At 36.5% G+C, this 224,053-nt stretch overlaps 1 protein-coding gene across 4 annotated transcripts; it reads right to left on the minus strand.

The window, feature by feature from the left end:
- Nucleotides 1–2,743: 2,743 nt before the first annotated feature.
- On the minus strand, nt 2,744–223,024 carry FCHSD2 (FCH and double SH3 domains 2). 4 transcript variants are annotated; one of them, XM_033120312.1, is made up of 21 exons: nt 222,509–223,024; nt 220,621–220,718; nt 192,416–192,461; nt 129,234–129,310; nt 120,771–120,915; nt 109,379–109,512; nt 105,636–105,690; nt 104,612–104,740; nt 61,525–61,647; nt 53,164–53,259; nt 51,791–51,862; nt 49,473–49,589; nt 36,853–36,957; nt 24,674–24,835; nt 16,737–16,871; nt 11,245–11,328; nt 10,947–11,124; nt 10,421–10,641; nt 9,305–9,437; nt 9,062–9,147; nt 2,744–7,166 (listed from the first exon to the last, which is right to left on the minus strand). In XM_033120312.1, exons 1-21 carry the CDS (start codon nt 222,527–222,529, stop codon nt 7,083–7,085), a joined length of 2,301 nt encoding a protein of 766 aa, XP_032976203.1. In that variant the 5' UTR covers nt 222,530–223,024; the 3' UTR covers nt 2,744–7,082. The 4 variants fall into 4 exon arrangements, with proteins under 4 accessions (XP_032976203.1, XP_032976205.1, XP_032976204.1 ...); XM_033120313.1 differs by having other exon boundaries at nt 2,746–7,166; nt 9,305–9,434; XM_033120314.1 differs by lacking the exon at nt 51,791–51,862 and having other exon boundaries at nt 2,745–7,166.
- Between the last annotated feature and the right edge of the window lie 1,029 nt (nt 223,025–224,053).

Below are 224,053 nucleotides of genomic sequence, written 5' to 3' on the forward strand. Positions count from 1 at the left end.
TACTGGGAGTCCAGCATCTTCGCATGTAGGATTCCCGAAGGCCCAGCCCTCATGCCTTGGCTCCTGGCAGCCACCAGGAGTCACCAGTTGCCTAGTGTCTGCAGAGGCCATTCTCCCACCTCCTGGGATCCACGGCTGGAAGATGAGTGTTTCCTTCCAGTATCCACCATCATTACCCAGTGCTTATGTGTTAGGCCCGGTGCTCTGCTTTTCCTGCAGTGTTTGTTCCTCCCAGCCACCTTGGGAGATAGGTCTCTCTTTCACGGTCAAGAAAATTGAGGCTCAGAGAGGTTAACTGATGTGAGGCCACACGCCTGGCACAACTAGATTGTGACTATTACACTTTTTAAAAGCAAAATGTCAGAGAATCTGGGCTCCCAGTTAGGCAGGGCTGCAGGGCGTGGCCCGTGCCCCAGTGGTGTGCCCTTGCCAGGGGGCGACTCTAGCTTTATGTCTATCGACGAAAAACATCCAGCCTAAGAGAAAATAAGAGTTTATTTGAGCCAAACTGACGATAGTTGCTGGGAAGCCAAATCTCAACGGACTGAGAAGATGCTCCGTGAAATGGCAGTTTGTAGCTTATTTTATACATAGAACCTAAGGAGGAGGGTTACATGAAATCCGTTGGTGATGGATTAAGGGGGTGGGGAGAAGGCAAAGCGGGGAAATCTCTGGGATTGGATAAAATTGGAGAGACAGGTGCTTCTTTCACAGAGGTGGGTACAGGATAGTTAATAGTTCACATAGAGATGTTAATCAAGGGACAGTAATAATAATGAGGGATTCTGTACTTTCCTGCTCTGGTCCGGAAAAAGGGATTACTGACATTCCTAGGATGTCATCTTAGGTGCAAAAAGACAATACACGGGCACACTTAAGGTGAAGATTGAATTTATGAAGGTAGCTAAAGATGTGACTTCCCGCCATGGCCCACTTAGTTATGAATTTTTTTATGCTCACACCATCTTATGTGGTTATTTTCAGTCTCCTGCGCTTGTCAGGTTTAATATGTGGCCCCTTTCCCGTCCACATGTCTAACCTAAATCCTTCCCTGCATCTTTTCTATTCTGGGCCCTGGGCCTGAACTTGGAGTCCCTTGAAGTGAGAAACATGCAGAGCGACAGGAGTGAGTTGAACAGGAGGCTGTTACCAGCTATACCATGTGGGGCAAGTACCTCCGGGTTGCAGGGAAGACTGCTTCGATAGGCCAGAAAAGGTGCTCGGGAAATGATTTCACTCGACTCCTGGGACAGCAGCCCCTCTGCTTCCCGTAAGCCTCCCCTTCATGGGGTGAATCTGACAGCACATTTTGGGGTGCAGTTACCACATCTCAGGGAGTACACACATCTTAACTTGGAAGGAATGCTTCCTGGAGGAGCCAGAGGCAGGCCAAGGTGTTCTGGAAAATGAGGTGGGCCTGGAGGAAGAGGGGCTGGCAAAGGCGAGTGTGCAAGTGCTCAGAGGGCATGCAGCTGGGAAGGCTGCACCTCTAGTCTCTGCAGTCCCTGCTGGGGTCGGGGTAGAGCCCTGGAGCTGAGCACCTCTCCAGGTGTTCAGTACTCTCCAGGTTTTCAGTACTCAGGTGCTGCCTCCCAGAGAGGGGGCAGGGCCTCGCGCATGCGCACACAGCAGAGCTGGCATAAGAACCCAGGCCTCTGATTCCCCCTTTTCTGAAAACTGGATGCAGGTTCTGCAGAGAGGGGCTGGCCTGGTCTTCTAGGTTCTGCTCCTAGTTGTCTTCCTGAAAGACACTGGGCAAGTCAGTGTGTTCCAGGGCAAGGAGTTTCTTTATCTATGAGTCTTCCCGCCCCATGGCTCTGGGTCTCACCAAAGGTGAGCCAGCTCCTTCCTGAAGCTGTTCTGCGGGTGTGGGTACCACCTCCTCTGCCTGCCCTGCCTGAGACCTGAGAAGGAGAGTCGACAGAAGCCCTGTTCTGGGCTCCTTCACCCCTTGGTCATCTCTCTGTCCTGGGAAGACACAGCTTGGCTCAAGTCTGGTGTTCCTGAGTCTCTCACCAGATGTGAGCCCCTGGTAACAGGGATGAGGTCTGAGTCATTTGCATGACTAGTGCCCAGAACATGGCCTGGGGCAGTTAAGTTTTCCGACATGACAAATAGCAATTGGATAGTGGTGGTCCTCGCCCCTAAAATGGTCTCTGGAGGAATCCTGGTGGCACCAGGTGTGGACCTACCTGTGAGATTCAGACCCTGTCTGGGTGCAGGCTGTTTTCTTTCTCTGGACGCATATCTACTAGTCATAATTATTTTCAGCTTACCTGTACATTATCTTATTTGATCGTCCTGGATCTTAGGAAGTTTGTATTGCCTTTTTATTCCCACTTTACAGATGAGGAAAGCAAGGCCCAGAAAGGTGAAGGGACAAGTCTAAGGTCATAACTCATTGAGGTGGCTGAGGGACTTGAATACAGGATGTTTGACTTGGCTCTTTCCTGCCTGCCCCTCATAGGAACAAATGGGTGACAAGAAGAAGGATGCTTAGGGGGCGGCCGGATGGCTCAGTTGAGTGTTTCCTTCCAGTATCCAGTGTGTGAGCTCTGAACAACAGGGCTGCCAGTTGAATTCCCACATGGGATGGTGGGCTGTGCCCCCTGCAACTAAAGATTGAAAACAGATTTGGGGCTGAGCTGTACCCTGCACAACTAGATTGAAGGACAGCAACTTGACTCGGAGCTGATGGGCCCTGGAGAAAAACACAGTTGCCCCCAACATTCCCCAATAAAAAATTAAAACAAAAAAAAAAAAGGATGCTTAGGTGGTTAGCACACAGTGTAGAAGGGATGTGGGTTCATTTCTGTTGTTTCAGGATAATACTCCAGTAAAATATTCCCAGAGTAGAGCTCTCTGAAACAAACACGGCAGAAGTACATTTGCTTTTTGGCCAGTGGGACCACGAAAATGGTTCAGGAACAGGATGTTCTTTGGTATTCACAGATTCATGGCAGATCAAGCAGTAACGGCAAACACAGGGTCTAGGAGGAAATACACTGGTTGTGTCAATTGTAGGATTTTGGGACAAATGACAATTCTCCCCCTTCTCAACTAAAATTTGTTATTTGGTTGTATTTTTGTCATAAAAAACAACTTCATAATGAGCAAAATAAATGCAAAGATTCAGAGCAGTCAGATTTTTCCTAAGGCCATTCAGAGAGGGTTTGACAGTAAATTGGCCCCACAACCAAAAGCTGCGGCCGAGTTCCGTGGGCAGCGAGTGAACAGTGCAGCCTGGAATGTGGTCACAACCTGGAGGACGAGGTTTGCTTTGTCCCAGGGACAGTCCAGTGGCTTGGATTTTGTTGCCAATTTCTGGGCATCATGAGAAGTCTGTGTGTTAGTAAGTCTGTTCTCAAGTATTGCAACCTTTTTGTGTGATGTCCTCACTCTGCATCTAGAAAGTGAACTTATCTAGAACAAGAGTTGGATAACCCCTGGAAATGATCTTTTTCTACTTCTTTTAAAGCTGGGGATGTGGCAGTTTGGAGGGGAAGGTTGTCCATTGAGCGGTGGCAGGGCTAAGACCAGATGACATCTTCTCACTTGTTTCAGACGTGGGCTGGGACGGAGGGTCAGGAAGGGGATCCAGGTATGTGCCGTGAATCTGACTGGGTTACTTGACAGCTACTAGTTCCTGTGATGAAGGAAGCCAAGATGTAGCTATGACATTAGGGTGGGGCAATTAGCTTACCTCTGTCCCCTGGTCACAGACTAGGCCTCTGATGCCAACAGCAGTCTCAAATGTGAGCAGCTTTCATTAGCAGAGTAAGGCAGAAGATGGAAGTACTTAATGTGCACTGACAGCACTTCCCCTATTTACGCTAAAGCACATTCACACACACTCTTTCTCTTGGGCCCTATGACAACCCTTTGTTACTGTGAGGCTGGAAGGATCCCAGTTCTGAAGAAGGATGCTGAAGGTGGAAGCTGATGGTGAGGAACACTGGTGATATCACGCTGTGCTGCTTGCTTTTTGCATCCTTCTCTGCTGCATTACTTTCAGGTGTCCACTGAGGATGCTGAGGCCAGTTCCCGCAGCTGTCAGGTGGGAGCCAGGATGTCACTCAGACCTTCAGACTCTAGAGTCCGTGTTGTCTCCTATGCTGCTGATGGAAGTATCAATGGATACAATCATTTTGAAGGCCAATTTGGCAAAATCTAAAACAGTACACACATAGCTTTGTGACTCTCAAATTACATATTTAGAAGTTTACCCAATATTTGTACTGGAACAAATTTATGAAGAATTATGTACAAAGACGTTAATTTCAACTTTCTAATAGCAAATGGGGGGATACAACCTAAACATTCATCACCACAGGAATGTTTAAAAGGGCAATGTATAAACATACGAGTTTTACACCCTGAAAACGTCTGCAAGAATACATATCGCACATGTGCAGCACTGGAAGAGGAGAGCTGTGGGGCCTCCTCAAACATGCTGAACTCTGGGTCCTCGGTGTGGCCGGCTGGCGGCCAGAGGGACTCAGCCTTTCACCAGGATTCTCTATTCACTCCTGGGATCAGTAAAATCTTTGCTTGATTCATTACTCCTCAGGGTGGAGGCTTAGGAAAAGGCCGTCGTCCAGAATGCCCACTTCTTAGAAGCCAGCGGTTATATCCTCTAAAGGGACTTTGTGACCTTCCTCTCACCTCTCCAGCTGCAGAACCAGAATTCCCTGCTCAACTCCCTCAGTATGCTGTCCTCTCCTCCCTTCCAGCACATGTGACACAGTACTGTCCTTGTGTGTACCTGTCCCCTCTGCACCCAGAAAGAACCCTGAAAGCAAAGCCACAACTTACTACTCTCTCTCTAGTAGTCAGGATGTTATTATACCTGGTAGGTGGGTGGCATCAGGGACTGTTTGTCCCATGGATGGATGAATTCACTTCCCTCTCTCTGTATCTGTTGTATGGTTTACAGGAGGGCCCAGGAGGGCCTTTATAGGAAGCACTGTCGATTTGGAAAAGCCTATTTACCCACATCTTTTTATAAGTAAACTTAGAAAACTTAATTCCGTTTTTTTATTATTCAACATTTTATACATAATAAATACAAACTTTTTACAGCCACTGTAAAGAAAGCATGTCTGCACAGAGGCTCCCTCCGAGCCGACCCTGTGCACTGTGATGCTGGATTACATGTCCTGGAGGGAGGGGTTCTTTTTAAAAAGGAGGCATATTTTACAACTTTGTTTTTTAAAATAAAATTAGCAGCTCTTCCAAAAAATATTTTAAAATATAACAAAAAATTTCAAATAACCCTCTGAGAATGTGGAAAACCGAGATTCGAGGACAATTTGGCTAGCTAAAGAGAATACAAGACTGGGTGGCAAGAACTGCCTGATTTTATGCACTTTGAACATTTTTAAAGTGCTTTGAAGATGTTTAGCATGGCGGCAAACTTTAAAATCTTTAAAAAACCCACCCTTTCAACTTTTTTTTTTAAACTTAAGAATAAGTTTGCTAACACAAAAAGACCTCAAATAGATCAACAGGCTAAGAAATGCCAAAAAAAGACAAAAGCAAAAAAACCCCCCAAAACCCAAAACCCCCAAATCACAGAGAAGATTCATCAATGGGTATTATCACTGAAGTGATCAAATGACTAACTGAAAATTTCTTCAGCTATGACTTTACTTTTGGTCAAAAATCTGATGGGGACATTTGGCGAGTATTTCAAGTTTTTAGAGTCTTAGGAGGGATGGAATTTTCAAAGCATACTACAACTGTTAGATTAAATTCTGCAAATTTGATTTCTTAAAAAAGTAAGCAACTGGCCAATATACCTCAGTCCCCAGGTAACACACTCCTGTCTTGCACAGGAGGTGGAGAGCTGACCGAGGCCTACCCTGGGACACCTGCTGCTGTGGGCTTGCTCGCCCGTGGACAAAGCTACCCCTGGCTCTCCCTGTGACGCGGAGAATTTGTCTTTTCCTCATCAATTTGCACTTGTGCAGAGTGCGCAATCCTTTAGACCTTTTTCACAGGAAGCTGGTTTCCTCCATGAGCCACAGGTTCTTCCTCCCTAGGAAATGTCATGTCAGTGGGACCTGGGAAGCTGCATTTTCCACCAGGAGTGGCCACTGATCTGGACCAGACACAATGGTTGTCTGGGCCAGTGCACCGACTTGGGAGTAAAAAAATACTAGGGGCTCCCAGTAGAGAAGCTTAACAAGGCAAGTATGTGTCCCCCAATTTATCTAGACATTCAGAGTCTAAGGATACTGGTCAGAAGAGTATATGCTGCAAAAATCAAGATGAAAAATACCCAAGTATAAAAAGAACATTAAATCAGCTCATTTCAGATCTGGAAGCTACATTTCTGCTTTAGCCACAGCCTCCTTTCTATTAGTCTATGTGATGGACAAGATTTGGCTACTAGTTCAGCCCCTCCATATTAGCTCCACTAATACTAAATGAATGGCATAAATATTAATACAAAGGACACTGTTATTGTTTTAAATCTGTTAGTTGTGGAAGAGATGTGCATTAATGCAATTGGCGCTAAACTCTGGGCAGTCCACATGTTTCCAATAAGGTTCCACTTTCTCAGTCCGGGGACTAACTGTAGGGAGGAGCCAGCCTCTCCTGAAATCCCTCCTTCTGCTTCCTTATGGAGCCAACATGATTTGATTAAACTCAATCAGACGAGCAAAAGCCACTTGAAGAAAGATGAGCATCTCTGCCACATCCTGTGGCCACAGTAATATACTGTACGGGCGCACATGGTCAGTATCTCTGTGACTGTGCCCTGAACAAGGCCTGGTCTTGAGTCTCATATAAAAATGGACCACTGGTGGGCATGAGGGCTGTCCCCCTCTCTGCTTTGAGGGCCCACGACGATTTGTGCTATGGTAGGAGAGATGACATAGAAAATTACAACAAAAAAAGGCACAAAATATTCAAAACATGGAGGAGTCCACCAGGCCACTCAGTCACATATAATCTTCCTGGTTTTTGCTCTGTTGAAGAGTCATCATCATGCAAAGGTGCCTAAAAAACAAGACTGGCCAAACTCCAAGCCTGGCCTTGATTGTAGCAGTAACAGCAGACGGGCAAACCCATCATCACACCAGTGTGATTTCCACATCCTCAATCTTCTCTGCTGGCCTTCGGTGGTTCTGTGTAGGTGGAGGGGGAGCTGCCCGGACCTGAGCAGGAAACAGTTACATGAATTATCAGTCAGCTTCCTGATTCAGTGCCTAAAGCATCCAAACCCCAACCAGTCATCTATTGAAGGACACGGGCACCCCAGGGACCTCAGAAATGCTCTGTGCATGTGCTTTCAACCTTCTTTTCATTCTTTCCCATACTGAGAAGGAGTTACTATTCCGGATGAAATGTGAAACCCAGTAATCAGGTTCTTGCCTAGGCTTTCAGCCTCAGGCATAAGAGTCACTGTGGCCCTAAAAGCCTCGTCCACAGCACAGGCCTGGAGTTGGAGGCAAGAGAGAGCAATGCTTGGAGAACTGAAAACCTTTGCAACATGTCTTGAAAGGAGAGTTGCAAGAGAGAAGACTAGAGAGGTAGGCTGGGGTTAAGTTGTGAAATCAGCTTTATTCTGGAGGCAAAGAGGAATCTTTGGTGGATTTTAAACAGTATCAGATGTGTGAAAAAATGATTCAGGTAATGGTTTGGAGAAAAGAGTGGAGGTAGGCAAAGGTATCGGTGAGAAGACAATTTATGAGACTTCTGCAGTCATCTGAATAAGAGGTGCCATCAGCCTGAACTGGTGCAGGCTGTGTGAAGCAGAGAAGTGGAAAGATTGACAGCTGTCTCTGAGGGAAGCTTGACAGGATTTGGTGATGACTGTTTGTGGGAGGCCAGAGCACTGGTAGGGACCATAATTAACTCATTTTGCTCAGTTCTGGGGGTTTGGTTCATACATACTGAGATGTTCACAAGTCTGAAGCTCAGGGAAAAGATTGGATTGGCAGTTATAAATCTGGGAGTTGTCAGTAAATAAATAGCTATCAAAGCTGTGGCAGCAGATGAGATTACAAGGAGAGTGAGTTTAATGACTACAGAGAAGCAGTCTATGGACCGAATCCTAAGAAGCATCAGCAGAGATGGACAGAGGCCGAGAAGCCTCCAAGTTCAATGAAAAGGAAGAGCCAGAGACGTAGAAAGTAAGCCAGGAAAGGGTGGTGCGACACAGTGGCCCATTTCTCTCCACTGCCGCCCTCCCACCAATCCATGTTACTGGTCCCTCCTGCTTGGACCATGGCTCCAGACTCCTCCTAATGGCTCCCATGTCCATTCTGCCAGTTTCCATTCATTCCCCACTTAGCTGCCATAGTACTGTTTTAAAAACGCAAAACTGGAAAAATGCAGTCCTATCTCTGTCCTGCTTACAACCTTACAACGGTCTCCCATCACATTTAGGATGAGGAACCAAGACCCTTAACAAAGCACTCAATACACATCTGCTGAATGAACAAAGCCAACGGAAGTGCGTAGTTCAAGGAATGGTGTCAAATGCTGAAAGGGGGTCCAGGAAACCAACACTGCAGAGTATGCACTGGGTTAGCATGTGAAAGTTACGACTCTGGAAGAGTTGGTGGGCGGCGGCAATGGCAGGCAGTGGAGTGAGGAGTAAGTGGGGTGATTACTTATAAGAGCTTTTTCTCCTTGACACAGCCCTCAAACCTCAAGAGGGCATGAAGTATATCTTATTTCATCTCAGTGTCCCTCAAAGAGGCAAATATAGACCCCCAAAATAGGTTCTCAATAAATGCTTGCTGAAAAAAAGTGCTTCTGTTTCATAATTCGACACGTTAATGCTCATAGAGCTGGTTGTAATTTAAATACACTTTCATAGCTATCATCTTGCATCTCACCATGACTCAGAAAGAAGTGCCAGTATAGACTGGATCTTCCCAGATGTGTTGATTTTTATAGCCTTCCTTTCTAAAAGCTCTTTTTATCTTCCCAAACCCCTCTCACCCTTGCATGGTGGAGTTAGTAACACACAGGAAACACTAATTTCTAACTTTCCACTTGGAAGAACTGTGCATTCTATCATGCTGTTAGATCAGAGACTTACAGGTCGCAGTTTGCCATAGGAGGTGGTCTCAGGAGTATGCCTTGGTGCCTGTGAGAATCCTGGCGACTCAGCATGGAGGTTATTTTCTAAGGGAGAGAACCAAAGAAGCTCATTTTGTGTTGTCGAGCAATACAAACTCTGCTGCAGATCTGTTTGCCTTTCAATGAAAAGAGTTGTATGTGTGTGAACAAGTAGATTTCTGAATGAAAATGCATGTTGACCCAAGTCCAGGAGAGCACTTACCATTTGCTGAAGGAGAGCGGGGGAAGTACTGGGAGCTCCTCTTATCTGGACTGGGGTACGGGCTGTTAGGAGGCTGGTCGTACAGCGGCAGTGGAGGCAGGGAGCCAGGTGGCTTGGGGGAAGGAGAGATCTGCCGCCAAGGGAACAGAGGTTACAATGTGCTCACCTCAGGAAGGAGAAACTAGCTGGCTTCCCCGACTACTCCGGACCAGTGACTTTTCTCTGGAGCTCAGTTCTGACTAATGACATTTTTTTATCAGCCTCATTAGAAGCACATGAGCCTAAATAACCACCCCAAACCCTAATTTTGTGTTGCATTTAACTTTTTCCTCTCACAGACCTCATAATACCACTCACTATAGTTTATCTTAAACAGTTATCAAGTCAAACCATTCTCTAGAATTCTCTTGAAAACATACTAAAACAGTCAATTCAGTAAATTCTGTGAAGAACAAAAACAGGGACAAGTTGTATTTTTGTGTGAAGATAAAATAATTGGCTGAGTTTTTGACTTCCCCATGTTTTATAAATGTCAGGCTAAGTGGTTACACCACCACACAAGATGGGCAGACATGTTCCTTATAGTCCTGGGCCTGTCAGGCCTGCTGTGACAGATCCAAATTAGGGGTTTCCTGTAAAGGCATGTTAAGTGTAGGGCCACGTGAGTATAGTGGGGTCCTGGCAGGCTCATCGGTTTGCTTAAATGGACGGGCACGACCTGGGCTGGGCAGGAGGCTTTGACAGTGAGGGAGAGAAAGAGCAAGCTAATATTTTTACTACATGAACTAACCACAGAGACAACACTTTCCCCCTCTGGTTTGTTTCTGTCTCTCTACCAAACCATTGTTTTGCATGTCACATACAAGTTAGCATTTTGGTTAACTGATTCAAAGAACAGAATACAGGAGAGTAGGGGTGTGATACAGCCATCTCACAAGAGGCTGACTGAGGAGTCCCTGCTTTCCCCAATTCAACTTTGCAGAAACCTGGCAACCGAGGGCTGGAGCGTTAGGGGTGAGGTTGAGACTACAGGTCACTTTTGCGTGGGTCAACTGACTCCTTGGAAATCATTTTCTTTAAATATCTTTTAATTCAGCTTCCTGCCCTTTCACGTACCTGAATCTCTCTCATCCATGGAGTGTCACCATTTTCTGAGGCTGAAAGTTCTTCTACTAGCACCGATGGGAAAACTCCAATCCGCCCGTTGAATTCCCCTTCCCAGAAGCCATCATCATCCTGGTTTTCTTTGTTCAAGATTCGGATGATTGCTCCCTCAGGAAAAGATAATTCGTCTTCTGTCTGGCCCTCGTAGTCATAAAGTGCTTTCACAAAACAGACTAGGTAGCATGAAAGAGAAAAATGCAGTAAGAACAATGACAGCCGGGTTACTTTTGCAACCACCCCTATGCTCATGTGACAATTAAAAGGGTGTCACTCAGAATAAGCGTAAAGCTGTAATATTTTTACTCAATGAAGATCAACTTTTGGGTTCTACTATAAAGGATAAACATGACCAAATAAAGGAAACATGTTATAGAATAGGAATAGAGTTGTGCTTTTTAACCTACTGAAGGCTGACTCCAGGTTACCACAGTTTAGGCCACATGTGACCAAATAAAGAGTGCCTTGTTTCAGTCTTTACCACTGGCATCTCCGTTGAGGCTGCCTGAAACGAGTTCGGCCTCCGTGGAATTGCTGGATGTATGTGACCGACTGTCCAAAGCAGCCAACGACTGCAGCATGCTCAGGAGACTGTTCGAGGTGGGAAACTGTAGGTACTTTTCTGGCACATAACCGACTTGGCCAACTTTATTTCGAGCCTGAGTGAAAGACATGTGACAAAACAGGTTTGCACACACCATCTGGACAGGGCATAACAAGAACCAAAACAAACTCCTAAAAATGTCACAAGAAGGGGCGATATGAGCAAAGGAATATACCTTTACCCAGTCTTCCATATCTCCATCTTCAATCACTTCTAACACCTCATGCTCCTCAATGGTCAACTCATCTGGTTGAGAAGCCTGCAATGTAGGATGGTCATGGACAAAATTAAAAAGGTTAGATAAAGAGCAGATGTGAACTGATCATAACAAAAACTGGGATTCAAAATGTTGAAATGATTTTGAAAAATGTATTGAACATAAAATTTTAAGTGTTGTAAAACTATCATAATGAGGTGAAGTTTTACTTTCAAAGAACTAAACAAAATAAAGCCACAACCAAAACTGGAGAAACGGAATCTTGAAGAGGCAATCAGGCTCAGTGAACACAGCACTCTGCTGGAAGGAGAGGACCAGGGTTCCAGCTACACGAAAGTTAATCAACTTCTTGATGCCTCCATTTCTTCAAAATGACAATCCTGCCATACTTGGGAGGATTGCAAAGTCAAGGTGGGATGAGTAAGCACAGAACCATGACAACTTGGGAAGCATGGGCAAAGGAAAACGCACCATATCAGAACTGCACCAGAAGCTACCGCCGCGGAGGTGCATGCTGTGAAATGCAAGGAACTATGTATATGGATTGGATGATAGCTTGAGCAGCACCTAGAATTGATCTGTAAATCACTGTAAAACAGTGGGCAAGAGAAGAAAGTTGTAGGAAACGAAATGATTAAGTTTTGTCAAAGTTTGGATTTATTATGTTCCAACTTAACTGTGGAAACTGGCTGATCCACTTGCATGCTTCTGCACAAGTTGCTGTGATAGTTTTATTATCCCTGAAAGCAGAAGCCTTCTTGCACTAGCCACCCAGATACTGCCCTGAGGCTGTAGAATCTGAGAGCAAACCCTCAGGGGCTCTGCAGAGGGGTTGGAGAAAGAGACTATGTGGCTTTGTTTCCTAAAGAGACTTGCCCGTCACCTGTAAACAGGGAGGGGCCTGCTGGCCTCTTCTGGCTCTCAAGTGAACAGTCTTAAAAGCTTTCCCAAGTCCCAAGATCAGTTAAAACTATCACCTGAGACCGTAAAGTTTTTCAAATCTCACAATCTCAAAAGTATAAAATATCTCTAAGTTACACAAGCAAAAACAAGGCAAGAATAGGAGTCACTTTCCTCAGACTCATTTCTCATTTCATGTGCATTATAACATTTCATCAAACCCAGATTCTGGACATTGGTTGAGACAAAAAATAGTATTGAAAATGGCTGACCAATCACAAAAGTACTCCAGGACCAGAATGGTAAGTAAATTATCTCTGGTCTCAAAATATGAGGAAAACAAGCTCATTGGTTCTTGATATTAACAGCTTTTCCAATGGAACGTCTTTGCTAATCTGAAGCCACACTGTGCCTTGACTATACCAGCAAAAGGCATCTATATAAATAACAAAGATGTTTTTCCTAATTCCATGGCAAGACTTAAAAAGTACCGACACAACCAATGTCAATATGTGCAAGAGCAAAGCAGGAGGGATAAAAACACCTTTAAATATATTGTTGCCCCTGTAAAAAAGTCACGGTGATCCATGCAAGTTGTCCAACGTCGTTATTATATAAGCAGACACTGGCTTGACCATGCCGTCCCCAAGCAGTGACCAAGTCTTCCACTTGACAAAGTGAGGTCCTTTGCACAGCACTCAAGACTATAGAGTCTGGTCCCCTAGGTCTCTTGATGCTTTGGCCCCAGTACACACTACTCCCTGTTCTCTGAACACACCATGTCTTCCTTGCCTCTCTGCTGTTACCAGGCTGTACCTTCTTTCCGGCAGGCCCTGCTTCCTCTTTCCCACCTGATGAATGGATGTAGACTACTGTGAGTTCAAGTTTAGCTTCAGTCTGTTTCTGTGGGCAAGTGACCATAAGACCTCTCTGTGCCTTGGTTTTCCTTTTATCATTATTAGAATGTAAGCTCCATGAGAGCAGAGAGTCTTGTCTGTGTTGATCAATGCTATATCCTCAAGCCTAGGAAAGAGCACAGCACGGTACATGCAAGGTACTCAAGTCGTATTTGGTGAATTAGGGATTGGTTGATAGTATCTTCCTTATAAGGTTATTGAAGGGATTAGAAAAAAACTATATGGTACCAGGCACATAGTACTTCGTAAATGGTAGCTACTATTATTACTCATGACTTGAGGCCCAGCTCACGTATTCTCCCAGACCACCCACAATAAGCTGCCTCCTCCTCTTGTTATGAGGCTGTATGCATCCCTCTAACATTGACGACCACGGAACTCTAGTGAGTCGTTTGTCCTTGTGGGCTTCCTACTAAACGACTTACTTAAGTCAGGGAATGTAATTCTTCTCATTTATCCCAACTAAAGACAGCAAGTGGTCAGTAAATGGTTATTAAATAAAGACATACTCTCACACTACCTCCTGAAGCCCTAATATCCAGTGACAGCCAGAACTCCAGAAGTAACCAGGTCCTCCATTACTCTCATGCTCTCTCTAAATTTCCTGTTTTCTTTTAAAACAATATACTTTTTCCCAGATAATAAAAGTAATCATGTCATTGCAGAAAAACTGGAAATATGCATAATTGGGGTGTTACGGTATAGGCAATATGGTATGTTACTTTTTTTTGGTCATAATGCAGCATTTATTCTTACATAAAAAAATCTAATTTTCAATTATTTTCATAACATTTTGTTATTGTTACATTATGTGAATAGTAAGTTTATTTAACTATTCCCTTATTGGATTGCCAACTTTGAGTTATTATAAAGTAGTACTATGATGAAAGAACATTTTGTATCCAAAACATTTTTCTATACTGTGGGTCATTTCCTTAGGATATATGCTAGTAGGGTCAAAAAAGTTATGAGTATTTTTAAGGCTTTTGAATATGGTCCTTAAATATAGCTTTTCTTCATTTTCACCACATTATCTAGGTCTTCCTGGCTGGTCTGGACTATACGAATCACTATTAGGCTTACAGTTAGTAATCGATCCTCTAGAGTATCAATGCCACGACCAGGAGCACCTTCTGAAAAGTTCAGTCTGATTTTAGAACACCCCGTGGCTCCTCCCAGCCAGGATAAAAGCCAAACTACAGCCTGGTCAACTTTCCTATCTGACAGCAAATATCTTTATTTCCAGCTGCTCTAATTCCCCATATTTGATGCTCATGTATCACTGAATTTAACATTTCCCAAATACCCCATAATCTCATCAAACTATGTCTCTGTATCGATCGTTCTCTTTGCTTAGAAGGTTCCTTCCCTTCCCTACCTAGAAAGATCTTATCCATGACCTAATTTAAATGCAACCTTGTCTGTAACATTTCTCCCAACCATCACAAGAAGAATTAGTGATTTTACCTCTACTATAAATGTTTTCATACATATTCTGTTGTTTTCAGTTTAATATTTACTCCCTCAGACTATCCATTTCTCAGGGGGGAGGGATTATGTCATATTAAATCTTATATCCCCCGAGCTTATCACAAAATGGACATTCAATAAATGTTCAATGATTAACTGATTAAACACAATTTTACAATCTGATTTACCGTAGGGACATGGCAGGGATATTCCCATTCAGGGACTGTTGGATGAATGTGAGATGTTTGTAATCACTCAGACCCTTAGGACCCTCTCCATTTAAGGACCTTAAATTTTAATTCTAAACTTCAAAGTAAATACACTATTGAGAGGTGAGATGGGGAAACATTCCCAAACTTAGTTTTATAAGACTCTATAACACCTTTCCAAGCATCTCAGAAGATGACTTCAAATTTTCGAAAGATTATCAATATAGCTTACAATGAAAACAAAAAAATCCCAATCCTTTTAGAAAAGAGGAAGTCTTTTTAATTTAAATATATAATGAAAGGATGCTAAACTAAAAAGTCTGGAAACGACTGATGTCAAAGAGTAAATACAGCCAACTTCTGGCTACCCAGGGATGCTGACAGTGGGAGTGAGGCCGTGCCGTATACGATTGTTGAAGATTCTCTCCACATCCTTTCTCTCTTCCTGTCCCTTAAGCATTGGGTCTCCATCAGCATGGGAGCCAGAGGAGGGTTCATTTGTTCATGCCTTTCTTACATCATTCATTTATTCACACCACAATTATTTACGGAGGACTTACAATGTGCCAGGCACTGTCCTAGGTGCTGAACACACACAGACAGGATGTACAGACACAGACAAGGTTTCTGCCTTCACGAACTTTCAGTGGGGAGCCAAACAAAGAACTATGACAACAAGTAGGAGTAAGTCTGGCTGGGGATAAGTGCTATACAGTCCATTTAAAAAGCGCAAGAGGGCAATGGTATAGAGAGTAGTGAGTGACGGAGGAGTTAGGTATGTATTTAGGTGGTCAGAGGAGACCCGAGGAAGCACTACATGAGCTGAGCCTCAATGAACAGCAGTAGGCAGCCAACCAACATTGGGGGAAAGACAGTTCTAGGAAGACGGGGCAGCCAAGTGCAAAGTTGTCACATCTGGAAGGAGCATGGTGCTTTTGAAGACTGAAAGGCAGCCAGAGTGGCTAAGGTATAGTAAGTGGGTTAGGTGGGGGAATGGTCTGACATGAAACTAGGAAGATCAATCTGTATATTATAGACCCTATTGTAGAGTTTGTTTTCCTATATGTGATAGAAAGCTTTACAAGGGTTTTAGGCAGGGAAATAAAATAATTTCCTTTATGTGTTAGAGATAATTCTGGCTGCAGAGTGAAAAATGGACTGTTAAGAGGCAAATATGAAGAAGGGATACCAATTACGAGCTTTTTCGTTTTACACTAATCAAAGCAAAGGGCCTGGATTCAGGATATGAGGTGGACTCAACAGGACTGGCTGATGGACTCGATGAGGAGTGAGGGACAGAGAGGAACTGGGAATTGAAATGCAGTTTACTTTGTATGAATAAAAAGTTAATGTGAAAGCAGGGCAGGGGTGAGAGAGATTAAGAACTATTATACCAAATGAGGTTTAGAAATTCTGGCATCTTTTTATCCAGGTCCCTGCTTAACATGGAAACAAGAGGTGGTTATATTAAGATTAGGAGAGGTAAAGTTTAACAAAACTGCTTTGTAAACAACTGTCTTTTAACATGAGTTTTGAGGGTCATCCTAATGGAGGGTTCTATGTCAAGCAGGCAACTGCTGAGAAGGGTAAGAATTCTATGTACTGAGAGTTTACAAGATGTCAGGCACTGTACTAAGTGCTTTGCCATAAAAGTGTCATCTCATTTAATCTTAAAACTAACCTTATAACATTATCCCCATAATATAGATAAGAAAACTAGGCTCACGGAGACTCGGGACAAGTGTCGTATCGCTCATAAGTGGGAGAGACAGGATTTTCACCCAGGAGTCCCACATCAGAGCCTCGACTCCTCACCACTATGTTATGCTACCTCTAATACTAAGTGAACACCAATGTATGGTAAGCACAGCATGAAAGGCTGGGTAGATACAGTTGTGTGTATATTCAGAGTTGTCACAATTTAATAAGAGCAATATGTTAGAAAAATACAAACCTTGTAGGAATAAACAACTTTGCAGGTGAGTGGATAATTTCTTAAGGTGCCAGAAGGGCTGGAACTGCTGTCATCAAAAACATCCATGTTGTCTTCAAACTCTTCTCCTTCTTCTCTTTCAGTATCTGCGTTAAGCTAGGAAAAATTAGAAGCCACTGGCTAGCTTGCTTACTTCAAGAAAATAGTCGAAAGCAGGAGAAATAATTAAAACTTTAATACTTAAAGTATTAATACTTAAGTATTAATACTTAATACTTAAAAATATTAACTTACTTATTCAACTGCACATACAAATAAGTATCTGTTCTCACTTGCATTTTTCATGTTGTGAAGGACAGAGATATTTTTCTTCTTAAAACCAAGAGTAAATGTCTTTCAAATATATAAGAAATATTTGTCAGCATCCTTTCACTTTTCACTGTTAAATACTGACTAATAAAGGCCTCTTACCATTTTAAACTGCTCATATTGGGGAACATTAAAAAGATTTCTAAATGCTACCAAGGATGCGGAGAAACAGGCTTTCATCTACAGCTGACAGAAAGATAAATTGATATATCCTTTAACAAAATAACCTGCCTACTGAAATTAAAAACTAAACATATAGCAATTTCACTTTTGTGACTCTATCATGGAGAAATAAAAGCACCAGGATGTAAGACTACATATCCTAGGATGTTTACTGAAACACTGCCTGTAGTGGCAAAGCCTGAACACAATCCATATGTCCATCAATAGAGGAATGCTTGAATAAACTATGATGTGTCCATTTTATAGATCAAGAACACCCATTAAAAATGAGTTATGGAATAGAAAGCCCCAGAATAACCTTTGCATATATGGTTATATGATTTTAAACAAGGGTCCCAACACTATTCAATGGGGTAAGGACAGTCTTCAACAAATGGTACTGGGAAAACTAAATATCCACATGTAAAAGAGTGAAGCTGGACCCCTACCTTACAAAAATTAACTCAAATGGATTGAAGACCTAAACATAAGAGATAAAACTCTTAGAGAAAAACAGGGGAAAAGCTTCATGACACTGGATTTGGCTATGATTTTTGGATATGACACCAAAAGCATACACAACTAAAGAAAAAAATAGATAAATTGGACTTCATCAAATTAAAAACTTTTGTGCATCAAAGGACAGCAGAGTAAAAAGGCAACCCACAGAATAAGAGAAAATATTTGCAATTCATATATCTGATAAGGGATTAATATCCAGAATATATTTAAAAAAGGCCTAAAACTCAAGAATAAAAAACAACCCATTTCAAAAATGGACAAAGGACTTGAATAGGCATTTTTCCAAAGAAGATATCCAAATGGCCATTAAATACATGAGAAGACACTCAACATCACTAACCATTAGGGAAATGCAATTCCAAACTATAACAAGGTAACATTCACATCCATTAAGATGGCTATTATCAAAAAACAAGGAACTAAGTGTCAGTGAGGATGTGGAGAAATTGGAACACTTGTGTACTGCTGGAGGAATGTAAAATGCTGCAGCTGTTGTGGAAAACGGTATGGCGGTTCCTCAAACAATTTAACACACAATTACCATATGCTTCAGAAATTTCACTTCTAGGTATACACCCCAAAGATTTTGAAAGCAGGGAGTGGAAAAGATATTTGTACATCAATGTTCATAACTGCATTATTCACAATAGCCAAAATTGTGAATAGCCACATAGCAACCCAAGTGTCCATGGACAGATCAATGGATGAACAAAATATAGTGTGTATATACAATAGAAGATTGCTCAGCCTTAAAAAAGAAGGAAATCCTGACACATGCTACAATATGGTTGAAGCTTGAGGACATTAATGTTATGTAAAAAAAAGCCAGTCACAAACAGATAAATACTGTATGATTCTACTTATGAGGTACCTAGAGTAGTCAAATTCAGAGACAGAAATTAGAATGTTGGCTGCCAGAAACTGAGGACTGGGGGAAGAATGGAGAGCTATTGTTTAATGGGTACAGAGTTTTACTTTTGCAAGATGAAAACAGTTCTGGAGATGGATGATGGTGATGGCTGCATAACAATGTGACTGTACTTAATGCCACTGAACTGTACACTTAAAAATTGTTCAAAGGGTAAATTTTATGTTATTACAAAAAAGGGGCACATTCCCTTTTGAATATAGCACAAGGAAAATAATTTTGAAACCAAGTTTAAATGTATATTACTCACCATAGCTAAAAGGCATATATTAATTAAAATGGTATTCAGTATAAAAAGTATATTTACCTAGAATACTGTCCATGATATTAAAGTACAGATAATATTTATATGAGTATAAATATCTGACAGAGTAAGGAGGCAGAGTAAGAAGAATAAAGACTGGAGAATAGAGGAGATGACTGACTTATTTTTTATATACCTGTGTACTATGTGACTATTAGAATAAGCATGTTTTACTGTTTAAACTAAAACTCCAATAAAGAAGAAACAAACCAGGCTTACGGATTTCTTTGTTTCTAGCTACATATAAACGCTTACTTATTTGGCCACTTTTCCCCACGTCCAAACCTACAAAGGCACCAATGTTTACACATTAAGGATATAAAGAATGAAGTTAGAACAATTCATTAAAATATCAAATACCTACGATATGTTGAACATTATGCTAGGCTCTCAGACATGAAAGAAAGGACACCTTGTCTACTTTGCAGGAGCTCACAACCTAGAGCGGAAAACTACCACAACTAAATGCTAAGGGCGTAGGGAAGTGTGAATATGGAAGAGGTGACTGGAGAAGAGGGTCAGAGAAGACTTCCTGGGATTCAATGGGTCAAAACGCAGAAGTTGCCTATGTTGCCAAGTTATACTTTTTAAAGAATTAAAGTGATTTCTCTTGAGTAATTGTCATTAATGTTTTAAAACTGACTCTCCTCTTTACTGGTATCTCTCTAATAAAACCTTATAGAATTATGTGTGTAGGGGTCCAGAAGCATAAATAATACATATTTTCTGTCACATTTGTTGACTCCATTTAAAAAGCCCTATATATTTTCATTTATAACTACTATCGAAAGTTCTCCAAAACTGAGTGAGGTAATTGTGTACTTCATCGTACAAGTAATTCATTTATGGTCAGTCAGGTCAAAGACAAAATAGAGTCAAATCTTGACCTTTCAAATCGCAGGCTTATGATTCCATTGTTTTCTAACAAGGCACTGTATCATAAAAGATGAGGCTCACATGCTAGAAGTTGCTTTCATATTCTAGTAAAGGTTATAGACATAAAAAAAAATTGGGGCATTACAAAAACCAAACCAAAACAAAACACCCATACATCTATAAAAACTAAAATGAAAGCCAATGTGGGTAGAGTAAGTTTCCAAAAATACATAAGGAATGTTAATGTGTCCTGCGCTTTGGCACTGGGAATCAATCCAAAACATTTTATCTTGGCAACGTTGTTTGATACTAAACATTCCTTCTTTCCTCTTTATTTGGAGTTCATTTTTTGATTCTCATGAAAGGGAATGGAAGGTTGCACTGACAGCAATAGGGGTCACTGCCACATGCTTTTACATCGCTTAGTTTCTTAACAACTGGTCTTTTACCCCTTTTCCTTCCTGTCACTGGACAGAACTTCAATCAAAACTATTTTTTCTAGCTGTACTAATATTTTTCCTTTCTTAGATGTTGTAAAATGCTTACTTTTATTGCAAGGGCAGATAAGGAGAACCATTTTGAGTTGGTGTTGATAGCTATCTTCTTCTTCTCAGCAAAAGAAACTCTGAAGGGCTTCATCACTTTAAGGTACTGTAATGAACTAGAAAGCAGTGGGTTCTTCAGTCCAACAGGCTTGGGTCTGAATGCTGACTATGCGATTTACTTGTCGTATGACTTTGAGAAAATTATTTAACTTCTCAACCTTATCTCTATGATGAAGACAACTATTTCATCATATGAAAAGATGCTCATTATTAATAAAATGCAAATTAAAGTTACAGTGATATACTACTGCACACCTATTAGAATGTCTAAAATTAGAAAGACTGACCATAGCAAGTTTTAACAAGGCTGTGAAACAACTGCAACACTGGTATCTTACTGATAGGAATGTAAAATGGTACCACCACTTTGGAAAACAGTTTGTCAGTTTCTTAAAATGTAAAACATATACCTACTATATGACCCTCCCAAAACATATATTCATAGCAGTTTTACTTGCAATAGCCCCAAACAAGTCAAATGCCCATCATCAGGCGAATGGGTAAACAAACTGTGGTATATTCACACAACAGAATGCTCCTCAGCAATGAAAAGAAATGAACTACTGACATATTCAACAACATGGATTATCCTCAAAAAATAATCATGCTAAGTGCAAGAAGCCAGTCAAAAAAAAAAAGCCAGTCAAAACATTGTTATGATTCTGTTTATATAAAATTCTAGAAAATAAAAAGTAATCTATAGTGACAGAAAGAAGATCAGTGGTTGACTGAGGGGCTGGAAGGAGCACGAGGAAATTTTTGGGGGAGGATATGTTCATTATCTTAATTGTGGCGAGGGTTTCACTGGTGTATTCATATATTAAAATGTATCAAATTGTACACTTTAGATATGTGCCGTCTATTTATGTCAATTATGCCTCTGCAAAGCTGTTAAAAATTATCAGTAAAGCTTGGGAATTTTAATGACAACTGGCCACATAGTACTTGAAGATGCTATAAAACCATTAATTACATTGAAAATAGGACATTCAACGATGATTCAACAGACGCCTAAAAAAAAAAAAAGGAAAAAAGAAATGCACAGCAATTTAAATGAATCATGATAAAGGGAATAAAGGGTTATCTCTTTAATGAGCAGAACTTTAGACAAAAAGGTAGATGTCAGAATGCTTTTTATGATAGCTGGGGGAAGTAGCTGAAGACAAAGTCACCTAAACAGTGTCAGCTATAGGTTGAGAATCTAAAGAAAAAAAAAATAGAACAAAAATAAACCAAACTCAAACAAAGAACTAATATATGACTGAGTAATTCTACTTCTAAAAATCTATATTACAGAAAAAAATCCCCAGTATGGGAGAAAAATGTACACAAATGTTTTTTAGAGTATTATTTAGACTATCTGGAAGCAATCTAAATATTGAACCTATAAGTGAATCATGGTACTTTCCTGATGGAATACTATATGGACATGAAAAGGATGATCAGGAAGACCTTTCAGCAATATGGAATGTTAGACGGAAAAATATACAAAATTAACATTATTATGATAAATATATTTAAAAAAGAATAATACAAAGAGGAAGGAATTACATCAAGTTGCTAACAGTGGTGTTATAAGGATGGAGGTTTAGGTCATTCTCTTTTGTACTTTCTAATTTTTTTTGTAATCTAGTTATATAAATTTTTCTATTCTAAAATTAATATAATTTCAAAATTAGGTTGTAAGCTGGGTATGGAGTTTTGAGTAAGAGAAGACAGGAAACTAAGAGAAGGGGAAGAGAAGTGACCAAAAGACTGATGGGTCATTGTCAGCAATCCAATCATAGGAAGCTGTGTGTAGGTTTCGGTTAAACACCAATTGAGTAACTGTATCAACAGACTGCTGTCCTTTTAAAAAAAATGTTGCTATATTCTGTGATTCTTTGTCATTTTTACTTCCCAATCCTGTATTCTGTATCACAGCATAATACAGAAGACAAAGAGTTAATGCCCAAGTAAGTATACTTCCTTCCTTATTCTTATAAAGTAAACAGATTGTGTATTTTAAAAACACTGATCTTCTATAAGGCATTTTACGCTGTTACTGTCTAACAGTAGTAATAACCATGTTTTCCAGATGGAAGGGAATTCTAAACTTGATGACTAATGCTTTTGTTGGCATCCATAATGGAAGAAATAATTTGGTCCCCAGAATATGTATTTCTGTTCTATGCTCCTAGCCAGCCAGCTGTCAGTGTGAAGAGATACAACTGCCTCTGAATTACTTCAGTGCTGTCATTTAAAAGCAGGTTAAATAAATATTGAGACTTCATTAAGTTATTTTGTGCCTACATCTCTCCCTTATTTATATTGTTAGTAGAGCTTCCACAAAATATATTCCTCAGCCAAAAGTGGGAAGACACAGGCTCCGTAAGACTGACGAGAAGGAAGAAGAGTGGGGTGGAATTGCAGAGTTCTCCCTTCACAGAGTGTATAATATGTCTCTAGATGAGCTGATGCCTTTGGGCAGTTTTCAAAAATATCCAATTTAATCAACACTCACTACCAGACTGTACTCACTGCCAGACACTGTACTAGACACATCTTCATTTCCTTCCTTCACACTCAGAAGCCCTTCTTGATCTCCTGTTAAAATTCTTCACAGACTATCTCAAATGACATTTCCTTCTTGGCGTGAACCTCCTTATTTTTCTAGCTGATATTGAACTTTTCTGACAGCATTTCACAAAATCATGAGATTTTGAGTTGGAGAATCATTTAACCTAACCTTCTCTCTGAAACACAGAGAGGTGACTTTTTCCAAGGTGTGGAGATGAGTTAGGAGTAAGCAATTTTGAGTTTGCTGTATAGAAGCCCAGTCATACAACACCATGTATCACTAAGAGCTATAAAAGCCTGACTGCTCTACCAGCTTGTCAGCTCTTTGAGGAGAGAGACCAAGTCTTGCTCATCTATGATTTGCCCAGGAAGAAGGCACACAGTCAGGTGATAAGTGCCCGCCCAGTTGATTTAGTTAGAAAAAGTGCTAGTCCAAGGAAAATCAAGGGTTTGATTAGTTGCCTACAATGCTGTTGAAGAAGCCAAAAACAAATTTATGCCTGGAATTTTCTGTCATCTTCTGAACAACAGAATAACCTGAACTAGATGGGAATTGTGACTTAAAGATGCAATAAGAGAGATATTTCATGACACAGAGCAATTCTGTTGTACTGAAAACAGGGCAAGCTCTTCTAACCCCAAAGTCAAGAAGATGTGTGCTTATTTTCCCCAGGTGGATTTCCATTACTAGTGAAATAAAAATTAACCTTCCATAGATTGTCCACCCATTCATTTCTTTCTTCAACAGATATTTATTGTGTACCTACTATGTGCCAGGCACTTTGCTGTGCAGAGCAATGAACCAGGAAGACATGAAGATTACATTCTAGAGAGGAAGACAGACAACAAACAAAACAAATAAAGAGGACAAACACAGATTATAATAAATGCCACAAGGAAATGAACAGGATGAGAGAGAGTAATGGGTAGGGAGGTAGCAGCAGAAATTACCTTTGACCAGTTAGGCGTCATATATCCACCTACGTAATATCGGGCAAATCACTAAGCTTTTCTGGTACTCAGATCTCCAACATGAAAAACTAAGGTTGAATTGTATGACATCGGAGTGGAAAGAGCCCAGGACTTGAAAACTTAAGCTTGAGTTCCGGCCTTGTTTGCGAACGCATACCTGTCTCCCTGATGAAGACACGGTGAGCAGAATGTGAAAGCCCTCGTGAACAGAAAAGACGAAGCCACAGGCCAAGAGCGTTCCTTTCCCTTCTTTAAGATTGTTTCTAACTCTTTGGATGTTTATTTTCATTTACACTAGAAAAGACTTCTGAGAACTTCAGAAACCCTAGATGACAATTTTTATGCTGCTACTTCCAGACAAGAAGCATATCTACTTGATGAATGGAATAGTGAGTGTGGTAAATTGGCACTGATAAACCAGCTAGTGACAATATATGCTTCACTACACATTTGAAAAGAGCACTACTCCTTCCCCCCTTTCTTTCTCGCACTAAGTTTTACTCAATTAGTGATAAGCTAAAGAAAAAAAACACAAACCACTATAGCAAAACCATTATTTTTCTCTTTAAAAATTTGGCTACTGCCAGGTTTGGCTACGTAGTCAAAGAATAGCATCCTTCAATGAAAGTCAGCCCATCGTATCCAAGAAGAGCAACCGTACCGAGTGTAAAGTGCCATTATTGGTCACTGCAGGAAGCCGAGCCCATCGCTCATTTTCCAGTTCCTCCATTACTTGGTTCATTGCACTCTTCAGCCATGTGTCCACAGAAACACCGATCTGCTTTAGCAGGTCCAGCCGGGCTTCAGCTTTCAACTTAATTATCTAAGAAAACCAAGAAAATGGTTAGAAATCAAGGTATTTTTTTTCTCTCAAATTGACTGTTTTTAAGTTATTTCTGACTTATTAATTAGAACAATCTTGATATTCACTAGTAATTCTGCCTTGGCATAGTTGTTAATTTTTCAGTTGGACAGGGAAGGGGGGAAAAGGTAAAGAGGGAGTGGGAGGGAAGGGACACAAAAACAGGAATCAGCGGCTGCTGATAATAGCAAATGGCACACTTGCATTTTGACAAGATATCAAATATAACTTATGAAGAGTAAAATATTAATGTGCCATAAAGTCTGCACTGCATTCTTTTCTTCTTAACCAGGCCATGCCTCAGAATATCCTAAGATCTAGCACCTTCAACAGCCTTCTAATCCACCTCTTGGAATTTTTCTTGTCTTCTATAACCCACCTTCTACAAGTCTGCAAATGATCTCATCATTTCACTACCTTTCTTAAAAACTTTCATGACTCTTGACTGCCTGAGTAAATATTTTAAATTAAATTGTGATGCAGCTGTCAGAAATTACTAGTAAAGATTGAGAAAAGCTCATATTCTTTACATTTAAAAAACAAGAGGGAAATACAGCTTGTTTTTTGGCTGTTGTTCCAAGAGGCAAGCAAGTAAACCACTGAACCAGTATAAATCTGTTCCAATCAAATGGTTAACTGCTGTGTTCTAATAGCTATGCCTCTGAAAGTCAGCCAATCAGTGACAGCCCCATGCTTCTGCACGGCAGCCAATCAACCACAGCCTCACTCCAGTAATCAACACTCCTGCTTCCCGTGGTCTTTCACTCTACACCACAGCTAAAAGGGAGCCAATCTGCAAAACATTTCCAGTTTTGAAAATATGCCAGTCCCTGAAATCCATACTTCTCATAACACTATATATCAGTTATGCTTTGTTCAGAGAGATTGTATTTTGTAAGTATCACTCTTTCGTTTTAGCAGTAATATATGCAGCTTCATTGTTCCACATATTAGAGTGGTAGTCTCTTTCTCCAACATTTGAAGGCTCCACTAAGATAATTTTAAGGACTCTTACTTGATGGCATTTTGAGGGTCTCTTGGACAAACAAATGTGTTCACTGAGCCCTTCTGGTATGCAAGTTTGATCTCTCTCTGAATTTTCTGCTGGGGGATGTCAGTACAAAAAGGATCTGAGCTCTGACTTGTTTCACTGAGCTCTCACTGTTGAATTTATTTTGTATTCTTAAGATTTTGAAGCATATAGATTTTTAAGAACCAAGATTAAAATTCATATCACATAAAATTGTCCATGTTAATAATTTTAAATAGAAAATTCAGTGATTTTGGATATCATATAAATCTTTAAAGAAAGTAGAGTTTTTGACTTGGAGGCACACTATTTGGTAAATAGTCCTGCAAAAATCTGCTTATTCTTCTAATAATTTATTTTTCGCCACAGCTTTTTTGACATAAAGCTTGTATACCATAAAATTCACCTGTTTAAAGTATACAATGCATTCGTTTATATCCCCAATTTTAGAACATTTTTATCATCTTCAAAAGAAACCCTGTATCCTTTAGTTATTGCTCCACTATCCCTTATTCCCATCCCAGCAGCCTCTGGCAACCATTAATCTATTTTCTCTCTATATAGATTTACCTATTCTGAACATTTAATATAAACAGAATCATACAATATGTGGGGTTTTTTTGTGTGAGGTTCATCCATGTTGTAACATGTATCAGTATTTCATTACTTTTATTTGGCGAAATAACATTATATTGTATGGATATATCACATTGTGTTTATCCATTTGTCAACTGATAGACATTTGGGTTGTTTCGATCTTTTGGCTAATATGAATAACACTGCTAAACACATTAGTGTGGAAGTTTTTGTGTAGATATATATTTCCTTTCTTTTGGGTATATACCTAGGACTGGAATTGCTTGGTGATAAAGTAATGATTTGTTTAACCATTTGGGGAAACGCCAGACTGTTTTCCAAAGCAGCTGTCTCATTTGACAATCCCACCAGCAGGGTATCATTTCTCCACATCCTGGCAAACACTTGTTAATGTCTGCCTTTTTGATTCTAGCCATCCCAGTGGGTGTAAAGTGGTATCTCACTGTGGTTTTGATTTGTATTTCCCTGATGACTAATAATGTCAAGCATCTTTTCATGGTTTGATTGATCATTTGTGTATCTTCTTTGGAGAATGTCTATTCAGATCCTTTGCCCATTTTAAAATTGAGTTGTCTTTTTATTTTTGTCTTTTAATTTTAAGAATTTTTATGTATTCTAAATAAAAGTTCCTTTTCAGACACATACTTTGCAAATACTTTCCCCCATCCTGTGGGTTGTCTTACACTTTCTTGATAGTGCCTTTTGAAGCACAAAAGTTTTAAATCTTGATTAAGTCCAATTTATCTATTGCTTGGGCTTTTGGTATCATATCTAAGACATTAATCCAAGGTCAGAAAGATTCATCCAAGTGATTTCTCATAAGAGTTTTATATTAACAGTTTTACTTGTTATATTTTGGTGTTTGATAATTTTGAGTAGAGTTAATTTTGGTGTATGGTATGAAGTAGGGGTCTTTTGCATGTGGATATCCCGTTGTCTCAGCACCATCCTAATGTGCATTTTAAACTAATGTAGGCAATGAAATGTTTTTTTAAAAAAGGAATGAATCAGCAAACCCTTTCTTGGAAATCATAAATGTAAGTCATTTAGCCACTGAAGCAGAGAAACAGGGGAGGGGGAGAGAGAGAGGAAGAGAGAGAGAGAGAGACAGAGAGAGAGAGAGAGAGAGAGAGAGAGAGAGAGAGAGAGAGAGAGACACACACAGAGAGAGATACAGTTTATTCTGTTTTCTCAATACCAAGTAATCTAGTTTTTGTAATATTTATTTTTGTCAGTGCTTTACCATACAACCAATATTGCAGTTCCAGAATAAACATTGCTATATTTCCTTTAGAGTTCTGTTTATATTTTAACAACTGCTTAAAAGCAGAATTTTCCAGTGTTTTCAAATGAATTTTGATGATTTGCCAATAGATTAAAATTTTGTAGAGAGCATAGCTCTCTGTAACTAGATGGCATTCTAGGTATAACTTAACTAAATCATTTTTAGAACTTGTAAAGAGACAGAGACTCTCTTTTTAAAATGTTTTGAAAAGCCAGGTCCTTTAGGTTATAGAATCTTGGTGTATTAACACTGTCAATTAACTGATTTTAATATAAACTTTAACATAAGTATATCCAAGTGTCAAGCCACAGTTGAGCTCATGAAACTTTTCAATAATTATTATATAAAATCTGTAAATCTAATTTGGGCTTAATTAACTTACCTTAAAATATCATTTCTCTAAGGATAAGGACTGTATCTATTATAACCCTACTATTTAGGACAGTGCCTTGCATATGTAGCAGGAAATGAATAATGGTAGATGATAATATTTGCCACTCTAAATTACCTTTGGTGTTTAAGAAAAAACCACTCCAAATAACCTTTATCATATCAAAATAACTAGGAACTATGTGATTATATTATTTCATTTAATCCACACAACAATCCTGGGGATGGATATCATAAACTCCATTTTATAGATGGAAAAATGATTTAACTAAGATCCCATTAATTGTGGTAAACTGTTATCCCCAAAGAATCGTGCCTCCTGGTATTCACGTAGTCCCCTCCCACATTGATTCTGGGCTTGTCCATGTGATTTGTTTTGGCTAATGGGAAATAGGCAAATTTGATGCAAGCAGAGGTTCGATAAGGGCATTGGGACTTGATTTTTTGGGAATGTGCCTCCACCATGTGAGGAATTTTCGTTTGGCCTATGTGGGGATGAAAGAACAGACAGAAAAAAGGCCAAGCCCTCTGGCAGACCCTCTAGCTGACTGCAGCTCCTTGAGGAATCTCAGGCAAAACCTACACCCAGAATGGTGAGGGATAATAAATCATTGCTGTTTTTGCCATAAAATTGGACAGGTTTTTTTTTTAAGGCAGCAACAGATTATTGTGTTTGAATAATTGAAGTTCCAAATACCTAGGGATTTTCCAGGTATCTTTCTGTCACTGAATTTTATTTTAATTTTGATGAGTCAGAGAACGTATTATTCTGTATGACATCAATTCTTTTAAACTTACTGACACTGGTTTATGGTCTAGTATTGTCTTGCTGAATATTCATGTACTTTTTAAAAAAATTTTTAAATTTTTTTGTAAATTTAGCATTATCTATTCCTTGAAAGATTAGAACTCAAGAGTAAAGCCATGTGGAACAGGGATTTTCCTCAAAATAAGATTTTTTTCTTTTAAAAAACTACTGTTTTCCTCTCTTTAATGGGAATAAGACTATTGAGATATTCTATCATTCCTGAGTCTGTCTTAATAAGTGATATTTTTCTAGTTCTTTTTCCATTTTATCTAAATTTTCAAATTTATCGGCTTACTGTTAATAATATCTTCTATCATTTTATTATCTACAATATGTACCTGTAATTATGTACCCTTTTTGTTTCTGGAATTATTTGTGCCTTTTCTTTTTTCTTGGTATTTGCCAGAGTTGGTGAATATTATTATTCTTTTCAAAGTCCCAAATTCTGACTTGTTGAGCAATGTGAAATTTGACTGCAAAACCACATGAGAGCTGACTTGTAGTAGATGGATAAATATATTCTACGTGTACTTTAAAAGAACATTTATTCTACTCTTATGGGGTGGAGTGTTCTATAAATGCCAACTAGGTAAAGTTGGTTGATAATGTTGTTCAAATCTATATCCTTACTGACTTTTTAGCTCCTTGTTCTATCAGTTACTGAAAGGAATGTTGAAATCGCCAACCACAATTGAGATTTGTCTATTCCTTCTTTCAGTTCTGTCAGCTTTTGCTTCATATATTTTGTAGCTCTAGTACTATTAGTTACATTCATATCTAGGATTGTTATATCTTCTTGATGAACTGACCTTATTTTTAGTCATTATGAATTATCCTCTTAATATTTTTTGTTCTGCAGTTTATTTTGTCTGATATTAATATAATGACTCCAATTTCCTAATGATTAGACCACCAGCTAAAATTTCTGCTCAGTTTTTTGTTTTCCAGCTGTTGTTTCCTGCCAAACTCCTTAGAGTTTCTGCTCCACATGTGTATTCAGGTTTGGCCAAGGATTTGGATGGTTATTTACATGCAAACTTGAGGGCTCCCTGATATTCATCCTCAAGCCAATAAGACCCTACGCTAAAATTCTAGTGTGCAGCCCTTCAAAAACAGCTGTGTCATGTAAATGTTACCAAGTATGCTCCCATTCTTTCAAGGGTCAATTCCTCTCCAGTTTTTATATGCTTTGGGTCATTTTCCAGTTCTACCAAGTAGGTATTTTAAATATTTTTACCCCAGATTAATAACAGTTACCTAAAAGAGGACAGAAATCCTTACAGAGCTATATTCTACATTCAAAGAGAACTATAAAGAAATCTTACATTATACTCAGTAGTTTACTATTAATAATATCTGTATTGTAATTTTGAAACTGTTTAATATACACTGCAGGATAAAACAAATAAAATATTACGATAATATAATATTTTTAATATAAGAGAAAAAAGATTTTAATATGACAAAAAAGGTATAACTATAAAAATCAAAGAAGTTCAATAAAATCCTTCCAATCTTAAATTTCAATTGGAAATATCAACATTTCGTGATTTAAAAAATAAATTCCTAGCTCAAACAACAAATAAAGGGCCAAGAAATAAATAACACCATAACACTAAGCACCTTCACAATCTAGACAACCTAGGTGTCTAAATACTATTCTCTGCTAAAAGAAATCAGAGGTCCTTGGAGAAATGGCCAAATTTAAGTCTGGGCAGGGAAAATACTAGGTGAGCCTATGATAGCTTGTTGTACTAGAAAGCAAGAAAATGTTCAAGGCCTAATGGGAATGATGTCAAAAGGATATGGAAGTCAGCTTAAATGGACTCCCCCGGCCAAATTTAGACAATATGGGGCTTTAAAAAACCCCAATTATAACTATAATTGAAAATATACTAAATTAATAAAACTCTATAATAATAAATTTGGAACACATAAGGTAGGATCCCATGAGAAGCAAATAGTAACTACTGGGGAAAGAACATCTACCGTGGAACTGTGAACTGAAAAATTCCCAGAGCTTGTACAGGGTTAAAAGATGCTGCAATTCTACCCAGTCAGAGCTGAGAGATCTTGTTGGATACCTACAGCATAAGAAGAAACTGCACAAAGGAAATACATTAGTAATAGGACTAAATTAGCCCTACTGGAAAGGATAAAGTTAATTCAACCCAAACAAAACAAAAACAAGCCTCAAACAGATCAAACTGATCAACAAGTAACTGACTTGTCTGCCAAAACAAAACTCAATAGTCTTTAAAAGAAGAAAGGAAAAAAACAAAAAAAGGAAGAAGAAAGGAGAACCCAGACACTCAAGCCAAACATTCACAATTTCTAGTATTCAGCAAAAAAATACTAAGTATTTGAACAGCAGAAAAATATAAGCCATAACCAAAGGAAAACTCAGTCAATAGAAAGAGAGCCAGATATCACAGATATGATGTAATAAGTAGACAAAGACTTTAAAGTTGCTATTATAAATATACTTACAGATTAAAAAAACCGTGAAAATAGGAGTGAACTGGAAGATAAAAAGAACTAAACAATTTATAGAGCCAAAAATATAATATCTGAAATAAAAATTCATAGGATTTCCTTAACAGTAGGTTATACATTACAGAAAAGATCAGTGAGCTTGAGTACATAGTAATAATAACTCATTAAACTGAGATTAAGATAAAAAATAAGGCTAGATAAACAATGTGTGGGTCATCTTTGTATGTGATGCATAGAACAATATCAAGTATTCTAATATTCATGTTGTTGGAGTTGAACTAACCTGTGTTAGAAGGCAGATTAATTGTAGCCTGGTCATAGGAGAAGTTTTTGGGGTCATAGAAATATTTATATCTTGATTGTGGTGATAGATATTTAGGCGTATGCACTTGTCAAAGCTCATCAAACTGTTGACTTGAAATGGTTACATTTTATTATATGTATATTATACCTCAATAGAGTTGATTTTTTAAATTCTATGACATCATAATGATACTTCAGAGAGAAAAGTACCCATTTGTCACCCTGAAGGTGACTAGTACTTGCTAATTATGATGGAAAAAAAAAAAGAACCTTAACAGTGGAAATATCTGGTAGCACCACCTTAGCTAAGTGATCACTCAACATCATTAACAGCCAAGCGACTTGATAAAACCACACTGTGAAGAAATAACAGTATCATCTATAAAGTATTCTTGCCTAAAATACTAACTCTAAGCAGGCCGTTTTACAGACTAGAACAAACTTCAATTATAGAAAAGTACAGAATTAATTTCAGTTTTACAGAATAGGTAAACACATAAAGCCAATATTGCAAATATTAATTGTTGAATTTCACATGTTGGGACATTATATATTTACTCTTCATCTTTTCTGTATGTCTGAAAATTTTCACAATAAAAACTGAAGAAAGAAATTAGTCACGAGGTCTGCTAACACACCATATTACAAGAATACAGTGAAACACCACAATAACAAGACCTGAGATAATGTAAATTTGGATGTGATGTGACTGGAAATTTTATTTTAATAGCAGGCTTACCCTTAGCATTTCATTAACCTTGCGATAATTAGGCCTCACATGTTATGCAACTGAAACTTTTAGACATCTCTTAACACATTATGGCAAGGGTCTTACCATTTTTGAGTTACTGAGGTATAAGAATTACATAGTAAATTTTTTTTGGGGGGGCACTGTATTATTTATTTTATTATTAAGGAATCCACTTCTATGACTGTCATGAAACCCAGGCTGGGTAAACAGTGACACGTTCTGGAGGTAACTACACCTCACTCTGGACTTTCTGGTTATAACCACTCTCAGCTAAAAACCCAGACTCATGAGGCCTCAATCCCCACCCTCTTATTCCTCGAAGATGTCAAGGTCAGCTATGTAGGAGGCTTTTTCAGAGAAGATAACTTTGTCTTCTCAGAAGACAAATCCTCTGCTTTTCTTTATGAGGCAGATAGCAACCCCAAACCACAGACAGCTGGGACCTGCTCAGGCCTCAGTGATGACTTAGTAATTCTGAATTCCTGGTGTACAACAGAACCTTATGAGATGATAATTTAAGAGAAAATGGTATCTATGAAAATGTGTTTATATAGACAATAATTGACTTTTTTTGGTTTTGTTAATTCACTTGATACCACATACTTTGGCTTTCAAATGTACATTCAATTCAGATCAGAGAATATAGTTAATATCTCAGAGAAAGAATCATATAGTCTATAATTCTTTCTGTAGATCTTACACCAAACATGAGTTATTAAAAATTTCTGGGTTTCTTTATCTTTTTACATTAACTTTCTCCTCTTTTTGTTAAACATTTCACTGTCATAAGAAGAAAGAACCGCCCTCAACCCTAATAAAAAGTATAATTTAAACACATAAAAATAATTGTGTTCTGGAACAACATAAGTCATGTACAGCTTCCAAAAAGATGGCTTTTAAAATTCTTGGTTTCTTGGCAAGCTACTTTTAGAACAGGTATAATAAGTCAGATGAAGAATTGTGTGTGTCTGTATGACAAAGGTATTCCAAAAATTCAAATACCTACATACCAGGTCAGAAAGACTGTTATTAAAGTTTAATTTAAGTAGCTGTTGCTTCATTTTAATTCTTGAATTAGTCAGGGACTGTAAACAGTAGCATATTTAGTACAAATATTCTTGTGACCATCATAGAGATCATAACAGTAACAACAGTTTGTTCATCACTGTATGTCTAGTATATTCATCAGTATTTAACACAGAGGAGGTACTCATTAAGTATTTGTTAAACTAACCCATTAGTGAATTTGTTCCCAAATTAACCAGTCAGTAATTAATCACTATATATACCCCTATTCTTTGGAAAAGCACAGGCTATTTATATTTTCAATTTCTTATGACTGGAAAAAGTTTCTTTAATCTATTAGTGAGTGCCACAAAGGTTTTTATTCTAATTAGCAATACTGAATAGAAACACAATATAGAAAAGACTGGATAGAGCAGATTAACCAACAAGGGAGGGTAACATTCATGTTAGTAGGAGCTAAAAACCAAACATGAAGGACATAATAGAATTTTAACCAGCTTTCTCCCTTTTGTATAGGTATTTATAATAAGGTAAATAACTACTGAATGAAGAGAAAATCCATTGCAAATGATATACACGCAGAAGAAAGAAAAAGGGAGTCCAATAAAACTATTACTGTCTATTCTTCTGAAAATTCTGTAGTTTATCCAAAAATTTCATTATGACAATCCTGTAAGAACTATCTCAATACTACCTTCATATTTGCCATCTAATTTCAGCTGGGTTATTTTCTGTATCTGATAAGTGAAAATCATGTGAGACCATTTTAAGATAGCTGAAGGATTAACTACATTTCACAAGTATTCAAAATTGAGATAACGGATCTGGCATCACGGTTTTTAACATATTCCCTATTTTTGGTAAGAAAAATATTTTTGAGAATGCAGACTTAAATACTGGTATTAGGAGAGATGAGACATTCTGTTGTGGGAATCTCACGTAATATTTTCACCTTTAGCTAACAAACATGGTAGTTTATGGAAATAACATTCATGGAAATAACAGGTCATTCAGCCTACGTGCAGACTTTGTGTGACTGATGCCCTCTACTGCACTACTGGGGGTTTGGTGGAGCTGGGGTGGCAGACGGTGACACCACGGATGAAGTCTGGAAATGGAAAATATAAGAGAGAACACACCCTTTAGAAAACTTCTGAGACTTGTCCTGTTCTACCAAGGCTCTGAAACTGGCTTCACCCAGAGTTTGAAGAAACAAACAGCAGGAAAAATTCTTCTACACAGCCAATGTTTCTCAAACTGGGCAAGGGCCTGCCAATTGTACTTGGCCAGCACATTAGGGTAGTGGTTTAGCCATGACCATGAATTCAGAGAGGAAAATGGCTATTTATTGTACACCCTGCCCTCTTCACCATGGAGGCTGTTGATCATGTGCCAGGAAAAAAGGTGAGTTGGGGTTACTGGGCTTCTCTAGACCAGGCAGATGGCAAGCCATTTTTGGTTCAGATGACTTTCGTGGGATTGTGCCAAAAATATGCTCATATTCCCTATGTTTTCCTATGCGGCCTTACAACCGCCGTCCCCTGGCCCCCGGAAACACATCCTCAAAACCTCCAGAGTCCTGAGGGGGTATTTGAAAAATCACTTAGATTAACACTCAATTCCTTGTATAGAGTCCCTGATAGATGTTTGTCCAGAATCTTCTTGTACCCTTACAGTGCTGCACAGTGTCCCCAGGGAACTTATTCTGTCATTGGGCAGATCTGACTGTTAGAAAGTATTTCTTCACACCAAGTATTAAGTATGCTTGTGCGGACCACTTCTTGGCACTGATGCTTTCCAGACTGTTATCTTTAGGATTTTTTATGCTTTCCTAACAAGTACACATTCTCCTTGAGGGCTGGACAGCCTGTCTTTTCTTAATGTTGACTTCCATATCTTCACCACGTTGCATTGGGTAGATAACTATACCCAAGTGTGCACAGGTCCGTAGTGAACTGGTCCTAATCACAATTATTTTATTTATTTTCTGCCACATTTCTTTACAAACTCCTTCACTAATAAAATTTAACGGCCAAACTATATCCTATGTCTTCTTCCTCCTTTTCCAATAACTTTCTTTCCATCTCAACCTCTTCCCCTAGGAATTTTATCCTAGGTACATGAACTTCTGGACACTACAAAAAATTTTTTTTTTTTTTTTTTTTTTTTTTTTTTTGGTGGGAGAGAGGGTTTCATACTTTCATACAACCCTTAAAGGAGCACAAATTAAAATCCACTGTTGGGGTGGCCAGATGGCTCAGTTGGTTAGAGCGTTAGCTCTCAACAAAAAAGTTGCTGGTTCAATTCCCACATGGGATGGTGAGCTGTGCCCCCTGCAACTAAAGATTGAAAACAGCGATTGGACTTGGAGCTGAGCTGTGCCCTCCACAACTAGATTGAAGGACAACGACTTGGAGCAGATAGGCCCTGGAGAAACACACTGTTCCCCAATATTTCTCTCCACATTTCCCCCCCCAAATGTACTGTTGTAACTATTTTTGCCTCGTTTGTTTAATCAAGTCTCTTCTCTTCTTAAAAGCTCAGCTTCTGGGGGCTGGCCCAGTGGCTCGGGCGGTTGGAGCCCTGTGCTCCTAATGCTGAGGTCGCTGGTTTGATTCCCACTTGGGCCAATGAGCTGCGCCCTCTACAGCTAAGATTGTGAACAACAGCTCTCCCTGGAGCTGGGCTGCTGTGGGCTGCCAAAAAGAGCTGCCCTGAGCCTCTGAGCAGACAACAGGCAACCAACCGACTGCCTCAGTCGGGTGGGGGTTGGGGGATCGCAAGGCCCATAATCCCAGCATGGGCCAGGGAGTTGTGTCTTACACAACTAGACTGAGAAACAATGGCTTGAACCGAAGGGGGGTGGGGGAAGCGGAAGAAGGGGAAAAAAAAAATGTATGAAATTACAAAAAAAAAAAAGCTCAGCTTCTGCTCCTGGATCAAGGTTCCAGAGAATCTTCCACCTAGGGGAGACTTTTCTAGGCTCTGAACTTATTTATATAATTTCTATACTGTTAATTTGACTGATTTATTATGTACCTTGTACAAGAACTAATTTTAAATTAGTATCTTCATTGTGATTTAATTCTTTTGTTATTTAATATTTCATGACTGTAAACTCTGAGTGGGTTCAGTGTCTTTTTGTTGCATGTACTACAAAGCAGGTACTTGGATACAGATGAAGATGGTGAATCATCAAATAAATCAGTGTATGGAAACTGATTTTAAAGGTGTATCACAGCTGAGATGTTGTTGGAGCCGGGCAAAACGCCACAGTTAGCTGCCACCTCACCTCTGCTTTACGAATATTTTCTCTAGCTTCATCTATTTTCTGTTCCAACTCTGCACGGCTTTGTTCTGATACCGCAACTCCATGACATTCCAGATCATCTAGAACCTATTAAAGAAAATAAAACAGTAACTGTTTTTTTTTTCAAGTAACTAGAGTATTTAGATAATTTAAAAGACTTTAGTGATGAGTAGGCACGATTCCTTTTTAACCTTTATTTTTTTTCCCATTTTTTATTTAAAAAAAAAATCTTTGAAATAATTATAGACCCACAGGAAGTTGCAAGAGTAGTACAGAGTCCCTTTCCCCAGCTTCCCCCAATGGCAACAACTTGTATAAGTACAAAACAATATAAAAACCAGGAAATAGACATTGGCAAAATCTACAAATCTTATTTGGATTGCATGTTTTGATATGAATACCTTTAATTTTTAAAAACTACATAAATATGAAGTATTGTTGCAAAACAACAACGAATGCAAAATGGCAAAAAGTCTGTTATACCTGCACACCCCACTACACACCCACCTCAAGATAATCACTGTCTCATCAATTGATGTGTATTTTTTCAAACCATTTCTTAAATATTTCCTACATACTTGCAGTTGTTTAAAAAATAATGAAATAAGATCTATCATCCCCTCAACGTGTCTAAGAAATCTTTTTATATTTTTACAAACAGATTTATTTCCTTCTCTAGTTAATCCATAGATTCAATAGTTTAACTGTACCATGCTTTATTTACACTTAATCTATTGCTATTTGAATTTATAAATTTCTCAATATTATAAATAGTACTGTACAAACAACCTAGTCAATGATTCTTTGAACACATATGGGAATATTTATTGAAGATAAAAACATAGAAGTCGAAATTGTACATTTTGATATTAATAAGCATTACCAACTTGTCCCCAAAAGGTTGTACCTACTCTTTATTAGTAGTGTGTGACAGCATGTTTCTTTATATCTCACCAATATTGGATATTGTTAATCTCTGAATTTTTACCAATATGATATATAAATAAATATTATCTCATTGTTTTAATTTTCATTTCTCATATGTTGCCATCTGCATTTCTACTTTTATAAATGGGCAGGCAGTTCATATCCTCTACACATTTTTCTAATTTTCTGTCTTTTTGTTATTATTTAAATATATTTCTTTCTAGATATTAGTCCTTTTTCTTTTATTATATTAGTCCTATATTCTTTTACAAATATCTCCTATTCTGTTCCCTTTCTCTTAACTTAACATTTCTTCTGTTTTACAGAAATTTTTAGTTTTTATGTGGTCGCATTTATCAATCTTGTCCTTTATGGATCCTGGGTTTTCTGTCTTGCTTAAGCCATCTGTAATATACTAAAAAATTCTACACTTGTCCAGTTTTTAATAACCAAAAACTGGAAAAATACGCAATTAGCTCTTTGATTCTTCTGAATTTTATTTTGTACTTGGTGGAAGGGAGGAATCTACATGTTTTGCCCCTAATACACAATTGCTCTAACATCATTTACTGAATAAATATTTTCCCAAAGCTTTGAAATGTCATTAACATGTTTTTTAGTATGAAAAATTTCAAATATACTCAAAAGGGAAGAGACTAGTATGATGAACTCCTATATACCAATCACCAAGATTCAATAACTAACAAAATTTTTCCACATTTGTCTCATCTATTCTTTTTTTTCTTTGCTAAAGCATTTTAAAGCAAATTCCAGACAGGTATCATGTCATTTCACTCCTACATGCTTTTGTAAAAGTCTCTAAAAATATGAACTTTAAGAAAAAAAATAACCACTTATCAGAACTAACAATACCATTATCAGAACTAACAATATTTCCTTAGTAGCCTTAATAGGCTGTTCATCATTAAATTTCCCTGCCTGCCTCAAAATGATTTTTTATGCTTGGTTTGAATCAGTATCTAAAGGTCCATGCAGAAACAGATCATTTTCTTTACTATATTTGTGTGATACCACAGTTTTAATTACCATGGTCATTATTATATGTGTCAGTATGTGCTAAGGGACCTAAGTGTCATTATTGATGTTCTTGGCTATTATTGTACATTTAAAAAACCCAGATACATTTTAGAACCATTATTTTCAAATTCCTTGAAAAATATCTTTTAAGTTTCGTTGGGATTGCACTGAAATTACAAATACTGTGTTTCCCCGAAAATAAGACCTAGCTGGACAATCAGCTCTAATGCATCTTTTGGAGCAAAAATTAATTATAGTAAAATAAGACCGGGTCTTATATAATATAATATAATAAAATATAATATCCAGTCTTATATTAATTTTTGCTCCAAGAAAAACATTAGAGCTGATTGTCCGGCTAGGTCTTATTTTTGGGGAAACAGGGTACATGTAATAAAACCCCAAGTTTTTTACATCTCTCTACTTACGCCTCCTTTTATTATGTTCTTTGGTTTAAAAATGTCTTTCTTTTTATAGATCATGACATTTCACTGGCTGGTTCATCAGTATTTTATTGCTGTGGTAAATAATTTTTTCGAACTGCATTTTGAAAAGTATTATTTTTAGTAAATAGGAAAACTAATCATTTTTGGATATAACCTTATATCTATTCACCTTACTGAACTCTTATTATTTCTAACAGTTTGACAGTTGGGTCTCTTCTATTTTTGAACGTATACAATCACCTCATTTATAAATAATGACAGATGTACCTTTTCCTAATATTTAAACACCTTATTTTTCCACTTATTAGTGCACTGACTAAATCCTCGTATGACACTGTAAAGTAGTGGTGATAATAGGGTACTGTTTTCTTATTATCACTGTAGTAAGCAAAATGGCCTCCAAAAGATATCTACATCCTAATTCTTGGAACTCTGTATATGTAAGATATAACCTGCAGATATTTTTAGAGTTATGGACCTTAAAATAGGGAGATTATCTTGGATTATCTGAGTGAGCCCAATCTAATCACATGACACCTTACAGAGAATTTTCTCTGGCGGGAGTGAGATGAGAGACTGGCCAAAAGGGAAGTCAGTGAGATTCCAAGCATAAGGATTCAAGGCATCATTACTGGCTCTGAGATGTAGGAGCCTATGAACAAGGCATAGAAGATTGGCTTCTAAGAGCTGGGTGCAGCCCCCCGCTGAGAGCCAGGATGGAAACAGGGACCTCAGTTGTACAGTTATAAGGAACTGGATTCTGACAACAACCTGCATGAGCATGGAAGCAAATTCTTCCCTCGAGACCAGCCTGGCCTTGGTAGAGCTGGAGCTGAAAAACTAGCCAAGACCACTAAGATTTCTGACCTCTAGAACTGTGAGATAATAAATTTGTCTCCTTTTAAGCCACTACGCTTGTGGTGATTTTTATGGCAGCTATAGAAAACTAATACAGCCATCAAGTATAATGTTTGCTGTAAGTTTCAGGAAGATATCCTTGTCAGGGTGAAAAAGTCTTTATCCAACTGGCTGCAAATTTTGTTTTATTTTTTAATCACTAAAGGATACTGAATTTTATCATATGCTTTTTGGGCCAACTATGAAAATATCATGAATTTTTCATCTTTAATCTATAAATGCAGTTTATTATATTGATAAATTATATGTTGAATCATCCTTGCACACTAATTAGTCATGTGTTTTTAAAACACAGCTGGATTCATTTTTATTAAACTTTATTTAGCATTTTTACAAGTTTGTCACATTTTTGTTAAAAATCAGTTGACCATATATGTGATGTGCCTATTTCTAAACTCTTTATTTTGTTCCATTCACCTATAAGTCTATTTGTACACCAATACTGCAACAACTTGATTACTGTATTTTTATGTTTTGAAACCAGGAAGAGTAAGCCCTCCAAGTATATTCTTATTTTTCAAAATTGTTTTGACTATTCTAAATCATTTGCTTTTCTATCTATATTTTAGAAGCATTTTGTCAATTTCTATAAAAAATTCTGCTGAGTGTTTGACTTGGTTTGTGCTGAACATATGGATTAATTTGGAGATAACTGGTACTTATAAAATATTGAGACTTCTGTTCCATTGGTCTATATGTCTGTCCTTATGCCAGTACTACACTGTCTTGAATACTGTAGCTTATTGTAAATAAGTTTTGAAGTCAGGAAGTATGAGTCTTCCAATTTTGTTCTTTTTAAAGACTGTTTTGGCTATCAACGGTCCCTTGAAATTCCATATGAATTTTAGAGTGGGGTTTTTCTATTTCTGCAAAAAACACTTTTGGGATTTTGATAAGGATTGCATTGAATTTGTAGATCATTTTGGGTGGTATTGTTATCTTAACATTGCCTTCCATTCCTTGAACACAGGATGATGTTCCATCTATTTATGTCTTATTAAATTAATTTCATCAGTATTTTATAGTTTTTAGTGTACAAGTTTTTTGCCTCCTTCATTAAGTTTATTCCTAAGTACTTTATTCTTTTTGATGCTACTGTAAATGGAATTGTTTTCTTAATTTCCTATTTTAGATTATTAATTGTTAGCATATAAAAATGCAACTGATTTTTGAACGTTAATTTTGTATCCTGCAACTTTGCTGAATTTGTTTATTAACAAGTAGGGGTGTATGTGCATCTGTGTGTGTGTATCTGTGTGCATGTGGAATATTAAAGATTTTCTACATTTAAGATCATGTCATTCATGAACAAAGATAATTTTATTTCTCCCTTTCCAATTTGGATGGCTTTTCTTTCTTTCTCTTTCCTAACTGCTGTAGTTAGGATTTCTAGTACTATGTTCAATACGAGTGGCAAAAGGAGGGCATTCTTAGCTTGTTTCTGATCTTAGAGGAAATATTTTCTGTCTTTCACCACTGAGTAGCAACTTTTTTTTTTTTTTAACAAATTGATTATGATATACTTCGGAGTGATCTTTGTGTTTTACCTGTATGGGTTTGTTGAGCTCATTAAATTTTTGGGTTTACAGTTTTTATTAAATTTGGACAGTTTTCAGCTATATGCTTTTTTTCAAATGTTTTTCTGACTCTCTCATCTTCCAAAGGAGTCTCTTTCTAACTCATAAAGTATGTTATATCACACATTGTCCCACACAGGTGAATGATGCTCCTTTCATTTTAAAAAAGTCTTTCATTTCTCTTTGTGTTTCAGTTTGCATAGTTCCTATTGCTATATTTTCAAGCTGATTGTTCTTTTTTTTTTTTTGCAGCATCTAATCTATTGAATTTTTCATTTCAAATATTGTATTTTCAGCTCTATAAGTTCCATTTGGTTCTTTTGTATATCTTCCTTTTCTTTCCTCAATTTGTTCATGTTTATTTTCTTTTAAATCCTTGGGCTTATTCACTGTTCTAAAGTCCTTGTTTGCTGGAAGTGCTAGGCATAGCGATCAGACAAGAAACAGTAATAAAAGGCATCCAAGTTGGAAATGAATGAATAAAACTGTCATTATTTGTAGATGACATGATACTATATGTAGAGAACCCTAAAGACTCCACCAAAACTATTAGACCTCATAAATGAATTCAGTAAAGTAGCTGGATACAAAATTAATATTCAGAAGTCAGTTGCACTTTTATATACCAATAACAAACTATCAGAAAGAGAAATTAAGAAAACAATGCCATTTACAATCGTATCAAAAAAACCCAAAACCTAGGAATAAATTTAACCAAGACCTGTACTTGAGAAACTTGAAGAAATTGAAGATACAAATAAATGGAATGCTATACCATGCTCATGGATAGGAAGGATTAACATTGTTAAAGTGTCCATACTATCCAAAGCAATCTACAGATTCAATGCAATCCCTATCAAAATATCAATGGCATTTAATATCAAGGGTATTTGATACCAGTGGTATTTACTAGAACAGGTAATCCTAAAACTTATATGGAACTACAAAAGACCCCAAACAGCCAAAGCAATCTTGAGAAAGAAAAACGAAATTGAAGGTATCATGCTACCTGATATCAAACAATATTACAAGGCGACAGTAATCAAAACAAAATGGTACTGGCATAAAAATAGACACATAGATCAATGGAACAGAATAGAGAACCCAGAAACAAACCCATGCCTATATGGCAATTAATCTATGACAAAGGAGGCAAGAATATACAATAAAGATAGTCTCTTCAATACATGGTGCTGGGAAAACTGGACACACACATGCAAAAGAATGAAACTGGACCACTTTCTTACACATATATAAAAATAAACTCAAAATGGATTAAAGATTTAAATATAAGAACCCAAACCATAAAATTTCTAGAATAAAACATAGGCAGTAAATTCTCTGACATTGCTCTTAGTAACAGTATTTTTTTGGATATGTCTCCTTGGACGAGGGAAACAAAAGAAAAAAATAAACAAATGGGACTACATCAAACTAAAAATTTTTTGCACAGTAGAGGAAATCATCTCAAAACAAAAATACAAACTGGCTGGCCCGGTAGCTCAGGCGGTTGGAGCTCCAATGCTCCTAACTGCGAAGGCTGCCGGTTCGATTCCCACCTGGGCCAGTGGTCTCTCAACCACAAGGTTGCCAGCTCAACTCCTCGAGTCCCATAAGGGATGGTGGGCTCCGCCCCCTGCAACTAAGATTGAACACGGCACCTTGAGCTGAGCTGCCGCTGAGCTCCCGGATGGCTCAGTTGGTTGGAGCGTGTCCTCTCAACCACAAGGTTGCCAGTTCGACTACCGCAAGGGATGGTGGGCTGTGCCCCATGCAACTAGCAACGGCAACTGGACCTGGAGCTGAGCTGCGCCCTCCACAACTAAGACTGAAAGAACAACAACTTGAAGCTGAATGGCACCCTCCACAACTAAGATTGAAAAGACAACAATTTGACTTGGGGAAAAAAAAGTCTTGGAAGTACACACTGTTCCCCAATAAAGTCCTGTTCCCCTTCCCCAATAAAATCTTAAAAAAAAAAAGTACAACCTACTGAATCAGAGCAGATATTCACCAGTAATACATCTGATAAGGGGTTAATATCCAAAATATATAAAAACCTCATACAACTTAACAACCCAAACGTAAACAATCTGATTAAAAAATGAATAGACATTTTTCCAAAGAGAACATACAGATGGCCAACAGACATATGAAAAGATGCTGAACATCACTAATCATCAGAGAAATGCAAATTAAAACTACAATGAAATATCACTTCACACCGGTCAGAATGGCTATCAATAAATCAACAAACAAGTGATGGCGAAGATGTGGAGAAAGGGAACTGTCATGCAGCGTTGGTGGGATTGTAAATTGGTGCAGCTGCTATGATAAACAGTATGGAGATTCCTCAAAAAATTAAAAATAGAGCTGCCATACAATCCAGCAATTCCATTTTCAGGTATTCATTTGAAGAAAACAAAAACACTAATTCAAAAAGACATATGCACCCCTATGTTCACTGCAGCATTATTTACAATAGCCGAGATATGGAAGCAACTTAAGTGTCCACTAATAGACATGGATAAAGAAGTAGTACATTTATACAATGCAATATTACTCAGCAATAAAAAGAATGGCATCTTGCTATTTGTGACAACATGATTGGACCTAGAGGGTATTAGGCTAAGCAAAATAAGTCAGACAGAGAAAGACAAATAGCACATGATGTTTCTTATATGTGGAATTGAAAAAAACAAAATAAATGAACAAAACAGAAACAAACTTATAGATACAGAGAACATTTTGATGGTTGCCAGATGGGAGGGGGTTCAGGGGCATGGGTAAAAAAGGGGAAGGGATTAAGATGTACAAATTGGTAGTTACAAAACAGTCATGGGGATGTAAAGTATAGTATAGGAATATAGTCAATAATATTATAATAACTATGTATGGTGTCAGATGGGTACTAGACTTACCAGGGTGATCACTTCATAAGTTATATCAATGTCTAATCATTATGTTGTACATCTGAGAAATTAATATAATATTGTATGTAAACTGTAATTGAAAAATAAAAATTATTAAAAAAATAAAGTCCTTATTTGCTAATTACATCATTTATGGGTCTGCTTTAATTGACTTTTCTTTTGATAATGGGTTATATTCTCCTGCTTTTAATATCTAGCAATTTTTATTTAATTCTTGACAAAGTGAATACTATGATATTGAATGTTGCACTTTGCTTTTTTCCTTAGAAGAGCAGATTTTTTCTGACAGGCAAATAAGTTACTTGTGGATTAGCTTGATCTTTTTGAAGCTCGTTTTAAAGCTCTGTTGAGCCTTATTCTAGGGCTGGTTTAGCCCCACTACCAATTTATGATCCTTCTGTGGTCTCTTGATTGCCCTAGGTGGTCCATGAGGACTCTCAACTTGGCTGGTCAGAACTTGAATGTGTCGCAGCCCCCAGACTTGGGTTTCACCCTATGCATGTGTGATTTAGTATTCAGCAACAGACTGAAGGAAGACTTATACAAATTTTTGGAATTCTTTTTCTGCATCTCCCTGCTGCTGGTCCTCTTCCTTGAAAATTCAAGCCACTTTAGCCTCTCTGAACTCTGATCTCTATCATTTCAACTCAGCAAGTCTGTGGTACGCTGTTTCAGCTCTCCCTCCATATACGATAATAAGGAAAGTGCCTCCAGGCAGAAAGCCTGGGAGATCATAGGCTTAATTTCATTATTTTTCCTCTCAGATTTCACAATCCTGTTATTGCTTATTGTCCAGTGTCCGAAAACATTTGTTTCATATATTTAGATCAATTTTATAGTTGTTTATGCAGGAGAATAAGTGTGATCCCAGTTACTTCATCATGGCCAAAAGCAGAACCGATTTTAGTGTTAAAAAAAAAACGAGGGGGCCGGCCCGGTGGCTCAGGCGGTTAGAGCTCCATGTTCCTGACTCCAAAGGTTGCCGGTTCGATTCCCACATGGGCCAGTGGGCTCTCAACCACAAGTTTGCCAGTTCGATTCCTCCACTCCTGCAAGGGATGGTGGGCAGCGCCCCCTGCAACTAAAATTGAACACGGCACCTTGAGCTGAGCTGCCGCTGAGCTCCCGGATGGCTCAGAGCGCGTCCTCTCAACCACAAGGTTGCCGGTTCGATTCCCGCAAGGGATGGTGGGCTGTGCCCCCTGCAACTAGCAACGGCAACTGGACCTGGAGCTGAGCGGCGCCCTCCACAACTAAGATTGAAAGGACAACAACCTGACTTGGAAAAAAGTCCTGGAAGTACACACTGTTCCCCCATAAAGTCCTGTTCCCCTTCCCCAATAAAATCTTTAAAAAAACAAAACAAAACAAAAAAAAACTTCATTTTATTGCTTAAAATATATGAGGTCTGGCAATTAAGTTTGCAAACTTATCCTAAAAGTGCTACATACCTCATTGCTGAATATCACTAAGGTCACCTTCAAAGTACTCACCCTGGGAAGCTATGCACTCACACCAGAGCCTAGTCCACCCTTCAAAGCAATTTTGGAACTCTTTCTGGAATGGCCATCAGAGCTGTTGTCTGTCGTTTTACCCTTGATGTCTTGAATGTCATCAAAATGTCTTCCTTTCAGTATTTCCTTTATCTTCAGGTAAAGAAAGAAGTCACTGGGGGCCAGATCAGGTGAGTCGGAAGGATGTTCCAATTTGGTTATTTGTTTACTTGCTAAAAACTCCCTCACAGAGCTGTGTGAGCTGGGGCATTGTCATGCTGCAAGAGCCAAGAATTGTTGGCAAAAAGCTCAGGTCGTTTTTGTCTAACTTTTTCACGCAGCCAAATATTAAACTTGGTTAACCGTTTGTCCATTTGGCACAAACTCATAATGAATAATCGTTCTGATATCAAAAAAATTTAGCCACATCATTTTGACTCTTGATTTGGACTGATGGAACTTTTTTGGTTGTGGAAAATAGGCTGACTTCCATTGTGCACTTTGACGCTTTATTTCAGGGTTGTATTGGTACACCCATGTCTCATCACCAGTGATAACATGGCCCAGAACATTGTCTTGCCTCTCCAAAAGGTCTTGGCAAACTTTGACTCTCCTTTGCTTTTGTTCATCAGTGAGCTCCTTTGGGACCATTTTTGCACACACCTTTCTTATGCCAAGAGTTTTAGTTAAGATTTTCCTGTTTCTCTATCGATGTTTACTTGGTCTGCTATGCTTCTCCACCGTCAGCCAACAATTTTGATGCACGATTCGACAAATTTTTGCAATGTTTTCATTAGTTCTGCTCGTTACTGGCAGCCCTGACCTCTCTTCATCAGTGACGTGTTCTTTTCCCTCAGAAAAATGTTTAATCCATTTGTACACTGCCGTTTTCTTCATGGCATTATCCCCATAAACTTGGACTAACATGTCCCTGATTTTACTTCCACTCTTGCCAAGTTTAACAAGAAATTTAATGTTTGTTTGTTGCTCTAATTCAAGCTCAGACATTCTCGCGATGGCACACAAAAACACACAACAACAATAATGAATGCCACTCAGCAAGATACCGCCACATGTCGACAAGAACACAGCTGAGACACTGATATACCAAGCTAATGAAACCTTACCGAGCTGTTTGTACAGTGCTGCCAATGTAAGTGCACGGTGGCAAGTTCACAAACTTAACTGTCAGAACTTATACCTTATTAGATTAAAGCCTAACATAGGTCATACTGAAAATTTATTGAAACCTATCTGTCTCTACCTCCCAGCAGAAAGACACAACGTGCCTTGACAACAGAGAGAAAACAGATTTATTTTTAATATCTGAACATTAACTTTCAAATATAGTCAAGCATTCTAGTGGAAAAAAAAAGTAGGTGTTTTATATTTTTAAGTATAAAGCTGCAGTAGTTAATCTCATCACTATTTACTGGATGTGTGAGTATACAGTAACTCCTCTTTCTCTAGTTCACAAATTCTTTGATTGAGATAAACTGTATTAGAGGAACTGTACGCAAGAAGCCTTATCTGTCCATAAATCTGATTTAGATAATGAGATTCTGGATTTCCAGCTGGAGTCTGATGCCAAGGATTGGAAGATTTTGGGTGAAGAGGAATTATATTTTGCATGTAAGAAGGATGTGAACTGTTAGGGCCAGAAGGCAGACTGTGGCAGATTATGTTTTTTTAAAAATAGCTACAGTAATATTTCTCATTCCACATGTTCTTCCAGAACCTTGCTATTTCCCCACCAAGAAGTGGAGTTTATGTGCTCTCTCCTTGAACTTGGACAGGTCTTTGTGGCTGCCTCGATTAATAAAAATATGACACAACTAGTATTATACTACTACTGAGGCTAGGTCAGAAAAGATGATAGAGCTTTCACGTGGCTCACTGTTGGGACTCACATCTTTGGGGCCCTGTGCTACCTTGTAAGAAGAATAGCTAACTTGAAGCTGCCATGCTGGAGAGATCATATGGAGAGACCACAGAGAGACAGAGATGCACAGGCGCTCTAGCTGTTCTAGTTCCCAGCTGTTCAAGTCTTCCTGGTCCAAATACCAGATATTTCAGAGGGAAATCTCTGAGATGACTCCAGCACCAGCCACTATCTGGTAACAATGAGAGACCAAGTGAGAACTGCCAAGCTGAGGCCATCCCATCCCAGAGTAACATGAGACACTATAAAAAAGGCTTTTGGCATTAAATTTGAAGAGTTTTGGTATGCAACATTAACTAAGTGGAACATTGAATTTGAGATGCCTGTGAGATAGTATAAAGCGGATGTCAAAGCAGGCAAGAGGATTTATATTAATAAACAGAAGAAAGGCCCAATGTTGGAGATAATTAATTTATCATTTGTTGGTACATAAATGGAAGTGATTGAGACTGCCTACAATGAGAATAAAGAATAAGACAAGAAGACAGCCTAGTACAGAAATCTAAGGAATTTAAATATTTAATTGTGAGATGGAGAAAGAAGAACCTATAAAAGAACCTAGAAATGGCCAGAGTGGCATAAGGAAAACATGAGCAAAGTTATATTCTAGATGACTAGAGAAGAGAATGTTTCAAGATGAAGGGAGTTGTCAACTTTGATGAAAGTGCCAACAGGTTAAGCAAGATGAAAAGTCAAAACGTCCATTCGGGACTTAGAAGCATAGACATCATTGGTGATTTTGGCAAGTATAGTCTCAGTGAAGTGTTGTAGGGGAAGGGAAAGAAGGAAAAGCCCAAATGTAATGGGCTAAAAAATAAGTAGGATGTTAGGAAATATGGATACTAAATATGGACAATTATTTTAAGAAGTTGGATGTGAAGGTAAAGAAAGAGAAGAATGAAGTTGCAAATAAATGGAAATAGAGAAAGAATTTACTATACCTAAAATAATTTCTCTGCATTTTTAGTTTACTCTTAGATATATTTTTATGGAATCTACAATTATGTCTTCAAAAAAAATCTGTCTTGGGGATGAAAAGCCAAATTCAACCTATGTATGTCTCTTCCACCACCCAAGAGACTGTAATACACTGTCTCTAGCCTTCCTCAAGCAATTCTATCGCAAACGGATGAATTACTGTGTTGCTGCTAGCGGGCTTCAGGAATTTCCAAGCTAAGTAGACAGCTGAGAGCAGACTGCTGAGAGCTGAGCAATTATAGAAGAAACATATACAGGATATTTTTCACATTTAGAAAACTCAGTTCCTTAAATTGGTTAGACATTTGGCTTAAGCTAAAATGTAGCCCAAGACTCTTTATTACACTTACTCGTTGTTGGTGAACAATGTTTTTGTGCTCACGTGCCACACGTGTGGCCCATTTCCGAGCCTCCTTGTTTAGACTGTGCTCCTCTGTGGTCCCAGATTCTGATTCTAATTGTCGGCTCTACAACACAAGAGAGAACAGCACTGTTACCCTTATTGAAGTCATTACCATTTTGTAGGTAGATCACAGGACCTTCACTTACTCAGCACCTAAGACATGAATGAGATATGCTCCACTACTAAGGGACATTAGCAGAAAACTAAGAGAACCAATGTGAAACCATAAATCACCAGGGTTTTTATTTGTTGTCTTACGTTGTTGAACATTAAACCTTCATTTCTAATATGTTAATTGATCTATTTGGGGTGTGAAGACAGGTAACTAAGCTACGCAAAGAAGAAAAAAGTATTCATGCCAACCTAACATGACACTAAAATAGTTGCATAGATAAAAATGGAAACACTCAATAGTTTTAATGGCATTAAAAAATAATCATTGGAAAGAGTGAAAAGAAAAAACAAAACAATACAGTAACAGCAACACAAACTCTCTGACCCCAAAGATAATGGGTTTAATTTAGTTTCAGGTCAATCACCAATTACCTCCAAACCTCAAACTAACTTTTACCCTTCATTTGGGCATTAATGTCATATGAAAGACAGCAATGCTAGATCAAATGATCACTAAGGGTTTATTCTAGCCCTAAAATGCTGTGATTATGTTTCACAAAGAACAAACTGCAAAATCGAAATAAACAACAGTAAGTTAACCCCCACTGTGCGAGGTACTATGGAAAGCACTTCACATGTTTTTTTTAACAACCTTTTGAGATGGGCCATAAAGCCATTTTATAGAAAAGGAAACCGAAGCTCAGAGAGATTAAGTTTCCAGTGACTACCAGATATTAAATGTTACAGCTTTGATTACTCAAGTCTGATTCCAGACTCAGAGCTTTAATCTCTATATTATTTTAACTTTTGCTAAACTCTTTAAGAACCCATGAAAAAAAACCATATTAAAATAATTAGGAAAGAAAACAATTTCTTAAATATGAATTACCCAAAGAGAATTTTAATACAAAAAGAAGCAACATTTTACAGTGGGAAGATCTTAGAAACTGGCTTTTGCAAGGTCACATAGCTCACAATTGGTAGATTAAGCAGAATTAGATAAATTGGATTAATTTTTAATATTTTTGTTGGGATTGTAGGCAAGGTTGAAAAACTTTTACTCTATGCAGACATTTCACTTAAAGCTATATTATACAATGATAAAATGAATTGAAACAGAGCAAAAGAATGAACACCCAAATTTAATCAACTTTACAATTACATGTTATATTCTGATTCATTCTTTGGACAACTAGGAATCTGGGAACCAACTTTATTATTATATTTTGCTTCGCAAAAGGATCTAGGCATTTACATTTATATCTGTCCTCAGAAGTCAGGGTTTAAGATGCTAAACCCTGGATGCAGATGTAAATACAATCTACATTAGCCAGAGGAATCTGATGTACAAAGGTAGTAAAGCATATTCTGAAGAGCCCAGGTATACAGGTTTTTAAATCAGACAGACCTAGTTTTAATCTTCTTAATGCCATTTACTATTAATAGCTTTATGATCTTGGGCTTATTAACTAATTTGAGTCTTAGTTACATCTGAAAATTGGTGAAAATGCCACCCATCTCATAGGGGTTATTAGGATGAAATGAAGTCATATTTTAAACATTCTCTTACTACATACTCATATATGAAGTATCCAGTAACTAAATACTTATACATGAAGTATCCAGTAACTACATACTCATATATGAAGTATCCAATAAATGCTTTGTTAATGTTAAAGACCAGTTGAAAATTACTTGAAACAAAATTTTTTTTCATTACTGCTAAAAAAATTAATTGTTCCCCAAGTGCTCAACATTTCTTCGCAGAAAACAGAGTAGCATGCAGAAAGAACATTAATGCTGTAATCAGGACAATAAAGTGTCATTATTCACTGTCTGGACCAGTTTCTTTTCCTTTCCAGGCTTTAGTTTCCCTTTAATAAAGGCAAGATTAGCTCTAAGGTTCTTTTCAGCACTCCTGTTGAGGAAATCTAAGGTGTTTCAGACAAGATGAAAAATGAGAAGCTCAGTCTTTTCACTATAAACAGGAAAGGAAATCCTTAATTTACAAGGGGAAATGGAAAGCCCCATCTTCTGCATTCAGTGGTCCCATATACCTTATGTATATCACCCCAATAGCAGGTCCCACCCTTCATGAGCATGCAAGCCCACGTACCCCATGCCTCCACCCTTGGCCCACACCCCATATACCTCAGCTATGGTCATTCTCAGAGCACTGACAGGGGAGAGCCCAAGATCCACCAGCTGGGCAGCTTTTAAATTCTGCCCAGTAAAGATTGCACAGGGACAGAAAACAGCATAGAGTTAGAATTTTAAGGCAAACAGGGACACATAGCTAAGAACATTTGTGTCTAGAAACAAAAAAGGATTTAGGGTTGCAGTTAGGCTTTGGACAAATGAGATGAGAGTCACTGTTATTCTGATTTTCTGAGGAAAAGGAACAAAGATAAAATAATCTCAAATTAGTCGCAATTTTAAGTCACACTTGGCAAACTTGTCTATACTCTATTTTCTAATGTTCTGTCTACTTCATTCCTCCCAGGCTTCAAATAAGTCAAATTATAGGACGATGTCACTGAATCATTAAGCAAAAGCTGACTGATTAACAACAACAAAAAAAACACCACTATAAACGGCAAGGGTTATAATCTACAGGTAAATGCCATCTCCCTTCATTTCTTTATGTAGCCACTAACAGCGCTACTTAAAATTTAGTAAGAAAAGTAATGAAAATATCTATAGCAAAGGTTTCTATTACACTGATACCATTAAGCTATGATATCACAAACTCTCCTGATTATGAATCCAGATTTACCACAGACCCTACAAATATAATTTGACTTCCCCCATGGCTAGTCTACATTGAGAGAATGTGCTAGATATGCTAGCACATAGATATATGCTAGACATGTGCTTCCTCCCCTTGTAGAAGTTAATTTTTTTTTGTTATCAAATTAGCATTTCGGTTCTTTTTTTAAGTTCAAAAATAGCATTTTTCATAGAGTAAACTCAAGGATAAAAAGGGATGACTAATGTCTGCTTTTTAAAAATTGCCAATTTGGCATTTGTGTTAATACTTTTAACATTCTAAGAACTCTGAAAGAAATTATCAAGGGCCTATAATTTTGTATAAAACCAATCAAAATATTTGCACGCACATATTCATTATTCTATTTATCAATTCTATTCTGGCTAAAATTTAACCACTGGTTTCTTTGAAAGGGTATACATGTGAAAAATTTCATGGATAGAAGGTATAATTTATATTTGAATTGAAAAAAAATTTATGGAATATTTTTCCTTCTTTCCTAAATTCAGTTTTCAGAGTTTCAGTAATTTGTCTTATAATTTAACCCAATTTAGTAGAAAGTTGTAAGCATAAAGATATTGGGTGTGTCAGTCACATTTTACGAAGAAATGTCACAATTTCTCTGCATCCTCAGTTTACTACAAAATTAATGAGACATACTCAGCTTTCTCTGTCTGTATATTCCAAAGATAATAGTTATTAGAACACAAACACAGCTTCAAAACAAATGAAATGAAAATCTGGAGTCCCTTACAGTATCACTGTCACAAGGCTGGAACTGGAAGGGCAGGGGTTTGTGAAATACTGCATTCTCTTGTAGAAACAGCTGAAGATTATAGTCCCGTACCACCTAAAGAGAAAATAAAATATCTTTAAGTCTTTAAGAAGATTAAGATATCCAGCAATTAAATTTTAAAGTTTAAGATTTATTCTGCTGTTTTAAAAAATGAGAAATCATCCAATATCACATGGTCATAAAGAAATGATAATTACATATTCTCTTCATTTTAGATAACCGTTGGTATCTGTGTGTTTTATTTACTCAAGAATCTAAATTTGGAAAGTACTAGTTTAGAAACTAGCCCAGATTTGGGGGCTAAACAATACACAATATTTAAAGAAAGCAAGAAGATAGCTATTACACAGAAAGCTATTCTTCTTAATGGGCGCGTGTGTGGTGTGTGTGCACGTGCATAAATGGAGAAGCACGTCAGGTTCTTAGGCTCCTCCCAGTTTAAACATTTTGTAGGCCTCTGAGAGTGTTTTATGGAGACTGCCATCCACTAAGAAACTGCCAGGTAACCCCATCCATAGCACAAAATAGTATTTTTTATAGTACTTCTCGCCACCTTTTCTAGGAGGTTATATTCGAATTACCATCTTAAAGCATACCAAGAAGACAGACTAGAAAAGGTTTTATATAGAAGGGGAATTCTGATACACAGAAAGTAGCAAAACAAATAGCACAGGAAGACAGCCATATAAAAAGAATTCATTGCATTATAACCCTGGGAAAGAATGGAAATCAGCAACATTTGATTGTGTGGAAACCCATTTTTCTACACTGCTTATTCTTTACTTATCTTTCATTTGCAGTATATTACAGCTCATCAGTACCTCTGCCAGAGGACGGGCAGGAGAAGGAAAAAAAAATCGTTTAAAGCAGCTCTATAGCTATACCTTAGTAGTCCTGGGAAAAGGGTTTATTGAGGAGATGGAGAAAATACAAGGAGGTGTAGTTTGCATTTTATTTACCAGTATAATCCCAGTTCTTCCTCTACTGCTCCCCGTCCCCTCACTCAACACCCATTTATTGAGCGTTTACCAGGCGCAATGGTAAATGCGGGGGTGAGGAGGAATATATGGATGAATGAAGATAAATAATCAAGGTTACTATCTTCAAGGAATTTATAATCTTGAAACTGGGAGAACCAAACAAGTTACACATATAAAATATGAGTACGCTATGGAAATATGTAGAGGGTACTAGGAGAGCACAAAAGAAGGTGATATTTAATCCAGACTGAAGGAACGGATGGGATGGGGTGAGGAGTGGTTGGGAGAATTTGGTCAGGGAAGGCTGGGTGAATAAACATATTCTCAAAGGGAAATGTGTTTTATTCTTTTCCTGGATTCCAGTTTAAGCTAGAGTAGCTCTGAAAGCTACCTGACACAGTTCTGAGAGTCTTGCTAATCACCATTGTATTATAGAAAAAGCTAAAAGAATCATCCTGCTTTGCCAAACCTATTGTCTCAAGCACTACAAACCTTATTTTTGAGGGGGAAGTTTCAACCTTTAAAAAATTTTAACTTTTTGTTACAAAAAAATTCAAACACATATAAAAAGTAGAGACAACAGTATAGTATATCCCTACATACCCGTTATCCAACTCCCAAAAACATCCCCACATGGCCAATTTTGCTTCATCTATAAACCCACTTACCTCTTCCAATCCCAATTATGTTAAAGAAATCTCAGACATATCATTTTATCCATAAATATTTCAGTACAATACCTAAAGACAAGGAAACTTGTAAAACCATATCCATGTTAAAATTTATAATACTTATAATACAACCAATAAGTATACAAATTTCCCTGATTGTTCCACATTTTTTAGTTTTTCAAGTCAGGATCAAAGTAAGGTCCCCACAGTGCAATTGGATGATGGTGCTTAGGTTTCTTTTCATATGTAGGTTTCTTCCTCTACCTCTTTTTCTTTTTGTCCCCTTGCAATTTATTTGTTAAAGAAACTGCATTGTTCTGTACAGTTTCCCAGTCTGAATTTTGTTGACTGCATCCTTGTAGTGTTCTGTTTACTATATTTCCTATGAATTGATATTTCATTATATTCAGGTTTTTGTTTTGTTTTGACAAGGTGGTGTTTACTTCCATGAAGATTACCTCTGACTTGCCTCTTTTCATGAAATTAACAGGTGTAGTGGGCTGAAAGATGCTCCCCACCCAAAAAAAAAAAAAAAAAAGAGATATCTGTGTTCTAATCCCTGGACCGAGTGAATGTTACTTCATTTGGAAAAAGGCCCTTTGCAGATGTAATTAAGTTAAAAAATTTGAGATAACGAGATCATTCTGGATTCCCTAGATGGACCCTGAATTTAATGGTAAGAGTCCTTATAAAAGATACACAGAAGAAACACAGACAGATGAGGAGCCAGTGCAACCAGAGGCAGAGACTGGAAGGATATGACGACAACCCAAACAGCGCCTGGAGACACTAGAAGCTGAAAGAGGCAAGAAACAGATTCTCCCCTAAAGCCTTTGGAGGGAGCGCAGCTCTGCTGACCCTCTAATTTTTGACTTTCGGAGGGAATAAATTTCTGGTGTTTTAAGCCATCCAGTTTATGGTAATTTGTACAGCAGCCCTAAGGAAACGAATAAAACAGGACTATGATGATAAATGCCTAAATCCACTGCAAAAACTACAGATTTTTCTATTTTTCCTATCATTTTATCAAGGAATTCTACCATTCCTTTTTCATTTATTAGCCGAAATACTTCTATAAGAGAAATTATCCATTATTTAGTTACCTTGAGGTACAGTGTGTATAAGTCAAGGTAAGTGCTTAATTCTTTTCCTTCACTATCTGGTTGTCAAATTGTGTTTTTTCCTCAGAAACCTCCAAAGAATGACTAATTATAGCTTTTGATAGTTTTGATAGTTTCCTAGCTTTCTATTATGACAGACAATTTAAGGTTTATCATATATTTTATGTCCCAGACATAGAATCAGTTCTATTTCTCCAAAATCCCTCTTGTTTATTTAAGTGACTAATACAAAGTATTTGGAAAAAAATCTGCACGCTAGAGATACTGGGATAGTCACCATTCTTCCTATTTTGAAAGGAAGTTGCAAAGAGGTCCTGTGGAACTCCCAATGTCGGCATCTTGCATAACTATAGTAAAAGCAAAATCAAGAAACTGACACTGGTACAAAAGCATAAACCTTATTTAGATTTCACCAGTTATACAGACACTCATTTGGGGGTGTGTATGTGTAGATATCTACGCAATTTTATCACAGGTGTAGCTTCACGTAACCACCATCACAATTAAGATACTCAACTGAACCATCACTGTAAGACTTTCTTGTGCTACTCCATAATAGCTCCATCTACTCTCCCCATTCCTAACTCCTGACAACCACTAATCTGTTCTCTATCTCTCTATATGTTATCTCTATATATATGTTATATAATGGAATCATGCAGCATATATCTTTTGAGATTGCCTTTTTTCACTCATATAATTTCCTCGAAGCTCATCCAAGTCATTGCATTTATCAACATTTTGTTCATTTTTATTGCAGAGTAGTATTCCACAGTATGGACATACCACTGTTTGATTCTTCACTCATTGAAGGCCGTTGAAGCAGTTCCATTTTTGGCTCTTATGAATAAAGCTACTATAACATTTGTGTAAGTTTCTGTGTAAAACTAAATTTTCATCTTCTCTCGGATACATGCCCAATCTCCCTCTTTAAAGGTGTTACTGAGGTATAATTGACACATGTTGGATTAGAGCCCACCCATATGACCTCACTTTACCTTAATAACCTCTTTAAAGGCCCTATCTCTAAATATAGTCACATGCTGAGGTAATTGGGGTTAGGACTTCAATATACAAATTTTATCAGGACACAATTCAACCCATAACAGCATCTTATTATATGGATATATATATATATATATATATATATATATATATATATATATATATATATATATTTTTTTTTTTTTTAATTTTTTAATCAAAATTTATTGGGGTGACAATGGTTAAAATTACATAGGTTTCAAGCACTGCTTGTACTTTGATATCAAATCTACAAATGCCAAATCCAAGGTCCTAAAGATGTACTTCTATGTTTTCTTCCATAGTTTTATAGTTTTAGGTCGTTGATCCATTTTGACATAATTTTTGTATATGGAATGAGGTAGGGATTCAACTTTATTCTTCTGCATGTGGTTATTCTGTTGTCCCAGCTGTTAACCCTTTTGTTTAAGAGATTATTCTTTCTTCATCAAATAGCCTTGGCAATCTTGTCAAAAATCAATGGGCCATAGATGTTTGGGTTTATTTCTGGACTCTCAATTCTATTTCATTGGTCTATGTCTATCCTTATTCTAGTACCACACAATCCTGATTACCATAACTTTGCAGTAAGTTTTGAAATTGGGAAGTGTGAGTCCTCCAACGTTTTTTTCCTTTTCAATGTGTTTTGGCTATTCAGGGCCCCTTGAAGTTCCATATATAGTTGAAGTTAGGCTTTTCCATTTCTGCAAAAAAAAAAAAGGCCACTGGAATTTTGATAGGGATTGCACTGAATCTGTAGATTACTTTGAGGAATATTGCAGTATTAGTTATATGAAATCTTCTAATCCATAAACATTTATTATTTCTATTTATTTAGGTCTTCTATAATTGATTTCAGCAATGTTTTGTAGTTTTCAATGCAGAAGTCTTTCACATCCCCCTCCCCTTGGTTAAATTTATTCCTAGGTATTTTATTCTTCAGATGTTGTTGTAGTTGAAATTGTTTTCTTAATTTTCTTTCAGTTCATTCATTAACGGAGTATAGAAACACAACTGATTTTTGTGTTTTGATCTCGTACCTGCAACTTTTGCTGAATTCTTTTATTAGCTCTAGTACTTTTTTGTGGATTCTATAGGATTTTCTATATAAATCATGTCACATCCAAATACAGATAATTTTAGTTCTTCCTTTTCAATCTGGATGCCTTCTATTTTTTTCTTGCTTAACTGCTCTAACTACGACCTCCAGGACAATGATGAATAGCAGTAGTGAAAGTGGGCATCCCTTGTCTTGTTCCTGATCTTAGTGGAGAAAGCTTTCAGTCTTTCACCATTGAATATACTGGCTGTAGGTTTTTCATAAATGCCTTCTGTCATGTTAAGGACATTCCCTTCGATTCCTAATTTGCTGAGTGTTTTTATCATAAAAGTGTTGAATTTTGTACAATGCTTTTCCTGTGTCTTTTGAGATGCTCATGTGGTTTTCCCCCCTTCCTTTTATTAAGTTTATTTTTTTTTGGTTAGTCTTCAAGGTATTAAGAATGGTAATACTAGACAATTTAATTTTCAAAGAAATATAGAATAACACTTATTTTTGGATTGTTAAAAAAGCTACATTAATTGGTAGGAATTTTCTCATGCAGACAGAAAGCAAGCACACATAAACAAGCTAGGAAGGCCAGCATAACTACCTTTGGAATTACTATCTTGGAGAAAATATCTATGACAACATCTACTTCAGCTACATACACAAAACATTTCATAAAATATTAAGGAGAAAAGCAAGCTTTATAAATAATTAAACAAAAGCTCTCAGGGCCAGCTGTTACCCTTTAGGGAATGAAAGATATAGAGAGCATTATAACATTAATAGTGCGTCACTATGAATAACTCCAAAATATCTTTCAGAATACACACAGTTACAATTTAGGTATGTGCGAAAAAAATGGATTTTCTCTCCAAAAGACAATGGTGTAGAATAAAAACCTAAAAAGTTTCAAAATTCTTCTTGGGTTATCAGATCACTGGGTTGTTTTCAGCAGTATAACAAAAGCAGCATAACAATTTCTTTGTAGCAGAAAAACACATGGCATAAAACTTTGGTAGGTGTGACCTCTTCTGGTACTTGGAACAAAAGGACACATCTCCTAACTACATCATTCTTATTAAATTTTTATTACTACCACTTTCACTCTAAACATAAGAACATCTCATTTACTCCTCATCCCGGGGGAGCAAGATGCTCATGTGAGTGAAAGGAGAGGAAAATGAAAGCTTATCTCTTTATATGTCTAAATCAGTTTATACATTTTTAATTCATTTTCTATGAAAATGATATAAGCTAAGCAGAGAATATAGTATAATAGTAGCGCACGGAAAGCACTATGTGTGAGTGTGTGACCTTAGGCAAGCCACATAAACTTTCTGAGTCTGTTTTCCTCTCTATAAAATGAGCACAATAATGTCAACTTCAGAGGATGTGCTAAAAAACTTCTAGAAAATTGTTAAGTGTTGTGCAAACTGTTAGCTGTTTTTTAAGACCACACATTTACCTGTTTTATAAACTAAAGGTAGTGTATTTTGTCAGAGGACAATCTCTCTGATAAAATTAGAATAAATGCAATAAAATAAAAATAAGATACAATTTCTAATAGAATGAAAAATGTTATCCAGTATATACTCCAAATCGAATGGAAACTGGAAAAACTCACTTCTAAATAATTCATGGGTAAATGAGGGGGGGAAAGTAGAAACAACACAAAAGCCCTATATATTACAGCATGCAATTAAAGTAAAAAGAGAAATTTTTTAGCCTTAAGTGGATTTATTTGAAAACAAGGAAGACGACTGCTATCGGACCTAATAGAAAAAGAAGCCTGACACAGAATAAGAATATAAACTGTAATAAAGTAGAAAGAAATAATGAACATAAAGGCAGAAATTAAGGGAACGAAAATAACAACATTGAAAAGTAGAGCAAAAACTGACTCTTGGAAAAGATTAATAAAATAGACTGGTAAGTATGATCAAAATAAGACAGAAAGCACAAACAATATTAGAAATAAAAAGGAGGACAACTACACAAGTAAACAAGTTTATAAGCAAATTTATGCCATCAAATTTGATCAATGAAATGGACAATTGTCTAAGAAAGTGTAAGTTACCAAAATGTACTAAGAAAGAAACAGAAAACATGAATGGACCAATAAATATAAACAATTTGATCACTAGTCAAAATCAACCGCTCCATAAAAAGGAACAAAGACAAGATGTTTTCATAAGACTCTCTCCCCCAACATTCTCTTGGAAAATTTCAAATATACATATATTAAAATAAAAAGAATTGTACTAAAACACCCGTATACCCATTATTTAGTTTCTTCAATTAACATTTTTTTTTGCATTTTGCTTTCACATAACCATTCATCCATCATTCTTTCTATACATCAGTCTTTTTATATCTTTCACTGGATCCTGGGTCGGGGGGATACAAGAAAATAGAAATATGACAGGATTTCAAAGCAACAGACGAGTGATCTTTATATTTCCATATAAACTTAATATTTTAAATGTTTTTCTCAAAATAGAATTGGAGCTATGGTACACTGAAAACAAGAATAAATACAAAAGGAGGAGTTCAAGAAGAAGAGTCTGTGCTCCTTTTTTTTCCTTTGGACATTGGCTCGCGAGATGGATACCGTGATTCCTTTCTAAACAATTTCTTATGGTATTAGCCAGTTCCTGCTTTCCTTGCCATAAAACAGAATTGAACTGGATCTTTTAAAATGGCAGTTAAAAATGAATATATGTTTACAAATGAATGCATTCAGTCAGGAAATGTTTACCATGCACTTAATTTATCAGAAAGAAATTACTAATCACAGAAACAAGTTATCTTCCAAAGGACAATTTCTCTACTGCAAAAAAATTCAATCTGTCAGATGCTAAAGAAAAGCAATTTTATTTATTTTCTTTGTACACAGTGTGACATGACAGCTAAAAAACAGGTATTACATTATACTATTCATTCCTTTATTGATTATAAAATGCTATTTTCCCCTTTGCCCCCTTTATTATTCTTTGAATTGACAAATGACCCTTTTGTTCCCCCATTTGAATGAGAGATTGTCAGAGGACAATCTCTCTGATAAAATTAGAATAAATACAATAAAATAAAAATAAGATACAATTTCTAATAGAATGAAAAATGTTATCCCGTATATACTCCAAATCGAATGGAAACTGGAAAAACTTTTAAGTGCATTCAAAATTTGAGTAGAAGATAAAACTCTTTAAACCATTCTTCTCAAAAGCAACCTACATGGCAATGGACTGATGTTGTGAGCAAGCCTGTTATCGAGACTTCCCCTTTCGCCCTTTGTGTCAGCTCATCAAGGAGAATAGAATACCCTCCAACTTTTTTTCAGAAGGAATACTGTTTCTAAGACATTTGTCCTCTATAGCATTCTTCTAATATCATTGGTAGCTTCATTTAGTTTGTATGTAAAAACATTTTAGATTCAAAAATGGATAACATCACATATTACACTAAAGGTAACTTACCTTGCTGGAGGTTTCTAATAAAAACTGGAATGTGTTCTGCACAGCCTGACATGTTTCTAGCTCAGTCCTGCTGAAGGCTATTAAATAATCCTTCAGGTGATCATACACATTTCCATCAAGAGCCTGTAAAAGAGGAATAAACAAAAGGCAAAAACATTATGATAAAGCTTTGACACATAATGCCTACTGTCTACAAGGTGATTTCAGTTTAAAATCTATTAAGAAATGAACAAAAGATACAGATTATTATGTAAGAGTAAATATAAACAGTAAACAATCACTTGGGAAAACAGTGAATCTTTCTAATAAATAGGAACTATAAAAAGGTAAAATCCAATATTGGTAAAGCTGTGGAACAGGACAAAACCTGAAGACAAAGTGCTTGGTTTCTGAGCTTTGCTCATCTGCTATTAGCTGTGTCAACTTCTGTAGTCACTTTAGTGGGAACAGTGTGGGAGTTAAACGAAATAATGGATGTGAAAGGATCTAGGCACAGTGCCTAGAACAGAGTAGATACTCAATAATCATTAATCTCTTCTATTTCTCCTCATCCGTTATTGGTAGGATTATAAATTAGTATATTCTTACTATAGAGCAATCAGAGAAAACATACAATTGGAATAGTGACAAAAAAAAGAAAAAAAAGAAAAATGACAAATTCTGTTTTGAGGAAGAAACACCAATACAATGTCTATGAAGAGTTTTAGACATTCTTATTTGTTGAAGCATAGAACAATACTCTTTGAAACTAAAAAAGAGAAAACCACTCAACTTTGAGAAATGATTAAGCCATGATGTGTATAATGACTAAAATATATACAGTCACCAAAATATAAACTGGAAACTTTACAGATGGAAAAGTATGTATCAAATAATTTCAGGTTAAAAAAAGAACAAAAATAGAATACAAACATACCAGCAACAATGATGGGAAAATATATCAACAATAATCAAAAAAGGTTACAGAGTCTTGCCAATTAATGGAGGTTTTCTTAAAAATTGAGGTAATATTTACATAACATAAAAATCACGATTTTAATTATTTTAAATAGCTAAATTCAATGGTTTTTAGTACATTCACAATGCTGTGCAACCATCACTATCTAATTTCAAGACATTTGCATCATCACAATAAGAAATCCCACACAAATTAAGTGGACACTTCCATTCTTCCCTTCCCCTAGCCTCTGGCAACCACTAATCTATTTTCTATCGCTTTGGATTTGCCTATTCTGGATATTTCATATAAATGGAATCATACATATGTGGCCCTTCTGTGCCTGCCTCTGTCACTAAGAGTAATGTTTTCAAGGTTCATCAACGTATTAGTACTTCATTTCTTTTTATGGCTGAGTAATATTCCATTGTATGGATATACCACATTTTTTATCCATTCATTAGTTGACGGACATTTGGGTTGTTTCCACTTTTGGCTATCATGGATAATGTTGCTATAAATATGTGTACAAGTTTTTGTTTAAACCCCTGTTTCCAAGTCTGGTATATATACCCAGTAGTGAAATTACTGGGTCCTATGGTAATTCTATGTTTAATTATATGAGGAACTGCCAAACTGTTTTCCCCAGTGGCTGCAGCATTTACATTCCCACCAGCAATTTATGAAAGTTCTAATTTCTCCACATCCTTGCCAACACTTGTTATTTTTAAAAAATTTATTTAAGCTATCCTAGTGGTATCTCATTGTGGCTTAAAAAATATATATTATTATTTTTTAATTGGGGAATATTGGGGAACAGTGTGTTTCTCCAGGGCCCATCAATTCCAAGTCATTGTCCTTCAATCTAGTTGTGGAGGGCACAGCTCACTGGCCCATGTGGGAATCAAACTGGCAACCCTGTTGTTCAGAGCTTGCGCCCTAACCAACTGAGCCATCCAGCCGCCCCTCATTGTAGTTTTGATTTGCATTTCTCTACTAGTAACAATGTTGAGCATCTTTTCATGTATTTATTGGCCATTGGTATACCTTTTTTGAAGAAATGTCTATGAGTTGTAAGGTTCTTTATATATTTGGATACTATTTATATATTTGAATACACATATCTTATCAGATACATGATTGTCAAATATATTCTCCCATTTTGTGGGCTGTCTGTTCACTCTCAATAGTGTCCTTTGATATACAAATGTTTCTTATTTTGATGCAGTCTAATTTATCTATTTTTATTTTGTTACTTGTGTCTTGGTGTCATACCTAAGAATCCTCGATGGAGGTTTTATAGAGAAATGCTTTATATATTTTGTGTTTGGCTATTCCATTAAACTTTTACTATAAAACTGATTTATTAAAAACACACAAATTTTGCCCGAGTGGACTTGAGTAGTAAGGCTGTACGTTGTGTAGTGCTTAAGCCACTAGATGGCACCATCAAGCACGTTAAATAAAGGCAGTGCAAATTCCTTAAGATTCCTTTCCATGTAGTTACATAACATCCCCAGAGAGACTCCAGGTGTTAAGTCTGAATAAAAATTCCTGCCTTAGGACATGCTTTCCATGAACTTGTTAGAAAAGAAACATATAACTTCCTCTGATATGAAGTTTTTCCCTTAGAAATGCTTTTGGTAGATGGCCATATCCTTGTGTTTTCAGGAAACCACTGGAGTATTTTATTTAAATACAGCAAATAGCAATACTGGCACCATGAGCTCCCACCCCCAGAGTTGCTGATTTAGTAGACTGGGGTGGCACCTGAGAATTTGTATTTTCTAACAACTTGTTGCTGGGCTGGAGAATCATGCCTTGAGAACCACTGGACTAAACAGTCATTTCAGATGATTAGGTTAAATGTTTTACACAGACTTAGATCCTGATGACCCTATGGAAGCAAAGTGGCTGGAGGCAGAGAAGTCTACCATCCGGAAGGGTCAACAGCACCAGTAGAACAAGAAGGCAGATCAGCAGCTGTTTTCAACTGAGAATTATGCTCTATCTACTTCAGAATTACAGAGGCAGCACGATGCAGCATGGGACAGAACGTGAGTTCTGAAATAAGTTGGGTGTGGGTTAGAATCATAGAACGTTTACTTCATCATTTTGATGGTTTTCTGATTTGCAACTAGGGAAAGTAGGAATACCACACACTCCATGGGACATTGTGAAGATAAAATAAGGTAATGAACGTGGCACGATGTTAGTCCTCTCTCATCTTGCTTGAAAATCTTTACTGGATTGACCACATATTGATAATTGTTAAAGCTGGATAATGAGTACATGGGGGTCATTACACTACTTTTCCTACTTTACTGCATGTTGGAAATTTTCCATTAAAAAGTAAAAAGAAAACCTGAATCAGATTAGGAAAAAAAGTGATGCCACAATCTTTTCCTGCAATGGCTTCCACTGTGTATTTTGAAGGTCCTTTAAAATCTAGCTCCGCACTACTTCTCCTCAGCACCATCTCTCATCACTGTTGTCTGCATTGCACTCTACATCCCAACTGCACCCGGCCATTCTGGAAAATGACATTCACTTTCATGGTTCCAGTTAAGTGATTCTCTTGACCTTCCTCCTCTTCAAATAGTAATAATGAGGGCTTCCTTCCTCCTCTTCTCTCCTACTCAAATAGGAGTCCTTCCACCTCTTGTCTCCTACTCAAATAGTAATAATGAGGGCTGAGAGAGGCAACTAACATTTACTAACGGCTTATCATGTTCCCAGTGCCTTACAGAACCGACTCAACCAGTTCCTCCTTAGTGACTCCTCAACCTCCTGTATGTTGTACAGGGATTATTGCAAGTCATGGACTGAGTCTTATTCAGGCACACGGCCTGGCAGATAGATGCTCAAAAATATTTATAAATAAATGAATGCTTTGCTCTAGCAACAAATATGCCCTGAATTAGTTACCTCACAGGCAAGCTATACCTAGCATGTTTCAGTTAAGAGAAAATGTACCATTAGACATCATGTACCAAACACAGGCAAGTCTTCTCTTGGCTTCCACAACCCAAATAAGGCTTAATGAAACGTCATTAGGTGGGAGGTGGGCCAAGTGACCGGAAGCCTCTTCAACAGACTGATCAATCTTAAATATTTCTTTCATCTTATTCAACACCTAGAATTCCCTGAATTTTAATGATTACATTTGCAGTGCTGCAGTATTCATTAACCTGCACACATGCCAATTTTTCTGGTGTCTAAGAATAGGATAGCTGGAGGCCTTCTGGCCTACGTGGATTATTGCTAGTGCGCACAGAGCTAATGCAGGAGGTATGAAAATTAAGAGACTGTTGGATCAAAGTACAGGAAGTAGATGATTACCCACCCTATGATTGGCTCCAGCCCCGTCTCAAGTTAACTCCAGTTGTTTGAACCAGTTGGTGCCCAGAGATGAAGTTCAAAGCAATTCTGGGTAGTAGTATTTCAACATGGTTTGTGATTAGAAGGCAGATTGCATAAATTTTTATATGGACTTTGATTAAAAAGCCAATAATTAGGAAAGTAATTCCCCAAAATAGAATGAAATATTGGGAACCAAAGAAGATAGCATAAAGAGGCTTTTTACAAACTCCTCCCTCACAGTACTTACCACACAGAGTACTTATCATTACCTATCATAGTACTTAGTACCCGTCTCATCAGGATTACTGCAGCACTTTCCTGTGGTCCCTCCCACACACCCATTTCCACACTGCAGTTAGGAGGATGTTTCTAAATTGCATATCAAAACCATTATATACATGTCTGGTTTCCCCAACAGACCATTAGTTCCTTGAAAGCAGGCAGCAGTTGCTTCTTCCCTTTATCCTAACCTTAGCAAAGACAGACTGCAGTAAACGATTACTGAAATGAACTGAACTGAGAAAAGTGGGAGCTATAAAACCAGGCTCGACTGTATAAGGGAAGGTGATGAAGAAACATTTTGAGAGTGAATTAAGAGAATTGGGCATTTATTCTATCTTAATTGCTGAAAAAATATGTCATTATTCAGACAGACTTAGATTTTGACCAGACACCATTTCTCTCCTCTGATTTTCTCACCTATATATCAAACTGCCTCTTAAACTGAATCATTCTCTTCTCCAGCTGCTTTTCTGTTTGTGTTCCTAGCTCAGTGTGTAATGCCGCTATCTGTTCACCAGCCTATGTCAGACGCTTGGAACAAAAGGTTTCCTTTCCCCTCTGCCTTTCCCCCAGTTCATTACTAAATTTTGTTGATTCTATTTCTTAAGTATTTAGGAAACTCACCCCTCCTAATCTCCACAGCTACTACCCCCCTGCCATCCTGTCTCATCTGGATTCCTGCAATAAGTTCCTGCTGCCCTGAATCCAGTTCTTCCTCTTGTTAACCCATTTCCATAGTGTGGCTAGAAAGATGTTTCTAAATTGCATATTTTACTTGACTGCTCAACAATATTCATTGGCTACTCATTATATTTATGATGAAGCAAAAAAATAAAAATAAAAATCCTGACTTCATGATCTTGACTTGGCTTCCTCTTCAGCTTCTTTGCTTATTGCTCCCCATTTCCCTTCCCCATTACACTTTCCCTACAATGCCTATCTTTTGGTTTGGCCAATATTCCTTTTGCTTCTGAGTTTTCACACCAGCTTTTCCTCTTTCCTGACTACGCTCTACCCTCTCCTCCCTGGTCTAGCTAACTCTTATACTTACATCTTCACTTAATCACGATCCATTTTAGACATCTCTCTTGTCTTTTTGCTGCATTAACACTTAACCATAGCATGCAGTCTTGCACTGGTGATGCCTATTTGTCTGTCTCTTCTTTTAGTTTGTTAAGTGCAGTGAAGGGAAGGATCATGCCTGTCTGTTTACCACTGCGTCTTCTGTGCTGAGCACAGGGTGTGACATACTAGTAGTGCTTCATAAATATTGGTTCTGTTCAACAAACAATACCCTAATCAGAATCCAAATGTTAAAAAAAACTGAATGAGGCCACACTTGAGTCTCATGACTGAAAAGTAAGCCTCATGTTATATAACACTGGTAAAGTTTTATATAAACTAAAGACACTACTTCCACAAAACTTTGTCTATTCTAACAGTTTTCAAATCTTTTTAGTAGTGGCATATTTTGATGTGGAATCCCAGACATAAAACATAATATGACTTCGCATACCTTCTCTCTCCTAGCAACAGAGCCTGCTCTCTTGACCACAGGGGTGAACTTGCAGGCCAAGCTGGTATGCACGACAGAAAGAACACTTACTGGGCAGAGGGGGGCACTTGACCTAAATTAGGCCATCCCTGGGATAGCACATGAAAGATGAGTCCAAAATGGCTTATTCTTCCCACCAAATGGCTATTCTTCCCACAAAGTAGAGAAAACCTATCTGGCGTACGAGAGATTTAAACCAACTTACAAGGAAAAGCAGTGGTTATAAATTTTGCAAAGTGAAGCTCGGGATAGGGGGCAGAAGAGAGAGACACAGAGTGCTGTTAGATTGGGTGGTTCCTGAGCAAGCAGCACCTCGTCCTTTCTGTGCTGTCTTTCCCTGAGCCAACAAATGCCCACTTTACTCAAGCTACTTTAAGTTTTGTTATTTGCAATTAAGAGCCTCCTTACTAAAGGGTTATGGATGATACTTGTAGCTTATATAAGCCTCACTATCTAATTTATTTCAAGGAAAAACCTTGATTCATATAATTAACTGCAATTAATAATAATCCAATACCTTGTCTTACTATTTGTGGTTCCCTTCAATTAAATCTAAAAGCTTGAAGTAGACAATTTTTATTTAAAAGCTGAATGACAGACACAATCCAAAAGCTGCATGTATTTCTTATAAATTTAAAGTAAGGTAAAAACTACTTAAAGCTTACAATAAATGATAAAAGTATCACAAATATAATAGTTTGACAAGGACATGCATGGTGAAGATGCATCTGAGCCCTGTCCAGCATTTATATGAGCAAGGAACAGGAATGTTCTCTAAATATACTCGTTTATTCAATTTTAAATGAACAGATGTGCGTAAACTTCAATTCCCAAAGAGACTGGTATGAAGAGCCATAAATTTCATAATCAGTGATACACCAGAATTCACATATATGCTCAGAAATGGCAGGAGAAGCATTCTTTCAAGGTTTATACAAATATGAGTTAATCTGGCTGTATGAGCTCCTTGGTGGTCTCCGCTATGAAAAAATTTGGTAGGTAACTCATCCAAATGTGCATTTTTAAACATAGTCAAACTTTAAAAAAAATTATTTGATGCAAATTGTTAGGGGAAGAAGTCTATAACATCTAAATGAAGACACCGTGGAACTTTTGATCAGCAATATGTTTTAATGGTCTAGCAGTGTTTTTGAAAAAAATTGAATTTGAATGCTTCCAAGCAGCCATCTTCCCTTATATATTATCTCTGCCCTCTTTACTCATTTGATCAATTTGATCTCTAAAATCAGCTGAGTTTGACTCAATGGTAAATACTCAAAATAAAACAAAATTTGGGATATCCTAAAAACCAATTCAGAAACTTAGAAGTCTAGGATGTTCCACTAACTAAACATTAATTTTACAGGAAAATGTAAATTCCTTGGAACTTGTTTGATGAGAAAAATTATGATGAATTAGAAGTTAGGAGAAAGAAAATGTGTCATCTTTCTGAGCATTTGATGCAATTTCCGCTAAAGTGAGAACTTTAAACAGTTGCCTACTTATTTAGTTCCAGGAAGGGCATGGATTCTGCAGTCATAGAATTACACTGTTAAGTTTCCTTAATGCAGCCTAGAAAAGCAAATTCTTCCTTTTCTGAGAGCAATGGGAATTCTAAGTCTTTGTTTGGTAAAAGTCAAAAATATAAATATCAAGATGGTGATAAATATGAACTATCTTAAAATTAAATTATGAAATTCTACAGTCCTCCCTTGCTGATGGAAGCAAATGATGATTGCCTGCCTACATTTGTTTTTCTTTCCGAGAAGACCCCAGGCTGTACTTAACCAGGATGTAAAGAGAAAGCAGATTTTTACAAATTTAAAGAAACCAAAGCAAGTACTGGGATACAACTGCATCACTGTAAATATCTTAACACATGGCTGAGTTTGTCAACTAACATAAAGTAAAATTAAAACACATTACCTAATTTTATACTTGGCTGTTTTATTTAAAAGCACTGAATTACTTCAGGTTGTATGAAACAGGAAACAAATAAGAACGTTTCTGTCCATAAATTACAAAGCCAGGAAAGGAAAACACAATATTGCTTTTCTATACAGTTTGTGTTGGCCTCCTGAGTTATTTACTAGCATATATCATCTGGCTGGGAGTGTGCTAAAACCACCAGGATATTTAGGTTGCAACCGCAAAGCAGTGCGGTCCAGGAGAAAGCCTTGAAGCATATACACTTGCATGCAAATCCCAGTTCTACCATTACTATTAATTTCATTCTGGGAAAACACTGAACCTTCTTGAAAAGCTTTAAATTCCTGATGTGATGAAGGCAAAAAGAGTATGGTCCTTGTAAAAAGATGGTCATTGAAATAATAAAGCTTGACCACTTCTATGTTCTACCCAAGAATTTCACCTATTTCCCTTCCAGAACCTATAGTAAGGGATTTTGGTGACAGAATGTCTTTTGAGTCTTTATTCTATCATGTATTTAAGCAGACTAACCTCTCTAAGCCTCGTTTTCTATAAAATCCAGAGATAATAATAGCATCTCCTCATAAAGTCTGTAAAATAGATATTTTCTAGTGTAGCATTTTAATTCCCTTGTTTGTTTTACTTTTTTGGGGGGAGAGGAGAGTTATTTTTATAGTGGTTGCCTGGGGATTACAATTTAACATCTTAATTTAAAGCAAACTGTTTCGGATTAGTGCAAACTTAATTTCAACAGTATACAAGAACTATGCTCCTACATAACTCTATTCTCTCCCTCGTCAGTGCTATTATTGTCACACAAATATACCTTTATACATTATAAGCCCATCAACAATATTTTTATAATTATTGTTTTATGCATTATCTTTTAAATCAGACCAAATTATATATTCCTTTCTCAGACTGTATAATCTCAATTGTCTGATCTGTAAGTTCATGGATTCTTTCGTTTGCAAGTTCAGCTTCACTGCTGAACTCTTCTAGTGTATTTTTATTTCCATTATAGTACTTTTCAACTTCAGAATTTCTATTTGGTTCCTTTATATAATTTCTATTGCTGGGCCGACATTCTCTCTTTGATGAGACATTGTTCTCATACTTTGCTTTAGTTTTTTGGACATGGTTTCCTTTAGCCCTTTGAATATATTATTACATTGGTACAAAAGTAATTGCGGTTTAAAAGGTTAAAAATAATTGCAAAAACTGGAATTACTTTTGCACCAACCTAATGAAAATAGGTGATTTAAAATCTTTGTCTACTAAATCCAATGTGTGGGCTTCCGTGAGGTCAGTTTCTATTGACTCCTGTTATTACTGCTATATGGGCTAAACTTTCCTGTTTCTTTGCATGTCTAATTTTTTGTTAAGAACTAGACATTTAAAATAATACAATGTGGCAATTCTGGAAATAAGATTCTTTTTTCTCCCCAAGATTTGTTGTTGTTGCTGTTGTTTGTTTATTTAGTGACCATGTTTTATCTCTGTGTTCCAGGGGATCCCAGAATTTTGCAAGGAGTTTCACAGACTTCAGACATATTTGAAAGCTTTAACATGCACCAGTTTGACTTTTTAAATATACATGAACTTATTTCAGTCCCTCAGCCACTCATTGTTTTCCATTGCACCCTACTGCTAAACATTAATATTCATTTCTAACAAACTTACCAGAATTAGAAATAACTAATAACTCCAGTGAAGTTAAGTAAAATTATGTAATAAAGGTGACTGACTTGCCCAGATGAACTTAAAGCACTATACTTCAAGAGACTCAGGCCAAGATATACCAGCTTGGGTAGGAAATCTCAGCTTTAGGAAATCTCTTTTGCTTCCTGTCCCTGTAGATGCAAATCTCTTTTATTCTTCACATTCTTCATATACATGTATAGGCAAAAATAATTAGAATAGTTTTCCTTAAAGTGGAAGCTGAAGGTATAATCACAGTTTTTGCAGTCCATAAATTCTCTGTGGGAATTTAATTTCTTTTCTTTTTAATATATAATTTTTAAACACTGTAATTTAATCTAGGATTATATGGATGATCACCTTTTATTGGAGTTTTGCCATGGGATTTAAATGTCTATGCTTATGTTTATAATCAATGTGCCAAATCGTTTTACTCCAATGGTCCTAGGTTAATGAGAATAGATCTTGAACTTAAAATGACCTTTGACTTAAAATGTAAATGACATAGTTGCAACACATGGAGCTCAAATGACATCAGTGAATGTTATACTAACGAAGCGAAAAGTGTGGTGACAGAAAAGTCATATGTATATGTTAGTATAGGCACTGAGAACTCAAAACAGCCTAAAGACAATACCATAACTCACATTTCAAGTAGTGATTTAGGATCAGCTAATCATTATCAACGATCATATTTAACTCTTTTTGTCAATTTGAATCTTTATAGGTTTGTTTATATTTAAGTGATAACCCTGTTTTGGTTTCATACTTGTATATATAGCATCATGTCATAAGTTTTTACCTAGTCTTAGTTGTGCATATTTAAATAACATTTTAATCAACATAACCTAAGAGACTATAGTAATTTTTGCCCAGGGAAAAGAGGGTCCTAGATTACTCAAGTTTAAATTTCATCACTGTCCCAGTTTTTATTCCACTACAGGACTGTTTAGAAGGGTGTGCCTCCTGCTTAGTTAAATAGCAGATTTCTATAAAAATCAGAGCACAACTAAATGAAATAGAGAACAAAAAGACAACAGAAAAAACTAATGCGACAAAGAGCTGGTTCTTTGAAAAGATTAATAAAATTGACAAACCCTTGGCTAGACTCACTAAGATAAAATGAGAAAAGACACAAATAAAATCAAAAATGAAAAGTGGGGAAGTTACCACAGATGCCACAGAAATACAAAGGATCATCCAAGAATACTATGAAGGACTATATGCCACCAAATTCAGTAACCTAGAAGAAATGGACACATTCTTAGAAACATATAGCCTTCCTAGGCTGAATCACGAAAAACTGGAGTATCTAAATAGATCGATCACCAGTAAGAAAATTGATTCAGTAGTCCGAAACCTTCCCAAAACAAAAGTCCGGAACCAGACGGCTTCACTAGTGAATTCTACCAAATATTCAAAGAGGATCTAATACTTGTCCTACTCAAACTCTTCCAAAAAATTGAAGAAAAGATAATACTCCCTAACTCATTTTATGAGGCCAACATTATCCTCATACCAAAACCTGGTAAAGATAACACAAAAAAAGAAAATTATAGACCAATATCTCTGATGAATACTGATGCTAAAATCCTAAACAAACTTCTAGCAAATCAAATGCAACAATGCATTAAAAAGATTATACATCACGACCAAGTGGGGTTCATCCCAGGGGCACAAGGATGGTTCAACATATGCAAACCAATCAATGTGATACACCACATAAACAAAACAAGGGACAAAAATCATATGATCATATTAATAGATGCAGAAAAAGTATTTGAAAAGATACAACATCCACTTATGATTAAAACACTTAATAAAATGGGTATAGAAGGAAAACGCCTCAACATAATAAAGGCCATATAAGACAAATCCTCAGCTAATCTCATAATTAACGGTGAAAAACTGAAGCCCTTTGCTTTATTCAGGAACACGACAGGGCTGTCCCCTATCACCTCTGCTTTTCAACATAGTATTGGAAGTCCCAGCCAGAGGAATCAGGCAAGAGAACGAAATAAAAGGCATCCAAATTGGGAATGAAGAAGTTAAATTGTCACTTTTTGCATATGACATGATGCTATATATAGAAAATCCTAAAGACTCCACCAAAAAGCTCTTAAAACAATAAATTAATACAGTAAAGTTGCTGGCTACAAAATCAATGTACAAAAGTCCATTGCATTCCTATATACTAACAATGAAATCTCAGAAAAAGAAAAAAAAATTCCTTTTGCAATTGCAACAAAAAGAATAAAATACCTAGGAATAAACTTAATCAAGGATGTGAAAGACCTACATAATGAAAACTATAAGACATTTTCAAAAGAAACTGAAGAAGACACAAAGAAATGGAAAGACATTTCATGTTCATGGATTGGAAGAATCAACATAATTAAAATGGCCACATTACCCAAAACAATATGCAGATTTAATGAGATCCCCATCAAAATCCCAATGGCAGTTTTTAAAGAAAGAGAACAAAAAAATCATCAGATTTGTATGGAACCACAAAAGACCCCAAATAGCCAAAGCAATCCTGAGAAAAAAAGAACAATGCTGGAGGTATCACACTCCCTGACTTCAGCTTGTACTACAGGGCAACAATAATCAAAACAGTATGGTTTTGGCAGAAAAACAGACACACAGACCAATGGAATAGAATTGAGAACCCAGAAATAAACCCACATAAATATGGACAGATAATTTTTTACAAAGAAGCCTAAAACATACAATAGAAAAAAGACAGCTTCTTCAATAAATGGTGCTGGGAGAATTGGAAAGTCACATGCAAAAGAATGAAACTGGACTGCTATCTGTCACCATGTACCAAAATTAATTCAAAATGGATCAAAGACCTAAACATAAGACCTGAACCAATAAACTGTATAGAAGAAAACATAGGTACTAAACTTATGGACCTTGGGTTCAAAGAGCCTTTTATGAATTTGACTCCAAAGACAAGGGAAGTAAAAGCTAAAATAAATGAATGGGACTATATCAAACTAAAAAGTTTCTGCACAGCAAAAGAAACCATTAACAAAATAAAGAGGCAACCAACTGAATGGGAGAAGATTTTTGCAAACAATGCCTCCAATAAGGGGCTAATATCCAAAATACGTAAGGAACTCACACAACTCAACAACAACAACAAAAACAATCCAATTAAAAAATGGGCAGAGGAACTGAAGAGACATTTCTCCAAAGAGGACATACAAATGGCCAATAGACATATGAAAAAATGCTCAACATCACTAATCATCAGAGAAATGCAAATAAGAATCACAATGAGATATCACCTTATATTGGTTAGAACGGCTATCATCAACAAGATAAATAATAATAAGTGTTGGAGAGGCTGTGGAGAAAAAGGAACCCTCATACACTGTTGGTGGGACTGCCGATTGGTGCAGCTGCTATGGAAGGAAAGTGGAGGTTCTTCAAAAAATTACGAATAGAATTACCATATGACCCAGCAATCCCTCTCCTGGGATCTACCCAAAAAATCTGAAAACATTTATCCATAAAGACACGTGTGCTCCAATGTTTACTGCAGCTTTATTTACGGTGGCCAAGACATGGAAACAACCAAAGTGTCCTTCGATAGATGAATGGATAAAGAAGTTGAGGTATATATACACAATGGAATATTATTCGGTGGTAAGAAAAGATGATATAGTACCATTTGCGACAACATGGATGGATCTACATGGATGAGATAATTATGCTAAGCAAAATAAGTCAGACAGAAAAAGTCAAGAACCATATGATTTCACTAATACGTGGTATATAAAACTGAAAACAACAAAAGAACAAGACAAACAAATGAAGAAACAAAAACTCTTAGACACAGACAATAGTTTAGTGGTTACCAGAGGGTAAGGGGGGAGGGAAGTGGTAGATGAGGGTAAAGGGGATCAACTATATGGTGATGGAAAGAGAACGGACTCTGGGTGGTGAACACACAATGTGATATATATAGATGACGCATTACAGAATTGTACAGCTGAAATCTATGTAACTTTACTAATAACTGTCACCTCAATAAATTTTAATTAAAAAAACAATAAAACAAACAATAGCAGATTTCTGCTTATCAACCATACCACCCCCGTAGCAAAGAGGGGCTCTTTCTTAGCTGTGGTCCTGATGACCAATAGTTAATGATATGGGTACAGCTGCATAACTGGAAGCAGAAGAACTGGAGGTCTAAAAAACCCAATGGAGAATCCCTAAAGGCTTTTGGGAAAACTACAACAGAAGTTCAGATCTTTAGATATGGAAACTGGAAAAACATACATTTCAGACAGTAAATAGGACTGCGGCAAACAGAAGAAATTTTGGCATTCCAATTTAGACCTAGAATTTCCCCATATTCATCTTTGGCTGTAGTATTTAAATAGCATCTCTCATGAGTATTTTTGACATTAAAGTATTGAAGTGCCAGAAAGTACTTAGCATGAAGAATGTAAAGCCTTAGTTTTAGTTCAGGAAGCCTTAGTTCAGGAAGCAATATCCCTGATGTTGGCAATATGAAAGTTACTGTGGATGAAAAAGGGGCCACATACTAAACCTGACAAGCTCAGGGGAGACTTGCATGGAGGGCCTTACAAACTCAGAGACTGAAAGTAACCACAAAAGTTGGTCTGAACATAAAAATTCCTAACTAAAAGTGAGTCATGGCAGGTAGTCATATCCTGGGCCTGTAGTTTCCTTGACAAAGGTCAGTCTTTACCTTAAGTGAACCTGTCTGTTGTCTTTTTGCATCTAAGATAACATACCCTTGGAATGTCAAGAGTAATCCTTTTTCCGGACCCCTCAGGGTAACATCTCACACCAGAGCATGAGACCACAGAACCCATAATTGTTACCTTGTTCCCCGAATACCTAATTTCTATGTGCTGCAAATGTTAATTATTAACTCTCCGGTATCAATCAATGTAAAAGAAGTATGTCTCTCCTTTTTACTTTTTATCCAATCCCAGAGGTTCCCCCATTTTACTTTCTCCTGCCCACTTAATCTACCACCAATGGATTTCATGTAACCCTCCTTACATCTCCTTTGATTCTAATGTATAAAATAAGCTGCAAACCTGCAATTCTCTGGAGCATTTTCTCAATCTGTTGTGATTTTTGCTTCCTGGCAATTGTTATCAGTTTGGCTCAAATAAACTCATAAAAATTCTCTATAGATTTGGACATTTTTTATGTCAACATTCCTTATACTAAAATTTTACAGAAGAGTCAATACAGGTTTCTTGGATATATGGGATCATTAATGGAAAGGAAGTAATCTGCTGCCCTTAGATGTTTCCATTGCTCTCTTCCGAACGATAATCAATTGATGGTTGCACGGAATATGGTCTGATTCTTTACACCCCCAAGACAGCCTCTGACAGGAACAATCTGAGACATATGGTATACTCACATGTGACAGCTAAACTTCTCTACACCTGAATTTTCTATGGAATTTGGAATACTATGACAAAAGGAACCTGTGATAAGCATAATAATAAATTATTCAATAGTTCAATTCAATAAATATTTGAGAACTGTTCCAACAACTAGGTTAAGGGTTGAGTCTGTGTTTATATGTGTGTATTTGAGAACATAACCATGAAGAATTTGAGCAAGTGTTGGAGACAAGCATGTAATAGGATAATTTTAATTATACACAGTGCTGTAAGAGAGGCACCCAGACAAATATGGAGGTTTAAGGAAGATTTCCTGGAGGGAATGATACCTTGAGTGCATCTGAAAGTCTTTAAGAATATTGTTAGTCACAATTTTTATAAAGAGAATGGTTCAGTTAACTATTGAAATCAGTATTTATCAAAGCTTGCCTAAGACTAATTTATCATTTTGATTATTTTTCTTTTCCTAATAAATCAGTTCAATAGGTTTTTAAAATGGTCTTTGAGTTGCCCTCTAAAGGAGACTTAAAATTATAAATATTTTCTAGAAAATACAGTAAGGCTAAGAGCCACAGAAGTTTTGGTCTTTACACTCAATAAAAGTGGCCTCTGAACTAAACATGTAAAGCAGGATACTTTCAATTTTTTAATATAGTAGCTAAATTGTACTTTTGGGGGCATACAGTTAGTATTCAGAATATCAAAGCTTTCAAGTACAGAGTCCGTGAAGAAAGAATTTGGCTTTTCTTATTATAAACACTCACATATCTATACTGAAGTCAATTCCTGCAACAACGTCTGCTGTGCTCAGCAGTATTTGAATCACAGATAAAACATAACTGAGGACTTTCAGGAAGGAAGGAAGGAAGGAAGGTCAAGAAAGACAGGATTCATTTTTCAGTACGTAGCAATGACAGCAATTCCCCTTCTAAAAAAGTTACAGCTAAACTTTTCCCCCTACTTAGTAAGGCTGTAGTTGTAATAGACTGTGCCTCACATACCTTTCTATGTAATGGATTTAAAATTATAAAATGAAAATTAAGTTTCTATTTTCTTATTCCAAAGTTTAATGGTAAGTAAAATTCTAACAATTTTCTTTAAAGCGTTATGGAGATTTACTTAGATTTTAAAAGGTGCCTGTTTGGTAAAAACATTCCAATTTCTGTTAGATTTTTATCTCTTAAATTTCCTGGATTATAGGAAATCTATGAGATGGTGGGTGACTCTTTCTGTAAGCAAGTAGTGAAGTTCGAGAGAGCCTCTGCAACATCTGTGGACTGCTTATTCAGTCTCCTGGCAAGAGCCCCTAGTGTTTTGTGTGACAGCACTATAGCCTCTATGTAGAAAGTGTAAACAAAGCCAAATTGAATAAGGCCTTTAAGCTGAACACAGATGATTCTTAGCTCTAATTTCACAGAAGCTAAATAAATTTTAGCCCTAAGTGAGAATCAGCTTTTGTCATCATCCTTAGCCTTTTAAACTCATCACTACAATATTCTAAAGACTAAGTCTCACAACAGTATTTAAATGGAATGAGGCTTTGTCTGCATGTGTTCATATTCTATGCTCATCATAAATGACCATACTTTCGATACTGAAAGGCCTTTTATAAAAGCACAGTAGTATTTCAGTTGATATAAACAAGTTTGACCAGACACATGCATGTCTCCAAAATGCAGTTTCTAAATATCGTTTTAATATTAAAGAAAATAATATGTAATGAGGTTAGTATAATGTGTGGTAAGTAATAAATAGTTAATGAATGAATAGGCCTGTTTTTATATTGTTTTTCCCCTTTAAGGGGCCAGAGGCCATGTGGATCTTGTTCACTATTGTGTCTCTAGTAAATGGCACATAGAACGCACCCAGTAAGTATTTGTTAAATTATGAATGCATGAATGGCCTGAAATAAAAATGTTTGCTAACAGTACCGTATCCCCCATTCTAAAATAGTATCTAAGAATATATAAGTGCTTAGTAAGTTACATTGGATGTCAGTTTTCTTGGTATAAAATATAGGCTCCAACTCTATTAATGTATCATTACTATCTTCAGCATTAACTGTTTTATTCTTTTAATAATCCATACTTTCCTTCAATTTGTGACTGGTCAGAAGCGTTGTTTCAACAGCACAAAATGAAAATGTTCAACTTATTAGTTAGCAAAAAACTAAATATTGAATTAAGAATATTATATATTCATCCAGCTTGTTGCTCATATTTATTCATTAAGCACATTTTTGATAAGTGTGCCAGGAAATGGGTACTTTCATACACTGCTTTTAGGAGTATAAATTGATATAATATTTTTGTAAGGTAATGAGCCTACATGGAAAGTATTAACAAATCTTTGTTTTTGACCAAGGAATGAATTTTTAAAAAGGTATCTTAAGAAAGTTATAAAAGAGGTATACAAAGATTTGTGTAAAGGAATCTCTACTACAGATTTATAAAAGCAGATAAAAAGAGAGGAGAAAATTTATGGCATATTAATATAATCAAATACTATGTGGTCATTAAAATCACATTTTTAAGTAATAGTTAAGGCAGGAATAACTCACAGTGTATTTTATATTAAAAAAGAAAGTACTTAGGTAAGTAAAATGATACCAATTTTGAATGCTGTATATGTAATAATATAGGCATAGAAAAGTTATTTTAAAAGAGTTATTTTATCTTTGGGTTTCTCTGTACTTTGCAAATTATCTTTTGGTACTTCGGTAATAAAGCTGAACATGTATCTTTTTTAAAATTAGAGAAAGGGGTATTGGCTTTACTACAAACATGCTACAGGATGCTATGCTATATGCTATGCTATTCATTTTATTTTAATTATAGCCACCCTTTTGGGTGTGAAGTATTTCACTGTGGGTTTTATTAGTATTTCCCTAGTGACTAATGATGGTGAGAATATCTATACAAGCTTATTGACCATTTGTATATCTCTGGAGAAATACCTATTGAAGTCCTCTGCTCATTTTCTAATTCTGGATACTAGAACCTTATCAGGTATGATTTATAAATATTTTGTGCAATTCTATGGGTTGTCTTTTCACTTTCCTTATCAAGTCCCTCGATACACAAAGTTTAATTTTGATGAAGTCAAATTTAGCTACTGTATTTTGCTGTGCATAATGCACTCCCGTGTATAATGCACACCCATGTTTTTGGCCCAAACTTTCAGGGGAAAAAAATCTTTCGTTTTAATTTTTTAATTCAAAATTTTATTTGTTTACATTTAGGTACTTGTTTTTTGTATTATAAAGGAATTTTAGCATTTATTTTTAAACATATTATGGTACAAGAAATTTTACGTAACAAATAATTACAAAACACAAGAACAGATACAAGGTACAAAAAATTTTACCATGTTTCCCTGAAAATAAGACCTATGTGGACAATCAGCCCTAATGCATCTTTTGGAGCAAAAATTAATATAAGACCCGGTATTATATATTATATTATATTATATTATATTATATTATATTATATTATATTATATTATATTATATTAAGACCCGGTTTTATATTACAGTAAAATAAGACCAGGTTTTTATTAATTTTTGCTCCAAAAGACGCCTTAGAGCTGATTGTCCACATAGGTCTTATTTTCGGGGAAACACGGTATGCACCCGTAACAAATTTACGATATTTACGCATCATAGAAGGCCAAGAACTCTTTGTCATTGCAAGTTCGTTGTAAGTTCAACAAAACCGATTATCGTACTGCAGGGTATTATTTTGCATATGGGTATCGTTGCTGATTGCTAGAGTTATACTCTTAACTCACAAGCATAAATAAGAGTTAACAACATTTATAAAGATACGGAATTAGTACTACCCATGTACGAGTATAATGTGCATCCCTATTTTTCCCTCACAAATTTGGGCAAAAAGAGTGTGCATTATACACGGCAAAACACAGTATTTCCCTTTTTGTTGCTTATGCTTTTGGTGTCCCATCAAAAAAATTCATTGTCAAATCCAAAGTCATGAAGATTTCTTCCCATGTTTTCTCTAAGAGTTTTATAGTTTTAGCTCTTAAATGTAGGTCTTTGATTCACTTTGAGCTAACTTTTATGTATAGTGAGAGGTAATGGTCTAACTTATTGCTGCATTTGTACATCCAGTTAACCTAGTAACCATTTGTTGAAAAGACTATTATACCCCTGGTAGAAAATCAAGGTTTATATGCATAGGTTTATTTCTGGACTCTCAATTTTATTCCACTGATTTATATATTTATCCCTATGTCAGTACCAAACTGTTCTGGATTATTGTGGCTTTATAGTAAATTTGAAATCAGGAAGTGTGAGTCCTGTAACTTTGCTCTTCTTTATCAAGATTATTTTGACTATTCAAGGGCTCTCAGAGTACCACAAAAATTTTAGGATCAGATTCTCCATTTCTGCATAAAATGCAGTTGTAAATTTAAGACAGATTGCATTAAACCTGTAGACCAATTTCTGGAGTACTGCCATCTTAACAATATCAAGTCTTCCAACTTTTGAACATGAGAGGTCTTTCTACTTATTTAGGTCTTCAATGTCTTTCAACAATGTTACAATTTTCAGTGTACAAATCGTGTACTTCTTTGGTAATATTTATCCCTAAGTATTTTAATCTTTTTGATGCTATTATAAATGGAATTGTTTCCAGATTATTCATCGCTATTGAATACAACTGATTTTTGTGTGTTGATTTCATATCCTGGAACTCTGTTGAGTTCATTTGTTAGTTCACAGAATTTTTGTGGATTCTTTAAGTTTTCTATTCATAAGATCATGTCACCCAAAAATACCGATAGTTTTACTTCTTCCTTTCTAATCTGAATGCCTTATTTCTTTTTCTTGCTTAACTATCTTGAATAGAACTTCCAGTATAATGTTGAAAAGAGGTGGCAAAAGTGGACATCCTTGTCTTATTTCTGATTTTAGGGTGAAAACTTTCAGTCTTTCACCATTTTGTATGATATTAACTGTGGGTTTTTCATAGATGTTGTTTAACAGGTTGAAGATGTTCCTTCTATTCCTAATTTGATGAGTTTTTTTTTTTAAATCAACAAAGGGTGTTAGATTTTATCAAATGCATTTTCTGAATCAATTGAAAGGATCATGTGTTTTTTTCTTCATTCTATTAATGTGGTATATTATACTGTATTGATTTTCATAAGTTGAACCACCTTTGAACTCCTGGGATTGAATGTCACTGATCATGGTATAAAAATCCTTTTAATGTGCTACTGGATTCAATCTGCTACTATTTTGTTGAGGATTTTATTCAGAAGGAATACTGGTCTGTAGTTTTCTTTTGATGTCTTTCTCTGGCGTTGGTATCAGGATAATGGTCCCCTCATAGAATGAATTTGGAAGTGTTTCTTCTTATTCTCTTTTTTGGAAGAAAAGCATTGGTGTTAATTCTTCAAGTGTGTGGGAGAATTCACCTGTGAACCCATCTGGTCCCGAACTGTTTTAAGTTGGAAGTTTTTTGATTAATAATTCAATCTCTTTACTTATTATAGGACTATTAAGATTTTCTATTTCTTCTTTAATCAGTTTTGAGTTTGTATTTTTAGGAATTTGTTCATTTTATCCTGGTTATCTAATTTTTTGGTATACTATTTGTAGTACCCTCTTATAACCCTTTTGATTTCTGTAAGGTTGGTAGTAATATCTCACTTTCATTCCTGAATTTAGTAATTTAAGTCTTCTCTTTTTTTCTTGGTCTTTTTTTCTTGGTGAGGTGGATTGAATGGTGACACCTAAAAAGATATGTCCATGTCTTAACCTCTAAGACCTGTGAATGTGACCTTATTTAGAAAAAGGTTTTTTGCAGATGTAATTAAGTTAAGACTCTTGAGATGGTATCATCCTGGGTTGCTTGGATGGGACCTAAATCTAATGGCCTGTCTTTTATAAGAGACAGAAGACAAAGATAGATAGAGATATGGGAAAAGGAGATGTGAAGACAGAGGTGGAGATTGCAGTAATATCAGTCTAAAAGCAAAGGATCCATTAAGGAATTCCAATAGCCACTAGAAACTAAGAGAGGTATGAAATGGATTCTGCCTCAGAGCCTCCAGAAGAAACTAATCCTATTGATACCTTGATTTCAGACTTCTGGCTTCCAGAATTGTGAGAGAATAAATTTCTGTTGTTTTAAGCCATTATGTTTATAGTAATTTGTTATGACAGCCCTAGGAAACCAATACAATAATCTACAAATTCAATGTAATCCTGATAAAAATACACATGGGATAACAAGCTGATTCTAAAGATAAGAGTGAAGGACTGTAATGAACTAACATAATTTTGAAGGACAGACAGTGTGATATAGACAGGAATAGATAAGAGACAAATAAAACAGAATACAAAACCTAGAATACATGTTCATATATAAAGGAATTGGTTTATAATAGAGGTTAGTTCAAATCAGACTATTCAATAAATGGTATTGGAACAAGCGGTTACCTAGAAAGGGAAAATGGAATCACTAATTTAACCATACATACAAGTAAATTATAAAAGGATTAAAGACCTACATTTATAAAACAAAATTTTATAGCATAGAAGAAAATCTAGATAAGTTAGATAAATATCCGTATGATCTCTAGGTAGGAACATAAAAAAGAGCAATAACAAAAGAAAAGAATGACAATTTGTGGGAGATGAGGGTAAGGGGGATCAAATATATGGTGATGGAAGGAGAACTGACTCTGGGTGGTGAACACACAATGGGATTTATAGATGATGTAATACCTGAATTATACACCTGAAATCTATGTAATTTTACTAACAATTGTCACCCCAATAAATAAATAAAAAATGACAATTTGAGTACCTAAAAATTCAAAACTTCTATTAATAAAAGACAATATAAATAAAAAAGAACCCAACTGTAATATATAACAAAAAACAAGTATCCAGAATAAAAAAAGAATTTTTACAAACTAATAAGGAAAACATAACTGAATAGAAAAATGGATGAAGGATATTAATGAGCAACTCACAGCAGAAGAAATAGGAATGATAAAAATGCTCAACTTCACTAGTAATTAAAAAATGCCAATAGAAAATACCATTTAGTTCACATCAATTGGGAAAAATTAAAATGTCTACTAATATTATGTATTGAGGAGGATGTGGGGAAATAGGAACATCTATATACTGCTGGAGAGTACACATTTGTATAATTACTTTGACAGTACTTAGTGAAACTAGAACCGTATAAAAACATTCAAAGGAGAATTGTTTTAATAGTAAGATATTAGAAACCACTGAAATGTCTTTCAATAGCAGAATACATAAGTCAATTAGTTTATAAAGTGGCATACAATACAGAAGTCAAAATAAATGAATTAGAGTTATATTTTTAGATAAATTTTAAAAACATGATGTGTTCATTAAAAATATTAAGTTACAGTACAGGCACAAGATGATGCCGCTGTATATAATTTCTTTAAAAGCACACATTATTATATATTGTTTATGAATACATACTTATGTGAACTTCATAAAAGTACTGAAAACATGGTCATAAAAGAAAGATACTATCATCAGCATAGTGTCGTCTCTAAAGTGGAAGGGAACAAGAAAAGAAGAAATGGAATAGATGAGGGGTACAATGGGATTTAAACTATATGCATGAATTTAATAAATGTTACTACTATTTGCTAATTTTAAGTAATGGATACATGAACATTTATGATATTTTTTATTCTTCTGTTAGAAATATTTTATACTTTTTTAAAATGTTGACTAAATAAGGGATTTGTTTACTATTGAATAGAAGTCCAGATGACTGATGAAAAGGTTTGAGAAGGAAAGCATTAATTAGTGAGCGACTGAATCAGGACAAAGACAGCACAGAACATTATATGGTATTATTAGGTATGGAAGAGCACAGATGCTCAGGAAGGCTCAAACCTTGGGTGAAGAGCTGCAATTCTGTACGAAATAAATCTTGTTTATGGCTAATTTAGGGGCCTTTAAAAAATTCTCTTCTGCTTCTTGGTTTTCCCTAATTTCACTAATCATTAAGGTTTCCACCTTTGATTATGGGAACGCAGTAGAAAAGAAATTCACACACTTTTGTTAGTTATTAATAGTTTGAAAGGAAAAGAAATTGAAGAGAAAGACTGATGAGGTTTATAAGTAACCACAGAATATATTAATTAATTCACATTTTCATTTACATGAATAACTGAGTTTGATTTATAATTCTGGGTAGCTGTTTTCTGATCAGCTTTACTCCCATCATTTAAAATAAACTAATTATACCCATTTACAAAATCTGGGGATACTTACTCATATGAATGAAAATGTTAACTGCTGCAGCTTTATATAGTTAAATAATATATAAATAACATAAGCTACATTATATTAAAATATATCATATAAAAATAATACTACAAATAAAAAATATATATGTAATATAGTCAAGTTCAAACCAAGTGGGCAGAAGTAACTACAATGCAGTCTAAAATATACTTCTAAAGGAAGCATTACAGTTTAGTTACTCCTGCTTGGTAAACTGTTCTTATAAGACACAACTGCCAGGCTGTTCAAGAGATAGCACCAGAAACTAATATGGATTTTGAACTGTACACTGTATATAAAAGCAGTTGGAACAGAGGGAACAAAATTTCATGGGTTTGGAGCAATATATGGAAGTCATTTTTGTACAAAAACTATAGGTAATCTTACTATCTAGGATAATTCTAAGTATTTTGATGATTATCCATATATATAGATATGTGAACATATATTTATAAAATAAACTTAAAAACAAATTTAGGACTATATTTTATATATTATTTATGATCCATTTTAATCAGTTAACAAGCGTTAGCATTTTCCATGTCATTAATCTTCTGTAATTTAAAAATGAATTGCAGCATACGCCATCATTTGGGTATCATAAATTACCTATTGTTATCAAATATTTAAACTACTTCAAATTAGTTTTATTTTTAAACATTTTAGTTGCTTTCAATTTTTCATCCTGTTGTAACCATGTATATAGACAAATATTTTCATAGATACATATTTATATACTTAGAATAAATTTCTAGAATATAATTGCTGACGCAGAGTATGGTTCAGTTTTTAAGGCGTTTAACAGATATAAACAAAAGGTTCTCAAAATAACCGTATCAATTTACACTCTCAACAACAGAATATAAATGCATTACAATTTTTAAAACTTACTATTTTGCTGGGCCCAATTGACATAACACTGTTATAATTTCCATTTTATTGATTATTGGTGAAATGGAAGATTTTCAGTCACTATTCTTTTTGTTTTTGTTGAAGTATAATTCAAATACCATAAAATTCACCATTTTAATGTTGTGCCACCCTTATTTCAAAAAGAAACCTCATATCCATTCAGCAGTCACTGCCATTTCCCTCTCCTCCAAGAACCTAGCAACCACTAATCTGTCTCTATGGATTTGCCTACTGTGGACATTTCATATAAATGGAATTATACAATATGTGATCTTTTTGTGTTTGGCTTATTTCACTTATCATATTTTCAAGGTTTATCCATGTTGTAACATGTATCAGTATTTCATTCCTTTTTTTATGGCCAAATAACATTCTGTTGTAAGGATATACCACATTTTGTTTATCCATTCAACAGCTGGTAAACATTTGGATTGTTTCCATTTTTTTATTATTATAAATAATGCTGCTATGAACATTTGTGTATACAGCTTTTGTTTTAAAACCTGTTTCCAATTTTCTTGGTTATTACCTAAGAGTAGAATTACAAGTTCATATATAATTCTGTTACAATTTGAGAAACTGCCAAACTGTTTTCCACAGTGGCTGCACCATGTTACATTCCCACCCAATTACTCCATATCCTCATCAAGACCTGTTATTTTCCGTTTTTGTTTTTGTTTCTTAAATTCAAGCCATCCCAGTGGATGTGAAATGGTATCTCACTGTGATTTTGATTTGTATTTTCCTGATGAGTAATGGTGTAAAGCATCTCTTCATGTGCTTACTGAACATTCGTACATCTTCTTTAGAGAAAAGTCTATTCAAATCCTTTGTCGATTAAAAAAAATAGGTTGTCTTTTTATTGTTGAGTTGTAAAACTTTATATGTGCTGGATATTATACCTTTATCCGATATATAATTTGCCAATATTTTCTCCCACTTTGTGGGTTTATCTTTTCACTTTCTTCATAGAGTCCTTTGGTACATAAAAATTTTTAATTTTGATCAAGTCTAATTTGTCTATTTTTTATTTTGTTGCCTGTGCTTTGAGTGATGTCTAAGAAACTGGTACCTCATCCAAGGTCATAGAGACTTAACACCTATTTGTCCTGCAAAGAGTTTTATAGTTTTAGCTCTTACATTTAGGTCTTTTAATTCTTTTTAAATTAATTTTTATGTATGGTGTGAGATAGAGGTCCAACTTCACTCTTTTGCATGTGGATATTCAGTTGTCCCAGCAACACTTGTTGAAAGATTATTCTTTCCTTCATTGAATGGGGTTGGCAACCTTGTCAAAACTCAAATGACTATAGATGTACCGTAACTGGTCTTTTTTCCCCAGCCATTCTGAGACATAATTGACGTATAACACTGTGTTTAAGTTTAAAATGTACAACATATTGATTTGATATGTTTATATACTGTGAAATGATTACTACCATAGCATTAGCTAAACACTTCCTCCTGTCACATATTTACCATTTCTTTTTTGTGGTGAGAACATTTAAGATCTACTCTTAGCAACTTTCAAGTATGCAATACAGTATTATTAGCTATAATCACCATGCTGTACATTAAATCCCCAGAATTTCTTCATCTTATAACTGGAAGTCTGTATCCTTTGATCAATATTTCCCCATTTTTACCATTCCCCGGGCCAACACTCTACTCTCTGTTTCTATGAGTTCAACTTTTTTAGATTCCACATATAAGTGGTATTATACAGTATTTGTCTTTCTCTGACTTATTTCACTTGGCATAATGCCCTCAAGGTTCATTCAAGTTGTCACAAATGGTAGAATTTCCTTCTTTCTCATGAATAATACTCCATTGTATACATACCATATTTTCTTTATTCATCTGTCAACAGCCACATAGGTTGTTTCCATATCTTGCCTATTGTGAATAATGCTGCAATGAACATGGGGTGCAGATATCTCTTCAAGATCCTGGTTTTAATTCCTTTGAACATATACCTAGAAATGGGATGGCTGGATCATACAGTATTTCTAATTTTCTGAGGAATCTCCACACTGTTTTCCATAGTAGCTGAACCAATTCACTTTCTCACCAACAACGCACAATGGTTCCCTTTTCTCCACATTTTCATCAACACTTGTTGTCTCTTATTTTTGTGATGATAGCCATTCTAATAGGTGTGAGGTGATATCTCACTATGGTTTTGATTTGCATTTCCCTAATGTTTAGTTAAGCTGAGCACCTTTTCATGTACTTGTTTGCCATCTGTACGTCTTCTTTGGAAAAATATCTGTTAGATGCCCATTTTTAAATCAGATTTTTTTTTTTTTTTTTTTTGCTATAGAGTTGTATGAGTTCTTTATGTATTTTGGATATTAACTCCTTATCAGATAGATAATATACAAATATTTTCTCTCATTCCATAGATTGCCTTTTCATTTTGTTTCTTTTGCTGTGCAGAAGCTTTTTAGTTTGATGTATTCCCACTTGTTTTTGTTGCTTGTGCTTTTGTTGTTATATCCAAAAACTCATTTCCAAGACCAATATCAAGGAGCTTTTCCCTTATGGTTTCTTCAGGTCTTATGTTTAAGTATTTAATCCATTTCAAGTTAATTATTTTGAGTGGTATAAGGGAAGGGTCCAATATCACTCTTCTGAATATAGTCATTCAGTTTTCCCAACCCCATTTATTTAAGAGACTATCCTTTCCCCATTGATTATTTTTAGCTCTGTTGTCAAATATTTTGGCTCCCTTGTCAAATGTATATGCAAGGGTATATTTCTCTTTTTTAAACTAAATTTGTAGCTTTTCCTTATTTCTTTTAGGGTTTTTTTTCTTACTGATTTATAAGAACACTTTAACTTTCATATTGTCATCTGTCTTATCAGATATTTAGAGGCAGCACAGATAGTGGTCGTGGTGAAAACTATTTGTTGTCTACCCAAATTTGTTGTCCCTTTCTTCCTGGGCACATGGTAGGACTGCACTTCCTAGCTTCCTCTGCTGTTAGGTATGGCCATGTGACTGAATGCTCTCTAATACAATGGGAGCGGAAGTTAATATAGGCCACTTTCAGGACTAGATCTTAAGAGAACGGATGTACTTTCCATGCTCTCTTTCCTCTACCCACTGGCTAAAACTCAAATGAGTCAATGACTGAGGTTTGGCCAAGCTAGTAAAGAGACAAAGTGGTGGAGTCACCTTGCCACCTGGGTTCTTGAATAATTTCAGGAGGTAGAATCTACCTATCTACCCTGAACTATTGCATGAGAAATGATTAACAGCTGTCTTTTTTTAGCCATTACATTTTTTACATTCTATTTTAGTCGTCTAGCCTGTATCCTAATTAATACAGAATTACTATCAGAATAAGTATCTTGTAGTGGGATGTTGCTGTAACAACAAGAAAACCTAATATAGGTGGCATTTGCTAAGCAGCAGAGTAGCAAGCAGTGAGGAAACAGATGGTGCAGATTAGGAAGCTGGAAATACTTGCTATACCGTGGCAAAACATCAGGTGATCCCATGGCCGGTGATAACGTGAAAAGCAGACCAGTGTTACAGATGGTGCAGCTCTAGGGCAGAGGTTCTCAATCTTGGCACTTTGACTTATATGTAAAGCACTTACAAAAGGCTTGGTGCTTAGCTTAATAACTGTTAGCTATTGTTGTTGTTGGTATTGCATTATACATTTTTAAAATTTAGGATTGTCAAATCTATCACCATATTCCCACATAGTGTTTGCCTTTGCTAGAATACTTAAAAATCTCTTCCCCACACTAAGAACAGATAAACATTTATTTCATGTTTTTCTGTTACATTTATCTTTAACAAATCTATAACTTGGCTTGGTATGATCTAGGGATCGAATTTTTTCCTTTTTCTAGAGAGCATCAACATCACTACCTTTATAATGTTATTTTCCTATTGATTGAAGTGTAGCTTCTTAGAATTTATTTATAAGTTCTTAATATTTAGCTGAAATCAATCATGCTTGCTGAGGAAATGAGGCTAGAGTTCAATTTAGCAGATAAAGTTTTTACCCCATAAAGCTTAGGGAAAATGCTAGTTGACAAGAACAGTATAACAAACACAGTCTTTTTTTTTTTTTCACTTAAAAGACTAACTTTCAGAATCTCCACGTTGTTAGCAGTCTCATCAGGCACACTTTAGGGCATGTTTATTTTTTGGCAACAACCAAAAAATCCCTAAATCTTCATGGTATGTCTGCATATGTCAAATGAAGATAAAATTAGGGAGGAAGAGCACCCATGAGTTTAACGCTTGGAAACTCCCTACGTGCTTTCATTTATATTGGTCTTGCTTGATCACTCAGGTGAAGTAACTCTCTCTTCTCTATTTTAATGCCAGAAAGATGTATGAGGTTTGTAGGGGAAAACATTCATCTAATATTAGCCTTCAGCATTTTTAGAGCAGAAATAATTCCATATACTTTTTGTTTACTTGTGTTCACCAACTTTAACTATTTTGGTAAGAAAATTTGACTAAGGTCCCTAAGTGGTTATTAATGTAAGTAAGACCTTACGTTGTGTTACTAGTGAAGAGCAGGGAAGGTGGAGAGAGATGAATATTTAAAGTACAACTACAATACGCCAACCACTTACATACATATATAACTCATGAAAAGGATACTGTTAGTCCTGTTTTCATGGATGAAGAAACAGGACTTCAAAGGTCAAAAAATATAAGGCAATGAAAGCCTACTTCTAGAGGAAGGCTTTCTTGATAGAATTATCTGCTTTTTCTTAAGGTCAACAGTTCACCCTCTCTAGAGCTTCAGCCTACCCGGGAGCAAATAGAACTATTCCTCTACTAGTTTTAATATAATTCAACTTTCAAAAATTTTGTTACTGGAAGTGGAAAGAATAAGAGGAACTTATGAAGTTACTATGTTCCAATAGAAAATTAAATAAATATGGTATTAGATATTAAGAAAAATAAAATATGTCAGAAAACATAAGATGCCTAACAGTCTTGGGTCAGAAAGAAAGGTTAGTTAGGGAAAAAGGACATTCTTTGACAAATGGTCTTGAGAGGGTCTGCCAAGCATTAGAAACTAAGTAAGTAAACTCCTGATCTTAGAAACATATAGCTGGTGTTGAGCAAATCTTTTATCAATTCCACTAACAGGTTCATTTTCAAAATGTTTCTAATCTCTATTTGTTTTTTTTGTTCCTTTCTTGCTTTCAGTTTTATATCCCACATATGAGTGAAATCATATGGTTCTTGACTTTTTCTATCTGACTTATTTCGCTTAGCATAATAATCTCAAGGTCTATCCATGTTGTCACAAATGGCAGTATTTCATCTTTTCGTATGGCAAAGTAGTATTCCATTGGGTATAGAACTCATAGGCACAGACAACAGCTTAGTGGTTACCAGAGCATATGGGGGTAGGGGGTATGGTAGAAGAGGGTAAAGGGGGTCAAATATAAGGTGATGGAAGGAGAACTGACTCTGGGTGGTGAGCACACAATGTCATATATAGATGATGTATTACAGAATTGTATACTTGAAACCTATGTAATTTTACTAACCAATGTCACACCTAATAAATTTAATTTAAAAAAATAAATAAGTATTAAAAATAAAAAATTCTTATTACAAAAAAATGTTTCTAATCTCTAATTCTGTTTTCTGAAACATTTATAATCTGAAAGTGAACTCTCTCTTAAGGTCAGGTAATAACTTATTTGACACTAATTTCCTTGTAAACAAGTGAAACATCTATCTAATTTGCAGCTATATAAAACAGGTATCACTAATATGTTACTCAAATAAATTTCATCCAAATGAATGTATTAAACACAAATGTTTAATGACTATTAAGCAAATATTTATCAAGCGTCTACTATTTGTCAGACACTTATTTTTTTCCATGCAGTACCCCCCATCACCTAGTACAGGTGTACCAGGTGATGGGGGTACTGCATGGAAAAAAATAAAACACACCAAACCCACTGCTCTTAAATGTAGTCTGGTCATAATAAATACAATAAACATAAACAAAGTAAAGAAATAGAGAAGAAAGGGATGATGTCTTATGCTGAGTAGTCAGTGAAAGCTTCACTGATAAAGTCACATTAAAGACCTGAATGAAGTAAGGGAGTGATGAGTTACTGGATATCTGGGGGAGTAGTTTGCTAAGAAAACAGCATGGGCAAAGGTCCTGAGGTGAGAGTATGATTGTTGTGGAACAATAATAAGACAATATGGCTAAATTACAGTGAGGGAAAGATGGTAGATCTTGATAAGAATTTTCACATTTAAACTCACTGAGAAGAGAAGCTACCAGTAGATTTGGAGGAAAGGAATGACATAATCTGAGACTAATATTCTAAAAGAATCACTTTGGCTAGTATGTGGAGAACAGACATTGAAGAGAGGGTTGGAAGCAGAGTTAATTAGAAGACTTGCTAAAGTATATGTAAGATAATAATGGTGGCTTGGTTTAGGACAGTAGCAATGGAGGTGGGGAGAAAATGGTTCTATTTAAAGGGAGAGTTGAAGGATTTTACTTGATGGGACGGGTGTGGGGTTTGGAGAGGAAAACAAGGATGACATTAAGGCTTTTTTTCTGGCCTCAGCAATTGCAAGGATGTGGTTGCTATCACTGAGATTGGGAAGATTCAAGAGTAGTTAAGTTTGGGAGAGAAAAATCAAAGGCTGAGTAGGTGACCAGAATGGTCAGGACATGAATAATATACAAAGAGATTGAGCAAATAAGTAAACATATTGAGGACAATGGGAGACAAATTTCTCACTATCAAAGAAGGCATTTACATACAAATATAGAAAAAGAAAGGCTAGAAATAATCCTGAAGTATTGGATTGGAACCAGACATCTCAATGTGAATTTATGTTTATACACATAGATAAAGAAATACAGCTGTATGTGTGTGAAATGTACAAACATGTATTTCCTAGCTCTGTCCACTGAGAGGGACTAGAAGTTATAACACCCCGAAACAAGTTTGCCCAGATCTCAGTTTCTAAATACTATCTTCCACAAAAACGAAATAAGGGTTCTTGAGGAAATACTTGATTCTAGAATTGGAGTGAGTAAAGATAAGCCTGGAACATCTTGCCCCAGAAAGGAAATGCTCAGAGAATGATTGGGACATATGTGAAGGACAGGAGATAGCTTGAAGGGACTCCTACTGGTCAACTATGGAGCAATTTGAGCATAGCAATAAATAATAAGAGCAATAAATTTCAATATAGTGAATAAAATAGAAATCCATGACCATGACAATGTAAGTGAATGAATAAACAGGGGAGAATAAAAACTTATAACTAATAAATGTAGAAGAAATGATGAGAAAATATTTCACCATTAGGTAATCACCATAAAGGTGGTTGACTCAGGAGGATTTCATCAAAGTATGCTACAGCTGGTGGCCAAAGGTTTGATGAGGAACAGGATACTGGCATAATCCACCCCAAAACTACTTACCATTGCATAGGAAATTATAACTTTATAGTGGAAAAAACCCTAGCAGACACCAAACTGACTAAGCAATTAAGATTAACATCATCAGTAGCAGCACAGGTTGACATCACGTGCCTCTTGATATGATGTACTGAGAAAAATAAAGCATCATTTTGGAGGTAGTTCTGCCAAGAATGAATGATCTGAGACTGGACATGTAGCAAAACTGGACAAACCCAGCTTGAGGGACAGAATAAAAGGCCTGTACTCTTTAAAACTGTCAGTCATGAAAGACAGAACAAAATGGAGTTCTTCCAGACTGAAAAAGACTAAGGAGAAAGGACAACTAAATGGGAAAAAATGAACTTGGACTGGATCTCAAATCAGAAATCAAAAAAAGATATTGCTGTGTATGGCATCAGATGGGTACTAGACTTATCAGGATGATCAGTTCATAAGTTATGCAAATGTCTAATCACTATATTGTACACCCGAAACTGTATTTGGAAGAAAAAAGAGGTATTGTTGGAACAGCTGGTAAAATTTAGATTGTGTCTGTGGATTGGATGGCAGTGTTGTACTGATGTTGATTTCCTGATTTGTATGTTTAGATGGTTAGGTAGGAGAGTAGCCTTATTTGGGGGATATAAACTCTGGAGCATTTATAAGTGATGAGGCAGTATGGCTGCAATTTGCTTTCAAATGGATCAGAAAAAAGTAATGACAACGGATACACACACACAAACACATACATATATGCACAGATATCTTAAAGGGAGAGGGAGCAAATTAATAAAATGTTAACTGGGGAATCCAGGTAAAAGGGATACATGTGTTTGTACTATTCTTGCAATTTTTCTATAAGTTTGGGATTATATCGTGTTTCCCTGAAAATAAGCCCTAGCATGATTTTTCAGGATGACATCTCCTAAACATAAGCCGTAATGTGTCTTTTGGAGCAAAAATTAATATAAGACCTGGTCTTATTTTTGGGGAAACATGGTACTAATATAAATTATTTTAGTAACAGTTAATATAAAAAAACCTATTTCTTCTTCAATTTTATTGAGTGATAAATGTATACATATATATGCATATATCTCTATGAATGTATACACACACACACACACACACACACACACACCCTTTTAACGACTTTAAAGTACTCTGCTCTAATATTAAAGATTTTGGATTCATTTCACCTGCAAACTTTAACAATGAATTTTCCTACTATTTTACAAAGGGAAAAGATAGCTTGCTTCAAGTTAAGTCATAGGTGAATGTTTGGAGCTAAGGAAAAGAATGCAAAAATGAGAAGTTCTAAAACAGTTGCTGGACTTCATGTAAACACCATGGGACAAAATCTAATACGTAACTGGATATTCATTATGCATTAGCATCTTCCCTACTGATCCATTAGTTTCTACTCCAAGCTCACCAATTCTTTTTTCTCCTTTTATTAAAAACCCCAATTTAGAGAAAGATCTCTTCCTATTCAGAGAAAGGTCTCTTATCGCCTCCCTAAGTTTTATCTATAATCACTTAAAAGTGATCAGATTTAAGAAAAAATTCCCACCTATTTTAACCAAATCCCCTAAGGAATATATTCTTTTAATTGAAAAAAAAATCCAGAATCTTGTTTCAGGATAGTACATTCTAGTGTTATCAAAATAACTGACTTGTTTCCATTTTTGGAAATAAGAGCACTGAACTAGATCAGTCTCTTAATTACTTTCACGCTTTGACACACATAAAGAATATGACACATGCTCATCAGTACTAAAACTCTGTGTGTGTGCATGCCATGTGTCTCTCTACATATTAGAATCTTGAGAGTGAGAAGGAGGGGCACTAGCCAACTGTGATTTGCAGCCTATATGGTCTCTAAGATTCTGTCAATACTCTTCACCTATTTCAAAAATTTTAATCCTAGTTTAACTGTTACTCTGTCTCTTCCACTTCATATATTCTACAGTCTTCATTTATCAGAAAGGCTCAGTCCATTCTAAGATTAACAATTCAGACTATCAGTGTAGATCCGCTCCTACAGTGGGTCAAGCGCCACACTAAATGACGCGTCTCGACACAAGGTGGGCCTGCTTTCAATAAATTACAAAGAAAGCCATTTCACAGCACCTGCTCCCATTAGCTGTGTGTTTTCTGAAAGGAACAATGAAAGTATTTAATATTATATGTCAGGCTGGTTCAACTGAGATCCAGATAGGTTATGCTAGTCATACGCTGACTAGCAGAGGCAGAACAAGTCACGTTCCTCTGATTCTAAGTTTCTGAGGGTTTTTTTGGTGTCATCAAGATACCTCAGATATTCCAATGCATTAACCTCTGTGTAACTTTGGGGAAGATATATTTTAAAACATAGATATATAAAAAGAAGCTACATACTTCCAATACAAATTAATATGGTATATACAGAGGGCTCCAAAAAAATGTATACACATTTTAAGAAAGGAAAAAACTGTACTAAAATTATGCTGATTGTAACCACTTTGAGCACCTCTTGTAATTGCAGAAGTCAAATGTGACTTGTATTCATCTTTTGTTATCAGTATACGTTGATTATTACAATTTTAATATAGTTTTTTCCTTTCTTAAAAATGTGTATACATTTTTTGGCACCGTTGGGGGGTGTGTAGACACACACACACACACACACACACACACACACACACACACACACACCTGCTGCATCTATAGACTTAAAGGGATCCAAAGCAGAGATTTAGTAGGCTGGAGGCATCGAATATGGGGTCCCTGTGCTAGCAGTTGCTCCTTGCACATCCACGATAGAGACTGCTAATGGATCATGGCACTTGAGCCTAGCAGTCTCAGAATACTTCTTGGTCCAGCATTACAGGCAGCCACTATTAATTTATTATAACTGGCACATAAACGGAAACCTATTTGCCATCTCCATTTCTTTTAAAGTTACAAAGATTTCTATTTCTAGTAAAATAGCACCCATTCTGTAAGCCACCAGAAAGCTCTCTGCCTTGATAATGTTGGGGGTGGGTATAGGGGAAAGGTACAGAATGAGGGGAGAGAATAATAAAGAACCTCATAGTTTAAAATACACTCTAACAATACGGATGAAGTTTAAAAAAAAAAATAGGCTGTGATAAAAAGAATTCCCAAGATTCTTTTCACAGGTACAGCCAGAAATTGGGGCTGAGACTAAAGAGAGCAAATTGTGCTTAGGGAGAAAGGCAAACCTCTCACTCACCGTGCTTTCCTACCTTTGATCTAAAGTACTATTGGTTGGCTGCAAAGTAGGGTACATAGATATAGGGTGACCTAGGGTGACCTATTATACATGTGACGTTGCCTTAGCACTGCTCACACCTAATGCTTTCCATCTTTAATACTGTAACTTCTGATCCTGCTTCAATTAAAAAATGTGGTCTCTGCCCTCCCTAATTCTTAGGTGCTCTGCAAATATGTCAAATCCAGGTGTTTCCAGATCATTTTGAATGGTATTTCTTTGTATTAGTGCTGTTTGAAATACAGGAAGTATGCGTAGTTCAGAAATGAACACTTTTGAGAACTGAATCTGAGATGACTTGATAACAGCAATATTCCCTGCTTTCTACTTACCCAAATTTTTTAGTCAGTTATCAAATATACCACCCAAGTAAAATATGAAATAAAGACCTCTAAATTTGCTGTAATTTTTGCTTATACTTAATCACTTATGTCAAGAGAATCACAAGTAGCCAAACATACTTTATGGAATTAATTTAATTTATAAATTGCAATAGTGAGTTCAGTTTATTTTATTACTGAGACACATAGCATGTCACTTATCACTTTCTACTGTGTTTTTCAAGTTGATCCGTAAATGCTTTTGTCTCTAACAAGACTAAGCTCTTTGAAGGAAGAAGCTGCATCTGTTTCATCTCTGTACCTGTAAAGTATCTAATTCATTTCGATAGTCCTTAACAAGTATTATTGTTGAAACCTAAGCATTGCATTGAAATATTCAATTATAGACCTTCAATTTCAGTCTTAGAGTTTCTTCTATCTGAAAGCAATAAAAAGGTTATTTAGCATAAGGTAGAAGTTCTCAAGGTGAAATCAAAGGACCAATGAGGGTATCTCTGAGACCCTTTAAGGGGCTGCAAGATCAAAATTATTTTAATAATAATTCTAAGACATTATTTGCCTTTTTATTCCCATTTGCTCACAAGTATACAATAGTTTTCCAATGGATATAATAGAGCGTGACAGCATGTGATGATGCAATTGGTCTAACAGCTAATGAAATTTGTGCTTGTGTATCCTTGTGTCTTAACAATTTTACCAATTTACATTTTAATACAGTAACTATCAATAGGTATAACACATATAAACAAAAGTTCTTGGGGTCGTCAATAATTTTTAAGAGTGAAAAGCGGTTCTGAGACCAAAAAGTTTGAGAACCATTGATATAAGCTACTAATATTCAATGTGAAAAGAATGGGAAAAGTTTATAAAATATATTTTATATAAACCAGATGATGACTAAATTTATACTGAGATGTTTTTCCTTAACAATTGTCAACTAACGACATAAACTTTCAGTTTTTCTCTTTCTTTTTTTGTTCTAACAATGTACTTTATATTAAAATGACAAACTAAAATAAAAATGTACTTTAATATATTAAAAATGATGGAGAAGAAAAATGTGTCTTCCTATCAAATTCTGGAAAATATTATTAAACAAATAGCTTTATAATTTAAAAAGATAAAGGCAATCACCAGGAGCCCACACCGGTTAAAACAAAACTCACACAAGGATGAGGTCATAATAGATCCTCTTATTTTATTTATTTTTTAATAATTAGAGTTGCTAGACTGTAGAATTGCCATAGTAATGGAATATCCGAATTTCAGCAGGCATCGGTGGAAGTGACTCTAGATGAGAGGTAGTATTACATAATAGTTAAAAGAACTGTAGCCAGACTGGCTGCATTCAAATTCCACCTGTTACTTTGTGTCTCACTTATCTCTTCTGTAAAATAGGAATATTAATAGTACCTACCATAGAGAGTTGGTCGGTTAATAAGAGTAAATCATTTAGATCAGTGCCTAACATATACTAAGTGCTTTATAAGTGCTTTTAATTATCATTGTCTTTTTTTTAGTGATATTATCTCTAATACCAGGAACAATACTAGGCACATAGTAGACATGCAATAAAAATTTTTTGAATTAATAAATCAATAATTAGGGGTTATCACTTTGTGAGGGGTATAAATGTCTAACTATTACGTTGCTTTATACATCTGAAACTAATATAAACTTCAATAATTATCTTTATTGGGGCCGGCCCGGTGGCTCAGGCGGTTAGAGCTCCGTGCTACTAACTCCGAAGGCTGCCGGTTCGATTCCCACATGGGCCAGTGGGCTCTCAATCACAAGGTTGCCAGTTCAACTCCTCGAGTCCCGCAAGGGATGGTGGGCTCCGCCCCCTGCAACTAAGATTGAACACAGCACCTTGAGCTGAGCTGCCTCCTGGATGGCACAGTTGGTTGGAGCATGGGTTCTTAACCACAAGGTTGCCAGTTCAATTCCTCGAGTCCCGCAAGGGACGGTGGGCTGTGCCCCCTGCAACTAAGATTGAACACGGCACCTTGAGCTGAGCTGCCGCTGAGCTCCTGAATGGCTTAGTTGGTTGGAGCAGCGTCCTCTCAACCACAAGGTTGCCGGTTCGACTCCCGCAAGGGATGGTGGGCTGCGCCCCCTGCAACTAACAATGGCAACTGGACCTGGAGCTGAGCTGCGCCCTCCACAACTAAGATTGAAAGGACAACAACTTGACTTGGAAAAAAGGCCTGAAAGTACACACTGTTCCCCAATAAAGTCCTGGTCCCCTTCCCCAATAAAATCTTTAAAAAAAAAAAAAAGAGATAGCTATTATTATTACTAACCATGGTCCTCTAGCAGTAAGTGATTCGATTATTCTAATTTGTAATCATTTCTCAATCTCTCTCTCTCTCTCTCTCTCTCTCTCTCTCTCTCTCTCTCCACATTTAGCTCTTTGAGGATAAGGAGAGCATCTTACTCATCTTTGCTTCTTTCCAAAGTCTAGCCCAGTAGCTACCACACTATAAGTGACTATTAAATGTGTACATGTATGATTAAGTCAATGAATCAAATCTGCTTCCAAGCTATTTATATAATTTTTTTAAAAAGAATCTAGCCAGAGCATTATATCCTTAAAAACAATTCATAAAATAGACATTTCTAAGAAAGGCACTAAAGGGTCACTGTCAATTCAATGACAGAAACTTGCTAAGTAGATGACAACATGACTGATGGCAGTCTGCCAGTATTACAGATTATACAATTAGCATAAGGAAGAAAATGAATTAACACACACACATGAAAATTAAAATACATTTTCCTATTTTTAAGGAAGAGGAAGGACTCCTGCCTCTATTTTTACCCTGTGAGTACTCTATAATGTTTCATGAAATGAGTAACCTGAAGCAAAACCTACCCAAATGTTGATCAAATACGTGCATGAGGACTTCAAAGTAAGTTCAGGGATACATAACTGAGAGCTGATCAGACCCATTAAGTTCCTTTGTTTTTTGGCAGAGGGCAGATCCCCAAATAATACTGTACCTTTCCTGGTTTATCAAAGGCCATAGTGTTTCAAGTAAGAAATCTTTCTTGGCTGTACATTCAATTTTTTAAAAATGAAGATTTTGCTTTTGCTGTTGCTTAAAATAATATAATGTTCATTTTAAAGCATTCAAAGAAGAAAAAATATAGTTAACAGCTTTGAATTAACACTAGAGAGTATATAAGGAATCACAATCTTAAATGCAAGTTGTACTACCAAGTCTCCAGTTGGTCCTTGGTCTGATGCACTATGTAACACCTAATAAGATACTGAAATGCCTAAACTGCTGGGTCCAACATTTTATGGGAAAATGTATGCAAAGTTCTCATCTGGGATGTCAAAACAATCCCTTGTCTCTCTCATTACCTGTATTCTAACCAGCAGGTTAGAACAGGATAGAAGTTAGGGAAAGGGAATTTCAGGCAGTGAACAGAAAAGACAAAAATTTGCAATGGGATACTGTTAGTCCAGTTTGTCTCTCTCCATCACTCCCATTTTCCCCTAAAGGTCCCAGGAATTATCCTGTCTGTACTCTCAAGGAAAGAACTTGTAGTTTCTGGACAGAGTTTATTGCTTTCCCAAAGCCACTACAGAAAAAATAGCACCCACTCCTGTTGCATCTCCATTCTCAACACCACTGATACATAAAGCAAGCAATTCACTGAAAGCAATGTATCTGATAGTCATTAAAGACAATACATTTGAGAGGGAAGGGTTAAAAATATAAGAGAAAGACAGAATAATCAAATGTTTGGGTTCTTGAGAAGACAAAAGAGAATGAGATACAATTCAAAGTGGAACTTGTCTACCAGCAACAAGGGGACACCTGGCAGCAAGTTAAAAGGTTTTCTTCTCCTCCGTTTTAACTTGACTGCAGTGAAAGTCAAAGATACATATAGTGTATAAACAGGGCAAGACCAAGATCAAGTTTGGGCACACAAAAAATTGTAATCCAATCTATCTACATTTCTAAGTGATACCAAGGTGCAGCCATTATCATATAACTAACAGACATTTTCTCATTTTTCCGTAGGCACTTCAAAATAATAAAATATTAATGTACAAGTTTACCTATCAATTAAAAATAAAATTTTAAAAATCTAAGCTTTTTAAACAAAATCAACAAACCCTTAGCCAGAATCACCAAGAAAAAGAGAGGATCCAAATTAATAAAATCAGAAATGAAAGAGGAGAAGTGACAACAGATACCGCAGAAATACAAAAAATTTTAAGAAAATACTATGAGCAACTATATGCCAACAAATTAGACAATCTGGAAGAAATGGATAAATTTCTAGAAGCAAACAATCTTCCAAGACTAAATCAAGAAGAACAGCAATTCTGAACAGACCGATTACTACCAAAGAAATTGAATCGGTAATCAACAAGCTCCCAATAACCAAAGTCCTGGACCAGATGGCTTCACAGCTGAATTTTATAAAACTTTCAAAAAAGAATAAACACCTGTTCTCCTCAAACTATTCCAAAAAATCCAGGAAGAGGGTAGGCTCCCAAGCACATTTTACAAGGCCACTATTACTCTGATCCCGAAACCAGACAAAGACATTACAAAAGAAGAAAACTACAGGCCGATATCCCTAATGAACATAGACGCACAAATCCTCAACAAAATACTAGCAAACCGAATTCAGCAACACATTAAAAAGATCATACACCACGACCAAGTGGGAATGCCTGATATGCAAGGTTGGTTCAATATCTGCAAATCAATTAACATGGTACACCACATTAACAAAATGAAAACAAAAATCACAAGATCATATCAATAGATGCAGAAAAAGCATCTGACAAAATCCAGCAGCCATTTATGATAAAAACTCTTAGTAAAGTGGGACTAGAAGGATCGTATCTCAACATAATAAAGACCATATAAAATAAACCACAGCTAACATCTTACTCAACAGAGAAAGGCTAAAACCTTTTCCCTTAAGATCAGGAACAAGACAAGGCTGCCCACTTTCACCACTTTTATTCAACATAGTTCTAGAAGTTCTACCCACAGCAATCAGACAAGAAAAAGAAATAAAAGGCATCCAAATTGGAAAGGAGGAAGTAAAATTGTCTTTATACACAAAAGACATGATAATTGATATAGAGAACCCAAAAGACTTCACCAAAAAACTATTAGAACTGATAAACAAAGTTAGTAAAGTAGCAGGATACAAAATTAATATTCAGAAATCAGTTGCATTTGTATATACCAATAATAAACTATCAGAGGGAGAAATCAAGAAATAAATCCCATTCACAATTGCTTCAAAAGCAATAAATTTAACCAAAGAAGTAAAAGACCTGTACTCAGAAACTTGTAAGACACTGAAGAGAGAAATCAAAGAAGATATAAATAAATGGAAACACATACCATGTTCATGTATAGGAAGAATTAATATAGTTAAAATGTCAATACTACCTAAGGCAATATATAGATTCAATGCAATTCCTATCAAACTACCAATGACATTTTTCTCAGAAATAGAACATATAACCCTAAAATTTATATGGAACCATAAAAGACCCTGAATAGCCACGGCAATCTTGAGAAATAAGAACAAAGTGGGAGACATCACGCTACCTGACATCAAATCATACTACAAGGCTATAGTAATCAAAACAGTACGGTACTGGCATAAAAACAGACACAGATCAATGGAACAGAGAGCCCAGAAAAAATCCATGCCTATATGGTCATTTAATCTATGACGATGGAAGCAAGAATTTATATTGGGGTAAAGACAGTCTATTTAATAAATGGTGCTGGGAAAACTGGACTGACACATGCAAAAAAATGAAACTGGACCACCTTCTTACACCATATATGAGAACAAATCCAAAATGGATTAAAGACTTAAATGTAAGACCTGAAACCATAAAACTCCTAGAAGAAAACATAGAGTAAATTTGCAGACATTACCCTGAGTAATATTTTTGCTGATATATCCCCTCGGGCAAGGGAAGTAAAAGAAAAAATAAATATATGGGATTACATCAAACTTAAAAGTTTTTTCACAGCAAAGGAGACCATCAATAAAACAAAAAGGCAACCTATTTATTAGGAGAGATATTTGTCAATGATACATCTGCTAAGGGGTTAATATCCAAAATTTATAAAACTCATTCAGCCCAACACCAAAAAAACAAGCAACCCAATTAAAAAACAGGCAGAGGACATGAAGGGACATTTCTCTAAAGAGGACATACAGATGGCCAACAGACATATGAAAAAATGCTCAACCTCACTAATCATTAGAGAAATGCAAATGAAAACCACAATGTGATACCACCTCACTCCGGTCAGAATGGCTATCATCAATAAATCAACAAACAACAAGTGCTGGCAAGGATGTAGACAAAAGGGAACCCTTGTGCACTGTTGGTGGGATTGCAGATTGGTGCAGCCACTATGGAAATCAGTATGGAGGTATCTCAAAAAACTGGAAATGGAACTACCTTATGACCCAGCAATTCCACTCTTAGGTATCTATCCAGAGAAATCCAAGAGGCTAATTTGAAAAAATATATGCACCTCTATGTTTATTGCAGTGCTATTCACAATAGCCAAGACTTGGAAACAACTGAAATACCCATCGGCAGATGACTGGATTAAGAAACTCTGGTACATTTATACAATGGAGTATTACTTGGCTATAAAGAAGAATGAAATCTTACCATTTGCAACGATATGGATGTTCCCAGAGAACATTATGCTAAGTGAAATAAGTCAGTCGGAGAAAGATAAATGCCATATGATCCCACTTATATGTGGAATCTAAAGAACTGAATAAATGAGCAAAGTAAACATAAATAGTCTCAGAGATATAGAGGAAAAACTGATGGTTCCTAGAAGGGAGGGCAGTATGGATGAGGGAGAAGGAGAAGGGATTAGATAACATAAATTGGTGTCTACAATATTGCCATGGGGATACGAAAGATAGTTCGAGGAATATAATCAATAATGTTGTAAAGATTTTGTAGGGGGTCAGATGGGCACTTGTCTTATTAGGGAGACAACTTCATGGATGGTATAGATGCTTGACCACTGCACTGTACACCTGAAGCTGAAGCTGAATAATATTGTATGTCAACTATAATTTAGTATATATATAGTCATGGGATGTGGAGTACAGCATAGGGAATAGAGTCAATGGAACTGTAATAGATATATACGATGTCAAAGAGATAATACATTGGGGGAGGGGGTTATCATTTTGTGAGTGGTGAAATGTCTAACTATTGCATTGTTTTGTACACCTGAAACTAATATTATTTAAAAAAACAAAAAAAAATCTAAGTTTTTAAAAAACAATCTTATCTAATATATATATTAATAACCCCTATACAGTAAATATCTGCCACTGCTAGGAAATAATACAATCCTTTACTGTGATTTGGCTTTAAACATTTCCTTACACAAAAAATTATTTAAGAATTACCTGAAACAGAGGTAATTAGCCAAATAATATCAAGTATGTCCCAATGGAATGTCAAGTAGCCTGGTGCTATTCTACAGACTCAATCCCATATACCCAACACTCAACTCATCAATTGTTTTTGTCTTTAATGAAACAAAATTACCACTGATATTAGGCCTTTATTACCTTCATAATGTTAACTAAATCTGTTTGATAGTAGCGATCCTGGTGTGCGTTTGCTGCTGCTAATGTAAGAAGATAATCATTCCTTGCGTGGGTAGCTTTGGAGTTACACTCAGATCGCCGGGCTTTTAACTAAAACATAGTAAAAGAGAAAAAAAATTAGTGCAAACTAATATTACATTGCAAAACATAAGAGGACACCTCTCTTAGTTGGCAGTTAATGGCTCTTCAGTAAGAGTAAATGTAACCATAGAGAAACATTAATATGCACATAAAAACTATTCAACACTATTGAGTAATTAAATAAACAGTGACTAGAACTGTTATTACACATGGTAAGAGTGCTTTCAAATATCTGTTATTTATACATAACATACAGCCACAGCTTTTTAGAGAACTTCAAATATTTTGCTGATTTTATCCGGGTAGGAAAATAAAGGTTCCCAAATTAAGTACCTAATCATTATCATCAAAGACACGGGTAAATCTGTTGGAGTTAGAAAACAGTTTTTAAAAATTCAGCACTACTAACGTGTCACAACAACTGCAGCTCACTGACAACCTGGTAGCCAAAGGCAGGTCACTAAGCTTACTTATTAAGTATTAAGTACTTATTACGTATTACGTACTCCACAGCTTGAGGGTCCCACAGGAAAAACTCACTTGCATCTGCCCTACAATATTTGCTCGAGGTGTAAATCTGAATGAAATAAATTTTTTAGAGTTTTCTAAAAGCCCATGGACTAACTTTCTTGGACTAAGAGTTAAAGACATAAGGCTACATAAGCAGGTAAGGTATAAAAACCTATCTGTAAAGCTATCTTGAGAAACAAGCACTGTCCAAAGCGCTGACAACTGGGTGAAAAATCCCATGAACTGAGAAGGAAAGTGTTTTCCTAAGTGAATGACTTTAAAATGCTTCTCTGAATTAATTAAAAACAATTGACCTCCACACTCAAAAAAAAAAAAATTTTTTTTTAAATAAGGTAAGTTTCTCAATTGTGACATAAAATTTTCAAAAACTCACCTTTACACTTGCCTTCTGCAAACTGATTCTTGATTGAAAAAGACTAAGTTTAGATCTATTATAAAAAATAGAAAATTATGGTTAATAAAATTGTCATATTATATCATAATAAAATGATTAAATATTATAATTACTAAATTTTTAGAAAGTTACCAGTTTCCACAACACTTCTACAAGAGAATTAAAAAATGGAAAAGGAAGAGCAATGATTATTCTCCTTTACTACAGGAAGAATTTAGCATTATGGTGAAACAGGAAATATTGGGATAAATAAAATAAAAATATCCTGAATGACAAAAATACAATTTGACAAATCCAATACATTGGTATTTCCTAATAAACAAGAGTCATCAAAGTATCAGTTATTCCCGTATCATAACAATTACATACACTTTATTTCCTGCAAGGAAGCTTAAAGAAGCCCAGGGATAACCAATCTATGGAGGCAAAGATTGGCAGTCTTTCAGGGCCATGTGCAATAGGCTGCGACAACGCCAGTAATGCAACCTACAGTATGATATTGACCAGGCTCTGGAAAGTCCTTATTTCCATTATTTCTCCTATTAAAAGTTCTTTTTGGGTGCCTGCCTATGTGCCCTCTCTACTTTTAACATAGTGTTCAGAAGGTAGTGAGAAAGTCCTTGGACTCTCTGTTCCATGTGATTTTTTTTCTATTTAATCTTCTCCCAATTTGGTGTCATTATTTCCCTCAATCCCTTTCAGTATGGGAGGGAACCATAATATAACAATCAGTAGTAAAAATATATTGGTATCCAAACAACTAGAGATAAACCATAAAGGAGTGAGTCAACAGAAAAATGTTAAGGAACAACCAACACTCCCATGACTAGTGAATTCTGAAGCTGCAATGTTTGTCTTGACTGCAGTGTCATGGTGATTGTCATGGGAGAATTTAATGCATGTGCTGGCAGCTACGCCATAATATGAAGTAAAGTTGCAGACCACGTGGGACTGAAGACAGAGCAAGCCAGTTTCTGCAGAACAAATGTAAGGAGGATAGCAAAAACAGGCTCTCATCTTTCTAAGTGAGAAACCCTCAGAGATGTATACATATGCGTCCCAACTACTTCTCCACTGTTTAAAAAAATTGGGTCCAAAATATTCCTGTCATTTCTTCCTCGCCACATTCATATTCATGGGGTATTTGTTTTTGTTAGACTGATATTCATTTTGATTTAGAAAAGCAAAGGCCACAGACTTTAAAATCTGAGAGGACCTGTTCAGGGTTTAGAAAGACTGTGTTTGGGGTATTCTCCATTCTTTTTTTCATAGTCATTATCCAAATAGTCTGAGTTGCACTTGGATTTTCCAATATAAGGTTTTAAGTTTCTGGTTTCTGCTTCATTTGTTAATTCTCATATAATTCTCGTGTGGCACTGAAGTAGGTATTAGTAATAGACAGAATAATACTGCGCAGAACCATTAAGATATATACAAATAATGAACTATATACTACATACTCCTCTTCCTCATCTACCTTCCAAATGTTAATGTTACTTAGGGATCCAAACTTCACATCTCATTTTACATATGATTTTATCCCTATAATTATCATGTGAAAGGCAACTGACCCTCAAAGTGAGAACTTTAGGCCCAAATTTTCACCTGAGAGTCAGTTATGTGACTCCCTACCAAATAGATTCACCCCATTGTCCCACGGGTTTTTCAGAACCTACATATCCAAAATGGAGCTCACCCTTCCCTTCAAACTGTGTCCCCCTTCCCTCTGTGCTCTCTCTCAATGTTCACATCTCACCACCTGTCAAATCATCTATCAAAACTATGTCAGTTTTTCCTTCTTCCTTCTGATCTCTACTTTGAAAAATCATACTCATTCTTCAAGACTCTGTCCAAACATCACTTCTTCTATAAAGTTTCCTTTTTAAGTAGGCAAAATTAATTTATTTTCTATGCTTATGTGCTTTCATACAACTATTGTAAATAAATTAGTTACTGGGTGAGTGACCTTAGCCACTTAATTTTTTTGAGTTTACTGTGAATAAACAAATCATAAAGTTAGTTTTAAACACATTGATTCCAGGCTTTAAACTTCTTGAGGGCACAAAATTATCTTATTCGTTTCTGTACCCACAGTACCCAATATAATTATTCAATAAACAGTGAGCGAGTGGAAGGTAAAGAAACATTTCTTACTCTGTAGTTGAATTAATTTTCCAGAATAGTTACACACTGAACTAAAATGTCCACTTCGCTGTATCTTCTTTGAATTTGGGCCATATTACAATAGAAGGCAGTTCCTTGCAATCAGCATCTGTGCATCAGACCCTGTCAAATCCTCACTTCTCAGGAACAGCCCTGCAGCTGTCCTCATTTTCACCCTGTGGGCCCTGGCTAAAGCAGATTTGTAGATGTCCTACAAATCTGTCAACTCTCTGTTCTAGAATCCCCGAGAGTTTTAACAAGCAAGTTCCTGAAAACCATCACAACAGGACATTCTCAATGAAGATCACCTAATCTAAAAACTCTTGGGAACATGAGTTCATTCACTCTATGAAAGTACAGGAAATATTTGCATGCTCACAAAAATAAAGATGATAAACTAAATTAGAGTAATATTAAATATATTTTCCAGTAACATAAGTACTTTATGAGCATTCATTTAGCAACCCTGGGTACTAAATAAACTTTATAGAAGTCTCTAAATTGTTACAAAATGCTTATGAGATTGCTTAATTTCTTGCAGATAAAAAACACATTAGAAGACACTTCCCAATCCTTGCTAATCTGTAGAAGTTTTCATAGCCTTTCTGATTTCATGACTAGTTCAGACTCCTCGATTTTGCATCAGTGAGCTCACTGAATTACCGTGTTTCCTCGAATATAAGACCTAGCCGGACAATCAGCTCCAATGCACCTTTTGGAGCAAAAATTAATAAAGACCCGGTCTTATTTTACTATAATATAAAGACCCTGTCTTATATTAATTTTTGCTCCAAAAGATGCATTAGAGCTGATTGTCCGGCTAGGTCTTATTTTCAGGGAAACACGGTAGTCTTAGCTCTCCTCACAGACCTCTGCAGAATCCCATTCTATAACACAGGTTTATTTTTTCTCAAAAACTTTTTATCGTTCCTTGAGTTATCATTGCAGAAATCTCTACTGCTTGTTTTATTATCTCTTTCCATTACTAACTTCCAGTTCCTTCTTTTCCTAATTATTCTCAAAATAAAGGATTTGCAAATCACAAATACAGAAAGTAAAATTCATACAGTTGTTAAAGCATACATAGAAAAGCATATATGTTAGAATTTCACATAAGAGAAAAACTGCGCCTGGGGCGGGGTTTCTATACTGAGGTCAGTGCTCTTTCACTTGATGTGTCCATGGTCCTTCAATGGCACGCAGGGGGAGGATCAGGGATTTCCTACTACCACTGATCCAGAGTCTAGCACGAAAAAAATGATATTCAGACACTATAGCAACTTTAACGAGATCTTTGCTAGGCTTTCAATACAATGTTCTTTTGTCATCTTTCCTTCTGAGAATTCAATTTAATGTGAAAACTGATCAAATCTTATTTTGTTGTATTAGTTCAAATAAAGTCAGCTAATATAAAAGAAAATTTTGATCTAAAGTACATAACACAGGTCAGATGAAACCAATATAACCTAAGAATGAGTCTGAATTAACAGAAAACAAAGCAGTGACAAAAATAACATTTATTTGCATGATCACTTTTTCAGAAATGCTAAAACACATACTTTGCCTCGATGTCAGCTTTCTCTCGTACCGCATGAGCCATCTGTTCAGTCTCAAAGTACTTCTTTTTGCCTTTAGCTAAATCTTTCACTGTCTCTTGTAATTCAGTTTGGATCTTTGTCAACTGGTCCACACACTGTAAAATACAAAGTGCAATTATTATGATTTTAGTTTTCAGGCTTACAGAAATGAGTTTGTCTTAAGTGCAATTATTATGCTTTTAGTTTTCAGGCTTACAGAAATGAGTCTGCACTATGCCCTCAGGATGGAAACCCAGGAGAGGGATCAGCACTTTTAGTCTCCATCAAATTGCAAATTAAAATCCAATGAATAGCTGGTACTCCAATTTCAAGTAATGTATGAAATAGTGTCACAGTTTGGGAACAACTTTGCTTTGAGAAATAACCTGAGTGCTGATGACTGACATTAAGGTAGGGCGTAAGAAGAGCAACAATGAAAATGCTCTAACTATTGGAGCTGTCATAGCAGTAAAGGCAAAAGAATAAAGCAATTCTGTGTTTCTTCATATTAGTAAGATCTCTATATACGAGGTGTGATCTAAAAATATGGTGAATGCTGCTGCCGAGTACCATCCAAAGGAAAGGCAGGGATCTTCAATATGGGAAGCGGCGCACTGAACCTAGTAACAGTTACAACTTGTTCGGTGCAGTCAGTAGGGTGTGAGCTACGACAGTTGAGAGGTGTATTTTAAAGTGTGCCGTAAATCATCCTCCATCAGGACAACGCTCTGTCACACATCGCTTCTGGTATATGGCAATTTCTGTCAAATAAAAACATTATGGTGTGTCCTCATCCATTTTTTTACCAGATCTGCCACTGTGCGACTTCTGGCTCTTCCCCAAAGTCAAAATGACCAGAAAGGTTAAACATTTTGAATCAATTCAGGATATTGAGGCAGCCACGACAGCGTAACTAAAGACACTCATGAAAGAGGACTTCCAGAACTGCTTCAGAAAGTGGCAAGAACAATGGGATAAGTGTGTTCGAAGTGAGGGGAAGTATTTTGAGGAGGAATAATGGTAATGTGTCTTTTACTGTAATAAATTTTTTAATTTAAACATTCGCCGTATTTTTTTATCACACCTCATCTGTTTGGGGACCTGATGGTGCGAAGGGTACTGAAGGATTCACCACTAAGAAATCTTGAGAAGTCTGACAGGATAAACCAAGATAGAGAGAAGCAAGAAACCTCGGTACTACATAATAATTATTACTCAAAACTACTCCCATCTCAACTCTTTGGATACACAAGTAATTTCTAGAAGAAGGGATAAACATAACTCAAAACAATGTTTAATCAATAAACTCTTATATTAGGGCCAAAGTAACACTGCTTTGGGATCCTTCTAGATATTCAAAGGGGAATAATTTTCCTCAGTTTGAAACACACCAATGAAAAGTTTGACGAGCCTGAGGTCAGTTCAGGGCAGCTCCCATCAGAAAACCTCTGAACTTAGAACAGCATAGTCAGTGCTTGGTGGAGACTGAAAAAACCTCAGCAAAGCAGGAAGAAATGTTGGTAAGGGACTAGCTGTGTCACGCTGAACAGTGTGGAGTACAGCAAGGACATAAGAAGAGCAGGGATAAAGCACAAATACACTCAGCCATGTGACATACAGGAGAGTTTCCCAGAAATTGTTAGGTATTAAGAAAGGGACTACTTTACAGAAGTGAGAGATCTGGAAGGTTCCCTATGGGCGCATGTATTGAGCACTTAGTATCAGGCTATGAATAAAGGGCTTAAAAAAAGCACCTCTTTCCCACCTGCATGAAAACCGGAACTTTAGGTCTGTGTTTCAAAAGAAATCTGATGAAGACACAAAGTCAACTGTGTTATTCGGCAACATTGCATATGAATCATGATAGGCAAATGGCACTAATTTGGGAGAAAATGCGGATGAACTACAAATATCTGATGGAAAAGCCTTGGCTTTGGGCTTGTAATTCCTGCATCTGGATGTGTGCTTTGCAAGACCTTGGAAGCTGTCTACAGAGTTGTAATAAAAGATTTTAGTCTCCTTTAGGGCCTGTGGCTACGCCTGCACATGTGAGTCTCATTCTCCCTCCCCAGATCTGTCACCTGGGGGTGTAGACTGAGGTACCATTTTCCCCGAAAATAAGACCTAGCCACACAATCAGCTCTAATGAGTCTTTGGGAGCAAAAATTAATATAAGACCCAGTCTTATACTAGTGTTAGAACTAATTCGACTAATGCTGGATGCTACCCTGCTGGTTAACTGTGTCCCCTGTAGTAATGCCCTTCTAAGTAAACCTCATGCCAGATGTGGTCCATGATAATCATGAGTCTGATGTTTAGTTACATTTAATGAGACTCCCTACAGGCTCTGCACAGGTACAACGCACTATGCTTAGCACTTTTATAGGTATTATCACATTTAGTGCTTGAAATGACAGTGATAAAAGTATTCATATTATTAGTTCCTTTTTAAGATGAGGAAACAGACTTAAAGAGGTTAAATAACTTATCCAAAGTCATAGAGTGAGGAAGTGATGATATCATTTACCATGTAACCCATTATAGTGTGTACTCGTTTTGTGATAACCATGTTTTTAATGTCTCATATAGAGATACTTTATGCTAACATAGTAAGCTTTTAAAGAAATTTACATATAATTCACTTACCAAAAAATTCACCTTTTTAAAGTGTACAATTCAGTGGTTTTTAGTATATTTATAAGGTTGTATAACCATCACTACTACCTAATTCAAAACATATTTATCACCCTAAAAAGAATCCCACACTTATTAGCAGTCACTCCTCATTTCACCTTACCCATAGCCCCTGGCAACCACTAATCTACTTTTTGTCTGTGAATTTCCTATTCTGGACATTTCGCATAAATGGAATCATATAATATGAGGCCTTATATGTCTTATTTCTTTCACCTAGCATAATGTTTTCAGGGTTCATCTACGTTATATCATGTATTAATTCTTCATTCCTTTTTATGGCTGAATAACATTTCACTGTAAAGACATACCAAAATAGTAAGCTTTTATCTTACAGAAAAATTTTTCTCCTTAATTTTTAATAGTCCTTATCACATACAAAGCTCTTGTTTAATAAATAACACCATGACAACCTGACACTCCCATAGAAAAGTGATAAACGTTCCAATAATGCTAAGTCTGCAGGTGCAAAGAGTTGAGGGAGGGCTCCCTGGCTACAATTAGATATTAAGAAACCAATGGAACATGGTCTGAAAGATACAACTGTGTTTAATGGGAAAATGGGATGAATATTTAAGGAGGAGTCATGTGTGAGGCATCTATATCCAAAATGTTCATCTAAAACAATGGAGCTTGGCCTTTAAAAACTAACCAATGAAGGGAAGCCCAAGGATCCTGTGGTGACGCACATGCACTGAAAAAGTCTGCATATTGAGCATTTTGAGAGGAAACTAAACACAGTAGGTCAAAGGTTTTCCTGGGAATTGCAAACCATGTGGATAGGGTCTCATTATATCCACATAAAATGAACACCATGGGTACCTCTACATGAGCACATATACACACACATATATACACATGTGCACACACACCCACACACAGTCACTCTTTCCTTATATCCTTACTCTTTGAAGAAGACAGCTCTATTTAGTCCTGAAACAGCTTATGAGGATTACTTAATTCATTTTCATCTATAAAAGGCTATTAAATAAATTACTTTCTATATGTACTACAATAGCAGATGCATTTTGTGATAGTTCATATCTTTAAAAAGATTTTGGTGAAAAAAACTTTTCAGTTTGATGTAGTCCCATGTGTTTACTTTATCTTTTGTTTCCCTTGCCTGAGGAGCTATATCAAAACAAATGTTACTAAGAGTAATGTCTGCGCGTTTACTTTCTATACTTTCTTCCAGGAGTTTCACGGTTTTGGGGCTCACATTTAAGTTTTTAATCCATTTTGAGTTTATTCTTGTATATGGCGTAACAAGGTGGTCCAGTTTCATTTTTTTTGCATGTATCGCTACAGTTTTTCCAGCACCATTTATTAAATAGACTGTCTTTACCCCAATGTAAATTCCTGCTTCCTTTGTCATAGATTAAATGACCATATATAGGCATGGATTTATTTCTGGGCTCTCTATTCTGTTCCATTGATCTACGTGTCTGTTTTTATACCAATACCATGCTGTTTTGATTACTATATCCTTGTAGCATGATTTGATGTCGGCTAGTATGCTACCTCCCACTTTGTCCTTATATCTCAGGATTGCCGTGGCTATTCAGGGTCTTTTGTAGTTCCATAAAAATTTTAGGATTACTTGTTCTAGTTCTGCGAAAAATGTCATTGGTATTTTGATAGGGATTGCGTTGAATCTGTATATTGCTTTAGGTAGTATGGACATTTTAACTATATTAATTCTTCCTATCCATGAGCATGGTATATGTTTCCATTTATTTGTATCTTTTTTCATTTCTCTCTTCAATGTGTTATAATTTTCTGAGTACAGGTCTTTTACTTCCTTAGTTAAATTTATTCCTAAGTATTTTATTTTATTTTTTGATGCAATTGTAAATGGAATTGTTTTCTTAGTTTCTCTTTCTGATAGTTTGCTATTGGTACATACAAATGTAACTGATTTCTGAATATTAACTTTATATCCTGCTACTTTACTAAATTCATCTGTCAGTTCTAATAGATTTTTGGTGGAATCAAAAAATCTCATCAGAAATTCTGGTTCATTCTATTCCTACTTTCTTTTTCCTCTTTACATAAGTATCTAAGACACTGTTTACCAAACAATATTAGAGATAGCCTATGTACACACTGATGAGATCTTTTGTGATCCTTTCTCCCCTAGCATTCAGTAAATCTACAACCAAATGATTTTTACCACCCAAGAGAACTATTTCAAGTCAGAGTAATTAGGGTCTTCTTCAAAAGAAAGTGCTCTGTACATAGCAAAATACTAAAAATATTTATTAAATAAAAGTCATCGATACAGTTGTGCCTTCTTGGTAAAGTGCTTGCATGTATGTTTTAGAAGTTAAAGATAAATGACTTATGTGGAATGAAAAGGGAGAGGAGGGAGCTGCAATCTCCATTATGTGCACACCTTGACAAAAGAGTTGAATGAATTAACTCGATATTTTCCATATGAGGAACCTGAGGCCCAGAAGACTTAATGTGAAACTTGCCCTAAATGATTACACCTAGTTACAAAGTGGTAGTGCAAAGAACATTGGGTATAGAATTAGCTAAACTGGAATTGGAATCCCAGGTCTGCCACTTACTATGTTACATGACCTTGAGCAAATTACTAAACCTGATCATATTTTATGCCTTCTGTATTAACACTTATTGAGCATCCAACAGCACTTTGAGGTAAGAATCAATATCCTCATTTTACAGATGAAGAAATTAATCTTGGTCAGGGTTGCACAACTAGCAAGGATTCGGTCTACCTGTTTCCAAAAACGGTGCCATTTACTGTTATACTATATCAGATAATGCCTCATAAAGTAGTTAGGACATTAAATGAGATCAAGTGTATAAATGAATGGCATGTAGTAGAAAAATGCTAGTTCCTCCATGATTACCCATCACCCTTAGAACTCACGATTCTTCCCCATCTCCTGTCTTGCCCTCTGGAAAGCCGAGCGCAGGAGTGAGGAGCAGTGGTAATGACAAAGGGTGCCTTGGGACAGGAGTTTGCCCCCCACCCCTCCAAAAAAGTCATTAAACTTAATTTGCAAAGGAAAAGATTACCTAGGATTTTCTTTCCAACTTTTAAAATAAATTTCTTTTGTAGGAATCCAGTTTCCTGGGGTGGACTAAGTTACATATTTAAAAAGAAGCTTAATAATGCCTATGCTAAGAAAAACCTTGGTGTAACATATGCCCAGCTCTTCCCCAAGAGTTATAAGCACTGAGCAGACAAAGAAATGACTGTATTAGTTTCCATTAAGGCTAGGGGATCATACAAAATGATAATAAATTTGGGTATTATAATTCAGATCCTAATGAAGAAATTAACACTATGACCTCTGAGTATGACACAGAAATAGGGTAGACAGATAGACAGATACATAGATAGACAGATAGATAGATAGATAGACTTGCTAATAACTTGAAGACAGGAATAAAAATAAAAGTAACTTGGGTCAATAGATCAAAGTCCTACAAACTAGTAGGTTCTCTGACCCAGTAGTCATGTCCTGGAAATTTATCCTGAGAAAATAACTTAAAAGAAAAAAGTTAATTTTGATTGCAGATTTGGAGGTATGATTAAATAAAGCAGAATACAAAATTCATTCAGAAATAAAAATAATAAACATAAAAGTTATACAGAAATATGAACAATTAGGAAATGGAGAGAATGAAGAAATGGGATATCACAAAACAAATTATCCATGTGTTAATTACAATTATTATAACTAAAAAGGTAAAAGGAGCAAAGGAATTAACTAGTCTAAGGTGAAAGAGTTGTATATACTTTTCTGTAAACCTACTTAAATATTAAACTTCATGTGTTTAATATTTTTATTAAACTTTTAAAGAATGCATAGGATTTGAAATTAGAAAGTAGTATATTCAAGTTTGTGCTCTGTTATTTACTACGTAAGTCTCTTCAACAGTTTGAGATTCAGTTGCATCGTTTGTAAAATAATAATATTTACATACTTAACAGGTTGCTATGAAAATCAAATGAGACTATAATGGATGTGTTAGCAGCTTACAAACTCTAACAAGTTATACAAATGTGAATCACAATTATTAGATAAACTCTAATATAAATGAGAAAGTTATGGACAAAGGCACGGCTAATTAAGCATAAGAATAACAGATGTTAATTGGAATTATTGTGATCATTTTATAATATATACAAATATTGAATCATTATGTTATACACCTGAAATTAATATAATGTTATGTCAATTATACCCAATAAAAAAATTGGCAAAAGGATTATGTGGCTCTTGTTTTGATTTACGCAAATGTCACATACAGAAAATGATTTGGAAATAATTTAGAGATGATTTAGAAAAAGCTATAATTTTCATTATAATCTCCACAATGGTCAGACCCTTTATAATTGTAACGCATGTGGATTTGTCCCCAAAAGTTATAAAATAAAATTACCAAAATAGAGAAAATTTTAAAAAGAACATGAACATTAAATGTTATAGAGGGATACTTTTAAGTCAAAATTGGTTGTGATCATGACAGAACCAGTTGTTTCACACTACCTTCCTATAGCCTGGAAACTGTAAGACAAAACAGATTTTTTAAAACTGCCAGCATTAATAAACAGCACACTAGACTCAGGGACAATGATACCTATCTGGGAGAAGGTAAGCTCTATATTCAACTTGTCTTTTTTTCCTTAGGGCATTAAGGGAATCGTGGCATAAAGAAATAGTATATATACAGAAAGTGGCATTCTTACTAGATTATGGAAACTGAGGTCGGAATTTAAGGATGCAAAAAGAATATGAATTTGAGAGGCTAAGATCTGGAAAGGCTACTACAGAGAAGCAAGCTCAAAAATCTGCATGCAATTTCCCCGAGTCATCAGTTGACTTCTAAATGGCATGTGTTGGATGAAACTCTAAGAAATCCAGTAAAAAACAGTAGCTGAAAGGCTAATGAGCTGATCAATCAGTGATCAATCAGAACAGTTACATGACTTTGAAAAGACAGAGGTAGGAGTTCAAGTCTTGTCAAAGTAGAAGGGCTTTTTTGGTAAGCACACTTTCAGTTAAGACTCTAGGATAAGGACAAAAGTGAAATAAACCAGCCCTAAAAAAACCTAAAACCAGACCCTAACGGGATCCAGGTGAACTGCTAGTATTCCATCTGCCTGTCAGAAAACTTACTTCTCTTTGGAAACAGAAAACATCTTCCAGAGCCTCCACAATTTTTATCCACAATTTTTATCCGCATTAAGAGGCATACTAAAACAGTAGACCCAAATAACCAAAAATCAAGAAAACAGTAAATGATAAAAATAGACCTACAGCGATTCAGATAGTTGAATTATGAAACACAGATTAGGACTAACATATCTAAGAAGATAAAGGAAAAACATGGAGACTTGCACCGGAAACAAAAAATCTATGTTTTAAAAAACCAAATAAAAATTCTAGAACTGAAAAGTACATTAATTTCCCAATAGACAAGTTTTAAAGCAGATCAGAATTCGCAGAACAAAGTATTAATAAACTACAAGATACTAGGGGGAACTATTTAGATTGGAATACAGAGAAAAAAAAGGGTAGAAATACAAAAATCCAGGAAAAGTGCAAAAGACATATGGACAGAGTCAAAAGGTCTAATAGCAGAAAAGTCATAATGGTGAGGTAAATGGAATTATACTGTTGGAAGGTTTTCATATTGTTCAAGAGGTGGTAAAAAACTAATTCAAGGTACACTGTAATAAGTCAGGGAGGCAAATTGGTATCTCTAAAGTATTTACTAAAAGAATAATATAAGATTATAAAATTTAAAAGATAATAGTGGAGGAAAAATTGATAATAAAAAACTATAAGATTGTTCAACATCACTTATCATCAAGGAAATGTAAATCAAAACCACCATGAGATATTACCTCACATCTCTTAGGATGGTTATTTTTTAAAAAAAAAAAGAAAGACAATTAAGTGTTGGCAAGGTGGTGGAGAAACTAGAAACCTTGTGCATTGTTGGTGGGAATGAAGAACGTGCTGCTATGGAAAACAGTATGGTGTTTCCTGAAAAAATTAAAAACAGAAGTACCGTATGATCCAGCAATCCCACTTCTGGGTATTTATCCAGAAGAACTGAAATCAATATCTCAAAGATATAGTAGCACCCCCATGTTCACTGCAGCTCTAAACACAAAAACCAAAATGTCCATCATCACATGAATGAGTAAAAAATGTGGCATATACATACAATGAAATATCATTCAGCCTTAAAAAAGGAAAGCGTACAATATGCAACAAGATGGAAGAAGGGGGAGGAAATTATGCTGTGAAATGAGCCAGTCACAGAAGGACAAATACTGAATGATTCCACTTATATGATCTAAAATAGTCAACTTACGGAAGCAAAGAAGAGAAATGTGGTTGGTGGGAACTGGGGGAAAAGGAAAGAGGGAGTTGCCAATCAACAAGTACAAAATTTCAGTTATGCAAAATGAGTAAGTTCTAGAGATCAGCTATACAACATTGTGCCTATAGGTAATCTTGTATCATATACTTAAAAATCTGTTAAGAGGGTAGATCTCATGTTAAAAGTTCTTATCACAATAAAATATTTTTTAAAAGAAAAGATTAATCCAAAAGAAGTCCAAAAAGGGGGGTGGAGTTAGAGAAGAAAAGGAAAAAGAATAGATGGGTATTGATCCTATATGGAATTAGTGTGTTGTAAAGTGTGGGAAGTACAAGTGGAGAGGCCAGCTGTAGTGGCCACCTGTTGCTCTCGCTTGCTGTTTCTATTTCCCTCGCGTTTTCTTTGGGAACCCATCTGAATTTTCCTTTTGGAGAATCTCTTTCCCCATTTTCAGTCCAAGTAGTTTTCATGAGGACTATAATCCCTTACTCCGGGGATTGGCGGAAGCTTGTGACCCAAGATAATCCAATGAGCTTCAATTCTGGTAGTTTTGTAGGAACTTTTGGGAAAATGGAAAATGTGGGATAACTACCTGTAAAAATAATTTGTAAATCTGACACTTTGGGGGCCACCAAATGGAGAGTTGCTAATGAATGAAGCCATTGGGGAAAGCAGAGCTAATGCATGGGAAGAACAACTGAATTCTAATACCATTATTTGAGCACCTGGATCCACTCCTGCCTGGATTCTGCCCATGCTGAAACTGATAAGCTAACACATTCTCTCCTTGGCTTAAACCAGTTTCAAGTGTGGGTTTGTGTCATTTGTAACCTCAGAGTACTGACAGGTATGCCCAATATGTACTTACTGTTTAACAATTGCTTAGATGGAACATAAACACCATCATCAACTATAATATAAAACAAATTAATTCACAGATGTGAGGGCTTGTCAAATCTCACCAAACATTCTTTGCTCAGGAATGTTGGTCAAATACAGGTCAGAGACTATTTCACCAACAAAAGAAAAAAGGACAAGTGGTAAATTATTTCAAAATATACTGATATTGAGAAAGGTGGAACATTCCAGTAATTCAGTTAGACTTGGTGAATGCATTGGATATTTGAAATGCAGTATTTCATCCCAGTTACAAAGTTACACTAGTATTAATTCTCTGTCCCTATCACCTACCCTCTCTCAGCTAGCACAGATGGACACACACACACACACACACACACACACACACACACACAATTTTCTTCCAAATAGAAAGCATTGTTTGGTGAGTGGTCACACAGTTTATTCACAATGTTTGTTTTGAAAGAGGTATTTGCTCAAAGATAAAACAAAGGCATTCTTACACAAATATGTTAAAACCAACCGATATTATATGAGTACTTGAAAGAGATTAAAATTTTATATTGGCAATATACATGTAACATATTGATATCACGCTACTGAAATCATCTTTGGCAAACAAGATTAGTTTTTATTGCGTGGGGGGAAATTTATCCGTAAAAAAATATTCTGAAAATCTAAATTACAATTAGAATCAAACTACTAGATGACTTCTGAAATATTATTTCTTTAATTACACCTTAATATTTTCTAAAATATTAATACTTCCATAAGAAAAATTTAATTACTTATTCGGTATTATGATAATCTCTATTTTTGTAACTTTATTTCCAAAAAGAACAATTCAATCACCTACTTTCAATAGCAAGCTTTCATTAAAAAATCACATTTAATAATGATGTTTCTGTGAGTTTTTAACTTCTGCATAATCAAATATATCTTCTTGAAAACTTTTACTTTTACATAACCTTATCATTAAACTTTAGAGTATACCATTTTTGGTAATAAGTTTGCTGTATTTCATCAAAATGTGTCAACTTCCTTTAAATTATTATGCAAAATGGCTCAAGTTGAAGCTAACATGATTTTTTTCAAGACTCAGCAAAATTAATAACATTGTAACTATTTTAATATACGCCAAACTATACCAACAGTAGGAAACTAAGTAGATCTATTTACTTGAGTTAAGCTGAAAATTGGTATTTGTTAAGAAGACTTTATAGAGCTTTCAGAATGTCCACAGATTGAAATTACACTCACCTTTGTCAGTTAATAAAACAGTAGTTAAACGGAACATTTTGAAATCAGAAAATCCATGTTTAAATCAAAAACATTTGTAACCATACAGGAAAACTCCAAGTGTTAAATGCCATTTAATATAATCTTGCAGATTACAAATGTAGCACTAAGGTATTAAAATGCACATAAGAACAAACAGAAACAATACCCTTTTTAGTTGCTGTTCTTTTAAGCTTCTCACTGTCCTTGCAGGCTCAGAAATGAAGTTCTTATAGTTTTCACATATATTGATCCGAGACTGGGCTACCTGCATTGTTCCCTCGAGAAAAGATTTCCAAACAGGATACATGCTCCTAAATTCAAAGAGGGACATAAAAGTATTAGGCAGGGAAAAGAAAGAAAAAGCTTGCTAACCTTTTTTGCTCACCGGCTAACACTGACAAATAGAACGAATGTTGTCTTTATTGTTAAAAGTGTACTTATACTGGTTTATAGGTAGCAATATTTTTACAACACACAAGTAGAACCACAACATATACTCTATTCCTCTATCACTCAGCAACTGGCTGTTTTGATTTATTAGCTATTTGGTTAATGGAGTAAAGTGATACAAGGATTACAATTCTAGACAAAGCTAACACTATAAAAATCAGTGAATATTTCAGACTGCCCAGGACTTTCACTGTCTCAGGGTCATCATTATGAACACCAAGTATCATTATTTCATTAAGGTATTTTCTTAATTTACAGATGAGATAACTGAGGCTCAGAGAGATTTAGAGAATCATTCTACATCACACAAGAATGTGGCAGTACTGAGATAGAGATGAAGGTTGGATACCTCTCAAGCACATTCTCTTTGAACTATATCATATTACTCTCTTACATAAACTAATGTGGCTGAGGAAAAAAATCATGGACAATTGCTTATGTGCTGGAGAAATCTATTTGTCTGACAAAAGTCTACGGTATCATTGCTCTACATGTGTTTCTGTTATAATAATGCTTAGCCAGCATCGCATTGTGGCTTGGAGTCATTCCAAGCAAATCCCATCACTTCTGCTTGATAAATGTGCTCAGCAATCTCTTGGTAAAGTCAAAGAATTATTCATCTTTGTTCTTTTGCAACCAATTCCTTTTCAAACTTTCTCTTCTACTTTGCTATATGCCTTAGCCAGTTCTCGCATGCCCCTATACTTGTTATAAACACATTTTATAACATCATCACAATGGATCGTTGTTTTTTTTAAATGAGATACTTGCACTTATAGAGTATAATATTCATCTCCTGAGATTTCCTTTCTCGTGTCACTTGGATTTTCTACTATAGCAATGTATAGGACCTCGTGCTACATAAAATGCTAGCTCTGGGTCAATGGACGACATTGACGAAATGACGACAGTGTAAAAACAAAAACATAACAACCAAAAAAAAAAAAAGAAAATTAACTGTGTCCCCATCCTACTTAGGACTTAAAAAACTTGAAACTGCATTTCGCAACCAAAGAAATGATTACTTTGTGTAAAGAATTAGTTTGTGTAATATATCAAATGAGTCAGTTTAGATGGAAATATTCATTTATTTAAGCAAAGGTATATCACCTTCTCTTTGGAAAAAAGATTCAGTATGGTGTGCCAGACAAAGTGTCAGCATAAAAGCAATGATGGACTTAAGAACAGCAAAATTAATGTCCTCCCTGGTCTTACTGCATGACAACAAAAGGAACCTAGGATGTAAACTCATACAGGTCCTCCTAAGCAGCCCAAGTAACTGATTTTTTCAAAGAATGCACTGAGAAAAATCTCAGTACTATACTTCGTAAACTATTAATTTATATTAAAACAAATTTTAAAATCATAATAAAAATGAGAAAGAACCATTATGAATTGTGAGAGGAAGGAAGAAAGGAAGGAAGGACCTCTTCATCCATGCTTTCCCCTAGGTAGCACCCTCTTCCCTTTACCCCTTCACTAGATGACTGCTGTTCATCCTTCAAATCTCAGCTTAAATTAACTTCCTCAGGGAAGTCTTTCATGATCACAATCAAGCCAACCCACAGACTCAATCAAGTCACCCTCTGTTATTTGTTCACATGGCTCGAGCACTTTTCCTTCAATTATAACTAGTGTTATGTAATTGTTTGAAGTCTGTCCCTCTCACTATAGTGAAAATTTCATGAAGGCAGGGGTGTACGTCTTTCTCACTATTGTATTTCTGGGGCCTAATATCTGGCCAACATTTAGAAAAGTTACAATTAGTAAGTGATGAATGAAAAAAAATGAATGAATGGATGAATGTATAAATTATGAGGACTGTACAACAAAAATAAATCTTCTTACTATAGAATTTAAAAAGAGATCTTTGGAGATTAGCAGATCTATAGCAGGCAAACATATTGTTAACAATAGGACACCATGAAAAGAACAGAATTCAGTTACTAGTAAGTCAGAAGACCTGGGTTCAAGTTCCAGATTAACCGATATAATCATACGCAGCACACCTCACTATACTTTCATTTCCTCAACTGGAAAATGGAGAAATAACAAAAATACCTGCATCATGTACCTCACAGGGCTATTTTCAACAACTAAATGCAAATGCTATGAAAACTCGTGGCACACAGCTTCTTTTAAATGAATAGTAATAGTAGCAGAACTGTAGTAGAAATAGAAGTACTTCTTGTTAACATAATAGTGGTAGTTTCAAGGCTAGTAGTGGTGTTTTCCATTCTGATTGGGGAAAAATAATAATGGGTTATAGAGCGATTTAAAATTTCTTTTTACTTCACTAGACTTCATATAATTTTGAAGCATGTGGAAAGGTATCGAGCATATATTGTATTATGCTATTCTGCTCAGATCAGGAAATGAGGCTCAAAACTATAAAAGAAAGGAAAGAAATTCTTTTAAGACCCTATTATATGCTAGGTACTATGTCATGTATTTTACATTTATCATATTATTTAATCCTTATGACAACTTTGTAAGAGAGGCATTGTCCCCATTTTGCAGAGGAGAAAAGTAAGGCTTAGAGAGGTTGTGAGATTTTTTCTAAGGCTACTCACCTGGAAATAGCACTACCATGGTTATAACCTAGACTTTGCCATTCCCAATAACTACTCTGCTATGAATCCAAATTTAATCATCTGTTCTCTGACCAGTACCTCCTGTTTCCACTCACTCCCTTTAGGATTTTGACTCCAACAATTACTCAACCCTAAGAGAACTCACAATCCATTTGATCCTCCTTCCCTCCCCGTCTCTCCAACCTCTCAGCATCTCCCCTCTCAGCTCCTTACCCAGCCTGGTTTCGTGGTGCACTATTATAATCACACCCTCACGTACGCTCGTATTGCCCTTGCCCCCCTCTTCCATCATTATAATCTACAAATCCCAACCTTGGTTAAATCCAAAATTCTATTTAAACCATGTCAATGTCTGTGCAGCAGAATGTTGCCAGAAAGAAAACCATTATCACGATGCTTGGTCTCACTTTAAATTGATGGCAAATAAATTCTAGTACTTAGTGTGACCCAACAATCCTACTATATTCCTCTGATCCACTTATTCTGTGACTCTCCTAGACAATTATGTTCTACCTTTTCCTCTCATCTCTAACCTAGAATCAGAAATACAGCACTATACATCAAGAAGAGTAGAAAGGTAGTTAAGTATATTCATATTCTAAGATTAATTTATGTAGCAACTGATAACAAGGAGAAAGTATGGTGTTTAGTAAGTGTTCATGTATTGTTCATGATAAGGAGGATATCTTAAGCCTAGATAACACGAGTAAAGGCAGGGAGGGTGACCGATTTTAGTCCAGTTGAGGTGTAATGAGAACTGCAACACAACTGCAGCTTCAGGTGCCCAAGGGTTGGAGAACCAAGGATGAAAGAAGGAAAAATGGACAGAGATGAGGAGAGAAACGTAATTTGGGGCCAGGTTTCTTCATGGATTTGAATATCTAAAACTTTAAGTTCATCCTATCGGCAAAAAGAAACAACAGAAGGTTTTAAAGCAGGGCAGTGACAGTAGGCCTATTTTACCAAGACATACAGATAGTTGGTATTGTGGCAAATGAAATTGTGAAAAAGAGAGATCACAGGCAGAGAGGCAGCAGCTTAACATTCCTAAAAAAAGATGAGATCTAGAAAGAAGTGAAAAGTTGGAGGCAGCTGACTTTTTGGTTACCAAGCTGAAGAGTTAATAAAAACATATATGATCATTACTAGCTTACTAGGCAATATTTAAAGACAGGAGTATAGATAAGAGTAACTAAGACAGTCACTGAAGAGCTGAGGGAGCCATGAGAAACATTCACGAAGAAAGGCCTTGTTCTGGTTTTAACATCTGTGTCCCCCTCAATTCCTATGTGCAAATCCTAACCCCCAAAGGTGATGGTATTGGGAGGTAAGGCTTTTGGGAGGGGATCAGGTCAGAAAGCAGATTAGTGCCCTTGTAAAAGTGACCCCACAGAGCTCCCAAACCCCTTGCACCACGTGAGGACACAGCCAGAGGTTGAGAAGCCTACAACTCAGAAAAGGTACTTCATTAGAACCCATCCATGCAGGCATCCTGGTCTCAGACTTCCTTCCAGCCTCCAGAACTGTGAGAAATAAATTTCTGTTATTTACAAGTCACCCAGTCTGTGGTATTTTGTTACAGCAGTCTGAACAGACAAAGACAGACCTGAAAACCTGTCCTCAAAAATTGAAAAAAAAAAAAAAAAAAAAAAAAGGAACCCTCATACACTATTGGTGGGAATGCAGACTGGTGCAGCCACTATGGAAGGCAGTGTGGAGGTTCCTCAAAAAATTACGAATAGAATTACCATATGACCCAGCAATCCCTCTCCTGGGTATCTACCCAAAAAATCTGAAAACATTTATCCATAAAGACACGTGTGCTCCAATGTTCATTGCAGCTTTATTTACGGTGGCCAAGACATGGAAACAACCAAAGCGTCCTTCCATAGATGAATGGATAAAGAACTTGTGGTACATATACACAATGGAGTACTATTTGGCCATAACAAAAGATGAAATAGGACCATTTGTGACAACATGGATGGATCTTGAGATTATAATGCTAAGCGAAATAAGTCAGACCGAAAAAGTAGAGAACCATATGATTTCACTGATATATGGTATATAAAACTGAAAAACAACAAAAGGTCAACACAAACAAAGGAAGGAACAAAAACTCATAGACACAGACAATGTTTAGGGGTTACCAGAGGGTAAGGGGAGACAGGGGCTCTAGAGGAGGGTAAACGGCGACTAGTACATGGTGATGGAAAGAGAACTGACTCTGGGTGGTGAACACACAATGTGATATATAGATAATGTATTACAGAATTGTACACCTGAAATCTATGTAACTTTACTAACAATTGTCACCACAATAAACTTTAATTAAAAAAAAAAAGAAAGTCCAAGAAAAAGCATTGTTATGCAAGTCCAGTTTCTAGGCAAATGGGGGTGGTTTAGTGGCATTAAGTGGTCCATGTATCATCAGAATGGCAAAAATTTTAAAAGACTTATCACATGCCCTGTTGGTAAAAAATAAAAAGAAATGGGCAATTTTAAATCAAATTAGAAGAAATGTAAAATAATATTGACAAAGAGTTTATGAAGGATAATTTACAATATTAATATTTAAAACATATAAACCATTTGACCCAGCATTCCCCCTCTACAAATTTACCCTATAAATACACTTTCACAATACAAAAGGTATAACTATGTGCATACAAGTTACCCACTGCAGCATTATTTGCAATAGTAATAAGCTAAACAACCACCACCAGAGAAATGAACAATAAAAACTATAGTTTACCCATATTATGACCCAAACACAGCCATTAAAAAGAACGGGGGATCTGAACACACTGACATAAAAGTACGTCTACAATAAATGTGTATAAGCAGGGGAGAGTTACAGAAGCATATGTATACAATGATCCCAGTCCTGTTAAAATCAGCAAAGCTGTATATGTTCATGTATGCATCACGCAGGGAAATATGGGAGAAAAAAACACATGCTTTTAACAGCAGTGACTCTAGGGGAGTAGAAACGTGAATGGAGGCCGTTGGGGAGAGAGGAGGGGCTGCACTTTATATTCAACAAGCATGTGTTACTTGGGTAAGAATTTTAAAACTACCAATATAAATACAAATACAAAAAAGTTAAAAGGGAAATTTAAATAGATTAGAACTAAAATAAACACCTAATAAACAAACAAAAAAAACTGCTAATTACCATTCTCACCTTTGATCCTGATTTTTCTGTTGTCTTTTTTCACAAGGGCACAACCATCCTCTCAGCGGGTAACTTAAAAAACCTGGGAGTCATACTATATATAGTCCTGCCTCTTTCTCCCTCTGCTTCATTCTTCAGTCAGAAAATATTTATCATATTTATCAAGTACTTTCTATGTTCCAAGAGCTATTTTAGGTACCGAAAAAGCTATAGTTTAATAGTTACAGAAAACTGTTCAGTCAGTCTCAGAACTGAGAAACACAAAAAACAAAAACGCCAAATCAACTGCAAGTCTTCTAGCTTTGGTTTTCTAAATCTCTCTGAAATATCCCCCACAACCTAGTTTCTACTATAATTTTCATGGTTCAAATGAGAGATGGCGAGGCATTAAATTCCTGCAATTCTACTCTTTCTGAATTCTCCCTCCCATCCCCGGAATTCACCTGCATATTATTACTAAAGTGAAATTGAACATATCATTTTTCTTGTGGAAATTCTTTAATACTTCAATTATCTTCTGAGTAAAAAAAGAAACTCTGCGATACGCAGTCCTTCATGATGCCTATCTGTCTATCCTCCACGTCCACTACTCCTCTCACCCTCCAACCCACATACTTCCCATCGGCCGTACTGATCTGCTCCTTGTTACCAAACGTTCACATTTTCTCATGCCTTTAAGGAATTACTTCTGTTTAGAATTCCTTTTGCACAACCCTGGCAAACTCATGCACATCCTTCAAGACTCAGCTCTAGAAACCAGTTTTCTTCCAGTCCCAGTGCACCTTTCCTACTGCCCAATACTGCAGTTGTTTATGGTGGCCATCTCCGGTACCCTCCCTAAGGATGGGCATCGTGTCTTCTAGTCTCTCTTCTCCTAGCGTCTGCTTTACCAGCTAGCATGTACAAAGTAGACATTTCACAACTATCTCATCAGTAAAGAATGAATGAAGGACTGCTTAAATAGCTGTGTGATCTTGAGTAAGGCATGTAACTCAAGACTTAGTTTCCTAGTAAACAAAGAGGGTAATTGTATGTACCTCAAATGGGAGGTAAGTTAAAGTTCCTAGCATAGTGTCTAACATAAAGTAAAATATTTAGTAAAAGTTGGCTTAACACACTTTTAAAAATTTGGTTGTGTATGCTAGTCTGGGTGCAAAGCCTTCTAATCCTTATTTCTTTGGTAACCTGCATCCTGAATTTCAAACAAACTTGGAACACAGCCTATCTATAAATTGGAGTTCTTCTTTACTCTCCGGCAAGCAATCTCTTCTTTGATCGGGCTTACCTCATTCCAGCGACACTGAAAATTTATCATTCGCACTCTCATCTCAAGGTTTTGCTTTACTTTTCTTCTTTGCCTAGAATTTCATCTCTTCTCTCTTTCCCACTTAGTGAAACTTTGTAGGTACTGGAAAGTCCACAAGAAAAATCTCTGTTTTCTTATATTTTCCCATATTGCAACTATATGGATCTATTATTTATAGTATCATGCCACCTTCCAAGTTAGCAGTCATTCCTGCAACAGTGAAGACCTATTAGGTTTTTTTTCTCTTATGCCTTCAGTAAGTCCCACTAAGAAATTATCTGATGAACAGTCTTCACTGACAATTCAGCAACTTGATTTCATATACAGACTCCAAACCATACACTTCAGTATTGAGTTCTTAATTACTCTGGATTCTCTGCTATTGTTTCATAGGCATTAGTCTTAACTCCAACCAGACTGCAGACTCTGAGATCTTGTCTTTGAGTTCTCATTCCCTCAACACTAAGGACAATCTTGAGCACAAAAATCAATAAATACTTCTAAATTAACCTCAAAAAAAGAAAAAATTAACTTCTAAACACTTTAACGATATCTGTAGGTCACCGAGGATACTATATTATTTTATCACCTGTCTTTTTCAAAATGTGTACGTGGGTTTGACTGCCTATTTCTGGATACCCAGTTTTTAAATAAATAAATAAATAAATATCAATAAAACTTATGAACTTTTTTCCCCTAGGCTCACAAAATCCTATCTTTCCAAATTTAGAATTTGTTTCAGAAGTGAAAAAAAACAACCATGGTAGACACTAGAATCTTGTTTCATTATTGTTGCAATGTGTTTCACCTATAGGTCACCGAGGAAATAATTTGTGTTTCACTGTCATCTATTCTTTAAATTTATATGGGGGTATTAATGAATTAAACAAATACAATCTTGGTTTAAGACATGAAAATTATCTATTTTATATAGATTACCTATGTATGTTGTGGAGCATTAACTTTATTAATTTTAAAATTACACCTAAAAACATAGCAAAGAAGCAATTTTTTAAAAAACTGGAGTCTACATTATATGTGATATTGCTCTGAGTGAAATCATTTTTAAAGAAAATGGGCAACAACTACTTGTTAAGTTACCTGTAATCATTCCGATCATCAGCTTTTACTCCAGGCCAATCTCTCTTCAGATACTGACTAGCCAATTTCTGGATACCCTGTTAAAAAAATACATATATATATATATTTTTTTCATATAAAATAATTATTGTGCCACAAAGGAAGCTTTCTTCCTTAAAATACAGTACTTAGCAAATCCCATCTTTCTAAATACACGTTTAATTCAGAAGCAAAGAATCAAAGTTAAATGGTAGAACACTATAACTTGTTTTATTGTTATCACAATCTTCTCGTCTCCATTTTTAGGAAAAGGGTGAGTATAAGGATGAGAAAATTGAAACGTAATTGATATGCTTTTTACACTTCACCAAACTATTTGACCATCCATAAAAACAAACTCCCTCTGGTATATCACAGGGCACACAGCTGCCCACCTCCACAGGGCTCTGATCACATGGCTTGACATCCCACCATTCCTCTGCTGTGGCATGTATTGCATTTCTAAATCCCAGCAGCCAAATTCTCAAATACTGGGAAAGGGAACAACACATCCAATTTGGAGCAGACAGATACACACTGGCTTGTAAAAATCAATGGACAAACCTTGGTGCTATTCCATACTAGTAATTTTCAGGGCAGATTTTAAGAGTTTTTGCTTTTTAAATAATGCCGTGGCACAAATCACTTCAAATGAAAAATATTAGTTTTACAAAGAAATATACCCACTTAGTGTTATCCATATAACATGAACCTGGGAAAAACAGAATATTTATCTGTAATAGGTATAGTGGGTATCAGGATTTGAACAGATAAGTCTATTTTATCGGCCAGTGATGTTCAACTACTCACTCTGAATACAGAACATATTACTTTTAGATGAGAACATCTGTGGTCCTCTAACACAATAACGGGGACCAATGTAATAGATTAGAAATCTTTAACTTTGGGATAATCATCTCTATACATGCAACTTTAAAAAGAATAAATAAAATGCTTAGATGAAAAACAATCACATTAATTAACAACTACATACTTTAAACAGAGGTTGCCCATGTAAAATTAAGGCTGCACTCTATATATGGAACCTTTCTACTAAGGTCTGCTGCCAAATCAGTTTGGCTTAATTAATTGTTGAATGTTTCTGTTTATCAGTATTTCAATGAGCCCAAAGGGTAGCAGGAACTGTAGAGAAGCTCCTTTGAATCTCAAGTTCCTCCTAAACTTGGCAATAGTTTGGTTTCACTATTTCCAGGTACTGTGAATTCTGAGAACTCACATACAACAGCACTCCACAATACTTCCACTTACATACCTTGTACTTTGGGGAATCAAATTGCTAAGTCTTCCCTGAATATGTACAGGATTGCACTTTTGTATCTTTTTCATACTGTTCCTAGTTGTATGGAACATCTTCCCACCACTTCTAATCCTACCTGAATTCTCACTGCCCCTCCTTTAAACTGAGTTTTAAATTTTCTAACACAAAATATTCATAAGTATATAAAGGAAAATGTGAAAAGTGTCATTGCCTTGGAATTTCATGTAATTAAAACAGAATGTTCTTTCTACATTTATTAGCTGCAATTTTTTTTAAAGAACTATCCCCACTGAACTATTTGGTTATCCTGAGATATAGTTCTTAGAGGAAAGGCAAGATAAATACTTGATTGTCCAGTTTGGTCCAAAGGTAAACAATGAATTTTTAAAGTAACATTATGCATGTATATATTTTGAATAAAATGTTTTAATTTACTGCAGTTAGCATTCTTTTGATGCGCTAATTGTTACATCTGTGATCAGTGGGAGTCCTTCCAAGTTGGCTCCTATGTCATGACCTCAATAGATTTTGATTGTGTTTTTTTTACAGCTCTTATTCCAGATCTGCAGTAAACTAGTTTTCCAAGGAATTCTGAATCCTTTCAGAGAGAAACCATCTTCAGGGACCACAATCTAGGCACTTCCTCAACCTTCTGGTTTTACTTTGTGTCTTTCTCTAAGAGGCTTTTTTTTCCTAATTGTATACAAAGTAGCTCACCCTCCAGCCAGTCTCTCTCTCTCTCTCTCCAGCCAGCCTAATTATTCTAATCCTTATCACATTGTTGCTGTCTGGTTTAAATATATTTGGTCTGTTTACTAACTATAGATTCCATGAGGTAGGAATCTTGTGTATTTTATTTTAATCACTATGTCTCCAGGCTATAGCAGCAAAGAGCATCACATTTGATTGATGTCAGTAATATTCACTGGTTATACAAATAAATGTCACCTACATAATTTCTAATGCATAACACCTAAACTCTTTTTGTGTTTTTACATTCTCAGTGAGAAATGTTTGAATCAAACTTTCTCTGGTCCCTAATTTTCATATGCTCAAAGGGAAAAAAATACTGTACCAAATTTCTAAGGTTATAACTAGGTGGTTTTAATATAATAAATAAGTTTCTTAGTAAAATTGTAGTCAAATATGGCCATCTCCACTATTGGAAGGGAACACAGGTTGTGTGTATATTCCAAAGCAATGAAAAAAAAGAAAAACACAAGTTTATTCCATACTTACAAGGAATTACACATTAATTTTTGTGAAGAGCTCATAATATGTAGGCAGGAATAAGAAGTATGTAGCATAAAATGGCAGGCAACACCTGGGTTACTGCCAAATAAGTGGCAATATGTGATTTAGGTACACAGATGAGGAAAAGATCATCTGATATTTCCATAACAAATTACACCTAGTAAATGATATGACAGTGACTTTTTCAGTTTAACCACTGCTAAAGTGGTTGCAGAACACTTCATACAGAACGTGGGATATTATTTGAGCCTCAGATTACAAGTAAGATTAGGAAGGCAGAAAAACAGCACTCTAAATTTATATAAAACAAATGAACTTATTAACAAGCATTTCAAAACACTTATTCCTCTTAACTCTGTTAAGGCCTTGTTATAACCACAGAGAAACTGGACACTAAGAGGGTGCATAATTTACTTAAGATCAGCCAACTAGTTAAATTTGAATTATAATCCCTAGTTATTCTAAAGCTTCACAAAAAACTCACCACGTTAGCGTGGATTTTATATAATTCTTAAAAAATTCTTACTTTAACTTGTTATTTTTTGTGTGCATTATAAGTCACAATAGCAATTTCTAGAGTTCTAAACCACAAAGTTGAACTGTATTAAACTGAATGAGCTCTTTAGAGATGAGATGAGGGATTCATGAAATAGACAAACACTGAGATCTGTAGATGAAAGACTTTATTCAAGTTAGTTAACAGAGGCAGGAATCATGACTTGTGTGTGCTCCATGCAGCTGTTCAAGATCTCATCTGCATGGACACTCAAGAAATACTCAGTGGCCTTTATAGGAAAGTTCCTAAATAACATCTCATGCCGCTGAAAGCATTCTATACTTAAATTAACTGGCTTCCCTTTTATGTTATGCTTAAAGCTACATCTTATAAATAAAAGGTTTATTTATATAGAAATAGAACCTACCCCAATTAAATGGCTAAGGAAAATAAACCTAGGGCAGGCAATGTTTTAAAGAGAGTTGCTGCTGCTGTTGTTGTTTTTAATCACTTCCCCAGCCTACAACATTACTCTCTAAAACTGGTTGGCGCACTAGACATATAATATGTATGTTTATTTACCTGAGCATCACTGATGTATAATGTTGATTTGATTTCCAAATATAGTTTACTCTGGAGCAGTGGTCTCCATAAAAACGTACTATCAATATACTCTTTGGAACATCCAATAACAACCCATTCCAACTTTCTAAAAAGCCACCAGTGTCTGATGTAAGGCTTGCTTTGTTTTATCTCTCAATAACACTTGCTATATTGCTCTAACAAGTGAAGCATCACAAAGAAAGCCACTGTTCATTAGACATTGAGAAATGGACTGATGGCTTAACCTTTTGCCCATTTACAACAGAAAGCTGAGCAGGAGTGTGCTCCATGGCTCTCTGTGCACAGGTTATTCTGTATCCATTTCTTCCCACCAACGTGGCTCAACAAAATCATAGGAAAGCATGTTATTTATACACTGTAATTTTTCATCATGAAATTCCTAACACTTTGCAAATGACTTTTAAAAATTAACAAGTCCACTGCATAAGTTGGACTCGTCTCAAACAGATGTAAATTATACAATCATTGTCTTTACTATTCTTAAATTACTTTAATAGCTATACAGAACTTCACCTCCACCCCTAAAGAAAGTTTTGAAATATTTTTCATTGCCCTATGTATCTCTTTCACCTGCCGTTTCTGAGTTATATCCCCACTTAGAAGACTACTGCAGGAGAAGATTCTGGGAAGATAGTGGAGTAGGAAGCACCAGGCATCTAACTCCTAATCCAGATAGCAGACTCAATGGCAGAGTGTCTTGTGTAACTATTTTGTAACTCTGAAGTCTCTTGAAGGCTTGCAATTTCCAGGGGACTCCTGGGACATTAAATGAACTTACTTTCATCCAATCCCTGAACCTAGCTCAGCAAGAGTAAGCCCCATCTCCCAGCCATGCAGTTGTTCCTGGAGCAGCATGAATGTAGGGTGGGCAATAAGGGCACTATCCTCCAAATATCAGGGGATCTGTGCTCTGATCACTGATTACTGCTTATGAGCAAGGAAGCAGAGACACAAAGGCGCAGACACAAAAGGAGGCAGCCATTGTTGTACTCCTATTCTGCACTGAAGTAAATAGAGCCTAAAGAACTTTTGGACACCATCAAATGGACCAATATATGCACTGTGGGAGTAATAGAAGAGAGGAAGGGACAGAAAGATTCTGAAAAAATAATGGTCGAAACCATACTGATTTTGACAAAAGAAAAGAATATTAATAGCCAAGAAGCTCAATGAATTCTAAGTAGGATGAACTGGAACTGGGAGATTCACAGTTAAGACACATTATAATGAAATTGTCAAAAGCTAAAGACGAAGAGAAAATCTTGAAAGCAGCAAGAGAGAAGCAAATTGCCACACCCAAGGGCTCAGCAATAAGATTCTTAGCAGATTCCCCAACAGAAACTTAACAGGACAGAAGATGGTGGGTCCAGATATTCAAAGTACTAAAAGAAAAAAAAAACTGTCAACCAAGAATACTATATTCAGCAAAAGTGTCCTTCAAAAGTGAGCGAGAAATTAAACCTGCTCTGCAAGAAATGCTCAAGGGAGTCCGATAGGGTGAAAGGAATGGACACTAGATAGTAACTTGAAGAAATAAAAATCTCATTAGAGATAAATACACAGGCAATTATAAAAGCTAGTATTATCATAGCAGTGGTTTGTTTTCTATGTGATTTAAGAGACTAACACTTTTTTAAAAAATTGTTAGTTTAAAAGCTAGTATTACTGTTACTTTGGTATATAACTCCACATTTTGTTGTTTACATGTAAGAGACTAATGCATTAAAAAAACCTTTTTGGTTTATGTTTTTTGGACATAAAATCTACAAACATGTAATTTTGTGACATCAATAATAAAAAAGGTGGGGATGAAACTCTAAAGGAGTGGAGGTTTTGTATATTCCTCAAGTTAACTGGTATAAATTCAAATTAGAATGTCACAACTTTAGAATGCTAAATATAATCACAAAGAAAAACGCTATATAATGTACACAAAAGGAAACAATAAGGAAATTAAATGTTCCACTACAAAAACTCAGCTAAACACAAAAGAGACACTAATGCAAAATGACAGAAGTAAATACCTCCTTGTCAATAATTAACTTTAAATGTAAATGGATTAAACTCTCCAACCAAAAGAGCCTGGCAGAATAGATTAAAAAACATGATCCAACTACAGTAGTACCTCGGTTTTCAAGTGTCTCCATTGACAAACATTTCGCTTTACGAACGCTGTAAACCCAGAAGTAAATGCTTCAGTTTTCAAACATGCCTCGGAAGTCAAACATGTCAATGCAGCTTCCGCTGAGTGCAAGATCCTGAGGCCTAGCTGTCGGCTGTTTTCGAACGTTTCAGAACTCCAACGGTCTTCCAGAACGGATTACTTTCAAAAACCAAGGTACCACTGTGTACACTACCTACAAGAGACTCTTCATATCCAAAGACTACTGCCGTATTCTGGTAGGGATAATGACATCTTACACTGTGGTGGAGGCACCAGAGATACAGAGAACCAGACTGATTACAAAGATATGTGGTAGGGAAAATTGACATGATTGGTAATGGTCTAGCTATGGAAGACAAAAATGACCCGTTGGATTCTTGGCCTCATACAACTGGATGGATGATAGTATCGCCCCCAAGGATGGAATACATTGGTAGGCTATTTAATTACAGAAAGGGTTGTTAGGCTATAATACAAACAATCCTGGTGTACCAGAAGTATAAGAAAAGAGGAAAAGCCACTACCTCTCCTAAAGTGAGATATGTCAGGAAAACCTATGTAGACTGTAGTATACTGGAACTGGATCTAAAAGAACGAATAGGAACTTGACCAACTGAGAAAGGAAGAAGGGCATTATAGGGTTTAGCATAACTTAGATGAAAAAATTGGTGATGTAAAATAGTAGGGGAAATACGGGAGATGGGTTGGTGGAGTAAATTTTTACTTGTAAGCATCCAACTTGTTCTTTGAAACTTATGCTAACACTTATATACTGCATTCTTCTTTAGTGCCCAGGAGATATCTACTCTCAAAGTAGTTTTCCATGAAGTTATTCTCCTTCTTTAGAAAGACTCTCCAATGTCTTTCTTTAACTCAGTTTGAAGTAAAAACACCATTACTATCATAGCGCTTACTATAGAATCGTAAAAACACACTTAAAAAGATGTTGCCTTCGAAAGTCATAACTCTAATAACTAGGATGTATCATCTTAATTTACTATGTTTACACAAAAGGCACAGTGTTGCCTTTAATGAACATAAGCAACATAAAAGTCATCTGCCTGAAATATGCTTAGTTCTCCACTGAAAATTAGTATGACAATTTCATAAGAGAAAGCACGTGCATAAATCTGGACTTAAACAAAGAGGAAATGTTATATGTGCAATTTATATAATGCTGTTGCCAATATGAGCACATAACCTGGAAGTCTGTTTAATAAAAGGCATTTTCCCTTTAGGAGACACAGGGCCCAATATACCTGATATTAAATATTAAGTGCCAGTTATTTAATCACTTTCAAGCTCACTTCAACGATGTTCCCCCCTCCAGGCAGTCTTGTTTTCACCTAGAGCTCCTCCATGTATTCCCAGAGCAATATGCAAGCTTTCATCATGAGAAAACCCTGACTAAAAGGCACTGACTTAGCTTACCTCTACCATTCCAATAGTTTTTACTTCATTTTCCATTTTGCAATAGATTGTTTAACCAAGAAACAATGTTTTCACTTTTATGAATTTTTTTTTCTTTTTCCCACATTTTGTGAATTATTCTTTCCAAATTGCTGGAAGCTATTAGTAATAAAAGCAATATTTTTTCACTGTTACAGTCATTTTCCAATAAAGAGTAATATTATTTGTTGGCAAAAACTAAATTTGGGGGTTTTATTTCATAATATTTAAACATTATCAATTGGAAAGAAATATGGCTTATCAATTTTAGAACAAAATGTATATAATTTTGGCTTATTTAGAACATTACAAAATCACTAGACATCATAAGAATTGTAACTTTTTTCAATTTTTTTGTTAAGGTTACATTTCAATGCCTGGATTAGTTGATAGCTATTTATGAGCCTTTCTGACATGAAGGTTTTTATTGCTGTTGTTTTTAAACAATAAGAAAAGTGTTAGATTAGTCAGCATGATTGAACTGCCCATTTGATCTCAAAGACAGCTGTAAAAGCAATTCCTTCTTCAAAGCAGAAACTGGAATGTATCAAATCAGCAAGTGAATAATAATTTCATGTGCATGACCCTTAGTTATCTCAAAATAGTTTACTTTAAATTAGAGAATATCATCTGTAAACACACTGAATCAGATGAAAACTGCTGTACAGTGCAACACAAAGCCAAACAAACAGTGAGAGTGTGTATATAATCATCTTGTACACCCCCAATAGTGTGAACAACATATTCTAAAGACCACTAATTAGATCATGGGCTTTGGTCTCAGACTTGACATGTATTACATATGTGAACTTGGGCAAGTTGTTTGCTCTCACTTTCAGTCTCATCATCTGTAAAATAAGGATAATACTTCAGTAGGTGAATGGACAAATAACATGCCGCACATCCAGACAATGGAATATTATTCAGCACTAAAAAGAAATGAGCTGGTGGACGTCATAGGAATGGCGGCAGCAGGGCGCACTATCTGAGTTCTCCTCCAGATCTTGTTGCAAACGGGAACTATAACCCATCGAGGAAATTTTCGCTCACCACACAATATTGTGGAGAGATTCGTGGATTGCTTGAAGCTAAGAAATTCTTGGGGATAAGCTAACTGGACGGAGCAAGGAGAGGAGGAGGAGAAGCGGCGTGGGAGCGCCCGGCCGGCAGCGGCGGGAGAGCCCAGCCCCCAGCGGAGCCTCAGCTGGCGGGGGCGAAAACCGAAAACCACGGAGCCGGGCAGGCGCGGGATCCCAGGCGGAGCGGAGAGCGCAGAGACCGGGGGTAGGCCCTTTCCCTGCTCCCACGGCTGATTTCTCCCGCCGGGAAGGCGATGCGCCCTGCGGCGGACGGGGGGCGCAGTCTCCATACCTGGGCCCCTCCCCCCGCCCTGCCCTCCCAATCCTACCCCGCCCTTCCAGAGACTGGGACTGGAAACCGCGGTGCAGCCCCGCTGTGCCGGGCGCGCAGAGCGCAGAGACCGGGAGGCGGGTGCTTTCCCTGCGTCCCGCGGCTGATTTGTCCCGCGGCTGATTTCTCCCGCCGGGAAGGCGGCGCGCCCTGCGGCGGACGGGGGGCGCAGTCTCCATACCTGGGCCCCTCCCCCCGCCCTGCCCTCCCAATCCTACCCCGCCCTTCCAGAGGCTGGGACTGGAAACCGCGGTGCAGCCCCGCTGTGCCGGGCGCGCAGAGCGCAGAGACCGGGAGGCGGGCGCTTTCCCTGCGTCCCGCGGCTGATTTCTCCCGCCGGGAAGGCGGCGCGCCCTGCGGCGGACGGGGGGCGCAGTCTCCATACCTGGGCCCCTCCCCCCCGCCCTGCCCTCCCAATCTTACCCCGCCCTTCCAGAGACTTAAACCGGCCCCTGAACTGAGAAGTGGTATCTAACGCTCACGCTTTGGGAAGCCTGACGGGCAGCCCTGACCCAGGCAGACTGGGCAGTGTGCGTGATTTTGGCTGCGCTAGGAGAGAAGAGACGCCTCCACCCCCAGCCACCACCTTTTCTGGCCTGCGGGAAGAGGGCGACGACGCACGGCTGGGCTGGGAGAGTGAAGACCCCTCCATCTCCAGCCCCCACCCTTCCTGGCTTGCCTAGGGTGGGGTGGGTGCAGCGGCCGAGACACACCCGGAGATCAGCAGTGAGGCAGGCGCAGCTCTGGGCTTTCAGCAGATCAGAAATCTTCTGCCCGCACTCACACACACACACTGAAGAGGTGCCTTAAGACTCAAGAGTTTTGGTCACATATCTGGTGGTGCCACTCTCAGTGTGCATTTGTGCAGGCAAGGGCAGAAACTGCACTGATATTGTAAAAACTATCATCCAGACCCCTCAGGCCCACGCTTTTAAGTCTGCAGTCCCAAAGTCTCTCTGGGCACCAGGTGACCGGCTCTGCCTGCGCAATAAGCAGGGGGCTCCTTGGTACAGCAGAGAACAACCTGGACATTGCTTGGTGGGCCTAGGCCGAGACTGTCGCTGCTTTTTGTATTGCTTTGTTTTGTCTTGTTTTGCTTTGTCTTTATATCTTTGATATCTTTGCCTCTGTCGAGTGGGGTTATCAGGTGGTTTTTGCATGTGAACGTATTTGATATTTTTCTTTGTTGTTGTTGTTGTTGTTGTGCTTGGTGATTTGCTTTGTTCTGAAACTGCCCTGCCAGGGCCCAGCTTGTGAGGCACGGTCAGCAGATCAGAAATCTCCCGCCCGCACCCATACACACACACTGAAGGAGTGCCCTAGGACTCACGAGCTCTGGACAAAGGACTGGTGGTGCTCCTCTCGGTGTGCATACGTGCGGACAAGGGCAGAAGCTGCACTGACTTTGTGGAGACTATCATCCAGACCCCTCAGGCCCACGCTTTTAAGTCTGCAGTCCCAAAGTCTCTCTGAGCACCAGGTGACCGGCTCTGCCTGCGCAATAAGCAGGGGGCTCTTTGGTACAGCAGAGGACAACCTGGTCATTGCTTGATGGGCTCAGGCCGAGACGGTCGCTGCTTTTTGTTTTGCTTTGTTTTGCTTTGCTTGGTTTTGTTTTGCTTTATCTTGTATCTTTGATATCTTAGCCTGTGTTGAGCGGGGGTTATCGGCTGTTTTTTTTTTTTTTTTTTTTTTTCTTTTCTTCTTCTTTGCTGTTGTCGTTGCTGCTGTGCTTGGTGATTTGCCTTGTTCTGGGACTTCCCTGCCGGGGCCCAGCTTGGGTGGCACGGGACTCGGCATATCTGGGGGCCAACTCCAGACCAAATCGGAGTGCAGCCGGGGTTGACCTACAGGTCACATACCTAGAGGGGGTTCTCGGCAGGCTCTGGAGCCCATAGAGGCCAAATCACATTGGGGTGGTCAACCCTCACGCAGCAGAGTGCCCTGCGGGGGGCAGAGCCAAGTCTCACGGCAGGTCAGCCCAGGAGTTGACCCCACCTGCTCATTAGCGGGAAGCAATTAAAGATCTTCTTGAACGGGACAGTGTACACAACACAAGACTCACCTTTGGAGCACACGCAGAGGAGGACGACGTGGTGCGAGTCAAATATAAAGGACACATACTACACAAGATAACCTAGCAAGAACTAAGAACTCTAGGGGATCTACCTAATATATCAAAATAAACACAGTCAGCCAGAATGGGGAAACAAAGATACACGTCCCAAATAAAAGAACAGAAGAAGCTTCCACAACTGGAACCAAATGAAGCAGACGTAACCAACCTCTCAGAGACTGAGTTCAGAACACTGGTGATAAGAATGTTTAAGGAGCTTAGAGAAGACATAAAGAAGGATGTAGAAATCATAACAAACGAGCTTAGAGAAAACATAAAGAAGGATGTAGAAATCATAACGAAAAACCAGTTGGAACTAAAGAACACAATTACCGAAATTAAGAACTCACTTGAAGGAATTACCAGCAGGCTAGATGAAGCAGAGGATCGAATCAGCGACTTAGAAGACAAGGTAGCAGAGATCACCCAAACGGAACAACAAAAAGAAAAAAGAATAAAAAACAATGAAGATGGCCTAAGAGACCTCTGGGATAACATCAAGCGCAACAACATGCGCATCATAGGAATACCAGAAGGTGAAGAGAGCAAGCAAGGGATTGAGAACATATTTGAAGTAATAATGTCTGAAAACTTCCCCAACCTGATGAAGGAAACCAACATACAAGTCCAGGAAGTGCAGAGAGTTCCAACCAGGATTAACCCAAACAGGTCCACACCAAGACACATTATAGTTAAAATGGCAAAGCTTAAAGACAAAGAGAGAATCCTAAAAGCAGCAAGAGAAAGACGGAGGGTTACATACAAGGGAACTCCCATAAGACTATCAAATGATTTTTCTACAGAAACATTGAAGGCCAGGAGGGAGTGGCAGGAGATACTTAAAGTGATGGAAAACAAAGGCCTACAACCTAGATTGCTTTATCCAGCAAGGCTATCATTTAAAGTTGATGGAGAGATAAAGAGCTTTCCAGAAAAAAATAAGCTAAAGGAATTTATTACCACCAAGCCAGCATTGCAAGAAATACTAAAAGGTCTTCTGTAAATAGGAGAAAGATCAAAACAACCTAACTACAAATTTAAAAATGGCAATATCTATGTACCTATCAATAATCACTTTAAATGTAAATGGATTAAATGCTCCAATCAAAAGACATAGGGTGGCTGACTGGATAAGACAGCAAGACCCTTGTATATGCTGTATACAAGAGACTCACCTCAGAACAAAAGACACACACAGGCTGAAAGTGAAGGGTTGGAGTAAGATATTTCATGCAAATGGAAACGAGAAAAAAGCTGGAGTTGCAATACTTATTTCTGACAAAATAGACTTTAAAATGAAGAACATACTAAAAGATAAAGATGGGCACTATATAATAATAAAGGGATCGATCCGACAAGAGGACATAACCCTAGTAAACATCTATGCACCCAACATAGGAGCACCTAAATATATAAAACAGGTACTGACTGACATAAAGGCAGAGATCAACAGTAACACTATTATAGTCGGGGACTTCAACACACCTCTGACCACAAGGGACAGGTCTTCCAGACAGAAAATCAATATGGAAACAACAGCCTTAAATGATACATTGGACCACTTGGATTTAATCGATATTTTCAGAACATTTCACCCCAATGCTGCAAAATACACCTTCTTCTCAAGCGCACATGGAACATTTTCCAAGATAGATCATATGTTAGGCCACAAAACAAGTCTTGATAAATTTAAGAAAATTGAAATCATACCAATTGTCTTCTCTGATCACAATGCTATGAAATTAGAAATGAACTACAGGAAAAAAACGGGAAGACACACCAATTCATGGAGGCTGAATAACTTATTACTAAATAATGAATGGGTCAAGCAGGAGATCAAGGAAGAAATCAAAAGATATTTCGAGATAAATGAAAATGAAAACACGACGACCCAAAATCTTTGGGATGCCGCGAAAGCAGTCCTAAGAGGGAAATTCATAGCTTTGCAGGCCTACCTAAAGAAACAAGAAACATCACTAATCAACAGTTTATCTTCACATTTAAGGGATCTGGAAAAAGAACAGCAAAATAAGCCCAAAGGGAACACAAGGAAGGAGATAATAAAGATCAGAGCAGAATTAAATGAAATAGAAACCAGAAAAACAATACAAAAGATCAATGAATCCAAGAGTTGGTTCTTAGAGAAGATAAACAAAATCGACAAACCATTAGCCAGACTCATTAAAAAAAAGAGAGAGAGGACCCAAATTAATAAAATCAGAAACGAAAGAGGAGAAGTGACAACGGACACTGCAGAAATACAAAGAGTTTTAAGAAGTTACTATGAGCAACTATATGCCAACAAATTTGACAATTTGGAAGAAATGGACAATTTTCTAGAGGCGTACAACCTTCCAAGGCTAACTCAAGAAGAAACAGAAAACCTGAATAGACTGATTACCACCACGGAAATTGAATCAGTAATCAACAGTCTCCCAACAAACAAAAGCCCTGGACCAGATGGCTTTACAGGTGAATTTTACAAAGCGTTCAAAAAGAATTATCACCAATTCTCCTCAAGCTCTTCCAAAAAATCCAGAAGGAGGGAAGACTCCCAAACACTTTTTACGAAGCCACTATCACCCTGATCCCAAAATTAGACAAAGACACCACAAAAAAAGAAAACTACAGGCCGATATCTTTAATGAACATAGATGCAAAAATCCTCAACAAAATATTAGCAAACAGAATTCAGCAATACATTAAAAAGATCATTCACCACGATCAAGTGGGATTCATTCCTGGTATGCAGGGGTGGTTCAACATCCGCAAATCTATTAATGTGATACACCACATTAACAAAATGAAAAATAAAAATCACATGATCATATCAATAGATGCAGAAAAAGCATTTGATAAAATTCAACAGCCATTTATGATAAAAACCCTTAAGAAAGTGGGAATAGAGGGATCTTATCTCAACATAATAAAGGCCATATATGACAAACCCACAGCTAACATCATACTCAATGGGGAAAAGCTAAAACCATTCCCCCTAAGATCAGGAACAAGGCAAGGATGCCCATTATCTCCGCTTCTATTCAACATAGTTCTGGAAGTTCTTGCCACAGCAATCAGACAAGAAAAAGAAATAAAAGGCATCCAGATTGGTAAGGAGGAAGTAAAGTTATCATTGTATGCAGATGATATGATACTATATATAGAGAACCCTAAAGACTCCACCAAGAAGCTATTAGAGCTGATAGATGAATTTAGTAAAGTGGCAGGATACAAAATTAATATTCAGAAATCAGTTGCATTTGTATATACCAATAATAAAACATCAGAAGGAGAAATTAAAAAAACAATCCCATTTACAATCGCTCCAAAGACTATAAAATACCTGGGAATAAATTTAACCAAAGAAGTAAAAGATCTATACTCAGAAAATTATAAGACACTGATGAAAGGAATGAAGGAAGATATAAATAGATGGAAACACATATCATGTTCATGGATAGGAAGAATTAATATAATTAAAATGTCCATACTGCCTAAGGCAATATACATATTCAATGCAATTCCTATCAAACTGCCAACGTCGTTTTTCACAGAAATAGAACATATAATCCTAAAATTTATATGGGACCATAAAAGACCCCGAATAGCAAAGGCAATCTTGAGAAATAAGAACAAAGTGGGAGGTATAACAATACCTGACTTCAAATTATACTACAAGGCTACAGTAATCAAAACAGCATGGTACTGGCATAAAAACAGACACATAGATCAATGGAACAGAATAGAGAGTCCAGAAATAAATCCACGCCTATATGGCCATTTAATCTACGACAATGGAAGCAAGAATGTACGATGGAGTAATGACAGTCTATTCAATAAATGGTGCTGGGAAACCTGGACAGACACATGCAAAAAAATGAAGTTGGACCACCTCCTTACACCATATACAAAAATAAATTCAAAATGGCTTAAAGACTTAAATGTAAGGTCTGAAACCATAAAATACCTAGAAGAAAATATAGGAAGAAACTTCTCAGACATTACCCGGAGTAAGATTTTTACTGATATACACCCTCGCGCGAGGGAACTAAGAGAAAGAATAAACATGTGGGATTATATCAAACTAAAAAGTTTTTTCACAGCAAAGGAAACCATCAATAAAACAAGAAGGGATCCTACTGAATGGGAAAAGATATTTGCCAGTGATATATCTGATAAGGGATTAATATCACAAATCTATGGAAAACTTACTCAACCCAACTCCAAAAAAACAAACGATCCAATTAAAAAATGGGCAGAGGACTTGAAGAGACATTTTTCTGAAAAGGACATTCAGATGGCAAACAGACATATGAAGAAATGCTCAACCTCACTAACCATCAGAGAAATGCAAATAAAAACCACAATGAGATACCACCTCACCCCAGTCAGAATGGCTATCATCAATAAATCAACAAACAACAAGTGCTGGCGCGGATGTGGAGAAAAGGGAACGCTTGTGCACTGTTGGTGGGATTGCAGACTGGTGCAGCCGCTATGGAAAACAGTATGGAGGTATCTCAAAATTCTGAAAATGGAACTACCTTATGATCCAGTAATTCCACTCCTAGGTATCTATCCGGAGAAATCCAGAACTTCAATTCAAAAATCTCTATGCACTCCTATGTTTATTGCAGCACTATACACAATAGCTAAGACATGGAAACAACCAAAATGCCCATCGGTAGATGATTGGATTAAGAAACTGTGGTACATTTATACAATGGAGTATTATGCAGCCATAAGGAAGAAAGAAATCTTACCATTTGCAACAACATGGATGGATCTAGAGAACATTATGTTAAGTGAAATAAGTCAGACAGAGAAAGATAAGTTCCATATGATCTCACTTATTTGCGGATTCTAAAGAAAAGAATAAGTGAATGAACTAATCAGAAACTGGGAGACAATGAGGAAAAACTGAGGGTTGCTAGATGGGCGGGGGGAGTGGGGGGTGGGGGGGAGGGTGAGGGGATTGGAGGGCAGTCGGTGACCACAGGATGGCCACGGGGTTTGAAAATTAATCTGGAGAACGTAATTTGGTGGTTACCAGAGCGTAAGGGGGTTGGGGGGTGGGGGATGAGGGTGAGGGGGATCAAATGTACGGTGATGGAAGGGGAGCTGTCTCTGGGTGGTGAACACACAGTGTGATTTATGGATGATGTGATTCAGAATTGCACAACTGAAATCTATGTAATTCTACTAACAATTGTCACCCCAATAAATTAAAAAAATAAAAAAATATTAAAAAAAAAAAAAAAAATGAATGGGGAAAATTGAGCAATTTTAAAAGACCAAAAAAAAAAAAAAAAAAAAAAAAAAAGAAATGAGCTATCAAGTAATGAAAAGACATGTGGGAACATTAAATGCATTTTATTATGTGAAAGAAGCTGATATGAAAGGCTACATACTGTGTGACTTCAGCTATATGACATTCTGGAAAAGGCAAAACTATGGAGATAATAAAAAGATTAGTGGTTTCCAGGGGTTAGGTGGGGAGGAAGGGATATGCAGCGGGGGCACAGAAGATTTTTAGGGCAGTGAAACTATTCTGTATGATACTGTAATGCTGGACATATGTCATTATATGTTTGCCAAAACCTACAGAACGTACAACACCCAGAGTTAACCCTAATGTAAAACTGTGGACTTGGGTGATAACATCTGTAGGTTCGTCAGCTGTAACAGATGTACCACTCTGGTGGAATGTTGATTATGGGGGTCGGGTGGGGGGCTGTGCATGTGTAGGGACTCTGTACTTTTTGCTCAAAATCACTGTGAACCTAAAACTGCTAAAAATTGAAGTCAATTATAAAAAGTATATTATCAAAAGACTATTACCATCTATCTCAAAAGATAGTTATAATAATAAAAGGAAATAACATAAAATATCTGATATGTATACAATAGGTACTCAATAATGTCTCTTAGCAGTATTCTATCTTCATTCAAGAAACATTTAATGAGAACTAAGACAAGTGATTATTGTCATAACCATGTAAATTTTGCCCACAAATAACTGGCAAGTAATTTTAAAAAATGCTTACTAATTCATTGACCACTGACTTGATATTGAGACTTTTCTTATATGATTGCAGGGTCTACATTGTTAATTCTAACATGAAAATTCAGCTCAGTTGGTCATTATGTACATGAAATACCAACATTATGTCACATGTAATTTTAAAAAAAACTAAGAAATTTTCCCATCACAGACTGAATGTAGATGATTAACAAAATCAGTTAACATAGCAATGTGTGCATTAGGACAAAAACTTCCTAAATGAGTCATGAGGTTAATTATGAGGTTAATTATCAAAGACAATGAATGAAGTAGCACTCGTTAGGATTTCTAGACCTGAGATATTTCTTCTTCCTTTGCTGACTTTAAATAATGAATTATTTCATGTAAGTAAAATGGACTCCTAGAAAACATCAGACAACACTTAATTTATAATTTATAGAAGGATGAATACAAATCATCTTGAAGTTTCTTTTTAAATTCTCACATTCCTAATTAATATTCATGAGGATAATTTCACAAAAGCAGTTACAAAACTATGCCAGAAAAGGCATGGAAATATATAGTTGTGCCAGTGGAAGAGGCAGGAGATTTCTCTCCCCAAAATGGAAGATTTAAGTTCAACACAAACGTTCCTAAATAATAGTTCCATAATATTTAATCAAATTATTCATTACTTAGAAATAACACTGTGGAGAAACAGATAATAATGTTACACAAAGGCCGAGTTCATTTGTTCTGGACAGGTGGCCAGTCTGTAGCTCTGTGTCAGCAGCCCAAACCCGCCCACAATAGCCCTAAAGACGATTATGCAAATGACAGCCAACCCAGCTATTTTCCCAGGAACAGGAGAAGGGCTCCTAGTAGAAGCTATAATTGTTCTGCAGTCATGTGGAAAAACAAGCAGGTTTTTCCCCCCCTGGAAGCAGAGTGTTTTCATTAAGGGCACTATACTACAATATGTGTGAGATACACACACACACACACACACACACACACACGCCATGAAAAGACATGGAGGAACCTTAAATGCATATTACTAAGTGAAAGAAGGCTATATACTGTGTATGACATGGCGCAGACTGAGGTGGGGGTGGTATCAGTGTGTGTGTGTGTGTGTGTGTGTGTGTGTGTGTGTGTGTTTGAGGTACATTTCTCAAACACCACACACCGCTTATTCCATGCTCTTCCCTAAGTTCTTGCTAGGCGGCTCTGCCTTCTTATTAATACTTATGTCTCTTCTCTGTTGATAACACCTTCCCTTGCCAATAAAATACATATAGAAATGTATTAATGTGGGCCACTGCATCTTATAAGCATGAGATACATATTCTCAGGCAAAGCTGGGATAAGAACCATTACTCCCTTCATATACGTAAAGCAGTTTTCTTTTTCATCCAGAGGCATAATGAAACAGGCTGAAGATAGAAACCCATCGGATTTGAAGTGCAACACTGACAAGGGAAGACTGTTCCCTAGCATTTATTAATTAAAGCTATGTCATCCAAGCTCTTTGGTTTTAATTTTGAATAGTCATTAGATTCCTTAGTTTATAAATGGCAGTTTTTAAGTTACTTGCTCTAACACCTGATGTAATTAAAATTATTTCTAATATTATTGCTATTGGATTTTTGATTCTACAAGATTCAAAATCAGATTTTTTTCCCTTTTTCTTACTTCTCTTGTACTACTCATCTCTTAATTCCCTCCTTTGTAAGACAAAGGGACATCACCTGCTTTATTTAGTAAAAGGCGTAAGATGCTACTACTTTATCTACCTATGATGGAATTCAACAGTTTCTAGAACTCATGCTAGAAAATATGACCAAGTCTTTATGCCCGAAATTCATTTAAAGGAAGATTTTTCTCAAATGCTTAGAAACAGAGATTATGATATTCTTCAAAGATATCAAATATATTAAAATTAAGACATTACAAATTTTTGATTAAGAACACATGTGCTGTTAAGATTAAACCAACCATAAGTAGATAACCTTCTTTAACTGATAACAGATTTAGTTAATGTAAATTCCACTGTCCATGAAACAAATTCACATTCAAAACTTTTTAAAAAAGAACTTAGCTTCCGTTTTGAAATGACTGTTCCTTCTGGCAAACTCTCACCAAGTGCTATGCCCACGTCTCTCACCTCACTTTAATACATTCATTCACTCAATCATTCACTCGTTGGCCCTACATTCAAACAGATGAGTAAGTCACTCCTCAAGGGACTAACACTAGTGAGAGAAATATCTGAGTCTTTACATGTTTCAATACATTCTGATGCAGGTAGAGTAGATACACACAAGTTGAATATGGGACACTACAGTTACAGTTCAAAACTATTGCCTACTACCCCACCAGGGTGGCTCAAGTAAAAAAAGGACATGTAATACCAAGTGTGAACAAGAATATGGAGAAATTGGAACCCTCATACATTGCTGGTGAAAATATAAAATGCTGTAGCCACTTTGGAAAAGTTTGGCAGTTCCCGAAAATGTTCAACAGAATTACCAAATGGCCCACGCATCCATTCCTACTAGTATACTCAAGAGAACTGAAAATATGTGTCCACTTAGAAACTTGTATAAGAATGTGTATATCAGCATTATTCATAATGGCCCCAAAGTGAAAACAACCCGGAAAGTCCTCAATTGATGAATGGATAAATGAAATGTGGTATATCTATAGTCATATCTAATCAATGGGATGTGATTTAGCAATAAAAAGGAATCAATACTGATACATGCTACAACATGGATGAACCCTGAAATCAGCATGCTAGTAAAAGAAGCCAGTCACAAAAAACCACACACTGTATGATTCCATTTATATGAAGTGTCTGGAATAGGCAAGTCCACAGATATAGAAAGTGAACTGGCAGTTGCCCAGTGCTGGGGAGACTGACGGGGAAACAGGGAGTGACTGCTAATCAGTACAGGATTTCTTTTGGGTTTGATAAAAAATGTTTTAAAAATTTGATATTGGTGATGGTTGCAAAATTCTATGAATACACCAATGAATTGTGCACTTTTAAATGGAGAATTGTATGGTATGTGAATTATATCTCAATAAAGTTGTCAGTAATACACACACACACACACACACACACACACACACACACGGGGTTCCCTCCTGCCTCTCTTTGAGGAAGTATTATACTTTCTATCCAAATGACATTAGGCTTGGCCATGTGACTTTCTGGCTGATGAAATGTGCGTAGAAATGATGTATTGTACTTCTTCTAAGCAGAAGATTTAAGAGTTAGGACGTGGTTTACCATTTTTCCTGTCCATTTGCAAATATTCCAGATGAGGCTATTTTATCAGACTGAGTCACAGAATGAAGATGACGTGACAACAATGTGGGGCTGAGCCATAGCCAACCCACAATATGTTTATAAAATAAGCAAAATATAAACCTTTGTTTTTGTAAGCTACTGAGGTCTTAGGTCTGTTTGTTACCAGAGTCTTGCCTAAGGTATATATTATACTGTTTATATATCATGATAATATGAAGCCATAACAATTAGCAAGATATTTTAAAATATTTATTTTAACTTACCTTTTTTTTCAATTTTGTATGTGCTTTCAATATTCATAACATATTAATACAGAGCAGGCCATTTTTAAAAAGTTTGGAAACCACTTCCCTTGATTAGTGAGGACCCATATCTAACTATTCTGTCAGATCATATGTAAATTGCCCATGTAGTTCTGTTTCTGACGGTGGCAGCACAGGACGCAGTAGGGGCTTAATAAATATTCCTCGAATGAGTATCCTTCCAGATGTCAATAACAATACATTAGGATCAGGTCAGGAATATAAAAGGCAACCTAATAGGTTAGTCAGAGCCGTAGCACTAAATAAACCAAGAGGCTAAGCAGCAACTAGGATGGGCAGATATCTACACAAAGGAAAACAGTTCATGAAGGTTCCCTCCACAGTTTGCACAAAGATTTATTAATAACCAGATGGCTACAATTTGAAAAACTAAAAATATCAAGAGTCGGCAAAGATATGGAACAATTGGAACTCCCATATGCTGCTGGTGGGAGTGCAAATTGGACAAAAATCTTAAAACACTGTTTGGCCATATCTACTAACAGTAAAGAGATGCATACCCTATGACCTAGTAACTCCTCTCCTAGGTATATACCCAACAGAATGTATACGAATTTTTCATCTCTGGAAATGCGCAAACAACACTTTTCATAATTGTCAAAAACTGGAAACAAACCAAGTGTCCATCAACAGAACAGATAAATTGCATTAATTTATATAAAAGGAATACTTCTGAGTACGGAAATAAATGAAATTTACTTACATTGCACAACACATAAAAATCTCACAAATATAATGTTGATCAAAAGAAGCCAGACCAAAGAGAGTCAAGTTAATAATTACCTTTTTTTATTGGGGGGAAGAGAGTGACAGGAATGGGCAAAGAAGGCTCCTGGGTTGCTAAAATATTCTAGTTCTTCACCTGGGTAGTGGCTGACAAAGAGTACAGCAGTTTCACACTAATGATTCTGCACGTCTTTATATATACTTCAATAAAAAATAAACACACTTCTAATATATGCACCCTTTTGTTCACTGCAGCATTATTTACAATAACCAACATATGGAAGCAACCTAAGTGTCCACTGATAGACGAATGTATAAAGATGATGTGATATATGCATACAAAGGACTATTCTCAGCCATAAAAAGAAGGAAATCTTGCCATTTGCAACAACATGGATGGATCTAGAGGGTATTATGCTAAGTGAAATAAGTCAGACAGAGAAAGACAAGTACCATGTAATTTATTTATATGTGGAATCTAAAAAGACAAAATAAGCTAACAAACAAAACAGAAACAAACTCATAGATACAGAGAATAAACTGGTGTTTGCTAGATGGGAGGGGAACCAGAGGCTGGGTGAGAAAGGTGAAAGGAATTAAGAAGTACAAGTTGCCAGCTACTAAAATAGTCAAGGGAATGTAAAGTACCACATAGGGAATATAATCAATAACATTGTAATAACTGTGTATGGTGTCAGATGGGTACTAGACGTATTGGGGTGATCATTTTGTAAGGTATATAAAGGTCTAATCACTATGTTGTACACCTGGAACAAATACAATGTTATGTCAACTGTAACTGAAAAATGAATTTAAAAAATAAACACACTTTTAAATAACCAAATGGTCCAAGAAGAAATCACAATGGAAGTCAGAAAATTTCTTCAACTAACCAAGTAAATACTACACAATAAAACTTATGGAATGCTGTCAATTTAAAGAAAAACACGTTTCCTTAAATATTTATATTCAAAAAGAGGAAAAAGTCTGAACATCAATAACTCAAGCATTCCTCCCTCTTCAAGAAGTTAGAAAAAGGATAGTTGACTAATCCCAAAGAAAACAGAAGGAAGGAAATAAAAGATAAAATCATAAATGAATCAATAGAAAACATATAATGGAGAAGATCAACAAAGTCAAAAGTTATTTCCCAGAAGAGATTAATAAAATTGGCAAACCTCTGGTGAGACTGTTCAACAAAAATAAAAACGAGGCATAAATAATTAACACTAGGAAAGAAAAAGAAATTACAGAAGCTGAATATAATAAAAGGAAAATATAGCAATTTGCCAATAAATTTGAATATCAGGCAAAATGAACAAATTCCTAGGAAATAAATGTTACTTTACCAAAATTTATGTCAGGAAAAAGAGACTCATTAGTCATACTGCCATTAAAGAAAATAAGTAAGTAATTTTAAATCTTCACACAAGAAAACTCCAGGCAGAAAAAGAAAAAAGAAAACTCCAGGCTCTGGATGGCTTCACCAAAAAGAACTTCCTAACAATGGATAAAAGAAGTAATTCCAATCTTAGAGAAATTCTTTATGAAGGGGAAAAAGTGTAATACCTCAAATCATTTTATAAAGTCTTGATATCAAAATTTGAGAAGAAAAAGTATGAGAAGGAAAGTTACAGTCCAATTTCACTCATGAACAAATGGAATCTAAAAATATTAAAAAAAAATAAAACATCAAGACTAAGTGGGTTTTAAAAACTCATAGACACAGACAATAAGTTTAATAGTTACCAGAGGGTAAGGGGGGAGGAAGGTGGTTGAAGAGGGTAAATGGGGTCAAATATATGGTGATAAAAGGAGACCTGAGTGAGTGGTGAACACACAATGTCATATTATAGATGATATGTTACAGAATTGTACATCTAAAATCTAGGTAACTTTACTAACCATTGTCACTCCAATAAACTTAAAAAAAAAAAAAAGACTAAGTGGGTTATATCCCAGGAATGCAAACTTGGCTTGGCATTAGAAAAATCAATTAATATTATTTGCCACAAATTAAAAGTTAAATATCAAATAGTTGTCTCAATAGATAAAGCAACTGATAAAACCCAACATTAATTCACGATAAAAATTCTTAGCAAACTAGGTATAGAAGGGAATATCATAAACTGATACATAAAATGTCTAAAGCAAGCGTCACACTTAATGATGAAAGATTAAAAGATCTTCCTTTGAAAAACTGAGGGTTGCTAGATGGGCGGGGGGGGTGGGGGGTGGGGGGGAGGGTGAGGGGATTGGAGGGCAGTCGGTGACCACAGGATGGCCACGGGGTTTGAAAATTAATCTGGGGAACGTAATTTGGTGGTTATCAGAGCGTAAGGGTGTTGGGGGGTGGGGGATGAGGGTGAGGGGGATCAAATATATGGTGATGGAAGGGGAGCTGACTCTGGGTGGTGAACACACAGTGTGATTTATGGATGATGTGATACAGAATTGCACAACTGAAATCTATGTAATTCTACTAACAATTGTCACCCCAATAAATTAAAAATAAATTAAAAAAAAAAAAAAGTTAAAAAAAAAAAAAAGATCTTCCTTTGAGATCAGCAAGAAGACAAGGATGGTGCAATCACCACCTTCATTCAACAATGTATTGGACGCCGTTGAGAGTGAGATAAAACTAGAAAAGGAAATCAAAGTTACAGGCAGTCCTCACTTTGTTTGCATAGTTCCAATATGCATAAATTTCAGCTACAACAATTTAATAGCTAAAATATCACTCCCCTAATAACACAGCTTTAATTTTAGTTACCACAGTATGTTAAACACGAATAACTGTCTTAAGTACAGACTTTACTGCTAGCTCTTTGGTCCACAAATCACTGCCAATATCAGATATGTATCGTGATTAGTGACTAATCACATCACTTCTTTCAAAGTCTGTCAGTGATTGATCACCATGCATCTTATTCAGTTCACACACAGGTAAAGAGGTAACCATGTTGTCTCTTGGTCTTACACTGATAAATCCACAGAACAGTTTACAAAAATGAATAATCAACATACAGAATTAGTCAACAAAGATGAAAGTACAGTAAAGAAACAAAAAGTGATAATGCTGGAGTGAAATTCTAACCAAATGTAAATGTAGTTATAGAAGAAATAGCTGACTATGAGAATGTTAATACCCCTGCTGTTTTAGAGACTCTGGATATGCAATCAGAAGGTGAAAGTGAACATATTGACATAAATGAAGAAAGTGAGTGTGACGAAAAAAATGGAATTATCCCAGATGAACGCTGCTGGCAAAAAAAAAAAAATTCATGTTACAGGAACTCTAAGAAATATTTCATGACATTGATAGTGCAAAGGATAAATGTTGGAAGCTACCCCAAATATAGAAAAGGGCATAACACTTCACCAAGTCACAGGACAAGAAAAAGGCAATCACTGGAGGCTTCCAGTTTCTGGTTCCAAAATGTAAGGCGATTGTAACTCACCACTCACTCCTAACAGCAAGTAAAAAGCTGAAGAAGACTACAAAATCAACAACTCTTCTTGGATCTGTACGAGGCTGGAGGGACACAGGGAAAACTGCTGCCCCCAAAATTGGAAAGGGAGACAGGCGAAAACAGGGAGTCTCAGCTTACCAGTGCAGAGACTCAAGAGCAGAAACCTCCTTGGTCACTAGCGCCAGGGTAGGAAACATGAATTGTAATTGACAAATTGCTGGAGGCTCTGTCTGTGAACAACTCAGAGTTAATTAAACACTCCAGGGGGGGCAGACTCACGGGGAACCCCACAAAATTGTGAGATTTACCTGCAAGAGCACAACCAGGTTCTCACAGTAATATCAGGGGTAAAAAATGCCCTTCTACTCCCAGCAGGGAGAGAGGAAAGGAACCATTTTGAATATTATGCAGAGCACTCTGTTCTTCTTAACAAGGCCTACCCTCAGGAGAAACTAGTTTAATCAAACCCTAACCTGCTACGGTACAATCAGTGCCTAACTGACCTTGGGAAAGGGAAATATCCAACTTCAGTTAGCTCTACCCTTCCATGTGAGACAAGGGAAATACCCAACATCAGTCTACTCCAGCCACCTCTTCCTACCTAAGGGAGAACAAATAGATCAATGGAACAGAAGAGAGAGCCCAGAAATATAGCCATATAAATACAATCAACTGATGTTTGATAAAGGAGCAAAGGCAAAACAATGGAGCAAAAGAAGTCTCTTCAACCAATGATGCTAAAACAACTGGACATCCACGTGCAAAAAAAAAAAAAATTCTAGACACAGACCTTTCATCTTTCACAAATTAACTCAAAATGGATCACAGACCTACATGTAAAATGCAAAACCATAAACCTCCTACAAGACAACATAGGAGAAAAGCTAGATGACTTTGAGTATGGTGATGACTTTTCAGATACAACGTGAAATACATAAAGAAAATAATTGATAAGGTAGACTTCATTAAAATAAAAAACTTCTGCTCTGTGAAAGACAGTATCAAGAGAATAAGACAAGCCACAGACTGGGAGAAAATATTTGCAAAATACACATCTGATAAAGGATTGTTATCCAAAATATACCTAGAACTCTTAAAACTCAACAAAAAGAACATAAACAACCCAGTTAACAAATGAGCCAAAGACTTTAACAGACACCTCATCAAAGATAAACAGATGTTAAAGAAGCACATAAGATGCTCCACATCATATGTCATAAGGGAAATGCAAATTAAAACCAGGTACCACTATATACCTGTTAGAATAGCCAAAATGTGTAACACTGACATCATCAAATGCTGGCAAGGATGTGAAACAACAGGAACTCTAACACTGTGTGAATGCAAAATAGCAAAGCTACTTTGGAAGACAGTTTGGGGTTTCTTACAAAACTAAACATGCTCTTACCATAAGATCCTGTAATCACCCTCTTTTATTGTTACCCAAAGGAGTTGAAAACTTATGTTCACACAAAAACCTGCACGTGAAAGTTTATATCAGCTTTATTCATAATTGCCAAAATTTGGAAGCAACCAAGACATCCTTCAGTAGGTGAATGGAGAAACTGTGGTACATCCAGACAAAAGAATAATATTAAGCGCTGAAAAGAAATGAACTATTAAGCCATGAAAAGACACGGAAGAATCTTAAATGCATATTACTTAGTGAAAAAAGCCAAAGTGAAAAGGCTACACACTGTATGATGCCAACTATATGACATTTGGAAAAGGCAAAACAATGGAAAGAGCAAAAATATCAGTGGTTGCTGCGGTGAGCAGAGCACAGCGGATTTTTAGTGTAGTGCAACTACTCTGTATATTATAATGGATACACGTAACTATACATTTGTCCAAACTCATTGAAAGTACACCACCAGGAGTGAACCCTAATATAAACCACAGACTTCAGCTGATTTTGATGTGTCAGTTGTAACAAATGTGCCCCCCTGGTGGGGGATGCTGTAATGGGGGGGCTGTACCTGGGTGGGGTAGGTGTTGTATGGGAAGTCACTGTACCTTCATCCTAATTTTGCTGTGAACCTAAAATGCTCTAAAAAGCAAATTAAGTCTTTAACGAAAAACAAGCACTACTCAAACTAATATTTTTTTTACTGATTTTTGTACATATTGTGAAATCACAGTAAGTCTAGTTATATCTGTCATCATATGTATTTACAGATCTTTTTTGTGTAGTAAGAATTTTTAAGATTTACTCTCTTAAACTGAAATAATATTCTTAGTAAGTGATTAAAAATGTAATACGTAAACCCAAGTCAAAGCAATGTGTTTTGAGTTATGTCTCTGCTGTGTATATTCTCATTAACAGTATTCTCATTAACAAAAAGGACACACTTTTGGGAAAAAAATTTATTGGAAAACTGTATGAATTAAGACAGGGCAGTATTCAGAAAAGGATGAGAGACCAATAAAACAGAGAAAAAAGATCCTAGAAATAGATGCACAGATATATGGACAATATACGGCAAAGGTGGCTCTGTAGATTAATACAAAAAGGGACAACTTCAATAAGTAATGTTAGCATAACTGGGTATCCCTATTTGAAAAAAATGAAACTACACCTCTACTTCATAATATATGCTAAATTGATTTTAGATAAATTATGAATCTAAAATACTATATAGAGATTTCCAGTCAAGATGGCAGAGTAGGTAAATGCTGTGCTTACCTTCTCTCAGGACCACATCAATTACAACTAAACTACAGAACTATCACTGAGAATCGCCTGATATTTTGCTAAACCAAAGCTCTACAACTAAGGTCATACAGAAGAAGCCACCTGGAGACTGGCAGGAAGGGCAGAGACACAGAATGGGCTGGTCCCACAACTGCGTGTGACCATTAAAAATCGGGAGGGATCCCTCAGCTGTGGAGGCCCCCCCCACCGAAGGAATAAGGGGTCCCAGCCCCACACTAGGTTTCCCAGCCCAGGTTCCAGTGCTGGCGACACTGGACACAACTCTGGCTGTGGAAACCAGCAGAGATTGTGGCTGAGTGACACTAGGGCAGCTGCAGTACTAGGCACTCCTCTTAAAGGAGCCACACATAGACTCACTCTCTCTGAGCTCCAGCACTGGAGCAGCAGCTCCAAAGGTGCCAGGAACATAGAGGGAGGAGCTGAGTTGTCTGGCTTCACGGCAAAGGCTGGAGGGCAGCTTTCTCCCAGAGGAAAGAGCTGGTGGAAGCCATTGTTTCTTTGTCCTCCCTGCCTGCAGTAGCAGGCAGACGCCATATCTAAATCTCCATCAAACTCGCTATCACCTTTCATCTGCTCCACCCTAGTGATTCCCTGAGACTCGCCCCTCCCAACTTTGGGGCACACTCAAGACACTTCCAGTGGCTTTTCTGTACAAACAATGTCTTAGCTGCGGACTTTCTCTCAAAGGTTCACAAGACCCAAATAAGTAGCATCTGGCTTTCACATATCATATACCTCTGGCTGAGCAGCCCTATGCCCGACATTAGAGACAGCTGGCCTCGGTTTGCATGTGGCTTATCAGGACACCTCCAAGCCCAATGCAGGTGGTGGCATCTGCAGATTGCTTTGTGGCTCATACCAGGTGGCCCTGGGCTGGGTAAAGGCTGCAGCTAAACTTGGCCTGCAGCGGGTACCCTCCCAGGAAGCCACAGATTTGGCACACCTGGTTGTCAGCTTTGGTCTGAGCTGGAGCATCATCCAGCCTGCCTCCAAGGATGATGCACCCAAAGGGCAGATTGAGCAGGCACCAGAGCCCCCCTAAAGCGAACCCTGCTCCATAGGGTCAGCCCTTGCACTATGGCTCCTCCACTGTAGTCACCACCAGTCCTCACAACCAATCAGCCCGACAATCAATCCCTCCCAATTAATGTGCAAACTGCAACCAAGGCTCAATTACAACAGAAGGGCACATACAACCCACACAAGGGACACACCAAGGGCACGGCAGCTCAGATGACCAGGGAGACTGCAACACTGGTTCCCAACTGACACCTACTACATAAGGTCACTTACTAAGACTGGGAGGCATAGCAGCCTTGCCTAATATGTAGAAACTAACACAGGGAGGCAGGCAAAATGGAGAGACAAAGAAACATGTCCCAAATAAAATAACAGAACAAAGCTCCAGAAAATGAACTAAACAAAAGGGAGACAAACAATCTACCAGATGCAGGATTGCAAACACTGATTAAAAGGATGCTCAGTGATCTCAGAGAAACCTTCAACAAAGAGAAGGGAAACATAAAAATGGAGATACCGTGTTTCCTCGAAAATAAGACCTAACCAGAAAATAAGCCATAGCATGATTTTTCAGGATGCTCATAATATAAAAATAGCCCTAATGCATCTTTTGGAGCAAAAATTAAGACCTGGTCTTATTTTCAGGGAAATACGGGAGGGCTTATTTTATATTACAAGATCCTGAAAAATCATGCTATGGCTTATTTTCCTGTTAGGTCTTATTTTCAGGGAAACACGGTAGAAAACATAAAAAAGAACCAGTCAGAAATAAAGACTACAATAACTGAAATGAAGAATACATTAGAGGGAATCAACAATAGATTAGACAAAACAGAGGATCAAATCAACAATTTAGAAGACAAGTTAGCAAAAAACACCCAATCAGAACAGCAAAAAGAAAACAGAATCCATAAAAATGAGGATAGTTTAAGAGGCCTTTGGGACAACATCAAGCGTACCAACATTTGCATTATAGAAGTACCAAAGAAAGAGAGAGAACAAGGAATTGAAAACCTATTTGAAGAAATGATGGAAAACTTCCCTAACCTGTCAAAGAAATAGATATACAAGTCCAGGGAGCGCAGAGAGTCCCAAACAAGATGAACCTAAACAGGTCAACATTAAGACACGTCATAATTCAAATGCCAAAGGTTAAAGACAAAGAGAGAATCTTAAAAGCAGCAAGAGAAAAGCAGTTTGTTACCTACAAGGGAGCTCCCATAAAACTATCAGCTGATTTCTCAACAGAAGCTTTGCAGGCCAGAAAGGACTGACAGGAAATATTCAAAGTGATAAAAAGTAAGGACCTACAACCAAGATTACTCTACACAGCAAAGCTATAATTTAGAATTGGAGGACAGATAAAAGCTTCCCAAGCAAGAAAAAGCTAAAAGGTAAGAGTTCATCACCACCAAACCAATATTACAAGGAATCTTAGAGGGACTTCTTTAAGAAGGAAAAAAAAAGATTAAAAAATATGAACAATAAAATAGCAATAACTATATATCTATCAACAATTACTTCAAATGTAAATGGATTAAATGCTCCAATCAAAAGATAGGGTGAATGGATAAGAAAACAAGACCTTTACATATGCTGCCTACAAGAGACTCACTTCAGATTGCAAGGCACACACAGACTGAAAGTAAAGGGATGGGAAAAAGATATTTCATGAAGATGAAAACAAAAAAGCTGCAATACTTATACCAAACAAAATAGACTTAGTAAAGTAAAGTAAAGGTTATAACAAGAGACAAAGAAGGACCTAGTAATCCCACTTCTGGGTATTTAATCCAAAGAAACCCAAAATGCTAGTTCAAGGGGACTAATGTATCCATATGTTCATTGCAGCATTGTTTATAATAGCCAAGATGTGGAGGCAGCCTGGTTGTCCATCAGTAGGTGAATGGATAAAGAATAGGTGATACATATATATAATGGAATATTGCTTGGCCATGGATGAGAATGGGTTCTTGCCATCTGGGGCAGCATGGATGGACGTGGAGAGTACTGTGCTAAGTGGACTATGTCAGACAGAGAAAGCCAGATGCAATGTGATTTTGCTTATATGTGGAATCTAAAAAAAAGAATGAACAAACAAAACAATCAAACTCAGATACAGAGAACATTTTGATGATTGCCAGATGGGAGAGGGAGTTGTGGTGAGTGAAAAAGGGAAAGGGATTAAGAAGCACAAATTGGTTGTTACACAGTAGCATGGGGATGTAGGGTATAGCATAAGGAATATAGTCAACAATATTGTAATATAATAACTATGTATGGTGTCAGATAGGTACTAGATTTATCAGGGTGATAGATGGGAGGGGGGATGGAGGCAAGGTGAAAAGGTGAAGAGATGATGAAGTACAAATCAGTAGTTACAAAATAGTCATGGGGATGTAAAGTAAAGCATAGAGGACAATCAATAATATGGTACAGTAATAACTATGCATACTGCCAGATGGGTACTAGACTAGTCAGGGGGATCACTTCTTAAATTATATAAATGTCTAACCACTATGCTGTATAGCTGAAATTAATATAAAATAATACTGAATGATAAAATAAAATGTAAATAAATAAAAGGAAGATTTATATCATAAATAAATAAAATACTATACAGATCTAAATACTACAAAGCTTTTAGAAGAGTATATTGGAGAATATCTTTGGTATAATGGAAAATAACCATAAAGTAAAATATTAATAAATTCTACTATATTAAAATGAAGAACTTCTGCTTATAAAAAGACACCTCTTTTTATTAAAAGGAAGCATGGGTCTCTCGCATTTCTGCATGTCTTGTAAGCAAAGGCAATGACTGCCTTTATTCCAAACTACCTCTTCAAAAATGCCTGTATAACAAACAGCATTGAAGGATAGAAATAGTGTCTCCTTATGCAGCAAAAGGCAGATTTCGTTACTGTCCAGCACAATAAAGATAATGGCTTTCTCCAGGGCAATTGTCAGATTTATTTACTGTCCATTTTAGAAGACTGAGGTTCCCGGGTGGTCCGGACGGCTCAGTTGGTTAGAGGGCGAGCTCTTAACAAGGTTGCGGTTCAATTCCTGCATGGGATGGTGGGCTGTGCCCCCTGCAACTAAGATTGTAAAATGGCCACTGGACTTGGAGCTGAGCTGCGCCCTCCACAACTAGACTGAAGGACAATGACTTGGAGCTGATGGGCCCTGGAAAAACACACTATTCCCCAATATTCCCCAATAAAAAATTTAAAACAAAAAGACTGAGGTTCCCTAAGCTAAGGGGTCCTCTCCTATAACGCAATCCATTGTAACCCAATGCGGCATTTGACCCTCTTTGCATCGCCCTGTGGAAATTGGGACTTAGGCAACCAACAACCAAATGCTGTCACTCTGGCTATTGCTTTGCCATGAGTAATAAAGTCCTTTGTGTCTGATCAGGGGTCTTGTTTCTTATTCCAACACCCAGGAAATGTCTTAGCTTGCAAGTAGGATAAAATCTCAGACCCTTCACGGTCTTGACAACTAAGCGTGAATTTGACAACAAGAGTGAATCACTCTTGGCAATTTAAGAGTGAATTAAAAAGAAAAAAACATCCACACAGTAGAAGATATTTTAATCCACGTTACCAAGTCTTTTATTTCAAACATATACAGAACTCCTATAAATAATAAAAAGAAATACAAATTAATGGGAAAAGGGTTAAATACTTGAAACAGGTCTTCACAAAAGAGGATATAACCAAATGGTCAAAAGACATTTAAAAAGGTTTTCAACCTCATTAATAATAAGGAAAATGCAAATGAAACAAATGATACCATTTCATACCCACCAGATTGGCAAATAAATAGTTAATCAGACAATATGAAGCATGCTAACAATAAAATAATCTAGTAAAATTTAAGACACATTTAACCCTATGATTCAGCAATTCTATTCCTAATGCATGACATAAAAATTCATCCATATGTGCAACAGGACACATGTACATAAATGATCACACAATATTTCTCATAAAAACCCCTAAATGGAAACTCAAATGTCTATCAACAGTAGAATGGATAAATTGTCGTATATACACACAATAGAAAACTATACAGGAAGGAAAATGAACAAAGTACAGCAACATAGGCTAACATAGCTTGAATCTTATAAACACGATGATGAGTGACACACTCAAGACTCAAAGAATACGTTCAGTGTGATTCCACTTACATAAAGTCTGAAAATGGGATTAACTACACTATATCCTTTAAGGATGCATACATAGCTATAAAGAAAAGCAATGATTACTAAATGTCTGAGTAGTAGTAGTTACCTCTGGAGGCAAGTAAAGAGGGTATAGTAAAAAAACAAAGACACACAGGGAATTTCCAGAGTGCTGGAAATTTTCTATTTCTTTACTTAAATGGCAGTTACATAGGAATTTCCTTCATAATTATATATTTAGTGTACATTTCTATTCCTGGCATTTTTAATAACTTCTATTATGCTTCACAATTTTAAAAAATTCCTTAAATGACTGGACTATCAAGTCATTAGAGCGTATATGGAATATATAAATTTATGCATATACATTTATACTAATACGTTAAATGGGAAGAATCCTATTTCCTAATTATGGTATTTTCCCACTTCCTTTACTCCATTAGTACATACATAGCAGGTACTCAGTAAGAGCTTAAAGAACTACGAAGATAACTACCACAACAGTACCAAATCAAAGATCGCATGAATCACTTACAAAGATCATCTTATAATAACTCTAGAGAAATTTAAGAATATGGGCTAGTATCATAAACCTTTAAAAAGATGTAGCAGATTAATATTTAACATTTGTATCAAATTTTACATCTCTGCATCATAGATTAAATCACTAAAATGTTTAATTCAGTAGTGAATGCAAATATTATTAGTTTTCATAAGAAAGTATTCATCGCTCTGTCCAGTTTTCTGGGCAACCTACCAAGTAATACATAATTTAAATTTTCTATTTGTTTAATTGCTCCTTCCTATCTTGGTTACCAGATCCACCAACCATTTATGTAATTAAAGGAATTAATCAGCTAAATTACATACAACTTTTGTGGTCCTATTAAAACACTGACTCAGTGTACATAGTATAGATAGATAAAATAATATTTTCAGATTTAAACAAATCTACAGAAGGTGCCAAAAAAATGTATACATATTTTAAGAAAGAAGAAAACTGTATTAAAGTTGTAATGCTCAATATATGCCAATAAGAAAAGATGAATACAAGTCACATTTGACTTCTGCAATTACAAGAGGTACTCAAAGTGGTTACCATCAGTGTCCAGACACTTCTGGTTATGGCAAACTACTGCTTGAACAACACTGACCAGTGTCCACTTTTATAAATTTTTTTGGCACCTCCAGTATTTCTGTATATTTCTAAATAAAATAAAAAATGTGTCAGAGGCTGCTAGCTTTACTGGTTTCCATGTTCTCCTCCTCTTCAGGGCATACACATTGATGAGATCTTTTCAGCTTCCTCTTCAATTAGACATGACCATCTGACTGAGTTTTGACCAATGGGATGTGAGAAAAAGCAATGTGTACTACATTCAGGTCTAGCCTATCAAGACCTCCTCTGTGCAATCCTTTTCCTTCTTCCTCTTCTGCTAACTAGACACAGAGGATCCAGCAGAGGGCTTGAGGCCCTAAAGAATCACGCTTGGATCCTCAAGATTAAAGGTGCCTAGATCACTAACTCATCACATGAAGTCCATTCAATAAATTCCTAAAATAAAGTATTAAGTGAATGAGAAATAATTTTGCTAAGCCTCAGAGATTTGGGGGTTGTTGGTTAAAGCAATTAGCCTATCCTGATGAACACAGAAACATTTATCAATGAGAGTTACAAACACCGCTTTCTGTTTCCAAATTTGTTATTTTTGATACATTCAGGGCCTGCCACTATCCTTTATGACACCTTTGTGTGATTCAGAGATGATTTTAGTAGATAAATTAGAAAAAGGCGCCCCCTCTAGTAGAACACAACTCCACAGGAAACAGCTTGGCAAAGCAACCACATCTGTGTGAAAGAAAGGGGCTCCTTTCTCTAAGGGACTATGACAAGGCATTCAGCTGGGCAAGAAAAGCCAGGATTGCATTTCAGTTTCCTACCGAACCTAGCTTAGCAAGGGCACAAACTGTACAACTGCAGACATACTTCTAGACATCTCTACTATTCCTTTTCCAATAGTAAGAACATAGTGCTCCTAAAGTTTTTACATTTTCTATATCAACTATAATTCAGTAAAAAAGGCACATATTAATTTTTCTGCACATACGCAAGGTAATTTTTAAGGTAAAAAAATAAAAAAATAATTCTTAAAATAAAGATTTAAAATAAAAAATTTAAATTTACGTAGTCAAATTATTCTGATTCCAATAAATTTCAAAAAGAAACCTAGATTGTTTTTTTTAATAAAAACAAATATTAAGTTTCTCATCCTCTTAAGTAAAATCCATTACAAGCAAAATACAGACATACTTTTTACTATTATTAATTTAAAATAGCGGCAAGTTCTAGTTTTCCTGATACTGTGTAAAATTAAGGCTAGGGTCACTACTGTGAGGGATCATAGAAGGAATCCCAGCCTGGCCAAGATATTTGAGCTATCACACTACTTGCTCAAGAAAATCAATTAACTAGGAGCTGAGGTTGCTCATCTGAATAGTATTAATAAAAGAGGTGCAATGGATGTGTCCAATTACAAACAGGACAATTTGTCTTGTTACAAATTTCCTGAAGCCTAACCCATGGAGATTCAACTAAAGGGATACAATTATTGTGAGAATTAATTAAATTGAGGGTACAAAGTGCCCAGCACAGTGAATGGGACACAGTAGATACTTCATTTTTAAGCTTAACTGTAAAATTCTATGACTATTGCCTCTATTATAACTGTTGAGTTCATTTACTAAAAAAAAGCTTTACAAACAATACTTGCAAAGTCACTTCCAAATCTTAATTCCAACCCACAATAACAGAATTCAAACTGTCTTTTAGAGATTAAGCATATATAATCATATATATAAGAGATATATATTAAAATTAGGCAAATGGTGTGTAAATATTGTATATAAAACGATGCACATATTATATACAAAAAAATAATATTCTAGCATATTATACAAAAATATTCTAAAACAAAAGATGGCAAGGAAAGTAAAAAAGACCTCTTGCCTGAATTCCTGCAAGAACTTTCAAGAAGGCCCTATGAACTGATTTTTGGGGGGGGGGATAAATAAATAAATGTGAATAGCCAATCCAGCAAAATGTATTGCAAATAACTACTAACATGGGAATATATATAAACACCAGTATTCAGAGAAATGAAACTTAAAATCAGATACTATTTTTGGTCCAGCTTGGCAAAAAAGTTAATGACTGGCAACATCCACTCCTGGTAAGGGTGAGATGCACCAGATTCTCTTGTACAGTGGTCCTCCCTTATCCGCTGCTTCACTTTCAGTGGTTTCAGTGACTCCCCACCCACCCATTAGTCACTTAGCCATCTAGGTTATCAGACTGACTTTCCTAGTATCGCAATTCAAGTAACACTTATTTTACTTAATAATGGCCCCAAAGCTCAAGAGCAGTGACGCTGGCAATGCAGATACGCCAAAGAGAAGCCAAAAGTGCTTCCTTTAAGTGAAAAGGTGAAAGTTTTCAACTTAATAAGGAAAGAAAAAAATCATATGCTGAGGTTTCTAAGATCTATGGTAAAAATGAATTTTCTACCCGTGAAATTGTGAAGGAAAAAGAAATTCATGCTAGTTTTGCTGAGGGATATCACATTCATATAACTTTTATTACAGTATAGTTATAATTATTCTATTTTATTGTTAGTTATTGTTGTCAGTCTCTCACTGTGCTGAATTTATAAATTAAACTTTACCATAGGTATGTATGTGCAGTAGCTCCCCTTATCTGTGGAGATACGTCCCAAGACCCTGGTGGATGCCTGAAACCATGGATAGTACCAAACCCTACATATACTATGTTTTTTTCCTATACATACATACTTTTTCACTTAAAGGAAGCACTTCACGGCTTCTCTTTGGTATATCTGAATTGCCAGTATCACTACTCTTGTGTTTTGGGGCCATTATGAAGTCAAAAAGGGTTTACCTGAACACAAGCACTGTGCTACCACAATAATCAATCTGCTAACCACATGGCTACTCGGTGACTAATGGGCAGGTAGTGTATATAGCATGGATACACTGGATAAAGGGATGATTCACGTCCTGGAAGAGATGGAGTGGGACTGCGTGAGATTTCATCATGTTACTCAGAACAGAGTGCAATTCAAAATTTTAGAATTGTTTATTTCTGCAATTTCCATTTAATATTTTTGGAACACTGGGCCGCAGCTGACCGCAGGTAACCGAAACCATTGAAAGCAAAACCCCAGATAAGGGGGAACTATTATATAGGGAAAAATGTGTCTGGGAATCCACTGGGGATCTTGGAACGTATGTCCTGCAGATAAGGGAGGACTACTGTAAATCATTAGTAAAAATGTAAATTGCTATAGCATTTAAAAATGTTTACCTATTAGGATATGTTTTTAATCATTTTACCTATTAGTATGTTAAAATTTTTAATGCAGATATGCTTTGCTGCAGGGATGTGATTTTCAGAATTATTAAAATAAAAGCACAAGTATAACAAGACAAAAATGCTGATTGTGGTATTGTTTTCAACTACTTAAATCAATATGGATCAATCAATGCGGATGTTACATAATTTACATCCAAAATATGAAGCAGGATGCTGTCAATAAAATTGAGATCTTCATTCACTTGAGAAAAATACCAATGATAAAAGTATCATTAAATAGGAAAGACAAGATGTAGAAAAAGTTCACGTATGATCCTACCTTTTTAAAAGGATTAAAAAGACTACATAATAAATGAGCACACATAAAAGGGAAAGATTCATACCAAACATAAAAGGATGAATTTGAAAAGAAATAAAAAACAATTAACTTTATATACCTTTGTATTATTTGAATTATTAAAACCACAATTAATTTTTAAATTAAAAAATTCTTATGAAACAGTCAAAATGTCTGACATATGCCCAAATAATAGGACAGAAAAGTTGTTAGCTTGTTTTTATTGTATCTTATCCAAGGTTATAAGAAAAGAATACAATCATCCATAATATTGAATGACATGATACATCTTTGAATTTATATTCTGATAAATGTAACTAGAAGAAGAAACAGAACACAAGCAATCTTTTTTATACTGTCTTGGGTTCATATATTCAGATACAACAAAAAATACCAGCCACTGACAGTACCTATTCACTGCCAAAGATAATGCAAAAAGTCCTGAAATAAAGTATTAAGCCATGATGCAACATAAAACACGTCTATAAAACTGTTCCATGATTTCTAGCAGCAAATATTTCTGTACTTTCTTCTATAAATAGAAATGGAACTCATTTTCTTTTCACTTGACATCAATGTGATACCAGCAAGTACTTTGTAGGACTATACTTATCCAAATGCCACAAAATGTATTGACTTTTTTATAACATGCAAAGCACGGTATCTCTCAGAATTCACTAAGTATCTGCTAAATGACTGTATATACAAATGACTCTGACAATAACACTGTCATCTCATTTCAGCTTAGCAACAACTGTTACTTACTAACCCTACAATTCAGAGGAGGAGAAACTGTTTAAGTAATTTATTTTGGGTGATTGTGTTAACAAATGGCAGACCCATAATTAGAACTCCAATGGTTTTATTCTATTATTTCTTTACAGAGTACATAGCCTATGAAAATATGAGCTATTTCCAAAAGGGCATGAAGTGGAAAAAAAAATCACGAGAGAGGAAGAACAGAAAAACATAATAGAAAAAAGTATGAAAACCTGACAATGGTAGCAAGTCAAACTGTAGAAAGTATTAAGTCAAAGCATTCGAGGCATACCTAGAATAGCAGGATGCATCTGTGTGTCCTGTTTAGTAACTGTAGTTCCTTTCAACAAAAATGATCTCTCACCTATCACATGCCATGTTCCTCAGCATATACAAGACCCAAAATTTACCTCTGGTCTCCCTTTACCAGAGTTGATGACAGTGTATTATTGGTTTATTTTGTTATTCACAGGTTATAGGCATTTCAGAGACAATTCCTGACAGATAAAATGGCTTGGTTAATTGTGCATGCATTGCTATTGCTGATTCAATGTTCTGTTAGAAACCACTCCAAAAATGCCAATGGCTTAAATTAAATGCTAATTTCTTACTCATGAATCAGATTGACCAGAGCATTTCCACTTCAGGTTGTGGGTCAAGTTCAGTTCCCTTTCTCTTATATTTCATTCTGGGACCCAGTCTGAAGGGGCCGTAGTTACCTTGGGGCAAGCTCTCCTTGCGGTAAATGGCAGAAGCACAAAGGAGCTGGAAGAAACTTGCCAGGCCTCTTAAAGTTTCATCTCAGAAACGTCCTACTGTCACTTTCATCTCCATTCTATTGGCCCAAGTAAGCCATATGACAAAGTCCAAAGTCCATGAGTCAGGAATGCATATTTTCACCCCAGGGGAAAGTGTGAGGAAGGATTAGTTGAATTGGCAATAATTCAATATACCATAAACTCTAAGAGAAATTCCCAGAAAACTTTCATTTGTGTTCAATAATGAACATGCAAACAAAGTAAGGTGTTAATTAAGTAAGTCATTACTATCAAATTCTCACATGACTAACAGCGAAGAGGAACAATAAATATGTCACTGACAAAATCAACATGCAAAAACTTCTTAATACGGTTACAATGGGTTGAACTCAATACAATGGCATCTCATAGGAGTAAAAGTCCTGCTGTGGGTTCAGTACAGGATGGAGAAGATCTGACTTAATGGCAAATACGAAAAAGACTCAGGGGTTTTGAATTTAAGCTCAATTAAGAACTACTGTGATAGTGCTTCCTAAAAGGACGATGCAACTTAGCCTGTATTAACAGTAAGAATAACACCACTGAATAACCAGTACATATAAAGTACATCGTAAAACTTAAAAAAATAAAAATAAAAACATAGAAGAAATGTCTGCTCTACTGTGAGCCAATTACATCCATAGAATTATTATTAAATTGGGTTCTGATCTGAGTATCGATATCTGAGGAATAATGACAGAAAACAGATAAGGAAAAAGGTTCAAAACTGAGTTGCATACATAGGTCATTCAAGTGTGAAATTAATAAGTCCACCACAGCATCTCAGGACCGGGAAGGGAAGACTGGGAGGGAGATGTAGACCTTTAGAAGAAGCACAAAGTTGTCTTCAAATTCCTAAAGACTATCATGTACCCAAGAAGGGTACTTGGAGGGAAAGATTTTTGCTCAACATAAATAGCAACTTCCTCACTAGAAGATGAACACCTTGAGAGAGAGTGAAATTACTACCACTAAATTCAGGCAGAGGCTGCCTCTAGTGGTTGGCAAATTTTTACTGTAAAGTGCCATAGAGTAAATATTTTTGGCTTTGCAGGCCATATGATCCCTATGTCAACTGGTCAACTTTGTCAGTGTAGCAAGAAAGCAACCACAGATAACACATAAACAAATGGGCTTGACTATGGCCCCCTAAAATTTACTTAAAAAAACAGGTGTCAGACCAGATGGCTGTAGCCAACCCCTCCTCTACATTAAAGAGAACGAATGTAAAGAGGGTTGGAACATACAATCCTTATACCAATTCCAGCTCCAGGCTCCACAAAAAGTCATTAAAGCAATTCAATGATGTACAGGAATAGGTGGAACAAAAGGGACATTTTATATATATTGATATATCACATACATATGTATGTATACATTTATAAATCATATACAGAAAAAAGATTGCTATAAACATATATGGAATAGGTCACCCTCATTAAAACAGATGCGAGACAGCTGCTGAACTAAGGCTCTTGAACAGGTCCCTATTATAACAGGACATTGGAATAATCATAAAATGGACATCGGAACCCAGGCACTACCGTAATGATTTTTCAGTACCAGGTGAACAAATGAGACGACATTAACAACCCAAGTCTTTACACATGCTTTTCTACCTCTACACAGGGAGATAACAGGAACATTTGCAAACTGCCTCCTTAAAAGTCCCTTTGTGTTTGTTGGATAGTATGTCTCCATACACAAGAATTTGTCCTCATGTATCTCAAACAAAGCAAAAGAAAGTCATAATTTGGTTTCACCCAAGGCCCAGAATTTCAACCCTACGGAAGAAATAAAAAAGTCAGAACATCCCCCAATAGCCCTCCAGTAATTCCTAGTGCAAAGGTACTCCAACTGTTTGTTACTGCTCCACAATAAGTACAGAAATTAAATGTAGGCATTTAGATACTTTTATAACAATTTGATAATGGTTAGTTTGTTAACTATAAGACAAGAGATAAGATAATCTGATAAAACATAAGCATTTATTTCCATAATTTGTCATTTTATAATCATTTAAACTTTTAATCAAAACTAATTTATAATTTAATATTTTTAGTTAAATTAAGTAACTAAATAAGTATTTTTACCTTTAATTTACAGACAGTAAAAGCTTAACTGTACTTTTTTGGCAAGGAAAGATACACTTTCTCTGAATGAGACAGGAGTAGTAAATCAAATAACAATACAAGTTATTTCAAAACAAGGAAGACCAAAGAGTTCATACTAATTTTACTTGTAAGTATAATTGACAGTGAAGTGCTAAAGCCACAGTGTGATATTTGCAGAGATATACTGGCTATAAAATAATAAAACCATCAAAACTGAAGTGGCATTTATATAGAAAATATAAACAAAGAAGTTCAAAACAAAAAAATTAGTTTGAAAATCATGAGTCCTAAATTACAAGGCCAAGAGAAGCAGATGTTCCTTCTTTCATATGTAAACAATAATGCTTTTTAGGCTTCTTATACAGTAATTCTTCAGCATACTAAAACTGAAAAAACAAAACGTATACACTGACATTAGGGAAACACTCCATCAAGATGTTCACTTAGAAATATTCAGTGAATCTGAAACAAAGAACCAACTTCTACTGATGCCACAGTTTGATGCATTGAGGAACCAACTAATGATATGAAAAAATAATTCACAGAACACACAAACCTAGCAAAGTGTTTTCACTAAACATTAATAAATGCAAAGAAAATATGGCAATTCCTTTAGTATATTTGTGATTTGAATATGATGGTGTTGTGAAGGAAGAATTATTTTCAGCTTCGTTGCCCAACATAACTAACTCCAAATTGTAGAAATCTACAAAGGATTATGTACTCAACAAATGTGATTTGGAGTTTAAATTTTGTGTAACAGTATATTCCGTTGGTTTAGCTGCAATGACTGGAATATATTCTGGACAGTTACTCAGATTAGGATTTTATTCCAGAATGTAAATCAATGCACTGCTTCCTTCATGGAGAAACTCTTGTCATGATTTAAAAAAAAAAAAGTCACCTGTCTAAACAGTATGCTTAGTCACACAGTGTAACTGTGGATTACTTAAAGGTTAATGCAATATACCAGAGAATATGCGCCCTAGTGTGACAATATCGAAACTGATCACATACTGCTGTTACTACATGCTGAAGTTCCATGGTGATCAAGAAGAAAAGTTCTGTCAAAAATGAATGATGAAATGAACTCTTAGTGTTTCTGCAAGATAAAAAAAAATTGGCCCTAAGGTTTTAAAGATGTAAATTGGATGGCCAGACTTATTTGTTTTACATATTTGCTATTTTAATGATCTTTATACTTCCATGTAAGGAAGATATACAAATGTTTCTCAATGGCCAATAAAATCAAAGCAAAAAAAGAAGTTAATAACATGAAACATCAGAGTTTCTACAGATATTTATGACATGTTCCATAATATAACAATAATTTTCAATGAAATTGCACATTTGTTAAAAGATAATCACTACACACCTTATCAATTTGACAGAACATTTTCAATCTTTTTCCCATCAAAAGAAGATTCATATATTGGAAATTTATGAATCCAGAATCCATTTCTTTAATTGAGAGGTAATTTAAATTTCACTATAAGTCTGTAAAATAAATTGTTGGAATTTACTACTAATAAAAGATTGAAAAATGAATTCTGAAAATAAAAAATCACTTGCTTCATCTTGGGAAAAAGTTAGACATGAATATCATCAGTTTGTTGAAATTACTTTTAAATCTCTCCTCCAATTCTCATCTACATATCTCAGTGAGTCTGGTTTCTCTACTCTGAATGTTGTTAAAACAAAACATAGGAACAGTTTAGATATACATTACATATGTCTTGTGAGTAGCACTACTGTCAACCCAACCAAGGTTAGATAAATAGCAAGAAGCAAATTTATTTGTCATATTAAATTTTTTATTGATATATAGCGTTTAGAGTATGCACACAGACATTTAATAAATGGGAGTTGCAATGTCAGTCAACTCTGTGTGTAATTAGTACTGTGGAATGACAAAAAAGTTATGACTGTAATAGCAACTCTATATTAATAGGGCTAGAAGATAATTTCAAGTAACAACATTTTCAGTTTTTCTAATTCTTTTCTTTTTCCTTATGCATGACTGTTCTAATATTTATTGAAATGTAATTTGTTATGCTCAACCTAAGTATTTTAAGCTTGCATTTTATATCTTTTTAATTTCATTTTTCCAGTAATTCATTTTTATTGTCCTTGACGAAAGCATCCATTCACAAATTATTAGAAAGAAAAAAGTCCTCTCAATAGGTATTTCAAAAGCATAAAGTCTTTAATGCATTTAATTTGATATAAATAGTCAAATATAGTATGTCCAGTTATTTTATTCATTTAAATTGTGTCCTCATGATAAGTGACTTTAAGTTAGAATTAGTGAATAATACAGAATGCAAAATTTGTTTTTATTAAATTTGTTGGGGTGACAAGGGTTGGTGGAATTATATAAGATTCAAGTGTGCATTTCTACAATACATCATATATATGTATATATATATATATATATGTACATATATACATAAATACATACACACACACACACACACACACACACACACAGTGTTTCCCCAAAAATAAGACCTAACCAGATAATCAGCTCTAATGCGTTTTTCGGAGAAAAATTAATATAAGACCCGTCTTATTTTACTATGAGACTGGGTATAATATAATACTGGGTATTACATTAATTTTTGCTCCAAAAGACGCATTAGAGCTGACTGTCCGGCTAGGTCTTATTTTTGGGAAACATGGTGTACATATATATATATATATATATATATATATATATACACATATATATATACACGTACATATATATACATATATACATGCTTATCACTAGTGTACAGGTTAACAAATTACAGCCGGCTACCTGTTTCTCTAAATAAAGTTTGACTGAAATACAATCACATCTATTTGTTTACCAATTGTCTACGGCCACTTTCACTCTACAGCAGCAAAACTGAGTAACTGTGGCAGAGACCGTATGGCCCTCAAAGCCTAAAATATTTACTATCTAGTGCTCTGCAAAACATGTTTGCCAACCTTTACTCTAGATGGCTGAATGTAACACTGGAAAGTCCTCTCTATTTTCCTCCCCCAGCTATTAACCAAGATACCACTGAACCTCAGGACTCTCAAGATGATTAAACATTCCTACCTGCAGACAGAGAGCTAGAGGAATTTGAGTTTAGACACTATTGAGGTACTCACTGACAGGGAATCAGAGGCATATAAAGCCCTTTACGTGCTCACTGTCTCTTGGTATCAGAATTCTAACTTGTGTGTCTAATTTTGATTTAAAAGAATCAAAATCTGATCCAGATAGGGGAAGAAGCACGAAATCTGGAAGACCAAAAGAAGCTTCAAACCAGACACACAACAAGAGTTCCAATTACAGATGCATGTGCACACACAGGCATGAAGCAGAGAAAAAAAGGATCTTCTCTGGTTATAATTTTTATCTAACTGCACTTTTGAACATTTTCAAAAAATGTTGAAAAAAATCTATATATCCTATATAGATTTCAAGAAACAACAATGAAAACAGAAAAGATCATTTCAGTTTGATGTGCTTTGGATTTTATTTGCCACCTAGAATTCAACCTTAAATAACATGTTAAATCTATAATGGTTATATAATTCAATGTCCATGGTTCAATTACTTTAAAATAATAAAATTATTCTGGAAAAAACTAATACAAAAACTAGGTCATCTTTTATGGGCTGAAAATGTACAGTGTATAAAATGGAAGGATATCCTGTTATTCTAAGAACAATGCCTCACTATTACATACCTCTCGAATAATTTCCTATTATGATTTTTTTGAATTTCATTATAATATACATCATATATAATGAATACATATTCTTAAAAGTTGATGAAAAGCTGAGATTTGTTTTTAAACTTTAAACTTTATAACAATAAACAGTGCCCAGAATATTTTGAGTAGTGATATCAAAGAGTCAATATATCAACAAGTATTTGATTCTTCCTTTCAAGAAGTTATGAGCCACAAGGAATTACGATATATAATTCCTGGCTACAAACAGTTCGTAACCTTGTTGAGGTCTTATTCTAATGTCTAATGGTATGGAAGAATTTGTCTTCAAAACTTGTAACAGCAATCATATTCTAAAGTATTGCAAACTGTAGGTAGAAATGCTACAATTATATAAGCCACAAAATACTTTTAAAAATTGGCTAAAAGGACTATTAAGTACTTTAAAAAAAAAAAGTACAAACCAAAAAGAAAGCAAATCTAATTTTGAGCATTAGCAATGAGAATGCTTAGTAACAGATTTAAACATAGTGGGTTCAGTCCAAAATGAAAACAAAGCACATAAACAGAGAAGGGAAAGTGAAAACATCAACTCTGAATGAAAAAGAAAGAGAAGAAAACAGATCTTTCAAAAACAAAGTATACTTGAGGTATTTAGAGGGAAGTGTCCTGATGTCTGCAATTTATTTTGAAATGCACCAAAAATAAAATAGATAAATGAATGGTAGAATGATCAGTAGATGGACAGATAAGTGATAAAGAAAGTATACCAAATGGTAATGGTAGAATGTATCATGCATGTTAACTGTCATATTCTTTTGACTTTGCTGTATGTTTGGATGTGCTTATAAAAGGGAACAAATAGCATATTAACATTTTGAAACATCCTTTCAGTATGACATCAGTTGAAGAATTTAGTGAGTACAATATACTTGGCTACAAAAAAAGAATTCAGAATGTGCCCAATTTTATTCAAAGAAACAGATTAAATGATTTGAATTACAAACACAGAAATACAGAGAACTAGTTAACAGCACACAAATAATAGAAAATTAAACAGAAGAAGATGGGGGGGCAGGGGGAACCTCATTAATTCTGCACTAATCATTTTTTAGGAGTCAGAGGAAATATTTTAAAAAGCAGGGGAAGTACTTAGATAACTGGCATCCAGGCTTTTAGAATCCTCAGAATTCCAGAACTGTTCCAAGCCTAAAAGTCAATGTTCTCTAAAAAAAAAAAAAAAAAAAAAAATCTTTGGTAGCAAAGCAGTTGTTCTCTCCCTGAAACCTGGGATATAAATTAAAAATCCCAGATTAAAAACCTGTTCTAAAACACTCAGTTTCCCTGGCTCTTGTTTACAGTATAGTTCTAATTTCACTGAATTATAATTGGATTTTTAGTATGCGCGTGCACACACACACACACACACACACACACACCTGCTCATCTTAGAATCTCCATCCATTTATTCTGGTATGAAGTGTCTATATCCATGAGAAAGCATACTCTAATAAGAGAAGACAAATAACCCTACATGGTATTATTATTATTATTATACATATTATTATTATTATCCTATTTTAGAGATTAGTACATTGAAGCACAGAGTGTTAAGTAAGCTGCCCAAGGTTACACAGTGAAGTGGTAGAGCTGGGATTCAAACCATATTCTTAACCATCAGGCTATATTCTTATCTTCCAGAGATTCATTTTTAGCAAATAGCCAAGATTTCTAAACCACAAAATTTAAAAATGAGCCTCAGTGTTAAAGAACTGAGCCAACAAAGCAGGCCTGAGTGTTTACGAATTGGTGGACCTTATTCCAAGAGTCATCCATACTGAATGGCTTATATCCACAGCCTTCCCTGATCACTCATTACTAGTATGGATTATTTCTCTTTGCTTATCATCTTGCTGCATATAATTGTGATTTGGAAACTACTTCATTTTGCCTTATACTATACTCATTTACACATTTATTTATCCTACTTGATTATAAACCCTTTGAGGATAAGAATCAAGTTTTATCTTTGCATCTACCTTGAAAAATTGATTTAAGAAACCACTTGCTTATATTATTTAACAATTCATTGAGTTCCAATATTTAAGTCACTAAAAAATTATTTGAACTAATAACTGTTCATTAAAATAAGTTAATAACATTGATAACAATTAATTAAAAATGAATCGTTCTTTGAATCAACGCCGTTTTGGTTTACATTTATTAGTGTAAGAGTAGAATTCTGCTAAATGATACATATAGGTATATATACATAAAATGCTTTAAAAATTGAAGAAAGAAAATGTCATTAAGTGAATACAAGGGTTTAATCCTACTACAAGAAATATAGTTTTTACAAACTATTTAAATGTAAACTTCATTAAATGATGAATTTCTGAGAATATAAATAAAGGAGTTATTTACACTACCTGAGCTACTTGTGGCTCTCAATTATTGGTAAAAAGACATGTTTTGATTTCCTTCTAGCAATGTCACTTTCTCAGCTTAAGAATAACATTTAGTGAATCCTACTCTGAATTGTAACTTCCAACATAGCAGACATGAAACGACTATTCTTCATTTCATGCACCAAATGTCATTTAAGCATGTATGATGTGCCAGATATTGTACTAAGTGCTAGAAATAAATCATGAGGGAAATATAATCTTCTAGTCAAGGATTTTATAGGTGAGGAAGTAAGGTATGGATGCTATCATGGAATGTTTCCTGGATAGTGTTATGGTTTCCTCTTTTAAAGTAAAAGCATTAGATTACCTCCCTCCCTTCTCAAAAGGCATGAAGCCAGCCAACTTAGAGAATTAGAAAGGGCAGGTTAGGCTCCAGTAATTTTGGCTTATAAATAAAATTTCTGTTCATTATTTTTTCCCAGGTATCTTAAAGGGTTAGATGGAGTTTTATCCAATTTGGAAGTAATGTTTGGGACCAGCTGATAAGATACAGGCTATGTGACTTATCTAAATTCACTTTGGCAAGTTGTAGGGAAAGCATCAAAGAGATAGGCAGTCCCACTACAGAACAACTGATTCTCAGATACAACAAACAAGAGACCTGTGTGATTATGGATTGTAAATGCCTAACATACATATTAACAGAAAAAAGAGATTTCACGTATAAACCCCAAATTCACCTGAATTCATGATTTATAGTGCAGAAGCTTCTCTCACATGGACAGCACTATGAAGCAGTGATCTAATGAGGAGCATTAATTTTATGCATTTATTTAATGATGGATAATGATTGTCCTAGGCAAATCCAGGTGAGCTAGCTTCATTTGTTTATGGGTCTATTTCTCCATTAAATTAAGACTTATTCAAATACAGTAACCATGTCCTTTTTACTTTTAAGAACAATGTAATTTAACATAGTAACTAAATTCCATCACAAAGTATCCAATACAATATTTTTTCTTTTAACAAATACAAATGTATAAAAAGAATTCATTTTGCAGGCTGCTTCTCTTCTTTCAGATTATGTATCCTAGAATACATGCCCTCCTTTATAGTTTCAAAGCTTAAATTATGTGTATTATCAAATAAATTATCTACTCATATATAACATTTTTATTTACATTTTTAAACTTTTTCATAACATATTTACAAATAGTTTTTATTCTTCCTAATTAAAGTTATTTTTCATTACCAATATAAAAATATTTCTATCTGAAAAGGAAATAATCTAATTTTTATTAATGATAACCTCACCACCTAACAGTGCTTGCCACATGTTAGGTCCTCAGTGTTAGCTGAACTACATTGTTAATAAACATTATTTAGATAGGAGGTTGGATGGAGAAGCTGCAAACTTATGCTTTTGATCCCTGTAGTGTTTCAATATTTATTCTGAAATGTTGTAAATCCCCCAAAACATCTATAATCATACATAAGCAGAAACTGTTATGCTCAGGACTAGGTCATCTCCTTCCACTAAAGAATGATGATAGGTTTGATTTTATCTATGACCAGCCATCATAACTGGGATGTAAATGATGCCCCACCAATTACACTTGTCTTTACTGGCAGTCACTCGATTTTCTGGGCTCTCTTAAATAGAAAGTATCTACTGGCCATTTCTGAATGGTCTATGTAAAGCTATTAATAAACAAGAATAAATATTCTAATCATTCGATTGTCTAGATATAATTCTAAAGTTCCTGGAATTTCCATGAGATTTTCTGGTACTTCCTGGTGTCAGCTATTCAACAATCCCAGAGGAATAGAATGATACAATTTGGATCTAGATTCTGGCCTCTGGCTAAAAACAAGAAATGAAAATAAATACTGAAATTATATAGAACAGCTTTTAGAAAAGTTTGGCAAACTTAAGGGGACATCATTTTTTTCTGTCAAGATTATTTAAAAGTAAATTGTGAATTAAAGAATAAAATCTATAAATAACAGAAACTGACCTCTGTAAGTTCACAAAGAGACAGTGATAGAAGATAGAAAACAGAGGCTATAAAAAATACTGATGAAAGCAACGGAAGATACAAATAAATGTAAAAATATCCCATATTCATGGATTGGAAGAAATAATATTGTTAAAATGTCCACACTACCCAAAGTAATCTACAGATTCAATGCAATCCCTACCAAAATTTCAATGGCATTTTTCACAGGAAAAAAAAAATTCTAAAATTCGCACAGAACCACAAAAGATCTCAAAAAGCCAAAGCAATCTTGAGCTGGAGGCATCACACTCCATGATTTCAAGGGGTGTTTTCCTGGGCTGCCTCAGGTGTGACTACAGTCTCAGAGGCCAGGCTGGGCTCCCCAGGAATGTGTTGATGGCAGTAACTCTAAAGGTGTAGTGGACATAGGGCAACAGCTTGAGGGTGGCAGAGGTCTGGTTTCTGGGCACCTTTCCCATACTGTACCATTTCTCAAGTGCCACTTCCTTGTCTTCAAATTCAATGTCATACTTCTCAATGGGGGTGCTGTGGTCATCAGCGGGACTCCAAGGGAGACGCACCTGGCTCTGCTTCAGCAGGTAGTGACCGGACAGCTCCAGATAAGGCACCAGTCTAGGGCTCCCCACCACAAGGATCTCTGCCCTGCTTTCTACATCTAGCTTGGTGCTGGCCATACAGCTATAATTGCCCTGGTCACTGCAGTCCAGGCTATGGATGACCAGGCACCCATCCTCTACGAAGTACTTGTCACTGTCCCCAAGCTCCTGGAGGTGTAGACCATCCCTGTGCCAGGTGATGCTGTGCTGCAAGGAGGGGTCAAAGGAGGCCCGGCGTGTGCATGGCACTCTCGAGTGTTTCTTCTTGACTGCGTTCTGGATTGTGTGATCTGAATGGCATCTCTGATCTGCAGGTTCGTCACAGTGCTTACACTGTTTTGGTCACTGGCAGCCTGTCATAAATACTGCCCAGAGTCGATGGCCTGGAGGTGTAGGATGCCCAGGGTCTCGCTGGTGCAGGGGAAGAAGCGCTCGTCTTGTAGCACCATCTTTCCCTCCTTGTCCAGCCACTGGACGCTCGGCACAGGGGCACCTCAAAAGCCAAGTGGGTCTTGTCTGGGGTCAAGATGGTGGCCAACAGCTGGAGGACACAGATGGAGGCTTAGGCCAGCAGAACCCACGTGGGTTGTGGGCCTCACACTCAGTCAATATCGTGTCGCTGGGCTACATACTGCTCAGGATCAGGGTCCACACTGGATCCGGAACTTCTGGTCCTTGGCCAGCTCCTCCACGGGAGGGATCCTGCTGATTCACCAACGACCTCTGGTTGAGGCCTGTCCTGCACTTGGCAGTCCAGGTGGACAGTCCCCCGGCCTGTACAAATGGCTCTGCGGCTTGTGCAGCCAGTACGGGGCATCCCCCACACTGACACAGCAGGCATGCCACCCACCGCCAGCGAGTTCTCAGCCAGACAGGGGTATTTGCCATTGTCCTCCTCGCCCACATCCAGCAGGTGCAGGGTCTCGCTGTGGTTCTGGGAGGTGACTTGGGACCACTTGGGTGAAGCCACTTGATGGTGGGCGTGGGGAAGCCCTGAGCGATGATCCAACGGCTGCCCCTGCAAGGCCCCCAGGCGGCTGCTGGCATTGGTGGGGAAGAGCAAGCACAGCTTCCTGTCGATCCTGCTGTTGACAGCCTCAACCCGGAAGTCACTGGGTTCCTTTTGAATGATGGTCCGCGTGTCAGCAAAGTGGGCATGGCAGATGTAGTCTGAGTGGTTGTGCAAGGTGAGCACGTTGGCAAAGTAGAGGTTGTCATCCTGGCCCACTGTCACCCTCTCATCCCGTTTGAGATGCAAGATCTCGCTGGTCATCGGGTAGATCCTGCGCGGCTCTGTGCTGAGTGTGGAGGACGACGAGGCAGAATCAGACTCCCGTCCTCTACCTTTTACTGTACCCTTTGGCTGCTTGAGGCACCCTCAGCCAGAAACTGGATCTTCTGGGCCATGGCGATGCCCAGCTTATTGCTGGCAAAGCAGTGATTGGTGCCCTGGAACCTCTGGGCGAAGGTGCTATTATTGCCGGTGATGGAGATGGGGCCACACTCAGGTGCTCTTTGGGTTTGAAGTGGACACCATCGTGAGTCCAACAGAACTACACTTCGGGTTTGCCACTGGCCTCGCACTTGAAGCTGATGTCATCTGTGGGGAAGACAACCAGGCACTGTGGAGGCTGTTCCGTGATGACAGGTGGCTCCATCAATTCCTCGGGGAGCTGGATGAGCAGGCAGGGGCTGCACAGGAAGAAAGGCCACAGGGACCGCAGTGCCACGGCCATCTTCCCGGAAGTGCCAGCGGCTCATCTCGTACAGCCCGCCGGACTGGCTCAGGCCCTAGCCCGGAGGGAAGAGGGGCTGGTGGGCAGCTAGTGGCAGGAGCTGGGGGTGGGGGCATTGTGCTATGGCTGCCGCTCGAGCAGCCCACCCAACCTCCATGCCCACCGGCCTTGGACTCGCCGCCTGAGTGCAAGTGATGCCCCTGCTGCTGCTGCTGCCCACCTGTGAACTTCTGAACCAGCTGTGACCACACCTTGAGCTTTACCTCCTCTTCACCATGGAAACCAGACCGTCTGCACTCTTCATCTTGAAAGGAGCCAATCCATTTCTTTAGCCAGTATCCTTCATGTGCATGGAGGACCTAAATGAGGTTTTAACTCTTGGACTTGAGTGCTTGCCATAGAAGCACATCCTGGAACTCGTTACCCCAGTCTTACCACTGGATCTAACCAATCATTTTTGAACTAGTCATCACACGATGTTGGACAGTCAATAGGAAAAGTTTCTTTTGTTACAATGTGTGGTTTTTGCCTTTACAAGCTCTTGCTTTCTTTGTCTTCCCCAGAATGTGCTTCAGGTTTTCCCCTGAATCTGTGTCTCCCAGATTCAAATCCTCTAAGATACCAAATAAACTTTTGTTTTACAGCCTTAGATCTTTATTGGTGGATAGTTTCATTCCACAAGGACTCTAAAATGGCTTATCAGATTATGTATAACACAATAATATAATACAAATATGTACAAAAAAATCACAGAAAATTAAACATAATAATGCAAGACCAGATAAAAGTTAAAATGTAGATATACAGGCTACAGTTTCTCAGACTGAATTTACAAATGTTCAGAGCAAAAAGGGAACGTTATTAGTAATAAGAATTGCATTGTCCCAAGCAGAAAGCATAGGATAAACAAAGGTGTTCCTAACCTTCAAATAACGAATGATCTACTAACCATGTGATCTACTAACCATGTGCCTGTCACACAGGCAATATCCACAATAATATGCCTACAATAAATTTCATCAGGCTATTTCTTATGAGGTCCTTACATGACATAGTTCCTGTCTGTTCTTCAGCTTCATCTCATACTACTCCCTGTAGTATCTGATAGCATTCCAGTACAAACCAGTTTATATGCCAGCCTCCTGAAAATGAGAACGCACACGCACCATTCAGCCTCTTTACATTCCCAGCACCTAGCATCATGCCAGTGATGAGATAGGTGCTTGATAAATGCTGTTGAATTTTTAAAAGATTAAGACTGAACAAATTACTAAGTGAATGCTTACTCTCTGATGTCTAAGCATTACCTCAGGGAAAGCAGTTGAGAGTGAAAATAATATGGTCCCAAAACTCAGAATTCAGTTTGATTCAGAAATAAAACCTAGAACAATTAAATCAGAAGTTGTAAATGGCACCCTTCAGACAAGAAAAGCCTTTCCACATGTTTTATTTGTCATGCAATACTATTAATAGTGAGGAATATTAAACAAACCTTTTAAGGAGAAGAATATATTATATAAAGGTCGACCAATTATTTTACTTCAACACTTCTGGACGACACAGTTGCTTCTACTCTGGATCTGCTCTAACTACAAAACATCTTTTGTCATACTGATCTCTAATCCTTGTTCCTAGTGCTGTACTTCAGAATTACAAGAAATTAGTCAGATTCAATTCAATTCACATACATACACACAAAATCTATAATGTAGACTGCTGAAAATCTGCAGTCCCTTTAACCATTTTCCCAAATAGCATGATTTCCAGACCCAGAACCATCCTTATTATCTTCTTATTTATGCCCTTCAGTTTGCCAATGCCTCTTTCAAAATGTGCCCAGAACTAGGTTATTTGAAAGAAAGGGGGTGTAAGTAGCAGAGGACAGAAGACTCTGAGCAAGTCACTTTACTTGCACATCTGTAAAATAAGAATAATAGTTATTACCCCAAAGGGTTACTGGGAAAACATAAATGAGTTAATGCTGGTAAAGTGCTTAGAACAGTGCCCGACACAAAACATGTCATATATGTTGTTTAACCTATAACTCAGAGAAAGTTAAGAGTCCATAATATAAACTGAAACTTATATACAGAGGATGAGATGGGAAGAATTTTTTTAAAAAACATCGTGGTTTTTGATCAATGGTTAGAGCAGGGACCCAAATTCAACTAGTAGGACCAGGCAAAGAACAACGAGTGAAGACATGTACAGACCAGTATGTCCTGTGTAAAAAAAAGGAAAGGAGTAAAAGACACATTAACATATACAAATATTCAAAACCACAGCTCTAGGGCAGCCGGGTGGCTCAGTTGGTTAGAGCGCAGGCTCTCAACAACAGGGTTGCCGGTTCAATTCCCACCTGGGCCAGTGAGCTACACCCTCCACAACCAGATTGAAGACAACGAGCTATCACTGAGCCGCTGGAGAGGCGGCCGAATGGCTCAGTTGGTTGGAGCACAAGCTCTCAACAACGAGGTTGCCAGTTCAAATCCGGGATGGACGGTGACTGGGTTTGGAGCTGAGCTGCGCCCTCCACAACTAGATTGAAGGAGCTGATGGGCCCTGGAGAAACACACTGTTCCCCAATATTCCCCAATTTAAAAAAAAAAAAAAACACACCACAGCTCTAGTTTGAATTCTCCCCCTCTACATACTCCCTGTTTTATCCTGGCCTAACACTAAATTCATTAATATAAATGATGGATTTGGGGAGGAAAAGAATAGGAGCAGCATAAGCAATAATTTCCACTCACTCATTTAAGATGTATGGTACAGAAGAGCCATGAAAAGACAAAACTTACTAGCAAATTTATGTACCCATGAATATGAATATACACTCACATCCAGCATTTCTTCTTTTAATACAGTTTTCAAAAAATTTTTAAATCCAACTATATCAAGTATTTTGAGAAAAAAATTAGTCTACTTTTCTCCTCAAATGTATTTCTAACCATTATTACAAGATGAGGCACTCAAAAATAAAATAATTTTTAAAAATAAATATCAACACGAACACAGAAACTGACCCTCAACTTTCTCTCAAAATAGTTATCCTTATTGTTCTACATGATGAGACTAGCAGAACAGAAAGCTCTGGGTACATAGTCCACCATTTCAAATAATTTTACCAATGCTTCTTTAATAGCAATGGCCAGAAAGCTAACTGCATAGAGCTAAATTAGTTATAGTTTAAACATCTTTGCTGGTGTAATTTACAAAACAACAACAACAACAAAAAAACCACACACACACAAAAATCCATCACATACACATAACACTAAGTTCTTGGGTAGTATGCTCAACTCTTCATAAATTTATTTCTTAAAAGAATAAAAACAGCAAAAACTTTAAGTGCAATCGTGTGATTACCGCAGGCTATTTGACAGGGTGTCCGTGTTTGCTCTGTGTTTGTCGTCAGGCGAGGAGCCGCCCTTAAAGTCCACAATCTTTTCCTGCTCTTTCTCTCCAGCCACAGTAACCTTTTGTATCCTTCCTTCACTAGCAGCATTTTGCCAAAGACTACAGGAAGTATATTAATACACAGAACTTGCCTTTAGCAATTTCAGTTTGAGTACTCCAAATGATTTTACCTACACCTCAGTGGTTAGCTAACTGTAGTCAAAACCCAGACTATATTTCACCCTAATATTTAATGTTGTTTTAGTGACTCTTATATGGCTTCTGTGCTCTCAGAGATTCATTTGTTCTGTTTGTATAAATAGATATGCAACACATCTGTTATTTCTGGAGAATCACAAAGTAAATTTCACAAACTATGCTTAAAAATAAACATTAATACTCTTGTAGGAAACTGAAAGTACCAAGCAACTTGAAAAAGTCCAGGGCTCGAATTCTTTCAAGTGTAAATAATGTTATGCAACATTATTTTCTTTCTTCCTTCTAACATTCCCCTAAAAATGTATTACAAGTTTACTCTGCATGTGCTCTATGTACTATTTGTCAAATTACTGTTATATGATAATCTCACTTGAATTCTTTTCCTGTATAATATTTTTCTATTGGGCTGGCTCATCTGTATGCTCTCTAAATCTCATAAATAATATTCAACCTTTTTGGTCAATCAATCTTTAGTACAGAGAATGACAATATACACCAGTAGTAATAATTCTATAAAGGTCATTTTTTTCCAATTGACTATAATGCCATATCAGTGGCTTTGAAGAAAAAATTAATATATTTAATTGGAAGATAACACACAACCATAGAATATAGAGCTCAATAATAAGTGCTAGGACTTTCATCTTTCTTTTTTGGGCATTGCTATATCCACAGCACCTAAAAGATTGCTCAATAAATATTCTCAACACATGAAAACTGGTATATCTTAAGATAAATTTCTAATTTTAAAATAATACTTTCAAAAATAATTAAATGTAGTAAATCTTTCCAGAGCATTGATTCCCATTCATCTTACGGTCTAACTAAGGAAACATCAACATTCATAAGAATTGAGCTCCTAACAGAGATGAACCACTAGACAAAAACATTAAAAAGGAACCAAAACACAATCATCGTATTTTTAAAGACCATCTTTAAAATGATAATTTGATAGAATAGAAAGTTCAAAGCAGTTACTCATATAAATTGTGACTCCATTTCTTTTGGAGGTATTTAAATAGTCTTCACTATTTAGATGATGTACCAGCAACAAAAATAGCCAAACCTACGGAACTTCCAAAAAATAAAGCTTATAATACTGTCATTACCAAACATTATTATTAGATAGCTAGAAACAAAGATGTCTGACATACTTTCAATTTAAGAACTAGCAGACTCTCTAAAGGCAATTCCCACATTAATGACAAATGCTCTAATTTCCAGTTGATTTTAAAATGTATGTAAATGTTAACAGTTAAGAATATACAGGCTTTTACATTGAAAAAAATGTGTTTATATAAAAAAACGTAAAAAAGAAACCTAAATATCCAACAAAATATTAAATGATGATATAATAAATAAAACTAAATATAATTATCCCAAATTGTAATATGCAGTTATTTCAATAGTGATATAGAAGGAAAGTTGTTCATAAAATATTAGTAACTAAAGAAAGGATACACTGAACAAAACAATATGTTTATAAATTTTAAATAAATTCACTCAATATGTTTAAATTGTGTACATGTACACAGAAGAAATTTTAAGGTTATATGATAGAACATTAATTAATAAAGGCAATTTCTACAAGATGGGGGAAGTAAATTATTTTTTTTTCCTTCTATTTGATTTTCAGACTCTTCTACAAAAAAAAAAAAAATCTTTCACTTTTGTTATACCCATATAAAGGAAACTGCAGCTCTCTAAAGTCATATCAGGGACTTAAAATATGATGTGTGCTCAAAGCCTGTTCTTCACAAAACTTTATTAAATTAGAGTGTGTGTGTGTGTGTGTGTGTGTGTGTGTGTGTGTAAAACCTTCTTAGGAAATTACTGCATGAAATATTTCAAAAAATAAATAAAACAAAGGAGTAAACTAATGAAGAAGAAAATTGGGACCAAAGACTTGATGAATCCAACACAAGAAATTAAAAAAAAGATATTCAACTAAGAGCTATAAGGCAATGGCAGAGAAAACCCAGATTGAAACAAGAGGCTGCAGGCTCAGAAAGAGGTTTCCAACAAAATGAAGGTTTTGATGAACTTGAAACCTTTCTAGTATTTAAAATATTGGAAAACCTGAGAAAAATTAAAGAAGAACTAAATAAACAGAGATGTTCATGATTTAGAAGACTCAATATTATTAAGACGTCCCCAAACCAACCTCAAGATTCAAAGCAATCTCAATCAAAACCCCAACCAGCATGTTGGGGCAATGAATGAACTGATTCCAACGTGTATGTGGAAATATAAAGGACCAAGAATAGTGAAGGCTCTTATACTACCAGATGTCAAGATCTACTATAAAGTTACAGTAGTAATTAAAACAGTGTAATATTGGCAAAAAGATTTCAAAAAATACATTAATAGAATAGAATAAAGTCTAGAAACAGTTACCTAATTTACCACAAAATATCACTGCAATACAGTGGGGTAAGGGGATAGACTTTTCAGTATCAGGAGCTGCCTCCACTGGATATCCATATAGAAAATGAAGTCTTGACCCCAATCCCACGCCATACACAAAAGTTTACTTCAGACAGGCCATGGAGCTAAATGTGAAAGACGAAACAATAAAAATTCCAGAACATTACATAACATCTTAGGTAGACCTTAGAGTGAATGAATTATGGAATAGGACATAAAAAACACTGACTATAAAAGAAAATAAATTAGATTTCATTAAAATTGAGAACTTTATTCATCAAAAGAAACTAGCAGATAAAAAGCAAGCCACAAAGCATGACATTTCTTCATGAGATTGAAGAGATATCTATAATACAAACATCTGACAAAGGATTCAAATCCAGAACATATAAACACTATAAATCAATAAGAAAAAGGCCAACAAGAGACTTTAACAGGTTCTTCACAAAACAAAACACATAAATGACGAATCAACATATGAAAAGTTCCTCAACTTCATTACTCATCTGGAAAATCCTAATCAAATCCAAATTCTTTACCCCATAAACTTACCACAAAGGCTAAAATGAAAAACAGACAAAACAAAGGTTTTAAAGCAACTACAACGCTCATTCACTGCTGGTAGGAGTGTAAATTGCAACAAATGCTTTAGGAAACCATTGCATAATATCTTCCAAAGCTGAACAACACATGCCCTATGACACAGCAAATCCACTCCTTAGGTATATACCCAATAGGCCATATTCATAGTCACCAAAAGACACATACAAGAATGTTCACAGAGGCACTATTCATAATGATTTTAGCCACAATAATGGCTATAATTAGAAAGACAGACAATGACAAGTATTGGTGAGAATGTGGAAGAACTGGAACCTTCATACACTGCTGGTGGGAATGCAAAATTATAGAGCCAATTTAGAAAACAGTTTGGTCATTTCCTAAAAAATTAAACATAAATGTACCAACTAACCTAGGTATAATTCCATTCCTAGGTATACACCCAAGAATATGAAAACATACATCCAAATAAAAACTAGTATGTGAATGTCTATAGCATCATTATACATAACAGCTAAAACTGGAAACAATCCAATATTCATCAATTAGTAAATGAGTAAACAAAATGTAATATATATCTGTACCATGAAATACTCCTCACCAATAAAAAGGAGTGAATTACTGATACATGATAAAATATACATGAACTTCAAAAACATTTGCTAAGTGAAAGAAGCCAGACAAGACTATATATCACAAGAGCACATTGTTGTGACATGTCCAGAAATTTTATAGAGACATAAAGCTGATGGTTGCCTTAGGCAACAAAGATTGACTACAAACAGATACAGGAAATTCATTAGGCTGATGGAAATGTCCTATGACTAGATTGTGCTGATGGCTGCCTAACTCTATAAATTTACTAAAAATGATGTAATTAAACATTAAAAATGGATAAATTTTTAGTGCTATATAAATTACTCTTCACAAAAGTATTTTTAAAAAGTAACCAGCAAGGGATAGTGAGTGGGGAGCTATAAATGAAACAAGTTGAATAATGAAATGGTAATATAATGAAATGGTAACAGTGGAAGCTGGGTAATAGCTAATAAGAATTCATTGTTCTGACTGCTACTTTCATATATGCTTGAAATTTTTTCACAATAAAAGTTTTAAAAAATAAAGAAAACAAACCACTCAACTTTTAAATATTAGGAAAAGATTTGAACAAACACTTCAAAGAATATGTATGGATAGCAAATAAACACATGAAAATGATGCTTAACATCATTAGCTAAATGTTTAATATGTGTTAGATAAACACATATTAAAAACATAGTGAATACCACTATGAATGTATTATAATATCTAAAATTGAAAAGATTAACTATATCCAGTCTTGGGGAGGATCCAGAGCAACTCGTACTCTCAATTATATACTGCTGATGGAAATGTAAAATGGTACAATCTTTTCGAAAAAGTTTGGAAGTTACTTAAAAAGTTAAAAATGATCCAGCCAGTCTACTCCTATGTATTTACCCAAGAAAAATGAAACCATCTGTCGACACACAAATGCTCATAGAAGCTTTATTTACAATATTCAAATTATAGAAATAACTCAAATGTCCATAACAGATGAATAGATACATAAATTGTGGTACATCTATACAATGGAATACTACTCAGCAAAAAGAAATGAACTATACACACAACAACACAGATAAAATTGCAAAATAATTATGCTGGGTGAAATAAACCAGACAAAACAGAGTACAGAGTGCAAAAAAGAGTCTATTTATGTGGAATTAAATTAAAATTCTAAAAAATGCAAACTAGTCTGTAATGATGAAAGTATCGTGTTTCCCTGAAAATAAGACCTAGCCGGTCTTTTGGAACAAAAATTAATATAAGACGCAGTCTTTATTTTACTATAAGACCGGGTATAATGTAATGTAACGTAATATAATATAATATAACATAATACTGGGTATAATATAATACAATACCGGGTTTTATATTAATTTTTGCTCCAAAAGAAGCATTAGAGCTGATTATCTGGCTAGGTCTTATTTTCAGGGAAACACGATAGATGAGTGGTTGTCTGAGGATGACAGGGAAAAGGGAATCAAGGAGGGTGACTGGAAGAGAAGAATTATAAAGGGACAGGAGGAAACTTCTGGAGATTATAGACATGTTCATTATCTTCATTGTGATGACAGTTTCACAGGAATACACATATGTCAAAACTTACCAAACTGTAAGTTGTGCAATTTACTGTATATCAATTATATCTCAGTAAGTCTGTTTAAAAAAAGTCAGTATAGTGGCTATTGTGTGAAAGTGAAGGCACTAATGGTGGGGGAACAACAGGGATTTCTGGGCCAGTGTTAAAGTTCTGTTTCTTGACCAGGGTACTAGTTATATGGATGTGTTCACTTCGAAAATTCATGGAGCTATACACTTAGAGTCTGCACACTTTTTAGCATGTATGTTTTACATCAATTTTTTTAAAAGCTTATTTAAAAGAAAATGAAATACTACTATACACTCATCAAAATGTCACTCTAATTTTAGAGAACACTAAGTGTTGACAAAGATGTGGAGCAAGAGCTCTCATACACTGTTGTTAAGAGTATAAATTGGTGCAGTCATTTTGGGAAAGTAGCTGTATCTACCAAAGTGAAACATACATATGTATACCCACTGGCCCAGCAGTTCTACTGCTAAGTGTATACCAACAGAAATGCATCCATATGTATGTCAAAAGACATGTATAAAACTTTTGCTTAGAAGCATTAGTCAAAATCATCCAAAACTGGAAACAACTCCAATTTTAATCATCAGTAAACTTGAAAAATAAACATATATTCATTCATTCAGTGGATACTATAGAGTAATAGAAAAGAGTGAACCACTCCTGCATGCAACAACATGTACGAAGCTCAAAAACATACTACATGAAAGAAATCAGACACAGAAGAATACATACTACATGATACCATTCAATTTAAATTCAGAAAGAGTCAGAGATCCAAAGGTAACAACTATTCTGATAAAAGTCACGGGAAGGTATGAATAATGACTGTTTCTGGAGCCGGGGCCCTGGTAATGTTCTATATCTTAACCTGAGTAGTAGTTACATTACTGTGTGCACTTCATAAAAATTTATCAAATAGTATAGTATACTCAAGATTTGTCCATCTTATTGTATATATGTATATTTCAATTTAACAATTTTCAACTCTACTGAGCCAGAGAAGAAAGAGAAATAATTTAAATAGTGCAGCTGTCCTCTCTGACTATATCATCAACAAGAGTATGTCCTCAGATAGGGAATGCAAATAATAAACCTGATATAATCAGGGCATACTGGCAAAATCCATAGAAAGAATGTATCAATTATTTCAGGGATTTCTCTACTACTGACAAGAAGTAAAATCACTGTTTTGGCAACCAAAGAAGAGGGTAAAGATAGTTCTGTCTATATTCTCTAGAAATAAATTGAAAAATTAATAGTGAAAACAATGAAGAGTAAGAAGACCTGAGAAAAATCACCTAAAAGGCAAAAATGACAAATAACAAGAGTCAGCAAACTAGCTCTCCATAAATGTGTTCAATAGTACCAAATTATATTGGAAAAAGTAGGCTGGAAAGAAATAGGAAGCTAATTTCTCATTTATTATAAGAAATAATCAAGCAATAATGTCTAGAGTTGATAAATCAAGAATCAGTTATACGCACATTATTTAAAGATATGGAAATGATTACCAGGAGAACCAAAATAGCACCTGTTTTTAATCTTTTCTCTGAGGAAAGAGACTGGTAGTGGGGCAAAGGACTGCCATGTTTCATACAATTCAATGTAATATACTGTATTTTTAATCATGAACCTGTCCTACTTATTTAATTATTAAAATTTTAAATCATGTTACAGAAAAACATATCATACAAAATTTTTCACTTTATTTTAAATTTCAAAAACAGATCACGTACTTTGATCCCAATGGAAACACATCAGTAAAGGATATAATAACTATACTGATTTCACAGGTTTATTGAGAGGATTAAACCAGATAACATATGTAAAATAATCAGCAAAGTACCTCATACAATGTAAGGATTCAATAAATATTAGCTATCATTACTAGTATTTATTATATATGCATAAAGGTTCAACACTAATATTAGAACGGATGCTATTCATTATATAAAACACCTGATATATAAGCACACAATAACTAATGGCTAAATTAATGGATCTATCTAGCTTTCAAGGAACAGAGACTCTCTTCTAAGACCATCAAATAAAATATAGACACACAGCTACCTAGTTAACTACAATAAAACTAGAATACTAAAATCAAAATTTGACAAAGTACAAAAAAATCATGTCCCAATTTCATTATTTATAATAAGAATATCAATAGCAGCATTTCCATGTACAGCATTTTCCTGGGTGTTAATTTTCGCTTCTAACATTCTCCTTTATTTTAGAATTATGTTACAAATACCACTTTTACAATTTTTTTTGGGGGGGAATCAATTTTAGAATTCTACTCCATACAGAAAGTAATTGCTATATGGGCCAAAATTTCCAAATAATGTTAGAACCTTTTTGTACAAGGAAGGGTAAGTTATTAATTGTCACATATCCACAAAATAATATATCAGCATAATTTTTCTTGACACATTTAGCTCTCTGAGAGCAAATAAGATTCTAATTAAAATAAAATAAATAAATTCTTAAATTTCCCTAGAAATAGTGCCATACCATCCACTAAAAGCACACCATTCTCTATCAACAGGACCTAATGAGAAATAAATGGCTGATTGAACAAAAATGACAATTAACATTTCATAAAACTGCAGAGACTGAGATATATAAGGGAGAATGAGTATATATACTTGTAAAATGTATTCATTATTATTTATACTCATAAATACTTTACAAATATTGTAAGTATTATCTTCTCCCAAAAGATTCACAACCTTCTTTATAGTAAGGAGAAACTTAGCTCATCTGAAGATTCAAATGGAGTGAAAGGTGAATCAAAGTGAGATAGCCAGAAATAAGAAGAAAAGGAGGAGGCAGGGATACCAAAGCTTCTCTCCAACAACCATATCTCACCTCATACCTTTTAAAGAGGTATACCTAGAATGGGACCTCCATTTCCAAGCTTACCTGTGCATACTCTCTTTCAATAGCAGCCTTCTTCTGACTGAATGTCCTAAAAACACAAATAAAAATTCATTATCAAAAGTATAACAATAATTTCCTGTAGATTTATCAATGCACCCTCAAATATGCCTGATAAGCTGTTCTGAAGGAAAGGACAATATTTTATTCATCTTATGTACCTAGAAATACTGTTGATATCATAGACTCTGGAGTCAGGCAATCTACATTCAAATCCTAACTCCACCACTTACGAGCTGTATGACCTTGGTCAGGTCATTTGACTTCTCTGTGCCTCAATTTTCTCTTTAGTAAAACGGGAATAGTAACAGTATTTCCACCTCTCAGGGATAAAGTAAAATATAGTTATTTAAAATAAAGTGCTCAAAATAGTGTCTAGCACATAGTAAAAACTGTAAATGTAAGCTACTGTTATTAGAATGGCTAGTACATAGTAGGCACTAAAAATATTTACTAATTTAACCAATGTAGAAAAGGAACTACAGAAAACAAGGTCAAAGTCAAATTTTGAACAGCTTCTTCACATAAAAAATAGTCAAATCATTTCATTCATTCTAGTCTTTCACAAGAGTCACAATATAATGGTAAACACTTTTCACATTGAAACATTTATTATGTTGGGATTCAACTTTTAATAATGATTGGCAGTATTTTCTTCTATTTTAACAGTATGTGAAATAACAGTGTACCTTAAAAACCATAGGTCAGGTAGTCAATGAAATATATTAACAATTTACCTTGAACAGTCTGAGGTTAAAGACTTTTCTGTAGGTATCAGAGATCTGTGCTCTTAAAAGCACTTCATTAAGGCAGAGATAACAGAATAAAAAGTGAAAAATGTAAAGAAAAGAGCTGGAATAGGAAAAAGGCAATAAGCCAAAATCAAAATGGCTATTTATTTCTTATATAAGAAATACAGCTATCTAAGATCTTACTACATTTGTTTTGGGTGCACAACTATTATTTAGCCTTAAAAAGGAAGGAAATCCTCACAGATGCTCTAACATGAATGAACCTTGAGGACAGTATGCTAAGTGAAATAACTCAGTCACAAAAAGATATACTGTATGATTCCGCTTATATGAAGTACTTGGAGCAGTTAAAATCATACAGACAGAAGGTACAATGCTGCCAAGGGCTGGGAGGAGGGGATCAGAGGAGTCATTATTTAATAGGCATAGAGTTTCAGTTTTTCAAGATGAAAAGAATTCAGTGGTGGAGATGGTTGCAGAATATGAATGTACTTACCACGACTAAACTGTACACTTCAAACTGGCTAAGATAGTGAATTTTATGTTATGTGCATTTTACCACAATAAAAAAAAAAAAAGGAAGAAAATCACAGTTGAGCAACATCCTGCTCCTTATGGTGTACTGCACATTATAAAGCATTTAACACAGTCCTCTAAACACAATTAGTCTACTCTCCTCAAGAGAAAACACATAAACTATGTATTATATATACATATATATATACACAATATATATTCTACATGCATTTATATATTGTATCTTACATACATACAAATACATATACACACACATATATATGTATTTGGCATATATATATATATATATTTATATATACACATATAGATATACCAAAATAGAAAGTTTTTCCTTAGTAGTGGGATTACAGGTTTTCACTTCCTTCTTTTGCTTTTGCTTTCTATATTTTCTGGTGTTTTAGTAAGAATATGTGTTGTGTTTGAAAAAATAAAGTCCTTGTTTTTAAATAAATACACACTCATAAGCATATGCACACACCTTTTTATACCCATGTTATTTTACTAAAATTGGACTTGGGTAATATGGCCATTTTAAGAACATTAATTCTTCTAATCCATGAACATGGAATATCTTTCCATTTCTTTGTGTCTTGTTCAATTTCTTTCAATAATGTCTTGTAGTTTTCACTTCCTTTGTTAAGTTTATTCCTAGGTATTTTATCCCTTTTGTTGCGATTGTAAATGGGATTGTTTTCATTTTTTTTCTATATTTCACTGTTAGTATATAGGAATGTAATGGATTTTTTATAATGTAACTTTACTGTATTTTTATTGTTTCTAACAGTCTTTTCATGGAGTCTTCAGGGTTTTCTATATATAGCATCATGTCATCCACAAATAATTTTACTTCTTCATTCCCAATTTGGATGCCTTTTATTTCATTTTCTTGCCTGATTGCCCTGGCGAGGACTTCCAACACTATGTTAAATAACAGAGATGTGAGAGAGCATCCTTGTCTTGCTCCTGATCTTAGAGGAAAACTTTCAGTTTTTCACCGTTGAGTATGATATTAGCTGAAGGCCTGTCATAGATGACCTTTATTATGTTGAGGTGCTTTCCTTCTATACTAATTTTATTGAGTATTTGAATTATAAATGGATGTTGTATCTTGTCAAATGCTTTTTCTGCATCTATGTATATGATGACATAATTTTTATCTTATTTTGTCAATGTGGTGTAGCAACATTGATTAACATGCATATACTGAACCATTCTTATATCCCTGGAATGAATTCCACTTGATCAAGAGTTACTATCTTTTTAATGTATTGTTGTATTTGATTTTCTAACATTTTGTTTAGGATTTTTGCATCTATGTTCATCAGAGACACTGGCCTATAACTTTCTTTTTGTGTGTGTGTCTTTGCCTGCTTTTGGTATCAGGGTAATGTTAGCCTCATAAAATGAGTAAGGAAGTAGTCACTCTTCTTCAATTTTTTGGAAGAATTTGAGGAGGATAGGTATTAAATCTTCTTTGACTCTTTGGTAGAATTCACTGGTGAAACCCAGTCCTGGACTTTTGTTGTCTTGGGAGGTTTTTGATTACTGTTTCAATTTTATTACTATTGTTCCGTTTATTTAGGTTTTCCAGTTCTTCATGGTTCTGTCTATGAAGGTTATATATTTCTAAGAATTTGTTCATATCTTCTAGGTTATCAAATTTGGTGGCACATATAGCCTAGTATAGTATTCTTTATTTTTTAATTAAATTTATTGGGGTGATATTGGTTAGTAGAATTATGTAAGTCTCAAGTGTACATTTATATAAAACATTATCTATATATATTGCATTGTGTGTTCACCACCCAGAATCGAGTTCTCCTTCCATCACCATATCCTTCGTATTTTGGTGGTGTCCATTGTAACTTCTCCTCTTCCATTTCTGATCTTATTTATTTGACTCTTTACCTAAAGCAATATACAGATTTAAAGCAATCCCCATCAAAAGCCCAGTGGCATTTTTCATAAAAATAGAACAAAAATCCCCAAATTTGTATGGAACTACAAAAGACCCCAAATAGCAAAGCAATCCTGAGGAAAAAAGAATAAAGCCGGAGGCATTACACTCCCTGACTTCAAACTATACTACAAAGCTACAATAATCAAAACAGTATGGTATTTGCAGAAAAACAGAAACAGAGACCAATGGAACAGAATTGAGAACCCAGAAATAAACCCACACACATATGGGCAACAGATTTTCAATAAAGGAGCCAAAAACTTACAATGGAGCGAGGAAAGCCTCTTCAATAAATGGTGCTGGGAAAATTGGAAAGCCACATGCAAAACAATGAAACTAGATTGCTATCTCACACCATACACAAAAATTAACTCAAAATGGATTAAAGAGCTGAATATAAGACCTAAAACAAAAAATTTAATATTACCTCATATGTGTAAAAAATAAAATGTGAGGACACTGGAGGGAAATGACAAAAAAGAACATATGGTAAATTTTTATTATTAAAGGAAGGGGCAAGAGACTTATTTTCTCCTCTGATTCTATGTTTTTTTCCTAATAACAATCTATTATTTTCTATAATTATAAACAATTAAAGGTATAAAAGTATGAATTTTCAATCAACTCATCCATTTATATTTTTGAATTTCATATCATATAGAAAGGAATAACTGCCTGCAATAAATAATTGTTTAAGAAACTCTAACGTTTTAAATCATTTTCCTAAAACAAATCTGATGAAACCACTCTCTGCCTAACATTTCTGAAATGGCTCATCACTCCCAGAGTAAAAATCTAAATGCCTTTAACATGACAGAAGAAACTGTTGACTGTCAGGACTTAACTGCTAGTGTGGCTTCATCTTGGTAAACGCCCCCATTCACAATCCAGCTAAGTTTCTTAAAAGGACCAGGAGGCTCATATTTTCACACTCTAGCAAATGTGGTCCTTTTTGCTTGAAATTCCCTTTGCCCCTTATTTGCACTAAACCTTCCTCATCCTTCAAAACTTAGCTCAAGCATGACCTCCCCTGAGAAGTCTTCCTGAATTCCACTTGTGACTTAAATACCCCTCCCCTGAGGTCCTCCAGCATCTTGTAACACAGAACCTGCTTCAAGTACTGTAATTGTCTATGAATTGATTGTGGATTTCCCTGGGAGCACTGAATGTGCTTTACATTTATATTTAACACAGTGCCTGAACACTGCAGATCTCCAATAAATGTTTGCTGAGTGAATGAATGAATGAATGAACAGAAACTATATAATCAGGTTTCAGACTCCATAAGCTTGAATTAAATAGCTCAGCAGGTTAGCTCCTGGGACAGGTGGAACCAAGATCACAATCTATATCCATATGGACCAGTTAAATTTCTTAATGTTGGTCACAGATTATATCAGTTAACAAAACCATTTTGCATACATGTGCTTTAAAAACCCAGGAAAGTATATAAGTATACAGTAAAGGATTAACCTTGACTAAAGAGAGGTCTAGCGTTTGCCCTTGGCTTCTGGGAAGTAATCTCTAAACTTATGGAATGTCATGCCTGATAAGAGTATTTTTATTTACCCGGAGACCTTAAACCATGCCAGACAGTCCATACTAACAATGTAATTTATTGGGGGGTGAGGGGTGAAGATGGAGGAGGTTGGGCCACCTCTGAAGGAGCTGTAGACTAAGGTGAGACATATGGGCAGTCAATCATACCTTAGTGATACCACTTCGCTTGGCTGATTTTAATATATATCCTTTCTTTATAATAAACCATAACTTTTAGTAAACAAACTTTCAGTGAGCTCTGTATTTTAAAAAATTATCAAATCTGAGGGTGGTCTTGGAGACCCCCAATCTTGAAAGTCACGTCTGAAGTGAGGGTGATATTGGAGACCTCCAAAGTTGCAGTTGATGTCAGAAGTGAGAGTTGTCTTAGGATCCTGAACCCTGTAACTCATCACCAGAATAAGCAGAAAATGTAAGAATATTCAAATTATTAATGGTGATAATTGAGATGGGATTTCAATAACCATAATGATGAATGTTAAAAATTAAAATAAACACACCCACTAGAATGGCTAACATGAAAAAGTCTGATAACTATATATACCTATACATATCAGTGAAGATATAGAGCAATGAAACTCTTAACATGGTGGTGGTGATAATATAGATACAACCACTTTGAGAGAAAAAAATATTTGGTATTTCTTATATAACTTAGGATGAAAAGGGGGCTCTGTAATACATCTAACTGAAAGTAATCTCCCCGGGTGACTTGATCATAAATTCCTAACTGGGCAGGTAATGGTGAGTAGTCACGCCCCAGGCCTATAAAAGGTTTATCTTCACTTTACGCAAGCCCTGTCCATTGTTCTGTGCATCTAGATTAACACACCTTTGATATGCCTCTTTTACAGACCCCTCAGAGAGGTAATCACCCTCAAGAGAGCACACAATCTTGTTAACTGCAAAACTGTCATTCTCTAAAGTATTTAAGATCTTGCTCCTCCGCATATCATCAGTTTGGTGCAAATAAACTCTTATAAAAATTCTCCACAGGTTTGAAAGTTTCTTACGTCAACTAACTAAACATAAATCTAACTTGATATAGCAATTCTAATGCTAGGCATTTACCAAAAGAAATGAAAACATGCCACAAAAATACCTAACGAAAATATTTACAGCATCTTTATTTATAAATAGCCAAAAATAGGAAACAGTCTATGTGTCCATCAATACAACAAATGGTGATATATTCTTACAATGAAATAAAATTCAGCAATAAAAACAAATGAACTACATGAGCACCACCACATTTTTACTACCTTGAGTTGGTTGACTTCTGTTATTTTATAAATTATACTGTTTAAACATAACTAATATTAGGATATAAAAAATATTTTTTTAACATGTACAGCAAACAGGTAAGGGAACTAGTGCTTATATTATCAACACATTGATAACTCTTTTATAAAGAATCTTTATAATTTTGTTCTTGAATACAATGGCTATTTTTAAAGGTATTATTACAGCAAATATGGCAATGGTATTAACATGATGACATGAGAAAACAAACAAAAAAAATTTAAACATGGCAAGCAGTATGAACAACTGAAGTTATGCAAGTCTTGCTGAAGTTATGCAAGTCTTGCTGAAAATTATTTGGCTTCCAATAAAGAATATTAATTCACCAACATCATTCATGGAGTATCTTCAGAATTTCCGGTATTCTATTAAATATGCACTGGGAATATAAAGATGAATGGGACACGGACGCTGCTCTTAAGGGATTCATTAGCATAAGGTATAAATAGGTGATGCCAAGAACCATACATGCTATAGTCATAGAATGAAAAGTAGAACGTGTTCTTATTTCTTATTAATTAGGTAACCTTGGGCAAGTTAATTTTCCTTACTGTGCTTCAGTTTCTATCGATTAAATGGGAATAAAAAGAATACCAACCTCACAAGATTATTATAAGGATTAAATGAGTACATATTTGTAAAGCACTTAGAATAGATTTGGCATGTAGTAAATGCTAGAAAACTATTTGGTAAATAAGTGAAAATATCACATTCCACAGTTTATGATATTTAATCCAGTTTAAATATTTTGACTATGCAAAATGAATATGCAAAGCACTAACAAAAACAAAATACATTTTAGGGGCAGCCCGGTGGCTCAGGTGGTTGGAGCGCCAAGCTCCTAAACGCGGAGGTCTCCGGTTCAATTCCCACATGGGCCAGTGAGCTGCGCCCTCCACAGCTAAGACTGTGAACAACAGCTCTCCCTCGAGCTGGGCTGCCATTAGCAGCTGGAAGGTCGGTGTGAGCTGCTGTGTGCTGCCATGGACTGCTGTGTGCTGACCTGTGCTACCATGAGGGGCCGGTGGCAGCCGGCGTGAGGGGCCGGCAGCCATGAGCTGCCAACCAATGACCCGTGACTGACAGCCTCAACGGGGGAAGCGCAAGGCTCATAATACCAGCATGGGCCAGGGAGCTGTGTCCTACACAACTAGACTGAGAAACAAGGGCTTAAAAACCAGGGGGGGAGGGGGCAAAAAAATACCCAAAAAACAATTTAAGTACTTTTGTCTTAGATGACAGAGTAAAGTCAGAATCTCCTTTCAGAAATTATCCCAAACCAACAAAAATAAAAACATAAATGCAAACATGATCTCCAATAAAACTAGGAAACATATGAAATATAAGTGGAATATGGGCCAAAACCGAGACAATTAAACTGAAGAAAGAGGTAAATATAAGTCATGAGGGTCCAAAACTCAAAGGGGGTGAGGAGAGTAAATTTCATCAAGAGCACTTCCTGAGGTATAAAATTTAAACCACATTTGCAACAACAGAAGCAGGGGACATAGGCTGGTGGAGGGAGCTTTGCTGTTCATTGGTTGAAAACGTAGAGGAGAGACAGTACTAAATTAAGAATCACACAAACAAGTTATGCTGGCAAAAATTAGGCTACTAGTGTGGCAAAAACACAGTGAGACAACTGCACTATGAATGGCCCTGCAGCAGCCAATCTTTCCTGGCTGAGGAGAATGAAAATAAATGCATACACACAAGCAGCATTGGGAAGAAAATTACTGTAAATTTGGAAGACAACTGCTACTCTGAGATATCTACTTCTGGTATTCCAAAAAGTAGTATAGGAAAAACCCTCTTTATTCAAAAAAGAAATAACTGAAAAGGAAGCAGGAACAGAATCTATACAAATACGAAACCTATACAAATACAGGAAAAACATAGTAGCCAAATGCTGCCATGAAGCTGATGAATTATGTAACCAAAAATTTCAAGTGAATTTTTACAACTTAAAAACAAAAAACACTAGTGAAGCAAATACCACTTCCAAATGGAATTACAGTATGCCCAAGTTACAAGAGAATAGCTAGCAGTGGCATCATGTAAGGAAGTTTCCTTCTGTTCCTAGTTCACTGAGTATTTTTATGATGAAAAGGTATTGAATTTCGTCAAATGCTTTTTCTGCCTCTATTGAGATAATCATGTGGGTTCTTTTTCTTTGTTCTATTAATATGACAATATTTCATTCATTGATTTTCCTACTCTGAACTTTTGCATTCCTGGGATGAATTTTACTTCATCAGTGTATAATCCTTTTAATGTGTTGTTGGATTTGACTTGCTAGTACTTTGTTGAGGACTGTTACATGCATGTTCATAAGGATATTGATCTGTTGTTTTCTTGTGGTATCTTTGACTTTGATGTCACAGTAATGAGGACCTCATAGAATGTGTCAGAGGAGTGTTCCCTCCTCTTCCACTTTTTGGAAGTTTGAGAAGGATTGGTGTTAATTCTTCTTTAGCTATTTGGTGAAATTCACCCAACATACGGTTCTAGTTCTCGACTTGTCTTTGTTGGAAGGTTTTTTGATTACTGATTCAATCAATCTCTTTACTTGTTAAAGGTCTATTGAGAATTTCTATTTCTTCTTGGTTTTAGTAATCAGCATTTTTCTAGAAATTTTTTCCTTTTATCCAGGTTATCCAATTTGTTGGCATACATTTCCTCATAGTACTCTCTTACTATCCTTTTTATTTCAAAATCATAAGTAGTAATGTCCCCACTTTTATTTCTGATTCTAGTTAATTGCATCTTCTCTCTCTCTCTCCGTCTCTCTCTCTCTCTCTCTCTCTCTCTCTCTCTCTCTCTCTCTCTCTCTTTTTCAGACTAGCTAAAGGTTTGTTGATTTGTTGATCTTTTCAGAAAATCAATTTTGGTTTCATTGATTCACTCTATTGTTTTTCTATTCTCTATTTTCTGAGCCAACCTTTATTATTTTTTTCCTTCTGCTGGCTTTGGATTTGGTTTGTTCTTTTTCTAGTTCCTTAGGTATAGAAGTTAAGTTGATTTGAGATCTTTTTTCATTTTCAATGTAGGTGTTTAGAGCAATAAATTTCCCTGAGTAGTTTTACTGTATACCGTAAGTTTTGGTGTTTTGTTTTTATTTTCCTTCTTTTCAAAGTATTTCCTAATTTCCCTAGTGATTTCTTTTGACTCGTTGTTCAAGAGTAGGTTGTTTAATTTCCACACATTTGCAAATTTTCCAGTTTTCTTTCTGTTAATTTCTATAGCTTCATTCTACTGTGGTCAAAGAAGATACTTTGTATAATTAAAATCACTTTAAATTTACTGATAATTCTTTATGACCCAACTTATGATCTATCCTGGAGAATAGTCTATGTGCACTTGACAACAATGTATATTCTGCTTTGTTGGTGAGGTTTTCTGTTTATGTCTGTTAGGTCTAGTTGGTTTACAATATATTTCAATGGAATAGGATTGATGGTCCAGAAACAAACCAAAACATTTATGGCCAACTGATTTTTAACAAGGATGCCAAGATCATTAAAAAAGAAAAGAATATTCTCTTCAATAAATGCCATTAGCACAACTGGATTTCCACATACAAAATAATGAAGTTGGGCCCCTATCTCATTCTAAATATAAAACTTAACTCAAAATGGATCAAAGACCTAATGTCTTTGAAATTAAAAACTATGAAACTCTTAAAGGAAAGCATAGGAACAAATCTTCATGACCTTGGATTTGGTAACAGATTCTTAGAACACCAAAAGCACAATTAACAACAACAAAAAAATAAGTAAAACGGACTTCATCAAAATTAAAAATGTCTGTGCATCGGAGGACATTATTAAGAATATGAAAAGACAACAGAATGGAAGAATATTTTGCAAATCATATATCTGATAAGGGTCTAATATCCACACTATATAGAAAAATCTTACTAATCTACAGCAAAGAGACAAACAGTCCAATTTAAAACTGGTCAAAAGTATTAAATATACATTTCTCCAAAGAAAATATACAAATAGCCAATAAGCACACAGAAAGATGTTCAACATCATTAGTCATTAGGAAAATGCAAATCAAAACCACAGTGAGATATTACTTCACACCAAGACGGCTTTGGGGGGAAAAAAAAAAAACAAACATGGAAAAGAACAAATACTGGCCAGGATGTGGAAAAATATGAACCGTCATACATTGCTGGTGAGAATACAAAAACTGGTGCACTGCTGTGGAAAACAGCTTGATACTTCCTCAAAAATTTCACAACTGAATTACTATATGATGAACTATTCTACTCAGTATACACTACTCAAAAGTACTGAAAATAGATATTATTATAAAAACAAAGGGTGCAGACAAAAGTTCATAGCATTATTCATAAAAGGCAAAAAGTGGAAATAACCCAAACGTCCATCAACAAATCAATGGATAAACAAAATGTGATATATTCATAAAATGGAATATTATTCAGCCATAAAAAGTAACACATACTGATATATATTACAACATGGATGAATCTCAAAAACCGTATGCTAAGTGAAAAAAAAGCCAGTCACAAAAGACCACTGTTCTACAGAGGCCAGGGTTCTACAGAGAAACAGAACTAATATGATGTGTATATGTATAAAAAGAGATTTATTTTAAGGAATTGGCTCACATGATTATGGAGGCTGACAAGTCTAAAATCTGCAGGGTCGATAATAGGCTGGAGACCCAGAGAAAAGCCAATGTTGCGATTTAAATCAAAGGCCATCAGGATGGAGACTCGGGAAGGAGCCAATGATGCAGTTCAAGTCCAAAGACCATCTGCTGCAGAATTACTTCTTACTCAGATAAGGCCAGTCTTTTGTTCTATTCATGCCTTCAACTGATTGGGCCTTTCCACAAAACTCCAGGCCCAAATGGCTTTACTGGTTAGTTCTGTCAAACATTTAAGGAAGAAATACTATCATACATAAACTCTTCCAGAAAGTAGAGAAGAAAAGGAACAGTATCCAACTCATTTTATGAGGCCAGTACTACCCCTCAGCCAAAACTTGAAAAGACGTCACCAAAAGCAACAACAACAAAAAAAGTCTATAGCCAACATGCTTTATAAACACAGATGTAAAGCCCTTAACCAAATATTATCAAATCAAATTCAGCATTATATAGAAAGGATAATATACAGAGGGTGCCAAGGGTGCCCAAAAATGTTTACACATTTTAAGATAACATCTCGTAATAAGTGTATACATGTTTTTGGCACCCCTTTTTCTGGCACCCCCGGTATAATGACCAAGTTGGATTTATCTGAGGAATGCAAGTATTTGGTTCAACATCCAAAAACTAATCAATATAACTCACCACAGAAGAAAAGAGAAAAGACTTACGATCATTTCCACACATGTGAAAAAAAAAATATTTGGCAAAATCTAACATCATGAATTTAACCAAGGAGGTGAAAGATCTGAATACTGAAAACTAAGACATCAGTGAAAGAAACTGAACAAGACACAAATAAATGAAAAGATACCTCGTGTTTATAGATCAGAAGAATTAATGTTGTTAAGCTGTATCCAAAGTCTACAGTTTCAATGTAATCTTTATCAAAATTCCAAAGGCATTTTTCACAGAAATTTTTAAAAATCCTAAAATTTGTATGAAAACACAAAAGATCCTGAAGAGCCAAAGCAATTTTGAGAAAGAATAACAAAGCTGGAGGCTTCCAAACTATATTACAAAGCTATAGTAATCAAAACAGTATTATGATACTGGCATAAAAGAAGATCAATGGAACAGAATAAAAAGCCCAGAAATAAACTCATGCATATATAATCAACTAATATTTGACAAGGGAGCCAAGAACACTCAGTGGGGAAAGGATAGTGTGTTCAATAAATGGTATTGGAAAAACTGAATATTCACATACAAAAGAATAAAACTGGACCCCTATCGTATACCACTCACAAAATTAACTTGAAATGGATTAAAGACTTACATGGAAGACCTGAAACCATAAAAGTCCTAGAAGAAAATATAGAGCAAAAGCTTCTTGACATTGGTCTTGGCAACAATTTTTTTGAATATGATAAAAAGCAAAAATAAACAAGTGGGACCACATCAAACTAAAAAGCTTCTGCACAGCAAAAGAAACAATTAACAAAATGAAAAGAATTGGGAGAAAATATTTGCACACCATATATCTGATAAGGAGTTAATATTCAAAACATAGAGCCCGCCCAGTGGCTCAGGTGGTTGGAGCGCCGTGCTCCTCCTAACACCGAGGTTGCCAGTTCAATTCTCACCTGGACCAGTAAACTGCACCCTCTACAGCCAAAATTGTGAACAACGGCTCTTCCTGGAGCTGGGCTTCCGTGAGCAGCCAGAGGTTGGCATGAGCTGCTGCGGGCTGTTGTGCTGCCATGATCGGCTGGTGGCCAGCGTGGCAGCCGGCGAGAGCTGCCTTGAGCTGCTGTGAGCAGCCGATCTATGACTGGCGACCGACTGCCTCAGCTGGGGGGTGGGGGGGAGCGCAAGGCTCATAATACCAGCGTGGGCCAGGGAGCTGTGTCCTACACAACTAGACTGAGAAACAACGGCTTGAACTGGGGGTGGCGGGGAGGCTGAAGAAGAGGGAAAAAAATTCAAAACATACAAGGAACTCAAAAAGCTCAAGAGTAAATAAATAAATAAATAAATAAGGGGTTAATATCCAAAATATATAAGAATGAGCCCAAGAGTGAGTGAGCAAATGAGTAAATAAATAAATAAATCTAAACAAATAAACAATCCAATTAAAGACGGGCAGAGGACCCAAACAGTTTTTCAAAGAAGATAAACAAATGGCCCACAGGTAACATGAAAAGATGCTCAAGATCACTAATCATCACGAAAACATAAATCAACCACAATGAGATATTACTTCACACCTGTTAGAATGGCAATTACCAAAAAGACAAGAAATATCAATGTTGTCCAATGACAAGGAAGGGGCACCTTAGGCACTGCTGGTGGGAATGTAAGTTGGTACAGCCATATGGAATACAGTAAGCATATGTCTCAAAAAATTAGAAATAGAACTACAATAGAGGATTCAGTATTCCCACTTCTGGGTATATACCTGAAGGAAACGAAATCACCATCTTTAAGAGATATCTGCACACCCTGACTCCTTGCGGCGTTATTCACAACAGTCATGACATGGAAACAGCCTGAGTGTCCAGGCCTCTCCCCAAATCTACCAACTCTGAATTTAAGAGTAGGACCTAAAGCATCTGTAATGTTGTAAAGTACACAGGTGAATCTTACTTATACAATGCATTGTTGGCACCTACATTTAAATAAGCTATATTTAATTCTGGGAATTCAAAAGATTTCAAAGAAGACAGTGTTCTCACAGTCCGACGGCAATATTCAGGAATCTGAAAAAGCTCTACATCTTCCTCATCACATAACCGTCCTTGCCCAGCGCCCTCCCTGCCTCCCACAAAGGAGTGTCACCTCTCAGACTTAGCAAATGCACTCTAAACAGAGCTGCTTTTCTCCAGTTACATGTGTTGACAAACTGACTTATTTTAATGGGACATCTTTATACTTCTTTTCCTTTCAGCTCTTGATGCACTATAAATTTTTAAAATGTCATCAAACTGAGTTACCCGAAAAGAAACAATTTTATCACAAAGAAATTGAAATCCAACCTTGTCATGAGTAGGCCCTGAGATGAAGAGTCACAGAACTCTTCCAATGCTTTTTAACATAACATCCTTTAAGTAGTATTTAGGTCATTTTAGTAAAAATTGCATGATGATAGATTACTATGTCCTCTCACTTTTCAAAAGTGTTGATATCATGGCACACACACAAAAAGACCTGAGGAAAAAGGGGTCTAAACTGTATTTTCAAGTACAGTCACACACCCCTTAACAATAGGGATATATTCTGAAGAAATGTGTTGTTAGGCAATATCGACAGTCTGCGAACCTCTCCGAGTGTTCGTGCACAAAGCTCGATGGCATAGCTACTGCACACCTACGCTACATAGGACAGCCTATTTGCTCCTGGGCTCCAAGCCTTACAACACGTTACTGCACAGGACAACATGAGATTAAATCAAGCACAAGAGAAAATAATGTAATCAAGACACATGGCAAACACGAGATGTATGAGGCTGCTGTGCGTAATACAGCATACTGTTTTAAAACGAACTTTTTTTATAAGTAGAAAGAGTACACTCTAAAATAATGATAACAAATATAGTATAGTAAATACATAAACCAGTAACATCGTCATTTATTATCATTATCAAGTGTGATGTACTGTACATAATTATATGTGCCGTACTTTTATACATCTGGCAGTGCAATAGGTTTGTTTACACCAGCACCACCACAAACACGTAAGTAATGTATTACGCTACAACATTACAACATCACTAGGCAACAGAAATTTTTCAGCTCCATTACAATCTTGTGGGACCACCTTTGTACATCATTGACCCAAACATCATCACGCAGTGCATGACTATAAAAAAGTTACTTTCCATTAAGACTTATCAATATTAATCAACTTGCCAAAATCATCTTGTCAGGAGATCCATAATCAAGTTCACCTTTGAACACCACGACTTTAAATGTTTTCATCTATGCTAATCATGTTTAAGACTCATTTTAACATGCCAAGTTTTCTTTGCCAGGAAAAGAGTGGGAGACACATTCATTAGTCAGATAATCTTTTATTAAAGTGGGACACACATTCCTTTGAGATCATGGCAGACAACACATATCAAACATTTTAATCAAATGAAAATTTTTGCTATTTCTACAGGATGCAAATGAAAGTTAACACAATTTTTTACTACATGATTTGTCTTTAAACATCTTTAGTGCAAGATACATCTTATTCCTTATCCGTGAATTACACTGTACATTTAAAAGATACATCATAAATCTTTCACAGCCTTTGGCCTGGCAGAATTACTCACATAAAATTAAACACTGAGGTCTATTTCCTTGCTTTCTCCTTCCTTAAAATGATACTGATGTATAACACATAGGAAGTTTGAAGACGAAATTTCAATACCTGAGCACTAACATATCAAGACTAGATCCAGCTCAATGACAAAAGATACCACATTAACAAGGCCACTATCAAAGCCATTTTAAAAAGTTTAACAAAGTTTTATAATTTGTTACTATTAATCTTTTATATTTTTTATACTAACAGAACTTTGAAAATCTGGTTATTTTCCTGAAAGTAAACTTGGGATTATCATGTCTCCTCCGAAGAATATGTCTTTATGCATATAGCTATACAAAATGAAACAATATAATTGGCTGACAGCAATTTATCTTCTAGGTAAGAAGAATCTCAATAACTTCTGTAACCTACTGGTTTCAAACATGGAGAGCTTTTTTCTATTAAAGTGAGTTTACTAACTAATATAAAGTATAGTGAGATTACATACATTTCTACCATCCAATATGAGCTGATTCTAAGCTATTTGTGGAGTATATCTTACTTTATGTACATTGCCAAAAAGTTAAAAAATAAACATAATTAGGTGGCCAGAAAAAAGCCTTGCTACATAACAAGACTTTAGCGCTCTTCAGAAAATTCGTATACTTTACACAGTTACCACAAAACTGTCTGGTCTTAACTTACAACAAAAAAGACAAGGGCATTTTCGGCCATGGAAATATCACAAAATATAACCTAAATGCCAGATATAATTATCAGAGGAGCCAAGAGATCCCTAAAAATTCAGTGTTTCACACAATGTTTCAACAATCCTGAATCTGAAAAAACATGAAACTGCAGACTTTGGATCTTCTTCCAGTCCTGTACTAATCAGCCCGACTCAGAGATCTGCAAGGCACTGAATCTTACACCTCGTCTTTGGTATCTATTCTAAGCAGTAGTTCTTGAAACAAGATACTATGCTCCATCCACAATGTCTGGACGTAGTGGGCACTGAAAATGCTGTGCCCCCAATTATTTAAAAAAAGCCTGAGTGAAAGACAGCTGTCTTCTATTTTCAAGAAAACCCACTACAGCTATTAAAACCAGGGAAAAGATGTTTCTATGTTCAATGGATTCCTGCCAAGACCTAATAAAGGCTGAGAAAATATCTATCTACATAGGCTCTCTCACTGCTTGGAAATACTATGAAAATTTCGCTTGATTTCAACTGCTATATCATATACCTATAGAGACAGTTTTCAGTGAGAGAAAGAACTTAAATTTTTTTTTTAATTTATTGGGGTGACAATTGTTAGTAAAATTACATACACTTCAGGTGTACAATTCTGTATTACATCATCTATAAATCCCATTGTGTGTTCACCACTCAGAGTCAGTTAAGAACTTAAATTTTAAAGATAGGCATAAACCCAGGTTCAAACCCAGTTCTTCCATTTCTTTGTTCTCTGATCCTGGGCAAGTCACTTAACCACTCTGAACCTCAGTCTCTCATCTCTAAAATGGAAATACTGGGCCGGCCCGGAGGCTCAGGCAGTTAGAGCTCCATGCTCCTAACTCTGAAGGCTGCCGGTTCGATTCCCACATGGGCCAGTGGGCTCTCAACCACAAGGTTGCCAGTTCAATTTCTCGAGTCCCGCAAGGGATGGTGGGCTGCGCCCCTGCAACTAACAATGGCAACTGGACCTGGAGCTGAGCTGTGCCCTCCACAACTAAGATTGAAAGGACACTGACTTGACTTGGAAAAAGTCCTGGAAGTACACACTGTTCCCCAATAAAGTCCTGTTCCCTTTCCCCAAAATTGAAAAAAAAAGAAAGAAAAAGAAAAAAAGAAATTCTACTCGCTGGTATATACCCAAGAGAAATGAAAACACATGTAAACACATGTACATGAAAAAGCTTATACAGGAATGCTCACAGAAATGTTATGCATAATAGCCAAAAGCAAAACAACCCAAATGTCCATCAACGGATAGATTAATGGAATGTGATTTATCCAAACAATGGAATATTACTTGGCAATAAAAAGGAATGATGTAGTCATAGATGCTACAACATTGACGAACCTTGAAAACATGCTAAGTGAAAGAACCCAGTCACAACAGACCACATGTTGTATGATTCCATTTATATGAAAAGTCCAAAATGAGTAAATCGATGGAAAGTAGATCATTGGGGTTGGCCGGTTGGCTCAGTTGGTTAGGGCGCAGTGCTCATAACACCAATGTTGCCGGTTCGATTCCCACATGGGCCACTGTGAGCTGCACCCTCCACAACTAGAGTGAAAACAACGAATTGACTTGGAGCTGATGGGTCCTGGAAAAACACACTGTACCCCAATATTCCCAATAAAAAATTTAATTTAAAAAAATCCTTTAAAGAAAATAGATCAGTGGTTGCCTAGGGCTGGGCAAATAGAGGGAGAGGGAAAGGATGATGGCTAAGGGAAACAGGGTTTCTTTTTGTGATAATGAAAATGTTCTAAAATTGATTGTGATAATAGATTCGCAACTCTGAATATACTAAAAGCCACTGAACTATACACTTTATATGAGTGAATTACATGGTATATGAATTATATCTTAAAGATTTAAAAAATCTTTCTGTGCTACAGCATACATACATTTATATATGAAATTTACAAATTTATATATCCAAAAGCAAAGGAGTAAGATTATGTACATATCAAATATGCATAAATACATATTAGTTATATATATAAAGACAGTTAAATATCTTCCTCCAGTACATCTGAGAAGTAGACTTCCGCTTCTAGCCATGATGAAGTAACTCGTACCAGACTAGCCCTCCTTGAGTAACATCTATAAAACTGGACAAAATATATAACTCTACTGTTTTCAGAGACAAAACAACTGGCAGCACAAGAGGTGTGAACCACGTTCGCTCCAGCTCTCAGCCCGGCACACCTTCCCACAGGGAAGTGGAGCCTAAGCCACGCACGATGGCTGCAGTGAATTGAGACGCAGAGATCGGAGCTCTGGGCTACAGGAGTGGCTAGAATTCATAGGACAGGGTACTGGAAAGGAGGCAACAATGCAGAAGGGGTGGTGCCAGAAATCTACATGGGGGTTCCTTGAGCACCCCTGGCTGAGTACTAGGCTACACATAAGCCAGGATGAGACGCTCTGAGGCCTAGCAGAGTCACTGCTGCAGGCCCGAGAGCTGAACAGATACCAGACGCTGCACAAGGCTGCGAGACATTGGAATTCCAGTTCAGCCAGAGCCGAGATACTGCTGCACAGCCTGGGCACTCAGGCTTTCCGTTGAAACCCTAAAATTCAACATTCTTTAAAGAAAGACAACACAATTGAGACTTCCTATAATGTCATCCACAATGTCCAAATAATAATAAGTTACTAGATATTCAAATAAGCAGGAACGTGTGCCTCATAATCGCAGAAGTGTTCAACAGAAACAGACCATGAGATGACTCCAAAGTTGGAAACAGCATGCAAGAGCTTTAGAGCAGCTATTATACATACATTCTAGCACTCACAGGTACAGATGAGAAATGCAAACTTTACTGGATGGGCTTAAAAGTAGACTGAAAACTACAGAAGACAGGACCAATGAGCCAGGAAAAAGATCAGTACAAATTATCCAATCTGAAGAACACAGATTATTATCAAACAGTGTAACATAAGTGTAACTGGAGTCTGAAAAGGAAAGAAGAGAGAATGGAGCAGAAAAAAAATACGTGAAGCAATAATGGCCCAAAAATTCTCAGGTCTGTTGAAAAACATCACCTATGATCCAAAAAGCTCAGTGAACTCCAAGCAAGATAATTACAAAGATACCACATCAGTCACATCACATTCAAACTGCAGAAAACCAAAAATAAAGAGGAGAAAAGCTATGGGGAGGGAGGGAGGCACATTACATATTAGAGAACAAGTAAATAAATAATAGCTAAATTCTATCAGAAACAATGAAGGCCAGAAGATAATGGAGTGACCAACTGTCAACCCAGAATTCTGTATCTAGCAAAAATGATATTCCAAAAATAAGGATGAAAGAAAGACACTTTCAGATAAATGAAAGCTAAGAGAACTGTACCAGCAAAACTGCACTAGAAATGATGAAGGAAGTTCTTCAGCCCAAAAGGAAATGATACCAGATGGAAACTCAAACCTATGTGTTAGTCTCAGGAAGGAAAGAAGAGAGCTAAAATTGGTAAATATAAAAGACTTTTTTCCTTCTCTTAATCTATTCAAAAGATAACTGTGTTTAAACCACAACTAACATTGTATTATGAGGTTTATAAAGTATACAGCACAAAGTCTGGGAAGGAGTAATTGAACTGTTTTAAGTATCTTATGTGGAGTGGTATAATATTAACTCTAAGTATACAGTGATAAATTAAAGATGCATGGTGTAACACCTAGAACAACCACTTGAAAACAGAAAAAGGTAGAGCTGAAAATGCAAGAGAAGAAAATAGAATACTAAAAATATTCAATTAGTTCAATATAGCTGGGGAAATTATTATATAAAATACCCTTTAGTAAAACAAACAAAACAATTCCCCATGGAAGCAAAATACATTTTACCACAAAACAATATTTTTAATGATGGCTTTGATGTAAAAACGTAAAAAAGATAAAATAAAATGAGGCTGGACAGGAATCTAACCACCTTGTATGTGTGGGGATAAAACAATTCCACAACACAGAAAGAAACATAGTAGCACACAGCCTATTTCCCCAACTCCAAACTAAACTCAGTCATTTTATGAAGGAAAGTTTATAAATCAAGAATTTCTAATACTTGTACATACTAGAAATAAACTGCAAAATCTATTAGTGATAAAAATAACTTCACTAAAAACCAATTAAAAGCCAAAAATGACATTTTAGCGTTAACTAATATAAATTTTTACAATATGTTATGTTTAACAGACAGGCAATAAAATGTTGCCAATACTGAATCATTTTATTTTAGTTTTGAGAGTAGGGAATATTCACATAGTTCAAAAATTCAAAACATACCAAAAAAGGTATACAATAGAAAGTCTCTGCCTCTTGCCCCCATTCTCTAGCCACCAATGGAGGAAAAATAAATACCACTAAAATATAATCAAGGGACATATACTCCCAATTGTTTCCTGTGGGACCACAGACATGGTAACACTTTTCATAACACCAGAAATAACATTTTCTTTTTGAATTGGAATTATTGCAAAGTTTGCAAAACAGAAAACATCTGGATGACAAGACACTCATACATGAATGCCAAAAAGGAGACCGAATGGAATGCTAAAATAAAGCCTGACCGAGGAATACTGCAAGGACACAATAGAATGAAATGAAAATATCAGCGAGGTTCTACTAAGTTAGTCCCGACCAGCACATGACAGGAAATCTGCAGCAATGGAACAAAGGAAGAGGGTTAGAAGTTTCTATGCTTAGTTCCCAAATTAGTCACTGAAGAGCCAACAGGACAAATCAGACTTAAACTAACTCTTGCTTATGCAGCAGATCATTCCTGAAGGCTGACACCAACAAAACAGAACGACATCTGTGGGATTCAAATGAACATTCAAAGAATTTACAAAGAAAAACATCAACATTATTACCACAGGCCTTCTCAGGTAAAAGGTTTCATACTTTATACTTTCAAGACTGAATTGCCAATCCTCAATTATTAAAGGACAAATTATTCAGCGAGAAGTACTTCTAGCTCTTATTTGTCCTTCCTTGATTTCAGTTTAGCCACCGCACTACTTAATTAGTGCTTTCACCTGAGAAGTAAAAGGAGATCAGCAAAAATACAACTGCCTGGACGGACCTTAGACCCCCTCTCTCCAAATTACCAGAAGACCAAAAGTGGCAAGGTATCTAACCACTCCTGTATTCCTAAAAGGAGAATCCTAAGAGGCCCCTGGGTCATTGGCCCTTTACCTATGGCAAATACAAAAACCTACCGTGTTTCCCCGAAATAAGACCTAGCCGGACCATCAGCTCTAATGCGTCTTTTGGAGCCAAAATTAATATAAGACCCGGTATTATATTATATTACATTATATCATACCCAGTCTCATAGTAAAATAAGACCAGGTCTTATATTATAGTAAAATAAGACTAGGTCTTATATTAATTTTGGCTCCAAAAGACGCATTAGAGCTGATGATCCGGCTAGGTCTTATTTTTGGGGAAACACGGTACTCCTGACCAAAACCACTAAATTCAAAAGTAGTGAGCTTCTATGCATTACTTTATTAAACCAAAATAATCCCATAGGTATTACAATCATTACCATTTTAGAGATGAGAAACATGAGGCTCGGATAAGTTTGGATGACTTATGGCCAAAGTCACACACTTAATAAGAGATTAAGAACTAAAGAATTTGTACCCAGATTATACGTCTCTAAACTAGTGCTCTTTCCAGCGTATCACAGCTACCCTACCACACAGATCACCTTCACCATCTCATACTTATATACCTGGGTGTGGCTATGAAGACCAAATCAAGGAATAGTGCACACAAAAATTCTTCAACACCACTATTCTTAACCCAAGTGGTGGGTAACTTTCATTATTAGTCCTTTGATTAATTCCATCTGGCTCATGAAAGTATCCTCCATTCAAGTCTAAACATCATAAAACAACTTCTGCAGTGGGCTGCAATGGCTATCCCATTCAGAAACAAATCTTCAAATTTTAGGAGCAGATAAGGATCTATGAACAATGGTTTATGAGCTCATAAATCATGAAATAGCAGTAAGAGGTATTACTAAAACCCTGACTTAACTCAAGTAAGCAGTGGTCTATGACAAAAAGTTTTATGAAACAGATTGTCTCAAACCACGATTCCTTCTCTGCCTAGTTTGTATCTCTTATTCTTAGTTTCCTTCTCCCTAACTGACCATAATGTGGAAGTATATATTTAAAATTTTAATTCATTTAGTCAGTTGAAGTTCCATGTTACCTTTTAATTTTAAAATCAAGTAATCTTTCTTTCTCTCTCTCAAAGAAACATTAAGTATGGTCCTACTTGATCTTTCTCTTTATAGCCCTGTTTTTAAAAAATTCATCTCATGATTTACATAATTATTAAGTTCTAATTTGAAAGAACACTGGATTGAGAAGCAATAATCATTGTTGAGTGAATGAAAAAAGACTGGGGTCCAGTACCTGATCGGCTACTTCTAGTATTTGTCATATCTGAAACGTCACTGATTGCAAGATACATTATTCACTATGAAAACACGCTACCAATTAAATTGATACAATGCCCTATCACAATTTTTATTTACACTTATTGAAAGAGCTCTTTTAAACGTATTTAGTCAGATTTTTAGCATGTATTACTCCTGTACATAATTTTAAAAAGATAAACAAAATAAATTGGTATGTATTCATAAACTGGTCACATTCAGAGTTGAACTCTTCTGAATCAATTTTTGAATCACTCATTGACACCCATGTTTTTCTATACAATATTATATGCTGTGCCATCAAAAGCCCAGGTGATCCAAGGTTTATATTCCAACCATTATCTCTGGGATTTTATTCCAAGCCCACTGATACCTATTCTGCAAATTCTATGCATGAAGAGACAACGACAACTGCTTCATGGACAAAGCAATTGTAAGATGTATCTAGATTTCCGAAGTGTAATAATGTGCTTCTCTTAGAATTAATGAAACACAGTAACTTCCTTTGTTACCTTGGATAAGACAATATCCTTCAATTCTACTACTAGTAGCTACCAATGCCGAATACCTACCATACTGGACATTTCACATTATCTCATTTAACTCTTACAGAAAAGCAAAAAGGTAGGCATTAAACTTGTTTTGTCTACATGAAATATGAGGCTCAGAGAACCTTAGTAACCTGTCCAAGATTACCCAGCTAGTAAGTGGCAAAGCTGGGTTTCAATCTCTGGTCTACCTTCAAAGTCATTCTTCCCACCACCTAAGTTGTTTTCAAAATGTAGTGCACATAAGAATCATCTTAGGTGATTCTTCCACAAAGCAGGAAAAATACTGCAAATACTGCACATATTTGCAAATCATATATCTGATAAGATATAGGTATATCTTACAGCTCAATAAGAAAAAGACAAACAACCCAATTTAAAAATGGGCAAAGGATTTGAATAGACATTTCTCCTAAGAAGATTGCCAGCGGGAATATAAAATGGTGTAGCTAGCCACTTTGAATAACAGTTCGAAAGTTCCTTAAAAAGTTAAACATAGAAGTTCCATATGAACCAGCAATTCCACTACTAGGTATATAGCCAAGATAAATGAAAACATAAGTCCACACAAAAATCTGTACATGAATGTTCAAAGGAGCATTATTAATAATACCCAAACAGTCCATCAACTGATGCATGGATTAATAAAATGTGGCACATCCATACAACGGAATCGTATTCAGCAATAAGAAAGGAACTGAAGTACTGAGGCTATTCACACGGATGAACCTTGACAATATTATGCTAAAAGCCACTCACAAGAGACTACATATTGTATGATCCCATTTATATAGATTTCATTTCTAGAGAGAGAGAATGTAATTGCTTAAGGCTGGAGAAGGTGATGGGAAGTGACTGCTAATAGGTACAGTTTCTTTTAGGCAGGACAAAACCATTCTAAAGCTAAAGTGTGTTGATGGTTGTACCACCCTATGAATACACTAAAAACTGTAAATGCGTTAATTGTATGATATGTGAATTATACCTCAAAAAACCTGTTTTTTAAAAATCCTCTAGACCAGAATATCTCTGAGGCTCCTTCCTGGACATAAAAGTCTCAGAGCATCCATTGAGCTTTCAGAACCCAATCCCCAGTGACTCCCACGAACCCACAGTTTGCAGAAGGCATCATCTAGTACAGTAATGCCTCACTTGAGGTCAGACCTTTGTAGACCTCCAGGTATCTACAAAGGAAGGGCAGGTGATTCTCGAACCAGTTTCAATTTTTCAGAACATCTGTGAGAAACCATACACTCAGCCTTCTCTGAGGTGAAGTTTTAGGTATCTTTGCCTTTGACTGGTTTCATGTTAGTAGTTTTAAAATACTGACACCACAGCTAACTGACACCTCATCGTATGAAAAGTAAAAAATAAGAAAACAAGTTATTAGCTAGAATGCACTTTAGGATTGGCAAAATATTTCCAAAAATGATGAGATCCATAATGAGTTCCTTGGTTAAAAGCTTGGGAAATACAAATATAGGGGAAAGTGCACTAGTCTAGAAATTAGGAGAAATAGCTTAGGAACCTCCTCAATATGATTCACTTCACCTCGCTGTGCCTCAGTTTCCATTTTCATCTATAAAAATCAACAAATGTGATAGTAGCCACTTGCCCCTAAAATTCCATGATTTTTCCATATTATATAATGTATCCTAAAAATGTGTGCTACAAAGGTAGGTCTTTAGATTAAGCCCTTGCAAAGAACTTTCTTTACTGACTCTACTTAGCACATTATACAAATAAACAACACTAAATACTTAACACTATTAAGTAATACATAGGCTGTAGTACTTAAAAATTTACTTATAAGCAGCCTTAAAAAGCAAAGAGCGAAAAAGTAATAATAATAAATTTAAAAGAAAGTAAAGTGTGCTTGTCTACTGCTGACAGCAAAAGTCAACAGGAAACACTTCAGTATAAAATCTCCCCGAAGTATGGAATGTCCCTGACTGACAACAAATGACTTACTCTCCTTCCCATACTTTACTCAAAGCACATCAGCTTCCATGTGCACCCCTGGAAGAAATGAACTGTAGAATGGCAAGAGAGCAAAGGTATCATACTTGGTCTCCTCCCTTCAAAATTCCAGAAGATGAGTAGGGGGAGAGGGGTGGGAACTAACAGTAACCCCGCACACAATTCTTCTACTTACAGTTTAATGCGCTGTGGTCTTTTTTTAAACTTATTTTTAAAGTCATAAAAACTTTTCTCCTACTAATTTCTTTATATTAAGAATAAAAAGCTATTTGCACTTTTTTGAGTGAATTCATACTAACTCAAATTGAGCATACCATTGTTGGGGGGGCATCAGTGGGAAGGAGTGCTGTCTGTGGTGTTTTGGGGAGGAGCACGGTGGGAGCCTCAAAAAAGGAAAAACGGGCAACATCTTTTACAACATAATACATCTAAAAACGTAAGTTCAGAGATTTCTAATGAATTTTTAGAAAGTCATTCCACTTGCTAAAACAGACGAGAAAAGCCAGACCACCATCTTCCTCAAGCAACTGACGTTATCATGAATACCAACTTCCAATTCATCATTATCATTGGGAAAAAAAAAGCAAATCAGAAACTTAAACTCATGTTTTAGGAGGTAATACAGTATTCTGCTCACAACTATATAGGACTGAAGGGATTCAGTCCACTAATTTAATACAAAAGAAGAACACACTGACTCCTTTAAAATAATAAAATATCCATTAATCCTGGGAGCACCAATAAGCTCTGTATTTACAAATTATACATAAGTACAGATATACTCTACATCAACTAACGTAGTAAATCGAAACGTGTCCACGTGAATCAAAGTATAACACAAGGTCAACAGATACCACTACGACCCCTACAAATGGAGCTTATAAAATATTTCACCTAAAAATAAATAAGGTGCAGTTAAATATAACCAGTTACATTTATTTAAAAATTCTGCCCGCCTAAATAAAGGGTATAAAGATAGAAAAATGAGTAAGAATTAGCCCAACTTCAGGAATTCAGATGAAGGGGGAAGCCAGAAGCACGTGGAAAATCAACATTCTTTATGATCACAGAGAACAACAAATTTGCAAACTTAGTGATAACCAGAATTTTCCAAGAGAATAAATGGGAGGAAGGGTATCAACAGGCACAGAGAACAGCACAAGAAAGGCATGAATGCAGAGAGCACAATTAGATAATCAGAAGTCCTAAGTGGCCAGGGCAGGGAGAATAAGGAGGAAGGATGCATGGGCATGAAATGGCACTAATAAAGCCAGGAAAGGACACTTGCAGCTGGGTCGCAGAGGGTCACGTATGCTATGACAAGGTGTTTGGTCTTTACCCAGAAGGCCACAAAGAAACTGATGTGTGTGTGTGTGTGTGTGTGTGTGTGTGTGTGTGTACACATACATATACATATATACACTTATATATGTGTGTGTGTGTGTGTGTGTGTATATATATAAAATAAACGTTTTTGTTTTTTTTTTAAAGATTTTATTGGGGAAGGGCAACAGGACTTTATTGGGGAACAGTGTGCACTTCCAGGACTCCTCTCCAAAAAACGTCCCCCCAATCTCAGCCGCGGAGGGTGCTGTCCAGCCCCAAGCCCTCGTCCCCTCGGTCCTAGCCGCGGAGGGCACAGCTGAGCTCCAGGTCCAGCCACCATTGCTAGCTGCAGGGGGCGCAGCCCACCATCCCCTGCGGGACTCGAGGAATCGAACCGGCAACCCCGTGGCTGAGCCCACTGGCCCATGCGGGAATCGAAGCAGCAGCCCTTGGAGCCAGGAGAATGGAGCCCCAACCGCCCGGGCCTGGGGCCCCTAAATGTTTTTTCTAATGCTAAGTGGTAACAATGTGAAAGACAGACTAAAGGAGGGATTGGGTGCGGGTAGGGCGTAGAAAATATGAGAACACCACTGCAATAATTAGGATATTACTGCAATAATACAAGTAAAATGTTATAGGGTCAGCTAGAATACAAACAACTTAATAGCAGAGGAGCAACAACCTGCATCAACTTAACAGTGACTGTGTGTCAATATATTTGACCATAAGCTCCTGTACCAAAGTACAGGCAATAGAGGAAAAAGAAAAGAAGGTAAACCAGAAGTCTTTATAAGACATAATCAATAGGACTTAATAACCACTGATCACCCACACCCCACAGAGAGGATCTTCACTTACATACTAGTTTTGCCTTTCTAAACTGCTGCTGAAAATTTATTACTTTCATCTAGAGATTTCTACTAAAACACCTTTGTACACTTAATAGATGTTAAAAACTTTGAATTTTCAACCATATGAAGTGTTTCACGTATCTTGTACAGGAAATTATTTAAGTCTAAAAATTTCCCTATGGCCACAGAAAAACAAAAAGAAATACAGAATTAAAATAGAGTACTTTTCAGTCAAAAAAACAATGATCTTGGTATATCCAAGATTGGACGAGACTAAATTTATATGCCTTATTATAAACCCTGAATATATAGGTATACAGTAGAAATACTCATAAATAGTACCTAAATTAAGTATCAGGGAGGAAAAAGGAACTCTTCAAATTAAAATCTTTGAGCTACAAACAATTCAGCTATCCAAACACATATAATTTTATTATAACATTTTTCATGAAACCAACATGAAGTTGTGCACCACAGGAAAAACAGGCAACTGATGAGGTTTACGGACCCAATTCCAATTTGACAGATGTATTACTAAAGGGAAAGAAGAATTGCAGCTACTGTTTCAACATGCAAATCACTGTCCATCCTTTACCAAAATATGTTTGTTAAACTGTCGGGTTGTATTGTAGAATTGTTAAATAAAATGGTGGTATTTCTTTCAGTAAAATGAGTCATGCTTCCCTCTATAAAGAAAGATACCAATTTTCACAATTGGCATAATGTCTAAATTCAAAGTTTTCTTGATTATGAACAGAGGTAATTTTAATGATAAACACATTTCTCACTAAATTTAATGTTCAAAGATAAAGTTGTGTCTGTCATGCTCCAACAAATAACGCTAGTATATAATCATCTCAGGTTGACCGGCTCACCCCTAGATATTAACCATTAACCAGAGGAGTTAGTTTAAAAATCAGTGTGAAATCGATAAGGTCAATAAATGTTATAATTCAGTAAAAAGATTATTTAAATAAGAATTTCAACTTCAATGATTATAATTTGACAGATAAACTTTTAAGACCCTTGTTTTTTCATAATAGTATGTGTAAGTTATAGGTTCCCCCACTAAAGGAAAAAAAGTTTGTATTGTGTTAGTTCCAGTTATAATTTCTAGCTGAGTCAAAGCTCTAACAGCCTTAAAGCAGGAAATCCAAAAGGAAATTCCATCATCAGTTCCTGGGGCTTGGTAACTCAAAGCTTCTTTGAAACAGAGATACAGAAGTTCTCAAACTATTTACTATAACCTTACCTCATATCTTCAAGCAAATCACATTCTGCTTGATGTTTGGCTTGAAGTTTTGTCATCTGCTCAACTTGAATGTTTTTCAGTTCTTGTGTAACTTTCACCTAAAATACACCATATATTTATGAAGGCCTTACTGCAACTTTAACAAAAAACAAACAAAAAAAACTGCTTAAGGAAAATACTTAATACTTGTCAGAATATACACCTCTTGCGCACCTCTCCCCTGGAAACTAGAAATCCATTATTAGCCACCTAATTTTGTTTACTGAAGATACTCAGTATGAAAAAAAATTAGCCAAATAACCTGAAACAGAGGCTAAATCTAAGTACACAAGTGTAAAAATTACAGATTAAAGAGGTGCAAAATAAACTGCTAGTCATTCAATTTCATGCACAAGCTCAGTACATATCTAGGTCTTCCTAGAGTTTTAAAAGAGTCTGTCTTCTGTTTCTTCCAAAAAGGATTCAAAGATATTAACCACCAGAAGTACTGAGCAGAGTGTAGCCCGGAGAAGGGAGCATAAGAATGCCTAATATCTAATGACTGAAATTTACACAATCATGAAATTATATGCATGAACGGACTACATAAATTATTCCATAATGGCTGCAAGAAAGCACACTGTCTCTGGATGATGCCCTCCACTCGCTGACAGCGCATCAAATCACAATCTTTCTCACAAAGGAGAAAGCAAAAGTGACCTTCCAGCATATGCAGTGCTTCTAAGCCACCCCAGCAAGCCGGTCCCCGCCGCGGCTCCACTTTAAAGAGCCAGAATAGCAAATGCAAGCTGGCCAGTGCCTCGCCCGCCAGGCCGGGACCCCAGGATTCCAGGTTACAGTGGGCCTGGAATCCCCACCGCCGGAGTGAGGCTACCCGGAGGGGTCGGGGTACGTTTTTTAAAGAAAAAAGACTTACTTAACTGAAGAAACCCGGATTAAGAAAGAAAGAGGAGGAGGCAGACACGAGTGAGTTAGATATTCAACAAACGTTTGCCCACGAGGGGAGGATAGAACAGCCTCCTCCACCCAGCGCCCAGAGTAGACACTCAGTAACTATCTGCAGGATTAAAAAGACAAGGACACAGACTCAGCCCCTGGGAAACGTGAAGAGGGCTGTGAAACAGTTCTCAGAAAGTGCAGCAGTAAAGCTGCTGACAAGCCCGGAGCACCCGTCACTCCCACCCCAAATCCAGATCGCGGTGCACCCGCCACGCACTGCCCGGTTTTCACTCTCCTGAGGACAGCATCACCGCCTCCTGGCCCCCTACCCGGAGGGACGGGGCAGGAATAGGGTGGGGGACAGAGAAAGGCAGGACTGACTGGTCAATGCTTAATTTCTTGTTTTCCCCTGGGATGGGGGGGGGAGATGACTATTCCAACTTCTTTTCGGCCCGCCCCGTGGGAAAAGCAGGCCAAACCTTAAGGCTGGGCTAAAAACAAATTCCCTGCAAATTTGCAAAATGGGCGAGGGTGGCGACAGGCAGCTGGAGGGCTCAAACCTGGTGCAGACTAAACAATCACACAAGCACAAGGCTCTGCAAAGCTGCAGGGGCTCCCCCGCCTCCCCTTGGTGCAGCCCCGAGAATGCACTTTGCAGCGAGCAGCACTGCCATGCGCGCGCACACACACAAATGCACACCCGAAACTCCTCTGAAATGTCGGGGGTCTCTCGCGTACTGGAAGGGACGAACCTCAGCCACCCCTCCGTCGGAAAGTCACCTCACACCCGTGCCCCCCCGCCTAGAACCGGCGGAATCTCAGTGACAAGCCAGAGGCGACGACGGTCACGGCCGGTTGAGGAAAGGGGGAGGGGGCGCAGCGGTCGCCCCAGCCGCGTTCCTTGGACGCATCCTCCCCGAGCCCCGAAGCCCCCCTGCTGCACCCTCACCTTCCTCGGCGGCGGCTGCATGATGCTGAAGGGACATCAATCCTCCACCGACGGCGGCGTTAGCTAAGACGAGGAGAAGGAGGGCCGACGGGAGGGGACGGCCCAGCCGGCGCGTGTGTGTGTGAAAGGAGAGCCTGAGAACGAGGACTAGCCCGGGAGGGAACAAGGCCGGCAGGCGGCAGGAGGACCCGGGTCGGAGGGCGAGTGTGAAGAGGAGGAGGAGGAGCGCCGGGAAAGCCTGGGGCTCTGGCGGCCTGGGGGGTGTGTGAGGGAAGGAGGCGGAGACCGCGAGGGGGCGGGGGCCCGAGAGCTGGGGCTCAGTCTCCCAGCTCGCCGGTCGGCTCTCGAGGAGCAGCCGCGTCGTCCGGCTCCCCGCCAGCCGTCGGCTCCGGGGCTCCTCACAGACGCGGTCCCCCGCCCCCACTCAGGCAGCCCGGCCCTCGCTGGGCCTGACGCCCCCACCCAGCCCGGGGAGGTGAAGGCGGTGCCGCGCTCTCAGCTTCAGCTCCTCCACTCAGGCCGCGGGAATTTCCGGCCCCACCGCGAGGCGCAGCGCCCCACTCCGGCGGCGGAGGGGACAGCTTAGGCCAGAGCCGGGTTCCAGGTCCCGTGGCCGCGGCGTGGGGCTCCCTATCGTGGCGGGGACGGGGGGAATTAACGGATCGGTCGGCGAATAGGAGGGGCAGGAACATTAGCAGAGCACGAAAATCCCCCCGTCCTTCCCTAGAGTGGCACGTTCCAAACGCCTCCTGTCCTCCCTCCCCCACACTGGGAGCCAGCCGGGGGCTTCCCGCGCGCTTTCCCGCCAGCCTGCCGAGGCGCGCGCCTCCGATCGGGGGCGCGCACGTGGGCGGGAGAGGGCTCTGCGCCGACGCACGCGCACAAGCAGCCCCTACCTCCTGCTGGCTTTTGCGGCTGCAGTGTTTGTGCGGGCTGGGGGGTCGTGGACGTTCAGAGTGAAGTTTTTACAATGATAAGGGGTCAGTATGCCTGTGACAGTAGGAGAGTTCCGGTTTTCGCTTCATCTCGGTCCTCCAACACCCCTCTCTCCCGAGCAAATGGGCCGGGCAGATAGGCACCAAGGGAGCCAGCATTAGCAAGTCTTATCACAGCAGATCACAGGTGCCTGACTGTTGTTGGGGGGCGGGGGGAGTGTCTAGTTCCCCTTTAAAGAAAAAGAACAGCTCTCTGCTACAGGGCATTCAAGTCAAAGAGCATGGACTCTGCAGGAAGGGAACAGTTAGGTCGTTAAAGGCAGGGCCCCCATTTTATGGATGGGGTGAATAGTGCCCATAGAGGACTGGAGACTTTCTGAAGGTCACACAGTAGGACTAGAATCTCTGGATCACGAAGGGTTCTTTGGGTTATAAAGAAACAGGTGCAGACGATCCATTAGGAAAAGTAGAGGAGGCAGCAGGGGCAGAGGAAGCCCTTGTCTGGGAATCAGGAGCTCTGGATGCCGGTCCACTCTGCCTGCCTCTAATTGGCTAAGTGAGCTTGGGCTGCCTCATCTGCCAATGAAGATGCTCATCCAGGCAGCCCCCA

This window comes from Rhinolophus ferrumequinum, chromosome 11, assembly GCF_004115265.2.
Source record: "Rhinolophus ferrumequinum isolate MPI-CBG mRhiFer1 chromosome 11, mRhiFer1_v1.p, whole genome shotgun sequence".
Taxonomy (NCBI): Eukaryota; Metazoa; Chordata; class Mammalia; order Chiroptera; family Rhinolophidae; genus Rhinolophus; species Rhinolophus ferrumequinum.

Bases quoted from the DNA above. Each gene is read 5' to 3' on its own strand.
- FCHSD2 (XM_033120312.1), bottom strand. From the start codon at position 222,529: ATGCAGCCGCCGCCGAGGAAG. The intron at 11,329-16,736 runs GTTTGTATTTTT...CCTACATTGCAG, and splicing joins AAGTTGTTTATTCCTACAAG to GCTTCTCAACCAGATGAGTT. The intron at 10,642-10,946 runs GTAAAGACTGAA...CATGCTACCTAG, and splicing joins CCTCAACGGAGATGCCAGTG to TCTGTTTTGTGAAAGCACTT.